This window comes from Onthophagus taurus, chromosome 3 (assembly GCF_036711975.1).
Source record: "Onthophagus taurus isolate NC chromosome 3, IU_Otau_3.0, whole genome shotgun sequence".
NCBI lineage: Eukaryota > Metazoa > Arthropoda > Insecta > Coleoptera > Scarabaeidae > Onthophagus > Onthophagus taurus.
Window position 1 is genome coordinate 10,536,430 of NC_091968.1, and position 203,347 is coordinate 10,739,776.

At 33.9% G+C, this 203,347-nt stretch overlaps 6 protein-coding genes, 2 long non-coding RNA genes and 1 other non-coding gene across 12 annotated transcripts; 6 read left to right on the forward strand and 3 right to left on the reverse strand.

Annotated features, from left to right (window-relative positions):
- The first annotated feature begins 1,492 nt into the window (after positions 1–1,492).
- On the forward strand, positions 1,493–75,449 carry LOC111417063 (sodium leak channel non-selective protein na). 3 transcript variants are annotated; one of them, XM_071195086.1, is made up of 22 exons: positions 1,493–1,885; positions 1,941–2,164; positions 7,275–7,406; positions 7,568–7,713; positions 7,765–8,012; positions 8,070–8,462; positions 19,376–19,705; positions 19,757–19,963; positions 20,026–20,127; positions 20,179–20,231; positions 20,281–20,406; positions 20,673–20,855; positions 44,957–45,136; positions 45,184–45,813; positions 45,866–45,986; positions 46,040–46,173; positions 46,224–46,389; positions 52,757–52,951; positions 61,415–62,130; positions 62,182–62,338; positions 74,860–75,163; positions 75,217–75,449. In XM_071195086.1, the coding sequence occupies exons 1-22, from the start codon at positions 1,598–1,600 to the stop codon at positions 75,387–75,389; spliced, it is 5,208 nt and encodes a 1,735-aa protein (XP_071051187.1). In that variant the 5' UTR covers positions 1,493–1,597; the 3' UTR covers positions 75,390–75,449. The 3 variants fall into 3 exon arrangements, with proteins under 3 accessions (XP_071051187.1, XP_071051185.1, XP_071051186.1); XM_071195084.1 differs by having other exon boundaries at positions 20,026–20,231; XM_071195085.1 differs by having other exon boundaries at positions 20,026–20,231; positions 20,281–20,385.
- Positions 24,003–26,150, reverse strand: LOC139429362 (uncharacterized). The gene is made up of 2 exons (XR_011640009.1): positions 24,798–26,150; positions 24,003–24,195 (listed from the first exon to the last, which is right to left on the reverse strand). It is a non-coding gene; the product is annotated as an uncharacterized lncRNA (long non-coding RNA).
- On the reverse strand, positions 66,740–75,472 carry LOC111417064 (uncharacterized). 2 transcript variants are annotated; one of them, XR_011640020.1, is made up of 3 exons: positions 75,420–75,472; positions 69,206–70,144; positions 66,740–69,152 (listed from the first exon to the last, which is right to left on the reverse strand). It is a non-coding gene; the product is annotated as an uncharacterized lncRNA (long non-coding RNA). The 2 variants fall into 2 exon arrangements; XR_011640019.1 differs by lacking the exon at positions 75,420–75,472 and having other exon boundaries at positions 69,206–70,407.
- Positions 75,473–75,672: 200 nt separating this feature from the next.
- LOC111417066 (Dynactin 3, p24 subunit) lies at positions 75,673–76,402 on the forward strand. Its single transcript, XM_023049241.2, has one exon. The coding sequence runs from the start codon at positions 75,768–75,770 to the stop codon at positions 76,323–76,325; it is 558 nt and encodes a 185-aa protein (XP_022905009.2). The 5' UTR covers positions 75,673–75,767; the 3' UTR covers positions 76,326–76,402.
- A 383-nt stretch (positions 76,403–76,785) lies between these two features.
- On the forward strand, positions 76,786–144,623 carry LOC111420038 (uncharacterized). The gene is made up of 3 exons (XM_071195090.1): positions 76,786–77,015; positions 104,821–105,025; positions 144,128–144,623. The coding sequence occupies exons 2-3, from the start codon at positions 104,821–104,823 to the stop codon at positions 144,307–144,309; spliced, it is 387 nt and encodes a 128-aa protein (XP_071051191.1). The 5' UTR covers positions 76,786–77,015; the 3' UTR covers positions 144,310–144,623.
- Positions 89,701–91,404, reverse strand: LOC139429345 (uncharacterized). Its single transcript, XM_071195031.1, has one exon. The coding sequence runs from the start codon at positions 91,402–91,404 to the stop codon at positions 89,701–89,703; it is 1,704 nt and encodes a 567-aa protein (XP_071051132.1).
- TRNAG-GCC (transfer RNA glycine (anticodon GCC)) lies at positions 143,771–143,841 on the forward strand. The gene has a single exon. It is a non-coding gene; the product is annotated as a tRNA-Gly (tRNA).
- A 28,222-nt stretch (positions 144,624–172,845) lies between the features above and the next one.
- LOC111422607 (uncharacterized) lies at positions 172,846–174,693 on the forward strand. The gene is made up of 2 exons (XM_023055811.2): positions 172,846–172,978; positions 173,880–174,693. Exons 1-2 carry the CDS (start codon positions 172,846–172,848, stop codon positions 174,605–174,607), a joined length of 861 nt encoding a protein of 286 aa, XP_022911579.2. The 3' UTR covers positions 174,608–174,693.
- A 13,896-nt stretch (positions 174,694–188,589) lies between these two features.
- On the forward strand, positions 188,590–192,225 carry LOC111422232 (uncharacterized). Its single transcript, XM_071195180.1, has 3 exons — positions 188,590–190,589; positions 190,906–191,965; positions 192,022–192,225. Exons 1-2 carry the CDS (start codon positions 188,741–188,743, stop codon positions 191,007–191,009), a joined length of 1,953 nt encoding a protein of 650 aa, XP_071051281.1. The 5' UTR covers positions 188,590–188,740; the 3' UTR covers positions 191,010–191,965; positions 192,022–192,225.
- Positions 192,226–203,347: the final 11,122 nt, after the last annotated feature.

The window sequence follows — 203,347 nt, forward strand, 5'->3', positions numbered from 1 at the left end:
ATAGTTTCAGCATCTTTTAAAAATTCCGGTTATCTTCTTGTTTGTGAATAACTTCATTACAAAACTTAACTAGCTCCAAAGTTTTACATGTGTTTGCAGAAAACAATGGTCCATGTTCTATATTGACAATTCGGGAAACTATATTATAATTTTTGTTTTTATACTTGCAAGCTATTGTTGTTTCTCCTTCAACATTTATTGGTCCTCCAAATTCTCTTAACATATAGTTAGAATTTCGTAAAACTATTTTCTTATCCTCAAATTGTTCCATTAGATACATGTAACCCATTAAGTAAACATTTGATCCAGTATCCATATCACATGAAACTTTCTTCTATATTTCATTTAATTTTAGATTTAATATTGCTGTAACATTTCCACCAACTGCAGAATTATCTTGTATCTTACAAACAGTATAATAATCTTCACTTTCTTCCTCCTCTTTTTCTTTTTCCTCTTCAGCTTCAACTTCTTTTACTTAATCTTTGAATTTTTTGTTCTTTTAATAACAACAAAATGTCCAAAAACTTTGCAAATATGTTTCAATGCTTGACAAATATTTTTCCCAAATGGATGTTGTCAATAATTTTATATCAATTCTATCATTGATCATCATTTAATACATTTAATGTAGAATTTTTTTCTTTTACTTGTTTGTGAATGTGACAGATTTGAGTTTGACATAGATAAGCGTAAACTTTCTTGTAAACCACTAATGTGAGATGTGGTATAATTAATCACACTCATTTCTGAGAAATTAGGATTTATGTTTTCACCATTTTTTGTTGGGGTGGAAGTCTGTTTTTTAATTATATATTCTTTCATTTTAAGTGTATAACCGTTTCTTACACTATCTAATAACCAATTGTAAGAAATACATTATATTTTATTCGTCTTCTTAGCTACTTTGTATTTATCCCAAGTTGATGGACCATTACAAACAAGTATATTTGCAGTATCATAAACTACTTTTTTAAGATTTTCAGAAATTTCATTTCATTTTCGTCAGACTGTTATCATCTCTAATCCATTCAATTTTTACATTCACAGAATTTCCTTTATCCCTAAAAGAATAAACAGCGTTAACCTCAAAATTTTACTAAAAAATAAATTATTTGAATCGCCGATTTCATTACTTCCGAGCATTGGTTTTCATTATCATATTCCTCAGAAATAATAAAAATAATCCTTACATTTGAAGATATATTAATATTTATTTCATAATAACAAACAAAATAACTAAAACATCTTTTCTTTTAAAAATATGTCAAACGTCAATCTTTTAACCTAAATCAATACCAACCTAAAAAATAAAAATCCCCACAAAATAATTTATATTATTATTTAAAATAAAATTTATTTATAAATAAGATTAATTTGTAATATTTTATTAGTAAAACGTTAAAATGTCGTTAAAAATGATGTTGTTCTTATTAATTTTGAATTTTTTAACGTTTCAGCAATATTGATTTTCAGCTTCAGTTTATCTGGACCATTGCTTCAAGATGATCTCCTATAAAGAACGATAAAACATGTTAATAAAAAACGTTATAAGTATCAAAATTTATTAATTTTCAAAGAATATTTTATATTAAAAATGTTGGGAAGAAAACAAAGTCTAAAAGGAGAACCAGTTCTAGCTGATTATGGTCCGGATGAAGCTTTTAATGAAAGCGCCGATATAGAATGGGTTAATAAACGATGGGTGAGAAGAATGATGAGAATGTGCGCTTTAATTAGTTTAGCTTCAGTAAGTTGTAACACACCAAAAACGTTTGAAAAAATCCCCGAATTAAAATACATCACATTTTGTTGCGACGTTTTCGTAACGTTTTTATTTACGGCTGAAATGATTGCGAAAATGCATATAAGAGGAATTTTAAAGGTAATTTTAAAAATTAAATTTTTAATAAATTAAAATAATCTTTTTAATTTTTTAGGGTGAAAAACCGTATTTAAAAGATCATTGGTGCCAATTCGACTGCACTATGGTGTTTTTCCTATGGATTTCGGTTATTTTACAGGTTTTTGAAATGTTGGAAATCGTTCACAGTTTCAGTTATTTATCGATTTTGAGAGCGCCGAGACCTTTAATTATGATTCGATTTTTGAGGGTATTTTTAAAGTTTTCCATGCCTAAATCAAGGATAAACCAAATTTTTAAGTAATAATAACCACTTTATTGTTTACTATGTGTCCCCTTATCCATCCCTTGTCCTCACCCTCCTCTCCCAAAATCTGCCTCCAGTCCATCGCCTCCTCCCTAAGCTCGCTATACCCTCTCACCATGTGTTCCAGCGTCTCCTAATCCTCTCCACACAGCCTACACCACCTCTCCACATCATCCGCCCAATACTCAATCAGGCCACCAATCCCTTCCTCTCCTCGTCCCCTTCCATCAACAGATACTTTGACAGTTCCTCTGTCGTTATCTCCCCATACCTTACTTTATATCTTCCTTCCCGTGTCTGTGACATTCTCTCCTGCCTCTGTATTCCTATCCCTTAGTTCTGTCCACATTTCACCTCTCTCCACTCTTCCATTGCCGATCCCAGTAATTGAATATCCCATTCTCCTATAATATCCTTCCCTATATCCCTGCCTATATATCAACCTCTTCTCCTTGAGTTCTCTCCAGCACTCTCCTAGGATTCTGCAATGCGGCCTTTCCTCTATCCTTTCCTCGTATTTCACTGCTCGTCTCCAAGCCTCCACCCTTATTAAATCCACCTTAACCTCTTCCCTCACTATACAGGATGTTTCAGAATTGCACGACACTGTTTTAGGGATGTATTCTTCAGCACAAAATAAACAAAAAAGTTCATATAAACGTATGTCCCAAATTAATTTATTACCGAGATATTTAAAGTTGAAGTAAAATATTTGAAAGTATTGCTTTAATCAAGTAGCCATGAACAATAATCGCATATTGTTTTTTTTACTTGATAGATGATTAAATATCTACTATTAAATGTGTTAAATAGTGTATAACACTGTAGTGGTGTTTCTAGTGCTGTACGAAGAATTTAATTTTTTATTATTTATCATGGGAGACACCACAAATTTGTTCACTTTTGCAGAACAAACAGATGTTGTTAATTTATGGCGAGGTACATAAAAATGGAGCTGCTGCTGTTCGAAAATACCGTGAAAAATTTTCCACTAGAAGGATATCAAATCGTAAAACGTTTGAAGCCATTGAAAGACGTCTTAGGGAAACTGGCATGCTAAAACCTACACGAATAAACGCTGGTCGACAAAGATTTCGACAAACTGCTAAAGTTGAAGAATTGATACAAGATGCTGTTATGTTATCTCCTAGTACTAGCACCAGAAGATTGTGACTTTGTTTTGATATTTCAAGTACAAGCGTATGGCGAACATTGCGTGAGCAACAATTGTATCCATATCACGTTACACATGTGCAAGATTTATTACCAGAAGACTATAACAAGAGCAGAAATTTTTGCCAATGGTTAATTCGACAATGTACATGAAACCCCAACTTCCTGAGTTACCTTCTAGTTACTGACGAATCTTGTTTGACCAGAAACGGGATTATTAATTTTCGAAACACCCATACTTGGCACGAAGAAAACCCTACAACTGCTTTCACTCATTACCAACATACTTTTTCCTTAAATGTATGGTGTGGTCTTCTTGGTGATAATCTCATCACCCTTTCTTTTTACCACCCAGGCTCTCCGGAATATCTTACTTGATTTTTTTGCAAAATAACTTGTATGAGCTCCTAGAAGACTTTCCGAATGCCGATAGGCAGGGAATGTGGTTTATGCATGACGGTGCCTCTTCTCACTTTTCTCATCTTGCCACTGATTATTTAAACAGAGCATATGGTAACCGATGGACTGGTCGAAACGGACCTGTGAAATGGCCACCACGGTCTTATTTATACATTATTTAACACCGTTAGATTATTTTGTGTGGATGAAATCTATGGTTTACTCTACGACACCCAAAAAGAGCTCAGAAATCGCATCGTGGAAGCCGCAGTCAATGGCCGTCCTGATGCTAAAAGACTTGCTAGTGGATTCATCGTTCTCAATGTTGCATTCAACAAAACGGGAATAAATTAATTTGAGACATATGAACTTTTTTGTTTAGTTTGTGCTGAAGAATACATCCCTAAAATAGTGCCGTGCAATTCTGAAACACCCGGTATATTCTGGAGTCTCTCTCACCAACCCTAGTACCTATCTCCAATACCTTGTTTGCGCATCCTCCAGCATTCCTTGTTCTCTTCATCCCCATACATCTGCGCCGTACATCATTGCGCTCCTTACCAAGCCCTCAAACGTAACCTTTCTTTTTCCCACATCCCTCTCAAAAGTTCTCTCGTCCCATCCCCAAACCTATCGCATCACCCGGTTCGTCCTTTTTGCCATAGCTCACGTGCGACCCGATCTTATTATCCTCCGAGAACCCATATCCCAGGTACGTATACTCTTTGACTTCCTCTATCTCTCTTCTTCTCCCCCTTTACAGAACTTCATGATCTTTGTGTTCTCAACGTTTACCTCCAACCTCTTCGCTTTAAAATATCTCTCCAGCGGTCTTATCATCTCCTTCATCTCCACCGCCTCTCTTGCCACGACCACCAAATCATCCGAATACGCCAGCGCATGCATCTTCGTTCCTCCTATCACCCAACTCTTTTTTTTTATAGAGGGGATTAGGAAATCTGCTAAACAGATACCTGACCTAAGTTGTCATGCGGTGAGGTAGTGTCGGGTTGGCTTCCCTCTTGGGATAGCCGATCGACTAAAACCCTTCCCCCTCTGTCTCTGGTACCGCCCTTCTAGACATTTCTTCGGAGTCGTCTTCACTCTCGCTCTCATCTCTGCAATGTATCACCAATCCATCCATTTCGTGTCAGCCCTGTTCCTCACTATTTCGGTGGTTACATCATGAAACGGTAAAACAAAACATCAACGTTTTGAAATTCCGAAGCTTCCCCCTCTCCTCCTCTTCCTCTGCACCCCTCGTCTTCACAGTGGTTATGGGATCCAACGTATAAATAAGAAATGCATAAACTTTTTGATATGTTTCACCAAAATATTTTACCTGGTCGAGGGGGCCACGGTGTCATCGGCCTCCCTCTCTGTTCGGCCTCTCCGTTCTCTTCTCCACTCCTCCTCCTGTTTGGTCTTCATAATGTTTCTGAGGTACCCTCCAATTTCCTCCCATGTCTCGCCATCGCCTAACATTAGTGTCCCGATATTATCTTTGGTTACCGTTTCCCGACACACTTCGAAGCACCTCCTCCTGTCCACCGGAAACTTCGGGCAGTGGAACACCGTATGCTTCGGTGTATCCACTCACCCACAGAACCAACACTGTGCAGATGATGACAGTGGCTAGCAGTTTTCTTTTTCTGCTTATTGGTCCCCATACGTTTGGCATAATCTTCCTGAGTATGTTAGTCATCTTTAGAACCTTTTCCGTAGTCTTCCTGACATGCGCCGTCATTCTCATATCCTTATCGAGATAAACCCCAGGTATTTTACCATTGGTGAACTTTCCACCGTTTGGCCTTCAATAACTACTACCTTTTGGCCTTCAATAACTAATTTTTTGCACCTTTTGTCTTCCTTGTAGGACTACAACTTCGGTCGTTTTGGCCGCCACCCTCACATCTCGTTCAGTCTTCTTATGACGCTCTCGGTCGCGTAAGCCTTGTCCTCTACCTCTTCCTTGGTTTTGGCATATATGATAAGGGCAAGATCATCAGCATATGTCACTAACATCGAGATATACTATGTTTACTGGAGTGCGTGCTTTGAGCTAGAAAACGAGCCGGCCTCCCCCACCCCATAACGGCAAAAAGCTTCAACGTAACATACGTAAAAATTTATTATTTTTTTTTTATTTTGCTAACTGTAATAACTTAAATATGTATTATTTGGTATTTTTCATCATTATTGAATAACATTATTTGAATTACTTAGTAAATATTGAATAAATTCATGCTGAATTATATCCATTAGTTAGTACTATTTGTATTTCTTGCCGTTATAGGGTGGGGGAACTCCATATCCATTCGCAGTATCTCGTCGTGGAATATATTCCACAGCGTAGGGCCCAGTATCGAACCTTGTGGAACCCGGCTGTTGGTCTCCCATACTCTTCCATTCGGAACCACGACCTCCCTCTCCGACAAGTCATCCTCACAAAGTATCCTCTGACGCCTCCCCTCTCCAGAGCGCGAATTATTCGTCCAGAATAGCTCGCTTAACTCTTGCCTCACTTTAATCTTGGCCATCGTCTTCCTGTACGCCTCCTTCACTCTCTCTATCAGCTATTATGTGATACCTATCGTCCTCATTTCCTCCCATATCTTCCCTCTATCCACCTTATCAAATGCCGCCTTCAGGTCTATGAACAACGCGTACAACTTTCCTACGTTCTTGTTCAGCCCCCTATCTGCCAGATGTTTCAGTGTGTATGTATTGTCAATTGCCCCTCTTCCCTTCCTGAATCCCGCCTGCTCATCTGGCAACAACTCCCCCCTCTCCATATCCTCTTCCAATCTCCCCAGCAGTACCTGTGCACATATTTTAAATGTAGTGTCCAACGGCGTGATCCCTCTATAATTTCCCAACACCCTTTACTCCCCTTTTTATACAGTGGACAACCTGTCCAGAAACCCCTCCCCTCTCCATACGTCGTTTATTTTCTTCCATAGCTTCTTTTTCACCGTCTGCGTCTCCTTCAACCATGCCTCATTCTGGATCTCATCTTCGTCTGGCGCCCTTCCCATCTTTTTAGTCCTTTTAATACTGCTTCCACTTATTCCAGTGTTATCTCCTCTCTCCCTTGCACTCCTCGTTCTCCTTCTCCTATTCTTCTCTCTCCACCCCTCCTAACAATCCCATGAAGTAGGTTCTCTATACCGTGAATTCCGTCTTTTGTATGTCTCTGCTGACTTTCTCTCTTCTCTTCCTCATCCTCTTTAAGTACTAACATTTTTCTCTTTCAACTCCCTAATCTTCTCAGCCTCCCTCTTCTTTTTTTCTTGTATTCGTCTTTGTATTTTCTCTGACACTGTCTCAATCTCCTTTTAGCTTCTCTCTTCGCCTCTCTGCATTCCCTATCCCACCATTCGTTCCTTCCCAGTTTAACCCCCTGTCGCCCACTCTCTTTCTTCAACGTCCCCTCCCTAACTACCTCAATCAGTTCATTCAACCAAACCAAATTTTTAAGTATTATATTAATAATTAAATTTTAACTAATTCATTTTTGAATGTTTTAAGGCGATCAAGTCAACAAATTTACAACGTCACTTTGTTCTTCTTATTCTTCATGTCTTTGTATGGGTTATTGGGAGTCCAATTTTTTGGCGAATTAAAGAATCATTGTGTATTAAACACAACGGATCCCACGAAGTAATTTTTTACATTAATTTATTATTGTAAAATTTACTGTTTTTTATTCAATTAAAGAAAACTACTTTATCGGCGATAACTGTTAAAAAGCGTACAGTACATTTTTTAATATTTAAATTAAATATTTTTTTGTAAATTTTTATAACTATTTTTTCTTTTAGAGATATAACTTTAAATAATTTAGCAATTCCCGATACTTTCTGTTCAATCGAGCCAAATTCTGGTTATCAATGTCCACCGGGAATGAAATGTATGAAATTAGAATTATCGAGATATAAAAGAGGTTTCAATGGATTTGACGAATTTGGTAAACATTTCTTTATAAATTTATTCAATTTAAAAACTTTATTAATTTTAGTTACGAGTTTTTTCACCGTTTATCAAGCGGCATCTCAAGAAGGTTGGGTTTTCATCATGTACAGAGCGATAGATTCATTACCTGGTTGGAGAGCTGTTCTTTATTTCAGCACGATGATTTTTTTCTTGGCCTGGTTGGTTAAAAACGTTTTCATTGCGGTTATTACAGAAACTTTTAACGAGATTCGAGTTCAATTTCAACAGATGTGGGGTGTTAGAGGTCACATTCAAAGTAGTGCCGCTTCTCAAGTACAAAAAAAAAACTTTCATAATTGCTTATTTTTTAAAAAATCTTATTTTTTGTAGCAAATATTAGCCGGGGACGATAGAAAATGGAAATTAGTCACTTTGGATGAGAACAAACACGGTGGATTAGCCCCGGAAATTTGTCACACAATCTTAAGATCCCCTCATTTCCGTTTAATTGTGATGGGAATTATTTTGGCGAATGGAATTGTAACGGCTACAATGAGATTCGAACATAATGAGCAACCAAGAGAAACGTTTTATGAAAAATATTATTACATAGAATTGGGGTTTACCTTTTTATTGGATTTAGAAACAATTTTTAAAATTTGGTGTTTGGGATTTCGAGGATATTGGAAACATTCTATACATAAATTCGAATTATTGTTAGCCGTTGGAACCTCATTGCATGTTATTAAACATTTTTATATGACTGGATTTACTTATTTTCAGGTTAATTTTATTAGTTGTAAAGGTGCGAATCCACAATGAGAATATGTCATGAGATTTTTGTCTCATGAAATAAAAATCGCAAGATAACTTTAATTTCGTTGTGCAAATAGGGTTTGAAATTCATGAAATACAAGAGATAAACAATGTCTCATGAGAGTTTTATTTCTTGTACAAGTTTCAACGTGTAAGCACGCGCAGCACGTGAGTTTCGCTGTTGTGTCGTGAGATAATCATTTGTTTTTATCAATAAGTTCTGCAAGTAAAAAAAAAGGTTTAAAAAGAAAAGAATGTACTGTTAACTGGACAAGAACTATGATACTGCAATTAATCGAATTATATGAATCCTATCTCAATTTGTGGGACTGTTCGTCCGAAAACTATAAAAATAGAAATCTTCGGAAATCAGCTATCGATGAAATTTCCAATATGTTGGAAATTCTGACTCAAAAAGTGAAGAATAAAATAGATAACCATCGTTGCCAATTCCAAAGCATCAACAGGAAACGAAAACACACTAAAAGCGGCCAGACAGCAGGAGAAAATTTTGAAGTAAAATGGGAATTTTATGATGCCTAAAAATTCATAGATGGACCGACATGTGGTAATGAAACAACGATGGATTTATTCGTAAGTATAATCATATGTTTTTTATATATGTATATTTGTATTGCTATGGAACTTTTCCTTCCTGGTGGGAATATTGTGTAAATTCTAGTTGTACATCCTTGGCTTCGAAATTTCCGCGAAGGTTAGGATTAACTTGTAGATTCAGTAAGCCTTAAGTGTCTTGTCGCCACTCTCCTGGTTGTATTGTGCCATTTTCGTGATCTTCCACATCGAAACTACCATAAGGAGCGTAAAGTATTTTAGACCAGTGCTTCTCAAACTATCTAATGTAGCGGACTGGCATTTTTTTGTCCCAATGCATGTGTTGCAGACCGGTATCATATTCAGTCGCAGTGAACTTTTAATGCAAAATGTAACTAGGTCTAGGAACTATTGGCAACATTTATATAAAACGAACCCAATTTTTTCCCCAGTTTTTCTATTCGTGGTAAGTCGTGTAAAAATGAAGTAGTTTCTTCATGACAATGTCTGAGAGCTCAGGATATTCAGTTAACTTATTATCATCTTCGAAGCTTGCTTCTAAGCCTTCGTCAGCTACGAGCTTCAACAATTTATTTTCTATGACAACTGGTAAATCGCCTTTTATTGCAATGAAAGGATTTCGTACCCATCCATTTTCTTATCGTGGATCTTCTACTGGAAAGTAAAATTCGAAACGTTCTTCCAATTTCGACAAATGTTCACTAACAACTTTTCTTAGAGACGTAACATCAAGCTCTTCTCTTGTATCGTGGATGAAGTCGCTAAGTTGTCAAACATGCATAACACTTTCTTGATAAACGATCTTTCCATGCTTTAAATTTTCGTTTCTGTCCATCGATTTTGTCTGCAATGTTAAAACAGGAAACTATCATTCCTTGCATCGAGGTATTAAAATCATTAAAGATGGCAAAGATGTCAGCCAAATAAGCAAGCTTGGCCACACATTATTGTTATTATTGCTCTATGGCCCCTCTCGTTACCGCGACCTATAAAATCTATTGTAACTTTAGCTTTCCAAAAGTTTAGGGTAAATGTAGGTCGTTGATGAACCTTAGTATTGCCCCAAGGTCTTGTACTTTTATATCGGTAGGTGTCAAGAGAGCTTTACTGAAAATTTTGTGTTTTAGACGACCTCTGGCGGCGCATTTACACAGTATATGTTCAGCTGTTTCTGACTCGTCGTTGCAAAGTCGACAAGTTTGATCCTCACCAATGTGGAAGAGGTGGTATTTTAGAGGCGCATGGCCGGTCAAGTAACCTGAGAGTACCCTTAGATCCCCTTTGCTGAGGCATAAAACCTCTTTGGTTTTGTGTTGCGACGGAGTTATCATACTCTTCGCTTGTTGCTGTGGCCTGGAACCCGCTATAGAGTAACATCATTGACACTAGCGAGTTCTCAAGTTGCTGGTACACTGTGAAAATGTTTATGGATGCACCTTTCTGTCCCTTTTGTAGGTTCAAAGTGGTTTATAAAACTTCTGCTTGAAAAAAGGTTATGTCCGAGCTGAGGGGCAGTTTAATGTGGCTATTTGGTCCACTGATGCCCATGTGTACTCCAGATCTAACTATCTTTGAAGCATCGGTGTACCAGGCTAGGGCTCTTCTTTTTAGTTGAGGTGAGGCCCCCTTCGCCCAATCATATCTGCTTCTAAATCTGACCTTATACGGCTGGTTGAAATTGTATTCTGTCGGTATAAGGTCCGTTTTAATTTCAATCGGGTGATTTACACATGGGTCCTTGAGGATTTCGAGGTGTCCTCTGAGGTTATCCTGCATCAACTTGAATGAAGAACCTGTTTTCAGTGATAAAACAGTTAAAGTTGCCTCCTTTTGTATACAGGGTGGTTCAGTTTTTAATCGGGAAACTTTACTAGGACGTAGTACTTGCCAAAATAACACAAGTTTTTTATATAAACATAGGGTCGCAACTCTTTTGTTTTCGAGCTGTGAGCTGTCAAAGTTGAGCAAAAAATTTACATTATATCTTTTATGTCGGGTATGAGTAAACCACAGAATTTGAAATTTTGTATGTATGTACAATTGGTTAATATCTTATTTTCAACCATACCTTAAACTTCCCTAGCGCCCTCTAAGGGGATGAAATTCACAACCCCTTTGATTTTTTTATAACAACTTCTTAACGCCATGGAATATTAACATAAAAAAATATGGGTTGTAAAGCTTATTCATTACTGGTACTTTTTTGTCTCTTTAGTTTTTTCCTTAATGATAATAGTTTTAGAGTAAAAAAATAAAATATGCTACATTGTACTGTAAAGCGCACCTATTTTTTTTCTTTATAGGTGGCTATGGACGTTGTGCACTTACTAGGATCTAGTGCTAACTAAATAACACCAATTAATTGTGATTTTCATAAGAAAAACCATAAATAAGATTAATGCCTGTCTGAACAAATTACGTTGTTTTGAACAATATTAAAAAATTGATACTCTTGCTTAATAACCGTCAAAAATTACTAATAACCAGCAATAATTATGAGGATTCACTGTAAATGAAACTTACAAGTTCTCAGAGCCAACTTTTAGAATAATTTTAGCTAAACATGGCGGCACATAGCAGTACATGGCACGATATTTTATTTTTTTACACCGAAACTATTAACTTTAAAGGAAAATACTAAAGAGACAAAAAGTACCACTAAAGAATGAGCTTTACAACCCATATTTTTTTATGTTAATATTCCATAGCGTTAAAAAGTTGTTATAAAAAAATCAAGGAGCTGGTGAATTTCAGCCTCTTAGAGGGCGCTGGGGAAATTTAAGGTATGGTTGAAAATAAGGACTTAACCAGTAGTACATACGTACAAAGTTTCAAATTCTACGGTTTACTTACAGCCGAAATACAAAACACAATGTAAATTTTTTTCTCAACTTTGATCGTTCATTGCTCGAAAACAAAAGAGTTGCGACCCTATGTTTATATAAAAAATTTGTGTTATTTTGGCAAGTACTATATCCCAGTAAAGTTTCCCGATTAAAAACTGAACCACCCTGTATATAAATGGAGTGGTGTGAGACCCAGTAGGGCTTCAAGAGCAGCCGTTGGACAAGATCTTATTGCATCCGTTATATTAAGACATGCTAACCGTTGGATTTGTGCCAGCTGTTGATGTGCTGTCTTATGTTTTGTTTTTGGCCACCAAACCAATGAGGCGTAGGCGACCATGGGTCTGATTATTGCTACGTAAGCCCAATGAGTCATTCGTGGTTTGAAACCCCAGTTCCTTTCTAGGAGCCTGCGGTAGATCTGGTTTGCCATGATGGCCTTTTTCCTCACCTTGTCTATTGGCCACACATGCTCTGATGGAACTCCGATAGTTCGTTTCGAAGCTTGAATACCCTTGAAACGACTTTTCCTTTGGACAACCAACGCACCTCAGCATGTAATAAGACCTACTTATAATCAGCCCCCATTTCATCGCATAATACAGCAAATAACCGCGAGTTCAAAGCATTTGCATTAATATAATTAACAATGTTCACGACCTCGACAAGCATGTCGTTGAATTCTGGGGACATTTTTTTTTGTTACCAGATTTTCCCAGTGAATGAAGCAGTCAGGCACAAGCTTTTTAATCTGTGTAATTACTCCAGAATGTGGTCCCATCATTGCAGCAGCCTCGTGAGAACATATACCTATACAAAATTTGAGGTCCCATCCACAATTATTTACTATGCAATCTGTCATAATGTTGAGTATTTCTGAAATAGTGGTTTTTGTTGGCAGTGAAACCGAAAAAAAACTCTTCCTGCAGGTCACCATTCTATACAAATACACAAAAGTCAAAAGAATCGCCTCAACAGCAAGATCTGTAGATTTGCAAAGCAAAATATTTGGATGCTTCTATTTGTTCAATTACCTGATAACTTCCATATCATGAGCGAAGTTGTAAATTCTACGAGCTATGGTGTCATTTGAGAGTGATACTTGTGCCGCTGGCCACTAGTTCCTCACCTATTGTGTATGGATTTTTAGCCTTAGCAATTTGAAGAGCAACTTTTTAAGAAGTTCGCATTGTAGTAATGTTTATGTGTGACAACTGTGTGACAAGTTTTTTATGTTTGGTGATCTAGTGCCTTTTTAGTTTTGATGGCTTAATTGAATCGTTGGACAAAACGGTACTACACACAACGCATTGCGCTTTTGGTACTCCTTCGTCATTCAAGACTGCGAAAGCAAATTGAATATATGAAGAGTCATATTGTCCCTTGAATGTCGAACGAAATCGTTTCGATGTTAATCCTATTTTTGTACTTAAATCGCTGTCACTGCCTTCGGAATTAGAGACATTTTCATTTTTTGTCACCGGTTATTTTTACCCGTATTACAAATGAGTCCAATGAACCTTACGGTTCAAATCAGTATTTTTAAGTTTCTGATAAAATTATAGGATATAGCCATCTGTCTCGCTAGCCATGGAACTAAATATACTAAATATTTTTCGGCGGTCCCCAAAAAAATTTAATTAGGATCGGCAGCTTTTTGCTCACGGACCAACACCGGTCCGCGTACTACCACTTTGAGAAGCGCTGTTTTAGAACGTGTCATTAAAAAAATTTCGGGTTCTAATTCAATTGGTCTTCTTAATACACAAAATCTAGCTAACGCTAAACCAAAAGCATTTTCAATTGATCTGTGTACCCGTGATAGCAGGTAGTTGAGTATTCTGTGTTCACCATGTAGATTTCTAAATGCATATGATTTCATGGCAAAAGCGTCATCAGCTACGATAACAAAGGGAACTGGCTTAGTTCGCCCTGGTAGTGGTCTAGGTTTTGGAAAACTTAAACTATCATTAGCAAGTTTCTTTGACAACGAGCATCCATTAAACACGCCCCCATCAGAAATTCGTCCAAATGTTCCAACATTAAAATTATAAAAAAAATTATTAAAATTTGTATTCTGCGTTAGGCAATGCCATTAATACACTACACTGCGTGCCTTCGTAATTGTAGTACAGACTTCCACGATGTTCAGGTGCTTTAATGACAACGTGTTTGCCGTCCTACGCAATTTGGGAAATTCTATTTTTCTTCGAACTGTTGTGAAACTTGCAACCATTTTTGCTCGGTACTTGACATCTGTACAAATAAAATGAGGATTAATATTAAATTTATTTATTTATTGACTATGGTTAATAATGCATCCTATTTGTTTTTAGAGTAACGAACCAGAAGCTCTAACCGAATACCTACACGAAATTTCAGAGAGTGAAGACTCCCTTCAACAAGATATGAATGTTTACAACACTTCAAGCACATCCGTTCTAACACACCGCTTACGTCATGTGATGTCACACCAAGTTAATCCAGAATTTCATCGATAAAACTAACATTAAAAAAGAAGAAAGAGCAAGAGATACAAGCTGCGCTTGATCAATATCTTAGGGTTATGTCAAAGTCAGCAGACACTTTTGAAATATTTGGAGATTATGTGGCTGACGAATTGCGCAATATGAGCTAAAAAGCTTCAGAGTTGCTATCCTGGGCGAAGAAGGAAATACAGCGAGTTATCTTAAAAATAAACGACAACTATGAGCTCAAATTACAAGAAAATACAATTCCATTACTTCAGCAACCCATAAATAAAGAGTAAACCATGCATGAGTCCACGTTGCAGATCCCGGTAATGAATAATGAACTAAAAGTTCTAGATGACGGCAGTTCTGAAGAAGCTCTTGCACAATATTATGAAACATTTGGGCCTACTTACTCCAAAATGTAAAACAATAGTTGTAAATATTCTTCTCTTAGAACACTCTAAATTGCAGAACAGACTTCAGGTACAATTCGCGAAATAGTACATACAGGTATGCGAAACAAATACATTAGGAAATGATAGCTGTCTCCTAAAAAAAGCTTCTCCAAACTATAGAATACTAAAGAATTAGAATGTACCTACCTGTAGCCAAAAACGAAGGGTAACAGCTAGCAGTTCAGCTGATGGAATTGCATTTCGCATATGTGTGTTTTGTTTTTCTATTATAAACTTAATTTTATCCAGCAAATAACGAAAATCAACGGCGAACATTTGAAATAGTATATTAAAAAACAAGTTTCGTAAGACACGCTTGAAATGCACGAATTCAAGTTGAATGAATTTTTAATGAATGAGTGCTTTAAGTCTTATGAAACATGTTTTTTATGCTATTTTTTGTAATTAGCGTTTTTATACTTTTTTTTAACAATAATAAAATAAATTTTGACAATGTAGGGAAATAGGTATGCAGTAGTTGGTAACACCGTAACACTTGAAAATAGAAATTTGAATTGACAAAATGTATTCACCTGAAAAAAATGTTTCATGTACACCTCCCAAAATAAGAGAAATTGCTCAGAGTCAATGTCCTCATCATTGTGGACCTTGTATTCGATGCTAAGAACGTGTTTAAACATCCATAGACAAAAATTGTCACATTGACAACTAGAAAAATTAATGACCCAATGTCACCAACTTGAACTGGTTCCATAAAATGTTACTAAAATCTCATTACAGCATCGGATGCTGTAAGGAGTCTCATTACAGCACCCGTTTGAGTACTGTTAGAGCTTTCGTTACCGTCGCGAATTACAAAAAAGTTCTTATAACATTCCTTACCTTCTTGTTCTAATTCTTCTAATAATGTGTCCATTGTATTTTTATTTTCTCTCCTTTTAATACAATCTGTCACCCAGTATCTGTGAGACCTTTTCGTTTCTGACATGTTTCTATAAAATCACTCCCCAACACAAATTGTTGTTTCTTTCTAGTTACAAAACATTGACAACAGCAGAAACAGCGCGTTCAGAAACACCTTATAGCATGAAAAAAAATTTTCAGAACCGGGTATTTCGCAGAAATATCTATATTCTGTGGAAACATATCTGAGATAAATTACTCATTTTTTTTTAAATTATGCATAGCACAATTCTATACCACCTAGTAAATACATACTAATTGGTTACTCATTTTTGACACAAAATTAAACAAGTTAATGTCTTGCAGCTTTTCCCAGTGGCCATTCTACTTTACACATAATATAGATAAATATTGTCATATTTTTACCGTTTTAAGATCAAAACACAAAAACGCGCACACAGCGATACGCCGAACATTATTAGCCATCGTTTGGTCCAGTTTTCTATTGAATTTAAGGATTCGGAATTGTAACTTATTTGCGGCAACTACTTCATTTTCTGCAACAGCCAAGATCGCTGTGTCATCTGTGAATGTAGCTGTTAAAGTTTCTGGTACCTGAGGAAGGTCGAATGTGTAGAGTAAGTACAGTGTTGGGCCAAGCACACTACTTTGAGGAACTCCGGCTCGTATTTCATGTATTGGTGAACAAGCGTTTTCGTTTTTTAATAGTTGACTATACCTTGATGGTAGTATTTGGTCTAGTTTGTAATTTAAACCATCTAACCAGACTTTGTCAAAAGCTTGTGTAACATCTAAAAATACGGCGGAGCAGACTTTATTTTCTTCCATTGCTATTTCGATAGTATTCGTTATTCTATGCACTTGGTTTATTGTTGCATGTTTATTCCGAAACCCAAATTGATGTGTTGGTATTAGGGCTTTTTCTTCTATGACAGGTTTTAGTCTTTTTAATAGTAATTTTTCAAGCAGTTTTGATAGTAAGGGTAATAATGAGATTAGCATCATATACATATGATGTAACGTCTGTGGGGGGTTTACCAGGTTTTGGTATCATTATTATTTCAGAAACTTTCCATATGTTTGGGAAGTATTTCTGGTTAAAAGCAGCATTAATTATGTGTATAGTTTTGTAATCGTCCGTTTTGGTAGATGTTTCAATATTTCTCCATTAATTAGGTGATAGCCTACTGATTTCTTTATATTTAGTTTTTGTATTTCATAATACAGCTCTTTCATTCTTACACAATGGTATATTACTCTGCTGATCACTTTGAATTACGCTAGGGACACTATTTAGCATAGTTGTTGGACTGTCTGATGTAAAAGTGTCTTTCAGATATTCAGCAAACAAATTAACTCTTTCTGGATTGCTCTTAGCCCAATTTCCATTATTATTTCGAATTGGAGGTGTATGTGTTTTTGGAACATTAAGCTTTCTTGTTGCCTTCCACAGAGAATAATCAGTACTGCCATCGTCAGTAAGGTCTTTTAAATAATTTTGAATATTATTATCTTTGTGGCTATCTGTTAATGCTCTTTATTCGGCTGATATTTTATTTAATTTTGATAACTTTAAAAAACTTTAAAATATTTATCCTAGCTGACTTTAGGATTAATATTTATCCTAAAGTCAGCTTAAGGTTTAGGTTTTGGTGTTAAAATTGGTGTTGAGGCCCAGGCTGCGTTTTGTATGTCTTTTAAGAACTTTTCTACTTCATTGTCAATGTCTTCGTTTGTTTTCATAAGAGCATTAAGATGAATTTTATTATCTAATGTTTGTTGAAATAGATACCAATTAGTGAGTTTATTAGTTAGTGATGAAAGGGTTCTTTGTTACATACTTTGTTATTTAGAGTAATAATTACTGGTGAGTGATCTGAGTCCAGCCCTAACTTCTTCTACGTTTACGAAGTTAAGCGATATATTTTTCATAATAAAAAAATCAAGCAGGTCCGGAATTTTACTTGTATCTCTTGGCCAGTAAGTTGGCTTCCCAGTGGAGAGCACCTCACAATTTAAGGCTTCTATTGCATGGTTCAGTTCTCTTTCATTTGTATTTGTCAAGCGAGAACCCCAAGACATATGTTTTGCATTAAAGTCTCCTCCAAGTATAAATTTGTTGTCAAGATGTACTAAAATTTCCTGATAATCTTCTCTTTTGAGATTATGTCTCGGTGGTATGTACGTTGCTCCTACAGATATTAACCCATTAGCAGTTTGAACTTTTACCGCTGTAGTTTGGTGTTGTTCAGTACTAATTGTATTGTTCAAATAGTGGTCAACATTTCTTTTAATAATAATTGCACTTCCACCTCGAGCCGCATTACTCAGGTGAATTGTGTGATAAATATTCTATTGGTTGATGTTTATATACGATTCTCGTGTAAAGTGAGTTTCGGAGATAAGACATACTATCAATATTGTTTTCTTTAAGTATTATTGGTAGCGTGTTTTGATGCTGTCGAAGACCATTGGAGTTCCACAGCATTATTATTAGTTGCTGCTTTTTAGACATTTTGATTTGTTTTTTGAATCGCTCCTTGGCTTAAATTGCTTTCAATGATATCTAGACGTTCATATAATGTTTTTATTGTTTCTTCTTGTTGAAGTATTTTTTCTAGTATTATATCTAATTTACTGTCAGCCTTTTTATCGATTAACGTACTTACAGTTTTCTCTGCAGTTTCACCACTCGCTTTTTCGGCATACGAGACGCCTGGCTTTATTTTATTTGAATTTACTGTTTCTTATTCCTGATGGCTTGTAGTTCTTTAATCACAATGCATCCTCGGTAGTTCGCTGGATGATTTTCTCTACAGTTGAAACATTTAGCCGGGATTTCTTTGGCTTTAGTGCATTCGCTGGTCCAGTGTTCACCAGCATATTTAACACATCTCGGATTTTTGTGGCGGTAAGCTTTGATGTAGCTCCAACCTTGACACCTTTTGCACTGGGGTATTTGTTTTGGCTTTCTGTACTCTTCGATTTTGACACGCATTCCTAATATGTTTGTTATTTCATGGGTTGTTTTTACATCCTCTGACGGTGCAAAATCCAAGATGTATAAAGGGAGAGGCTCTATTGTTTTGTATTTTAACATTTGGGTTACTTTACAAATGTTATACTTGCGCTCCAATAGATCATCTTTGATATCATTAACATCACAGCTTTTATGCATCTTTAGCGACCACTTTCAGATTTCTGATTTGCTTATTTTCATAAGTTGACCAGGACAAATTCTTTTCAGCAAGCATCTTTGATATAACTCTTAAACTTTTCCATGTTATTGACCCACCTAATTGTTTAATTTATTTCACACATCACACACATTATTGCACATTCCGATTTACTTACTTCGTAATAACAGCAATTACGAATTGCTGAATTGTTATTTATTGTTATAAATCGCGTGTATGATTTATATTATTAATATGTTTATATTATCAATAACAAAAATATTGTACTGTTCACACTATTTTATATTATTTATATCATCTATAAACGATTTATAAAGCGTAAAATAAAACACTTGACGCACGATCGCAAAACACATTACTCACGAAACAAAAATCTCATGAGTTTTTAGTCTCCTTGTGGACACCTAGCTTTATGCAACCAAGAGAGTAATTTTATTACATTTGTAGGTTCTTCGAGTTGTTCGATTAATTAAAGCATCACCACTTCTAGAAGACTTTGTTTACAAAATTTTTGGACCAGGAAAGAAATTGGGGAGCTTAATTATATTCACAATGTGTTTGTTAATAATTTCTTCGAGTATTTCAATGCAATTATTTTGCTTCCTTTGTGAATTTACTAAATTTGAGAGTTTTACCGAAGCTTTTATGTCGATGTTCCAAATTTTAACGCAAGAAGCTTGGGTTGAGGTTATGGATGAAACAATGGTCAGAACAAACACGGCTTTAGCACCATTAGTAGCCATGTATTTTATTTTATACCATCTCTTCGTAACTTTGGTATTAAAAGGAATAATTAATTTTCTTAATTAATTAATTTATTTTTTTTAGATTGTGCTAAGTTTATTCGTCGCAGTTATTTTAGATAATTTAGAATTAGACGAGGATATAAAAAAATTGAAACAATTAAAATATCGTGAGCAAAGTGCTGAAATTAAGGAAACATTACCGTTTCGTTTAAGGATATTTGAAAAATTTCCCGATAGCCCTTTAATGGTTACTTTACATAAAGTTCCATCCGATTTTAATTTACCCAAAGTAAATAATTAAATAGATTTTATTTAATTAGTTCCTTTTTTATAATTTTTTATTCATTTTAGGTTCGAGAAAGTTTTATGAGGCAATTCGTTTGTGAAACGGAGGATGATGAGAACTCGGAAGGAAGCGTAAAAAAGATTTCAGAAGAAATTTTTGATACTAAAGTAATGTACAGGAAACAAAAACCGTTAAAAATATTAAATAATGTTCCAAAGGTACGAGTTGGACATCCCAAGCTAAAGAAAACAGCAATCGCCCATATCATAAAGTAGATTTTAACTTAAATATAACCTTAAATTTTAATAATTGATTTTTAGCGATTCAAATAATCAACGTTTAATGCTTGGTGATTCATCGATAATTCCCGTACCGGGTAGTAAAGCACCTTTAAAGCCCCAAGGGACGATAAACAGCATGAAACAGTTACGTATTAACAACAAGAAGTGAGTTCTTTCAACACAAAATCGATTGGCTATAACAAAATCCACTTTTTATTTATTATATAGATGTATTCTAATTTTCTTTTTAAGACACTTCTAAATTTCCAAAAACACCTATTATTAATTTTATTTATTTATTATTTTCACTTTTTTGTAGTAAGTTTAACTCTTTTCTTTTTTAATTAAATTAGAGAAAAGAGATTTTTTGTTTATAACCTAACTCAAACAAATTGTTTAATTTTTTATCAAAAAAAAAAAAAAAAAATTAGGTTCGGTTCAAGATCGATTCGAAGAAGTGTTCGAAGTGGTTCGATTAAATTAAAACAAACCTACGAACATTTAATGGAAAACGGTGATATTGGAGTTAATCGTGTTACCTCAGCGAGGGCTAGGCCCCACGATTTAGACATAAAATTGCTTCAAGCGAAGCGTCAACAAGCTGAAATGAGAAGGTGAGATAAAATAAAGTCAATAATTAAACTAAAACTAACACTAGACCTAGAATTAGAAACTTTCAGGATAAGCCGTGTGTTTTTTGAAAAAATGTTTAACGTTTCGGATGCCATGTTGCAACCTTCTTTAGAAACAAGTTCGATGTGACGAAATTGTGAGTTGCCAGCCGTCTTCATATTCATGTTATTCCCATGCCGATGAATCTCTGTCACCATTCGTTGGAAATAATGTCCGGTTTTAGCTAATACTTTGATTTTGTCGAACTCTATGGTGTGTCCTTCCTTGTGGCAATGCTCTGCAACTGCAGATTGTTGGATTTTATTTAATCGATCCCTCTCGTGTTCCTTGATGCGGCATTCGATGTTACGTCCAGTTTGACCAACGTAATACTTCCCGCAACTGTACGATAGCCGATAGACTCCCGCTCCCCTTCATAGGGTTAGTTTGTCTTTAGTTATCGGAAGAGCGTTCTGTATTTTACTGACCGTACCGTATTGACCTCTCTTAAGCTGGCAGGACTATAATGGCAGAACCGATTGAGACCTATTGGATTATTTAGTACTTATTTTGGACTAATTTGTACCACCAATAAACAATTTGTACTTTTTGCCATTAAAGAGAAACTCGTGGCGCTGCTAGTTTAATATTAAGCAAGCAGGACTACTTAAAAAAAAAAAAGTAAAAAAATAAAACAAAGGTGGATTTGAGTAGAGCTGAATTTGTACTAATTTGTACCACCGATAAAAAGTGTATACTATGTACCGTTAAAGAAAAACGATATTAATTATTAATATTAATTATTATAATTATTAATATTAAGCTAGCAGGACCACTTTTAAAAAAAAACTTAAAAAAATAAAACAAAGGTGGATTTAAGAAGATCTGAATTTGTACTAATTTGTACCACTGATAAAAAATGTGTACTATATGCAGTTAATAAAATGCGGGGGCGGTAGTTTAATGCTAAGACCTACAAGCTTCAAGTGCACCAGTGGACAGTGAGTTTAATAAATTAAAAACATTATTACTAAAAAATTGTTCATTACTACGCATTGATGCTTTTATACAGAAACACGTACAATATTCACGTGGTGCACTGCAAAATGGTCGACGCGGAAAGCAATACTAACGATACATATACATATATCGCCTGCAGATTCGGAAGATTCCAACGTCAGTTTAACATCAGATCTGAATAATTCATGTCCTGCATGCAAAAATAATAATAAACCGTCCGGTACACACCTTTGTCAAATCTGTAAGAAATCTGTCCATGCATTACCTTAATGCTTCACACCGTATGACAATTTTGAATATGGCTATGATCGATGTCGTATATGCATAATGTGCAAAATGCGAAAGTCATAATCGGAAGCCGCCAACAAGAAAATTGGCGTGGGCAGATAAAACAAAATAAAAGTAAGAATTTATACCTTGGAAAAAATCCACATAAGATAATAGACGCTCTTACAGCAAAAAAGGCTGCAAAATTACCAATTTTAAAAAATGGTAATAATATTTCTTTAAATGCAGTGAAAATTGAAAGCGGCAGTTACACCGTTAGTAACGCAGTCATTATTATTTCTTGTTGATTGTTATTATAAATGACATGTAAAGGTTTTGTCATTGTATTAATATACACGGTGTACAGGGTGTCCCAATTTCGATGTGTTTGCAGGGTATCTCAGGTAAGTGTTTGAAATTTACGATTTTCAGACACCTCCTGTATCTCGGCTATCCGGAAACGTAGTAAGAAAGTAAAAACGGGTTCTAATAGATTTTTTCACGTGGAATCCAATGGTGCACATAGAATTTTTCTAGTGATCACGGTTTTTGAGTTATAAATACAACTCAAATACTGAATACTCAAAAACCGTTATGACTAGAAAAATTCTACGTGCACCATTGGATTCTACGTGAAAAAATCTATTAGAACCCGTTTTTACGTTTACGGATAGCCGAGATACAGGAGGTGTCTGAAAATCGTAAATTTTGAAACACTCCACGTATATCAAAAACGAAGAGGGCTATGAAAATTTGGTTTGTGCCATTATAAGTTTCATAAAAAAGTAGCTCAGGTTCGCGAAAGCCGCAACTTTCTATCTTTCATAATAACTGAGATACCCTGCAAACCCATCGAAATTTGGACACCCTGTACAGGGTGGGCAAATTTGAGTGTTATTATAGGCTATCTCAGAAACTATAAGAGATACGAAAAAAGTAGGTGCCATGTCCCGATCTCTTTTTTCGAGACTAATCCAATCCCGCAAACACCAAACCTCTATCTTCTTTTGTTTTTAAATTATAGCCAAAATGTCAAATTTTCGTGATTTCAAAAAATGCTCATATTACGTTTATTTTTGAAATTAGAGAAATGGGGTTGATACGTTCTTAAGAGGCTACTTTACCATACAGCTCAGCAAATTACAAAAAACATACATTATTTATGAAAATATTTGGATGAAATTTTGTACATAGCTTCTTCTAACAATTCTACATAACGCATGGTGAAAATTTTTAAAGTTTTCCAAAAAAAGGGGTTTTTTTCCTCAATATTATAGAATTTGGTCGTTCTTTTTTAGCTTGCATGATAGTATACTTGAAAATAGTAACATTTTTCAAATAAATTTTTTCAAAATTTTTAGTTATAAAGGAATAGTTTGTAATTTGCTAAAATTGCAATAAGGTAGCGTAAAAATGAATATTTTCCGTCAAGATTCCCACGAAGTATTACCACCGCGTTAGTCCCGCCTCCTGCCGACTGAGCGGCGCTGACATCGACTCTCTTCATCGAAGCTCCTTGTTTTATCTATTACTTTTTAATGTGGTAGAGAAAATAATCATTTCCAAAAGTACGTTTTGAACTTTATTTTCCGTGATTTTCTACTAATAATTGTGTAATTTAACAAAATTTTTGAATTTATAGTCAATAGTTGTTATTTTATTGTGTACTATAGTGTTAGTTTAATTTAGTTTGTGTAAAGTTTTTATAAACAATGGGTAAGTATGTTCATCTAAAAAACTACCCCTTAGCATTTGAAGATGTTCTCGAAAAAGGAGTAATAGACGGTAATAATTTACGATATAAATTTTTATAAAATCTAAAATTTCATATTTTATAGTCCGAGATTTAATTGAAAAATGTATTCATTCCGAAAGGTAAGTTAAATTTTATTAATTTTATTGTATAAACTGTGGCACACATAAAAAGGACTTATTTAAAAAGAATAAACCATCACAGTAAAAATTAAAACGATACATTATTTGAAGCGATACCATAAGATAAATAATACAAATGATGCAGAACCAAATACTGATGGTGGAGAATAATCCATTCAACTGCAACAAAACTCACATTAAATTTATTAATGAGTCAAAAGAAGGGCTTAGCAGCTCATTTCTTTTATGTTTTATGTGCGGGATAAAAAAGAAGCTTTACACTGAAGAAAGCAAAGAGTCTATTGAGATAAACTCTGCTGTTGTTTCTGTTATCTGTCGGTACCGGATATACACAGGCTGAAGAATTATTGTTATGTGTGGATATACCATTTATGTTAACAAAACCATTCCAAAAATATCGAGAAACCGTAAGTGACATGGCATAGCAGTCTATGAAGAACGCAGGTAAAGAAGAATTAATTTAGTTACAGCTTCAGAAGAAGTAAATAAAAACTGAATAAAGACTGTAAACGCTAAACGCTCGAACGTCAATTACGATGCATCATCCGGAGTGGTACTGCTATAAAATAATTGTATACATAAAAAAAAATACTCGTGTATACGGGGTAATTCAGGTAGGTAGCGAAAGCCGATCAGGGTAATGATAGCAATTCGGTTATAATTTATGAGTGACATTTCACACGAAGAATATAAAAGAAAGAAGAATTTATTAGAAACTTGCAAGATGGATGCATTAACAGAAATAAAATACAAATTCTTACCAGAAGCTAAAGTACCAATCAGATATGGATCCAAGAAAGGTATCTGTGCCTAACTGCATCGAGATTTGGTGATGTATGTAGGATGAGAAATGACACGTCTTGCTTAAATAAAGTTAAATCAATCTTGTACTCGAAATTTGCTAGAAATAATAGCACTAACATGGCTAAGACTATGAATGGCTTGCATTAAAAAAATTTGAAAGTAAATATAACTTGCCAGCAAACTTTTGAGCTCTATTCATCCGTAGGATGTACGGATTCTTAGTTGCAAGTCCAAATGAAACAATAAAAAACGAAAATGCCATCGTCGAGGTGAAGTGTCCAGCGAATTTCAAGAGCTTACATCTATTCAACGATGGCAAATTAAAATTTCCTAAAGATTTTTCTAGTCAGGGCTGTTTTATTTATTACACTATTAGCCATATTTTGTATACTTGAATCATTATTTAATATTATTATTAATTAGGTATTACATATTATTTCATTTACTTATACAAGGTGATACAGACCATGCAGTCCATTTTTTTAAACAGAAATATTAAAAAAGTTCGAATGAAAAGTAATAATATTCATAAAGGAACCACATTTATTCAGCTATTTTTTCTTTAATTTTTGTAACTACCTGTGTTTTCAAATAAAATTACTTACACGGTTACTCTGAGACACCTGTATATCAAACGAACGCATAATAATACAACAAAGATATAATTTATAAATGTTGTACCGAACTTTTCACATTCCCTGTATTGCAAATATATCTATTTTAATATAAAATGGAGTTATAAATGTTATTTTCGTTTCAAAATGATATAAATGTTTTATGCCTCGCAAAATTATTTATTGCATTTGAAATTGATTTTTGCCTTACATTCAATTGAATTATAAACCCATAATCTTAGATGTTCTCAACTTCTTTCTCTAATTTCTCTATTAAAAAATTAATATTCTATTCATATCGAAAAAAAGCATTAAAAAACTGATATTTGCGTAATGTAAATTGTTGTGAACCAAAATACTTAAAAAAACAAACGTAGTAAAAAGGTGGGCTACGACTACGATTATTAATAAAAAATCAAAATAATAACTAAAATAATAAATAAATTGGAAAGTCAATAAAAAGATTGATTGTAATTCATAATTAAGAAAAATTGTTAATAAACAATAATATTTAGAAGAAGTCGTTTAATTTCTTCATTAACAACATCGACGAGAAAAAGAATCGTAATAAAATAAACACGATGTTTTTTTATCTATAAAGGGTCGGGCCTAGTAGAAAATAAACTCCGCCTCGTTGCTTCCGAACGTCCGTCGTCTGCGCCCCTCAGAAACTGACCGACCTGGTAAAGTGGGCTCTTAAGGCACTTTGTTAAGCAGAATATACTGCCGTTGAAAAATTTTAAAAATATTTAATGATTTTTGAGATACAACACAAAGTTGTATTTTTTTAAATACAAACTATACTTGATTATGATGTTAATGAAAAGAGCATATTTTTAGTTTTCCAATGATGTACCGCATGTATGGTGTATTTGCGGAAAATAAGCGTTATTTTTTAATTCTAAAATATTAAAGATTAATATTCAAAATTTTCATTATAGTAGGCGAGGAAAACGTTAAATGCCACTTAGTTACAATAGTAACGTGAGTGGTCCTGCTAGCTTAATATTAAACTAGCAGCGCCACGTGTTTTTCTTTAACGGTACATAGTATACACTTTTTATCGGTGGTACAAAATAGTACAAATTCAGCTCTTCTCAAATCCACCTTTGTTTTATTTTTTACGTCTTTTTTTGAAGTGGTCCTGCTAGCTTAATATTAAGCTAGCAGCGCCACGAATTTCTTTTTAATGGCAAAAAGTATAAATTTTTTATTGGTGGTACAAATTAGTACAATATAAGTACTAAATAATCCAATAGGTCACAATCGGTTCTGCCATTATGGTCCTGCCAGCTTATGAGAGGTACCGTATTGTACCATGATAATCATGATATCATTCTTTTTCAGGCATCTCGCAATTCGCTCCGTCACACCTGAAACATAAAGAAGGCAGATAAATCCGGCTGGTGTGGTACCCTTATCGTATAGCTGTTCTTCTGCAGTATATCTTCTAGGAATCTCTCATCTTTTTTTAAGTATTCTTTGTCACTTATCCTCCCTGCTCGCTGGAATAAGGCTTTAATCAAGGACCTCTTCCGTTGTGGGTAGTGATGACATGAAGCTTTCAGGTTCCTATTGGTATGTGTCTTCTTTCGACATACTCCAAGTTCCATGCCCCTATCTGTCTTCCTAGTCAATAGAACATCCAGGAAAGGCAACTGTTTTGCTTCCGTTTCCATGGTAAATTTAATCATGCAGTGTTATGAATTTAGGTGGTCTAAGAATTCCTTTAGTCGCTCTTTTCCATGGTCGTTTCATGATACAAAGCACTTTATTCATGCGCACTTATTAGCACTTATTAGCACTTATTCGTTTACTTTATATTCATGATATAAAGCATGAGCGTAACAGCTTCTTATCGTAGACATCTTTGCTACAGGTGCATAAACATTATCGACTTTACACCATCCTGTTTTATTTTAAATGCACATCTTGTTTCATTTAATTTTTTGTCATAAGGTTTTCTTATTATTGAGTATGTATTAGACTGTTTCAATGAATTTAATTCGTTTTCAGTATGCTGTGTGTGTTTCATAATCATCTAAGTATTTTGGCTTCTTCAATATTCTTCCTGATCTTGTTTTTTGCGTTTCTTCTCCTTCTATTTGATCTTTCTTTTAATCATCTTTCTCTTCTTCATTTGTCTCTAGTTCAATTTCTTAATTACTTTACACTATACAATAACCAGGCTTTACAACATGTGCTCTGGGCCCATAACCTAATGGGTTTTTAATAAAAACAATAGCAGTTAAACAGTTTCCAACAGTAGCTTACTTATGACTCAGCGTCTTTTATCGTTTTTTAATTGTATATGGTGTGCCATATTTTACCTGTAACTATTGTCGATCTTTGACTATTCTAGTGTGCCGTGACAGAATTTTCGTTAGTGAGTTGGGTGTGAGCAGGGGCACATTTTTGATGTGCCATCTAGACCCCACCTTATACATACAATTGTAATTAATGGTAATGCGTAGTGGTTTACGGATGGAGAAGTATGTGTTGTTTCATCCGTTCTTCCTGGTGGTTCCCTTTGTAAAGGGGCAGACGTTTCGCCAAGATCTCACTTGGCATCTTCAGTGCGTTGTCGTACTCTCCTGTCGGCATACTGTCCGTAGTGCACAACAACACAATTGTAATTAAGTTTATTTAATTCAGTAAAATCGAAAATCGAATCGAATGTATGAATACCGATCGTGTTACACGTGTGTTTTTACATCCGCGTTCGTCGATTGCGTTTTATCGGGTTTGTTGGCACGGTTGTGAAGTTAGCCATAGATTCTAGCCATAGATTTAAAAATTGAAAAATGACCGATTTTTGCAACTCGAAACGCAAATTAAAATTCATATTTGAGTTTAGCGGTCTTAGAATAACTCGTATACAAAAATTTACGGGGGGGTGTTTTCATTTAAGGGAGTAAAAAAATCCCAAAGTTGTGAACATCGCGTGCGCGCGTATACTATTCGACCAAAATCGAAAAATGACTAATTTCTGCAACTCGAAACGCAAATTAAAATTCATGTAGGATTTGTCCTTGAAGGCTCTCAGGAGTGGGACGAGCCGACTTTCCTAGGCGGGAAGTCAGTAGTCGAAAAGCAATCTAACGAAAAAGATCGGTAAGATCAACGACGGGCGAAAAATTAAAACGCGAAAGTAAAAACTGTTTTCTATTGTAGATTCGATCAAAACGGTGACCAGTATAGTGAAATCAAATAATACCCTTATTTTGTTAAACTATTAAATAAAACTTAAGTTACAATTCCGATGTTTTGGTGAATAAATAAAAACATAACCCCTAGATTTAGAATAAAAGTGAGCACGAACCCACAAATTGGAGGCCCGTCCGGAATAAGAAAAACGGTAATGTGCGAATGTGTTAACAAACAGTAAAAGTGTATTGAAAATTGGAAAGCGAAGAGTAAAATTCCGAAGAAACAACAAAAACGGCAACGACGCGGGAGTTGTGAAGGTCGTGAGAGACACAGACAACGACGAAGCGACGCCATTACAGTAACGGCTTTCGAAGAGACGTGACACGCCAGAAGTCCACAAAAAAAAAAGATAAGTTGCATGCTTTTGTTCATCTACGAAAATTATTAAAAGAAATAAAATAAAAATGGATCGCTTAGCCGATAATTTAAATATTGAACGAAACATATCAAGAGCAAAAACGGCTGCTATAAGGGCATGTCATAAACTGGTTTTTGAAAATGACGGCGATCGTAACAATAGAAAAAGATTACGTGAGTTTACGGGTTTTGCTTTTGAAAATAATGACGAAAAACAAAAGAAGTTAGATTACGCGATAAAAAGTTTGACTTTGGGAGATTTAAACTCAATTTGTAACATCTTGGAAATTCCAAACGACGCGAATAATAAGGAGGATTTGGTGGGAGTTTTATGTACACGATTGTCGGATTTAAATTTGTTAACAAAAGACGACGAAGCAAATGACGACGAAAACCACAGCGACGAGGATAATTCCGACAATGACGTTAATAACGACGTAGAAAACGATGACGAAGGAAATGATGACGTACAAAAAATAGTTCCTGAATCGAAGAAGGCGCCACCAAAATTTGTACTAACGTTTAAGGACGTGGAGGACGCAGTTTCAACATTCAACGGACGTGATAATTGTTCGGTCGAGAAGTGGCTGGAAGAATTTGAAGAAACCGCAATATTGATGGGGTGGAACGACGTAGAAAAGTTGATTTACGGAAAAAGATTGCTTAAGGATGACGCACTTCTGTTTATCAAATCAGAACCGATGATTAAATCATGGAAAATATTGAAAAATAAGTTAAAAAAGGAATATGGTCAAACAATAAACAGCGCAGCATTACATAAAATGCTAACTACCAGAAAAAAACGAAAGGATGAGACGATTACGCAATACCTTTTAGAAATGCGACAAATTGCATCACGGGGTTACATAGAAGAAGACGCGTTGATCGACTATATTATTGACGGGATTACTGACGACGAAGTAAATAAAACCGTGCTATATGGTGCAAAATGTATGAACGATTTTAAAGCGAAATTAAAAATTTATGAGAAAATGAAATCCAAGCAATATAAAGATAAACGAGATTATAAAGAAAAAAATACCAAGGACACCGATTTGAGGCAGAAAAAGAATGAACGCGAAGAAAAAGATTCTTTTCCAACATGTTTCAACTGTGGAAAGAAGGGTCACCTTTCGAAGAATTGCCGCGACAAGGCAAAAGGCATAAAATGTTTCAACTGCAATAACTTTGGTCATATTTCGAGGAATTGTCAGTCGCAAGAGAAAGAAAAGAGACAATCGTATGTGATAAGAGAGATTGAAGAAGTAATGCCCGGATACAAGCAATTGTACCTTAACAAAAGATTATTTAACGGATTCGTAGATACCGGAAGTGATCTTAACCTGATTAAGATTAGCAGTTATTTGAAGTTGGGTTCACCAAATTTTGAAAGCACATCGATTTCCCTGAAAGGACTAGGCAAAAACGCTGTTTCTACTTTAGGAAAATTTAACACTGATATAAGCATAGATAAGTGCGAATTTGAGACGACAATACATATTGTACCTGACGATGCCATTCCCATGGATTTGCTTATCGGAAAATCAATTTTAAAACAAGTTACCTTGATGATTTCCTCCGAAGAAATTAAAGTTTTTAGCCGTGGACAAAAAGAAGAACTAAATCTTTCCGAAGAAAATGATATATTGTTAATAAATACAGAAAGTGTTTTAGATGTCGGAAGATATGAATATTATGACGAAGTTGAACGATTAATCGAAAATTACAAACCGGAAAAGTGTTCACCATCGGCAAACGTGCAAACTAAAATTATTTTACAAGACGAGATACCAGTTTACCAGACGCCGAGAAGATTGTCAATGCCAGAAAAACATGAGGTAAATAAACAAATCGAAGAATGGTTGAACAATGGAATAATTAGAGAAAGTACATCCGACTTTGCAAGCCCTATTGTACTCGTGAAGAAGAAGGATGGAAGTACTCGCATTTGCATCGATTACCGCAAATTGAATAGAAAAATAATAAAGGATCGTTATCCCCTTCCTGTGATAGAAGACCATATTGATTTATTGGTTGGCGCGACAATATTTACAACGTTAGATTTAAGAAATGGGTTCTTTCATGTTCCTGTCGCAGAAGAGAGCGTAAAGTATACATCTTTCGTAACGCCAAATGGACAATATGAGTTTTTGCGTACTCCGTTCGGCTTATGCAATTCACCTGCAGTTTTTCAACGTTATGTCAACAACGTGTTTAAAGATCTGATTCGAGAAAATGTAGTCATTTTATACATGGACGATATTATTATTCCTGCCAAAGACGTCAACGAAGCGTTTAAAAGGTTGAAAAGAGTTTTAATCACGGCAATGGAAAATGGATTAGAGTTTAAATGGTCGAAATGTCAGTTCCTTAAAGATTCTGTGGAATATTTGGGTCATGAAATAGAGAATGGCTTTGTCAAGCCAGCGAAACACAAAATCAAGGCCGTTATAAATTTTCCGAAACCAACGACGGTAAAGAAAGTTCAAAGTTTTCTGGGACTTACTGGATACTTTAGAAAATATATCGCTGATTACTCACTAATTGCGAAACCTTTAACGGATTTATTAAAACAAGGCAAAAGGTTTGTATTTGAAAAAGATGAAGAGCAAGCATTTGAACAGCTAAAAGAAAAATTAACTAGCGAACCAGTACTGAAAATTTTCAATTATGACAACGAAACGGAACTCCACGTAGATGCGAGTAAAGATGGCTTTGGAGCCGTATTATTGCAAACGAATCCAAATGACGGAAAATTATATCCAATCTATTACTGGAGTAGAAAAACTAGTGACGCGCAGAAAAAATATCATAGTTATGAGCTCGAGGTACTTGCCATAGTAGAGGCGTTGAAAAAATTTCGCGTTTATTTATTGGGCAACCATTTTAAAATCTTAACAGATTGTGCAGCTTTTGCAGCCACAATGCAAAAGAAAGATCTTTGCACAAGGGTCGCACGATGGGCGCTTTTGTTGGAAGAATTTGATTATACGATTGAGCATAGACCAGGACATAGAATGAAGCATTGCGATGCTCTAAGTCGAAATCCAATAACTATGATAATTGAATCCGGATTTTTGGAAAGGGTGGCGAAGGCGCAATCGGACGACGAACATCTACGAACAATTATGAAAATTTTGGAAAGTGGCGAGTATGAAAATTATGAGGTGGTGAAGAACATTTTGTATAAAAATATAGATGGGCAAAGACTCCTTGCGATTCCAATTAATATGCAACCGCACATAATACGAGAGGCGCATGAAAATGGCCACTTTGCTTTGAAAAAAACGAGTGAGTTGATCAAACGAGATTATTACATACCTAACTTAGACGAAAAAATTAAGAAGATTATACAAAATTGCATACGATGCATTTTAGTGGAAAGAAAATCAGGAAAAGCCGAAGGATTATTAAATCCAATAGAGAAGGGTGATGTCCCCTTACACACATATCACATTGATCATCTGGGTCCGATGGCGAAAACCTGTAAAAGCTATAAATATTTGTTTGCTGTCATCGACGCCTTCACCAAATTTGTATGGATTTACCCTACAAAAACTACTTCAACAAAGGAAGTCTTAGACAAATTAGAAATACAAAAAACAACTTTTGGAAACCCAGCAGTAATAATTTCGGATCGAGGAACCGCTTTTACATCACGAGAATTCAATAATTATTGCACGCAAGAACATATTAGACACGTAACAATTACAACGGGTGTTCCGCGTGGAAACGGACAAGTTGAGCGAATAAATCGAATAATCATCCCCGTACTCTCCAAATTAACGATTGAAAAACCAGAAAATTGGTACAAATACGTTAAGAAAGTACAAGAAGCTATAAATAGCACATTTCAAAGAAGTGTGAATAGCACACCTTTTCAGCTGATGTTTGGTGTACCAATGAAACGGCCTGAAGAACTCCGGTTAAGAGAGATAATTGAAGAGGAATACGTTCAGGAATTCAATGAGGAACGAGAGAATTTGAGAAGAGAGGCTAAAAAGCAGATCATTAAAATTCAACAAGAAAATCGACGAAATTATAATAAAAAAAGAAAACCTGCAAGAAACTATCGTATAGGCGATCTCGTGGCCATAAAGCGCACGCAATTTCAAAATGAATCTAAGTTGTTGCCAAAATTTCTAGGTCCGTATAGAGTAGTTAGAGGAACTGGTCTTGATCGCTACGAGGTGGAAAAAGTTGGTAACCACGAGGGTCCCGGAAAAACGTTCAGCAGCGCTGATTTCATGAAGCCCTGGTGTCTGGACAGTCCATTCGAGACGAATGCTTTGCAAGATGGCCGAGATGTAGGATTTGTCCTTGAAGGCTCTCAGGAGTGGGACGAGCCGACTTTCCTAGGCGGGAAGTCAGTAGTCGAAAAGCAATCTAACGAAAAAGATCGGTAAGATCAACGACGGGCGAAAAATTAAAACGCGAAAGTAAAAACTGTTTTCTATTGTAGATTCGATCAAAACGGTGACCAGTATAGTGAAATCAAATAATACCCTTATTTTGTTAAACTATTAAATAAAACTTAAGTTACAATTCCGATGTTTTGGTGAATAAATAAAAACATAACCCCTAGATTTAGAATAAAAGTGAGCACGAACCCACATTCATATTTGTGTTTAACGGTCTTAGAATAACCCGTATACAAAAATTTACGGGGGGGTGTTTTCATTTAAGGGAGTAAAAAAATCCCAAAGTTGTGAACATTGCGTGCGCGCGTATACTGTTCGACCAAAATCGAAAAATGACTAATTTCTGCAACTCGAAACGCAAATTAAAATTCATATTTGTGTTTAACGGTCTTAGAATAACCCGTATACAAAAATTTACGGGGGGGTGTTTTCATTTAAGGGAGTAAAAAAATCCCAAAGTTGTGAACATTGCGTGCGCGCAGATACTGTTCGACCAAAATCGAAAAATGACTAATTTCTGCAACTCGAAGCGCAAATTAAAATTCATATTTGAGTTTAGCGGTCTTAGAATAACTCGTATACAAAAATTTACGGGGGGGTGTTTTCATTTAAGGGAGTAAAAAAATCCCAAAGTTGTGAACATTGCGTGCGCGCAGATACTGTTCGACCAAAATCGAAAAATGACTAATTTCTGCAACTCGAAGCGCAAATTAAAATTCATATTTGAGTTTAGCGGTCTTAGAATAACCCCTATACAAAAATTTATGGGGGGGTAATTGTAATTAACGTTTTTAAAACATATGCTTCGTTTTTGATTTTTTCTATTAATTCATCCTTAGAGTTGACTTGTGTAAACATAGGGTGTATGTTAGGTGTATGTTCTTTCATGTGGCCCCACACATAAAAATCAGGGGGCGTCAAATCAAGACTCCTTGCAGGCTATGGAATTAGATCTCCTCTCCCAATCCAACCATTAGGAAACATTTCATTTAATGAATTTTCAACATTTTGGGAATAGTGTGCAAGGCATTCATCTGGAAAGCCACATTACATCTGTTTTCTAAAGGTACATGGTCAAGCAGGCCTATTAAATTGTTATGTAAAAATTCATTGTATGCTGCGCTAGTTAAACCATCCGGCAAAAAATAAGGACCAATTAAATTATTTCCAATGAGCCCCATCCACAAGTTTACGCAAAATTTTCTTTGATTGTTCATTTCCCTTGTTAGATGCGGATTTTGAATACGGTGAAAATGATTTAAGAATACAGTTCATTAATGGATGTCCGAGTACTATCAAAACAAATTTTTTACTTCGGTCGATGCATCAGACTTTGATATTATTGCTCTCAATGAAACTTGGGTCAAGAAGAGCGTCCTAGACTACGAGATCTTTCCAGACAGGTATGACGTTTTTAGATGTGATCGATCTTTCCATAAGGATGGAGAGATGTTACTGGCTGTTAATTCCGGAGTTGCTACTTCGAATATCATGATTGCCTCCTGTCCTATTGAATCAATTGACTTGAAAGCTGTACGGATTGACTTTAAAAAGACGAAATCGGCCTTTAACATTGTTGTCTGCTATTTCCCACCTGTTACATCTGGAGGAATGTATGTATAGTTACACCTTCGATTACATTGAATCAATGTTGGATATGTCCTTGGATACCATAGTCATGGGTGATTTTAATATTGAAGTAATAATGACTTTCTGCAATTAAATAATGTAATGAATATCATTGATAGAATTCTTGATTTGATACTTGCTTCCTCAAACTTGAGTTTCAAATTAAACAGTGAGACTTTACATTGGTACGAGAAGATAATTACCAATCGGCATTACTACTTACTATTTCGGTAACGGTGCCTACACATTTGATAGCTCGAAATGTTATCTTATCTGCCTGACATGTACGAGGTACTGCTTAACATCGACTGGACTCATCTATTTACGTTATCATCGGTTGAACAATACTGTAATGTTTTTTATGAAGCATTATACAACGACCTGGACGCTCACGTACTTAAATCTGAGGGCAAGCATGCAAGCTCGAAATATGCTGTATGGCATTCAATTAACCTAATAAGAATGCTTAGATTAAAAAAACACCACCATAAATTGTATAGAAAAACTCATTGCAGATATCATCGCACAAGTTTATGTCAAATCTTTGAGGGACATAAGAAAAGAACCAAAAAACGTTTGGCGTTTTGTTAATATAAGCAGAAACAATATAAGATCTCCAGGCTCTCTTAAGTGTGTCCGATTTGCCAACAGTAGTTAACTTATTTGTCGATCATTTTGAGGCTATGTACTGTCCTGCATCATTTGGTAACCTACTGGTAACGATCACGCTGTTTATGATACTAATTCTGTCACCTTTGGTATCTCCGAAGTCAGTTACGACGAAATGGTTGAATCTTTCAAAAAATTCAAGACAAAGGCTACAATTGGCCCAGATGAGATTCCTACATTTTTAGTCAACGATTGCGCCCCTACACTCTCACATCCATTCTTACATATTTTCAACCTAATAATCAAAAACTCTGAATTTCCAAGCGCGCACGCGATGTTCAGAACTTTGTGATTTTTTTACTCCCTTAAATGAAAACACCCCCCCGTAAATTTTTGTACACGAGTTATTCTAAGACCGCTAAACTCAAATATGAACTTTAATTTGCGTTTCGAGTTGCAGAAATGAGTCATTTTTCGATTTTGGTCGAACAGTATACGCGCGCACGCGATGTTCACAACTTTGGGATTTTTTTACTCCCTTAAATGAAAACACCCCCCCGTAAATTTTTGTAAACGGGTTATTCTAAGACCGCTAAACTCAAATATGAATTTTAATTTGCGTTTCGAGTTGCAGAAATTGGTGTTTTTTCGATTTTGGTCGAACAGTATTCGCGCGCACGCGATGTTCACAACTTTGGGATTTTTTTACTCCCTTAAATGAAAACACCCCCCCGTAAATTTTTGTACACGAGTTATTCTAAGACCGCTAAACTCAAATATGAACTTTAATTTGCGTTTCGAGTTGCAGAAATGAGTCATTTTTCGATTTTGGTCGAACAGTATACGCGCGCACGCGATGTTCACAACTTTGGGATTTTTTTACTCCCTTAAATGAAAACACCCCCCCGTAAATTTTTGTAAACGGGTTATTCTAAGACCGCTAAACTCAAATATGAATTTTAATTTGCGTTTCGAGTTGCAGAAATTGGTGTTTTTTCGATTTTGGTCGAACAGTATTCGCGCGCACGCGATGTTCACAACTTTGGGATTTTTTTACTCCCTTAAATGAAAACACCCCCCCGTAAATTTTTGTAAACGGGTTATTCTAAGACCGCTAAACTCAAATATGAATTTTAATTTGCGTTTCGAGTTGCAGAAATTGGTGTTTTTTCGATTTTGGTCGAACAGTATTCGCGCGCACGCGATGTTCACAACTTTGGGATTTTTTTACTCCCTTAAATGAAAACACCCCCCCGTAAATTTTTGTATACGGGTTATTCTAAGAGTGCTAATCTCAAATATGAATTTTAATTTGCGTTTCGAGTTGCAGAAATCGGTCATTTTTCGATTTTAAAATCTATGGCTAGAATCTATGGCTAACTTCACAACCTTTTTGTTGTCGGAATTTTTTCGTTTTTCTTTCACTAAGAAACAATATAACTTTCTGGAAGTGCTTTAAAGTGGTCATTTTGTTGATTACATTAACAGTTATTAGTGAATTATAATTTTTCCTAATTTCCATTGTTGAGTGGTCTTTGGAAAAAAGTGGTCATGTCTTCGTGCGGGCGGTGTAGTCGTGTGGTGGGGAGAATAACTGGCGTGCAGTGCGAGGTTTCACACCAAGTGCGCTGAATCTGGCGATACGCCACAGGACTCGCTCTCTAACAAGGGAAGTGTCACAACTGTGTCTCACCGATTTCGATGCAATTTGGTACAGTCATAGAATGGGCCAAAATAAGGTTCGCACATTTTTTTATACGTGCGGTAAAAGCCCCTGGGGCGAGTTATAGGGGTTGAAAGTTTGGAGAAAAAGTACGTTTTCACTTATATTTTGAAAACGAAAAGTGCTATCAAAATTTGGTAAATTGTAACTGATATTCATTTTAAAAGAGCTTTCTTTTGATGTGTCACACATATAGCAGAGGGTTAAAAAGGGCGAACTACCCCTATTTTTTTGGAATTATTTAAAAACCACCCTATCGATTTTGGCGGCATTAAGTATACTTCTAGTGCGTTCAAAAATATTAGTTAAGGGTTTTTTCCCATTCGCCCTAGATCAACCCCAGCGAAGTTACGGGGGTTAACATGTAAGCACTTTTCGTAAGAATGATGTGATAAAATTGTCAGGTATTTTGAAAATACTTTAAACAAAACCGTAAATTAGTCGCACAATAAAATGTTTAGTGTAAAATAAGGCATAATACACCATATAGGGGTTGTTGGGGTTATCCACCCCCTTAAAAATTAATTCTATCCCGGGCGTTATTTGTCGATTACGGCGAAATTTGGTACTGTGTTTGTTTTATATTTGAAGTAAAAATTTTTGAAAATGGTTATAAGGGTTACAAATTAGGGGTAGTTTTTTGTTTATACCTCGAAGATGAAAACTGCCATCGTAACTGTGGTATTGTTTTTTAAAAATCTATCTATCGATGTTCCACGAGGTAAACTACCCTCATTTTCTTTAAATAATAAATATAAAACTACTAGATAAATAAGATATTTTATTTATTTATGAGTTAAAAAGCAACTGACAAAAAAAATAGTTCAATATACCAAAGAAGTTTATTCTACATTACTAATTGACGTTTTTTATGTATTATATTAATTTTCAATATTAAATTTATTTTTATTCTACGTAGTGTTGGCAAAAATGAAAGTCGTGGAAAAAATGTTTTAAACATAAGGATTTTTTACACCATGCACATGTTATGACCGCTATATCCCCACAGATATCACACGTTGGCTTCTCACTCGAAAAGCAAACTTCCACGGGATTTTCAAAATGGTCTGGTCTCTCCTCTATATAGCCACTTGCAAACCATGCGTATTTAAAAACATTTATAAACCGAGGGGAAGCCAACTGGTTATGCGTCAACGATTGCAATTTTAATATGTTATCCCTCTGATGTAAATTGACATCATACTGGTAAAGAATAATCTGATCAGAGAATCTTCTAATAAAATTTTTCCATATTCTGAAACCAAATACATCTAGGGGCTGTATTTGACCTGTTGTCCCTGCAGGTATAGATAAATGTTTAAAATTAGTACCTGATGGAGTTATTTCACTAATAACTTCAGGACAATGGCCACTCCAAGAATCTAATAATAATAATGATTTAGAACCAGTATTTGGAAAATATACATTTTGGAGCCAATTTTTCATGTGTTCTGAAGTTAACTTTCCAGATTTTGATGCCAAAACGTATATATTGTCTGCTTTAAACATTGTATTTGCTACCCTCGGTCCAAAGCTGCCAGAGGGTTCTTTTAAAACAATAAAAAGTGGAGAAAGAAGTTTCCCATCAGCAGATATTACGGGTTGAATTGTGTAACTGTGCGTTGTAGATGACACCGACTGGACCACACTTTCTACGGTTTTAACTCCTAAATCGCTTAATGTTCTTCCCGAATGGAATTCCAAGTTAAAACCGCTCTGATCCGAATTGTAGGTGTTTTCAGGTCCATATATTTGGATTTGTAGCTTTGCCTCTTTAACGAAATCTTTTGCTAAAGTTTTTACTCGATCAACATTTCCAATTTGTTTTTGGGATAGAAATTTTGTTATTTTTCGGCTTACTAACCGATTTGCTTTCTTAAAACGTTGCACCCAGCTATGAGATGCTTTGAACAGTTGAGGAGATAAATTCTTTTCATTTCTAGCTTGTATAGCCCATCTGCGTATATCAATATCATGTAGTGGCAATTTATTATCTACGGCGGCTCTCGCTTGATTAATTACAAATTCGGTAATTTCTGCTAATTTTTCTTTGTATGTCCCTCTTTCTTCAATATATTTAGACCATCTGTGCAATTGGGTCTTTGACGTTACTTTTCGGTATTTGTTTTTTACGGTTTTAAATATTGTGCCAAAATTTTTTTGGTAGGTGTATTTTTGGCAACATTATGTAGAATAAAAATAAACTTAACAATGTTAATGATGTGATAGAGAATTTCTATTTATTCTTTCATTAATTTTCCTTTATTAATAAAGGAATTTTATAGAAGATAGGAAAAAAGTGTTAAATTAATGAAAGAATAAATTTAACATTGAACATAAAAAACGTCAATTAGTAATGTAGAATAAACTTCTTTGGTATATTGAACTATTTTTTTTTGTCAGTTGCTTTTTAACTCATAAATAAATAAAATATCTTATTTATCTAGTAGTTTTATATTTATTATTTAAAGAAAATGAGGGTAGTTTACCTCGTGGAACATCGATAGATAGATTTTTAAAAAACAATACCACAGTTACGATGGCAGTTTTCATCTTCGAGGTATAAACAAAAAACTACCCCTAATTTGTAACCCTTATAACCATTTTCAAAAATTTTTACTTCAAATATAAAACAAACACAGTACCAAATTTCGCCGTAATCAACAAGTAATGCCCGGGATAGAATTAATTTTTAAGGGGGTGGTTAACCCCAACCACCCCTAAATGGTGTATTATGCCTTATTTTACATTAAACATTTTATTGTGCGACTAATTTACGGTTTTGTTAAAGTATTTTCAAAATACCTGACAATTTTATCACATCATTCTTACGAAAAGTGGTTACATGTTAACCCCCGTAACTTCGCTGGGGATGATCTAGAGCGAATGGGAAAAAACCCTTAACTAATATTTTTGAACGTGCTGGAAGTATACTTAATGCCGCCAAAATCGATAGGGTGGTTTTTAAATAATTCCAAAAAAATAGGGGTAGTTCGCCCTTCTTAACCCTCTGGTATATGTGTGATACATCAAAAGAAAGCTCTTTTAAAATGAATATCAGTTACAATTTACCAAATTTTGATAGCACTTTTCATTTTTAAAATATAAGTGAAAACGTACTTTTTCTCCAAACTTTCAACCCCTATAACTCGCCCCAGGGGCTTTTACCGCACGTATAAAAAAATGTACGAACCTTATTTTGGCCCATTCTATGACTGTACCAAATTGCATCGAAATCGGTGAGACACAGTTGTGACACTTCCCTTGTAAGACGGCTGAGGCTTGGATATGTCTGGATTGCAGGTTAAGAGAGCGAGGTGTTAATTCCCGCAAATCAATCGTGTCTATTCAGTCGGCGTCATCAGGTTCTGTTATCACTCTAAAATCTGTTTACGAGATGGTCCGTGATATGCAGTCGGAGATGCGATCGAAGAACGGGGAACTTTTTGATTCGGTTGAGTTCTGCAGTGGGCGTATATCTGATTTTGAGCATATTTTAAATGAAATAAATGAAAAAATCAAGATTATCGATGAGCTAACTGCGGAGAATGCCTCCCTTCGTGAGCGGGTGGCTGGTCTTACGTCTCGCATGGATGACTTGGAGCAGTATTCACGTCGAAGCAATTTGGAAATTTAAGGGGTTTGTCAAAGAAATAACGAAAACTTGTTGAATGTACTGGATACTGTCGCTGCTCACGTGGGGTCTGATGTCTCGCATGTAGATGTGGATGCGATTCACCGTGTCCCCCATTTCGATCGCTCGAATTCTGCTCCCAGGTCTATTGTCGTTCATTTCTGCAGTCGTCTTAAGCGCGATTCCTTTCTGGCTGCCTGTATCTCAAAAGAAAGTCTATGCCATCGGATTCACCTCCGGGAATGTGCATTGCTGGGGTTAGTGATAAGTGTTTTGTGAATTAGCACCTCACATCATTGAATAAATCCCTTTTATCGCGCGCCAGAAGTTCAGGTAAAGATACATAAGGGATATCGTTTCATTTGGACCCATGATTGCAAGATTTTTGTCCGTAAATCAGAGGGCTCTCATGTAATACAAATAAAGACTGAGAAGGACGTATGTAAAGTAATACTTAATTGTAATTATACCAATTTGATTGTGACTTTAATGTATTCCTTAACTTTTTATTATCAGAATGTTGGGAGCATACGGTGCAGGTTGCCGATTTTGTACAATAACGCATTAAATTCTGATTGCGATGTAATTTGCTTAACGGAAACTTGGCTCCACCCCGGTATTTTTCGGCTGAAACTCTCCCAAGTTCGTACACGGTTTATAGACGTGGCCGCGTATCTGCTACTATCGATTGCACTACTCGAGGTGGCGGAGTAGTCATAGGCGTTTCGAGCTCACTTTATAGTTCCGAATCATGTGATTGGTTTCCGGGGATGGAGGAAGTTTGCGTGACGCTGCACTTCGGCGTGGCTAAGTTGCATGTTTGTTGTATCTATATTTCGCCCAATGACGTTGCTGCTTTGTCTGCTTTTTCAGATAATTTGATGAATATTATCGATCAGCATCGCAATGATAAATTCATTATCTGTGGCGATTTCAACTTACCCGAGATTCGCTGGAGTAGAAATGATTCTTTGATTTCTCTTGTTCCTCACTGCAGTGGGTCTCGGACCGTGAATTTTCTGGATGCTCTGCCATTGGGTGAGTTGGATCAACATAACCATTTTACAAATGCTTATCGGCATACGCTCGATCTGGTATTTAGTCGCCTCGTAACGTTAACGAAGCTCGAAAGATGTGATAATCCTCTGATGTTCGAGGATACTGCTCACTCCACTCTTGAATTCTGTTGTGATGTGCCCCGAGAGAACAACCTTAATCCGCGCTCTGGCGTTGCTTAGAATTTCTCTAGAGCTTCTTATGACGAAATCAATGGTTACCTCGACAGTTTAATCTGGTCTAAAATTTTGGACGGCGTTTCGGTTGACGCTGTAGCAGATACCTTTTATTCTTACGTCTATGACGTTATAGACAGATATGTTCCGCGTAGGGGAATACGGGTTACTAGTTATCCCATCTGGTTCTCTCGGGACACAATTAACACATTACGTGAGAAAAGGAATGTACATAGAAGGTGGAAACGATACAAAAATCGACTTGACTACCGCACCTTTTCAATGCTGAGACATCATTCTAAATGTCTTATAGCGTGTAATCACAAAGATTATATGGTTCATGTTCAGGACTCTGTTGCTGCTGACGCTAAACAATTTTGGTCATATCTAAGACAAAGAAAGGGCGGTGTTGGCATGCCGACGATTGTCCGGCATAACGGTGTGTCTTCGGTGAATGGAGAGGAAGTTTGTTAACTCTTTTCCGACTACTTCGGATCTGTTTGCCCCGCCGGTAATTACTGCATACCCCGAGTGGGGGGACCACAGCCTTAATGCGATCTCGGTTGGCTGTTTCGATTTATCCGAGGTTGAAGAGACTTTTTTTGGTGTGGCTGTTTCCAAGGGTCCGGGCTCGGATGATATACCTTCCATTTTTATTAAGAGATGCTCTAAATCCCTTACTAGACCTCTATGCTTAATTTTTGATATGTCGCTACGTTACAGTGCTTTTTCCATCTGTGTGGAAACTGGCGAAAATTACGCCTATTTTTAAGTCAGGAGATCGTAGTCTTCTAACTAATTACCGTCCTATATCTATTTGACCAATAATGGGAAAAATCTTTGAAAAATTGGTTTACAGCAGGCTATTTTTTCAGATGAAGCCCTGTGTGGGTGCGGAGCAACACGGTTTTTATCCGGGGCGATCTGTGGACACCAACTTGTTAGAATATACTGACTTTCTTTCTTCGACTATTGATAAAAACATCCAAGTAGATGCGATATACACTGACTTTAGCAAAGATTTTGACAAAGTGGATCACTGTTTATTACTGTTGAAGTTGGAGCGCGTTGGTGTCGCAGGTGTCCTTTTGAGCTGGTCTGCTTCGTACCTCTCCAATCGCACGCAGGTGGTTGGGGTACTCATTTGGGCCCGCGCTTATTTACGGTGTACATACGTGACACCACCAGGTCTTTTCTTACCTCAAGATGTCTTATGTATGCTGATGATATTAAAATATTTTCTCCTGTTGCTGCTGTTTCAGACTGTGTTAACCTTCAGAATGACCTGAACAAATTTTATGATTTTTGTGAGATTAATACATAATTTGTCACTTAACATATCGAAGTGTCGGGCTGTTAATTTTACGAGAAAAAAGCAGTTCTTTAAATTTGATTACCGGTGCGGAACATGCTTACTGGATCGTGTTGACACTATTAAAGACCTGGGCATTACTTTAGATAGCAAAACTACAGTTTGATCAACACGTTGACGCAGTAGTGGCCAGAGCTAATAGGATGCTGGGATTTGTAATGCGCTCTTCTCAATCGTTTTGCTGCCCTGGACCTATTATTTCTTTATACAATGCTTTCGTTAATAGTATTTTATTGTTCGGCAGTGCAGGTTGGAACCCTCAGTACGACGCATACATTAACAGAATAGAGAGGATTCAGATAAGGTTTCTGAAGTATCTCTCCTATAAATTCCATCATCCTTATACAGATTACCAATCTGCCTGTCAAATGTATCATATGCCCACACATCAGCAGCGCAGAACTTGCAGTGATGCCGTGCTCACCCTACCAGTTGTGTGATTTTATGTACATTATCTCGTTGCAGCGGCTTGAGTTCTGCCTTGAATTGATTTGATCACATATGCTTAAGGCCATTAATTAATTAATTGATCGATTTTCAATTTTGTGTTCATACAATTTATTGTATATAAAATGTATTACAGTGGAGTAGCTTTTATGTGGGACTGTGTCCTGTTGCTACCCCCGTGTGTGTAAATAAATGAATAAAAGGCATTATTGTTATTATTATACCACTTATATAATATATTCTCACTATGTTTTGTGGAATTTCTTCTGCTTTCACTGCAGCTATTCTGCGAATAGCCGCTTCCACTCAACAGATAATTTCTTCTTTCGGAACCTTTTTTTAGAGCGACTGCACAATTTAAGCTTTTGGCGAGTACTGAAGTTTCCTCCTCTGTTAATAAGACGCTTGATCGGTTTATGATGACCGTTTCGATTGGCAAATCTTTGTTCTTCTTCTTGTGGTTGCGGCGATTTAATGATTAATTAAATTAAAATCAAATTAAAAAGCAAATTAAGAATTAATTAAAATTAATTCTTAATTTGCTTGTCCCGACTTCTTTGGAATTCTCATGCATGTCTTCTCCATAGTTATTCTGTTGATTTTGTCCCAGTCATCTCTTGCTACAGAATTGGAAAGTGAGAGTCGTAGTAACCTCTCACTTATTTACTGTAAGCCTTTAAATGTTTTGTGAATTCTTTCTCGTATCAGCTCGATATGGTGCTTCACTTTGAGGAAGCTTGGCATTACCTTTTTCTCTGAAATGAAAGTTTCTAGTTCTAGGTCTAGTGTTGATTCTAGTGATACTGCTAGCGAAGGTGAAAGGCTTCGTAGTTACATAATCATTAATTTATTTTTTTTTATTTTAAAGAAATCAACGCGAAGAAGATTTAAGAGAAAACCACCCATTTTTCGATACCCCCCTTTTTGCAGTTCCCCGAGAAAGCAAATTTAGAAAAATCTGTCAATTAATTGTTTACGCAAGATACGATGCACGATTAAAAGATCCATTAACCGGAAAAGAACGAAAAGTTCAATATAAAAGTTTACAGTAAGTTTTTATAAATAAAATTCTTAAATTAATTTCCTTTTTTTTAGTAATTTTTTAGGATTAGTAACCTATTTAGATTGGGTAATGATAACGATGACGACCTTATCATGTCTTAGCATGATGTTTGAAACTCCGTATTATCGAGTAATGGAACACGTCTCATTGCAAATCGCCGAATATGGTTTCGTAATTTTTATGAGTATCGAATTAGCGTTAAAAATACTCGCGGATGGTTTATTTTTTACCCCAAAAGCTTACATAAAAGACGTCGCCGCAATTTTAGACGTTTTTATCTACCTCGTTAGCTTAGTCTTTTTGTGCTGGATGCCGAAAAGTGTTCCACCAAACTCCGGAGCCCAACTATTAATGATTTTAAGATGCGTACGACCTTTAAGAATCTTTACTTTAGTCCCACATATGAGAAAAGTCGTTTACGAGTTATGCAGAGGGTTCAAAGAGATTTTATTAGTATCAACTTTACTGATTTTATTAATGTTCGTGTTTGCAAGTTACGGAGTGCAATTGTACGGAGGAAGATTGGCGAGATGTAATGATCCAACGATAAAAGAACGAGAAAATTGCGTCGGCGTTTTTATGAGACGCGTTTATGTAACTAAAATGAAATTACAACCCGGTGATAATGAAAGTTATCCTTCGATGTTAGTCCCGAGAGTTTGGTATGTTAAAAAACAATTAAACAATTTTTTATTAACAATTTATTTCAATAAGGGCGAATCCAAGAAGATTTAATTTCGATAACATCGGAGACGCAATGTTGGCCTTATTCGAAGTTTTATCGTTCAAAGGATGGTTGGATGTTCGAGATGTCTTAATAAAAGCTTTAGGACCAGTAACGATTTGATTAATTAAAAAAAAACAGTTAATTTAATCTATTTTTATTAGGTACACGCAATTTACATTCACGTTTACATCTTCTTGGGTTGTATGATTGGTTTAACACTCTTCGTTGGTGTTGTAATTGCAAATTATTCAGAAAATAAAGGAACGGCTTTATTAACGGTGGATCAACGAAGATGGTTAGTAAACAAAATTTTCTTTCTTAATAATAATCTCTAAAATAATTTAGGTGCGACTTGAAAAAGCGATTAAAAATCGCTCAACCTCTTCACTTACCCCCTCGGCCGGATGGAAAAAAATTCCGAGCTTTTATCTATGACATAACACAAAACATTAAGTTTAAAAGATGTGTTGCAATCATGGTTTTATTAAATAGCAGCTTATTAAGTGTTACGGTAAATTAAATTATTATACAGGGTGTCTCCTCGTTGAGTTCCATAACTTCGTAGGGTTATTCCATGAATCAAAATTAGCAAAAAATTTCCGGTCAATATAGGTGCAATTCTCAACCGTTTTTGAGATATGGGTGGTCAAAAGCTCTGAAAGTCACTAGTTACGGTAACTAATTTAATTTTACTTTTTTTAGATGGAATGCGCATGAAGTTGACTTTTTGACAGTTGTCAACAGTGATTGGTAAATAACTGATGGGTAGGTATTTAGAAAATGGGTATTTATTCGGGTATTTACCCCGGCCCAGGGTAAATACCCAAACGGTACGTATAAAAGTGATACAAGTAAAAATATATCAGATTCCGAAAAAATTAAGAGGAAGATAATGAAATGGACGTTGAAGATTGATCAGTCGAAGCTCTCGTAATTTAGATTAGATTAAGTTATTATGATTATTATCATCATGCCATTGTTGGACATAGGCTTCCCCTATTCTGTTCCATTCGATTCTATTCTGCGCTGTCTGAATCCAATTGTTGAGCTTTGCCACAATGTTGACCACATCATTTGCACCAGTTCTTCTTCATAGGTCTTCATTTCGGTCTTTGCGTTACTTTGAGCCTCCTGGCAGTGGCTACCGTTAATGTTAATGTTTCGGAGCATTGATTCAAATATATCTCGCTCTTGAAGATGTCTCTAAGTTTCCTGTAGGCTGTTCAGTTCGCTTGTTTGATTATCTCTCGATACACGAACCTCATGGCCAAGATACACATCTGTCAACTCTCTCAATCTCATTATCCCCAATGTTGATGGTAGACTTGGGAACAAGATTTGTCATAAATTTTGATTTCTTTACATTAATATTTAGCCCGACTCTTGCACACACCTTCTTTAAGTCGTTCACCATTAGTTTCATCTCTCCAAGGCTATCCAAAATAAGAATTATATCGTCCACGTAGCGTAAATTACTGAGGTATTTGCCATCAATGTTGATGCTTTTTTGGATTAAATCCAGTTGTTTAAATACATTCTCCAGGACTGTGATGAACAATTTGGGTTCAACATTGTATTGCTTTATTTTACTCACAATCAGTACTTTACTATTTCTATTTATGCAATTTTACCATTATTGTAGCATTCTTGTAGATGTTATAAACAAGTTTGGTGTATCGATAATCGAATTTGCATTCTTGAAGTGCTTGCAAAACTGCCAACAACTCAATTTAAATTAAATTTTATAAATATCCCTAAATACCCATCTTGGGTAAATACCCCCGGGTATACAGGGTGTATCTGAATGACATGCCCAAACTTCAGGGGGTGATTCTTTAGGCAATTTTAAGGGTACTTTGTAGTGATGTCAAGTTTAGTTACTTTTTAGTATTTTTAACTATCCGTTACTTTCAGAAAAAGTATTCGTTACTTTGTACTCGTTACAAGTAATCGTTTGCATGTGCGTTCGAGTACTCGCTTGCGCTTGAGGTTCGAATACTCGTTTGCGCTCGAGGTTCGATTACTCGTTTGCGATAGAGTACTCGTTTTAGTTGAACTACATACTTATATCAATTTATTTTATATTAGACTCATTTTTGAAAACAAATACTGTACGTATGTTATATTGTGTTTGTTACGTAGCGTAGTAGCGTAGTATGCATAGTAATGCACTGTGCACTAATATCAGAAATTATATAGAGTGTAGGTTATGCGATTTACTTTTTCACTGCATATTATAACAAAGAATTTTTCTTAATTATTATTATTTAATTATTAATAACTTACGTTTCTCTTATTATAAAAAAAATATTTGAAAGTTGTAACAAATTAACAATGGAAAACAAAACTTCTTCTATAAATCAAGCAATAATAAAACAAAAATTTTAAAACAACAATAAAAGATATTACAGCTTATTATTGCAATGTAAAAATAAATTTTTTTGCACATTTCGACTTTTAAGTCGATTTCGCCTATCCGACAATACTTGGCAAGAGTAACTTGGAAAAAGTAACTGTTAGATCCAAAGTAACTGGTACCGATGTGATACGGTAACAGTTACTTCGGATCTCGCTTAGTAACGAGTACTCGTGTAACGAATAGTTACTTTTTTTACATCACTAGTACTTTGATATATAAACCATGAGCGACTTGGGCTCCCTTAAGGAGCTACACCCCTCCAAAAATGGCGGAAAATTTTGGTTTAATTTTTTTTTCTCAAAAACCATAAACGCTAGGACAACGAAATTTGGGGAATATGTTTAACTGGTAGTAGGGCACGTTTTCACCCTATTTGTACTTTCAACCTATCCTTGTAAACTAATAAACGTAATGCAGAGGGTAAATACATTAAAAAAAAATTACATAGGTAGATGAAAGTATCCTAAAACTTTTTTGTATCTCTAAAATTTTTCCAAAAACGACTAATTTTTGAGAAAAAGAATAATAAAGCAAACACTGCCCGTTCAACAACGGGGTTGTCGATCAAAAGTTGGAATGAATTTTTAATGAAAAAATCTTAGTAGGCTCTGCAATCTTTGTCAGAAATTTTTTGACGTTTAAATGTCAGTGGTTTTCTTACTATTATTATTGTTTTTCAAATTAATTTATGAATAAAGTTCTACCGCATTTACGCTCGTTCACTCGACGTTTCAAAATTTTAAATAAAACAATAATAATAGTAAGAAAACCACTGACATTTAAACGTCAAAAATATTTTTGACAAAGATTGCTAAGCCTGCTAAGATTTTTTCTTTAAAAATTCATTCCCACTTTCCATTAACAACGCTACAGCTTAACAGTTAGTGTTTGCTTAATTAATTTTTTTCTCAGAAATTATTAACTTTTCGAAGAACATCAGAGAGGCAAAAAAGTTTTAGAATATTTTCGTCTATCTAAATAAAATATTTCCAATGTATTTATCATCGTCATAAAAAAGATCTAGACAAAAATTGAATGGGGGTGGTTATGTTTAGTAACTTAGAAGGGAAGATTGAAAGTACAAATAGGCTCGAAACATGCCCTATTATAAGCTAAACATATTTCCCAAATTTCATTTTCTTGGCATTAATGGTTTTCGGGAAAAATAAAATAAACCAAAATTTTTCGCCATTTTTGAAGGGACGTAGCTTCGCAGGGGAGTCGAAATCGCTGATAGTTTATATGAAAAAGTACCCTTAAAATTGCCTAAAGAATCACCCCCTGAAGTTTGGGCACGTCATTCAGATACACCCTGTATATCCAGGAAATTTACCCTTGAAAATAAATACCCGGGTATTTAACAACACTGGTTATCAACGAAGCAGTTTCTTGAATAAGGAGTACGTCGACATGATTTTAGTATGATTATAGTAGAGAAAACGCTTCAGAAGCTGCAAGAGAGTATGCAGATGTGGTTTAAAAATCGTCGATTTTTTTTTAATCAATGTGAAATGACGCAAAAAACACGTTAAAATAAAAAGTCTAGAACATACCGAAAAATCACATTTAAGTTTTGATGTCATGTCACGTTTTGTTAGATAGACTGTGTGTCAATACACTCTGAGTTAATACTAGAACTAACACTAGACGGATCACTGGAAACATTCGGATTTAGTCGCAAGTCTCTCAAGACGGCTAAACCCGCATGGTTCTAGCTCTAGGTCTTGTGATAGTTCTAGTGATAGTGCTAGTGTAAAACTAGAACTAACGTTAGACCTAGAACTAGAAAGTATCGGGTTTAGCCGTACGTCTGAAAACGCAGTTCTAGGTCTAGTGTTAGTTCTAGTTTTAGTGCAATAAAATTATGCAACATAGTGATATCTTATGCTAAGTAGCGCTACCTATCAGTGTCACTAGAACTAACATTAGACCTAGAAGTAGAAATATTCAGGTATAGCCGTCCTAAGAGACGCACGGCTAAACCCCAATGTTTCTAATTCTAGGTCTAGTGTTAGTTCTACTTTTCTTTCAATAAGAATATACCACAATCTAAGCTAAACAACATTTAAAACTAGAACTAATACTGGACCTAGAACTAGAAACATTCGAGTTTAACCGCACGTCTTTCAAGACGGCTAGTGTAAAAGTAGAACTAACAGTAGACCTAGAACTAGAAAGTATCGGGTTTAATGTAATCTCTGTCTGAAGACGCACGGCTCCATGCCCAACCCGATATTTGACAAATTCGCACTGACCCTACCCCCGTCTAAAAGATATCTCGCATCTGGGTGATAAAGAATCGAGTGTTGTTGCAACAATTTTTAATTCTGTAATGGAAGGGACACAGAAAGATATCACTCAACAGAAGAATAGTTTCAGTAAATAGTCTTCAGCTAGTAGTATTGTAATCTCCAAGCACTTAGTAGTGTTTTGACAGCAGTATATTGTCTTCTGAAAGCATTAAATAGTCTTTGCCAACAATATCTACCTTTCTCCTAGCAATTAGTAGTCTTTCCAACAACTGTTAGCATTCTGAAAGTAGTTAATAGTCTTTTGAAAACCGTATCTTGTCTTTCCAAGCAGATAATAGTTTCTCCCAGCAGTATTTAGTCTTCTCCAAGCAGGTTGTAATCGTTTCTATTAGTATATAGCGCTCTGAAAGCAGTAAGTAGTCTTATGGAAACAGTATCTCGTCTTTCCAATCAGTTTATAGTTGTGTGTTAGCACTATCTAGTCTTCTCCAAGCAGATTGCAATCTTTTACATCAGTATCTAGCATTTTGGAAGCAGTAGGTACCTTGTTTGGGAAGCAAATCTCTTCTTTTCAAGCAGCTATTAGTCTTTTCCAGCAGTATCTAACATTCTGGAAGCGGTAGGTAGCTTTATGGAAAGCATATCTGTTTTCCAAACAATTATAAAAGTCTTTGAAAGCAACAAGTGGTCTTGGAAGCAGTATTCCGCCTGTCCAAGTAGGTCAAAACCTTTAACAGCAGTTTAGCGATGTGATACTCCAAGTTCATTGTGTGATGATTATAACGAATGAAATCTTAAGTAGATATCAAAAATGAAATTCTACAATGATGTATATTTATTCAGAAGTTATGTCTTTAAGATTCTTTGTCTTTAAGATTCATGTTCATCAGAGTTCTCAAATATCCCCTCGATCTTACAGAGTTTAAACATGAAATCCAGACGATTGTAGGGCTGGGCCTCAATAAAGGTTATTCTATTGTAGAAATGCAGAGCATTTTTATCGTATACATCAAAATAACATTAATAATCTTATATACCCTAAATATTCTAAACAACCTTTTTATATTTCTTTACCTTATCAGCCCCATTTACAGGAGACTTTGTCTGCAAAATTAAAAGATCTAAACATTACTCCAGTATTCACTGCTGGACAAAAACGATTTTTAAGCGACTTGATGATTCTTGAATTATACCAATGAACAAGAGCCTGCGGGAAAAAACCATACTGAAGCTGTTTTTCATGAATAGCATAAGAAGAATGGTTGCCACCACGGGACAGAAAAATTCTTTGCCTAAAAATGGGCTACATCCTTACCATGTACAACAAGAACTAAATCTCTTATCAGCAGACTATGCGAAACGAGAAGAATTTTGCTCATGGATCCTAGAGGACCAGAATCTCCTCCCAATTGCTTTGTTCGCGGATGAGTCTACCTTCACTCGCGATGGGATTAACAACTCACATAACGAGCACGTCTGGAGCGAAGAAGATCCCCATACTTTGTCAGAAAGTACATAGATTCCATAGATTGTGTGGGGAGCATCATCGAAAATGTTGTCCTGGGACCAAAAATCTTTGATAGAACTTTGACCAGTCAAATCTACAAGAGATTCCTAGAAGAAGAGCTTCCCATACTTCTTGAAGATATCCCCTTGAACGTGCGTAATGGGATGTGGTTTGTCCATGACGTGTGTCCGGCACACTATGGAAGGAGTGAATATTTGAAACACTGCGTTTCCAAACCGCTGGATAGGGCGGAATGAAGCTGTCGGATGCCTCCCGCGTTCCCCGGACCTGCCCTTCTCGATTTTCTGCTGTGAGGCAATGTTAAAATCATCGTTTATGGACAAGGGAAGCCCACCAAAGAAGAACTGCTAGGTAGAATCATATACGAGAACTGAGTCGAAGAGCAGAGTTCAGGGTCGCCATTTTGAGCAGCTTTAATCGATTAATGATCCCCATGCTTTTGTTTGTTCATGGCATTGTTTGGTCATTAAAATGATTAAAACTTAACATTTTCTGCTAATTATTGTAGAACTAAGACAGTAATTTAAGTTAATTAAGTTATCCCATATCTCAAAAACGGTTGAGAATTGCACCTATGTTGACCGAAAGTTTTTTGCTAATTTTGTTGCAAGGAATAACCATACGAAGTTATGCAAGTCAACGGGGAGACAACTAAATTTAATAATAAATAATTTTTTAGTGGAATAAAGCTGAGTCACACACGGAAATCTTAGCTACGGTGGGAATTTTTTGTACCCTTGTCTTTGTAATTGAAGTTGTAATGAAAAATATTGCTTTCACCCCGAGGGGTTATCTCCAATCGAGAAGAAATCGTTATGATTTATTCGTAACAGTCTTAGGAGTTATGTGGATGTGCCTACATATTATGTTTAAAGTAAGTAATTTTTTAATATTTTTTAGAAGTTATGGTTTAAAATTCGAAACGCTTTTATTAATTATTAAAATTAAACTAATTAACACAAAATTAATTCCTTTTTAAAAACTATTTTGAATTTAATATTTATGGTACAAATAATAATACTAGATTATAAATTTTAATCAATTTTTTCCTCGAAGACTGCAATATGTTTTTATAATGTAGAATGTTGTTTTGATTCTGAAAGTATCTTTAGTTTTTCTCCATTAAGTCCAGTTTTCGAGATATCCCAAAAAATGTGGAAAATCGTAAATTATAAAACATAGTAACGGTTCATGTTCAGTATATTTTTTATTTTACATAGTGTGCTTCTGTAGCTATATGGACATGAAAGTAGAGATCCAGACAAACATTTTGAGATATTGATGGCATAAATCGGACTTTCCGTTATTTTTCCATAGCCTAAAACAACTCAATAAAATCAAATTTTTTGACATTTTTCCCATTTTTTTTTCACTTAATCCCACGTAACAAAAAAAATTATGTGTTTTTTAAAAAATAAACAATGTTTATACTCCAATATATTATTTAAATTTATTAACTCTACCGGTTTCGGCCTAGACCATCGTCAGGAGTCTCGTTGTATAAGGTTGAGGTTAGGAAACACATTCAAATTTACATTCAACTATATTCAAATTTTGATATATCATTAATGGACTAAACTTAGAAAATGAGAATGGGGATGTAGCAGATGTGTCAAGTGAAACATATAATGATCTAGGCCGAAACCGGTAGAGTTAATAAATTTTACCGGTTTCAGGCTGTAAGAAGGTTCTTAACATTCACAAAAGTTGGTTTGTAATGTACCTTATAACTGTATTAGAAATGTAAAAATGACATATCGGTAAGGTAAAAATGACATATTAGTAATGTTATATTTTTACAATACAGGAAAAGAAGCTACATATTTAATAAACCTTCATTATGAAAATTTTAAGTAACAATGGAACAGAAACCTAATGCTACTTTTAATAATAGTAATTATTTATGTTCACCGTGCAATTAGAACAACCCGAAAAAGTGTGATGCATTAATTAGTTTAGGTGAATTAACGTCACTCATTTTACAAATTATTGAATTTTTAAAAAATAAAATATTTGTTGACAAATAAACATCTTTGTGACTACCTAGCAACCAACTTATATAACGACTATTGATAACGACTTAGACTTTTACGGAAAACGTTGCAAATGAATTTTTGATTTACTATTGTTCGTATTAAAGTAATCAAAATGCGAAGGTGGTCGCCTGAAACAGATAAACTATTGAACAAACCTCGATGTTATGACACATTACAGCCTTAGATGTCTTAAAATCCTCGCTCTTCGAGCTCGGATTTCAACCTGACATCTGCGGCTGTAATAAATGTCATAACATTTCTCGGTATTAGCTATAAATAATATATTGGAATATAAACATTGTTTATTTTTTAAAAAACACATATAATATACCAATATGGATGAAAACCCATTTACCTATTAAAAAAGAATTAATTAATTATTAATTTTTTGTTTTGTATATGAACAAAAAAGTTTGCTATTCTATCCTATAGGACATTTAATTCTCTTATAAGGATAATTTGGCAGGGAAATAACACACTCCTCATGGATTAATTATGTTTACTCAAACATGTTTAAACGACGTTTCGGGCTATTGCAAGCCTATCATCAGGATTTTAATATAAATCTAAAAGAACAATTACAATTTTAATTTTAATTTTTTTTTTTACAATTTTTTTTACGACAAAACATTTAGAAAAAAATTTTATTTATATATTCTACACTTAGAATCACAATATATAAATTGTTGTTGAAAACAGTGGGAGACTTGATAATTCGTTTCTATGTTGACCTTTGCGCTTGTGAAGATGCTGTTTAGACTCCCCTATACATATATCTGTACCTTAGAGGTAAAGGATTGTATTCCCATTATTGTAGGTTTTTAGAAAACAACTTTTAAAGTTTTATAATATAGATAGAGGAATATTTTTAGTAGAAATAAAATAAAATTACTTATTTGGTGTCTTGAACATTTAATTAAGTAACTACTTGAACTATTTTATTATACACATGTCAACAATCCATTATACCTGACCAAAATTAAGGCACTTACGGTTGTTTACCACTAAACAAAAAATCATGTAAGGAACATAAAACACAAATCATAATCAACCAGAAATAGGTTACAATCAAAAAAGACTTCTGATTAGAGAAATTTATTCTGAATTAGGGCTTTCTTCTTCCTTCTTGTCTATTGTCATATCTCTATAAATGCAATGAAATTGAGACGGTATCCACTCACACAACTTCAAAAGATGTTGATGCTTCTTTGCGGTTATACCTTTGGGGGTTTTGCAAATAACAGGCAACTCATGTGGAATTGATGCTACCCTTTGTCTACAATTTCTACACAAATTTACACTTTTCAGTTCTTTATCGGTAAATTCTGTTTTGCAATAAAGCACATCTGGGCTGTCACGATGTGCTTCTAACCATACCGTAATTGAAATAAGAAAATTTTGCGTGTGAAGATGAATACAAAACATTCAAGTTTTTAAAGTCGTTCAATTCCATGTTCCAAACTATAGCTTCTACCAACCTAATTAACTGCTGCCAATACCATGGCGTAACGATACTCAATGCAGGTTCTTTCTTTATGGTTCGCTCAATAAGACCGTGGACATAGTCTGCTTCCATGTGGGTCTCCACCTTTGAGCAGAAATTTATGAATAACTGTTTTTAAGGAGGGGCAAAGATTCAAAAGAAGGGAATAATTTACTGCCATTATAACATTTCTGTTTTGGCATGGACAGATTATTAATGTCTCTATACTAGAGTTTTTCAAAACTTTTCAGCCCATTTGAGTAAGGCTGATAATATTTCATTCATTGCCGCCTTTACCAGCAATGGATTCATCCTACACCATGCAGTAGGTTTTTTTCTCTGTAGCATCATATATGGTGAGGTTTAAGGTCCAGAGTTTTAAGAAATAAAAGCTTTTCAAAGAAGCAAGCACTTTTGCAAATCTAGCATGACTATTTTAGTATTTTCAAGATTTACTTTGTCATTTTTCTTGCTATTGTATCGTACATCAGCATCGTTTAAATGGCAATCAATTTTCTCCTGAACGACTGCTCGTTCCTCCTTTGACTGGCTTACTTGTAACGTCATATTCAGACTATCGCACATATCACAAGTGTCATTAGAAGGCATTTTAAACCCTACATTAAACTCTGTTTTGAAAATACGGCGATATAGCCATTATTTGACTATCCCACTTTTTTGAACACCTTCTTCCGCACATTTGATTTTGTAAAGATTGTATATTTTATCTATGTTAAGTTCGTTTCCAAGATACTGTCTTTTGATTTTGTTACGACTATAATGACTTTCATATGTTGGAAACGACCGAATATGGTCTCAGATATACCTAACGTATTAAAAAAAAAAGAAACAATTTAGACACCTCTATAATCGTATCATTAACTTCAAAATTCTAATATATTGTTCGTTTTCTCTGATCGTTTCTTGTACCATTTGCTGGCCTTCACGTTTGGTGTACTTTTCACTCTGGAAAGTACAAACAAAGGTCCCAGGTCTTATTTTCATTCCAATAATTGTTGAATACTTGAACTCGCTCAAGCTTATTCATTTTATCGGTACATTTTCTCCTACAAGGACCGCAACCGGGTTTAATCTTCTTTGCACTAATTTTCTTTCCAGATTTTGGAACGTGTTCTTTTCCAGCCAACGTTGCTCGATATCTTTTTGTTACCTTTCAATTGTCTTCATTTCCTATACGCTTTCTAGGTTTCACTTTATCCGATTCTTGTTTATTTTCTATGGCGTTTTCTTTCCCTTCTTCATCTCTTTCTTCAGTATGTAACCTACTTTCAAGATTACTGTTTGTTTCCTTACATGTGCTTTGTAGTTTAGTTCATTTTCAACACTTCCTTCTTCTTCCCGATTAATTGCTTGTCTACACTCAGCATTATTTGTACTACCTTTTTGCATTCGCATTATTCAAACATAAGAACGCAAGAGTAATAAACTAATTCAGTCAGTTATTAAAATTCACGTGAGTGAAAATAAGTAATCAATTTTGTATTTTTCTATTTACCTGGTACTGAAGTATCTGTCACTTCCTCTGTATGATGCAAGTATTCATCAGCTTGAACAGTATCCATATTACTTGCTGACAATGTAAGGAGAATGAACGTTTTAAGGAAACTAACTTTTCTGTTAAATTGTGTAAAAATGATATTATTTTAATGTATTTCAACTCACCTAGATTTGTAGGATCATTAGTAAAAACTAATTCAAGATTATCTACCTAATTGTCTACCTCGTAATAGCTCTTTGTGGTGGCACTATTTCACTAATAGAACAACACAATAAAGATGCGATTGTTTACTACTTTAAGTTAGCTGAATATTTAACTGCGCGTAACCGTTCTTTGGAGATACCACTTTTTACCTCTACGACAATTTCCAATGCAACTTCTTCTAAATATAGTATCTTAGTAACCAGTAACAGTGGACGTAAGATCCTTTACTATTATATAGTTTACGCGTCTGATACGTTGAAAAAAGTATTAACTCGATATTGACAAAAACTGAAGTTACGATTCTTTACCCCTAAGGTACAGATATGATTTATCACAATTCTTGCAATCGATTCTGTATACCGTGTTTATTTTATCAGGTCCGTACAGCTGCACCCCCCATTCAAGATATCAGCATTTTGATACTATATATATATATATATATACAGGTGTTCATTTCAAAACTTTCCACCTCAATTTCTGTAAATCCGGAAGTTTAAAAAGAAAATCACTGAAATAGGTAAAGAATAAAACCAAGGGGGACAACATTTTATGCAAAAATTGACTGACTCACTTCAACCCCCCGCCGCCAGAAACCAACCCCTTAAAAATCTTAAATGGAAAGGGGTGTCAAGTGATTCCTCATTTTAAAGGTCTTTTAAGGTACTACATGTTAGTATTTATTTTTTTTAAATTGATCGATTCGTTTCCGAAATTTTTGCGAAAATCTTTGTTTTGTATTTCCCGCTTTAATTAATATTAAAAACTTTAATCACCTTCTTAAAAGTAAGAATAAGTAATCTTTTATTATTAATTTATAAAATTAAATTACCATGTTCGTTTTTACAACGGCCATTAAACCTTTATTATTTCGGAGCAATCGGAAATATTTAAGAAAACTAAACACGTCTAATTATGAATTAAATTAAATTTTATTGAAAATATTTTACATTAAACCTGTGTGAAAATTACTCTTGACTCGAATCGCCAAAAAAAGGAAAAAAAGAGACGAAATTTTTCTCTTTCTATAAACGAGTTATAGGCAGGCTCACAGTGCGAGAAAAGAATAAAGTAAAAGTGCAATTCTAAACATAAGTTTATTTGGTTATTACTTAAACAACTTTGTGTTATCCACTTAACAAAGTTATTTAAATAAAACAGCAATAATGGTTTAGTTTGCAGGAAAGGATTGAAATTGTATTAATGTATGGATCCCAAAATGAATGTGCTCGACGAACTTCCGCAGTTTTTAATGAAAGGCATCCAGATAAGAACGTATCTCATACATCCGTCCTGAATCTCATGAAGAAATTCACTCAGACTGGGTCCGTTGCCAACATAAAACATAATGAGTCGAGAGTTTTGAATGAAACCGCTCAACTGGAAGTGTTGGGTCATTTCGGTATCAACCCCAATACTTCATTGCGTCAGGTATCTCGTGCAACTGGTATATCCTTGGGTTCTGTTCATAAAGTTGTAAAACTTCACAAATTCTCTGACAGACGCCAGGCAAGCTAGCCAACGTAGGTATATCATTGTCAAAATAACCTATACTCTGTTTTTAAACCAGGAGGAGTATTTTAAATTTGTCACCAGATTGACCTTGCACGTGATTGGTTGAATGCGAGGAAGGTTCACACACAGGCAATTTTGAATTTTGATTTTGAATTTGAAGGTTAGGTTATTGACAATTCGACAGTTTCGTGTCATTATTGTAAATTTTGTGTTCTTAAACCCTTCTTTATTATATTTTGAAATAAATACACTCATAACTTCAATGTTAATTTGTATGTTTAGTGTTGACGATAACAAACGAAAATAAATACAATAATAAGTAAATAAATAAATAATAATTATTATTAATATAAATTTACCGCCAAAATATCTAGTGATATTTTCTGGTGATTTTTCCTAGTGTAAATCTGACTTTCGCGTTTACTCCTGGTTTAAAAACAGAGTATAAATATCAAAGATTTCGGATTGCTCCGAAATAATAAAGGTTTAATGGTCGTTGTAAAAACGAACATGGTAATTTAATTTTATAAATTAATAATAAAAGATTACTTATTCTTGCTTTTAAGAAGGTGATTAAAGTTTTTAATATTAATTAAAGCGGGAAATACAAAACAAAGATTTTCGCAAAAATTTGGAAAACGAATCGATCAATTTAAAAAAAATAAATACTAACATGTAGTACCTTAAAAGGCCTTTAGAATGAGGTATCACTTGACACCCCTTTCCATTTAAGATTTTTAAGGGGTTGGTTTCTGGCGGCGGGGGGTTGAAGTGAGTGAGTCAATTTTTGCATAAAAAGTTGTCCCCCTTGGTTTTATTCTTTACCTATTTCAGCGATTTTCTTTTTAAACTTCCGGATTTACAGAAATTGAGGTGGAAAGTTTTGAAATGAACACCCTGTATGTATAATTATGTATTATTTATGTAATAATTTTGTACTACATTAAAAAATTTTGTACTAATCATTTAATATTTTTTTTATACTTATGAAAGTGGGGTGTGTAGCTGAACGTTCAGTTACACCCCCCTTTTAAGATATCAACATTTTGATGGTACCATCGTTTTGTGCTATTTATGTACTAATTTTGTACGACATTAAAAATTTTTGTACTAATCATTTAGTATATTTTTTATACATATTAAAGTGGGGGGTGTAGCTGGACGTCCACTTACACCCCCCTTTTAAGATATCAGCCTTTTGATAGTGCCATAATTTAGTGCTATTTATGTACTAATTTTGCACTATGTTAAAATTTTTGGTACTAATCATTTAGTGTTTATTTTATATACAGGGTGGTTCAGTTTTTAATCGGGAAGTTAACAGTTAAAATAAACACTAAATGATTAGTACCAAAAGTTTTAATATACAAAATTAGTACATAAATAGCACAAAATTATGGCACTATCAAAATGCTGATATTTTAAATTCGAAATCGAAATAATTTAGGGATTCCCATAACTAAAGTTTTTTATTTTCGGTCTTACCAATAGGTGTCGCTAGTATAGCTAGATTTGTCGATAACTGTAAATTGCGAATATTTTATACTGTGATCCTTTCTAATTGATTTTATAACGAATACAATTTCATTAATTTATAAGTTATCCACTTCCGGTCTAGCCGGAAGAGATATAGTAACAACACTAATTTCATAAAGTAAACCTTTTTGTCCTGTATCGATGTGCCAAATATTAAATCTGAGGTAGTTATAGTTTAAGAGAAAAAAGGGAGTACCAAAAAGTTCAGACAACTGTATAAAAAAAATACTAAATGATTAATACCAAAAATTTTAACATAGTACAAAATTAGTACATAAATAGCACTGAATTATGGCACTATCAAAATGCTGATATCTTAAAAGGGGGGTGTAGCTGGACGTCCAGCTACACCCCCCACTTTAATATGTATAAAAAATATACTAAATGATTTTCAATTTTATTGTCCTTGTAAGGAGCGAATTTCAATTCTGTAAAGTCATGTTTTCTAAAACGTGATGTTACTTTATTGATTATACCGGGTATGTGCTTGATTTTATTGAAATTAAGTTTGTTAGGTGTGCTTTCATTAGGTTTATTACCTGCTTTTATTGAGCTTTCATTATTACTATGTTTACTGATACAACTGGTCAACAGAGATTGCGTTAGACCTCCTACTTTATCTTTATTTCTATTACGTAGATTATATCTCTGGTTCAGAGAGAATTCACTGTTGCTCTTGGAAAATGCCAAAAAAACTGATTTTGTTGAGTTGTTTTAGGTTATATCACAATAACGGAAGATCCGATTAATATCATCAATACCTCAAAATGTTCGTCCGGATCTCTACTTTTATGTCCACATAGCCACAGAAGCACACTATACAAAATAAAAAATATACAGAACATGAACCGTTACTATGTTTTTTAATTTTCGATTTTCCTCATTTTTGGGAATATCTCGAAAACTGGACGTGATGGAGAAAAACTGAAAAACAGTTTCAGAATCAGGTTAAGATAAAAAAAAATATCAGTCTTCGAGATTTTTTAAACATAATGTGAGACATAACCTCAAAGAGCTTAATTAACATTATATATTTTTTCTTTTTAGAGTGATTTATCATACTTTATTGGTTTTATGGTTGTAATTCTCCGTTTCTTTACAATAACCGGAAAACACGCAACATTAAAAATGTTAATGTTAACCGTAGGAGTTTCTGTATGTAAAAGCTTCTTCATCATATTCGGAATGTTCCTCTTAGTATTTTTTTACGCCCTCGCCGGAACGATTATTTTTGGCACTGTTAAATATGGGGAAGGGATTGGAAGACGTGCAAACTTCGAGTCACCAGTAACTGGAGTTGCAATGTTATTTCGAATCGTCACCGGTGAAGATTGGAACAAAATCATGCACGATTGCATGATTCAGCCGCCTTATTGCACGCCAGCTGACAATTATTGGCAAACCGATTGCGGAAACTTCACAGGATCGTTAATTTATTTCTGCACATTTTATGTGATTATTACTTATATCGTGTTAAATTTATTAGTAGCTATTATTATGGAAAATTTTTCCTTGTTTTATTCGAACGAAGAGGACGCTTTGTTATCGTACGCTGATATAAGAAATTTCCAAAACACTTGGAACGTTGTCGACATTCAACAGAGAGGGGTGATTCCTGTGAGGAGAGTTAAATTTATTTTGAGGTTACTAAAAGGAAGATTAGAAGTTGATCCACAAAAAGATCGATTACTATTTAAGCATATGTGTTACGAATTAGAAAGATTACATAACGGTGAAGATGTGACTTTTCACGATGTCATAAAGTAAATACCTTAAAAAATATGAAAACGATAAACAAATAATTTCTTTTTTAGTATGTTATCGTATAGGTCAGTTGATATAAGAAAAGCACTTCAATTAGAAGAACTTTTAGCACGGGAAGAATTTGAGTACATAATCGAAGAGGAAGTTGCTAAACAAACGATAAGAACTTGGTTGGAGGGATGTTTAAAAAAAATTAGATCAACAAATGTAAGTTATACTTAATTCCCTTTTGTTTCACGACACCTCGGCGACAATGAAATACTCTAACTTGTAATTATTTTGTAATTCACGACGGTAATGAAAGCTATTACAGTAATCAAACGGGTGTTGTAATGAGACTCCTTACAGCATCCGATGCTGTAATGAGATTTTAGTAACATTTTATGGAACTAGTTCAAGTTGGTGACATTGGGTCATGAATTTTTCTAGTTGTCAACGTGACAATTTTTGTCTATGGATGTTTAAACACGTTCTTAGCATCGAATACAAGGTCCACAATGATGACTCAATTTCTCTTATTTTAGGAGGTGTACATGAAACATCATTTTCAGGTGAATACATTTTGTGTTTTGACAATTTCTAATTGTCAATTCAAATTTCTATTTTCAAGTGTTACGGTGTTACCAACTGCTACATACCTATTTTGAATGTAGGAATTCATGTTGCGAGATTATTTGAATTAATAGGAAAATGAATATAGATCAACTTCTCACTCGCTTGTTTTATTTACTCGATACTAGTTTCGGCTTATAAAGCCATCATCAGTCGAATCTATGATTAAAAAGAATTCCAAATTTGGTTTTTTCGTTGAACAATTTTTTGTTTTTTATATAAAATACTTACAGTCAAGTTGAAAATTTTGTTTTTCTTCTTAGAACGTGAAATGCCATAAAGGTTTTATGAGTTTAGTGTTATAATTAGGGCACGGAACTTTTGTAACAAAACGATACGATTTCCCCCCTCCACTCGTTCTGATTAAAAAAACAGCATACTGTTCAGTGGGAAATTAAAATTTCAAGTTAGAAAAAAATTGTTTTAACAAAAATTGTTCCTGAAACAATTCTAAACAAACTTTGTCAACAATTTTTTTTGATTTAATCAATAATTAAAGAGATAACCTCAAAATAAGAATTTTTCCACTTTTATACATAATTACACTTAAATGCTTAATTAATAGAGATGTAAAATTTTTTTATTAAGATAATTGATTCAAAATCGAAATTGAAACAAGTTTTATTTAAAACATTTTTTGATAAAAACAATAATTATTGAGATAATTAATTTTGATAGCATACTATTCAGAGGGAAATTAAAATTTCAAGTTAGAGAAAAATTGTGTTAACAAACACTGTTCCTGAAGTAATTCTAAACAAATTTTGTTAACAAAATTTTTTGATTAAATCAACAATAAGGATATAACCTCAAAAATATTAATTTTTGTACCATACTGTTCAGTGGGAAATTAAAATTTCAAGTTAGCAAAAAATTTTATTAACAAACACTGTTCCTGAAGTAATTCTAAACAAATTTTGTTAACAAAATTTTTTGATTTAATCAGTAATTAAGGAGATAACCTCAAAATATTAGTTTTTCCATTTTTATACATAATTACACTTAGACGCTTAATTAATGGAGATGTAAAATTTTGTTATTAAGATAATTGGTTCAAAATCCAAATTGAAACAAATTTTATTTAAAACATTTTTTGATAAAAACAATAATTATTGAGATAATTAACTTTGATAGCATACTATTCAGAGGGAAATTAAAATTTCAAGCTAGAAAAAAATTGTATTAACAAACACTGTTCCTGAAGTAATTCTAAGCAAATTTTGTTCAGAAATTTTTTTGATTAAATCAACAATAAAGATATAACCTCAAAAATATTAATTTTTGTACCATACTGTTCAGTGGGAAATTAAAATTTCAAGTTAGCAAAAATTTTTATTAACAAACACTGTTCCTGAAGTAATTCTAAACAAATTTTGTTAACAAAATTTTTTGATTAAATCAACTATAAGGATATAACCTCAATAATATTAATTTTTGTAGCATACTATTCAGTGGGAAATTAAAATTTCAAGTTAGAAAAAAATTGTTTTAACAAACACTGTTCCTGGTGCAATTCTTAACAAATATTGTTAACAAATTTTTTTGATTTAATCAATAATTAAGGAGATAACCTCAAAATATTAATTTTTCCATTTTTATACATAATTACACTTAAATGCTTAATTAATAGAGATGTAAAATTTTGTTATTAAGATAATTGATTCAAAATCGAAATTGAAACAAGTTTTATTTAAAACATTTTTTGATAAAAACAATAATTATTGAGATAATTAATTTTGATAGCATACTATTCAGAGGGAAATTAAAATTTCAAGATAGCGAAAAAATGTATTAACAAACACTGTTCCTGAAGTAATTCTAAAGAAATGTTGTTAATAAAAATTTTTGATTTGATCAATAATTAAGAACATAGCCTCAAAAAAATTTATATATATACATATATTTAGAATTTAATTTAGAACAATTTTTGTATGAAATTTTTTGCTGAGAACGAGTGGAGGGGGGAAATTGTGTCGTTTTGTTACAAAAGTTCCGTGCCCTAGTTATAATATAATAACCAGAGCCGCGACGTTGTCGGGCAATTCATTGGCGGCTCGTCGCCTTACGGTAGAGACTCGGGCATTGAGGCCTTATATATAATCTAGAGTGCGTATGCTGTTGTCCCCACCACGCCTAAAATGAAGCCAGAAAGGTCGCCATGTTAGATGTACCAACTTAGCGGGAAATTCGAAATTCTTATATATACTTATGCAAGAATTTACATTATTATAAACTGGAAAGACAGAAAATAATAATCAAAACAAAACATTAATTTTTTATTGATAAATAATTATTAATTATATGAAATTTTAAAAGAACTTAATAATTTTTAGCCACAACCCTTATAATTAACATAAACTAAGAAGAAAATATTTAAAGCAATTCTGATTGATCACGTTAACCTTTGCTTATAAATAATTGTTAGTTTATTAAAAAAACTGAACAGTCCTTAATAATAAACTTTACTTGAACTTCAATTGAAGACCTCGGTGTAAGAAGGGAGTAGCTCCATTTTTCAAGACAAGGAGTTGTCCCCTTCTCACACCGAGGTCTTTAATTATTAATTCCAAGTCAAGTAACCAGAAACATTTTATGGACTGTTGTAAATAATCGTCCAACCTACCAAATTATAAAAAAACATGTGTGAAACGAAAAGAATTCGAAAACTTTCAACAAAAATCAAATTTTAATAAAAATAACAATATGTTTATGAGAATTGTGAGGTTATAATTGTAGATGCAATAGAGACTTGAAACTAAGCTAAGTTCAGGTCGGTACATCCAACATGTCTGACATTCTGATTACCCCCACCACCACCACATACGCTCTCTAGATTATATATAAGACCTCAATGGACTCGGGCCACATGGCCACATATAGTATACCACGCCACTGGTTGAGTTTTAGTCGGACAATCGGCCAAACACATATTGAACGCTGCACCGCAGAGAACACCCCCAAATTTTACATGGGCCAGCATTCAACCAGTATCGTTATGTTGCGGCACATCGATGTGCTCGATAGAAGCATGTTACTACTACGCTATAACCCGTTCGCTGCTCTATACAGATGGTGAGATCAACAGCCCGAAATGTCGTGGCTCTGATAATAACCCTTATATGTAAATAGAATAACTAAAATACAAAACAACACAGATACACGAACTTATAAACGTACAATTAAAACGTGTGTTAGACGATACATGAAAACACGAAAAACAAGACCTGTTTTTACAGATGTTACGAAATGTTACGAGATGGCACTTTTGTATGGATCGAAATATAACATAACAATAACTAACGAAATATAAACACAATTCTATAAATTTAATTTTTATGTTAACTGTAAGTATGTAAATATATGCATATATTTATCAATGCGAGTTGGTCATTGAGTAGTTTGGTGTTTTTTTGTTTTTGCCGATATATTTCCATCATCTCCAGAAGGTCCATACGAAAACTTTCTTCACATTTGTGGATTAATTTTACTCTTTCGAAATCCATAGTATGGTTTGTTTAGTTAATGTGCTTGTACATAGATGTTAGAGCTTTCTTTTTTCTTATATTCTTTTAAGCGCATCTCTAGTTGGCGTCCCGTTTATCCTATACAGGGTCCTGCAACAGTGCGTCAGGCATCCATAGCTCCTATACCAATTAAGTTAGGAATTTCTTTCAAACGCAGACCTGTGGTATACAATTGTCCGGTATCTTCCTCATCAGAGTATTATACGGTTGTAGGATACATTATTCTGAAGCGATCTCTCTACATTTTTTTCGAAATGTTTATAATAACCGCAAGGGAACTGTTTTTCGACGTCCAATGGCAAATCGTAAATCAGATTCAGGTAATCGGCCCAACCCTCGACCGGACCGCCGCGCGCCGCGCCGAGCAAAACACGTTTCTCACGTGTACTTACCAATAGATTCGACACGGGAAGAGAAATAAATAATATCGAGGCAGTCTTTTATTCCGAGTTCGGATGAATCAAAAACAGACTACTTAATTAATGTTAGTTTTAATAATCGTCCACAAATAGAGCAAGAGAACACAGTTTGGAATAATAAACGAAACAAAACGTTTTCAGTAAGCAAACAGTTCAAAAATTACTAATTACTAAGATCTTTTGATCCTTGTTGACTGTCTAGAAGGTGAGGTCAATTCAATTTCACTCTCCGAACATTGGTTAAAACCAAATGAACCTGTATTTATAGATGGTTTCCATGTTGCATCCTTATTTACTAGAACTAAGAAATCCCATGGTGGTTCCTGTATTTTATTGCGGAGGGGAATAGAGTATGTTGAGTTACTCCACCTAAAACATAAAAGTATCGAGTCAATTATAGAGTGTAGTGGTGTAAAATTGAGCAAAATGAAAATGATAGTGATTAACATTTATTCTCCTCCGAACAAATCTAGAACGGAGTTGGATCTATTCTTTCAGTCACTGAAGTCTATTTTGGATGAGGTGCAAATGAACTACAAAATCTTAGTCAGTGGAGATTTTAACATTGAATTGAAGAAAACCAGCAAAGAGTCTAAACAGATGTTAGATATATTCAAAGCACACAATCTTGAGGCCACTGTAAATGATCCTACCAGAGTTCCTAAAATGACCAGTACACTGATAGATAATATTTTTACTAATGTACTTCCATGTGGAAGTGACACTATTCATTCAAACTTATCGGATCATAACACTCAAAGAGTAATCATAGAAACCCATATTGCAATAAATGATTCGCAATATATTAAAAAAAGAATATTTACGAAACATAAGCTAGATTTAATAAGTCAACATCTGGAAGTGACAGATTGGAATGAAGTCTACCGATCAGTTGATTCGGCGAAATGTCATAATTTATTTGTTGGGAAACTTAATTCCATAATTCATCAAATTGTGAAAGTAAAAAAGATAAATGTTAGTGAAAAGCAAAATAAGTGGATTACTCAAGAAATTAAAACACTATCAGCAATAAAAGGACAATGTACGAAAGCCTCAAGAATAAAAAAATTGATAAAGAAACGTACGACAATTTTTGCAAATTATTAAAGAGTGAAATTAAAACTACTAAAAAACAGTTGAATACAGATTACATTATTAATTCTAATAATAAAACAAGAACGTCTTGGCAACTCGCCTTCAAGGTAAAGGTACCACAAGTGGTATGAAGCCAGCAGATTTTGAAGTTACAAATAAGCATTCTGACGGAAATAAATGACTATTTTATACAGATTTGTCAAAATATTGATAACAATGTTGGTCACCACCTAAATATTCATTATCAACCGTCAATGGGCCACACTTTCTCATTGAATTTAACGGACGAAACTGAAGTCCTACAAATAATAAATAATTTAAATAACACAACGGCAACGGGTGAAGATGAAATACCTACGAGCGTTCTAAAGCATTCTGCAAGGTACTTAGTTAAACCGCTAACGCATTTAATAAACACATCCTTCACTGATGGCGGTTTTCCGGGTGAGTTAAAAAAGACAGTAATAATCCCAATCTACAAAAAAGGAGACAAGTCCTGCTATGATAACTATCGTCCAATAGCATTTATATCGAATCTTGCTAAAATTTATGAGAAGCTTGTACACAACAGAATTATAAATTATTTAAATAAATACAATATATTGCACGAGAATCGAAATGGTTTTCGTAAGGGAAGATCCACCGAACATGCGATGTTTCAACTGTTGGAAAATATCATCTTGGGATTAAATGAAAAACAGGCCACAACAGCATTGTTCATGGATCTTACAAAAGCCTTTGATAGTGTACATCACTCAATCCTTTTGACCAATCCTTTTCAATCCTAGAGGTGTTAGCTTGTCATGGATGAAATCCTATCTATCAGGGAGGTTACAATGTGTAGTTGCCCACAATGAACAGGGAACAGAAATAAGATCAGCATGGAGAGAAGTCAAGCTAGGAGTACCTCAGGGTTCCATATTGGGTCCTCTATTGTTCCTCCTGTATGTGAATGACTTACCACGTGTAACGAAGAACATTACGATAATGTTTGCGGATGACACAATGACTGTGGCGAGGTGTAGCACTGATTATGAAATCCAGAAATCACTTACTGTGGATCTGAATAAACTTGCGGATTGGTTTGAAGCGCATAACATAAAGAGAAGTACAAAAAAAACGAAAATTGTTAATTATCATTTATGCTCTGACCAGATCAAGGCGAGGTATCGAGATACTGAGATTGTCAATGTTGAAGAGATTTCGTTTCTGGGTTGGAAAATGGATCCTGGACTGTCTTGGACCAATCATATTGATTTCCTTGCTGGCAAGATCAGTCATTTCTCCTATGCCATTCGGATTATTTCCAGATCAGCTGGCATTGAGGCAGCATTAAGTGCCTATTATGCTTACGTAAGAGCAATTTTTAGTCTAAAAAATACTGATAGCTGTAGAAGTTACTTTAAAGACTATAAAATACCTACCTTGTATGGAATTTATATTCTGGAATGTGCTGTATTGGTTAGGAAGAATTACTTTGAATTTTTCAAAAAATATGAAATATCACATCCTCGAAACACGCGCGGGAAGGTGAAGTGCTATCTGGTGCCACCAAAAACGCACCTTACTAAGATTCAGAAGACGGCTCTGTACCAGAGTATCAAGATCTTCAATCACATTTCGGAAGGTACAAAGATCCTGCCAGTTCCAGGATTCCGGAGAAGACTGAGAGCTATGGTCACGGAAAATCCGATGTATATCATTGACATGTTTTTCCAATTTAATGTTTGAACTCAATGTGTATTATATTACAATGCAATTATTGTTAAATTGACGTACTCTACGCTTTTTTGGTAAAATGGGGGGAATAAAGTATTATTATTATTATTATTATAGTATGGTTTTTTGCATATGCAACATTCAGTAGACACTTGTTTTGTCTTTTTTCTGGCTATTTCAGTGCTATATCCTTCCTTGTTTATTTCATAACATTTATGACACCTCTTCCTGCATATTATTCCGTTTTCCTTTCTAGGAATCTGTTGTAAATGATGTTTAGCAGTTGACTGCGCATGATTTTGAACTGATCCTGAAAAGGGCAACCTCTTCAGAATTTTGACGTGCGGAGACCACTCTGAAATATCTACTTGAACTTCAGCATCCTGTTGATTGTTTTGAGGATTTTCCTCTTCACTACTTGAATCGGGTACAGTATGATGATCAGATACACCTTTGGAACCAAAAACGTAGTTATGATCTCTTACGCTATCGTCACTGTCTTCATCGAAAATTTCATCAGAACTCTCTGTATCTATTGCGCCATCTTGTAAAATTTCTTCTTCACTTTCTTCCGTCATAATATCATTTGCATACTTTTGTAAGTCCTTTTCAGTAAGAAATCTACGTGACACCATTTTATAGCACTAAAAATGTATCATATACAATAAATATACAGAGTGTTTCAGGTTTTTGTAGCAGGACTTTAATAGTCCATAGACCTTTTAAAATTAACACAAAAACTTCATATAAACATAGGTCGACAAACGCTTTGTTTTGGAGATACAAGGTGTTTAAATTAAATTTTTTAATTGATTTTTATTTAATATACACACGTGTATTTCAACCGATTCTTTTCAAATTTGGCATACGGAGGTTTTCTGGCATGAGAAAGACTACTATGGGGTCCGTTTTACTATAGCCGACGCTCTGTAACGAATTCTTTACGTTTTAAAATAACAATAACTTCTCTAACAGTATACTTTTTGGCTTTTTGAATAAAAATTCTTATTCTGTGTACTTTTTTAAACAAATAAGGTACTCTTATCAAAATGCGCTAAAGTTGTTCGTTTTCAAGATAATCCGCTTTTTATTATTCGATATAGACCAATTTTATTAGAGGATACTTAACGATAGGTATAATAATGTGTGCCATGAAAACAAAGTAAGTAAGATCACTAATGTTTCAGTTTATTAATGTTTTCTAATCTGAACAATGCAAGAAAAAAATTAAAGAAATTGTTGAAAATGTGAACCATTTTCCTACATAATTCTGACCGACGAATGACTGATCGAGTAATATTATTTAAGAACGGCCTTATGTCATTACAAGCATTCCTAATCCTATTAATAAGTTCATCCCTTGTGGGGACACGTGTTTCATACACTTTTCCTTTCAAATATCCCCATACAAAAAAATCTAAAGGATTAAGATCTGCAGATCGTGGAGGCCATGCAACTGGTCTACCACGACCAATCCATCTTCCAGGAAAATGGTTGTCTAGCCAACTTCTCACCACCCTGCCATGATGAGCTGGACAACCATCAAGTTGAAACCAGGCCTTTCTTCTTAAATCTAAATCAATGCTATCCCACATATTGGCATGTTCGGCTTCCAAAAATTGCAAGAATGCCGCAGCGTTTAGTCGTGGTGGCAAAAAGTAAGGCCCGAAAATGTGATTATTATAAACACCTACCCAGACTTTGACACTAAATTCATGTTGGAAGTTTCGTGGCCGAATTGCGTGGGGATTTTCATGCGCCCAAACATGTAAATTATGAAAGTTTACAATCCCACGTCTTGTGAAACAGGATACATCAGTCCACATTATATTATTTAAAAAATCTCTATTGTTGGTTGTTGCATTAGCAATCCACCGACAAAACGTAACACGCCGTTCTTCATCGCCTGGTTGCAATCCTTGCACGGGTTGTAAATGATAAGCATGTCGATGAGCATGTTTTACAACACGATAAACACGCGCACTAGAAATCCGCAAGGCATTCGAAACTCTTCTAACTCTCGTAGTGGGGTCTCTGTTCTTCTACAGTTCGTTTTTTTTATAATACTTGTCAATGTGAATTATTTAGAGTTTCTGTTGGTATTATCTAGGACCCTTATAAAATTTATGTTGTTTTCCTGATTTTTAGTAACATTTTCAGTAACTAAATAGTTGAGGTTAAAATACTAATAAATTTTTAGATAAATACGATTTTAACGAAGTACATATTTGTTGTAAAAACGTGCTACAAAGTAATTAATAGAATAAAATACCTTTTCTAGGTAAATAAATGGCAAATAAACACCCCACAACACTTTTACTGCACCTTTTCTTTTTGAATAACGAAAGCTCAAACGTCAATGTGACATTTACTTCAAAACATGATAAAACAAAACTCCCTGTTAATTTTGCCAACTTTACAACAAATTGACAGGTATTATAGAAAAAAATGAACTATAAAATTTCTTTGCAGTCTAGCATTGTCATTAATACGATCTACCCGATCATTATTTAGCCCTTGTTCAACTATTTGTCTATGCACTTTCACAAACACAGACGGATGCGGATGTCTTCTATTTGGATATCTTCTCCTATACTCTCGGGCTGCTTCTGCTGAGTTTCCGTTTGCAAACCCATAAACAAAATGAATATCCGTTAACTCTTGGTTAGAAAAAATAAACGGCATTTTATAAAGTTTTTATGCAAAAAACAAAAAGATAAATAAAAAATAATTTAGCACGTTAAGGAAAAAGAGTGATGAATTTAACACACTAATGAGCAAGAAAATTGAATTTAACACGTTAACGAATAAGAAAAATTAATTTAACACTCCGATGAACAACTACTGGTCATTTGACACTTGATACAAAATTAACTAAAACATTAGTGAACTTACTTATTTGGTTTCCATGGCGCACATTATTATACCTATCGTTAAGTATCCTCTAATAAAATTGGTCTATATCGAATAATAAAAAGCGGATTATCTTGAAAACGAACAACTTTAGTGCATTTTGATAAGAGTACCTTTTTTGTTTAAAAAGGTACACAGAATATGAATTTTTATTCAAAAAGCCAAAAAGTATACTGTCAGAAAAGTTATTGTTATTTTAAAACGTAAAGAATACGTTACAGAGCGCCTCAACCGGCTGTAGTAAAACGGACTCCTAGGGTCCTAGATAATACCAACAGAAACTCTAAATAATTCACATTGACAAGTATTATAAAAAAAACGAACTGTAGAAGAACAGAGACCCCACTACGAGAGTTAGAAGAGTTTCGAATGCCTTGCGGATTTCTAGTGCGCGTGTTTATCGTGTTGTAAAACATGATCATCGACATGCGTATCATTTACAACCCGTGCAAGGATTGCAACCAGGCGATGAAGAACGGCGTGTTACGTTTTGTCGGTGGATTGCTAATGCAACAACCAACAATAGAGATTTTTTAAATAATATAATGTGGACTGATGTATCCTGTTTCACAAGACGTGGGATTGTAAACTTTCATAATTTACATGTTTGGGCGCATGAAAATCCCCACGCAATTCGGCCACGAAACTTCCAACATGAATTTAGTGTCAAAGTCTGGGTAGGTGTTTATAATAATCACATTTTCGGGCCTTATTTTTTGCCACCACGACTAAACGCTGCGGCGTTCTTGCAATTTTTGGAAGCCGAACATGCCAATATGTGGGATAGCATTGATTTAGATTTAAGAAGAAAGGCCTGGTTTCAACTTGATGGTTGTCCAGCTCATCATGGCAGGGTGGTGAGAAGTTGGCTAGACAACCATTTTCCTGGAAGATGGATTGGTCGTGGTAGACCAGTTGCATGGCCTCCACGATCTGCAGATCTTAATCCTTTAGATTTTTTTGTATGGAGATATTTGAAAGGAAAAGTGTATGAAACACGTGTCCCCACAAGGGATGAACTTATTAATAGGATTAGGAATGCTTGTAATGACATAAGGCCGTTCTTAAATAATATTACTCGGTCAGTCATTCGTCGGTCAGAATTATGTAGGAAAATGGTTCACACTTTCAACAATTTCTTTAATTTTTTTCTTGCATTGTTCAGATTAGGAAACATTAATAAACTGAAACATTAGTGAACTTACTTACTTTGTTTCCATGGCACACATTATTATACCTATCGTTAAGTATCCTCTAATAAAATTGGTCTATATCGAATAATAAAAAGCGGATTATCTTGAAAACGAACAACTTTAGCGCATTTTGATAAGAGTACCTTATTTGTTTAAAAAAGTACACAGAATAAGAATTTTGATTCAAAAAGCCAAAAAGTATACTGTTAGAGAAGTTATTGTTATTTTAAAACGTAAAGAATTCGTTACAGAGCGTCGGCTATAGTAAAACGGACCCCATAGTCGTCTTTCTCATGCCAGAAAACCTCCGTATACCAAATTTGAAAAGAATCGGTTGAAATACACGAGTAATATTAAATAAAAGTCAATTTAAAAATTTAATTTGAACACCCTGTATCTCCAAAACAAAGCGTTTGTCGATTTATGTTTATATGAAGTTTTTGTGTTAATTTTAAAAGATATATCGACTGTTAGAGTCCTGCTACAAAAACCTGAAACAGCCCTGTATAATGATTCTATAAAATATAACAACCTTACCAAAGTAAAAAATCAAAATTGCACACACTAACTTACTTTTTCACAATCTATAATAAGAAAACAACAAAATTACTTTTATACAGCAGTTAGCATGTATAAACTGGAACGAAGTCTTGAGTTGTGTATTTGTTGCAGCGATTACAAGCTTAGGTGCATCACATGTGCATACCAAAAAAAATACTTCTCTTGTGTAATATTACATCATATAACATAATACATTATGTAAAATAAGGGATTATTTTGTAAAAATCTACAAAGAAAACATATGGGCGTAAGGGGTCGAAAAAATTTCTAATGGGGACAGTCAACGTGTTAAACATTTAAACATTTTAAAAGCTTAGATCGTTCTAAGTTTTTATAATGTTAACTGTGATTGTATGAACTTTGCTATAAATTTTATATTTTATTTTAATTTGTAACTTTGAAAAAATGTAAAATTTGATATTTGATATTTTAGTCTATTATATATTATCTATGTGTCCAAAAACTAGTTTCTGAAGATGGCTTGTAGCCAAAACTAGTAAGACTCAAGTTTATTATCTAATTAAAGACCAGTTTAAAAGTACAATAAACATTTTATATTATTTTTCCTGGAAATGGAATGGAATGGATTTCGAATATAATTCTACATATACTTCTATTTTCTTTATACAATATTCTAAACTACTACAGTTAAATTAATTAAATCAATTTAATTCTGATTTAATTTATTTTAGAAGCAACAAAATAGTTTAATAGCCGGCTTAAGAGCTACCAATGAAACTCTTACAACCCAAAAACAAGAAAAAGATGAAAAAGAAGAAGAAAAAACCAAAAATGGAACACCCATTAACGAAACCGTTGAAGTTGAAGTTAAAGATGAAACATTACCGAGAAAACCAAAAGTAATTTCACTTCCAAGATCTGATAGTATAGGGAGTAGTTCGGGGCGAAAATATTTAGCTCCAACATTATCCGATCCAGCTGCAAGAACTGATAAGGAAAGATTATCTACGAAAAAGAAAAATAATAAACCAGCTCGTAATAAAATCATTAATATTTTTGAATTTTTATCTATACAAATGATTTTGTAGCTATCAGCAAAAACCTCCCACATCTTAACGAAACCAGCGAAGCTAATAGGATGCCCAGAGAAGTATTTAACAATAAAACTTGTCTTCCGAAAGTCTCCAATGCCACATTAGAAATTAAAGATTGGTGGAATGAACAATTAAATTACGCTTCTCAATCGAGCGATGAAGATTAATATAATATTAAATGTGATGTAAATACATACCGTAAATAATAAATAATGCACTAAAAAATGTTTTAATTGTTTAAAAGTTTACTAACATAACCTCAAATATTAATTTAAGTCTTAATAAATAAAATAGATGGCGCTTTACTGAAAAAATTATTTACTCCTTTTTTATTTTTAAATCAAACTTAAATAATTTTATTTAACTAATTAATTTATCATAAAAAAACGCTGTTTATTAAAAAAATTAAATTAAACGTTATTATTTATAAATTAAAAGCCAGCTGATTGTGTTGTCAAAATTTGACAGATCAACATAACCTCACTTTAACCCACCTTAATTTTTCTATTAAATCATTTTAAAGTTAAAATCTTTATTAAAACACAATGGAAGCGACAATCGACGCTTTAGAAAAGCGCTTAAAAGTTTTAGAACTTCAAATCCTTCCTCAAGATAAACCGGTTGACTTAAAATCGCAAAATATTGTAGATTACCTAGCCGAAGCACACGAAATGATCACTATGGCATTAAGTTGCCGCGACGCCGTCTCTAATATGCTCCAAAAACTCCAATTAATTCACGAATATTTAAATCCGTCGTTTTGTAGTTTCGAGGATCTTACTGAAATGAGGCAATACATTTTGGATTTGTACCCGGATTTAAAGAAAACGGTGGATTACTTGAAACAATTCGCCGTTTTAAAACCGATTATTGATGCGGATTATTGTGTTAATCAAGAGTTAACTGGAAGACTTAGTTCATTAACTGTATCGGCTACAAATGGTTATGTTGAATCGGAGAGTACCAAAGATGAAGTTAAAACGGTTTTAAAAGATTTACAAGAGATGACTTATTCGTACAAGATGTTGTTTGCACAGCTTGAGTATAGTATGGCGCTTATTGAGGAGGCTTTGAAGTCTAAATCGATTATTAAGGATGAATAAATTTATTAAATAAGTTTTTTTTTTGTGTATTTTTGATGTAATTATTTAATGATAATAATAAAATAATGTTTATTGGCGATGGGTGCTTATTTATTTAATGAAATGCGAAAAACACTTGATATTTTTTCATGGGGTAACACTAATTGGCAAGTACAAGATAACTAATTGACGCAGCAGTTGGCATTTTTCGATTATTTACACAGACTCATGGTGATTAGATGATTTATCATCATACATATGTCGCTTCCGATTTTTTAATTCTTTTATTTACTTTATCCGGAAACGCCTACGTAAAATAATTCGGGTAAATTTCAAAGTAAATATGGGGTAAGACTTTAATTCTGGTGTGTTTCAACGAATTAATTTAATGCTTAAACTTTTTTAATGAATCATTTGAGGTTTCGCAGAACATATTTGAGAGTGCAAAAAGCTTGGATTAAGGGAAGCAACAAGTCGTGATAAAGCTTGAATGTGATTGGTCCTAAAGTTCCTTTTGGACGGGGTGAAACCGCGCTCTACTACGAGTTGTAGTATAGAAACACGGGTTTCAGCCGCTTCAGGTGTTCAGTTCAAAACGGAACCTCTTCAGAGATAGATCGTCTACAAACCAGAAACTTTTTACTTTCCAAGTTGAAAGAAAGTGCATCAAGAGAAAAAAATTTTGTGTTGAGCTACTTTACAACTACTAAAGTAAGTATGAATTAAAAGAAATTTTTATTTATTGATATTTGAATAAATTAGAACGTGGAGTAATAAATGTTTAAATATTTTACCACAAATTGGTTTCAATTCGTTCAATTACAAAACCGATAATGAAATTATCGGGATTTATTAGCTTGTTGCGACGAAGAGTAATTAGTTTTCAATTGGAATAATAATTAATAATACGATTCAATTTGCCTTTTATAATTGATTAATAATTTATTATTAATAATTAATAGGTTATTTTAAACGTCACTTTTAACACATCAAATTTAAAATTAAAAAGATTTTAAATAAAACTTAATTACCAAATAATTATTAATAATAGTTAAAATAAATGTTAATAACATATAATTTGTGAATAAATTATTTTATAAAATGTTAATTTATATAAAAAAAAAAATTTTACGTTTAAGAAAATAAAAATGTCAATTTGACAGTTGTAATGACGTTTTAAATTTATTAAAATTTTTTTTTATTTCCATAAAAATATGTACCGTGATACAATAAAGTCTACATACAGCCCGGAAAATGATAATATCTCAGCTCTCATGATTTAATTTTAACAAAACATGTAAGAAGTCCATAGAGGGAGAGAAAATAACTTTATTCAGCTATTGACCGTTATAGGGTCTTTCCGCTTACATTAATTATAAAATAACAGTATATTTATCTTTGTGAATTTATGTTGAGTTCTTCGTATAATGTTTTAGGTCTTTCTTCGTTCGTTCGAGTCTTACACATCTGATGTAGGGTGTCTTGCTCGGTATTTTTGGAGAATTTTTCTTTCAGTATTTTATGCCTCACGTTCTTGAATCACATTTTTTCACATTTTAAGAAAAATTTTTCAAATTGTTCAAGAAAAACTCCTAAACGAATACGCTTAAATTGTTACCGAACGTTGCGAATTTTAATCATATGAATGGCTTCCTCTGAGATCTGACGGTGTGCTGTTTCTTTTAATTCTTTAAATGTTAGATTTTACTCCTTAATTCCTTAATTGTTTTTACTCTTCAGTTAATTTGTTATATCTATTTAATGATGTCATAATATTTTCAGTCGTGCCTGAAGAAGGAAAGAAATTTCTGAAACATATGTAGCACTGAAAATAAATAAAATTGTTTCATCGTTAAACATAGTTTAATTATTTAATAAAACTTGAATAGAGATCCTCATTGTTTATGTTGTGGAGTGGATTGTTCGGGTGTCTAATTTTTGTCAGAATTCGTAAACATTTTCTTTCTGCTTTTCTGATTACTTCCTTTGTTGACTCCGGAGAACATATAGTTGTGAGATGTCCATAATCGAGGAGTGATCTCCTCTGAATCTGTGTCGCCGATTTTACAGAAATACCCCTGTCTTTGGAGGTCAATGATCTAAAATGTTTTGCTTGTCTTGTTACCTCTGGTTTTTTTTGTAGTGTCGTTTGAATTTCAACTTGTTGTCCAGGGTTATGCCCAAATATTTGACCAACTTTGTAGGTTTTGTAATTGATGGGCCTGTCGTGATGTGCTGGAAATGATCGGTGATTCTGGAGTGTGGAACCATGATGATATGTTGTTGTATAGCGTGTGCAGTGATTCTATTGCTATTTGAAGGTTTTTCGCATGTGATATTAGTGTGGTGTCATCTGCATATTGAAGTATGTAGCTATCCGGATCAATATAGTTGGTGTCTGGATGGGTTGGAGGGTATACAGTGTGTCCCAGGATAGATGTTACAAGAGGTATAATGACTTAAAAATTTTTGAATCTTATTTTATGGCTGAGGAATTAAGCCCTGCTTGGCATGGAGAGAGTTTTACGTATATTTTCATATTTTGGAAATCGACTCGGCCTTGATAGTGAAGCGAAAACTATTTTTAGTTCAGGTAAAGTAAGCTTTTTGTTCATGGTACGGCAAAATATCATTAAGGAAAGTTGTTCAGAATGAAAAATTATGGCACTATGCAAAATTTCAGGAAGATCTACCTACATTTATTAAACTACCATATTTTAGATTAGATCAGAGTGAAGAAAAAAAAAAACAATGAAAAATGCCATGAAAAAAAAAATGACTTAAGTAATCGCAAATATTAACAAATAAATTCTATTATCCGTCTGTTTTAGTTCACATTTCAGTTACTATACAATATTTATATTATTTAAACTAAAATGTGATGGTTCAACCAAAGTAGAGAGATCCTTCTGAAATTTTGTATAGGACCGTAATTTCTCATTTTGAACAACTTTTCTTAATAAAATGTTTCCGTATCATGAACAAAAAGATTACTTTACCTAAACTAAAGATAGTTTTCGAGTCACTGTCAAGGCGGCCTTTGTTTTCAAAATATGAAAATATTCTTAAAATTCTGTTCACACCAAGCAGGGGTTAATTCCTTAGCCTTAAAATAAAATTCAAACATTTTTATGTTATTATACCTCTTGTAACATCTATCCTGGGACACACTGTATATCATAGCACTAAACGTTGTACAGGGTAGGTGAGATTGGGGAGGCTTGAGGTACTCCTTGGAGAGGGGAGAAAGGGAAGGATGTAGCATTATTAATTTTGATGCTGATTATCCTGTCGCGAAGATATTCATCTATAATTTTCAGGTAGGGTGTAGGTATTCCTAATTTATCCATCTTGTATAGAAGGCTCTGGTGCCAGACTGTGTCGAAGACTTCATTTATGTCAAAAATAAGATCGCGGTTTTTAGGTGATGTAGGTTCGTTACTTGTATGTTATTTGTGAGAATAATGAGTGGATGAATTGTTGATTGTTTCTGTTCGAAACCGAATTGGTATATAGTGATTTTGTTTTTGATAAGGTGAAGAATTCTGGAGTAAAGGATACTTTCGTATATTTTTCCAATTACAGACAGTAGGGTGATAGGATGGTAGCTTTGTGGAAGAGAATGGTTTGCTCCAGGTTTGGGGATTGCTATAATTGTAGCTTTTTTCCATGTTGATGAAAATATAAGGTTTTGCATGCAGAAATTGAAAATTTTACGGATTAAGTTATGTACTTCTAGGTTTAGTTGTCTCAGTACTTTTTTGGTTATTAAATCCAATCCGGGGCATGAAATTTTGCTTTTTGATAGGTGTTCATCATATTCTTCTTGAGTTATTTCTAGTATTCCGTTATGCGCGTGGGTTGGCATAGTTAGAAATCTTGTGTACCATTCGTTTGGGGGTGAATGCACTTTGAAAGTGTTGGGCAAGTATATCGCATTTCTGTTGACCTGTTCTATATTCTATATTGTTGTACGTTATTGTCGGAATGTCGCTGGTCTCTTGTATTTTGTCACGTTTTTGATTTTCTGCCAATATGTTCTGCCGCGATCCGTTTCTACTTCTTTGCATGTTTCTAACCAACGATCCAGTTGGTATTTTTAGATTAATTTTAGATTTTTTTTAGTATTCTGTTGTTCTCTACTTGTTCTCAGTGGCTAGATTTCTGGGCTTGTTTTTTAGAGACGTCACCGATTGGCAACAACAAGTGGAGGGGGGAAATCGTATCGTTTTGTTACAAAAGTTCCGTGCCCTAGTAATAATTAAACCTTACAGCAAACTAACATATTACAATGACAACTCTGTTTTTGTTCAATGTTTGATTTTACTGACTATTAATAAATACGCTGCAGAAAACTTTAAAGTGTTATAATTTCGTAAATAATTGAAATAGGACATATGTTCATTAAAATTTTTTTTTTGGTAAATGGATTAGCTATCATATGTCAAAGTTTGATGGTGAGCTAATAAACCACTCTGTATATACAGGGTGGTTCAGTTTTTAATCGGGAAACTTTGCTAGAAGGTAGTACTAGCCAAAATAACACAAGTTTTTTATATAAACGTAGGGTCGCAAATCGTTTGGCTAAAATCATCTTTAGCTAAAATTATTCTAAAAGATGGATCTGAGAACTTGTAAGTTTCATTTACGGTGAATCCTCATAATTGTTGATGATTATTAATAATTTTTGACTGTTATTAAGCAAGAATATCAATTTTTTAATATTGTTTAAAACTACGTAATTTGTTCACACAGACATTCATCTTATTTATGGGTTTTCTTAAGAAAATCATAATTAATTGGTGTTATTTAGTTAATACTAAATCCAAGTAAGTGTACAACTTCCATTGCCAGCTATAAAGAAAATTTTTTTTTAATAATAGCAGCGCTTTACAGTACAATGTAGCATGTTTTATTTTTTTACGCTAAAACTATTATTTTTACGGAAAAAACTATAGAGACAAAAACGTACCAATAATGAATAAGCTTAAATATTAAATATTATTTTATGTTAATATTCCATGGCGTTAAAAAGTTCTTATAAAAAAATCAAAGGGGTTGTGAATTTCATCCCCTTAGAGGGCGCTAGGGAAGGGATGGTTCAAAATAAGGTATTAGCCAGTAGTATAACATACAAAATTTCAAATTCTACAGTTAACTTATACCTGAAATAAAAGATAAAATGTACATTTTTGACTAAACTTTGACAGCTCATAGCTCGAAAACAAAAGAGTTGCGACCCTATGTTTATATAAAAAACTTGTATTATTTTGGCATGTACTACATCCTAGTAAAGTTTCCGGATTAAAAACTGAATCACCCTGTATATAGAGAGTATCTTCTTTTCTTTTTTGTGAATGGCGTATTATTGGAGCTTGTGAGAAGTCCATATTATTTCCATATTTTACATAAAAACTATATAAGTTATTATTAATCAAGGGTAACACAAAACATAATCATATCTTTAACTCAAAAAAGTCTACAAGTTCTAAAAAAAAAATTCTATCAGTGTCCGTTGTAGCTTAATAAAAATATATAACTATCTAGCGCTGAATAACAAATAAAACTAGACTAACACTAGCACTAGACTTACAATTAGTACTAAAAACATTCGGTTTAGCCGTGCGTCTCTGAAAACGGCTAAACCTGAATGTTTCTACTTTTAAGTGTAATGTTAGTTCTAGAGACAGTGGTAAGTAGCGTAGTTAGCATAAGATATTATGTTGCATATTTTTATTCAACTAAAACTAGAACTAACACTAGACCTAGAAAGTATCTAATTAAACTAAAACTAGAACTAACACTAGCACTATCACTAGAACTAACACTAGACCTAGAACTAGAAACTTTCGGGTTAAGCCGTACGTTTTTTGAAAAAATTGCAAACATTTTTTGTTAGTTCTAGTTTTGCACTATCACTAGAACTAACACAAGACCTAGAACTAGAATAATTCGGGTTTAGCCGTCTTTAGAGCAGAGCTGGGCAGCAGTTAACTACAAAAGTAGTAGTTAGTAGTAGTTAACTACAAAAGTAGTTAACTACGTAGTTAACTACTTTTTATGTAAAAGTAGTTGTAATTTAACTACTTTTGTTCTATTAGTAGTTATACTCGATTATTTTATGCTGGCAAAATCACGACGATCACGTGTCTATCACGTGACAAGAGTCGCGTTAGAACCTCACTCTGTAGCATAGGTCTGTAGTTTTCATTCCGTGAAGTACGCCCTTGCTTTAGAAGTACCAAAAGAATGTGACTTTTAAGCATAATTTATGTATAACAGTTCAAACAGTTGTTAACTACTAACTAGAAACCTAGTTACCTTTAATATAAGCTTTATACAGGGTGTATCTGAATGACTGCAATAAACTTCAAGAGGTGATTCTTTAGTCTACCAAGATTTTTTCATTAAAAATTCATTCCAACTTTTGATCGACAACCTAGTGTTTGCTTTATTATTTTTTTTCTCAAAATGTAGTGGTTTTTGAAAAAATTTTAGAGAAACAAAAAAGTTTTAGGATACTTTCATCTACCTATGTAAAATTTTTCTAATGTATTTATCATCTGCATAACAAAATTTTTAGAAACAATGTAAAGGGGGTGGTTACGTTTAGTAGTTTACAAGGGTAGGTTGAAAGTACAAATCGGGTCAAAACGTGCCCTATTATGAGTTAAACATATTCCCTAAATTTCATTTTTCTAGCGTTTATGGTTTTTGGGAAAAAAAAATTAAACCAAAATTTTCCGCCATTTTTGGAGGGGTGTAGCTCCTTAGGGGAGCCGAAGTCGCCCATGGTTCATATATCAAAGTACCCTTAAAATTCACTAAAGAATCACTTATTAATTTATTATTGAAGACCTTTTTATGCATTTTTGCAGTTGTAGGTACGGCATTGGGGTTTTAGGTCTCAAAAGTGCATTTTAATATGTAGTTAACAAAGTAGTTACATATTTAACTACTAACTACTTGGTAGTTAGTAATCTAAGTTCCATATTTTAAAAGTAGTTTAACTATCAAGTAGTTAAACTACTTTTTGGTGAAAGTAGTTTATACTTCACTACATGTTTGAAGTAGTTTGCTCAGCTCTGCTTGAGAGATGTGCGGTTAAATCCGAATGTTTCTAGTTCTAGATTTTAGTGCTAGTTCTAGTTTTGCACTATCACTAGAACTAACACAAGACCTAGACTAGAATAATTCGGGTTTAGCCGTCTTGAGAGACGTGCCGCTAAACCCGAATGTTTCTAGTTGTAGAGTTAGTTCTAGTTTTGCACTATTACTAGAACTAACATGATACGTACGGCTAAATCCAAATGTTACCAGTTTTAGATTCTAGTGTTAGTTCTAGTTTTGCACTGTCACTAGAAATGACACAAGACTCTAGAATAATTCAGGTTTAGCCGTCTTGAGAGACGTGCGGCTAATCCCGAATGTTTCTAGTTCTGGGTCTAATGTTAGTTCTAGAGACAGTGATAAGTAGCGCTAGTTAGCATAAGATATCACTATGTTGTATATTTATTATTAAAAATTATTGAATTAAAACTAGAACTTAAAACTAACACAAGATCTAGAACTAGAATAATTCGGGTTTAGCAGTCTTGAAAGACGTGCGGCTAAATCCGAATGTTCCTAGTTCTAGATCTAGTGTTAGTTCTAGTTTTGCACTATCACTAGAACTAACACAAGACCTAGAACTAGAATAATTCGGGTTTAGCCGTCTTGAGAGACGTGCGACTAAATCTACTGCTGTAGCCTTCACTCTTCGTAGCATAAGTCGAACTGTTTCGACTTTGTATTAAAATAATATAGAGTTCTAATACCCTTCGTTTAAAAAATTCATTGAATTACATTTCAGGACTTTATTGTATCACTGTAGGTGTAAGTAAACGGAAACCCTATTATAATATGTAAACCATTTGCCCTTTAGAAAAGACCTTTACATGGTAATAATGTGTATTTTACACAAAACCTTCACAAAACTGCAACGTTATTAACTTGATTACATTTTCCTACACACATCGCGAGCAATTTCATTTATTTCTTCTATTACAATAGACATTTATTTTTACCATCGTCTGTTAACAATCGCCCCTTTTTATTACCAATAAAAACCATAACGTCACTTTTATTTAGTCATAACAAAAAAATCAAATAAATCATTAAAGGTAGTTTCTTTTTTATCGAAAAAAAGATAACACTCAAAGAATACAACGATAATAAAGAAAAGAACGAAATGATACGATGTGAATACAAATCGTATTTGAATCGTAATTGAGTATAATGTGTTATAATAACGTGAAGGTGGTGAAAGATTTTGATTTGGAGAGGTGTGGTGTTCATTAAGGTTAATGGAATCGTCAACGTTGACGATGATGAAGTTCTTCTTATCGAAAACGAATAATGAACGCATCGTTGTGGCGAGTTTCAAGAATAAATCCATTTCTATGAAGGTTGCAATCAGTCAATTTACGCAAGGATAAAAGATAATTTAATTCTTATATAACGATTTTCGAATCAATTTATTTCTTGATTTTTAATTCGATTATGATTTTTTTTTTACATTTAAAAAGAATAACTTAAAAACGTCAAATTGATAATAAAATTTTAATTTATAATTTGAATAAGAGTTAACAATAGATGTCTTCTACCTCATTTAAAATTACATAATACAATTTATCTTTTGTATAATTTTCCTTTTCAGTATACAATTTATAACGGACGAGATTTTGATAATAAAAGATGACAAAGGGGGTGAATATTATAACGAAATAACTAAATAAGTATGATTTATATATGTTTTCTAAGAAAACAAAGTAAATTAATTCTTTTGGATGCCTTTCTTACACTGAAGATTGAGTTAAGCTCGAATAACACCTTTGCATTTTAAATACACACAGCTTAGCGTTTCTTTTTCAATTAACGTTAAGTTTTAAAGAAAACACTTCCGGTTAAATATATAAACCCAAAGACAGTATTAGCTTGAAACCTTTAAATTGGATCCTTTTGAAATAAAATAACTTTTAAACTACAAAAAGCTTCAACTTGATAATAGAGTTTGTGTTCCACTTATTTTAACTTGTTATAACATCAAAGTAGCCATTAAATGGACCGTTTATGATTTAATTTTCCCGTTACCGTTAATAAATCAATTTGCGACCGAGGTTTATTCAATTATCAACGTAAGTTCATAATTTAGATTTTTGACAAAGTTCACACGCTGTCCCCATTAATGTTTGGACTTACTAATGGTGTAATAGATGTCCAGTTAATGCGAGATCGGTGATGGTCCACTTTAGTGAACTTAGCGATTATTTGTTGCGATCAGGTTGTGATGTGCTAGGTGTTTCTGAGACTTGGTTGAATGTTAATATAGGTGATCAAATGATGTATGTTAAAGACTACAACATTTTTAGAGTGGATAGACAATCTAGGGGTGGTGGAGTAGCGTTCTTTGTAAGAGATTGTTGTACCTGTAGTGTAATTGATATTTAGTTTGCGATGGAAATTGAACAGCTCTGGATTAAATTAGTTGTACAAGAAATTCGCATAGCTCTTGACCTATGCGAAGTTAGCCCCCAATTAGATAGGATTTTACATGTATAGTATTTTGATTATAACAAGAGAACCAGTCAACCGATTTCGATAAACAATCTCTCATTCGAAAGCTCAATCCTTGGCCAATACGAAAGTGGAAATACCCGATTCGAAATCTCTCTCGAATTCTGCTAAAACGCCAAAATAATGCGAATGTACACGAAAATAACACAAACATGACCTTTTTTAAGTGGTGATAACTCGTAAATGATGTACCCGATGATCAAGATCTATACGTCATTCGATTCGTCATAGTTTCTTCTATCGAAATCACAAAATGCCCGATTTCAATTCTTTCCCGTTAACCTTGTACAACCCACGGAATGACACCGTGTTCGGCTCGTTATTTACGCACTTATGAACGCCCGAAAGTCTAGCCCCCAATATAAAAAAATTAATTTAAACTAAATCGACTATAATTAGAGAACGGTTTGACGGATTTTAATGTTTTATATGTCAATCGATAGCTTTCGCCTGGCTAAATGCAGCTGTCGAAATGCCCGATTCGAAGTATTTAAGAATTTTGATTAAAACACAAAAACGAATTAATCAAACACATCAATTATCTCCTTAACTAATTGACTAATTTTATTTATTTATTTATTTACCATTTATTGCCACAGACAAAAATACAAAATTACATAAGATACACTTAACTTAAACAGTATCAGCAAATGGATCATTTTATCGCACAAGCGATCTCTGCCAAATGACCCAACAGAAAAAACAAAAATAAAAATAATATTTGCTGAATATGGGAAGTAGTGATAATAATTAGATATTATTAACATCACCAAATAAGATTAAGCAAGAAAAGAAAAACAAAGAGAAAAATAAAGAAGAGACACAAAAAGAGAGATAGAGAGCGACTAAAAGAAACTAAAAGAATCTGCCGGATATTAGTTGCCAACAAGTGAGAGCAGTTGAAGAGAAGAAAAAAAGAAAAAGACAAAGAACAAAGAATCAGGAAACAGCCAGTTGAAGGGCAAGCAAGTGGCTCTTTAAAACATGTCTAAAATTAGTAATTCTAGAAATATCACGAATTTCAGAAGGCAGTCCATTCCACAGCGCAATCGACTGTACTGTAAATGATCTATGATAAATTTCAGTGCTATGAACGGGAAATGTAAGAATAGTATCAGAACGTGAACGAGTAGCAAGCTCATGAGTTGATAATTGCTGGAACCTATCTGATAAGTACTTTGGGGTGCAGTTATGAAGGATTTTAAATAAAATGGTTAATAAACGAAAGTCTATTTAGGTCAAATATGAACCGGATACAATTATTTTGTAGCCGCTGCAATTTACTCAGAAGAGTCACCGAGAGATCGGGATAAACCGCCTCCGCATAGTCGAAGTGAGGAAATATAAGAGAGTAACAAAGATTACGACGCACCACAGGAGGAAGAGAGCAGCGAAGTCTTTTAAAGAGTGGAAGCAAGCATAGACTTTTCTGCAAACATGTTGAATTTGCGGTTTCCAAGACAGTGCAGAATCCATAAGGACTCCAAGATTTTTAACTGTGTTAGAAAACCGTATGACATTACCATCCAGCATCAGATCACTGCAGGCAGATGGATTAGTCTTACCAAGTAATTGACGAGTTCCAAACACAATAGCTTGCGTTTTAACTGAGTTCAACTTAAGTCCGTATCTCCGAGACCAATTCAAGACGTTAGATAGATCGTTATTAAGTCGCAGCACAATAGCTGCCGGAAATTCAGCAACAGTAGTAGTGGTATATATCTGCAGGTCGTCGGCATACAAATGATAATTACACGAGATATAATTAGTAACACTATTAACGAACAAAGAAAAAAGTAACGGACCCAATCCACTGCCCTGAGGAACACCACATTTGATTGCACAAGCAGAAGAAATTGAAGAGTTAGCGCGTACGCACAAGGAGCGATGGGAAAGGTAGGATTGAAACCAAGAAACACAGGGGGGAGTGAATCCGTAGGCAGAAAGAGACGCTAAAAGAAGGCTGTGGTCGACAGAATCAAAAGCCTTGCTGAAATCGAGCAGTACGCACAGTAACACATCTGTTGTCGCAGGCATACCTAATATCATCAGTAACTTTAATGAGGGCAGTAGTTGTACTATGCTCACTGCGAAAACCCGATTGCAACTCATTGTGTATATTAAACCTCTCTAGAAATCCTTGGACTTGTAAATAAACTAAGCGTTCAAGAGCTTTTGATAGTACGGATAAAATTGAAATCGGACGGAAATCAGTGTTACATGAAGAGGACTTGGATTTGGGTATGGGAACGACATGAGCAACCTTCCAGACAGAGGGAAATAAAGACCGCTCAAAAGAAAAGTTGAAGATATGAGTTAAGGGAGGAAGCACTATATCCAGGATAGGAAGAAGAAGGTCATCAACATCAACATCTCGATCGAAAGTATGATCTACAATGAATGCGAAGGTGGACATGCCCGATTTCAAAATTTACTAATTACCTGCGTACGGCTATTGAAATGACCCCGCAAATCTAACGACTAGAAGCATAGCCCCCAATGTAAAAAAAATAATTTAAACTAAATCGACTATAATAAAAGAACGGTTTGACGGATTTTAATGTTTTATATCTCAAATGAAAGCCTGCGTCTGGCTGAATGCGTACATCGATTTGAAATATTTAAGGATTTTGAATAAAACACAAAATATTAATTAATCAAATAAGTCAATTATCTCCTTTATTATTTGACCAATTTTAGTCGTCAACATCTCCATCGAAACTATGATCCATGGTGAATGCGAAAATGGGAATGCCCGATCTCTAAATTTGCTAATTAAGTACGTGCGATTGTTTAAACGACTCCGGCAACTTTACTGCCTGGAAGTCTACTCCCCACTTATACAGGTGTCCCGCAACGATTGTACAATACTGCATCAGCGTATTCCCTGATCGAAAACAGACAAGAAAAGTCTAATAAACATAGGTCCGAAAATGGACCAATTTCGAGATAGTCAAAGTTTTAGTTTCTTAAGCTGACCTATTGTAAACATCATTAATTCTAACGATTTAGATGCAGTAATTATATGATTACCATGGTTACGATGGTTAAGATAAAGTTTAATAAATAATAAGATAATATTAAGTTAATTAATACAGTTCATTAATAATTTAACAAAACAAGTAACAAAGATTGTCGAAGAAAATCGTTCAACCAGCATAAAAACAACGAATATTTAACAAATTGGAAAAGATTCATGTCATAATAAATGTTCAATATGCACACCATTTACTTCTAAACACAAACGGATACGTTTTTTAAATGAACTTCTAATGCGTTCAAAGATACCAGGAATTTGTTTTACTGTGTCAAATGCGTTTCTGCACATTTTGAACGTCTTCAGAATAAACAATTTGTTTTAAATGTCCCCAAAATCAAAAATCTACCGGATTTAAATCTGGTGAGCGAGGTGGCCACGGGACAGGACCTCCTCGGCCAATCCACTTGTTGTGTTCTGTATGCTATTTATTTTGAAATGAACTATATTTCTTTATTTTCTTGTTTTTTAATTAAGTGACATTCGCAGATTTAGGTTTTTGTCTAAAGGATAACTAAAACGCACCTAACACCTTTTCTCATTCGACAGGAAATGTCCATTTTTTATTTCGCTGCCAACTTACAACTTAAAAATAACCAAATATTACTCTAAGTCAAAAAAAACAAAAACACCAGACAAAACATGCCGCCAGCCTTGAAATATCAATATTTAAAACTAAACAAATACAAATTTGTAGAAAAATAGGAATATATAATATTTGTAGAATATATCCACTGAACCGAGTCAATCTTCATCTATCGGTAACGGACAAACTTTTGCAACGGCACGTTTTACCATGCCGTTTCTTGTCCGTACTAACACTACGCGCACTATATGGTCCTGACCGGGATATAGTTCTTCTATACGACCTAAACGCCATTGTAGTGGAGGTATGTTTTGCTCTTTCAACAAAACCATGGTTCCAATCTGGACGTCATGATTATTGCGCGTCCATTTTGAACGTTGTTGTAAGGTGTGTAGGTATTCATGATTCCAAACATGCCAAAATCTTTGCAACAATTGTTGCTGTTGTTTAAAATTGTTTAAACGGTTGGTTGGTACGTCGACAACGTTCTCTTGAGGTATTGCTTGTAGTGGTTGTCCAATTAAAAAATGTCCAGGTGTAAGCGGTTCTAGATCCGTGGGGTCAGAGGATAAAGGTAATATTGGACGGGGGTTTAGGATTGCTTCAATTTGAGTAAGCAACGTATAAAATTGTTCAAAATTTAATTTAGTTTCACCTAAAACTCTCTTAATATGGAATTTAAAAGATTTCACTGCCGATTCCCAAAGACCACCGAAATGCGGAGACCTTGGTGGGATAAAGTGCCATGTTATCTGATTGTCAACAAAGTAGGAATAATAATTTTCATCCTTAGCTGTCTTTTTAATAAGGTTATATAAGTTCTTTAAATCATTATTAGCGCCAACGAAATTGGTTCCATTATCTGAATAAACAGTCCTGCAAAGTCCTCTGCGCGATACAAAACGTTTAAAGGCGTTCATGAAAGCTTCTGAGGTCTGTTGTGTTACCAGTTCCAAATGTACAGCTTTTGTAGCCAAGCAGACAAATATACATAAATAAGCCTTAAGTTCCACACGACTTCTACTCTTACTATCTTTTATTAAATATGGACCTGCATAATCTAAACCGATTGCTGCAAATGGTCGTGTACGTGTTACTCTGAAATCTGGTAAATCGCCCATCAATTGATCAACATTTAACGGTTTGACTCTGAAGCAAGTTGTACAATTTCTCAAATATCTACGTACGGTATTTCTACCATACAGTGACCAAAATTTACTTCTAATACGGGATAAAACGAATTGTTGACCAGCGTGTAAGTATTTATGATGATAATACTTAACAATTAATTTAACAAAATGATGTTTTGCAGGTAAAACTATTGGAAACTTCTCAACATAAGATAATTCGGAGTGCCTTAAACGTCCTCCTATACGAATTAAGTTATTGTTATCTAAAAATGGATTTAAGCATACTAATTTACTTTGTTTATGAACCATTTTCCCTTGTTGCAAAAGAGATATTTCTTGTATAAAAGATTGGTTTTGCACAATTTTGCATAGTTTTATTGTAGCATTATTTAGTTCTTCCAAAGAAAGTAAACCGCTTAATTTAGTTTCTGATCTTATGTTGTTTACAAAACGAAGTAGGTATGCCATAACATGTTGTAATTTTAAAAATGTTGAATAGCGGGTACATATATCGAAGTCATTCACTATCAAATATGAAAAATTAATATTTTGCTTTCGAGCTTCAGGTACGTCGTCTATCGTTACCGTGTGGTTCTGGGGCCAATGCGTTTCTTCTAATGTTATCCATTCGGGACCTTTCCACCAACATTCTTTATTTTGCAATTCGTCGGGATTAAGACCGCGTGAAACAAAGTCTCCTGGATTATCAGCTATTGGAACATCTTTCCACATTTCGCGCTCTGTCAATCTTAGTATCTCCGCGACGCGATTAGCCACAAAAATTTTCCATTTATGCGATTCGGAATTCAGCCACGAAAGAACAATGCTTGAATCTGTCCAATAATAAACATTTTTTATTTGTATTTTTTCATTTGTTAACATTATTGATTTAATTTTTGTCATCAATTGAGCAAGCAAAAATGCTCCGCATAATTCCAATCGAGCTATCGATATTTGTTTAATAGGTGCGACTCGGGATTTTGAACAAATCAAATGAGATGATTTTTCGCCATTATCATTGCTCGGAAAATCCATGTAATGTAATTGACACTACCTTTGCTACAATAACCGGTCTTGGTATTGCTATTTTGCTTATCATTTTGATGCTTTTAATAAAATTTGACCATTTTTGTTTTAAACAGTCCGGAATTTCATCATCCCAATCGCTTTGTAATTGCCACAATTCTTGTAAAATTAGCTTAGCTTTCATAATACATGGATTAATGAGACCCAAAGGATCGAATATTCGCGCCACCTGTGATAATATAACCCGTTTGGTAATTTTGTCATTTTTAACTTCAAAATCGGTACTGTAATGTAAAGTGTCTTCTCGTGGATGCCAAACAATTCCCAACGCTTTCGTCTCAGTTCCGTCGTTAATCTGAAATTTGTCTAGCTGGTTGTTCTCATTGTGTAGAACCCTGCTATCGTTCGATTGCCATTTTCTTAATTTAAAGCCCGATTTCGCCAATATACTAGCAAGTTCATCTTTAATTTTCAATGCTTCTTGCCAATCATCAGAACTAGTTATCAAATCATTCATGTAAAAATCCTCGTAATATGACTAAATAATATTAGCGTCTGTTGCCTTCCCATCCAGCGTAATGACGTCACCAATAAAGAGCGACGCGTCGAAACTTGTTGGCTGATGTAACCTAACCACAATGTTGATATCACTTAATTTTCGATAATCTTCGCTCGAAGGACCAAATGTTGTGTTCTGTATGCTATTTATTTTGAAATGAACTATATTTCTTTATTTTCTTGTTTTTTAATTAAGTGACATTCGCAGATTTAGGTTTTTGTCTAAAGGATAACTAAAACGCACCTAACACCTTTTCTCATTCGACAGGAAGTGTCCATTTTTTATTCCGCTGCCAACTTACAACTTAAAAATAACCAAATATTACTCTAAGTCAAAAAAAAACAAAAACACCAGACAAAACACCACTTATTGCCAAATCTGTTATTTAAGTATGCTCGAGTAGCGCGTGCATAATGTGCTGGTGCTCCATCGTGCATAAAGTAGCAATCTTCTAGAATTTGTTGAGGTAATTCATCAAATGCCTCTGTAAAATCATTTTGTAAAAAATGTATGTAGGCATCGGCTGTCAATCTCTTTGGAAGAAAAAATGGACCTAATAACTGATCACCTATAACTCCAGCCCATACATTAACACTTTTCTAGTATTGCATGGGGATTTTCATCGCTCCAAACGTGCGCATTATGAATATTAAAAATTCCGCTTTGAGTAAATGTTGCTTCATCCGTAAATACAATGTTTATGGGAAAGTCGCCGTTTACTACCTCTTCCTGTATGGCCCACCTACAAAAAATCTCTCTTTTTTCGCCATCATTTTCTGTTAGAGCTTGAACGGTGTTGTAATGATAAGGATAAAGCAACTGCTCCCTTAAAATGCGGTGAATGGTTGTTTTGTTAATGTTTTCTTGTGCAGAAATTCTTCTAATGCTGGTTGAGGCATTTTCATCGACTCTTCTCAAAACTGCTTCTTCTAATTCCACCGGCCTTGTGTAATGTCTCTCCGTGGAATGGCTGTGGGTTACGCTTCCCGTTTCTTTTAATCTGAGAAATAGTCTGCTAAAGGTGTGACTATTAGGCAATCGTCTGTTCGGGAACCTTTGCGCGTAATGACGAGCTGCTAACGACGCATTTCCATCAGCTAGTCCGTAACAATACACCATATCCGCCATCTCTTCCTTGGAGTAATTAATAGGAGCCATACTTAATAGTTTTATTAAATTAAATAGTAAAATAATAATTTCGTGAAGTATTATTATTTTTTTTTGATTAGACAACTTATCGTAATCATAGTAACGACTTAATTATTATAAAAACAAATTTAAATTCATGATGTTAACAATATCAACTTATGAAACTAAATCTTTGAATATCTCGAAACTGGTCCATTTTCGGACCTATATTTATTAGGCTTTTTTTGTTTATTTTTGATCATAGAATACGCTGATGCAGTTTTGTACAATCGTTGCGGGACACCTGTATAAAAAACAATTTTTTGTAAAAGGATTATTTCTCGAGAACAACTTAATGTGAAAATGTTTGAAATATCCTACTAATCATAATAAAGGATGTAAACAAACGAACAAAGTAATAGACTGATTTAAAATGTATTTGTACTAAAACAGAAAATCTTTTTTTCATTTTTGTTTTAGTATTTCTACCTTTAGTATAACTTATTATTGTTCTTACTAGTTTTCTACTCTTCTTTTTCAAATTTTATATTTTTAACTGTATATAGTTTCATACTAAAAGCGCCCCAACCCATAACTCTGTTATTTATATTGAAATAGAAATAAAGTTTTCAGGGGCAAGGTGCTAATTTACATTTCTTTCAATTTTTACAATTCTTTTAAAATTTTCTATTATATCCAATTTTTCTTAAACTTTTCCAACTTTTCCTTAAAATTGTATAATATATTTTTCTCTTCATTACAAAAGTTAAAATGTTTTCTGAATATTCCATAAAAAATAATGTATAAGTGACAATAAAAATAAAAATGTTGAAGAATGTGATAGACAAAATCAGTCCACTCACTGAGTCGTTTAAACAACCGTACGCATTTAATCAGCGAATTTTGAGATCGGGCATTTACATCACTGCATTCACCGTGAATCGTACTTTCTATCGAGATGATGTTGACTAAAATTGGTCAATTAATAAATGAGATAATTTGCTTATTTGATTAATTAAGTTTTTGTGTTTTATTCAAAATTCTTAAATATTTCGAATCGGGCATTTCGACATAATTATTCAGCCAGACGCATGTTTTCGTTTGAGATATAAAAGATTAAAATTGGTCAAACCGTTCTTTAGTTATAGCGAATTTAATCAAATTAATTTTTTCTTATTGGGTCTAGACTTCCAGTCGGTAGATACGTGGAGTCATTTAAATAACCGTACGTAGGTAATTAGTAAATTTTGAGATCGGGCATTTCCGCCTTCGCATGCGTTGTGGTTCATACTTTCGATCAAGAGGTTGACAACTAAAATTGATCAATTAATTATCATGGAAGCTTTCTATGTGGCGTTTCCCTTACGCCGTCAAGTGTCAAGGTCCACTGATGGCAGTGTAAAATGGTTTAACCAGCCATTATCAGACTTGAGGTCTAGGTACAACCTGCTTTGTGAATTGTATAGTCGTTATAAAACAAATAACTTACTTCATTTACGAAACACTACAAGAGCTATGTATCGGAAAGCTATATCCGAAGCGAAAATTAACGCGACTAGCTCTTTTATCGAAAATTCAAGTAACAAATCTTGTGCCGCATGGAAACTGATTAATGCTCAGCGGAGGGACAGAGAGAGTCAGTGCTTGGATCTGAATCCAGATGAAGTAAATAATTATTTTGTGAACATGCCTGTAACTATTGTTCGAAACTTAACTGGAGTACGAAATGATCATACCAGTGTTTGCACTATTCCGAGTAATTTTAATATGTTTAGCTTGAAGGCAGTAACACACAATGAGGTTCGCGAAATTTTTCGCGGCCTAAAAAATAGTCCATCTAGAGATATCTTCGGCCTGTCAGTTAACTTCATAAAAAATAACATAAGCTTTTATGTTCTTCCTTTATGTAAATTAATTAATACTGCATTTAAGGAGGGAATATTCCCTGACAGCCTGAAGAAAGCCTCTGTTGTGCCGGTGTTTAAAAGTGGTAGCAAGAGCGAGGTCACTAATTATAGACCGATTAGCATCCTTCCCGTGTTCTCCAAGGAGTATTAGCGAGCGATCTATAATCGAATAATGTCTCACGTAAAAAAATATAATATATTGTATGATAATCAATTTGGATTTCAGGGGGGTAAATGTGCGGAGGATGCAATAATAAAGTTAACGAATGTTTGCATGGATACTTTCGAGAATGGCGAGTATTGTATTTCTTTGTTCTTGGACCTGTCTCGTGCCTTTGACTGTGTATCGCATACTATTCTAATACATAAATTAATAAATATATATCACTTTGATGATCTTTCTATCAGTCTCATTCACTCATATCTAAACGGGAGGACGCAGGTGACAAGAGTTAATAACTCTACATCTGACTCCTTGCCGATAGTGAGAGGGGTACCACAAGGATCAATCTTGGGCCCTCTCTTATTTCTGTTGTTCTTCAATGATTTTGCTTATTACATAAAAGCAGGTCTTGATAACTGTGATTGCATCCTATATGCTGATGATGCTACAGTCTTAATAAGAGGTAGAAATCGGGATGATACTGCTAGTGGGGCTGAGTTGGCTCTGTCGATGGCGCGGGACTGGTGCCTTGCGAACGAGCTTTGTCTTAATGAAAATAAAACTGTCACACTTCCGTTCACATTGAGACAGATTGACGCTCCTTGTCCCGATGTAACCAAGTTTTTGGACCTCTACATCGCCGCTCCTGCGTTGCGTTTTCACGAACATAGTGTGGAGATGGGCAAAAAAGTTAACCGTAATATATTTCTCCTAAGGCGGCTTGCAGTAACTGTTACGCCAAAAGTAGTAAAAAGTGCTTGTTTTGCATTTGTTCATTCCATACTGTCTTACTCTATACTAGCATGAGGAGCAGCACCTGAAGCTGCTCACATGTTCGGGCTGCAGCGCAGGGCGGTAAGAATAGTAACGGGTTTAGGTTATCGTGATGATTGCAGAAATGCTTTTATTGTGCAGTCTATACTCACCATTCCATCTCTGTACATCCTTCGCTGCGTGGGATACATCTTGGAGAGCATGAACTCCTTAAGGATGCACGGTGATATTCACCCGTATGAAACGCGTGGGAGAGAAGACCTCTACCCAGACTTTGCGCGGTTATGCAAGACACAATCAGGTCCTATATACATGGGACAAAAATTGTATAATCACCTGCCACATAGTGTGAGAGCTCTTCCAGCGGACGAGTTGCTTGGGAAGTTAAAAACATTCTTGCTAAAGAAGGGATTCTATTCTATACAGGAATTCCTTGAGACCTCCGTAGACCTATTTAGTGAGAATTGAAATCTCTCCAGGCATTCTGTGATTTCGATAGAAGAAACTATGATCGAATGACGATTTGATCATCGGGTACATCGTTTACGAGTTATCATCACGTAAAAAAGGTCATTTTTGTGTTATTTTGGTGTACCTACGCATTATTTTGGCGTTTTAGCGGAATTCGAGAGTGATGTCGAATCGGGCATTTCCACTTTCGTATTGGCCAAGGATTGAGTTTTCGAATCAGACATTGTTTATCGAAATCGGTTGACTGGTTCTCTTGTTATAATCAAAATATATACATGTAAAATCCTATCTAATTGGGGGCTAGAAAAATTGGGGACTAACTTCGCATAGGTTAGCTCTTGGTGTTTCCACTGACCTCCTAATTATGATTTAAAGTTATTTAATCATTCGAGAAAGAATATAGCGAACGAGTAACTTTACTTGCTCCGCATGTAAAAATTGTTTTTGGTGGTATTTTCTACGTTAACATAAGTGAAATTGGTTATTATCGATGGTGCTTATTGTGACAATGACGGATAAGAATAAGGAGAGAACCAGATTGGCTTCTGAAAGAAGAGATTTAATAAAATCTTGTATAGTAGATATTGTGAAGGATGATAATTTTGTTAAAGTTTTACGTGAAACGATTGCGAAAAAAGTTGATCGAGTTTTTGAGGAGAAGATCCGGTCTCTCGAGGATAGAGTGAGCGAGCTGCAAGAAGAAAACCGCACGCTATCCGAGAGCCATATAGAACAATATTCCAACAGAGGAAGTTGAAGATCGAGTCTTAAAAATGTTTACCGATAAAATGGGCCTTAAAATAAAGCGAGAGGCAATCGATAGATGTCATCCGATTGGGCAAGTGATAAATGGATCTCAAAACATCATCGTCAAATTTGTCAGTTATAGAGATCGTCGCTTGGTACTTCAAAATAAAAGAAAACTCAAGACATCGAAAATCGTAATGGTCGAGGACCTAACAAAACAACGATACCATTTATTTAAACAAGCAGTTGATATATCTGATTATAAATCGGTATGGACATTTGATGGAAACATTCATATTATAGTAGATGGTAAAAAGGTAAAAATTAAATCCCTGGCTGATTTATATAAGGTATCTGTTTCAGAATAAATTATATTGTTAATTAATTTTTTCTAATTTATTTTTGTTTATTTTGTCATATACAGGGTGTCACACAAAAACGCCCCAAGCTGTAACTCTGTCATTTATATTCTGATCTTCATGAGCGAGGTATCAAATGAAATTGTTTGATGAATGCTACAAATAAATTTTTTCCAAGGCCATCTTCAATTTCAGGCGATTATTAACTTTTGTTTTTCAAATTGCTCCATATATTCTTCTTCACGTCATTGGATAGAGATTCTTTTTCTAAATCCATTCATGTACAATACATCCATTTTGAATGTAATTTTAGCAGAGAAAAAACACCTGTATACAGTATGTCCCCGGATCGAGTTACAAAGAGGAAAAAAAATTTTGTTACTGATTTTGTAAACTTGTCTCAGCATAAGTAATGCTTCGGATATGTTCAAACTACTAAATCGCATGAATTTTATACTCTAACTATAGAAATTAACTAATTATTCCAATTTTTATGTAAAAATTGGACTTTTTTCTAAATTGAAAATTTTTCAAGTTCAATTTATGATATGTAACCATAGAAACCATAAAAGTTACAACTTATGTTGGTGAGATTTACGTCTTTTCATGCGATGTTAACGTTGAAAGAGAGAATTTATTTAGTACTGTGCTATGGTACTAGTGAATCATGTTTTCGTGTAGTTATACAAAAATTCCAGCAAAAATATCCGGACACAAAAATATCTCATGTTGGGGCTCGCAAACTTATGAAAAAATTTTTGGAAACTGGTTCTGTATTATCTATAAAGAAGCAGACAAAGAGACTAAATGAGGAAGACGCTGCTTTTTAGATAGCTTTTCAACAAATGACATTGTTTCTTCCTAGCATTGTCGTTATTGGAGCGATGTAAATCCAATTACCCTTAAATTTTATACGGTCAATGTACTTTCAGCAAGACAGTTGCCCAGCTTACCATTCACACATTGTGCCAAATGGTTAAATTTTTAATTTCGTCAAAAATACACGTAGTCCTGATCTTACAATTATGGATTTTTATTTTTGGGGACGATTGAAACAAATTGTTTACAGTGAACCATTACAAGATGATGTAGAACTATTACAACTAAGAATAATTAAAGCGATAGAATCTCTACCACTGGCGAAATACGTACTTCTTATAAAGAATTTAGAACTCGTCTTCAAATGTGTGCCGAATTGGGAGGGAATTTGTTTGAATGAGGATTTGTTCACTTACAAATAAATAATATTTATTAGTTACATAGTGTGTTATTACATAAATTTACATTTAAAATATTTTATTCAATTAGCCATATTTTAATTTGATTTGTCCGTATATTTTTCACTAACATAAATTGTAACTTTTATTTTATTTTATTAGTTTCTATGGTTACATATCGTAAATTGAACTTGAAAAATTTTTAATTTAAGAAAAGTATAATTTTTACATAAAAATGGGAATAATTAGTTAACTTCTATAGTTAGAATATAAAGTTCGTGCGATTTAGGGGTTTGAACATATCCGACGCATTATTTATGCTGAGATAAGGTTGAAAAATCAGTAATAAATTTTTTCTCCTCTTTGTAACTCGATCCGGGGACATACTGTATACGTGATCAAATGATGTATGTCACAGACTACAATATTTTTAGAGTGGATAGACAATCGATATCAATAGGGGTGTTGGAGTAGCGTTCTTTGTAAGAGATTTTTATACCTGTAGTGTAATTGATGTTCAGTTTGCGTTGGAAATTAAACTGTGAATTAAATTAGTTATACAAGGAATTCGCATAGCTCTTGATGTTTTTTACAGACCTCCTAATTATGATTTAAAGTTATTTACTGAAATACTCAAAAAGTCTCTTTCGTTCGTGCATCCCTTAACTTCATGACTGAGAGTCCATCTTCTGTATCTCTTAGAAGTACATTTGAGATGTTTGACTTGCCTGAGGTAGTTGAGGTACCCACGAGGATTTCGGGCACTTATATCCGTTTTTGATTTGATCTTTTACCTGGTAGTCTACTTGTTGTTAATTGTAGTACAATTAATCTTGGCTTCTCTGACCATCTGTTGATTTTTTGTGAGCTATCATTACAAGGGGGGTTGTATCTAAGGTTGTAAAATTAGATACAATTTGCGAGGTAACGAGTATAACAGGGATTTAGATATTATGAACTGGTAGGTGTATAACCTTTCTTCTATTGATGACAAGGTTAATTATTTTAACAAAGTTGATTTCTTTGGTGGATGTCCATGTTCTCGTTATTAGGAATGAAACTCTTTGCCGTGGATTACTGTCAACATAAAGAAGATGATGGCTCTTCAAGAGTCTACTCTAAGCCGTTATAGGAGAACGAGAAATCCTGCACATTTTCGGTGTTATAAGCAGTTACGTAATTTTGTTACGGGTGCTATTCGTCGTGAGAAAAGAACTTTTATTGAACGGAGCTGTATGATGAAAGGTCCTAGTTTGATATGGAAGACTCTGAGAAAATTTAATTTTGTTATGCTCTCTGTCATATTTTCAACTTTTGTCTGACAATGTCGGTTTCTCCTAAGGCATCGAAATGTGGTCTGGTGACTCCTGTTCCTAAAACTAAACCAGTTAAGGAATTCAAAAATTGGAGGCCTAGTACCATCCTTCCGGTTTTGTCGAAAGTGTTAGAGAAAATTATGGCGGAGCAACTAAGATCCTTACTTATAATATACTACCTGGTAAACAACCTGGTTAGAGAAATCAGTAGTTGTGCCACAGCCCTTCTTGACTTAACCGATGATATACAGGGTGATTTATTAGCTCACCATCAACCTTTGACATATGATAGTTAATCCAATTACCAAAAAAAATGTTACTGAACCTATATCAATTATTTACGAAATTATAACACTTTAAAGTTTTAATTCTTATATCATAATTAACTGCAACATTTTTTTTAAAACACATAAATATTAGAAATATTGTTCAAAATAGCCTCCTTCTGCTAGAATACATACTTCACAACGACGAATTGAAAGAGTTCTTCAGCCGAATTATGTATGGTTGATTTCTTGTTGCAGTAGCAGCTATTTGTATTCTGTTTAATAACTGTTCTCGTGTGTTAATTTCCACTTGATATACAATTTGTTTCATATGACCCCATAAGTAGAAATCCAATTGGTTTAACCTCTCGACAACTACTCTTCCGCGATGAGGTGAGGCACCATCGTGCTGGTACCACATATTTTGAATTACATTAAAAGGTATATCTTCAAGTAAATCAAAAAGTGTATTGTTAAAAAAAATCTGTAATTTACAGCGTTCTAACGTCCATCAAGTACATGCAAACTTAGTAAATTGTTGTTAAATATTCCACCCAAAACGTTGATGCTGAAACGTTGAAATTTCCTTGGTCTAATCACATGCGGATTTTATAATGCCTACATATGTTCATTAGAGTAATTATTTATACCATCTCGTGTAAAACATGATTCATCTGTCCAGAGAACATTTGAAATGAAGTCATTATTTCGGGGATCTTGCTGCAATAACCATTCACAAAATGCTAACCGTTGCTGATTATCTCCTGGCTGTAGAGTTTGAACGTTCTGTTTACGATAGGGATGAAGGACTTCGCGGTTAAATACTCGCCATGCAAAATTTTGACTTCATGTATGATGTGTGCTATTCGTCGAGTGCTGATGGAAGGATTATCAATGACAGCATTAATTACAGCTTCTTCATCCTCTACATTAACTACATGCGACCGAATAGCTTTTGCTGGAGCAGGATTACCTGTTTCTCGAAGTCTTCTGAAAGAATCGCTAAAAACTGAATAATATGACAAATGAGGCTGTGGAAACCTCTTTTGATATTCTCGTACTCATTGTCGAGCATTTCCATTGCAAAAACCATACACGAAAATTATATCAGCATACTCTTCAGTGCTATAAGCGTATATTTTGAGTTTCTTCTTTCTAAGCCTTACAGCAAACTGACATTACAATGACAACTTTCTTTTAGTTGAATGTTTGATTTTACTGACTATTAATAAATTCGCTGCAGAAAACTTAAAAAATTTTTTTTTTGGTAATTGGATTAGCTATGATATGTCAAAGTTTGATGGTGAGCTAATAAATCACCCTGTATATAGTAATTTTTCCATAATTTTTTCCACAAAGACTGCGACAAGTCCACAAAGACAGTTTAGCTTTGTGCAAAATTCCCTGCAAATGTCCATTCCATGCCAAGGTTTTGTCTAGGATTACTCCTAGATATTTGACTTCCTTTGAGAAAGGAATTTCTTCACCTTGGATAGTTGGGCGGATTAGTCCATCCAACTTTCGTGCCCTTCACCAGGAGGGCACAACAATTGTCTTTTGCGGGTTTATCGGGAGGTTCTCTCCCTTACACCAAGCGCAAATGGTATCTAGGGTCACCTGGAGAACTCTTTTTTGATAGAGAACTTCTCTATCAACTAAGTTGTGTAGAGCCAATTCTGCAGATTTTCCCGCTTGATAAATATACTGGTGGCGACTCAATGGACCAGATACCAATGGCACCGTACGGATATACCGTTCCATAACTTTTTCAAGGGTGTTAGGCTGATGGATCGAAAGGCATTAGGAATAGGGATCGAACGGCCCGCTTTGCGTATATAAGATACCCTTACTTTGGTCCATTCTGCCGGTACATATTTCCAGGCGACACTCGCTCTGAAAATTTTTACCAAAATTGGCAACAACAGTGACCTTCCTTGCTGTAACAAAGCAGGAAAGATATTGTCATCTCCAGACGATTTGAACGGCTTAAACGTTTGAACCGCCATGATATCTAATAATAATAATAACAATTTTAATTTATTTTAATTAAGCTTAGCTTGGTGCTTACTGAAAAAACATTTCATGCATTTAAAATTTTGTCAGATTATGCATTTGGTTTCAACTCCAGTGTATCTTGTTGAGCTATGTTTCTTACATATTTGGATGTAAAAAGCTTTATAACATTGAGTCCCCTTTTTTAACTTTTCAAGTTTATGAAGATTTGTAGTGTTATCTCTAACTATTGATTCTCTAAACTCAGTAATCTTCCTATGTTTTCCTGTAACAGTGGAGTAAATTGGCAGAACGTTTACAACTGCAGTATTCAGTAGTATGTCAAACGCTACCTTCCTATACCACTTTATTATCGAGTGGGGATGTTGTGTGAGGTCATTTGGTCTGCGACATCAATAAATGATTTACTATTATTATAGTCGATTACTGCTTGCGCTTTAGTTGCGTCTCCACCTCTTTGAGTTACCTGTTATTGCTAGGTGTTTTGTGCTTACCATTAGTACATACCTACAATCTCTCCACTCTAGTACCGTAACGCCATTATCATTTTGTAGCGACAAGTTCACCTTTCTTTAATTTCTTTTTTGTTACACCCACTGGATTTCATTTTCGGTTTGTAGGCACTCGGGATTGTAACTAATATTTTGTACTCTATTTTGTATAGGGTCTTTCCGACTTGTAGTCGTTTGCTACTCAGGCTCTGTCTGTAATTCTTCTCCTGATGAAGAACTACTACCACTATGATCGTCAGATTGAATAAAATTAGGATTGGTGTCACTACCTGAACTATTCTCGCTCGATGTCTCTTCTTATTTTCTCATCCTTTAGTTCAGAATATCTAACCATAACGTATAACAGTAAATTAACAAGAAACACATAACTATTGTGTCGCCAGTTGTAACTCCATAAAAGATAAATGACACATTCACAAATGATTAACCAAAGGAAAGGGAATTGAGTAGAAACAACTATTGGTCTATTTATAATCAAAAAAATGAACTACAAAATAAATATAATTCAAGTACCACAATATTCATTACTAAAAAGCACCAAATAATAGATTTCTAGCACCATAAAGGCGTTGTATGTAAATATACCAGGACACACCTCAATATACCAGAAACGATACACACGGCAGTCAACCTGTTAATAAATGAAGTTTTTTACTTAATTTACAAGTCTCTGGTTTAAATTCACTTCTCTTTAGATGTAGGTTATTTGTAGGTTATTTTAAATGTCACTTTTGACACTTCAAATTTAAAAAATTGGCGGGGAAATTTACATAAAACTTTAAATTACAAAAAAAATAATTAACAATAATTAAAATAAATGTTAATAACAAATAATTTGCAAATGAATTATTTTATAAAAAGATCATTTATATAAAAAAAATGTATTTGACGTTTAAGAAAATAAAAATGTCAATTTGACAGTTGATCTGACGTTTTAAAATTGTTAAAAAAAGTTTTTAATTTCCATGTATAATATACAGATGATACAGAAAGTGGGTGTTCTTCGCAATGATAATGGAAGGAAGGTTTTGTTGTTGATCGAAATCGAGTTGTACAAATCTTAGCTGAAACGTTGGAGGATCTTGTATTTACACAAGTTTACAAATGCGATACGACTCAATTTCGAACACGAACTATTTGAACTGAAACCGTAAAAATCTATACAAAGACAAATAATCTTTAAAGAAATAGGTTAAAAAGAAAAGGTAGACTTGAAACTGAGTCGTAAACGAATCCGCGTTACAACTTGATTTGATTAAATTTTACATAACTTATCAGATTAAAACCCCTCCGGAGAGTGTATTTCATGAATAATTCATGAGGTAACCGAAAAAAAAAGTAAAAAAAAACATGTACATGAGGTAATCTGTGACAATTTACTTTATATTTTTACCTGACTAATCAACAGTTTAATAAATTAATTTTGCAAAAGTAAATTTCATTCCTAAAATAATAAAATAAAATAATTCTTGTTGTTGAACTTGACCTATTTGATATCATCGATGTCGCCGAAACTTCACATATTCCATAACCCACCTACTCCAACATAATCTAAAGTACTCAGAGAGAACTTCAAATCAACTTCGAAACCATCTTAATACAATCATAAAATTAATTATAAGACGATTAAAATTTTAAGCTTATTTAATAAATTTAATGTTTAAATATATCAAAATTAATTTGATTATAGATGTGGAGGATTTTATTGGTCGTCTCAATATGGACAATATCAACAGGAACGGGAGTTGTTATCGCTGAAAACTACGATTTATTACCGATTTGGTCGATTTTCAGAAACATTCATGAAGATAAACCACAAATAAATAACGACGAGTTTTACATTAAAGATTATTCTTTCATGATCCCAATAAATAAATTTAACACAGACGTAAAAGGTAAGTTCTTTTAAACTTAAATATTTACGTTGAAACATCAACAAGATTAATGTCGACCTCTATAAACATCGAAATTAAGATCATCGTAATATTTTAATAAATCCGGTCAAAACCGACGTGTTTAAACACACGTTACACTTTGACGCGTACGTTTATCAAATTTACACGGTATTTATTCGAATCAAACAGTTGGGTTAGTTGAGGGGTTGAATTTGATATTTTTTAAAAGCACGAATCTCTGTTTGCATTTCCCGTGAGTTCAAATATGTACAGTACATTTTTTTACAAAAATATCGATTTCCTAATCCTTTTTTTAAAAAAAAATTCTTTCCTAAGTCAAAAATGTTGAAACTTTGTAACAGAATTAAAACCCTATCAAAATGCACTCAGTAAAGGCCTTTGGAATCAATTTTAGCAAAATATGACAATCCCCATTCCAGGGAGATAATGGTCAGGCATAAAATATGTTTTAGTGATGTTGCAGTATACAAAAACCTTTATTACTAATATAAAAATAATACATTTTTTATTACGTTAGAAAATAACTAACACTTGCTTTAGCTAAATCACATTATGATATTCAGAAAAATAGTTCTTTCTTTCATTACAACATAAATAAACATTGCACGCAGTACATTTTGAGTGGGGTCTCGAGTGAATAGCTTTGGCAGAACAATTTTCACATCTTCCTCTTTCTTTTCCAAAAGTAATCTAGTGCGAACCACGGTTCCCAAGTCTTACGTCATCAGTGTACTGGTAATCTTGCGATACATGAATGTTTCTAGTTCTAGGTCTAATGTTAGTTCTAGTGACAGTGGTAGGTAGCGCTAGTTAGCATATGATATCACTATGTTACATTCTTCTATTGAACTAAAACTAGAACAAACACTAGTGTTAGTGTTAGTTTTAGTTTTAATTGTTACGCAACGTTAGACCAAGAACTAGAATCATTTGGGTTTAGCCGTCTTAAGAGACGTCCGGCTAAACCCATATGTTTCTAGTTCTAGTGACAGAGCAAGTATAAAACTAGAATTAAAGCTACACCTAGAGCTAGAATCATTCGGGTTTAGCCGCACGTCTCTCTAGACGGCTAAACCCGATTGATTCTAGTTCTTGGTCTAGTGTTAGTTCTAGTTTTCCACTAGCACTATTACTAGAACTAACACAAGACCTAGAACTAGAATCATTCGGGTTTAGCCGTCTTGAGAGACGTGCGGCTAAACCCGAATGATTCTAGCTCTAAGTATAGCGTTAGTTCTAGTTTTACACTTGCACTGTCATTAGACCTAACATTAGACCTAGAACTAGAAATATTTGCATGCAGTAAATTTGTATATTTATTTATCAGACCTGTAGCTACAGAATGACGAAAATCTAATAGCGTCATCCTTTCCTCTTCACATTCAGAATATATGACAAAAAAAATTGACGAAGCATATATCTGTAAAACCAAAGAAAAGCCTGTCACTTGGAATGGCGGTCGATTGTATGTACAGGTGTCTCAATTTCGATGTCCACATAGGCCATCCGAAACTAAAAGAGATACAAAAAAAAGTAGCTTACATGTCATGCTCTCGTTTTTCGAGAAAATGCTATTGCCGAAAACTCCGAGCAGCTATCGTCTTTTGTTTTCGCCCTATCGGCAAAAACTGAAAATTTTGCAAAAGCGACAATCGAATATCTCACTTATCATCAAAGATGGAGTATTATAAATAAAACATTATATGGGCAACTTTTTACAAAGAATTCAGTGGCGTAGGTATAATTTTCTTCCCATCTTTTATTTTCGAGATTTTAGACGTAACTTTATTTTTTTAAATGGAAACCATAATTGGCTATGACCTAAAATAATTTGTTATTTTCTTCTGATAACAAATATATAGTTTGTGGAGAATCTAACAGGACTGCTACATCCATTGTGTTTTTGTAGTCCACTGCGGATTGGTTGCCCGCACTCTACGTCACACTATTTGCCACGCCTGGTAACTGTCTGTGTGTTTAGAGGTTATATAATAGACATTAATACATCTAAAAACATAAAACTTCAAAAATAATATGAATATGTGACGTAGTTTGCAGACAGGTTGTCACAACAATGGATGTAGCAGTCCTGTTAGATTCTACTGTCCTTGGTAGTAGTATTTAAAAATTCACTAACAACTCTGGCATTATGTGCTGCTACTCCGCCATATTGAAAATATATCATTTGAAACATATATGATGGCAAATTGTCGACCAAAGGCTCAATGTGTTGCCTTAATATATTGAGGTATTTACCTGACTAAGTTTTTATGGTAGATACTATATGCCAAAATTCTATTATCTAAAAGGGCACACCATACATTGAACCCCAATCTTCTTTGAACACTCAAAGACTTCATCGGTCCAGATGACATTTTGAACAAACAGCAATTATAGTAGACGCCACGAGAGCTGGCAGTAAATCATCGTTTTCCGCTCTTACAAATGCCATACGTAGTTCACAAACCGCTAGAGAGTAATGTGTGTTAGAAAGAGATAGCATTAGTTTAATATGTCTGCTGTACAATTCAAATGGCCACGTCGAAAAAGTACGTCTGTTCTTCTAAGGGATATAACTCTATAATTATAACCTCAAATCGAAACGTCTTGTCAGCATGTCATGAATCTGTTAGTGTTTTCACAAGCCGAAAATGTTTTCTTTGAAAGGAAAATCATTAAATAATATCATTGACAATGTTTGACATATAACCTCCATTACTAACATAACCTACATTTAAATGTATGTGGTGAAATAATCTAAGTCATACGTCCATATCTTGATTCATACCATTTTTAAGCGATCTGTCACTGCCAGCTCTCGTGGTTTCTACTATATTTAATTTTTCTAAATATCATCTACAAAATTCTAATCTCCGGCACGTAAATAATGAGTTAGCCCCGCTTTGTATGGTTTATACTTATTTTTATTTCATATTCGGGAGCAACGGCTTTTGGTTCAATTTCTCTGCAAGATGTTGATGGATTTATCGCAACTGAAGCCAACACATTGACTTCATCTTCATGCAGGTCATCTTTTGGCATGTTTTTGCACGTGGTTTAGGTAAAGACCAAAAATCTATTAAATTTTCTGCTAATCGGCTGAAGGTTCTTACGTGCGATTGTCTTCTTTCCGGATACCTTGTGAAATATAATTCCGCGGCTAACGTCGCATTCTTATCTGATAATAGCTATCTGATAGCTTTACGCTTCATACGCGACAGCGGGCAGTGGTATTGCTGAGGCTGGTATTAGCGGTGACCTTGATACGATTTTTGAATTAGCAACATACCACCAGCTTAAAATAAATCCTGACAAATCTATGTGGATGAGTTTTAATGGGCAACAGCGCAATCCTACTTCGTACTTAGCCATTAAGATGAATAACACCTTAATTAAAAAGGTCTCTGAATCTAAGTGTCTTGGTATGATTTTAGATACTAGCTTAAGATTTAGAAAACAAATTCAAACATATATTCAGAGATCATATTTTTTTTTGCGTCGGCTGTACCCGCATCGTTCATGTTTACCTTTGAAATTAAAAGTGCTCCTCTGTGATATGTTTGTTCTTTCACAATTTAATTATATGTCTGCTGTATATCATAGGGCTATAGATGCAGTCACGTCACGAAGTATATAAAAGGTTCAGAATAGTTGCCTCAGATTCATTTATGGGATTCGCAAATTTGATAGAGTTTCTCATAAACTTAAGGATGCTGGGTGGCTGAACATGAGCTCTCGACGGGAGTTTCATAGTTTGTCTCTCTATCATAGAATCGTTACCTCTGGAGTCCCGGAGTACCTGCATAATAAAATTAAATATAAACCACAGTGCGAGGGAAGTCAGACAAGGTCAGGTATTAGTTTCTATCCTCCAAAACATAGAACATCACTTTTTCAAAGGTCATTTACATATCATGTTTATAAATCGTATGGAAGCTTGCCACATGCACTACGTCAACTGAAATATGACCAATTTCGAATAAAATTGAAGAATATGATTTTTCAGCAGTCAACGGGTCTTGTCTGATGTTTGTTATTCTTTGTTTCTCTGTGATATTTTTGTGACCTTATTCTTATTGATATAAAGTCATTGTTACGATGTTAACAGTTACGCCATCAGTTATTACACTGACAAGGGAAGTGTCACAACTGTGTCTCACCGATTTCGATGCAATTTGGTACAGTCATAGAATGGGCCAAAATAAGGTTCGCACATTTTTTTATACGTGCGGTAAAAGCCCCTGGGGCGAGTTATAGGGGTTGAAAGTTTGGAGAAAAAGTACGTTTTCACTTATATTTTGAAAACGAAAAGTGCTATCAAAATTTGGTAAATTGTAACTGATATTCATTTTAAAAGAGCTTTCTTTTGATGTGTCACACATATAGCAGAGGGTTAAAAAGGGCGAACTACCCCTATTTTTTTGGAATTATTTAAAAACCACCCTATCGATTTTGGCGGCATTAAGTATACTTCTAGTGCGTTCAAAAATATTAGTTAAGGGTTTTTTCCCATTCGCCCTAGATCAACCCCAGCGAAGTTACGGGGGTTAACATGTAAGCACTTTTCGTAAGAATGATGTGATAAAATTGTCAGGTATTTTGAAAATACTTTAAACAAAACCGTAAATTAGTCGCACAATAAAATGTTTAGTGTAAAATAAGGCATAATACACCATATAGGGGTTGTTGGGGTTATCCACCCCCTTAAAAATTAATTCTATCCCGGGCGTTATTTGTCGATTACGGCGAAATTTGGTACTGTGTTTGTTTTATATTTGAAGTAAAAATTTTTGAAAATGGTTATAAGGGTTACAAATTAGGGGTAGTTTTTTGTTTATACCTCGAAGATGAAAACTGCCATCGTAACTGTGGTATTGTTTTTTAAAAATCTATCTATCGATGTTCCACGAGGTAAACTACCCTCATTTTCTTTAAATAATAAATATAAAACTACTAGATAAATAAGATATTTTATTTATTTATGAGTTAAAAAGCAACTGACAAAAAAAATAGTTCAATATACCAAAGAAGTTTATTCTACATTACTAATTGACGTTTTTTATGTATTATATTAATTTTCAATATTAAATTTATTTTTATTCTACGTAGTGTTGGCAAAAATGAAAGTCGTGGAAAAAATGTTTTAAACATAAGGATTTTTTACACCATGCACATGTTATGACCGCTATATCCCCACAGATATCACACGTTGGCTTCTCACTCGAAAAGCAAACTTCCACGGGATTTTCAAAATGGTCTGGTCTCTCCTCTATATAGCCACTTGCAAACCATGCGTATTTAAAAACATTTATAAACCGAGGGGAAGCCAACTGGTTATGCGTCAACGATTGCAATTTTAATATGTTATCCCTCTGATGTAAATTGACATCATACTGGTAAAGAATAATCTGATCAGAGAATCTTCTAATAAAATTTTTCCATATTCTGAAACCAAATACATCTAGGGGCTGTATTTGACCTGTTGTCCCTGCAGGTATAGATAAATGTTTAAAATTAGTACCTGATGGAGTTATTTCACTAATAACTTCAGGACAATGGCCACTCCAAGAATCTAATAATAATAATGATTTAGAACCAGTATTTGGAAAATATACATTTTGGAGCCAATTTTTCATGTGTTCTGAAGTTAACTTTCCAGATTTTGATGCCAAAACGTATATATTGTCTGCTTTAAACATTGTATTTGCTACCCTCGGTCCAAAGCTGCCAGAGGGTTCTTTTAAAACAATAAAAAGTGGAGAAAGAAGTTTCCCATCAGCAGATATTACGGGTTGAATTGTGTAACTGTGCGTTGTAGATGACACCGACTGGACCACACTTTCTACGGTTTTAACTCCTAAATCGCTTAATGTTCTTCCCGAATGGAATTCCAAGTTAAAACCGCTCTGATCCGAATTGTAGGTGTTTTCAGGTCCATATATTTGGATTTGTAGCTTTGCCTCTTTAACGAAATCTTTTGCTAAAGTTTTTACTCGATCAACATTTCCAATTTGTTTTTGGGATAGAAATTTTGTTATTTTTCGGCTTACTAACCGATTTGCTTTCTTAAAACGTTGCACCCAGCTATGAGATGCTTTGAACAGTTGAGGAGATAAATTCTTTTCATTTCTAGCTTGTATAGCCCATCTGCGTATATCAATATCATGTAGTGGCAATTTATTATCTACGGCGGCTCTCGCTTGATTAATTACAAATTCGGTAATTTCTGCTAATTTTTCTTTGTATGTCCCTCTTTCTTCAATATATTTAGACCATCTGTGCAATTGGGTCTTTGACGTTACTTTTCGGTATTTGTTTTTTACGGTTTCTAGTTTCAAATAACCTTTCTTCCCACTTGTCCAGTAATTTACCGCCTCTAATTTGTACTCGTAGTCGATGTCATCCTTCAATGGACAATGAGCATCAGTATCTTCTACAAACCTGTCAGTTGTATCCTGGTCTTCAATAATTTGCTGACCGTCATTGATGCCATTGGATGAATCGAAAATTAATACAGTTTCGTCTTCAATTTGCATATTGTAGTCTTCCATACTTTCCATTAAAATACGCTGTATATTTTCTTTTAAACTAACTTCTGCTTCATTTACAGGAGTCTGGGGAATATTCATAACAGTAAAAACTGTCATTAGCAAATTTAAAACGTTTATTGGGTTTATTGTAACCATTGCTTCTGTCAGTTGCTCTGAAACTAAAATCTACCCACTGGGCACACGTTCTTTTATACTAGAAAAAACTATTTTGAGAAATGACCTTTAGCAAGCGGCACTAAAAAAACAAATATTGTGCCAAAATTTTTTTGGTAGGTGTATTTTTGGCAACATTATGTAGAATAAAAATAAACTAATAAACTATATAAAACAAACACAGTACCAAATTTCGCCGTAATCAACAAGTAATGCCCGGGATAGAATTAATTTTTAAGGGGGTGGTTAACCCCAACCACCCCTAAATGGTGTATTATGCCTTATTTTACATTAAACATTTTATTGTGCGACTAATTTACGGTTTTGTTAAAGTATTTTCAAAATACCTGACAATTTTATCACATCATTCTTACGAAAAGTGGTTACATGTTAACCCCCGTAACTTCGCTGGGGATGATCTAGAGCGAATGGGAAAAAACCCTTAACTAATATTTTTGAACGTGCTGGAAGTATACTTAATGCCGCCAAAATCGATAGGGTGGTTTTTAAATAATTCCAAAAAAATAGGGGTAGTTCGCCCTTCTTAACCCTCTGGTATATGTGTGATACATCAAAAGAAAGCTCTTTTAAAATGAATATCAGTTACAATTTACCAAATTTTGATAGCACTTTTCATTTTTAAAATATAAGTGAAAACGTACTTTTTCTCCAAACTTTCAACCCCTATAACTCGCCCCAGGGGCTTTTACCGCACGTATAAAAAAATGTACGAACCTTATTTTGGCCCATTCTATGACTGTACCAAATTGCATCGAAATCGGTGAGACACAGTTGTGACACTTCCCTTGTGAGTCCTTTTTTAATTTTCATTATTATTGTTTTTTTTTTTTGCTCCTCTTATTTCTTATTTTTCTCTTTCATTTAATTTACGTTTGGGTCTTTTGGGCCCTTTCATTTAATTTAATTATGTTTAAATTTAGATTTGATATGATGCGGGTGATACTGTATTAATGATTTCAAGATTTTGCCTTTGTTTTTTTTTCTTTTTATTTGTTATAATTCATAGAATTTTTTTTTTATTTTACGGTTGGATAGAACAGACTATTCTGGATCCCGCCGTTTGATCTCCATATATTATGTACATATTTGTATTGTAGTTTCTTTTTTGTAATGGAGACAATAAAGTCATTTATTATTATTATTATTATAACATATAGCATTCCCATCATGTTACATTTTTCATAATTTGCGAAGTTCATTGTAACGTTTTATTCAGTTTTGTTATACTTTGACACTTAACATGCTAGTAGCACATAATGCCAGAGTTGTTATCGAATTTTTAAATACAAACTTTGGAAATTATTCGATACATTATGTTCCATCATAGTATGTATGGTTATCACCATAGCTACATTAACTTTTAAATACATACATTACTTTTAGATAGAACAAAATGAATTTTTGTTAATTATTCAATAACTATAAGAAATATACCCCACAAACTATATATATTTGTTATCAGAAGAAAATAACAAATTATTTTAAGCCATAGCCAACGATGGTTTCCATTAAAAAAAATAAAGTTACGTCTAAAATCTCGAAAATAAAATATGGGAAAAAAATTCTATTCTATTCTAATTCTATTCTATTTTTTCACTCATCTTCAGTAAGTTGAAGGACAATCCTTTCACCTTAATCCATAATCTTGAAATTTTTCTTCAGTTTCAAGAGATTTTCTCTTATACACATCAAATTTCTTTATCTACCCTTTCTTATCTGGACTTCATGAGATTGAATTATTTCATACTTGACCTCCCTTTGAAGATTATCATGAATTCATCCACAGCCAACAGCCTAGTGCCATGATAATAAATGGAGAACTGACGGTTAAGTGTTTCAAAATACGGAAGGATCTTCTATAGTTTATCCGTAGTGTTCTTAAGAATAATGCTGTTATCGTTGACATGCAGATATGATAAAATCTCCTGATACCTATTACGGGTCATTGTTCGTATGACAAGTGGTACACTCAAGTCTTCAGCATTACTCCAGAAGAGCTTATAGCTTGGCAAACTGTGATAACTCATTAAGAAATTTATGCTAAGGAAACACAGCAACTCTTCTTCTTTCAACTTTAGCGTTTTGTTCCTTTGGGAGGCGTACAAATTACTTTGATAGGTAATATCTTTCAAACAGTTACCCATCAGTGTTAGAAAATAATCTATAGGATTATTGCGAGTTGCAAAAGTATCAACAGTTATTCCCCATGGATAATCGTATCCTGGAATTTCAGTCTGTTTTTCCCGTTTTCTCCATTTTCTATTAATTTCTGAAATGTTCTTCTACTTGGACCCTTTGCCATGTACTTATGCTACTTCAGTGTCACTTTCCTCATTTTGATTAGTTAGTTGTTCTACTTCTTCATCTTCTAGCATAACCAGCACTAGTAATAACAATATCATCTTCTTCATCTTGTATTGTTCAGAATTATCCAACGAAAGATTTTCTAATTCAACACAAACTTCATCAACCTCGACCAAAAGTTGTTCATCACTCAGAGGTTTGTTCAAGTACCAAAACGTATCTGTATTCGCTTGGCTCATTTTTACATCAATTTCAATATTGTATCTGTTATTATCACGACGGTACTTTTTCGTACCAAACACAAAATGTAACTTTTACATTTATTTGAATAAAAATAAGAAATAATTGCAAATTGTAATTGCAATACTTAAACAATACACGAAGCTGCTTACAAATTACCTTTTTGAACAACAAAATTCTACACTACCACTTTTCACTGAACTTCTAACTGTTTCGTTATCACATACAAGAGAACTACCCGTCCTCTGAGTAATTGTCCAGTAATCGTGGTTTTCTATTTAGTTTTATTGTTAAATCAGTTGAACACTGTAATGAATTGAACTATTTGACAAAACTAATATTTATTAATGATCTTTTTTTTTGTGTCGCTATGACATTGTTGCTTACGGACGAACGACATGTTACAACTATGGATTTTTGGACGTTTTGGATTGCAAAACCCGTTCTTTTAAAAATAAAAACTTAAACATCTCAAATCATCAACTTTCTCCCACCTGAGAAAGTATTTATCCGACACTGTCTCACACTTACTCACAAAATCTCACAGGTAATTAGACCTCGCGCCCACACCGCGTTTTCCGAACAGCGTCACTCTCGCACTTAGTCTCTGAAGTGGTCGGATGACTTGTCCGTACGGAGTGTGAAGTTTCACTAGTAGCACCTTTCGATCTTCATCTTTCCGAACGTTCAGGGTTGATAGCCGATTATCTTTTGCTGGAAAACATTTTTGCTGAATGATGGACATCAGCCCCTTTTCTCTCCCATTTACCTCTTCTTCAGTTACAGACTTTTCTCTTCTTACATCAGGATATCTACAGTTCCGCAATATACAAACCGCAACATCCAAGCAATCATTCGGACATTTTTCCTATAACTTGATAAAAATCGATAGAAACGACTTGCATCGTTGATATTTATCATCGACACAATTGGTTTTTTCTTTCTTTCAGCATTAATTTCTTCTTCATCTTCGTCTGGTTCATTCCCAGGCCATTCATTTGGAAATTTCATTAGCCACTCAGGGCCCTTGCTCCATTTCGATTCGAACAATTGTTTGGGAGAACAGCCTCTAGAGATGGCAAATCCGCTGGGTTAATCGTACCCGGTAAATGTTTCCATGCTTCTGCGTTCGTGAGTTCTTTGATCTCCTTCATCCTGTTCCACACGAAAGTAGACCATTCTTCACGACGTTTTATCCATCCAAGCACTGTGGTAGAGTCAGTCCAGAAATAAACATCCTCAACGACGGCGACGTTTAAGGTTTCTTGCACGCTTATAGCAAGTCGGGCACCAATTGTAGTCGCTAACATTTCCAGTCTTGGAATGGACATCTTCTTGATCGGTGCCACTCTCAACTTTGCTTGTAAAGGTGTGTCCAGACATTGCGCGGCATATCGTCTTCCAGTATTCCAGCTGTTGCTAACGAACATTTGCAGTAAACATTCGTGGGTAATCGTGTGGACGTGTTGCCGTATACAAAAAGATGGATAACGAAACATCGATTCGTTTAATTCAAGTATACATATAGATGGTTGAAGATGTTGTGGGATCCACAAGAAAGAGATTACTACAATAAAATTAAACGTGAAGACGTACGAAATATGAATGAATGAATGGATTTTGTTTTGACATAAACAAAAGTGCGCGGCGTGTCTCGCATATGCCGCGCACACGTTCTTTGGTACTGGCGCGCGGCAGAATTGTGTCCGACGAACGCCGCATGTTGCTGCCGCGCACTTGCCGCGCAATGTTTGGACACACCTTAACAAGAATATTTTGATAACTTCACAGGTTTCAACTCTCAAAAAGACAGCCGCAGCATAAGCGCTACCGCTAGCATCGTAGAATGTGTGTAGCGATGACCTGTAGTTCTCGTTTGGCGCTATTCTTATCCATCTCGGAACCAGTGACGTAGCGAACATAACTGGCGCCCCCTCCAGAAAAGATACAAAAATTATCCGAAATATTTTGTATGTGTTGAAGATTATTTGGCGCCCCCTTGCAAGTAGCGCCCGGAGCATGATTGACCCCCTTGCCGCCGCCCCCCCCCCCCCCATACGAAGAATGAGGCAAGGCCCCAATTCGCTCACCCATTTCATGAGCATTTTGTTCATTTCATCATCTATCTCCTCATCCCATCCAATTTTATTCTTCCACACTTTCTGTAACATCAGCTTAGGGTACAAAGTTGTGGGGCTGGTTACTTCAATTGGATCGAATATTCGCTGAGCGTATGAAAGAAGAATTCTCTTCGTAATCACGGTATTCGTTGTCTGAGGTGTATAACAAAGCATTAGAGTGTCATGTCTCGTATTCCAATTTAATCCCAATAATGGTACAATGTGATCTTCCAAACTTTCTATCTTGCTACACTCCCACCCTGTCAATGCAAACCCACCTTCGGCCATCAGTGCAGTGGCTTCTCTTACGAAAAGATCTTTTGTTTGCTCATCCGGTATGCTAGTGACACAATTGTCTACAATGCTTCTCTTTAACCGGTTTACAGTGGATTCAGAATAAATGTTTTCCCCTTCTCCTCCACAATCTTTTTCAATATGTTGCTCTAAAGTAGCGCCGAATAGAAAAGGTCTTGAATTTACCCCAAATACCACCCTTTGATGACGATATAGTAAATCTTTTCCTTCGTCTGTCTTCCATATGAATCTCAGGAAATCTCTATCCCTGATATTCAGGCTAATTTGTAAAAATACTTTTCTGATATCCGATGTTACTCCAACCCTTTCTATTCTAAAGCGTAACAACACATCAGGAATCAACTCAATTAAATTTATACCTTTCTCCAAGCAATCATTTAGAGATGCTCTTCCCTTTTCCTTGGCTGAAACATCAAATACTGGACGCACCTTAGTTGTGGTACTGGACTCTTTGAATACGGGTAGATGCGGTATATAATGTGCGGTATTGTCGATTTCATCTTGGGGTATCCTTCTATAATCCCTTCCGACAACCGCTGTGCAAATACATCAGAGTATCTTTCAACGTCCCCAGTTGCTTGAAGTTTGTTGTTTACAGATTGAAGTCTCTTTTTCGCCAAATTGTAATTATTCGGTAACGGTGGATGTCCTTCCGTCCAAAGCAACTGCACCTCATACCGTCCTTCTTCATTTACCACTGTCGTCTCCTTAAAGTATGTTTTAACTGCCTTTTCTAATTCAACTTTAGCCCGGTTCTCTTCTGGTTCCGAAATTCCTAGTACATCTAGCTGCCAAAGTTTTGAAATCGGAATATCTTTTGAAACTTTTGTCGTTTTTACTTTTCCCATAAGTGTCCACCCGAGTAATGACTCCAACGCTACGAGTCCCCATTTCAACTGCAGTTTCTTACCGGTAAGTAGTTTCCTAACAAGATCTGCTCCTATGAATACGGATACTTCGCGGCAATTGCCCGTGTCAATCAATTTAATACCAGCGTTTTTTAATTCCATCGTCCAAGCCCCATTAAAAACATTGGGAATTGCGGAACATATAGTCGTCTGATCTAGAACTTCAAATCTACAGGCAAATTCACCATCAAGACGCACCAATCTTATTTCATAGCATCGATGTTCTTGTTCTTCAGTTTGAGTTCCTCCAAGTAACGCATGAACAATCCTTTCTGTTCGTTTTGTCCGACACATTATTTCGGTGGCAACAGATTTTTCAATACATAAGACCTTTGAGATCCAGCATCTATAATAGCCCGTACTTTCTTCTCTCCACCAGACCCGGTTATCTTTACCACAAGTGCCTACACAAAAACGTGCAATAACTCAAATTTACATCTTCGATCTTCTTTTGAAGTTAACTCGCCGATTTATCTGCTTCTAAACTGGGACACAACAAAATAATATGTTGCTCTCTACAAAGAACGCATCTTAATTTCACGAGACATCTTCTACTCAAATGTCCCAATTGTGCGCATCGAAACAGGCCGTTTTGTTATTCAAAATCTTATTCTTTTCGTTTAAATCCATTTTCTGCGCTTTAAAACATTTGTCCGTAACATGATCCCCTTCACAAAAAACACACTTGCTCGCAAGCCCATTGTTGATGAGCCCCGCTGCTGTAGCTTGTGTTGGTTCCACATTCTTTATCTTCGCAGGCTTTCCTTTGGTTTCTACGCCAAAACCCTCCACCGCTAAAGCGATCCGTTCTTCTCCTTCAACCTCGGCCTTTAAAAACTCCATAAGGTACGTGAGCCTAGTCTTTGACGGATTACTTGCTTTATCTGTGGGTTCCGGTGTCCTTTGCCAGACACATAACAATTCCTCTGGTAAGCAGGACTCAACAAGCGGATACAACATGGCCGCATGGCGTTATTGAGTACTATTCCCTAACATAGCCTACTACGAGCATGTCTTTTCTTCCAAAACGCGCTTCCAAGGTCTCGATTGCTTTGACATAATTGTCTGTGGTTGGGGGAAAACTGTCTATTAAATCTTTGGCCATCGAATTTGGTATCATTGCCGAAATTAAATATTGAAATTTATCTTCCAGTGCTAAATCCTCGTCCTCGTGTACCTTTTTAAATTGGGTCCAGAAAGCTAACCATTCTCTTACGTCCCTGCCGAATTTTTTGAGTTCGATCTTAGGTAGTTTGAATTTATGCGATAAACTTTGATTTGCGAGTATGGGCGTAGATGTCGATGCCGTCGATACCGCGTTTGAAAATACTTTATTGCAACGAACTTTTAATTTAAAAAATTTAATCTGGTAATCGTCGCATTTTGCAAGTTCGTCATCAATATCTTTGTCTGCTATTCCGTTCGCAATCATTAATTTTAAAGCCTTTTAATTCCAAAGCATCGATCAGGGATGGTTGCTGCCAAAACAGTGTCTACTTCTCAGGATGATCGAGTAAAAGCGCTGCGAAGAAGCGCACGCCGCTTTCTTTCTTCGTCCATTATCGAAAACCACACCCAAACAAATTCTTACACGCAAAAGTTACGTCACGCGCACGAAAATTTTCACGTCAGCCTCGCGTACGTAAATCCAATCTTGAGTCCTGTTACGGTCGCCAAATCCGCCAAATGTTTCGTGATCACATACAAGAGAACTACCCGTTCTCTGAGTAATCGTCCAGTAATCGTGATTTTCTATTTAGCTTTATTGTTAAATCGGTTGAACACAGTAATGAATTGAACTATTTGACAAAACTAATATTTATAAATGATCTTTTTTTTCTGTGTCGCTATGACATTGTTGCTAACGGACGAACGACCTGTTATAACTATTTTGCGTTTTGAATTGCAAAACCCGTTCTTTTAAAAATAAAAACTTAAACGTCTCAAATAATCAACACTAACCTCACATCTGGACGGATAAGTTTAAATATACCTTAAAAACCCTACAGTGCGGATTTCGTCATTTTTTATACAGGTTCTTTCTTGTATAGTAGAAAGTAGCGACAGTTCTAAATGCGCCAAATAGATGACTCCTACTGTTTAAAAATTAGCGGTACTTTAAAGTACCGTCGGGAAACAACAGGTTAAAGCCTGTTCTTCGTCAATGATGCCTCTATTCTGTCCGCAAATTGTCGCTTCCATCTTTCCTTTGGTCGTCCTAGACCAAGGTTTATATATTAAAGGTTGTCTAAGTTCCTATGCTTCAATACTTTGATTTTAGCTTGTGGGCGAGGGGCAAGAGCAGGAGTGTTTCGTGACGTAAGCGATCACGGATTGCGCACGCAACCTCATGGCCATGTGGTGCTCCATGCCTTTGTTTAATTTGAATTGCTTGGCGGTATTATTTTCCACATGTGACGTAATGCGCAGTATGGTTGCGTACGAACCTAGACAACCTCTTATATATAGACCTTGGTCCTGGACTTCGTCACTCATTCCATTATTTCTTCCATATATGCGTCCATGTTTCTTTCTCTATCGTATAGTGTTTTATCGGTGATTCTGCGAAATATCTTTATTTCTGCTGTTTCCAATATCCGTTTTGTTTTAGACGTGTCATGTGTAGTCTCAGCCGTATAGGTCATGATCGATCTAAGGTGCTTTTATACAGGGTGGTTCAGTCAAATTCTACGGTTTACTTATACCCAAAATAAAAGATAAAATGTAAATTTTTGACTAAATTTTGACGGCTCATAGCTTGAAAACAAAAAAGTTGCGACCCTATGTTTATATAAAAAACTTATGTTATTTTGGCAAGTACTACGTCCTAGTAAAGTTTCCCGATTAAAAACTGAACCATCCTGTATATTCACGATTTTGTGTTAATATTAAGCCTGCGATTTTACTGGCTTTTCTGACTTGTTGGGATACTTCCTCTTCAATATTACCGTAACTTGAATTGTTTCGCTATGTTGTTAAATACTTGTAGGTTTCTCTCTAGATTGTTCTCGTTTTTCGCAAAGAGGATCGCATCATCAGCATAACACAGGATCACAAATTCTTGATCACCCATTTTGCAGTCCCTGACCGTCTTGACTTTTTTTTATGATTTCATCCATCACAAGATTGAATGATAGTGGACTCAATGAATCCCCTTGTCGAATGCCAGCATTTGCAGGTATTTCGTTAGTGAGTTTTTCATTTATCCGTACTTGCATGCTGTTTGTCGAATAAATGTTTTAACTATATTTGTCGGTATTCCGGTATTTCTTCCGCACTACCTTTCACATAAGCAAAAACCAAGGACAGTAGAATCTAACAGGACTGCTACATCCATTGTATTTTTGTAGTCCACTACGGGTTGGTTACCCGCACTCTACGTCACACTACTAATGGATGTAGCAGTCCTGTTAGATTCTACTGCCCTTGAGCAAAAACCTAATTCTTGTTGACCAACCTTAAATAAATATAATTCGAAAAACGTGACTGTCCAAAAATGACATGACAAATTAAAATTTGAGGTTAATTGTTAAATTTCAATAAAATAGTTGTTATGGTGGAGGAGCCGGGCTTGTAAAAAAAAAATGTTCTGATCCAAAATATATTGTTCGATTTAAAAGGAATTGTGTCTCGCACCTATTCCATAATGAATTGCGTTGGTAAATATTGCTGAGGATTTAACTCCTTCGAGCATCTTTCGTTCTTTCAAAGTTATAACAAAACCGAACTATTCTCCCAAACATAGTTTTATAGCTTAACACAGCGTTTCTCAACCTGTGGGGCGAGCCCCCCTAGGGAGGCGTCATAATTCTACATGGGGGGCGCCAACACATCAAAATGAAAAAAAAGATAATTACTAATAAAAAATTAAGTAAGTACAGTACACGTTTAAACTAATACACTCGTACTATTACCTAGGTATTTAATTACTATAAATATAATTGTATCAGTAGGTACTGTCAAATGCCAAATGAAACTAATAATAGACTCATCAGTACTAAATTAAAAGTAGCTGTAATAATTATAATTATTAGTGACTCCCTTGGGCCTGTCTCGCACAGCAAAGTTTTTCAAAAGAAGGTTTTATATTACAAATAGCCACTCTCAGTTCTTTGGTCTATATTCAGTCGAGACCTATATTTTGTCTTTAAAGCAGCAACCGCAGAAAATCCGGCTTCACAAAGGTAGGATATTGAAAATGGTAATAATATACGAAATGCTCTTGTTTTCAGTGGAGAAAATTCATCATCCAAAATTCAAGAGAGATTTATTACTAAATTCTCTCTATTACTAAATTTCGCCGCTTGCAGTAAAGTCTATGAAGATTTCTTCTTCTGCAGTTGAGAGAATAGTTCGAAATGAATCCCTAACCCACTTGTAAGTTGCTACCATTTTGTCGTCAGCAAGAAAATACTTTTTAAAATTCTGTGCCAACATGGCTAAATGACTTTCTATTGTTACAAACACAACTTTCACATACTGTTCTTCTTCCTTGTATGTTTTGACACACTCATTCACATTTGCAAACATTTCTAGTTTTTTTTGTTTCACATTTCTGCTCCACAGCTCCAAATTTCTACAGAATGCACTTAACTACTGCTATCCAACATATGTGTGTTTGCTCCTTGGAGTTGTAGATTCAGGGTATTTAATTTCTCGAATATATAACCAATTTCATCACAAATAAAGCATCTCGAAACTTTTTGGCTTCCAGGCGGTTTTCCTCTTCTAGAAAAGTGGCAATTTCCTCTTTTAACTCATAAACACGTTGTACAAATTTCCCACGCGATGGCCTCACAATAAAATAGCAACGTTGAATGTTCTGCACCCATATATTTACAAAGTGCATTAAAGATTCTTGATTTTACGGGTCTCATTTTTATATAAGTTATTACAGTTACAACCGTCATTAGCACAATGTTGAGACCAGGACTCATTTCTTTGGAAACCAGAGCCTTTCTATAGATGGTCGGTGTCTAGACACATTGCGGAGATTTTTGTTTCACAAGTGCTTGTACGCTTTGGAATCTTCCAGATATTGTACAAGCACCATCGGTGCATATTCCAACGCAATTCTTCCACTCTATGTTTGCCGGATTAATAAAATCAATTAAAATATCAAACAAAGCGAGTGTTGTTGCTTTGAGTTCTATAGGTTTGCAGAAAAGTAGTTCTTCTAGTGCCGATATGCGATCACAAAATCAGACATCGGCAATTAAATGAGCGTCTTTATTGCTATCTGTTGCCTCGTCAAACTGAATCGAAAACAATTTTTCACACAACTTTTCAAGAAGCTGTTACATCTTCGGCTATATCACCAATTGTTTGGCAAAATTATCTCCAAACATAGTTTCTACAATCTCCATCGCAACTGGCAGAATAAGGTCTTCACCAATGGTGTGAGCGTTTTTATATCTGGCTATTTTATATGATACTTTGTAAGAGGCAAGTAAAACTTTTTCGTTCACAAACAAAGTTTTTTTGAAGAATGATGTTTGCTCTTCATATGACTAATTTTAATTCAAAGAATTCTCGGGGCTTGTTAACGTACTCACTATGAAGTGTTTCCAAATGGCGTCTAAGTTTATTAGGTTTCATGCTGTCTGCTGCCAAAATTTTTGAACAAATGACGCAAAAGAAAGGTAGGGGGGCGCCATAAATATTGTTATTGAAAATTGGGGCCCGAATACTGAAACGTTGAGAAACGCTGGCTTAACAGAAAAGCGATATAAATTCTTATATAATGAGACCTCCTCCAAATAGAAGACATTACCGGTATTCTCAGATTTTCGAAAATTCTTTCTTCTAACCTATGAATTAATCTTTATAGGTACCTTACCTTCAATATACTTTTTTATTATCATTCTGGGTTTCTTTTGTACTACCGATTATCTCTTAAATATCTGAGGAACTTTTACATAACCAAAAACTTAATTTGTTGACATGTTCAAGGTCTTTAATACAACACATTAACATCAATTAACATATCGTCGTTAATATCACAAACAGACGTATCTCAATTTTACCAATTTTACAGGAGAGCAGTTTAAAGTTATAAACAATCTTTGAAGTTGCAGTGTCTATTACTGTGAGGTATATATTTTTCAAGAATGCTGTAGCAGTGTAATTTACAGTTTATGTGTGTAGCCTGTGACTGAATATATTGCAAAACGTGACTCAGTTGTTAGTTTTTGATAAATAAATTAGATACGACCTTTTGTGAGAATAATATTTTTTAGAAATCAGTAGATACGTCTATTTATTATAACATAAACACTGTCTTTGTATATAAAAAAGAATGGTATCTACGGAGAAACACTTTATTTTTTCTAAGATCATTAGTACAAAACATACCAATCAGAAATAAAACTCATTTTGTTAAAAGTATACAACAATAAAGAAATAAATAATAGTATATTAAAAAACAAGTTTCGTAATACACGTTTGAAATGCACGAATTCAAGTTGAAAAACGAGTGGCGAAGCCACGAGTTTTTTAATGAATGAGTGCTTTAAGTCTTATGAAACGTGTTTTTTATGCTATTTTTTGTAATTCGCGCTTTTATCCTTTTTTTTTCTTAAAAATAAAATAAATTTTGACAATGTAGGGAAATAGGTATGTAGCAGTTGGTAACAACGTAACACTTGAAAATAGAAATTTGAATGACAAATAGAAACTGTCAAAACACAAAACGTATTCACCTCATAAAAATGTTTAATGTACACCTCCCAAAATAAGAGAAATTGCTCAGAGTTCAATGTCCTCATCATTGTGGACCTTGTATTCGATGTTAAGAACGTGTTTAAACATCCATAGACAAACATTGTCACATTGACAACTAGAAAAATTAATGACCCAATGTCACCAACTTGAACTGATTCCATAAAATGTTACTAAAATCTTATTACAGCATCGGATGCTGTAAAGAGTGTCATTACAGCACCCGTTTTAGTACTGTAATAGCTTTCATTACCGTCGCGAATTACAAAAACATTCTTACAAAACGAAACTGCGGTCTCAGAAACTGTTTTAATGGGGTAATGAAGCATAGAAATTTTGATGTTCAGGTAATCTTATTAACGGAATATCGCCAGACCACATTATTGGCTGTACATCTGAAAATTTCTCCTGGGAAATTTTGTTTGGAGAAAAATTCTGTTGCCCTGTAGATAGTGTCATTGAATCGATGGTAAGACGTTTCAAAGACAGAGTTTTGTATCCTGACTCCAAGTGACTGGTTGTCAAAAACAGCTTATGTCGGTGATATTTCGAAACCTCAATTTACATCCAAATTTAAGAAGTCTTTGTACTGTAGAGCAAAAACGTCGTAGGATTCTGCCTGCGTGCTAGTTTAAATATGGGAATAAGCATGCTTTATCGCATTGGCAATTGCGCTATGAGCAGAATCTCCTTCGTTTTGCCCATGGAAGGATTCGAAAAATCTAAAAGATATTTCTTCAATATTCTTAGAGTGTCGAACAGTATGAGAAAGAAAATAACAAATCTCTCAACTCTTACATCTCACTCTCTTAACAAAGGAGCCTATATCATTTTATTCACTGCTATAGTGTATATAAAAGATGGACATAAATCAATCGAAGTTTGCGCTCTTATTGATAATGGCAGCGATACCAATTACGTAACGAATGCTCTAACGAGAAAATTGAACGTTATTCAACGAAACATAGATCCAATAACAATAGTCAGTGTTAATGAGGCTACTTCCCAAGTTTCCAAATAAACTAATTTGACCATAAAATCAAAATGTAGTAATTATCAAGTGACTTTACCATTTTTGATATTGAATCGCATAACAGAAAGAATTCCAACGATAACATTGAATCAACAAGAACTGAAAATTCCTATGGGAATAAAATCAGCCTATCCAAAATGGTATACGCCTGGTGAAATTAATTTACTAATTGGTGCCGAAATCTTCTATGAGTTGATTCTTAATGGCAAAATAAGTTTAGGAAAGAATAACCTTGTGATGAGAGAAACTAAACTTGGTTGGTTAATAACTGGACGTTTAGACCAAGACAAGATAAAAAGCATTGGCAATTTAACCCTGAGCAACACTATGGATTTATATAGTGAACTACAACAATTTAAGACGTTATACGAATGCCCTTCTGAACGATTACTTTCTTCAGAAGAGAATAAGTGTGAAGAAAACTTCATCAAGTATACAACCAGAGATGAACATGGCCGTTATACGGTAGTGTTACCCTTCAATGAGAAGAAGGAGCAGTTGGGAAATAATTTACCAGAAACCCTGAATCGGTTTCAAAACTTGGAGAGAAGATTAAGTCGAGATAGTGTCTTGCAGGAAGAATATAAACGATTTATGGTGGAATATGAAAAATTAGGGCATATGAAAAGAGTTGCCGATTTAAACAATGAAAACCTAAAAGAACTTGAACATGAACATTCTTATTATATTCCTCATCACCCAGTATTCAAAGCTTCTAGCTCAACAACCAAAGTCAGAGTACTGTTCGACGCTTCTTCAAAGGCTAATGGTAAATTTTCATTAAACGATTGTTTTCGATTATATTAAGACTTAGAAAACACAATATAGCATTGGTTGCCGATATCGAAAAAATGTTTCGACAAGAACATTGTTGAACATTCTACCAAGAAGATTGGTGTATACAATTTATGTACTGTTACGTATGGTACTGCCTCTGCAACATTCTTAACCACACGATGTTTGGCCGACGTGGCTAATTTAAATGTGAAGGATTACCCTATCGCATCAAAGGCAATAATCAATGATATGTACGTGGATGATCTCATTACAGGATGCGATAGTGTAGAAGGTGGTTTGAAATTGAGAGAAACCATCTACAAAATCCTAAGAAATGGAGGTTTTAATTTAAGAAAATGGGGGAGTAACTCCATAGAAATTTTAGAACAATGTGCAGGTTTAAATCCTAATGATAAACATTTAGTTAAAGACGAAATAGACAATTGTTAGACAGTTGTTATTTGGTATTCGTCAGATGATACTATACGATTCGTCATCAATACAGATATCAAACCGAGCAAACAATTAACAAAGAGATCTATCCTGTCAAGCGTTTCCAGAAGTTTCGATCCCTTAGGTCTGATCGCACCAATCACAATTCAATCAAAAATATACATCCAACAATTATGGACAATGAAATTGGATTGGGACGACGACTTACCAGAATTTGTCATAGAATCTTGGAACCGTTTTGAAGCACAATTATCCCAATATCTTGGGAGTATGAAATGATAAATTCTGAGTTTTAAAGACCCTTTGATAAGTAAAAAAGCTTGCTTTAGGATTACCTTCAGGCACAGACTGCGAGTACAGATAGTACATTTCTGGTTACAAATATTCCCTAGTAGAGCTGTAGTAGTTCTACAGTATTGGGACTCCATTCTAGGAAACATGTTAATGTGTCCAAAACATCAGAACGAATCAGTTGATCCCTTGCAATAACGCTTTCAGATTTCCGTCCACCTCTTTTCCATTTCAACAATTCCAACCTCGTCTACTTTGTCTGAGGCTGTTCTCACTGCCCTTTCTGAAATATCCAATGTATTCAAAAAACTTCTTGCAGACAGGAACAAGAGTTTGGTTTATCAGGAAATAATATTTAACAGTCTTTTTTTTACGGGAATCCACACATTTCGTCGTTTTCTGCTTTGTGTCAGTAACTTTCGTATTTCTCACAATAAATTCTCGTTTTCGATTTATGTCTGGCAGTTTATAATACCCAGTAAATAATTCAAGTCTTTGCGCCTTTTCTATTGTTGAATAAACTCTTCCCAACTTCTTGCAAAATGGTGCTATTACATTTTGGTTTCATTCTCCTACAAGGTACAAGTTTTCCTTCCTTCACCGTTTAGTACTCCTTACCTAAATTTCTTAGTCTTCGCATTTTTTTGTTTATTAAAACGTACTTTCTTTGGGATCTGTCCTTCTCTTTCAACCCTTTCTACTGCATGTTGCTCCGGGTTATGATCAAGTTTATTAATCTTTTCAATTTTACTTTTTTTTTGCTCTTTTTATGTGACTGTCACAATTGGGATTTGCCATGAAATGGGCATGACACAGTAATCTCAGACAACGAAAACAAGAAGTAAATACCTCTTCTTTGCAGTCTTTTGCCTCACATCCTGGAGAATAAGCTGGATCCGCATCTGAATTGTAGCCGTCACCAAATTGAATGCAACTATCAATTCCTCTTCTGTTGGTTCTTGCTGTGCTTGTTCCTGTGCTACCGATTCTCGATCTTCTTGAGGATCCACGTTGTTTTGCACTGAAATGCTGGCCGCATTCTTAATTTAATTTTCTCCATGGTGGGTAACATTTTAACTTACAGACAATCCGAGCTAAAGGTACGTCTTCCGTCGAATCAGTCTGGCATGGATCTCCACATAGATTAACTACCCTGGATTTTAACTGAGTTAAAGCATCGTCCTCAGGGGAATCACTCGCGTCAATGTACTGTATCAATCACTTTGCCACTATACCACTTCTTGTTGTAAAACATTTTTACTTTGCAACCACGAAACATTAATTCTTTCGATGCAACAACATTTTTTGAGCCGTCATTCCACAAAACTAACGATAAGACATCCATTTTAGATAAGCTCACCTCACCGAGAATAAGTAATCTGCCAGACTCCACATTCATGCGCATGTGAATGAAATGACTTGTCTGAACTTGCATAGTTTAGATACGTCAGTAAGTCTTAATGAATTTTTTTAGTCTAGAGAAGTGTTAGATACGTTAATTTGTGATATAAACGACGATATGTACATTATTGTCAATTTTAGATTGTATTGGTCTTATTCAGTGTTGCCGATTACTCGGTAAATTTATCGATATTCTTTTCGATTTATCGATTTACTCAAATAATATTGGATTATACCGAATAAAATTTTAATTCTATTTATTTTGTTTTATTGTTCAATAAAACATTTAAGTTAGACACTAATTTTTTATTTTACACCTTTTAATTGCGATTGTCTCCGCCATCTATTAACAAACTAAGAAACTTTAATTGAATTAAAATTTCCATAATCTTTTTATAAAAAAATAAATGTTGAAAATGCTATAACTCAGTTAATTTACAATTTTTTGATTAAAATTTTCCTAAATATTTATTAATTTATAAGCAAAACGTGGATTTACATCAAATGTGGTAAATGTTACCTTTGACATGTCAGTTTTAAAAGCATTAAAAAATTTTAAAACCAAACATCTCACTAATATATATTTTCTAAGCAAAATGTACATTACCATCTATTAATTTTTACCCCAAAGATAAATAACATAATTTTAGATTTAAACTAAACATTTAAAAAATTAATTTGACAGTAGTAAATTTTGAGTTTGACATTTAAACGTCAAAAATAAAAGTGAGGTTAATTAATGAACAATTATTATTTAAATTAAACGTTGATTATAAAAAATAGTTATTAGTGTTTTTTTTACATATGCATATGTATGTGGAGGACGTGGACGTTCAAATGAAATTTCATCCGAGGTGAAATCGTTTTACTTCGAATGTTCATCTCTCGGGGCTATTTACATTTATTCGCCCCGATGCTGAAAGTAAATTGAAATCATCGCCTCAAAAGCTGGTTTGATTTTGTTTGAATTAAAAGAAAAGAAAAATTAAAATGTTCCAGAAAATTAATTGAGTTTTAATGAATAACATAATTTTTTTGTTTGATAGTGTGGTAAATGATCGTTAAGTAAAACATGAATAGATTAGAAATGGAAATTTGAATCTTAACCTTGGCCTTTTTGTACGAATTTTAGGTTGTAGCTAAAAATATTTTTATTAATCACTTCCTCAATCGAAACATTTTCGTGTTTTTCTTTACAGCTTATTTGATACACTTTATTTAACTCATAGTAGGCCTAACTTTACTAATTTTAGGGTGAACCGTTTACAAATTATACGGTTACAATCATTAATTAATTACAAAAAAAACTCAAGGTTTACATTCCTTAATACACATTTCAATAAATATAGCGTATAAATTGCACATCAAATTTAGAAAAACCTGCTGAAATAAAAAAAAATAATGATAATATACATTTCTTCATGTACGCCACTGTGTATGTCTGATTTTGCCGAAACTATACACGCCACTGTCAGTGGGACCAATACCAAAACAAACACTTGAAGTATACCGAGTGCACTTGAAAGTTGGCTTCAATCTCGTATACGGGCGGAGATAGGCAATGCTGCTTCTAGTTATATAATTTCTTTGGAACATGCAAATATCTGTCTGAACCAGAGAATTTTCGTTTTCGAATCCCGTTCAGGCAGTACAGTCTGGTATCGAGCATTAATCACTGATAGTGAACCCGCCAATTCTGCCGGCATTGATAGCACAATATCACTGCTTATAATGTCTTCCGCACCTCATTGGTAGAACATGGAACAGTTTTGAGCATATTGCTTAAATCTGTAAATGATGGTAACAGTTTCTCTGCTGGTCGCTCATAGATTTTCAGAAGACACTATTAAATTATACTACCGCACCTTACCCTGCTTTTTCACTATTTACCACTGTTACTCTCTAGGCAAGATCAAATGGCTTAGTTCTTTTTAATCTTCGTTGGACGGTTACATTTTCAAAGAGAAGAGACGCACTCGGATTAACGTGGTTGTCAACTCTAGATTTATGTTTTTGTGCAAACCGTTTTATTTCGTTATATACATCCGCGCTCTCAAGATCCTTAAGGATATCTCTCTTCCTAACATACCGTGGCGCATCCACGATGCAACTCAAGATTTTATTTTAGAATCTTTGTATGGTTTTAATACGGCATTTTTTAGCGTATCCCCATAGTTGTATCCCGTACGGTCATACGAGTTAGAGGATATGCTTGTATATTAGTATTATATTGTCTATTGATAACTTTGATTGTCTTCCAATTAACCAGCTATATTGCCCGTTTCTTATTCGCAGTTCTTCCAGTTTTTTCTTTATATGTACCTCCCAGGTGAGTTTTTGTATGTAGGTGTATACCGAGATATTTTGTTGAGTTTGCATATGAAATGATGTTATTATTAATTGTGATTGGTGGTAAATTAACAAATTTTTTGTTTGTAAAGTTAATATGAACGGATTTGCCTTCATTAATTTTAATTTTCCGTTTTCCCATTTTACAGTTTGTTTGTGGCCTCTTGAATATTGTCACCCACAGCTATCATGACTGTGTCGTCAGCGAATATTGCTATTGATATACCATTGTCCTCTGGCAGATCGTTTGTATATAGCAGGTACAGAATTGGCCCAAGTACACTACCTTGTAAACACCAGCTTTTATCTATTTTAAATCAGTAAATTCGTTTATCTACGACTGCTTGGATAAGTCATCATTACCGCACTCATTTGAGGTGATTTGAGTTACGTAATGAAGTTCATTACCGCACTGGTTTCATTACGTAACGCATTTTTAGCCTAATCAGAACAGACTTAATTTATTGAAACGAGTAACAATACAAAAGAAAAAGTGCTATCTACTTACAGAGAAACAATACTATTTATTATAAACATTAATTGTTATGTTTTTACATTTCAAAACACTTATTCCAGATGAGTAAACATGTTGTTGAAACTGACAATTCAAAATTGTCAACAATCATGGAGTCGTGTAATCACACGAGTACTGTAATTATGCTCTAGCCCACGTGTGATATACAGCATTTTATCTACGACTGCTAAAAATTACTAAAAAATCAATTTCTTTAGAAAAGTCTATTTGACATTTATAAAAATATTTGATGATGACAAAAATGATTGTTGACAATTATGAATTGTCAGTTAACTCAAAATAACCAGTATAAAAGTAGTTAAAAGACTAAAATAGCATATCATTGGAGAAATTTGAGGTGTTATTAGGGTTGGAAATAAGCATAAATGTTGCTAAGGTTCTGAGTATCTGTTTTAAAATTTACAGCATTCTGTGTATAATTGATGTGTACCATCTCCAAGAACAGCCTACCATGATAATTGCTTTCTGAATCCAAGATTTTTACATCCTTAAAATTAAACTCATGGTTGCACTCCAAAACGTGTTGGGATAAAGCATTACTGGACTTTTTCAGTCTACAGTCACTTGCATGTTTTGAGATTCTACATTTCAGCCACTGACTGGTCTGACCAACGTACTTTCCATCACAACCCTTGCATGAAACACAGTAAATCAAGTTGGATCTAAAATTATCATCAGTCTTATCCTTAAATTTAGTAAAATAGTTTCCTAATTTGTTATCATAACAATCAATGATCTTTATGTTATCAATACATTTCAAAGTTTTCTTTAACTGGTAGCTTAACCTTCCTATGTATGGAAGCTTTCTGTACGTGAAGCGTTCTGTATTAATTAAATCTGGATTAATTAAACTGATCTGGTTGATATTATTATGTGAATACGTTGAAAACAAAAGTCTGTTGACCAATTTAAGAGGATAACCATTATTCACAAAATTAGTTCTAAGGAAGTTAAGATTTTCTTGTAGAAACTGATCATCACAAATATTCGAAAGTCTATGCTGCATGCCGAGAATGGTGGAAATTTTATGTTTTAAACTGTGACTAGAAAAATAATTCAAATAGCGTCCCGAGTATGTTGGCTTGAAGTACCAGTTAAATTGAATGACGTTATTTTCATTTCTTATCATTTTTGTATCAAGGAAAGAAATGCAGTTGTCTTTTTCGATCTCAATTGTGAACTGAATGCTCGGATGAAAACTCTTAAACAAATTTAACGTTGAAGCTATATCGTCTTTATGTATTCCAATGATCAAATCATCAACATACTTCTTGATAAAACTGATGTGAAAACCCGAGTTGTTATTATTATTATTAACCAAAATCTCATCCAACGCGAAATCCATCACCATCAGAGCTAGAACCGGTGATATTTTAGAGCCCATAGGGGTGCCCTCTATTTGATGGTAAATTACATTGTCAAAGGTGAAAATTGAAGTATCAAAAATAAGTTTCAAGCCAAGCAAAAAGGTGTGTCTGTCCCATGAACAATGATCAGCAATCAAATGCCATTTTCTTTCCACAATTCTGTTAACCAAATCCAACGGAATGACAGTAAAAAGGCTAACAACATCTAAAGATATTAAAATGTGATCCGGAGGTAGGCTATAGCCTCTAAATTCATCCACAAATTGAAAGGTGTTAATAGATGCTGCACCAATCGATGATATAATCGGCCTCAAAGGTGTCCCCTCCTTATGTATTTTTGGCAAAAAATATGCTTTAGCAAGGATTGAGTTATTGGTTGTAAGTTGTCTCTTTTCACCGATGTTAATATACTTCTTTTCATAAAGTAATTTTACAAAATTATTAATTTTGTTTTGTACAGAGATCAACGAGTTATTATTAAGAACCTTGTAAACATTAGTGACACTTAACATATCTTTGGCCTTAATTAAGTAATCGTCTTTGTTAAGGATGACAGTGGTGGCACCTTTGTCAGCTTTGGTAATCATCAATGAAGGATTATCCCTGAGAAAAGTGTTTGCTTTTTTTTAACATGTTGACCATACGAAGATGCAACCCATCACACGTTGTGCCAACAACCATATAATTCGTAATGATATTTGTAATTTTGGCTCTAACAACATTTTTTTGATCACCTTTCAAATCTTTGACTATATTTTCTAAAAACATTAGTAATCTTTTTATATTGAAATTGGTATTATTGACTGGTAAGTGGAACTTAGGACCGAGGGAAAGCAAAGAAGCAACTTCATTAGGAACATCAACCGATGTTAAATTAACAAGCCACTTTGTACTATCATTACAGAACTTAGAACTATTGTTAGACCTAATTAACAACTGATTAAATTTTCTACAATTAACAACCTTTATCTGGCTGAAAACTTTGTTAAATTTAACTTTTAATGAATCTTTGAAATTACAGAAAACATTATGAGGTAAACTAGCTCTAGCAAGATCAGATAAACCGTTCGAAGAGATCTCAATCTCTGAAGAAGATTGTAATTTTAATAATCGAAATATTAGCGATTTTAAAAAGTTGTTTTACTTTTAATTCCTGCTGACCGAAAAACCCGAATAAAATTTTGTCTATTGTTGTATTAATGTCTAGTTGGTAAATATCGTAGCTATAGATATTGTATAAAGTCGGTGATAGAGGGGATCCTTGCGGAACTCCTTGAAAGGTGGAGAAGGAGGACGAAAGGGAATTTTTAACTCTGATGTTCAACGTCCTGATGCGGAGATACTCATCTATAATTTTTAAATATGGTACGGGAATTTCTAGCTGCCCCATTTTAAATAATAGACCCTGGTGCCAAACAAACTGTATCGAATGCCTTGTTTATATCCAAGAACAAGGTCGTGGTTTTTCTGTGTTGGATTTTGGCGGTTTGAATGTTGTTAGTGAGAACAATTAAAGGGTGGATTGTGGATTGTTTAGGTCTAAAGCTGAATTGGTGTATAGGGATTTTATTATTTGTGAGATTAATAATTCTAGATTTGATAATGATTTCAAACATTATTATTATTATTAACTGTGCCCCTTCTTCCATATACGTGGAAATATGAATTTTTATATGCAGAAGTTATACATGTTGCGGATTGTATTGTGTACTTCTAAGCTAAGTTGTCTGAGTAACTTCTTGGTTATAAGATCAGATCCAGGGCATGAATTTTTTCCTTTGGCTAGATGTTTGTCATATTCTTCTTGGGTTATTTCCGGTATTTGATCATGGTTGTATTTGGATATGTTCAGAAATCTTGTGTACTACTCGGTTATAAAAAGTTGGTGTTCATTATCGTAGTCACTATTTGGATTGAGAGTGAAGGAATTTTCGAAGTGTTGGGCAAGTATGTCCCATTTTTGTTGATCTGTACTATATTCTGTGTTCTAATGATATAATGTCGGTTTTCTTGTATTTTGTCACCTTTTTGATTTTTTGCCAATACGTTTTTTCGTGGTCTGTTTCGATTTCTTTACATACTTTCAGCCATTGATCTAGTTGATACTTTTTAATTAAATATTGTGCTCTTCTGTTTAAAATATTTAATTTGCTTTTTAATTCTCTATCATTTGTACGTTTGTATACTCTATATGTTCGTCTTTTGTTGTGAATCATTTCGAGTATGAAGTTGGGAAGTGTGTATACAGGGTAATTCAAATTCGACCCCCACCATTGGGATCTCAGAAACCATAAGAGATACAAAAATTGTTAAATGGGGGCAAAGTTGCGTACCTTAGAGCTCATCATTTTTCAACTAAGTTTTTGGATCTAGCCGTTTTAGTTTTTAAAATATGGCCGAAAAACAAAAAAAATATCAGGTTTATTTTTTCTTATGAATGCCATATTTGATTTTCACACCGAAAAATAGGATAATTAATTCTGACTTCAATGATATGTATGATGCTCATGACCATGTATGCTCGATTTCCTGATATATTTATAAATGTATCAATCTTAAATTGTTCAGCAAATCTTATTTTTAATCTGTCAATTAACTCTTGTCTGTTGGAGTTTTTGGGTTTGTTGAGTTCATATATATAGGTATCTATTATATCATCGTGGGTTGAAATAAGCTTGTATATTCTAGAATTTTTTGTGATTTTGTCTTCGATCTCTTCGGGTTTTTTGTTTGCTGATTTTATTTTTATAGAAGGTGATGGTGTAAGTAGCTTTTATAATCTTCTTTCTTGATTATTGATTTTCACACCAACTACACACATCTGTACTTCCTCCTTTTGCAGGGGGACTTCTTCGTGGTGTTCGATATTTTCTTTTATAATTATTGCGCTTCCACCTCTTGTTTGATTGCTGGGGTGATTGACGTGGTATGTTTTTTAAAATGTTATATTAATAGTTTGTTGTTTTGTTAGATGTGTTTCTGTAATGAGTAAAATATCAACCATTCTGTTATGATAAGAAAGCCGCAATTGTTTCTTTATGCGTTAGACCACCATTAGCATTCCAGGTGGCTATCTTAACATCTCGCAGCATTGTAAGATAGTGAAGCACGTTTGGTGTAAATATTTTCTAATTTTTCGAGTCTTTTCTCAATCTTGTTGAACCTATCTAATAATCTTTAAATAAACGTTCGGTTATTGTTTCCGTTATATTAGGAGTGTGATGTTGTTTGGACATATGATATTTCTTTACTTACAATATTGGAAGTGAATTGTCTAGGTTTTTGTGTATTTTGTTTAATAAGAATATTTCTTCTTTTTTGCAGTTCTTTAGCAACAACGCATCCTCTATAGCTAGCTGGATGTTCTTCTGAACAGTTACTGCATTTTGGTTTTCCAGTTTTTTTGCATTGTTTTTATTATTGTTTTTTATTAGATTGTTTTTAGGTTTTTTGCATTCAATGGTAAGGTGTTTACCAGCACATCTGACACATCGCGGTTCATGTTTACAATATGTTTGTGTATGCTCAAATCGCTGACATCTTCGACATTGTGGAATTAAATTATTGCTTCTCAGCGGTTCTACTGTACCACAACATTTAATATTTGTCTAATAGCAAATATTTTCTTTATATCTTCTGTATTGTGGAAGTTAATCATAAATAGATTTAATGACACTTTCTTTAAATCCTTGTGCCAGCAGGTTTTCTTTGATTTCTTCTTTTTTTTTTTCATAAGTTTAGTAAGTTGTCGATAGTCATCTTCGTTATTGCCGTTGATCTTCATTTGATTATTATTCATTATTTTAGTTCGGTAATTTATTTTCTTTTCTTGCAGGATTTTGTTGAAGTTACTGAAATTAGTAATTTTAGTATTTCTTTCAATTTCGGGGGAATATTTCAGTTTACGCTTTTTATTTTTCATTACTATCTCATCTATTTCTTTAGCCACTAGTTCATCTTCCTCCATGGAATTTCCTGAACTCTAAGACTTTTTTGGTATTAATTTTTCTAATTCGTTCTTAGCTAACATAGTAAGCTTGTTTCCATTCTTCCAGTGTAGTTGAGAGAGTGTTTTCTCCACTCAGTTTAATTTTAACTTGGCCCATTAGATATACGCATGTTACGTATACGTACGTATACGTATCGCCACGGTGACAGAGACTAGTTTAAATGGGTTATTTTTAGAATATTAGTTTCGTTATTTTTCTACTTCTATACTTCACAGGTGTTCAATTTCACATCAGCCGATAAGGTTGAATAATGAAGTTTTCTACTTAATTTACAAGTCTCTGTTTTACGTTCACTTCTCTCTAAATTTTGAACTATGGACTGTATCAAATAAGCTGTATGTACAGGGTGGGCCAAATTGGATACTTGTAAAGGGAAACTCCTCTTTCCATAAAAGATAGAGGAAAAATGATATCACTGTCTGAGGCTCGATTTTTACAAAAAACTTAATGGCGAAAACCACATATCGATATCTCTTACGGTTTCAGAGATACAGGATGTTTTTCAAAAAAGTATATTTTCGAAATGTCGTCATAACTTTTTTTTTATCGATAAATCCTCTTTTTTGTGAAACATATCCAAAACAACTTTTGATGTAGAATTCGATGGAATAAGGTAGCTTTCCCTCAAAACAGTATTTTAGTAGTTATTGCATAAAATTTTTTTTTTAAATGGAACAGCCTATGCAGATGTCCGCTGAGGTATCCGAGAAACTTTGTATATGAATTCTATAATTAATTTTAAGCACAAATGATTCTATTCACTTTTCTCGAATTCCAAACGGTTGTTGAGATATCGAGGTTTGAAGTTGACAGATCGTATGAATAGGATGCTAAACAGTACAACACATTGCTAGGTTATCTATGGAAAAATTGCGGTTTATTTTAATAAAAGCTTAATGACACTGCAATTATTAAAGCTGCTCAATGTGACCACCGCCTTGTGCAATGCATAATTCAATTGTTTGTCGGAGCTCTCGTTTCCAGTTGTAGTTCTCCATATTGTTTTTTACCTCTCGAAACGCTGCATGAATGTTTTGTATAAGTTGGTCTCTATTATTAGGCTTTCCCGTTGAATACGTAAGTGTCTTCACATGTCCCCACATGAAAAAATCTAGTGGGGTGAGATCCGGAGATCGCGATGTCCAAGCAATGGGACCACCACGACCTATCCATCGATGTGGATACTGTTCATTGAGGAAATTCGTGACAATTCTTGCATAATGGGCGAGAGCACCATCATGTAAAAAGAACATAGTTCTTCTAATTTGAATAGGAATGTCCTCAAGTAATAGAGGTAAATCGTTCTCCAAAAAAGCCTGGTACATTTCGCTGTTCAAATTTCCGTCGAAAAAATGCCGTTCAATAACAACATTATTAATTATTCCAGCCCAAACGTTTACGGAGAATCTACTCTGGAAATGGGTTTCTCGAACAGCATGAGGGTTTTCGAATGTTCGTTATGAAAATTGTTGATTCCATCTCTAGTAAATGTAGCTTCGTCACAAAAAAGAGTTCTTGAAAGAGTATCCATATGATTTAAAGGCGAACTCTTTGGGGAAGATCCTCGGGAAGAAGTTGTTGTACTGGTTGGTAATAATATATATTTATTGGTGAAACCAAAAAAAAAAGTACAATTTACTATTACAAAAGAAAATATCAGGTAAAAAAAATTAATTATATATAAAAAAAAATGAAGTACCAAATCATAAATAATAAGCGGTTTACCAAAAGAAACCGAGTCAACGCACCTGATGGACTCAGGTGTTATTGTTTTTCATCGGTCTCTTGATCAATATAGAAAATATATATAAACAGAATCCGATCATGCAGTAACACAATAAAGTAAGAAAGAAGTAAAAGTAAAAGAAGAATAAAGGAAGGAGTCGAAAAAGAAATAGAAAAAAAAAAGAAACAAAAAGAAATAGAAAAAGAAGAAAAAGAAAAATAAATAGAAGAGGAAGGATAAGAAAGAAGGGATAGTTTATACATACTATATACAGGGTGTCTCAGCGAGACCGGTCATTAGACGTTTCTGGGGTTCTGGCGAAAATAAAAATTTGAGAATTCAGACTTAAGTATTATCAATTACGATCTCTTCGACTAAAATATTTTCAGATTTCTTGCACTTCCGGTTATACCGGAAGTCGCCACCTACTTAATTTTTTTAAATAGAATACACTGTATATTTTTACATATTTGGATTTGTCTGTTTTCATGGTTTATAAACAAGTTTACTTTTTGCAATTTGATTCGGCCGTTCTCGAGTTATTCGAATTTTTCGAGAAAAATCTGCTCCAGCAGACATTTGTTCAAAAAATCAGAGAACACTCAATTTTTGGGATATCAACTTAGGATTCAGAATATGCTTAAACAACATGATGGAGTATGTTTTAGTGTCGAGAACGGCTGTCTAGAACGTTTGGTCACTTTACTATGGCACGTTAACTTTTCAAAATTTGGAAGTACCATAACTTCATTTTTTTAAATGGCACCCAGCATATTTTATTACTTAGTCTTCGGCGTCTCATTCTATATCTTTTATATCCCATATGTCCCATACCTAACATTAATAGTTTGGGAGATAATTAGGGTTTTTTGAAAAATGCACACATATCGTATGGATATTTAGCCTAGTGTGCCATGAAAAACAAGCCTTCTCAATGAGTTCTTGTCAAAGACTCACTTGTTTACCTCACTTGATGCATGTGAGCAAATAATTATCTGTTATGTCCCTTAATATTAGTACTGAAAAGAGTTAAAATCGATAACAATAACGAAAATAATATTTACACAAATCAAGAAGTTCTTAATTTATTTTTTATGCATAAAAAGCACGACAAAGTTCGTAGTATGATTCCTAGATCTTCTTTGGCAGCTCGAATTGAGGTGTTGGGACTGGGCTCGAAATAAGCCAAGGCATTCACCTCTTCCGTTGCATTATCTACTACATTTTTTGGTCAGTTTAACACGTGATTAATTCGTCCAAAATGCAAAAAATTTGCTTCTATTCTTCTAAATTTATCTTTTGTCATCGGAGGTAAATGCGGATAATTTTCATTAAACATTCTGCAAGTTCTACTAAGAACTTTGTCGCACTTTTCGTGCACAAAAATAAATTATGGATTTCTTTATTTGTATAAACATTATTTACATTATTAATATCCATTTTATCTGGTTTCAGACTCACAAGCATCAAACAACGTAAATCAGACTTTGACGTTTGTCAATAAGTCATTAAACATTTGTTTTCCATGGCACACTAGGTTAATATCGATATGATATGTGAGCATTTTTCAAAAAACCCTAATTATCTCCCAAACTATTAATGTTAGGCTTAGGACATATAGAGTATAAAAGATGTAAAATGAGTCATTTAAAAAAATGAAGTTATGATAGTTCCAAATTTCGAAAAGTTAACGTCTATGACACGTTAACCAAACGATCTAGACAGCCGTTCTTGGCACCAAAACATACTCCATCATGTTGTTTAAGCATGTTCTGAATCCTAAATTGATATCTCAAAAATCGAGTGCTCTATGACTTTTTGAACAAATGTCCGCTGGAGCAGATTTTTCTAGAAAAAATCGAATAACTCGAGAACGGCCGAATCAAATTGCAAAAAGTAAAGTTATTTATAAACCTTCAAAATAGACAAATCCAAATATGTAAAAATATACAGGCTGTTCCATTTAAAAAAATAAAGTAGGTGGCGACTTCCGGTATAACCGGAAGTGCTAGAAATCTGAAAATATTTTAGTCGAAGAGAACGTAATTGATAATACTTAAGTCTGAATTCTCATTTTTTATTTTGGCCAGAACCACAGAAACGTCTAATGACCGGTCTCGCTGAGACACCTGTATATATATCCCATCAAGCAAAAGCTTGTTTATCTTAAATCGCCCTGCTGCCGAAGAAGATATGCTTTGTAAAAAAATTTAAAACTACTCTTAGATTTATTGTTAATATCAGTCGGAATGCTATTGATCAAATTAGGTATGCTATATGAAAAACATCGTTCAAAAATTTGCAATCTATGTTGGGGTATAGACAAGGAAGAACGACGACGGATGTTGATGTTATGCACGTCACAGCGGTATCTCAATTTATTTAACATAATGATAGGGATGCAATCCGTTTTCCCGCAAATTGTCATGCGCAGCCGTCCTAGCTTGTCCAGTAAGTACAGAAATTCTTCTCGTACTAGTACCATCATCATTTTCAACAGCCGCAAGCACTTCTGCAGCATTGTTTCTTCACCTAATTTCTCTTTCACAAGTCGATTTAGGGAACGCACTTTTTAATCGAAGAGTTGTGAAGAATCTACCGAAGGTTTGCTTGTCTGGAAGACGGCCGTTTGGGTATCGTCGTTGATATTCCCTAACTGAGGCGGTGGCACTACCGTTGCAATATCCATACACGAAAACCATGTCCGCATACTCTTCATGTGGATAAGTTGCAGGCATGATTTTAGCACAATTGATAACAATGATGACAATTAATGACCTGAATGTCAACAATTTTATTCTAATATAAATTAAATGGCTAATTATTCAATTACCTAGCAACATATTATTTACTGTTTAGTATCTATCCATACGATCTGGTAACTTCAAATCTCGATATCTCTACAACCGTTTGGAATTCGAGAAAAGTGATTAGAATCATTTATGCTTAAAATTGATCATAGAATTCATATACGAAGTTTCTCGGATACCTCAGCGGACACCCTGTATACGACTTTCCGAAAATGCACTTTTTTGAAAAACACGCTGTATCTCTGAAATCGTAAAAGATATCGATATGCGGTTTTCGCCATTAAGTTTCTTATAAAAATCGAGCCTCAGACACTGATATCATTTTTTCTCTATCTCTTATAGAAATAGGAGTTTCCCTTTAAAAGTGCTCAATTTGGCCCACCCTGTACAGAACCACCCGGGTGGTTCAAATTCGATGTCCGAATAGGCTAACTGGGAAACTATAAGAGTTAGAAAAAAAGTAGCTTACATGTCATGATCTCGTTTTTCGAGAAACTGCTAATGCCGAAAACCTCAAAGCGCTTTTGTTTTTCCCCTAGAGGTCAAAATTGAAAATATCGTAAAACCAACAAGTACAATTATCTTGGTTATTATTATAGATGGAGTATTGTAACAAAGACATTATATGGACACTTTTTTACAGAAAATTTCATGACGTGGTCAAAAAAAATTTTTCGGTTTTAGATTTTGAGATATCATGACAATGTTCGTGTTTTTAAATGGAAACAACCACTGATTATTCGCTTATTAAATTCGTTATTTCTTTCTGATTACAAAAATATAGAGTTTGACCGGTCTATTTCCTATTGTTTTAGAATAAAGCTAAAAATAAACTTTTTTTTAGAGCCGTTAAAGAAATTAAATTTACAGTTTCCTGTAAATTATAACTAAAAATTAAAAAAACATATTTCTGATATTTGCAACAAATACATTTGTTGAACTATTTAATTTATATTTGTTTTACACAAAAGTTGGAATAGATTGCATTATTTCACATTTTTTATTAATATTTAATATTATTATTAAATGACTTAATAAACTATTGATAGATGGCGCTCATATATATATTTTTTTTACAAGTACCGCGGTTTGACGCCATTTTGGCTTGAAAGTCAAGCGGGAAATTTAAAACTATGTCGTTTTGTTAATAAAATTACGTCATGTTTCCTTTCTTTTTTTTTTTCTCGTGGTACTCTGAAGAGTCGAAAGAGATACTAAGAGATTCTTACTGCTATTTTTGCAACTCCAAAGGCAACACGACGGCATTATTTTTGTAAATATGTGATAACATGCACTGACAAGCTGTCAAACCGCCATTTTGGCTCGAATATTTCGAATACACAGGCTTCATGAACCGCGGTACTTTGATAATCTAGGGACTTTATATTTTTTAAAGTACCGCGGTTTGTCGTTATTTTGGCTCGAAAGTCAAGCGGGAAATTTAAAACTATGTCGTTCTATTGATAACATTACGCCAAAATTCCTTTCTGTTTTCTCGTGGTAATCTGAAGAGTCGAAAGCCCTTCTTACTGCTATTTTTGCAACTCCAAAGGCAACAAGATGGCAATATTTTTGTAAATAAGTGGTGAGATGCAGTGACAAGTTGTCAAGCCGCCATTTTGGCTCGAAAACAGGGGTTATGAACCGCGGTACTTTGTAAATCTAGGGACTTTATATTTTTTTAATTCAAATAAACATGACAATATTTGTGTCAAATTAAAAATCCTGTTTTTTAAGATGGATTACGAAAAGTTTAACATGTTAGAATGTTATATATTAGAAAATAAAGTAAATTTTATATAAATTTTTAATATAATAATTTTTAGTTGTAGTACCGTAATTTACAGGAAACTGTAAATTTAATTTCTTTGACGACACCAAAAAAAAGCTTATTTTTAGCTTTATTCTAAAACAATAAGAAATAGACCTATCTAACCCCATATTTTTGTAATCAGAAAAAAATTACGAATTTAATAAACGAATAATCAGTGGTTGTTTCAACAAAAAACAAAAGACGATAGCGCTTTGAGGATTTCGACATTAGAATTTATTTAAAAAAAGAAATCGAGACATGTAAGCTACTTTTATTTTCTTATAGTTTCCGAGATAGCCTATTCGGATATCGAATTTGAACCACCCTGTACATTAATTGTTATTTTAATTTTAAATTTCCGTTTGATTTAATTTATAAATACTTTGTAATTTTGTATTTTACAATAAATAATTTTATAATAATATATTTTTAAATAATTTTAATTCACGGTTAATTAAAGCAGAAAGGAAGCGGTATTTATTTAACGATGTCCTTATATTAATTGAATTATTTTCTCTCCAAAGAATTAATTTTAATTAAGTTCTGTTTTTTTTTATTCAAAAATTTCTAATTAATTAGATTGAGTGAAACAATTATTTAATAGAAAGTGGACGATTTTCCGCTCGATTTGTCGAAGAAGTAAATCGCTTTATTTGAAAGGAATTTTTGAGATGGACGATTAATCAAGAGTATTTTTCTTAATTACTTTTCAGTCCCGAGAGGTTTTTATTTTATACTCCTTTTAATATAAATAAATAAAATATTTTTAAAAATATTTGAGGTTATGTTTTTAAAAAATTAAGTAAATTTGATCGACTTTAACATAAGCATCGGTGGTTCAATGGTAGAATGCTCGCCTGCCACGCGGGCGATCCGGGTTCGATTCCCGGCCGATGCATTTTTTTTTATTTGTCATTTTCATCTTTTTATACTTTAATATAAAAACTTTAAGAAAATAATGGAATGCTTTTATAAAACATCATAAAAGACACGTTAATAACGTTGTTTTTTGCATAAACTTTACGTTTCCGCGTAAAACATCCCGACAAAGTCGTGGGATCGAGATCGTAAAATACGAATCCCTTCAAAATTGCATTTGGGGGCTGGATTAAGTTTAACGATAGACACATAGAAAATGAATACTTAAACGTGGCTTTTTTATAAACAATTATTTTCTCTTGCAGATCGTGATTATTACAACGTTTTTCCGAAACGTGGTTTTTCGTTGTTGGCTCGTTGGAAACCGTTTAATAATCTCGGTAAAAATCGAGCTTCAATTCGAGAACACAACACCAAAATGAAGACTGACGTTGAAACTCGAGCCCATTCAAGACCGGCTGGTCAACCTTTGAGATGGGGAAAATAAACAATTAATTAATTAAAAATAAAAAAAAATGTCAAGAAAATGTACTTTTAGTGTTAATTAATTTGATCAAATTAATAAAATTAACCAAAAAGAAATGATCCAATTAATTTTCTCTAAAAACAATAGTCAAATAACATAATAGTAATAATAATAAATAAAAAATAAGACTGCGTCGACCGTAATTACAACGTATTTTAAATTTATAAAAAAAATTTGTTGTAAATTCATTTTCGAAACATTTTAAATTAACTAATTCCATTAATAAACTTTATATGTCTGTGTTAAATTTTCCTTTCTTAATAAATAAGTGTATTTTCATTATTAATTTTCGTTTTTATTCAAACTTTCCCCTTAAATTAATTCCAGTTATATGATTCATATTTCTTTGTATTCGATGACATCGCATTTCCTGTGAAAATACCGTTTTCAAGAACATCGACCTCCTCCACCTCCTCGATTTAAAAAGGGCTTCTCTTTCATCGTTTCATCATTTTGCCTCTATTCAAGCGTTTTCCATCCGCTTCTGTCAGCAGGTCTAATCAAATTCTTCACGACTCAATCGCTGCTCGATAACTTTTTCTATACACATAAAAATTATCTTTATTTCCTGTTTACATAAAGCTTATTTTGGCGTATTAATATAATTGATTAAATTTTAATCATAAAGATTGATACCAAAACTAATTTCACTTGTATAAATGATCCTAAATTATCGGTAAAGTGGAAGTTTATGGTTTAATTCGAGTACCAAACTGCAACAACTAGTAACTAGCATGAATATTAACTAGCATCGTATGTTATTCTTGTTTGAATGATGTTCGTGGGGTTATTGAAATGTTTTGATTAAAGTTTCTAAATTAATTACTTTTTAGCGTTTAATTGACAGTGACATTTCAAAATGACGTTGGTTTAATTTAAAAAAATCACCAAGTTTATGTTGGTAATAATTTCTTTTCTGACGAAATGAATACGTAATATAAATAGGAATGTAATGAATATCTTATAATATTAACCAGGTTTGGCGTAATAAATAAATTAATATAAGTACGAAGGCTTTCACGGCCGGTGTTAATTAAACTAAAAGTAGAACTAACACTAGCACTATCACTAGGACTAACACTAGACCTAGAACTAGAAACTTTCGGGTTAAGCAGTGCGTCTTTTGAAAAAATGTTTGACGTTTCGAATGCCATGTTGCAACCTTGTTCAGAAACAAGTTCGAATTTGTTCTAGTGATATATGTTAGTTCTAGTTTTAGTGGAAAATAAGTTAATCTTTCGTATTATCGCTGATTTGATTTGATAAAAATTGTATTAATTGAAAGTTAGATTATTGATTGATTGACATCCAGTTGGGTTTTGGAGTTCGAACTCTTCCTTCATATCATACCCCACCTACATAGATTCCACTGAGTCTTGTTGTATTGTATACATTCTTCGTTCTTCGGCTCTCTGTTCTAGAAACTTTCTGTCTCGTAGATTTTATTTCTTACGTGTATGTTACGACATTTACAAATATAAAATACGACAGTTTTATTCTAAAAGCAACAAACAAACACAAGTAGAAAAGACTTTTCTTCAGCGGGCCAGGGGTGTGGTGACCCGACATTCATAGAATAATAATAATAATAATAAATCCTTGATTGCCTAATTAATTCATAAAAGAAATATACGGCTCGTCACATTCTATCCATATAATAGGTACAATTATTAATTACAACAATTTCATACAATTTATAATTTAGTGTCCAAATATTTTTCTACCGAATAAAACCCACCATTCAGTAGCAAACATTTTACTTTTTTTGAATGTCTTCTGTGTTATTAGTTTGATATTCTGTTAATTTATTATACAGATAAATTCCAATATAGTTGACACAATGTTGAGCTTTCCGTAAACGATGTTTAGGTGGTCGAAACACTTCTGCGTTTCTAATTTCATAACAATGATCCTTTCTCTCGTGTACGTACATAATACACACAAATATATATTCTGCTGGGATGGTAAGTATATTACTTTTGAATGTATTATACAGGGTGATTTGTAACATACGGAGCAGATTAAAAGGTAGGTACTAGGGGCCAAATTGAAGATATTTTCTTAATAATGTTTTAACCACAACTTAATAATCACAAAGATATAGAACATTAAAGTTGAACTAATGGCCGAGCATTCTTACCATATGCGGTATTAGTAATGTTACCGTACGTCCCGTTTTGAACGGGATGGTCCCGTTTTTATGTTACCGATCCCGTTGTCCCGAACAAACTCTAAAACGTCCCGTTTTCATAAATATACAGTATGTCCGTAAAGTAACAGATATAGGCGATAAAATCATAATAAACGGTTTATGGAAAAATCCCTGAAACGGGTCTAAAGATTTAAATTTTTTGCAATTTTTTGGTGTAGATTTCAAATTTTTTCCGCCATTTTTAAACGAGTTATGGCGTCATCGATATTTTTTTTAAATGGCAAGCCCCCATTTTTATTGCGGAATATGAAAGAGGATTTTCTTCTGAATCTAGTACAGCCAATATTAATATTGGTTACATAAGAAAATTTTCGAGAAAAATTACTTTAAAGTTTAATTACTTCAAATAGTATAATGATAAAAATAGCAGCAGCCATGAGTAACTATGGTAACCAATTATTCTAAACAATTCCCTGAGTGTCAAAAACTGATTTAGTAAAGCTTCTTGAAGTGTAATCGGTGAAAATAATACAGAATGTATTTCTGAAGATTAAATTTTATTTAAAAATTTTTGTTCTCAACGACCGGTTTCGATTATTCTATAATCGTCTTCAGGTTGTTCGCTACGAATTAAAAAACATGTATTGAAAATTTTCACAAAACGCATTAAATCAATTAACAAGTATTTACCGTCAAAAGGGAATTCAATTCTTGAAGAAAACTTGGAGGCATGTCACTTCTATTTATTATGTTACAAAGAAGCATATATATACTATCTCCTATATCGCTGACTCCCTATCTACGCAATGAGTGGCGAGCGTTTCCATCAAAAGCAGACGGAATGATATATGTTTTGTCTTTGTCGTGCCCCCATGTCGCGAAGGTGCTTGCGCGAATCGTAAATTTTAAAGAGTTTGGAGTGTTTCGCGCGTATTTTATGCAGCTTTGAAATGCAATTATTGTAGATAATTGACTTTAATTATAAATTATCGTAGATGCATCAAATAAATTAGAATATATGTACTTTTGTGTGAAATTGACGTTGAATATTGCTTTAAATATCAACTGTATGTAGGTTGTTCATTAAACATTATATTCTTTAAAATTAAATTAATACATATATACATAGTAATTATTAAAAATGTGTACCAAAATATAGTTATTAATTTTTAACATAATTTGTGAGCATACGCCCTTTAATGAAGTTGTTACATTAATTAAAGATATAAAATATGTACTTAGGGTACTTACTATTTAATGTACATAATATTCTATCATAAAATTTTCATCATATCGATGTAATTATTAATTAAATTTTTAAGAAAAATGTTTCAAGAAAAGTAGGGCTTTGAATTCTTTTTTATTACACTGAGTTCTTTCTTTCTACCTGCTCAACCAATTTTTAGGCCCCAAAAATATCTCCCCTACTCTTTTTCTTTTTTATTTTACTTTTAACAAATTTTCTTCACTTTCTTAACAAATAATAATTACATTTTAAATTGCTTAGTCCTAAAATATGTTAATAATTATGTTATTATACACATGAAACCTATAATATACATAACTAAATATTTAGATTTTAGGTTATGTTTATGTCAAACATTTATTTGGTCGTCCAATAAGATAAAAGCGTACTCACCACGTGTTCACGCATGTCTCTTGAGTAGACGGGGGCACGACAGAGACAGATATATATATATCTGTACTCTAGTGTTTACACTCTTTTGCTGCCTTAGTCAGCGATATAGGAGATAGTATATATATGCAAAGAAGATTCTTAGAGGTTATGTAGTGTTCACTTGTCAAATTATTGTCAAATTATACAAAATAAACGTTAAAACCTATTAAAACTCCTTTTTACATTTAAACAGTTGCAAATGCAAAGTTTTTAGAACTAGGATGTTCGAAATTATTACAAAATATTCTTTACTATACAATAAATCTTCATCAACAGCGCTGTACGAATTAGGCTAATTTGGATTTTGGGTAGCGCAATACCGACAACTTTGTCTATTTACTTCTCCACTCAATGTAAATGTCCGTTCGTCGAAAAAATTATGTTTTTGACAAAGTCTTCGTCATCGTTGCAAAATTGTTGTTGCAAAAACTACGATTAATTGCTCGTGAATCAGGTTTACTTTATGGGAATGATATTTTGCGAGTTTTAAAATTTTATTAACCGTTGATTTACTAATATCGAAATTAGACCCAATACTCCTTTCAGTAACATGAGGGTTTTCTTGCCCAGCCAAAACCACGATTTGTTGAACTTCTCTTGCATAATTCAGTAGGCCAGACTTCGAGAAATGCTTCGAGAGATGGCCATGCTATTTAAATTTAATCACAGCTAGGCTCACCATACTTTGGTTAATGAGTTGGCGATCAAGATATGTTGTATTAAAGAGGTCAACTACTTACTAAATCAGTTTTTGACACTTAGGAAATTGTTTAAAATAATTGGTTACCATAGTTACTCATGGCTACTGCTATTTTCATCATGTCAACAAATCTGAAGTAGTTAAACTTTAAAGTAATTTTTCTCGAAAATTTTCTTATGTAAGCAATATTAATATTGACTGTATTAGATTCAGAAAAATATCTTCTTTTATATTCAGTAATAAAAATGGGGGATTGCCATTTGAAAACGTCATAACGTCATAACTCGCTTAAAAATGGCGGAAGAAATTTAAAATCTACACCAAACAATTGCAAAAAATTTAAATCTTTAGACCCGTTTCAGGGATTTTTCCATAAACCGTTTATAATGATTTTATCGCCTATATCCGTTACTTTACAGACACACTGTATAAAAACTTAAAAAAAAGAATGATTATTACAATATTATTATTACAGGAAACTGTATTATTACAGTTTTCTATGTCCAATGTCGCTTCTACTACCGTTACAGATAAATGCTGCCAACTTACCAGTGCAACGTGCGTAAATCTTATTAAGTATCTAGCAAATTTATACCTTATTAGTCATATTTCTCTTTCGTTTGTTTGTTTGTGAGAATTAGTCCAACAATGCCTAAACGCTAGTGTACATTTAATACAAATTTGCAAGCAAAATATCCGTTTATAAAGCTTAATAAAACTCCCTCAGATGTAACTTGTGATAAGTGCCGTTCGAACTTTAGTGTTGCACACGGAGGTGCCAGTGACATTGAACAATATTTAAAATCAAAAAATGATATATTATCAGATGAAAGCGCAGCATCAAGCACGTCAATGCTAAATTTTTTTAAGAAAATGGATTCGCCATCTTCTAAAGATTTAGAAGTTGCAGCTGCGGAGGGTGCGTGAGCTTATCATACTGTTCAGAAAAATCATAGCTTTCGCTCGAATGATTGTGCGACAAGTTTAATGCAAGTTTGTTTCGAGCAAAAATTCAGATGTGCTCGCACTAAATCCGAGGCGATTGTTGTAAATGTATTAGCACCTATGGCGATAGCTCCGCTAAAAGAGCATCTCCGTGAAGCTAAATTTGTAGCCCTTCTAATTGATGCTTCAAATCATGGTTATTTTAGCTAATCATTAGCTATTTTAGACCGCAGAAGGCGTACAAGTGAAGCTTTTAGAATTTAAAAATCAACCAGGTGAAACATCAGACATCATTATTGATTATTTAAATCAAATTTTAACATTAAATGACTTAAAACCTAAAATTGCGGCCTTTTGCGGAGATAATAGAAACTGTAACTTTGGAGGGGAAAATAGAAAAGGTGTAAACAATGTTTATACAAAACATTGCTGGAACGAGAACTAATAGGGATTGGCTATGGAGTTCATATTGTCCATAATGCAATTAAAACTGCCGCCGATGGCTTGCCTATTGATTTTTAATGCATTATTGTCAAAATTTACTCATTTTTTTATATTTATAGTGTACGCATTGAAACTCTAAAAGAATTTTGTTACTTGGCAGGTACAGAGTATAAAAAAATGTTGGGCTACAGTAAAATTAGATGGCTCGCTTGAATGCCTGCACTTGAAAGAGTACTTAAAATGTTTGAGCCACTAAAAAACTATTTTCTTAGTATTGAAAACTGCCCGAATATATTGAAGTTATTTTTTGACAATCCCAGCTTCGAATTCTGGTTATATTTTATGTACGCCCAGGCAGCTATTTTTCACCAAGCCGTGTTAAATATCGAAGGACAAAATATATCAGCAATGGACGCCGTGAATGAAATAAACCGTTTAAAAGATAACTTGTCTTTAAGAAAAAATTCAGTTTTTATTCCACACGTTGTACGAAATTTATTAGCAAAGCTTCACGAGTCTGGTGCTATTGACCAAAATAACGTCAAGATTGTAGTAATTGAATTTTATAAAACTTGTAATGAATATTTAGATCAATGGTGTCAATTCAATACTGAATTAAAGGTTTTTGAATGGGCGAATCTACAAAAAATACCTGAGTGGGATAAAGTACAACAAGTGATGGATTTATTAATTCAAAGGGGATTTTTAAAGCCAGAACAAGGCACAGCAGTGCTTAATGAGTTTTCACTGATTTTGAAATATGTGACACTCCAAAAAGTCACAGAGTGGAATGATAAGAATGTTTCCAGTGAACACCGTTGGGTGGAAATACTAACACATTTTCATGCACACCAACTTTGTTATTCCAATTTCACAATTATAATAGAATATATTTTATGTTCGTTGATGAATAAAATATGGACCAGTGAAAAAACACAATTAGGAATAGCAACAGTTAAAGCAATTTTAGTTACTAAAAACAATATTAATAAAACATGTCTTACACTACGTTTAAATTCAAACTGCGAGTATTTCGGCGTTACTTAAACAATGCATAATTAACAAAAATAATAAAATCTTGGTAATATAGCAGTTACGACTATTTAAAAATTTGTTAAAATGCTCAAAAACTGGTGTTTTTTTGTTGAAAACCGCTGCCAATCCAGTTGATTTGATTACTTAGCAGCGGCCATGTCATTCAACATTTAATGAACAATGTCATTTAACGTCAAAATTAAACATCTATTATTTAAATTAAATTAATATTAAAAAAATTTTAAAAAAAATAATTTAAATTATTAATCATTAAATTTTACATCTATTATTTCTTTTAACAAATTAGGTATTATCTAAATTACTAAAGCTACTAAAACAATAAATTGCCTACATTTACAGCTCCTTCAAAAATGAGGATGACATTGACAAATATTTTTTTCTTCAAACGTCATTAAATGACAACTTTGTTGTCGTGTTTACTCGCGGTAGAAGTAAGTCATTGTTGCATAACGACGGTTGGTAAGATCAACATAGCAAAAAAGTACTTCAGCGTTATGGCGCTAAAGTAAATTTCACTTTAGCGCCATAGCGCTGAAGCACATGTCACTTTAGCGCCGTATTGGAAAATAAGTTAATTGTCATTTTATTAAATTTATTAAAATTTATATTGCAATTATTTGCAACGTTTGAAGAAAAAATACTATGTTTTATTCGGAAGAGAAGCAGATTCGTTTGTGGCTGGTCCGTCATTGCCGGACTCACTTCGTTCGTCCGACAAACTGTCGGACACGCCACAATTTTAACGGCTCATCTGTCATTAGCGACTCACTGCGTTCGTCGCTAAGCGTCAGACCACGCCATAAAAAGCACTGCTTCTCTTCCATATAAAACAATATACTATTATTATTCTTTACTGAATATCAGCGGTTCTCAAAAATGGACGTTAAATTATCGTTAAAACATTATTAAGCAAATCTTTTCAGTTTGACCCGTAGTACCTACCCTTTTAGTCTGCTCCATATGTTATAAATCACCCTGTATATAGCTTTCCTTAGAATTTAATTTGTAAAGAGTTCTTACTGCTTCTTTTTGCTTTGTAAATAGTTTTCGTGCATGAAGGGATGCACCCCACAGAAGGATTACATATGTTGCAGCACTGTGAAAAATAAGATTGGCGAGCCGCTTCATACGTTACTGTTCTATTTAATACCCTGATAGTATAGATTATTGAACTTAATTTACCGGACGTATACTGGACACGGTTTTGAAAGAAAGTATTATCTAATACAATTCCCAGTCCTGTAAAAAGTGAAATTGAATGGTAGCGAGCAAGCAGTTTTCAAAAAGGGCTGGACAGATTTATTTCGAAATCTGATTTATACCCAGCAAAAATTACCCTGTGCGTTCAGTTTCACAAGGCATAGTCTTAATAATTTTGACTTTTTCTTAACAGCGGAAGGAAAATGTGTGTTTTGTGAAGCCAAAGTGAAAGTGTTTGGTGAAGAACGTTTGAAAGATAAGACTGTAAAGCTTATTGTTAACACAATAGATACAAAAGGAGTACCACATTTAAAAAAAGTGAGGCTTCAAAAAAAGCTAAAGATGTCGTGAAAAAAGAGTTCAAGCATAAAAAGCCCATAGAATGGGCTTAATTATATTAGAAAATGATAGGGAGTTCAGTCGTTTTTTGAGATTTATTGGTTACGACAAATTTTACGTTATGTGCTGGTCGGCTGCGCAGGTTGCATTGAATAATAATATTTTATCAAAATTATGTAACCCTTTCTTTTTCGATGAAAATTCTTCATTATTCCTCACAGTATTGTGCACTTACATATAGAATATAATTGTGCCAGTGAGTGCAGTTATTTCAAAAATTAATGACACAAATTTTTTAACCTATTGGCTACAAAGTTTTCGCCAGTCGGCTGTAAAAACACCTAACGAAGTTGTGACAGATATGAGCAACGCTATCATTCATCAAATATAATGATTTATGTTAGGAAAGGAAATTAGCCACTGGGACCCACAAGATCTGCGAAACATCTGTGTGCCTAAACAGATGAGTCCTCGGTATCTTGGGGAAGGAGCGAAAAAAGAGACAAATACCTAATAAAAACAATATTAAAAGAATCAAAGAAGAGGAACAAATTATACGTAAGATCAAATCAAAAATTAAAAAATAACTCCTTAATTATAACTAATGCAGATAAAAATGCAGGTTTAATTATTTTAGAAAAGAAAGATTATATAGATAAAACTTTACAATTTTTCAATAATAATAACTTCGTTGAAATAAAAAGAAACCCCACTCACAGTTTTCATAATAAAGTCAAAACAGTTGTAAAAAATATGTAGTATAGATTTCTTGAAGAAAAATAATTATCCAACTTATTCATTCCTTCCTATGAACCCGAAAGTGCCCTTAGTTTATTCCTTAGTAAAACTGCATAAAAATAATTGTCCTATCAGGCCTATTATATCATCTGTTAGTTCTAGCACATTGTATAACATCGCTAAATTCATGATACAATTTTTCAGAAACACTATCCAATTTAAAGCAGACTACACAATTAACAACCGTTACGATTTGATCGACACCTTACGAAATTTCACTTTGATCTCTTTTGATATTACCAACTTATACAGCAACATACCCATTAAAGACACATTAGATATAACCAAAAATTTATTGATTGATAGTATAGGTGTTGAAAATGCTTTACATGTCCATAGCTTTTTAAAAATCTGCACAGAACAAAATTTTTGCCAGTTCAACAATAAATTCTACAAATATAATGAAGGAGTACCAATGGATTCTCCTCTAAGTAGCCTTTTAGTAGATATATTTCTTAACCATCTTGAACATAATTTACTTGACATCAAAAATAACACTAATGATAACATCATTCTTTGGCGTACATATGTGGATGACACTTTAATAATATGGAATGATGATGGTCTAAATTTGGTTGAGGATTTCCACTCATACATTAATAACTTACACAGCAACATTAATTTTACAATAGAAATAGAACAAAATAACAAACTTAATTTCTTAGACTTAACATTGATAAATAACAATAATAATTTCGAAATCTACAGAAAACCAACACAAACTGATAGCATCATCCCAGCTAATTCTTTCCATTGCCTAACTCATAAGACTGCAGCTATTAGAGCCTATTTATACAGGTGGTTTAATACTCGTATGTCAGCAGAAAACAAAAATTTAGAATTAAACATAATAAAATTAATTGGCATAAACGGCTTCACACCCGGACATTTTTATTCTATATACAATAAATTCATAAGGAGACAAAATATTAAAAATTTCACAGCTCTTCAACCAATTAATTCCAAAGATGAAATTTATAGATCTATCCCTTATCCTAGAAAAGTAGCACACATCATTAAACATGTTTGTAAGAATCACGGTATTAAATTATCCCACAAAAATATCAATACTTTGCAAAGAATTCTTATTAACACTAAAGATAAAATAAATATATTAGACAAGAATGGGGTTTATAAATTCACCTGTGATACTTGCGGAGCCTACTACATAGGTGAAATCGGTCGCCCATTAAAAAATAGAATAAAAGAACACATCCGAAGAGAAGAGTCAAATTTTGGTACACATCTTTTAACTCATAATCATGATTTTTATATAGACAAAAATGTCAAATTGCTACACTCTCAAAATAAAAGCCATAAATTAAATTTACTAGAAAATTATGAGATAGACAGATTTAGGAATAATGTAAACGATGTAGAATGTCTCAATGACCAGGTATTTTACTCAAAGATCCCAATATACAAATCCTTATCTAACCCATTTCCCCAAGATACCGAGGACTCATCTGTTTAACCACACAGATGTTTCGCAGATCTTGGGGTCCCAGTGGCTAATTTCCTTTTCTAAAATAATTATTTATAATCCTTTAAATGACAAATTAAAATATAGCTAATTGAATAAAATATTTATAATGTAAATTTATGTAATAACACACTATGTAAGTAATAAATATTATTTATTTGTAAGTGAACAAATCTTCATTCAAACAAATGCCCTCCTAATTCGGCACCCATTTGAAGACGAGTTCCAAATTCTTTATAAGAATTACGAATTTCCGCCAGTGGTAGAGATTCTATCGCATTAATTATTCTTAGTTTTAATAGTTCTGCATCATTTTGTAATGGTTCACTGTAAACAATTTGTTTCAATCGTCCCACTATGGGGCAGCCAATCCTATTTCTAGGAAAAAAAAATTTTCCTGGATTTTTTTAGTTACTTTTATAGAGTATCTGTGAACAACCCATACAATATCCTATTACAAATTCCTGAGGTTAAAGTAGGTCGATTTAACAAAACATATCCCAGTAATCCGAAATCCAATCCATTGCTAGTTACAACTCTTTGAATATAATTATTTTCAAAGAGAGAATTGTAAGAGAAACGGCTTGAATTACGATGTTGAATTACAAAATTTGCGAATATGTTTCTATTCCAAATAAATCTAACCTTTTTTTTAACTCTTATACAGGTATTTTTTACATAACTAGGGTTTTTTCTCTTACAATTATTTAATATGGATATTAACTGTTTTTTTTCATCGCATTCTTAAAAAGATTGATCCATCTAAAAAATTCTTGACCTCCTTTTGCTAAAATGTCGTATGTAGTTCCATTTTGCCATAAATTTAGAAAATCTACCTACTACATACATCCCATAATACAAGAACACAGAATCTTAGAAAAGTAGACTTTGAAAATAGTTGCTGAAATTAAACTAAATCGATCTATTTTAACATCATTAAATCTGATAGGACGTTGTACAGTTCGTTCGTAGATACCTGTATTTAAACGGTATATTTAAACTGAAATTAATAATTTAAACTTAATTATTTTCCGTTAATACATCACTAATTTGACTGAAATATTGCTTTGAGGTGGATTGTACACACACCAACGATTATCGGATTTCGGACAGTGTCGGACTTCGATATCCGATAATTATTAGTGTGTGTACAATCGGTCTAAGTAAAACAACATTTCAAAAAACCTTTATTGTGGAAACTAACAAACAATAAATAAATAAACAATTAACTATTGATAGAGGATGAGTCACTGGACTCGTCATCAGAGCAACTTTCATTAATGTTGTGCTCACACAACAACATCTCAATAGTTTTAGCACTAAACTGATTTAGTTTATTGCGAGGTAATCGCCTGTAATTGGATATGATAGGATCTGAAGAAATTATTAATAAGTTTAAAATGTCTTGGTTTGTATTGATTCTCTATTGAGTCTAAATAGTTTGAAATCTTTATTTCGTGTTTCCTGGGTTTCCTCGCTCAATTGTCCTATTGGCAATAATGAATTTGTTATTATATCCGGTCCGTGAAGCCCTTGCAGTGTTTCCGCCGTTACTACTCCCATAACCTTGCTTTGGCTTGTCGATTATTAATCCTAACTTTTCGCTAAACATGTCTTGTATTTTCTTTTTTCTGACTTCAACTATTTTCTTTGCTTCAGGTCCTCTCGCTTGCCATTTTCGAATAGTTAATCTGTATGACAGATGTACTAGGCATTCAAAAAATCAAATCCATCCATGTAAAATGGATAGACCAAATTTTATTGATTTTAATTTTACACTTAAAACTTTTTCTATGTTATTGAAATCTTTTGAACTCAAACCACATAAATAATACTTTTGTGTTGATGTAGTACCTGTGATTGTGTTGCAAATTTTAGCGTTCACCATGGTAAACAAAAGTTTGTGGGTAATCTTTACTTCAACGCCATTTAGAGTTACCTTTGAATGACCTCTGTGGACTCATGTACGAATTGAAACCGTATAGGTCTACAGAATCTGGTCGAAGACGTTCGTGGATTTTGCCAAAACACAGAACTATCACCTGCTATTAGTTTAATTGGGACTAGTGAAGTCATAAAAATGCAAGCATCCGTTTTACCAACTTTTTTTTTGCTTATACTCACTTTGGCTTCCTGCACCGTCACAGCAACATTTCAAAATAAGAACAACACTCTGAAGTGATTCAGTAGTTTGTGTACTAAGCACCTCTTCCTGTAATTTCACTATTCGGCGTGACGTTAAATCCAATAGTGCCTGCAATTTGACTTCAGCAGCACTAGCGGTAACTACGATATCTTCCTTCGAAGAGTAACATTCTATTTTAGCTAGCTGTACTTTTTTATAATTAGGAAACCTTTTTTTGTCCTTCGATCAAATGACAAATTTAGCTTGCACAATCAGTCCCAAAGCGTCTTCTTTAGTCATCTCTACCGTAGAAGGCTCACTCGATTTTTAATAGACTAAACGAATCTTAAAACTTCGAAAATTTATGACAAAAATTAGATTTAGATAAAAATATAAATTTGTTATTAAATTGAATGTGGAAATGCAATAAAATACGATAAATAGTATATTACAGTATAAGCCAGGAAACTATGATTTTTTATTAACACGTGTGTCGCATTGCATGTTTTAACAAATTTCCCAATATGAGGCAAACTACAATAAATAGGGATAGGAATGTTTACAGATAATTTGTAGAGAATTAAATTCCCCTTCTGATAGGTTAAAAAAATATGGGGCGTTCCATTTAAAATTTTCGACTTTCTCGCCATTGAATATGGAGAAACAGTAATTCAAGTTTTGACCACCCTGTATAAGATACTCCGATACAACAAATAACAATCTATTTGACAGCATCTGAAGAGTAATCGTGCCAATGTAGATCTTTTTTGAATAAACGTTGGCTGAGATATGAGGTTTTAAAGAACATGTTGAAAATTACCAAAAAAAGTTTAAAACCAAAATAACTCGAAAACGAAAAACGCTAGGTACCAATAACTTTTATCAAAGTCAACCTATTTTTTTACGTACAATTAAAGTGTGTAATAAAAACTATAGCATTCCATTTAAAATAATGAAGTTATGGTTTACTTCCGGTAGACCGGAAGTGGCGGCCATCTTGAAAATATTTTAGATCGAAAGTTCCAAATGAACAACCCATTCTACCAACATTGCAAACATCTACGAATAGTGGAACAAATTAAAGAAAATGTATACATTTAACTTAATGCATAAATACGGGCAAAAGGGTGGATTTATCGCGTAAGCGATATCTTCCAAACAACCCAATCAATCAGCAGTATACTAAGTTATATAAGAAAAACTATGAATAAACGGCAAGCTGCTATGCTAAACTTATGGTCACTAAAAACGGTGCATAATGATAGTTGCTGGAATAAAAGAAGAAGAGAAGAGAAGAAAAGTAGAAGAAGAGAAGAAAAGGGAAAAAAAAAAGTTCTCAGGAAGATACTTGGAGAGCCAATAAATGACGTTTTAGGTGGTTTTTAAACGTTACAAGGTGAGGAATATTACGGATCTCAGTAGGCAGACTATTCCAAAGGGTTATTGCCTGCACAGCAAACGATTTATGGTAAATCTCGGTACTATGGGTCGGGAACATAAGCACAGAATCTAACTGAGATCTAGTGGGTAAATCTTGCGACGACAAGCGTTGAAATATACAATACAGATACCTCGGGGTTTGATTGTGAAGAACAGTATATAACATAGTTAATATACGAAACGATCTACGGTTCTGACAGCTTAATATCTGCAAATAATTACGGTATGGGGTTATGTGTTGAGATCTCTCGAGATCAAAGATATACCGTATGCAGTTGTTTTGAAGTCTTTGCAGTTTGTTTCGTAGTGTTACCGAAAGATCAGGATATGCCGTGTCAGCATAATCAATAAAATCAGGGAAAAACAAAGATTACGACGGATCATGGGAGGAAGGAAGCAACGGAGACTTTTCAGTGAGTGGAAACAATGATAGACCTTTCTGCAGATGAATTGAATTTGAGGTTTCCAGGACATTGTAGAATCCATAACCACCCCAAGGTTTCTAACCGTGTCTGACAGCTGAATAATGTCTCCGTCAAGCATTAAGTGAATGGATGAAAAATCATTCAGCTTTGCCAGTAAAGGTCGACTGCCAAACGCAATTGCTTGAGTTTTAGCAATATTTAATTTAAGGCCACAACGTTTAGACCAATCCAAAATATTGGAAAGGTCATGATTAAGACGTGCTATTGCTTCGGGAAAATCATCAATAGTTGTCGTAGTGTAAATTTGGAGGTCATCAGCATACACATGATAATTACAAGAAATACAGTGGGTGACGGCATTAATGAAAATCGAAAAGTGCAACGGACCCAACACACTACCCTGGGGTGCACCACATTTAATATCACAAGCAGACGAGAGCGCAGAATCAGCACGCACACACAAGGAACGACAGGAAAAGTAAGATTGAAACCAAGATAAACATGAAGAGGTAAATCCAAGGGTAGCTAGTGACGCCAACAAAAGATCGTGATCAACCGAATCGAACGCCTTGCTAAAATCAAGTAATACAAGGATGGTAACACAAATTACGCAAATTTACGCAATTTTTTTTTTCATAATAAATTAAATAAATGTATAAAGTGTATAACGGTTCAAATGCGGACATCGGGTTTAATCAGGTACTATAACAAATAGTCTAACAAACTTTTGACATTTTTCTTTAATATTTCACGCGATTTTGTGTGAAAGTAACTCATTTTTTTGTTATGTAAATTAAATTAATCATCATGTATTTTAAAACTACATACCTCGAGGAGTAATTTCCATTTTTAGAATTAAAAAAATATTGAATACTATTATACGAATGCAAAGTCGTGACATTTTATTCTTAATACGTAACTGTTCTCAAAATAAGCTCACTTTCAACTGAGTGGGTTAAGTAATAATACATCCAATTTACTAAATTAAGTTATAATCATGTATATTAATCATGTAAGAGTAAATTACTTGCAACATCACTACAAAATTTTAAATTTTAAACTTTATTATTATTTCCGAGTTTGGATGCAAAAGCGGCGTCCCCAAAAATAAAGATCCATAATTGTAAGATCAGGACTACGTGTTGGCCATCAAATAGGACCATTTCGTCCAATCCATTTTTGACGAAATTGTAAATTTAACCATTTGGCACAATGTGTGAATGACCGTATAAAATTTAAGGGTAATTAGATTTACAACACTCCAATAACGGCAATGCTGGGAAGAAACAAAGTCATTTGTTGAAAAGCTGTCTAAAAAGCAGCGTCTTCCTCATTTAGTCTCTTTGTCTGCCTCTTTATGGATAATACAGAACCCGTTTCACAACAATTTTTTCATAAGTTTGCGAGCCGCAACATGAGATATTTTTGTATCCGGATATTTTTACTGGAATTTTTGTATAACTTACAAAACATTTAATTCATCCTATTGCCAAGTGGTCCTGCGTATCTAAAGCCGAAGAAAAAGTTGCAAAATTATATAAAAGGTGTATTGGATTCATGACCGAAATAAATAATTTAAGTCATTTCGTATGGCTTTTAAAGCAAGTTTTAATTTTATGCAATAACGATGTCGACAATGAAAATTGTAAATATGCTTTAAATAATGTAGTTGATCGCATTAGGACGTTATTAGGATGTTATTGACTACAAATAATAGTAGTCAATAATGATAATGAAAAAATTTAAATCTTCGGTATGGAACATCAACCAAAAAAAGAAAATCTGAATTACAGCAGTATTCATTGAAAATATAAAAAACGAAGCTCTTGCTCTAACTATCCACAATGAAGAGTTCCGACAAAAAAATGATGTTTACTTACCAGAAATTTCTAAAAATCTTTGTAGTCTATGTAAATAATTTCCTAGCTGGACACAGGTTATGAACAAGTATTTTAATAATCCCTTAAGTACTGCCTCGTTAGCTAGATCTGAGGCATATTTTTCTGATTTTAAAAGTACTATTGAAGGGATTTCTCGATTTGATAAAATTTTAGTGAAACATTGTAGATCAATTGACGCAGATAGTAAACTAGCGAAAGCAAGCTTAAATAATTTAAAAAAAGCAGATCAAACATCTCGAATTGTCAATCATGGCTTGAAAGAAGACTGTAGTGAACGCTGGAAAAACAAAGTATGCGTAATTGAAAAAGATTAGTTTTCTTACCATGAAAATGAATTAGCGATAATGCCAATTGAACATGACTCTGATAAACCTAGAACAATGATTAATATTTCTGAAGTTGGAGCAATTTAACCGGATCTATCATTACTGGATTACAGCTATTCTTCATTAAAATTTAAGATGGTAAATGTCTCATCTTTCAAGGTAGATGAACCAACAATCTCATACAATGTCATTAAGAGATAGGGTCGGTGTACCAATTATAGCCATTGTTCCAGTTATAGCCACTTTCCAGGTTTTTGCCTTATACCTAAGACATGTGCTTTAACTGCCTTCGCTTAAGGTTTAAAATCGTTAATCAACCAATCTAGTCTGACGTTACACAAGCGCAAAGCAACAGAGAGTCTAACCTAAAAATGTATGTGGTTGTGTTTCCAGTCCGGCCGTGTTTTCACTAAATCCTTGTCGGTTTGCTTAAGAACACAGGTAACTAACAAATTGTATAATTAATGTCTGGCAATATTGGCACTATGTAAATGTTTGTCTGTACATTTAAATCTTGTTTGTGCTTATAAAGATACTTTTATTTAGCGATTTTTGTTCACGAGTGTCTATAAATAGAACACATATAAAATATTTTTCCATGTATAATCACTTAGATGGCTATATTTAGACAAATGTTGTGCCAATTTTAGCCAGGATATGGCTATATTTAGACCATTGATGTATCAATTATAGCCAAGTTAGTTTTTAGCTTTGGTATTTTGTTGAGAATGGCACTATTAAAAAAGAAAAAGAAAACAAAGGAAAATATTAATAGATCTATGCAAAGAAATAAAGGTCCTATACATCAATACTCTTCAGAACAACTTGCACGCGCACTTCAAGCAGTAGAACAAGATGGAATGGTTGTGACACAGACCAGTAGTAGTTTTGCAGTGCCTAGAACAATTTTGCGTGACAAGTTAAGTGGTAAAACTTCAGCATAGATGGAAAAAGTTGGAATAAAGTGTTTCTAGCTAAAAATAATAGATAACCACTGATTAAAAACTAAAAACAACATTGTTTCTGTAAAGAAACTACAAGTTTACTTGGACAGCAGTGTTTATAGCCAATCAATGTCAAATAGTAGCCCATGTTTTGGCAGTTTGATTCCTATATTATTTCTAGGTAAGGATATTGAAGATCAACTTGAACACTGGATATTGACAAACGCGAGCCATGGATTTCCAGTGAACAAGGAAGGACTAATGTATTGTGTTCAACAAATATTGGAGAAGAACCGTCTAGACACTGCTTTCACAAACAATAAACCAGGAAGGAAATGGTTCGAATCCTTTTTGAAACGTTATCATCGAATAAGCCAAAAACATTCGGCTCATTATTCTTGAAGATCAACTTGAACACTGGATATTGACAAACGTGAGCCATGGATTTCCAGTGAACAAGTAAGGACTAATGTATTCTGTTCAGCAAATATTGGAGAAGAACCGTCTAGACACTGCTTTCACAAACAATAAACCAGGAAGGAAATGGTTCGAATCCTTTTTGAAACGTTATCATCGAATAAGCCAAAAACATTCGGCTCATTATTCTTGAAGATCAAGTTGAACACTGGATATTGACAAACGCGAGCCATGGATTTCCAGTGAACAAGTAAGGACTAATGTATTCTGTTCAGCAAATATTGGAGAAGAACCGTCTACTCACTGCTTTCACAAACAATAAACCAGGAAGGAAATGGTTCGAATCCTTTTTGAACCGTTATCATCGAATAAGCCAAAAACATTCGGCTCATTATTCTTGAAGATCAACTTGAACACTGGATATTGACAAACGCGAGCCATGGATTTCCAGTGAACAAGTAAGGACTAATGTATTCTGTTCAGCAAATATTGGAGAAGTACCGTCTAGACACTGCTTTCACAAACAATAAACCAGGAAGGAAATGGTTCGAATCCTTTTTGAAATATTATCATCGAATAAGCCAAAAACATTCGGCTCATTATTCTTGAAGATCAACTTGAACACTGGATATTGACAAACGCGAGCTATGGATTTCCAGTGAACAAGGAAGGACTAATGTATTCTGTTCAGCAAATATTGGAGAAGAACCGTCAGACACTGCTTTCACAAACAATAAACCAGGAAGGAAATGGTTCGAATCCTTTTTGAAACGTTATCATCGAATAAGCCAAAAACATTCGGCTCATTATTCTTGAAGATCAAGTTGAACACTGGATATTGACAAACGCGAGCCATGGATTTCCAGTGAACAAGTAAGGACTAATGTATTCTGTTCAGCAAATATTGGAGAAGAACCGTCTAGTCACTGCTTTCACAAACAATAAACCAGGAAGGAAATGGTTCGAATCCTTTTTGAACCGTTATCATCGAATAAGCCAAAAACATTCGGCTCATTATTCTTGAAGATCAACTTGAACACTGGATATTGACAAACGCGAGCCATGGATTTCCAGTGAACAAGTAAGGACTAATGTATTCTGTTCAGCAAATATTGGAGAAGAACCGTCTAGTCACTGCTTTCACAAACAATAAACCAGGAAGGAAATGGTTCGAATCCTTTTTGAACCGTTATCATCGAATAAGCCAAAAACATTCGGCTCATTATTCTTGAAGATCAACTTGAACACTGGATATTGACAAACGCGAGCCATGGATTTCCAGTGAACAAGTAAGGACTAATGTATTCTGTTCAGCAAATATTGGAGAAGAACCGTCTAGTCACTGCTTTCACAAACAATAAACCAGGAAGGAAATGGTTCGAATCCTTTTTGAACCGTTATCATCGAATAAGCCAAAAACATTCGGCTCATTATTCTTGAAGATCAACTTGAACACTGGATATTGACAAACGCGAGCCATGGATTTCCAGTGAACAAGTAAGGACTAATGTATTCTGTTCAGCAAATATTGGAGAAGAACCGTCTAGTCACTGCTTTCACAAACAATAAACCAGGAAGGAAATGGTTCGAATCCTTTTTGAACCGTTATCATCGAATAAGCCAAAAACATTCGGCTCATTATTCTTGAAGATCAACTTGAACACTGGATATTGACAAACGCGAGCCATGGATTTCCAGTGAACAAGTAAGGACTAATGTATTCTGTTCAGCAAATATTGGAGAAGTACCGTCTAGACACTGCTTTCACAAACAATAAACCAGAAAGGAAATGGTTCGAATCCTTTTTGAAATATTATCATCGAATAAGCCAAAAACATTCGGCTCATTATTCTTGAAGATCAACTTGAACACTGGATATTGACAAACGCGAGCCATGGATTTCCAGTGAACAAGGAAGGACTAATGTATTCTGTTCAGCAAATATTGGAGAAGAACCGTCAGACACTGCTTTCACAAACAATAAACCAGGAAGGAAATGGTTCGAATCCTTTTTGAAACGTTATCATCGAATAAGCCAAAAACATTCGGCTCATTATTCTTGAAGATCAACTTGAACACTGGATATTGACAAACGCGAGCCATGGATTTCCAGTGAACAAGTAAGGACTAATGTATTCTGTTCAGCAAATATTGGAGAAGAACCGTCTAGTCACTGCTTTCACAAACAATAAACCAGGAAGGAAATGGTTCGAATCCTTTTTGAAACGTTATCATCGAATAAGCCAAAAACATTCGGCTCATTATTCTTGAAGATCAACTTGAACACTGGATATTGACAAACGCGAGCCATGGATTTCCAGTGAACAAGTAAGGACTAATGTATTCTGTTCAGCAAATATTGGAGAAGAACCGTCTAGACACTGCTTTCACAAACAATAAACCAGGAAGGAAATGGTTCGAATCCTTTTTGAAATGTTATCATCGAATAAGCCAAAAACATTCGGCTCATTATTCTTGAAGATCAACTTGAACACTGGATATTGACAAACGCGAGCCATGGATTTCCAGTGAACAAGGAAGGACTAATGTATTCTGTTCAGCAAATATTGGAGAAGAATCGTCAGACACTGCTTTCACAAACAATAAACCAGGAAGGAAACGGTTCGAATCCTTTTTAAAACGTTATCATCGAATAAGCCAAAAACATTCGGCTCATTATTCTTGAAGATCAACTTGAACACTGAATATTGACAAACGCGAGCCATGGATTTCCAGTGAACAAGTAAGGACTAATGTATTCTGTTCAGCAAATATTGGAGAAGAACCGTCTAGACACTGCTTTCACAAACAATAAACCAGGAAGGAAATGGTTCGAATCCTTTTTGAAACGTTATCATCGAATAAGCCAAAAACATTCGGCTCATTATTCTTGAAGATCAAGTTGAACACTGGATATTGACAAACGCGAGCCATGGATTTCCAGTGAACAAGTAAGGACTAATGTATTCTGTTCAGCAAATATTGGAGAAGAACCGTCTACTCACTGCTTTCACAAACAATAAACCAGGAAGGAAATGGTTCGAATCCTTTTTGAACCGTTATCATCGAATAAGCCAAAAACATTCGGCTCATTATTCTTGAAGATCAACTTGAACACTGGATATTGACAAACGCGAGCCATGGATTTCCAGTGAACAAGTAAGGACTAATGTATTCTGTTCAGCAAATATTGGAGAAGAACCGTCTAGTCACTGCTTTCACAAACAATAAACCAGGAAGGAAATGGTTCGAATCCTTTTTGAAACGTTATCATCGAATAAGCCAAAAACATTCGGCTCATTATTCTTGAAGATCAACTTGAACACTGGATATTGACAAACGCGAGCCATGGATTTCCAGTGAACAAGTAAGGACTAATGTATTGTGTTCAGCAAATATTGGAGAAGAACCGTCTAGTCACTGCTTTCACAAACAATAAACCAGGAAGGAAATGGTTCGAATCCTTTTTGAAACGTTATCATCGAATAAGCCAAAAACATTCGGCTCATTATTCTTGAAGATCAACTTGAACACTGGATATTGACAAACGCGAGCCATGGATTTCCAGTGAACAAGTAAGGACTAATGTATTCTGTTCAGCAAATATTGGAGAAGAACCGTCTAGTCACTGCTTTCACAAACAATAAACCAGGCAGGAAATGGTTCGAATCCTTTTTGAAACGTTATCATCGAATAAGCCAAAAACATTCGGCTCATTATTCTTGAAGATCAAGTTGAACACTGGATATTGACAAACGCGAGCCATGGATTTCCAGTGAACAAGTAAGGACTAATGTATTCTGTTCAGCAAATATTGGAGAAGAACCGTCTAGTCACTGCTTTCACAAACAATAAACCAGGAAGGAAATGGTTCGAATCCTTTTTGAACCGTTATCATCGAATAAGCCAAAAACATTCGGCTCATTATTCTTGAAGATCAACTTGAACACTGGATATTGACAAACGCGAGCCATGGATTTCCAGTGAACAAGTAAGGACTAATGTATTCTGTTCAGCAAATATTGGAGAAGTACCGTCTAGACACTGCTTTCACAAACAATAAACCAGGAAGGAAATGGTTCGAATCCTTTTTGAAATATTATCATCGAATAAGCCAAAAACATTCGGCTCATTATTCTTGAAGATCAACTTGAACACTGGATATTGACAAACGCGAGCCATGGATTTCCAGTGAACAAGGAAGGACTAATGTATTCTGTTCAGCAAATATTGGAGAAGAACCGTCAGACACTGCTTTCACAAACAATAAACCAGGAAGGAAATGGTTCGAATCCTTTTTGAAACGTTATCATCGAATAAGCCAAAAACATTCGGCTCATTATTCTTGAAGATCAACTTGAACACTGGATATTGACAAACGCGAGCCATGGATTTCCAGTGAACAAGTAAGGACTAATGTATTCTGTTCAGCAAATATTGGAAAAGAACCGTCTAGTCACTGCTTTCACAAACAATAAACCAGGAAGGAAATGGTTCGAATCCTTTTTGAAACGTTATCATCGAATAAGCCAAAAACATTCGGCTCATTATTCTTGAAGATCAACTTGAACACTGGATATTGACAAACGCGAGCCATGGATTTCCAGTGAACAAGGAAGGACTAATGTATTCTGTTCAGCAAATATTGGAGAAGAACCGTCTAGACACTGCTTTCACAAACAATAAACCAGGAAGGAAATGGTTCGAATCCTTTTTGAAATGTTATCATCGAATAAGCCAAAAACATTCGGCTCATTATTCTTGAAGATCAACTTGAACACTGGATATTGACAAACGCGAGCCATGGATTTCCAGTGAACAAGGAAGGACTAATGTATTCTGTTCAGCAAATATTGGAGAAGAATCGTCAGACACTGCTTTCACAAACAATAAACCAGGAAGGAAACGGTTCGAATCCTTTTTAAAACGTTATCATCGAATAAGCCAAAAACATTCGGCTCATTATTCTTGAAGATCAACTTGAACACTGAATATTGACAAACGCGAGCCATGGATTTCCAGTGAACAAGTAAGGACTAATGTATTCTGTTCAGCAAATATTGGAGAAGAACCGTCTAGACACTGCTTTCACAAACAATAAACCAGGAAGGAAATGGTTCGAATCCTTTTTGAAACGTTATCATCGAATAAGCCAAAAACATTCGGCTCATTATTCTTGAAGATCAAGTTGAACACTGGATATTGACAAACGCGAGCCATGGATTTCCAGTGAACAAGTAAGGACTAATGTATTCTGTTCAGCAAATATTGGAGAAGAACCGTCTACTCACTGCTTTCACAAACAATAAACCAGGAAGGAAATGGTTCGAATCCTTTTTGAACCGTTATCATCGAATAAGCCAAAAACATTCGGCTCATTATTCTTGAAGATCAACTTGAACACTGGATATTGACAAACGCGAGCCATGGATTTCCAGTGAACAAGTAAGGACTAATGTATTCTGTTCAGCAAATATTGGAGAAGAACCGTCTAGTCACTGCTTTCACAAACAATAAACCAGGAAGGAAATGGTTCGAATCCTTTTTGAAACGTTATCATCGAATAAGCCAAAAACATTCGGCTCATTATTCTTGAAGATCAACTTGAACACTGGATATTGACAAACGCGAGCCATGGATTTCCAGTGAACAAGTAAGGACTAATGTATTGTGTTCAGCAAATATTGGAGAAGAACCGTCTAGTCACTGCTTTCACAAACAATAAACCAGGAAGGAAATGGTTCGAATCCTTTTTGAAACGTTATCATCGAATAAGCCAAAAACATTCGGCTCATTATTCTTGAAGATCAACTTGAACACTGGATATTGACAAACGCGAGCCATGGATTTCCAGTGAACAAGTAAGGACTAATGTATTCTGTTCAGCAAATATTGGAGAAGAACCGTCTAGTCACTGCTTTCACAAACAATAAACCAGGCAGGAAATGGTTCGAATCCTTTTTGAAACGTTATCATCGAATAAGCCAAAAACATTCGGCTCATTATTCTTGAAGATCAAGTTGAACACTGGATATTGACAAACGCGAGCCATGGATTTCCAGTGAACAAGTAAGGACTAATGTATTCTGTTCAGCAAATATTGGAGAAGAACCGTCTAGTCACTGCTTTCACAAACAATAAACCAGGAAGGAAATGGTTCGAATCCTTTTTGAACCGTTATCATCGAATAAGCCAAAAACATTCGGCTCATTATTCTTGAAGATCAACTTGAACACTGGATATTGACAAACGCGAGCCATGGATTTCCAGTGAACAAGTAAGGACTAATGTATTCTGTTCAGCAAATATTGGAGAAGTACCGTCTAGACACTGCTTTCACAAACAATAAACCAGGAAGGAAATGGTTCGAATCCTTTTTGAAATATTATCATCGAATAAGCCAAAAACATTCGGCTCATTATTCTTGAAGATCAACTTGAACACTGGATATTGACAAACGCGAGCCATGGATTTCCAGTGAACAAGGAAGGACTAATGTATTCTGTTCAGCAAATATTGGAGAAGAACCGTCAGACACTGCTTTCACAAACAATAAACCAGGAAGGAAATGGTTCGAATCCTTTTTGAAACGTTATCATCGAATAAGCCAAAAACATTCGGCTCATTATTCTTGAAGATCAACTTGAACACTGGATATTGACAAACGCGAGCCATGGATTTCCAGTGAACAAGTAAGGACTAATGTATTCTGTTCAGCAAATATTGGAGAAGAACCGTCTAGTCACTGCTTTCACAAACAATAAACCAGGAAGGAAATGGTTCGAATCCTTTTTGAAATGTTATCATCGAATAAGCCAAAAACATTCGGCTCATTATTCTTGAAGATCAACTTGAACACTGGATATTGACAAACGCGAGCCATGGATTTCCAGTGAACAAGGAAGGACTAATGTATTCTGTTCAGCAAATATTGGAGAAGAACCGTCAGACACTGCTTTCACAAACAATAAACCAGGAAGGAAACGGTTCGAATCCTTTTTAAAACGTTATCATCGAATAAGCCAAAAACATTCGGCTCATTATTCTTGAAGATCAACTTGAACACTGGATATTGACAAACGCGAGCCATGGATTTCCAGTGAACAAGTAAGGACTAATGTATTCTGTTCAGCAAATATTGGAGAAGAACCGTCTAGACACTGCTTTCACAAACAATAAACCAGGAAGGAAATGGTTCGAATCCTTTTTGAAACGTTATCATCGAATAAGCCAAAAACATTCGGCTCATTATTCTTGAAGATCAACTTGAACACTGGATATTGACAAACGCGAGCCATGGATTTCCAGTGAACAAGTAAGGACTAATGTATTCTGTTCAGCAAATATTGGAGAAGAACCGTCTAGACACTGCTTTCACAAACAATAAACCAGGAAGGAAATGGTTCGAATCCTTTTTGAAACGTTATCATCGAATAAGCCAAAAACATTCGGCTCATTATTCTTGAAGATCAACTTGAACACTGGATATTGACAAACGCGAGCCATGGATTTCCAGTGAACAAGTAAGGACTAATGTATTCTGTTCAGCAAATATTGGAGAAGAACCGTCTAGACACTGCTTTCACAAACAATAAACCAGGAAGGAAATGGTTCGAATCCTTTTTGAAACGTTATCATCGAATAAGCCAAAAACATTCGGCTCATTATTCTTGGTTCATCAGCTTGGTTTGCCGAAGTTCAAGAGGTTCAATTGAAGACAGTGAAGTTTTTAGTCACACAGAAAGAGTCTGGATATACATATATTATATACATCTATCTGAATATACATATATTGGAATTATTAATCGTTGCACTTCTTTTTCAAATCATTACATCTTTATATAGTAGTTTTCAATCAATTAAATTCCCAATTTATCAATAATTTCAGTTTAGATTAAGTATGATGGCTAAACATAGTGCATACACCAGGCTATAAATGGTGATCAAGTGGCTATAATAGGAAAAGTTTTTCCTTTTTATGTTTTTTGTTGAATTTACGTTTTATTTTCTTAATACTTTTCCACCAATGATCGCAAAAAAACTATATTATCTATCATTAAGAATCATAGCACCTAATGATAATTTAATTCTTTGCAAAATACAAGGCATGGAATTCAAAACAATCCTTAAACTGGCTATAAATGGTACATCGACCCTACATATGTCAAAAAATGTCCTGAATTGCCGATACACATGCAAAAACCAAAGAAAATGAAGAAAAAAGGAGAAGGTATATTAAAAAATGGAAATAAATTACGATTTATTTCCATTAATGGTATAATGACCGCATTTAACAATACTTTGATGCTATCTCCGAAATTCTTAGTAATGCTTACTGCAATTATAACAATTTTTTAAAATTCATTAAAACACAAAAACGAAGCACAAGCTCTACAGTGATTATGCTATTCATAATTTTTGCAACAGTATTGTAGGAATGATGTGGAAAATAGCTTATATTTGAACTGTGGCTATACATATATTAAAATCTAGTCATAAAATACAAAGTAATATTATTGACTGCAACACGAACTTAACATTCTTATTCACACAACTAATAGGGGCTTATGGATGTATTGAAGAATGAAATTCGTGCTTGAAATGTCAAGAACAACAAGTATTTCATAAAATAGCAATTCCCATTCCAAATTTAAATATTGTATGGAATTACAATTATTCAAACCTTGAAGAATCAATTAATAACTATTTACAAACAAAAATATACCTATGTCTTAAAGGTGGAAATAATGCAACTAGAAATTACCTGTTGGGGCCATATCTGTGGATTGACACTTTGACACTGAGGATGCATACAAAAATTCAAGCTATGCAAAGTCCTTAAATATGGATATATATACAGTATACGCAAAGTACGCAAGGAGTAGGCTACGTAAGCTCTCCATAACTTGAGAAAATGTTCTTTTTAATATTATTGTTACTGACGGTTTTCATGACTTTATATGCATCTTGCACTTGATCCACTAATACTGATATATTTGTTGGTGCTGCACGTTTGCGGGGGTTTTTGTCACGCGACTGCAATGCCTGTGATTCGTGCAATATTTCTTTTGCTGGTTGTATCGGAGTTCCTTGTGTTTCGGAATCCAAATCGTCATCCATTTCCTGAATTAATTACAAATTATTGATTGAATTAATTTAAAGACTGTTTTAGATTCCCCGAAACGAAGAAGAGTGGCGCAACGTAGCAGCCAATTTTGAATCGAGATGGAACTATCCTAATTGCATTGGCGCCCTGGATGGCAAACACATACATATTCAGGCACCAAACAACACAGGAAGTCTTTATTTCAATTATAAACATAATTTTAGTATAGTTTTAATGGCTTTCTATGATTCAAACTATATTTTTTTGTACTGTGACGTTGGTGTGCACATATTGCTGATGGCGGAGTTTTTAGTAGTACTGATTTCTATAGTGCTCTCCAAAAAAATAAACTTCATTTGCCACGTGCCAGGTGCCTTCCAACGAGAGAAGTAGATGTACCATTTGTGATAGTTGCAGATGATGCTTTTGCGCTTTCTGAGAATGCAATGAAACCATTACCTGGTAAACATTTCAAGGGATCTGTTGAAAGAGCGTATAATTATCGACATTTTCGTGCGCGAAGAGTAATTGAAAATGCGTTCGGAATTTTATCCGCTGTTGTTAGAGTTCTGAGAAAACCCATGCTACTCGCACCAGAAAAAGCAACACAAGCTGTATCGTCTTGTGTTTATTTACATAATTTTCTCAGAAATCGAACGAGCAGGAATATCTACTCTCCACCATCAACGTTTGATGGAGAAGATGATAATGGAAACTTGATTCAGGGAGAGTGGAGACGTGACAATATTGAACTTGCTGGTCTAAGAAACTGTGCAAGAAAACATACATACATAGTCACTGACAATTAGGCTGGTCTCACACTGGAACCGACTACGTACGAATTTTCCGGACTATGTGAATATAATGAGCGCTCTCACACTGGATCCGAGTCGGTCGTGGAAATACGTACGTTTACGTCAGACCTGCGACTCGATCCCAGAAAGCTCGGATATTTGTGCGATCGTGATACGACTTGTTCAGTATTTTGTTCATGTAGTGAAGGTTTTTTCTTAGTAAAATGGTCACGGAAAAATTAATTCTTCTAATTCAAGAAAGAGAATGTTTGTGGAACCAGAAAGATGACAATTACCATAGTAGAGATGATCAACGACGTAGTTGGAACGAAGTTGCCGAAGAATCAAAGATGAAAGGTGCGTATATAAATTTTGTATTAATTTTTAATAATAAATTTACGTCAAGATACATGAAGGAACCTACTTATGATTATACTGATTATACAAACAATTAATTTACAAAGGATTGTTAACAAAAATAATCTTGAATTATTCTCGAATATCATATGCTCTTCTAGCAGCACGATTTTCAACCAAAGTACCTACTTGCTCTATTAGTGGCTAGGTTCTGTTGAGAGCAGTTGGGTGTGGGCACGAAATTCAAAGGTATTCCCTCTCTATCACTAACAATGTTATTTATGAAGCAAACATATGCATTTAATGATGGAATCAGCTCGTTCGGGCTCAACTTCGATGGCTTTAGTTAACAGTCTCCACTTGCTGGCCATTATGCCAAATGCACATTCAACGACCTGTCTAGCCAATGATAAACGCCCATTGTAAATATCTTCTTCATTTCCTGCTTTCTTCCGAGGGTAGGGGCGCATTAGGAATGTTTTTAAAGGGTAGGCCTCGTCTCCTATCATTACATGAGGTAAAAACAGTTCAGTACCAGGCAATTGCCGCTCAGACGCAACATTGAGTGAACCATTTTGTAACTTTCTTGACAAATTTGAATTCGAAAATATTCCACCGTCTTCTATTGCTATAAATCTATAGTCTGGACCAACAACAGCTTGCAGAACAATAGAAAAAAATTGCTTATAATTATAGTGTAAGCTGCCTGAGTGTGAAGGTGCTTTAATACGAATATGTTTCCCATCGATGCGATGGAACCTATACAATTTGGGAACTTCCATCGCCTCCAAAATCCTTCTGTAATGCTGATGGTCTCTTCATTTGTTTTCAGTTTTCCCCAAATTGCCTTGCTTTGAAAGATGATCCTGTGGCCAAATATCTGAAACAATTTTTTTTTTAGTTGAAGAACTGAAGAAGAAATGGAGAGGTCTAAGAGATATATTCAGAAGGGAATACAAAAAAACTACCACGCATAGGTCTGGTGACTCAGGAGAAGAGTACATCCCTAAATGGCCTTTTTATAAAATACTGTTTTTTCTCAAAGATACAATAACTTCAAGAGACTTGAAATGTAGCGTTCCTGATGAATCAGAGTCCGACCTTGTGCGTGATTGTCCCACAGAAGATGATAGTGAATCCAATCACCATCAACCATCACAAGTTAGGTCACCATCACCACAAACCCAAATGCCCCCAATCTCTCGACGTGTTTTCAAGTCACCGTCAAAGAAGGTAGCCAAAGGGCCGAAGCACCCATCTAATTTCGACGAGAAACTCCTCCAAATCGAGGAAGAAAAGCTAAAACTTTTCAAAGAGAATGTGGGGCATAGCGAAATGCAGTTTTTGATGAGTCTGCATCCTTTCCTGAAACAAATGCCCCCTGCTCGTCAGCTGGCAGTGCGAGCCAATATAATGCACGCTTTGATAAATGATGGGGCCACTTCGCAATATTCACCGAGGCAATCCTTCCAGTCATCGGGTGATGATGAATGGCGAAGTGAAAGTTCATCCTCACTAGGTCCAACGTACACGGTCCTACAAAACACATCTCCAACCCCTACACCATCTAATCAGCAGGGACTTAATGCATTTTTAAAGATTTTGATCCTGTACTTGTTCATCCCCTAAACAATGAAGATGTTCACTAAATTTGTAGGTGTGGTAATAGAATGTAATTTAGTTAATGTTATTTCCAGGTTCATCGTAAAATTATTTAAAAATTAAGAAATCTCATAGACGATGAAAAAATATATTTAAAATTTTTATTTTCGGTGCTACACGTGTTTCGATCGAACTATGCGATCTTCATCTGGCACGACTAGAGACAAAGTAAAAATAAGTTTCATTATCATATCAGCTAATTACAAAAAACAAATAAATTAAAATCAAATTTACCGTCAAGAGTTGTTGATTGAAGAACAAATCATCAGGTTGAAATATTTGACAGTAAAATTTGTACGGTTAAAACTAAAAACGTCAAAACAAATGGCTTAATATTAGCAAGTAAAACAGGTTAATACTCTGGAAAAGACAACTTACTTAGCGTCAAACTAAATAAAACTATCACTAAAACTATATTTTTAAAAAATACGCATTAGAAGGAGTTAAAATTAAAAATTCTTTAGTTTAATCGTATGGAATTGACGACAGAGCAAGTGTATGATTGACAAGAAAGGACCGATTGTAGATGGAAATTTTCTGGTTTTGACAAGATTTATAATCGCATGCGCGTTTGTAGGAAGAGAAAACAGGACAGGCAGTAACAAGAAATTCAAATGGAAATGGTATGCATAACAAAATGCATATATAGTATATAAAGTGGATCTAAAGAAAATCGTGGAAACATCTGTTAGTATCGAAGTCAGCAATGTCGTTCATAAGTATATTCTCTTTTTTGTGTAGACCTATATTATATTCCTCATAAAGGTTCAATTCATTTGACTTCTTTAGATTTATAATCAGTTTGACATTTTGAAATTGTATGTGTTTTTGTTCTTGTATGTGTTTATGAACGGCTGATCTTGAACTGGACAAATGTTCTTTGAACCGAGTGTATATATTTCTTCCCGTTTGGCCGATATATATTTTATTGCATTCCGGACATTCGATCTTATCAACACCACTTAATTCCTCTTTTCTATGTTTGGCTTTATTATTAATTAAAAAATTGCTAATTTTGTTATGAGATACAAAAGCAGGGGATAAATTAAATTTTTGTAAATTGTGGTTCAGTTTATTTTCTAAAATAGGGTGAAATGGGAGTATTAAGAATTTTGAGATGTTTTTTATATTAGGAAAAATCAAGTTGTTAATTCTAGAATTATGGACCTTATTATAGATATTTTGTAAAATGTTTATAGAGTAGCCATTATTCATACCAATAGTAATTATCTTCTTGATTTCTACCTCTAAGTTATTTTGGTTCAAAGGGATGTTATAAATTCTGTTAAACATGAATCGAAAACTGGCATGTTTATGCTGTCTAGGATTATATGAATTGTTGGCAATGACATTGTCCGTAAATGTGTCTTTCCTGAAGATATTAAATTCAAGTTTTTGATTACAAAGATTCTTGGTAATGTTTAAGTCTAGAAAGTTAATCATGTTGTCTTTTTCCATTTCGATAGTGAACTCTAAGTTGGTAATATTATTAAAGATATTCTGTAATGCTATCAGATTGGCGGAATTACCTTTATAAACAATTAGTATATCATCAACATATCGACTATAAAAAATGACATCTTTTGTGAAAAGCTTATATTTGTTAGAGAAAAGTATCTGTTCAAATTTGTTGACATATACAGGGTGATTCATAAGTAATGGGCCAAATTGTAAATGTACGTTCAGGAGGCCAAAATAATAATATTTTCATTAACAATAATGGGTCTTAGTCTGCTCCTTACTGAGATACAGGATGTTAAAGCGAAAAAAATAAAATAGATTTTTGTTAATAGATCAGCTACTTTTCTACATAATGACTCATAGTTGACTTATAGTTTTTGTAAGGGTAAACAATAATGTGTGAGAGGATTTGAGTTAACTCGTAGATGTCGCCACATGCGCCATATGAATTATGAAACGTCAATGAGCTTTTACGTTTAATGAATAGTTTAAAACATTTTATTGTTAAGTAAACTGATTCATTCTTGTCCTAACATAAATCAAAATGCCGAGACATAATCACTTTTCAAACGAAGAAATGAGAGACATGTTATGCGTTTACGCACAAGAACGTTTTTCTGGGCAAGCAGCATCCAGAAAATATCGTGAAATGTACCCTTACAGAAGGCAGCCAAACCGGAAGATATTTCAAAATATTTATAATCGATTGGGTGAAACAGGTTCATTTCGTCCAAAATATCATACAGGACGTCCTAAGATTATCACTCCGCAGCAAGAAGATGAAATTTTGGTAAGAATTGCGCAAAATTCTGAAATAAGCACTCGTCGATTGTCTGCAGCAACTGGAATAAGCCAACCATCCGTGACTAGAATTTTACACAAGGAAAATTTATATCCCTATCATTTTATACCTGTGCAAAATTTACTTCCAACAGATTATCGAATCAGAGTTCAATTTTGTCAGTGGCTAAAAGGAAAATTGAATAATAATCCAACATTCCTAAATAACATTCTTTTCACGGATGAAGCAACCTTTACCAGACGCGGAGTTTTTAATTGGCGAAATAGTCATGCCTGGGAAACCGAAAACCCTCGTTTAAAAAAAGATAGACATTTCCAGCACGAGTTTAAAATAAATGTGTGGTGCGGTGTAATAGGCAATACATTACTGGGCCCAGTTGAATTACCTCCTAATTTAAATGGAGAGTCATATTTAATTTTTTTAAATAATGACTTAGTCGACCTCTTGGGAGATCTTCCATTACAACTAAGAAGAAATATGTGGTTCATGCAAGACGGTGCTCCTCCACATTTTTCACGTGCTGTGCGCGAACATCTGAATGAAACATTCCCTCACCGTTGGATTGGACGTGGTAGTGAATTTCAGTGGCCACCTCGCAGTCCCGATTTTAATCCACTTGATTTTTATGTGTGGGGTTACATGAAATCAATGGTCTATGCTGAACCTACTATAAATACACGAGACGAGTTATGGAATAGAATTCAAGATGCAGCCAATTCAATACGAAATAATCCTGCTACATTTTTTAAAGTCAGACAATCCTTAACCAAACGGTTAAATGCGTGTATAAATGCTGGTGGTGGTCATGTTGAAAACCTTTTGCAGTAGCTCATAATTAAGCTTAAATTTAATTTAACTTCGCACAACATTAACATGTAGGTTTTGATAACAGTTGTCGTAAGTGGTCTTAGTTCAAGTCTGTTCTAATGTTGTATTTCGTTTTATTAACTGGCGTACAATAAATTGTTTTATTACGTAATTTTTTTATGGTTTCAGTTTAATATTGTTATCAATTATCAATTACGGTTAGGTAAATGTCAACATTCCATGCCATGCTTGTGTCTTAACAGATTAATGCTACGTCGACCACCGTGAAATGTAGTGTAGTGAATTAGTAAAATTCAAATATCTCGAAAATCGTTAATATTTTCAAGATCAAAGAAGTATAGCTTTTTTCTACAGAAATGATGGGGCTATCCAAATTAAACAAGTGTGTTGTAAAATAATGAGCGATAAAAAATTTGTAGCTGATTTCATCTAATTCATATGGCGCATGTGGCGACATCTACGAGTTAACTCAAATCCTCTCACACATTATTGTTTACCCTTACAAAAACTATAAGTCAACTATGAGTCATTATGTAGAAAAGTAGCTGATCTATTAACAAAAATCTATTTTATTTTTTTCGCTTTAACATCCTGTATCTCAGTAAGGAGCAGACTAAGACCCATTATTGTTAATGAAAATATTATTATTTTGGCCTCCTGAACGTACATTTACAATTTGGCCCATTACTTATGAATCACCCTGTATATCTGCAAGGATCCCAGATATTGGAGAGCCCATAGGTAATCCATCGGACATTTTAAAAAATCTATTATCAAATGTAAAGAAATTTTGATTACAGGTAAATTCAAGTATTTTTAAGAAACTGTCGATTTCCATGGGGTCGAGATTTAATTCAATGATATTATCTATAAGGTGTTTTTTAATAATTTGGATGGTTGGAGTGATGGGTATATTTGCATACAAATTTTTGATGTCAAAAGAGATCAATTTACAGTTATTGTCGATATTCAAAGTGGATAGTTTATTTACAAGTTCGGTGGAATTTCTGATAGAATAAGGGAAAGTGCCTTTGAAAGTTGTATATAGAAATCTTTGGATAGTTTTCGCAATTTTATTAGTTGGTGTATTATTATTCCCGATTATAGGTCTTATGCTTTTGTCCTGCTTATGTAATTTAATTAAACATTTCATGGAGGGTATAAGAGGGTTCATTTCGAAGGAGTTATGGTGATCAATACCAAATTTACTCAAAAAAGGCATATTATCTTTAACTAGTTTTTTTAATTTATTATTATATGGGATGGTGGGGTTATTCTTGATTTCTGTTATAAAGTTAAGAGCAAAGAAATTTTCAGTCTTGTTTATATATTCTGTTCTGTCTATAATGACTAGGGCACGGAACTTTTGTAACGGAACGATACGATTTACCCCCACCACTTGTTCTCCTAGAAAACAAGTCGGTGGCTTCAAATCAACTCACCTCATCGGTTGTTGTTGACGACCGACAATCGGTTTATTACACGTCAGTGTCAACTGTCAGTACGATTTGAAAATATAAAAAAAATATATATTTTATAACTTTAATTCAAAAAAACATGATCCGATTTGTAATATCAATCACAAATCCGATACGGATATAAAAAAAATGCTGTTAACGCATATTGAAACAACCATCCCTAAATTTTCTTCTGTAAATGACGTTCTAGTTGACGTTAAAATGAGTTTGTACCTAGAAAATAATCTTTCAACATCACAACTTGTAAATGGAGCATAAATAAAATACTGAGCTATTGAACCATATTTTTCCTTAAGAGTTAAAGGTATATTGTTTTCGGCAATTTGTTGAACAATTCTCAAATCCGAACAACAATTTTACCACAAAGGGAAACTAAAAACAATTCTTAAAAAAAACAATAATACGAACTCAAACAGAACTCCAACTTCCAATTAAAGGTAACTAAAGAAAGATAAATAGCAAATTTGACGAAATTATGCGGATGAAAAGCGTCGAATACTGCACATTTGGACAACAGTGAAATCGTACTGACAGTTGACAATGTTGACATTGATGCGCAATAAAAAACCGATCGTCGGTCGTCAATAACAACCGATCATTTTCTAGGAGAACAAGTGGAGGGGGTAAATCGTATCGTACCGTTACAAAAGTTCCGGGCCCTAATAATGACAATGCCAGCTCCCTTGTCACCAAGGGTAACTATCAAGTTATTTTCTTTTATTTTGTGTTTGAGGGTATTGATTTTTTGTAAATATCGTTGGTAAATTTCTTTGTGTAAAATGGTTCCTTAAAGTTATTATCAATGTCTTTAATTAATTTACTGTTATCTTTAAATATTTGATGTACGTTATGATTGTACAGTAGTTGGGCCTCAATCTTTATTGCTAAATCTATTGGTTTAATGATTTTGGGAAGCGAGAATTTATGTCCTAGTTCTAGAATCTCAATGTCATCTGTGAACAAAGGTGTATCGCTCAAATTAGTGTAACGTGGGGCAAAAGTATATTTATCCCGATCATTATAACTTATAGTAACTTGGGGTTTATCTATGTTAAATCTTTTTACAAAGAATATTTTATTATTTTGAACATCGTTATTTGGGTTATTTAATGATCCAAATTTCACATTATTAGCTTTCTTTGAGTGAAGGGATGTTTTTTGATTATAATAATTGATCTTATCTTTAACTAGCCTATTCAGTTTCTTGGCTTTAACTTCTCGTCAAAATCTCGTCAAAACCAGAAAATTTCCATCTACAATCGGTCCTTTCTTGTCAATCATACAGCTGCCCTGTCGTCAATTCCATACGATTAAACTAAAGAACTTTTAATTTTTAATTTTAACTCCTTCTAATGCGTATTTTTTAAAAATATAGTTTTAGTGATAGTTTTATTTAGTTTGACGCTAAGTAAGTTGTCTTTTCCAGAGTATTAACCTGTTTTACTTGCTAATATTAAGCCATTTGTTTTGACGTTTTTAGTTTTAACCGTACAAATTTTACTGTCAAATATTTCAACCTGATGATTTGTTCTTCAATCAACAACTCTTGACGGTAAATTTGATTTTAATTTATTTGTTTTTTGTAATTAGCTGATATGATAATGAAACTTATTTTTACTTTGTCTCTAGTCGTGCCAGATGAAGATCGCATAGTTCGATCGAAACACGTGTAGCACCGAAAATAAAAAATTTTAATATATTTTTTCATCGTCTCTGAGATTTCTTATTTTTTAAATAGAATGTAAGCTTAAAGTTAAGTTGTTTCTGTTAAATATATAATAAGTTTTAATGTTTTGTTGTTTATTAATGATTAGTCACCTCAACGTAACAGCCAAACGCTCTTCAGGTGATATCTGATAACACGGCAAAAATTGCTGTGTTTTGTCAGCTCAGGTTTGACTTTTTCCAGAATATAGTTGAACGTGTCCAAACTCATACGGAAGTAGTCGAAGAATTTGTTGGGATGATTCTTCAAATCATCCATTAAATGGTGAAACTCGCCATGCTCTTCTCTCTTCATGAATATATGGTGAACCCATTCTGTTCTTCTTGAACGTCGTCTTCTTCGCCTCAGCAACAAACTACTACTTTCAAGCAGGTGAAACAACCCATTCATCTTTAAATACCCACAAATTTAAGACAAACTGGATCAAAATTCAACAGAACCACTTCCTGTGAACTAACGAACTGTGGATTTACGACTCCGACAAGTATACTCTAATGTGAGAGCTCAAGTCGTACGACCAAGTGGACGTTAGTCGTCCACAGTCTGTAGTCGTACGTAGTCGGTTCCAGTGTGAGACCAGCCTTAAACGTCAACAAAAATTTTGTAAAATATTTTCAAAATAATTTAAAAAAGAGTTTGGAAATAAAAATAAGTTCATATCAAAAATAAGTTTCTAAAATAAAATTAAATTGAGTTTTTAATAAATTTGAGCCATGTAATTATATTAAAATTGAAATCATTTCTTTTATGACGATTATAAAGGTAATAAAGTTATTAAACAAGCGTTGTTAGATGATTTCTAAAAGTATTTTGTTTAAAAAATAGAACAAAGTTGGTTTTTATATTTAATTTATATTTAAAACATATACAATTTCAAATATCTTTTTAATTTAACAGGAGAAACATTTTATCTTAATAAATTTTTGTTTGCTTTATTCGTTTTAATTAATTATAATGAAGTTAGTTGCATATTTTTTTGACATAGTGAATTTTTGACACATTGGATACGTTCTTTATACTTAATTTTTGAAATTAATAATTTTTGAATAAAATCATTAATAAATTAATCATTTAATAATAAAAAAATCGATCAATTAAAATTGATTTATCCCCAAGTTTTTTTTTAATTGTCAATTTTATGATTGACATAAAACTTTATGACATAATTTATAACCTTGAAAATAAACTTTATTATTATTAAAAGTGATTTATTTACATTCAATTTATTCCTTCCAATAACATCAACAAGGAAGAGAAAAAAATAATAATAAAGATTCCAAAGCAGCATTTTTCGTAAATCTCAACTTTTCGTCGCTTTCACCTTTATGTTTATAATTAATAAGTTTACGTATTCTCGGTTCGTCGAAAAAGTCGGTGAAAAAATCGCTTCCAACCCAAAAACTTATCTACTTAAGGGACAAATTTAAAGGTTGAAATATTTATTCCTTCTTTTCCCAGCAAAATAACTCGAAGAAAAAAAAGTTTATATATTTAAGAAATTTAACATTTCCCTTTTTAACGCATTACACTTGAACAACTTTTCTAACTCCAAATTAATGATTAATAAATTAATTTGTTTAATAAAACACAATACATTCTCGAACACATTTTCCGAATCCATTTTCCCACTAAATACTCATTTATAAGGATTCATTCAGTTTCGGCCTTCGATTAAACAATCATTAAAGCGATAATAACACTAAATATTCATAAAACGTTTAATCATATCAAGAATTTTAATTGAAAATTATTATAAATTCATAACCTAATAGTTTATTTTCGTGTAACATTTAATATCTATCGTTTCCGGATCGATCTCACAATATATTAAGCAGTTTCTTACGCCACAGAACGTGATCGAGCGTGTAACTCGGGGTTTGTCGTCCAAAATTGGTAAAAGACTCCCTTTTGAAGGGCGAATCGTTTGGAATTCGACAAGTGGTGGGGTTATCGCCGGAAACTACTTGCTTTCAAAGGATATGGGGAAGTTCTCAAAGGTTTACAAGGTAAACATTAAGATAAAGGTTAAAGATATTTTTAGATATCGACTAAAAAAAAGGCCATTTTTGTCTTATTCGATTGATTTTAAATGTTGTTTCACATTAATTAATGAATCTTTTATATCTCGACAGAAAGAACTGGTTGATTTACAACGAAGAGAACTAAAATAACATCTTGTAAACGCGAGGGTGTATTTAATTATACTCGCAATTAATCCCATTCAACTAAGATCGAAAACGTGGGGTGTCTCTTATAAATTAAGTTTGGAATTTCCTTTACCTGGTGTACAACCTCGATTTATTTTTATGTTTGTATTTTTATGTTATTCATCCAAGACGTTTTTAGCTAATTACACTCAGCGGCATAAAAAACGCATCACTTAAAATGATAACCAGTTTGAAACGTCTACCCTTTGCCAATATTTCTGTAGGTGCCTTCCCCATTTTGGCGCTCTTCAATTTCAGCAATGGTGAATAACGCTAATGCGTGTTTTCTTCCCACACTTTGAAGCTTACTGTGGGGTGCACCGACAAAAGAAATTAATTTTAAACATAAAAAGCTTGTAGTCTCGTCCATTGTGATCATTTCTGTTTTTTTGTTTAAGTTTCTATTGCTGTTAACTTTGTTACAAGCTCTAAAAGATAACGCAGCTTGTTCGGTGCCGCCATCAGAAATTAAAGAAATTAAATTTCGTTAAACTCTGACAAGTAAATCAAACAAAATGTTAATAACGGGTATTTCCTACTCTCGCTTGAATGGTATCCCTTATAATAATAATAATAATTGTTGTAAAATAAAGTTTGCAATACGTCAAAGAAGAAATAAAAAAAAATTTAATGGTAGTTACATTCGCCAATCCTGTAGGGTTGCAATAAAATAAGAAGTAGGAGTTAGAGATAAGCAGCTGCTATATAATTAGATGCACCACTACAATTAATCAAGTCTACTTTTAATCGCTGTACCGTGCGCGTCGGGTCATATGTTAATTTTCCAATAAAATAAAACAAATAAGTTTCAAGTTTAAAAGTTGTTTTGACTTAATTTGATTTTAAATAAAAATAAACTCTTTTTAAAAACTTTAACCGCTCGACACGATTTGAAACTGGCGCAGTCATTCGGATAACTTGTACGAATACTGGAATTTAGTGAAAGTGTTCGGTGAATTTTAATTCTTCAACAAGCGAATACAACAATTGGAACTTAACGGTGACTTAAAAAGGCGTTCACTGTACTTAGCGAAGAAAGAAAAAGGGACCCACGGTGGAAGGTAAAATTCCTGAAATCAACGAACAAAAGGGTCGGATTAATATTTCCCATACCCACGACACCCACAGCGTGAGGATAATATTTCCCATACGCAACACACCCCCCAGTCCAGAGGATAGAATTTCCCAGCGACCACAACAAAGAAAAACCGAAGAAACGAACAAAGAAGAACGAAGACAAAAACGGAAAACAATTTAGAAATTAAGAAAACAGCTTCCACGTCCGCAACTGACGACAACAACAACATCAACTTTATGTGCACCACAAGGACCATAGCCTTACTCATAGTCCTGTAAGTGATTTCTTTTATATTTTTGTAAAACTGATATTTTCAAAATTGACGAATTATTGACAAATTTCAAAAATTTAAAATTAAAAATGGCAAATGCAAATCCAGTTCAACCTGTTGCGAACATAAATAGAATGGATCAGATAACAACTGTTGAGGTTAATATTATTCCAAAATTTTCTGGTAATCCTATATCTTTACCGCTTTTTATTTAAGCATCAGAAAGTTTAATAAACAGACGAGCAAATAGGGTTGATGGAGATGATCCAATTAATTTTTATATATTGCAAGTTATAAAGTCACGTTTTGAAGGAGACGCGCAAGATTTAATTGCATCACGGGAATTAAATACCTGGGTTGACATAAAATCATGCCTTGAATTAGCTTATAGTGACCAATGATCAGAAGATTGTTTGTTAACTGACTTAATGAATATTTTGCCTACTACAAACGAAAATCCTTATTCTTTAGGTAATAGAATTAGAAATGTTTTAAATCTCTTGCTGACAAAAGTTAAGTTAACTGTACATCAACTTGCTGATAGACAATTAAAAATCAGTATGTATAAAAAAACTGCATTACAGACGTACATGCGTTCATTGATGCAATATTCAGATTATGGAGAATATATTTATTTAAAAAATCCCGCAGATTTAGAAACTGCTATGCAAAATATTTTAGAAAAACAAAATTGGCAATATTATTGTAAACAATCATCAAAAATAAATCAATTTAATTCACCAAAGCAAAATTTATTAATTCCGGGAAAAGATTTAAATTTATCTCAAAATTCACAAAACAAAACAAATCCTTTAAATTTATCATCAAACTTAAATAGGATAAGAGCAATTGATAAATATCCACAACAATTCAATAGAAACCTATTAGGTCGAACTCCACAATTTAGTGTGCAACCAAGACCCACAACTTTTGCACAACCAAATTTCAATCAAAATGAATTTAATTTTCCAAGACCACAATTTAATCAACCAAGTTATATGCAAAAATATCCATATCAAAAGCCAAATTCTAAACAAAATATGAAACCATTTGTACAACAAAAGCCACACATGCCAACTCCGATGGATGTAGATACCACCATGAGTAATTATAGATTAAATAAATCTAAAATAAACAACATTGAAGGCGAAAATCTATTTTATGATGAAGAAAATGGAATGTACTACGTCGATCCTTACTTGCAAACACCATCAAATGAAAAGAGCACTAATAAATATAGCAGGGAAATTAATAAAAGCCATTACAGGCAACCTTGATGATTCAGATGCAGAAAGGTATGACAATTTGATAACAAAATTAGATAAAAATCAAGAAAAACTTGATCATAATTTACATTATTTGGCAAAATTAGTAAATAAAACTAATATTCAAGTTCAAAATAATTTCGATCTGATTATAAATAAAATCAAAAGATTAGACGATAAATTAGGGTTGTTATGGCTCGATAAAAATGTAAATGAAATTATTGAATGCTACGAAATGACAGCAAGAAATTTGAACGAACTTATAGACGTATTAAATTATGCGAAAAGGGGAATTGTACCCTCTATTAATAACTCCTTCAAAATTGATAGAAAAAATTAAATTAATACACTTGGATGATAACCATAAATTTCCTTTCGATTTATTACTAGAAAAAGTTGATATAATTGACAGAATAACGGAAACAAAAGCATATAAAAAGACCGATAAATACACGATCATTTTACAGATACCTTTGATAAGTAATGAAATATTTCAGTATTACGAAATTCATCCATTGCCAACTATTGTCAATGAAAACTTAATTCAAATTGAAAATCAATTTAAGTTTATAGCTCAAACGAAAATAAATACATTACTGGTAATACTATTTGTGAAAAATTATTTGAAGAACAGTATTTGTGTAAACAACAGATTGAAAGTAAAAATTTACAAAGTTGCGAATATTAGTTAGTAGTCAGAAATATTGTAAATGAAAATTGTAAATTAATAAATTTAATGATAGTAGATTTTGAAATAATTGAATATGATTTTGGTACAGTAATTGTATTAATTAAAGAAACAGAAATGTCAGAAATTTGTAATAAAATGATAAAAATTCATAAATTAAAAGGCACTTATTTAATTAATCGAAAAAATCAATGAATTTTTAAGATAGCTGATATTATGATTCGTAATTTTTATACTGTCAGTATGGATACGCCATCAATATCAATACCAATTATAAATAAGAATGTATTAAATATAACATTTGATGAAAATAAATTAAAATTGGAGAATCTTACATTTGTTAACAGTAATAATTTAGAAAAATTGAATTCTATTAAAAATTTTGGCGAAACCCATAGTTATATACTTTATATAATTATTGTTATAATTGTTTTTGTCCTAATTGTGTATTTCATGAAAAAGTTCTTTAAAAGCAAAAATTTTAAAGTTAAGAGAATCCGGGAGGATCCTCAATCTAGCCAAGGAGGAGTTACATTCGCCAATCCTGTAGGGTTGCAATAAAATAAGAAGTAGGAGTTAGAGATAAGCAGCTTCTATATAATTAGATGCACCACTACAATTAATCAAGTCTACTTTTAATCGCTGTACCGTGCGCGTCGGGTCATATGTTAATTTTCCAATAAAATAAAACAAATAAGTTTCAAGTTTAAAAGTTGTTTTGATTTAATTTGATTTTAAATAAAAATAAACTCTTTTTAAAAACCTTAACCGCTCGACACGATTTGAAACTTGCAGGTTTTTAAAAAAAATTCATTGAGTCTTCTCAAGACATTCGCACGGATCACGCGTGAATAACTAGTTCAGTGATCTAGTTTTAGTGCTACAACCAAATATTTTGTTTTTGTACATACCTTATCTACTCCCCTAACTCAGGGACTATGAATGGAAACAATGACATCGAAAGGTTCAGAGGCTTTGGCCTCTGAATCCGACCAGCACGGCGAGTCTAGTAGTGGTAACAAAAAACGGGGTCGTCCGAAAAAACACTCACACACGGATCGTCCGTTTAAGAAACAAAACGCTAGCGGTAGTGACTCCATTTTCAAAATTCCAAAATTAGCAAAAAATACGGGCACTCCGCAAACACCAAACTCGGATAAACGCCCTCCACGTGCATTAACCACAAACCAGTTCACCGAACGGCCTCTCAAATATCAACAAAAAACCAAAATATACAATAACGTATTTTTCGTAAAACCATCTGTCTCACTGAGCAGAATTGAATTGTCCGAAATTTGGACGAAAAACTCGTTTAACCTTCGCGACGTAATTATTAAAACACAGCAGGGTTTCATAATTAAATCCGGCAACAATAAAACACAGCAAATCACTTATCTTACTCTCCTAAAAGACCAAAATATAATCGCAGAGTTCTCTGAAGCAAAGAATCTCATTCCTTCTACTAAAAAAATACCTTCGGCCGTTATCACATCCGTCGATCTGGAAATTGGAGACCAAGAAATTAGCGACGAACTGAATTCACAGAAACTATCGCATAGATTCTGCAAAAGAATAATTTCAAAAGCCACTAACAATTCAACCTATAAGATTAGAATAATCACAGTTTTTTTCATAAAAACTGTTATTTCCCAGTTTACGAGAGCCGTCCTCCACCACCAATTCCAATTCCGTCCAGTAAATGTCATGATTTTGCTCACACCACCGATAAATGTAATGTTCCAGTAAAGTGCTCCAAATGTTTGGGTCCGCACAGCACCACCAAATGTACCTTCCAACTACCAGAGAAGTGTAGGTCCTGTGGCATTGAAGGCCACAGTGCCTGGTCTATGATATGCAAAAAGCGACCCAAAGCACCTATACAAGGCGTCCCCAATGTTAGAATTAAATCGGCTAACAAAAAATCAGACGAAATCATGAATAAAACCACCAAAGAAAGCCGCATTCATAACCCTGTTACGATCCATGATCAAATTATCGGCACTTATCTCACAAAAATCAACTCTCCCAAGCCGCGGGATCGACAAGAGCTTTTAAATGCCCTAAAACGTAGATTCATTGAGCATCATCAAATTGACACAATCGTTGCTTTTTCTTTTTAATAATTACATGTAGCTTCCCGAAAAAGCAGGGTATGGGGAAAGAACAAGGTATGTCACATTTTTACATATTTTGACTTTACAACGGCATCTACTTGATTGTTGCGCTATTTACCACTGAGTAAATTGTGTGGGGAAAGAAGTGGGTAGATGCTTAGTTATTTTAAAATTTAGAATCCATGGAGGGGAAAATAACAAGGAATGTCCGCGCGCATGCGGAAAGAACAAGGAATGTCCTTATTGCCGGCGGTGTTTACGTTTCTGTTTGTCGGTTAGACGACGGCGTGCTTATACGTCAGTTGTGTTTATGTTTTCACTGTAGAACAACCACCTGCTTAAACGTTAAAAAACGTAATAATCTATTGACCATGCCACCTATTAGGCGCTTTGAATCTGGCATAAGTGAAAGTAGTGAATGTGACATTCGTGAGGATAATTTGTATAAGAAACGAAAGAAGACGGGGCGAGTGTCGGAGGTTATGAAAAAACTGAGGCTTCAGACACATGAAGAAGGTAAACCTTGCCAATGTAAACGCTTGAAATGCTATGAAAAAACTACACCTGAAGAAAGAAAATACATACTGCAAAATTTCAATCATTTAGAAGCACACAATGCTCAAAACGCTTATCTGTGCGGTTTAATAACTATTATTCCTGTGCAACCTCACCGTAGTAGAAAACCAGAAAATGCAAATTTTCACCAAGCATCATTTGCGTACAAATTAAGGGTGCATCGAAATGATTCTTCTGAGGATATTGGAGTGTGTGCTGCAGCTTTCCGAGCAGTCCATGGCATAACCAAAGGGAAACTAGAGTACCTGCAGAAATCTCTGAAAGACACTGGCATTGCACCTCAAGATCAACGAGGGAAACATAGTGTCAATCATCGAAAACTAAAAGAGGAATATTTTGAGGCTGTTTGGGGACATATAAATTCATTTAGAGCAAGACAATCTCACTATAGTCTAACGGATTCAAAAAAAAAATATCTTCCGGAAGAATTAAACATTACGAAAATGTTTAGAATGTTTCAACAAAAGAATCCCAATGTCAACGTTTCATATGATACATACAAACATATATTTAATACAAAATTCAATTTGTCATTCGGGTATCCAAGAACAGATACCTGTTCTACATGCGATAAGTTTCATGCCATATTAAGAACATTATCCACTGATAGCAATGCTGACGAAATCAAACAGCTCACCTTGGCCAATGAAATACACAAAAGAAAGGCTCAAACTTTTTATGATCGAAAAAAGAATGCTCGCCTAAATGCAAAACGACGACCTGATTTTCTTGCAATTGCGATGGACTTCCAGAAGAACATATCATTACCAAAAGTCTCCACGAATGACGTATACTATCGAAGACAATTGTCAATGTTTTCGTTCAATATTCACGTTTTGCACTCAGGAGAATCTATTTTCTACACGTATCCAGAGACCATCTCGAAGAAAAGCCCCAATGAAGTTGTATTCTTTTTAGTACATTTTTTATTTAACCATGTTCCTGATACAGTAAAGCATTTGCACATTTTTTGTGACGGTGCCGGTGGGCAAAACAAAAATTTTATTGTATTCAGGTTCATGCATTATGTAGTACATGACATAAAAAAACTAAGCAGCATTAAAATAACTTTTCCGGAAAGGGGGCATTCATATTTGGAATGCGACAAAAATATGGGCAACATAAATTTAAAAACGAAAATTGAAACTCCAGATGATTGGTTTGAACTGTTAAGGGTATCACGCACCAAACCGTCGTCATTCGTTATCGAAGAAGTCACTCAAAATATGGTAATGGGCTGGACTTCGTTTTTACAGAACCTGTATGTGAAGAAATGTCCATTTCCTGAACAAAAAACCAAAGAAGTGTTCTGTACAATCGATCATTGTCGATTTATACTTAACAGAGATACATACAATGGTTCTTGGAAAAAAAGTGTAATAAAGGGAAAAATTCAGATGGAAGCAGCCACTTTACTGCCAAATGAATTCAAATTACCAGATAAACTATACAATGGTGAGCATGCATAAAACTGACTTGTATGACCGGTAAATACATATTTTTTATAAACATATTTTTAATAGGATAGCGACCAAGCAAAAAATAAAATTTATACTAATTTTTCTCTTACGAAATTCAAATTTGGAAACCACAGATGGACAAAGCTGCATCTACGATACCAACCCATCTGTGGTTTCCTAATTTGAACTTCGTAAGAGAAAGAATAGTATAAATTTTATTTTTTGATTGGTCGCTGTCCTATTAAAAATATGTTTGTATATTCACGACCATGAATGTCGATAAACGTTCATATTTTTTATATTCGTTGCAGATCTTATTCCAGTAAATAAAGATAAGTTTAAGGATTTAATGGTGCTGAAGCAATTCTGTGGCCCAGTTGCTGTCAAGTTTTTTACCGATCTGCCGCATGAATAGGGGACATTCCTCGTTTTTTTCACATTTGTAATACCTTCGAATTAGTTTTATTTTATTATCAGATACACTGACGAAAAATATTTGTATTTACATGTTGAGACATACAATAAACATATAGTAAGATTTATTTAAATTATTTGTGGTTACTGCAAAACCAAAACGCTAAGTAGTTTGCGTAATTAACTTTAACATTCAAGTTACTCCGTTGTTAGTCTAAAGGACATACCTTGCTCTTTCCCCATACCCTTCGTATATAATCATGATTGACCTAAAAGACGCAAATAAACCTTCACCCACCGAACCGATCCACGGTACCCAAACCATGATTTTGCAAGATCAGCAATGACTGAGATAAAGTTACTGTATGCAAACATTAACAGCTATGTCCCAAAAAAACACCTAATTGGAAACTATATTTCTGTAAACCGCATTCACGGTGCGATGTTCGTTGAAACTGAAGCCAAATCGCTAATTAACTTCAGGGATTGGACAATGATCCAAGAATTGGGAAATATTGTGAACACCCCGTCAGAGGCGAGCGGTGGTTATGGCCGATCCTGCATTACAAATTGGAAAAGCTAATCCTCCCAGAATAAATTCTCCACTAAACAACGTCTTCCATTTTACTTTTATGATTGGCACAGAAAGAGTACATATATTGTTGGCTTATATACATCCTTTTAGTAAGATAGAAGAAAACAATTTGTGACTATGTCAAATTTTGTGCGCATCGCAACACCCCCGACGTTTGTCATGGCAAATAATCCCAACTCCAAGCCTGATTTAATCTTCTGCACAAACAACATAAGACCGCTCATCTCGCCTGTTAATGTCATCCCTGATCTCTGCTCTGACCATCTGGGTCTTGTGATCTGCATTAATACAACCACTCGAATACCTAAAGTAGCTCCTACATTTTCAGAAAAGAAATACTGTGACATATCTGCAGCAAAATGGTAAGCATTTGAATCACTTATGTCCCGTCCTTTAATAACTTCTTTTTTCGTTTCAGCTTTATTGTTCTTGTTACGCAATTTTAATAATTGGGCATAATGATCGAACACGTGAAGATTCAACGTTTCTCTGTCGTATTGTTCTTCGTTCCAATTGGTAATGATGATGTCTATACATGACTTAGTTGTTGCAGTTTCTCTTGATGTCTCATGAAAGACACAATGTAAATTGTGACTTTGTAATAAATCTTGTTATAAAATCACTTCGTAGTTTTTATACGCCTGCGCCTGTACATACATTAATATTGAAGTCACCTAGAATGAATACCTTCTTAATTAGCATTTCTTCTTCTATATTGCGTAGTAAATCCTGAAATCTTTCGAAGAATACCCTAGAATCGCCGCTTGGACGATATACAATAATGTATACCAATAATAATGATTTTTTTTCAAAACTATACAACTACAGAAACAATTCACCCTCGCTTTTTTTGACGTCACCAATTTTTACACAAATATACCTGTTAATGAGACCTTTCAATTGATTAAAAATATGCTGGCCACTTCTCTAAATTCTAAATAATGCAAACCATATATACAGGTGTCCCGAAACTCAACGTCAAGCGGGCACCGGGTGAGAGGCCAACCCATACCTGTTCTGGTAAAAATGAGAAAAAAATTCCATGTCTCTTAGTTAAGTGGTAATACATGACATACTTTTGAAAATGTTAAAAATCGGTCCCGTACATCATATCTTTAGGTACTACGGTCAGAAATGATCGCAATTTAATAGTGATTTTTTAATAATCTATTCCTTGTGAACCATGCTACTGTAGAAGTCACAAATCAAACAACAAAAGTCGTTAGTTAGACTGAAATGATGGAACAGAGTTGAGTATACAAATTGGAATATGACACTTATAAATCTACCTATATAGGTGAAACGGGTCGCTCCATCAAACAAAGATTAAGAGAACATAAACAAAATTCAAATTCAAATTTCGGTAGACACCTAATAAGTAATAATCATAATTTTGATGAACAAAAGAATGTTTCTCTACTACGCAAAGAAAACAGAGGATTTAAACTGAATTTACTAGAAACCTACGAAATTGAAAAATTTAAACATAAAAACAATCATATAAATTGCCTTAATGATCAAGTTCATATGAATAAAAGTCCTTTATACAAAGTCCTTAAAAACACATTCGATCCACATTAATCATTTATTTATGATAACATCCCCCCACATCCATGTCTCGAATTAATTATAAGAAATATAACTTCACATTTAATTTCAAAATCTATTTTAAATTTAGACTAAATCAGGTTTGAATGCTTACCCACGTCACCAAAGAACAACTCTTTGTCTCTTTTATGTATCTATCCCATTAGTGCTCGTCAATCCAAGTTTTATAGTATTGTTTTATATTTTAACGTGTAAATTTTAACTTTTAACGTGAGTTTTAATGTGTTCATATTTATAATATTAACTTGTATACCTTTGTGAAACCGTTTATATGAACAACTAAATGGAAAATAAGTTGCTAAAATCCAATCCGAATGGATGGCGTAAGCTGAAACCGGTTAGACAATAAATTGAAAAAGACCAGAAAAAGTATTGCTTAGAATTTCTGTATTAGTATTGCTTTTTATTGAATTTATATTATAAAAAAATAACTGGTCAACATGGATCAAACTTCCTCATCTAATTTTTTTTAGTGATTCAATGACAGATGTCTCAATATGTTTCTTTATTGAGAAGACGCTTAGATCCGACCTCTCACCTCATCTCTCTTTTTGCCGTCTTTTACCAAAATTAGACATCCTCCCCGGATGACATCTGATCGGCAGAATGCCGACCCAACTCTATAATTGGTGAAATTGACGTGACGTAATTCTTCATCGTTTAACCAATGTTCCGTAATAATAACATGATCTACATCCGTACTATTTAGAATAGCGACGCTACAACTTGAAAAAGATCAATTTTACTCCTCAACCCTTGCATGTTAATGTTGAGTAGCTGCACAATAGGCTGAACACTCTGTGTGCTGATCTCAATAAGTTTTCCATGAATTAAAACTGATTCGCGTTCCTCGAAATTCTTTTGGGTTGGTTATGTTGGATGCGTTTTCCTGTAAATTCGTTCTAAAAAACGATTTATTCGAACTCCCACTGTCCAAAAGTCCGGTTGTATAGCTTGGTCACGGAATACTGTTGGAACAGATAGTTTAAATGATGCATATTCATCGGGTCTTCTAGAGCAAAGCTTTCACATTTTACATTTTCAACCTTTTTATTTTTTACGTATCTAACCAGTACGTCTTCTGTGGTAGTAGGTTGTAGACCACATATATGCAAATGGGATTTAACTCCCTTCAGTTCAGTATCAGTTGCGATTCCTTATCCAGTTGCATTATCCTTCGAGGCATACTTCGAATCAGGTTTTGAATTTCATTTTGGAGAATCTGGTTCAACTCTTCTTCTAGCGCTATTTGGAGATCATCTAGCGTTTGTATAGCGACACTACAGACTCTAACTTGCCTCCCTAGCATATCTCACATGTGTTCTATGGGGTTTAAATCAGGGCTACGTGCAGGCCATTCCATTCTGCTGATATCCAAATCATCCAAGTATTGAGATACTATGCGGGCTGTATAGGAGCTCGTGCTAGAACATGAAGTTGTCACCAATAAATGGGCCGAACGGAATCACGTAATCAGACAAAATTTCTTCAATATACCGTGCCGCGTTTAGATTGCTGTTGATAAAGCAGCTGCAGCTAAAAAAATATTTTTGAAATATAACATTAATCTAGCATTTTCCAATCACACTACTCTAAATAAATTACTATCTAATTACCATCTCAACAGTTATAACATAAATAATGAAAGTGGTGTTTATTTGATTAATTGTTTTAATTGAGATAACATTTACATAGGACAAACAGGCCGAAAGTTGGAATGTAGAATAACAGAACATAAAAATAAAAGTAATTCTAACATTTATAAACACAGAAACGAAACAGGTCACAATATAGAATATAGTAACGTTAAATTTCTACACAAATGCAGCAAAGGTTTTAAATTAGACCTTTTAGAGGCTTATGAAATTAATAAATATAAAAAGAAAAAATACACCCTCTTTAACGATCAAATAGATCTTAATTTTACACCTCTATTTAAATGTTTAAATGATTTTTGAAACGGCGAATTGTTAAATTTAATTTTCCTTTCTTCTCAAACCCGTTTTTTAAGAAACGCATTCCATAACTTGTATTATTATTATATTGAGTCCTTGATTTGTGTTTCATGTCTCGTGTTAAGTGTTGTCTTTTCGTGAAAATAATTTTAAATTGTTGGTTACGTGTGAAATTTTATCTCTAATAACCAAACAGATGTTTCCAATTTCAAATTTGTTTTATTTTTCACCATAAGTTTGTAAAAAAAAAATTATATTTTGTAAGATTTTATATTATTTTATTTATAGTTTTAATTATTCTCATTCAAACAGGATTTTTTGTAATTCAATTGTTTTGTAGATTCGGCTGATGATGACCTAATATAGTGTCGAAACCGGTACCGAGGAAATTTAAAATAAACGCGAAAACTGAAGTTTAAAACACATTATTGTTTTATTATATCTTATTTTTATTAATTAATCTCGCAACATGGATTCTAATAATATTTTAAACATAAAGATTTTTATAATGATTTGCCTTCCATTGATTGGCATGTAATGTGTATTAGTTGACTGACATTAACGATACATAAAAATTTTTCAATACACATTTACTATATGTATTTCATAAACATGCACCAGAAAAGATTATTAAGATCTCGCGACCAAGTGCAGCTTGACTAATTTGGTTGTTAGGACTATGATGGATTTAAGGGATAAAGACACTAATTGTAAGACACACGAACATTGGGAATACTACAAATCGCTAACGAATTATGTTACATCTGCGATACGTAGGAAACAGAGGGTTTACATAAATACCTACTATTTTTCAAAATAAAAATACTTGCGATTGATGGAAAACATATAATAAGTTGGACATTGAGCGTAAGCATAGACTTTCTGTTCCTGAACGTTTATGTGATGCAGATGAGTTCATTAATTATTTCTTGAACAATTCAAATAATAACATTGATCATAATTTATTACAATATTATAACAACATTTTACACTTTACGAAATTTTAAAGAATTGTTTGCTTTTCATACTGTAATTCGGAGTGAAGTGACTAAAGTTATATCATGTATTCACTTCAATGTTTCCTTTGCACTTACACTAACATGCTTATATCAAAGGTTAATCTGTGGATACGTAGGAAACAGAGGGTTTACATAAATACCTACTATTTTTCAAAATAAAAATACTTGCGATTGATGGAAAACATATAATAAGTTGGGCATTGAGCGTAAGCATAGACTTTCTGTTCCTGAACGTTTATGTGATGCAGATGAGTTCATTAATTATTTCTTGAACAATTCAAATAATAACATTGATCATAATTTATTACAATATTATAACAACATTTTACACTTTACGAAATTTTAAAGAATTGTTTGCTTTTCATACTGTAATTCGGAGTGAAGTGACTAAAGTTATATCATGTATTCACTTCAATGTTTCCTTTGCACTTACACTAACATGCTTATATCAAAGGTTAATCTGTGGATACGTAGGAAACAGAGGGTTTACATAAATACCTACTATTTTTCAAAATAAAAATACTTGCGATTGATGGAAAACATATAATAAGTTGGGCATTGAGCGTAAGCATAGACTTTCTGTTCCTGAACGTTTATGTGATGCAGATGAGTTCATTAATTATTTCTTGAACAATTCAAATAATAACATTGATCATAATTTATTACAATATTATAACAACATTTTACACTTTACGAAATTTTAAAGAATTGTTTGCTTTTCATACTGTAATTCGGAGTGAAGTGACTAAAGTTATATCATGTATTCACTTCAATGTTTCCTTTGCACTTACACTAACATGCTTATATCAAAGGTTAATCTGTGGATAGCTCCCTACACATGGTAGTGGGGCGCATCAAACAAGCACTCGATTCGAAAGAGTCTATTCTGGAAACGTTCCTTGGCATAGAGGGAGCGTTTGACAAAACCACCTTTAGTAGTAATCCTTGCTCCAGCGGTGAAATATCTGGGTGTTATCTTGGACAAAGGGCTAACTTGGACATCGCACATTAGTTGCAAAACCAAAAAAGCAACGATTGTACTGACTCAGTGCCGAAGGGCTATTGGAAATACTTGGGGACTAAATCCGAAAGTTACAATGTGGATCTATACTTCTGTGATAAGACCCATGGTAGCTCACGGAGCCATACTTTGGTGCTCAGCACTAAAACATGCATATAAAGCTAAATTGCTGCATCAATTGCAACGACTCTCCTGCTTGTTAATCACAGGCGCTATGAGATCTACACCTAAGGTTGCGATAGAGACTATGCTGAACGTGCTGCCCCTAGATATTTTTATCAGGGAGGTGGTCATAATGGCGTTGCTTCGATTGCGATCAGTAAATGATAAGCACAGACTATATTACACCTACTTTCCTAGGCAAGCCACACTTTGGCATTGAAACGATACCCCAGAGCAACTCAAGCTCGGGCAAAACGCTGACCATCTACACTGATGGATCAAAGAAGGCTGGAGGTTCCGGAGCGGGAATTTTCTCTCACGATCTCCAGCTGCACCTTTGCACTTCCTTAGGATCGTATTGCACGACTGCTCAAGTCGAATTAACTGCTATAAACATAGCAGCCGATGCAATCATCGACTCCAAAAAAGTCGCAGGCAGAAACGTTATAATCTACACTGATAGTAGACATACTATGCTGGCGGTTGGTAGGCACCAAACTACATCATCGTTGGTGAAGTCCTATCGGCAATCATTCGAAGAGGCAAACGTATACAACAACGTCACGATAAAGTGGCGAAAAGGACACATCGGAATTAAAGGACATGATCTTACTAGCTGTAAATACAGCATCAAAGCTGATAAACTCCATCTCCCATCGAGCTTTTTACGACAGATGGGATGGGACAGCAGCAGGTGTCTTTGCTAAGAAAACTCTGCTCTACCCTGACCGGAAGTGATCTGCTCAGTTTCTGGGAAAATCAAAAAGTGACTTGAGGATTCTCACGCACTTCCTTGTGGGACACTGCAGGTTACGTAAGCACATATTTTACATGAAGCTGGCGAATGCACCCCTCTGTAGAGGTTGTGAAATGGAAGACGAGACGGTAAGCCATATTGTTTGTGACTGTCCCAACCTCCGTACTTAAGGGAATTCATTTTCGGAGTACCATGGCTCCAAATTTCGGATATAAGGAACAAACCTTTCTGTCCTATATTAACGTTCATGAAAAGATTGGGCTGGTTTTCTGACCCTTGAATGAACAGTAATTGTGGGGACGTACAAAGGGCGCGCTGGGGCCTAAGTGCTGTGAAAAAACTCACCTCCACGTGAAACTACATACATACTTCACTTCAATGCCATTGGAAGCGACCTTCTTTGCATAAATACAATAAAAATGTCGTGTGTGAGCGAAAAACCGGTTGTTTTTATATATTTTATTTTATTATTCGAGAATATACGCTTCGTCGGCGATTGTTGGCTAAATTCTTTATTAAAAATTAATAGAATTTTTCCAGAAGTAAGAGCTTGAGTACAAAACCAGGTATCCATAGTCCGTAGTAAAAGAGGATTGATCCGGTTATCCGGTGATCTTATAAGTTCGAGTTCTCGTTAAAAATTACCTTAGTTTGAGAAAAAACGACGCTTTCTCGAGGATGAGACTGATATGAATTTTGTAACCATCCATTTCTAAAAGTATAACCCGATACATGTTCACTATTTTCTAGTAAATCCATAATCACTGAGGTGTATAATTTAAAATAAGGTAAAAATTAAAAGAGCTCTTTCTCAGTTTTCTAATAAATATACTTAGTACCGGTTTCGATAATTACTTATCATCATCAGCTAAATAGTCAAATAAATAATAAAAGTCACAATATAAAATGATTTAGAAACTAAAATAACGAGAAATAAAGATGTAAAGTGGACGACTTTGTGGACGACACTGAACAACACTACAGGTTAAAATGGAGTAATCACAAAGGAATGCATTCCTTTGCAAAGGAATCACATTATATATTATTTTAGTTCACTATTTTGTTGTTATTTGATTATAAAAGTTTAAGAAAACTGTTTCAACATTGCCTACATGTAGATCTCACAAGGTCCCCACATATCTGACGTCGTGCCTGAAGAAGACAGCTAGGCTGTCGAAACATTTGTAGCACCGATTGCGAATAATAAAATTATATCGTCGTTAACCTAAATATCTTTTTATCTTTACCCATAACGATGAGCATGGAAGCCATCACAGCCAAAATCTAGAGTTAGTCACTTTTCCGCACTTTCTTTATATTTTTAACGTGTTTTTTGGGTCATTTCACATTGATTAAAAAAAGTCGTCGATTTTTAAGTCACATGATAATTCTTGAATTTTTCCCAAGTTTCTTAAATTTCTTTCGTTAAAAAAGAGCGTTCTTAAATTTTAATCTGTAAACTTGTAACACTTCGTCCTTAATTTCATTTTACAACTTTTTAAACTTTAATTTTGTAAATTAGTACCTAATAATCTGATTTCGACATTGATTTCGACATTTTTTAACAAACCAAAAGAAATATTAAGAAACTTGTTTGTAAAATGGATAAGATGAGAGATGTTAATCTATTTGTAGAGTCTCTGAAGATGGCCTAGTGCCGAAACTGGTTAGACTTAAATTCTATATAAAAGAAACCAGTTTAGAAGTACAAAATCAAACTCTAGATTATTTTCTTCAAAAATTTTTACACAAATCGTCATCATTTTGTCTCTAGTTTTAGTGATTAAATTTATGATAATAAAGTTATTATTATTATTATTTGTCGCTTAGTCAAGTGATGCAGACCGCGGTCCAAATATTATGATTATTATGATAATTCTTATAATAAAAATTCAGCCACTGAATATTTTTTTTAAACATCGATGTATCGGTATAATACGTCGATGTTTTCGACATCGATGTTTCACTTTTGGAAAACATCGATGTTCTAATATCGATGTTTTTATGAGCGATGTTGCATCCCTACCCCGAATACGCTTTTCGGCCTGATTTGCGATTTTTATTTTTTCGTGATCATTGACTGCCACTAACAAAACTGACAGGTTTATGAGAATTACCCACGAATTACCGACGGACACAGGAGATGTAATACCTCTTTTACACGTAGTCACCAACAGAATTTTCAGAATTTTGCTCTTTCGCTGCGATGTTCTTTCGTTCTATGAGATGCAGATCATTTAATTTTGAAAGACGGCAGCAGACGTTGTTGAATATTTTGAACAACACAATCGAGATCTTCTTCAGATAAATTAAAACGTCCTGCGATATAATTACGAGCAGAAGAAATGTGTGTTCCCATGTTCAATAAACTCGAGGCAAAATTCTTTGATTTTTATAACAAACTAAGACATTTTACAGTATTTAGCAACTGAATAGAAGTATTACTACTAATTGTTACGGTACTTACACTCGTATTTATACATAAACCTAAACGTTTTTCGAAAATGTTAACAGAAGTTGACGTGACGGGAGACTTAAACTCAGATCATCTTAGCATAGCCCTCAAATTCCAAACAAACATAATTTCAGACCATTGATGATGTTTATTACAAACAACACAGCGAATCCATCATGAAACACTTTCCAACAGTAACATACGTATAACCATTTCGTTTACAAACTGTCTAAAGTTATATTGAATCTAATACATGCTAAGAGGACAACATACAGACAATATAAGAAGACGAAGGACATAAATTTAATAACAGAATTCAACCGTCTCAATAAGCAAATACATAAAGAAGTAAAAGTATACCAAACCAACCTATTGGTACAATTTTTTTCAGAAATCAAGGAAGGTAAAGGGCGCTCATACTGGAACAAGATTAAGAAAATCACCAAATACAAGAGATCCTGTTCGATCTCAACACTAATGTATAACAATACCAAGTGGATATCTGACGTACAGAAATGCAACACTATGGCAGAACATTTTTTAAACGTATTCACACCGACAGACAACACGATTCGACAAAGACCGCATTAATACACAATAAGTCTATCCCAGATATTAGCATAGACGAATACATTATACATATTCATAAAGAAAAAAAAACACCGCACCAACCTCGGTAAATATTTTTTTTGTAAAAGGCCATTTTGGAATAATACACGATAAACCAAATCTTGCTGTTCCGTTGATGTATTTTTTATACTTGCAATAATATTTGCGTTCCTAATTTGCCTTCTGCTCGTAGTCCTTGCAAAAATTCATGTCATAATTGGTCCAAACCTTCAGCCTGCAGCAAGCGAGTTCAATTTCTTATCTTTCTCCTTTCATTAGAATCATCAAATGTTTTACACGGACCGCTTATTTCTGCGATTACTTACACTCGTATTTATACGTAAACCTAAACGTTTTTCGAAAATGTTTTTCTTTGCGGTGTAGTTGAATATCAATATATGGAAAACAAGGGTCGATAATTTTATAACAAACAACGTCGATAACCTGTATTTATACGTAAACCCAAATGTTTTTATTTAACTTTTCTTTTTGCGGTGTAGCTAAATAACAATAGATGGAAAACAAGCAATGTCGATAAAATTGATAATTTTTGTAACAAACAATGTTTATAAATTTATTAATAACCTACATATTTTAGAATTCACAAAACAATACCAGTTTTTGAGTATATTTAAATTGACATATCACTTCTACACCAATAGAGACGTCAGATCCCTAGAACGTTGTACCGATCGGAGCGAAATTCGTTCCGTGAGGCAATTAAAAAAAAATATATTTCTTCGAATGGGGCAAAAACGGGCATGAGATTTTATTATGAGCAAATTCTACATTAAATGGGGAATCTTTTGATACCAAACTCTAGTCGTAGGTAGATTTAGCTCACAACGATATGTCTACTCAAACATAAATTATTCATTAACTAGCAGTCTTATACAAAACAAAAACTAGCGAAGGTAATGACATGTTCTCGTATAAAATAAATAGAATACATATCAAAGTTAGTATATACAAAAAAATCAGAAGTATTTCCGAAATGGTTTCTAAAATAAAAAGTTTTGAAGTTCCCCTAAATTTTCGGATTGTTTAATTTGACCTATGTACTAAAATTGTCATTCTTTTTAGTACCTATAATTATTCCCCACTGTGCCAGGGGGGCCAGGGACAGGGATGAATGGAGGCAGAGGCTGAAAGAGGCCAAGGTTCTATACGGGCTGTAGAGCCATAGATGAATAAAAATGGGGAAGGTAGCACAGAAATAGTGGCAAAGGGTAGACCTTTCAAATAAAAAAAACGTTATTCAAATCGAACAATACGTTCAAAAGTTATTGCAGTTTGAAACTGGTCACCATTTTAGGTGATGCGTTTTTTATGCCACTTTTTACACATAAAATAAATTTGTTTGATTTTAATTCAACTGTGGTCTAGTATGACCAACTTTTATAAAATAATAAAATTATGATGTAGTTTTATAAAGGACGTTTTTTATTGACCTCTTGTCTTGTTGTTGTTTTACATATCTATTATCTATTATCTTACTTCATCTACGACAAATCATCAAATTCTTTTTATTAACTTGTAAAATATAATAAATTAAAAATTGAATAAAAACTAGTGAACTGACGCACTAAAATGTACTGACTGTTCATTTTTATATTAAGTCGGCATCAAAATGAGAGGTTATCTCATCGTTAAAAATGAATGCTGGTTTCAGCAAGTCGCGATTTATAGTTATTTCTTTATTGCCTATTGTTCGTACAAAAAAGGAAAATTGTCGAACTAAAATGCGAGGTGCCGGTTAAAAAAAAAAAAAAGGATTCAAAAAATAATTAAATTCTATTAATAAAATCAATACAGCTTTAATACGAAAGCGGTTGCAATGAATGCAAATCGTGTAATTAATAAAGAAAATTATAAAGAATGCGAAAGAATGTAAATAAAGGTAAATAAAATAAAAAGCGTACATACAAGAATACGGCGAAAATTACACGTGGCGTGGTGGAAATTGAAGGCACACGATGCAGACGATACGGCGACTAGCGGAAGATTGAAATCTTGTCGATTAAGACTGATAACGACGGAAAGGAAGAGAGACAAAATGCGTCACACGTGCGCTTCAATTTTAAAAACAAAAATATTAACATTTATAAAAGATTGAAAATACAATAAAAATAAATTTGAATTTAACTGATTTCATTTT

Excerpts from the sequence above, each read along its gene's own strand:
- LOC111417063 (XM_071195084.1), top strand. The coding sequence starts at position 1,598 with ATGTTGGGAAGAAAACAAAGTCTAAAAGGAGAACCAGTTCTAGCTGAT. Across the intron at positions 62,131-62,181 it reads ACTTTTCACGATGTCATAAA|TATGTTATCGTATAGGTCAG; the intron begins GTAAATACCTTA and ends TTTCTTTTTTAG. Across the intron at positions 75,164-75,216 it reads GAAAAATAATAAACCAGCTC|CTATCAGCAAAAACCTCCCA; the intron begins GTAATAAAATCA and ends ATGATTTTGTAG.
- LOC111417066 (XM_023049241.2), top strand. The coding sequence starts at position 75,768 with ATGGAAGCGACAATCGACGCTTTAGAAAAGCGCTTAAAAGTTTTAGAA.
- LOC139429345 (XM_071195031.1), bottom strand. The coding sequence starts at position 91,404 with ATGTGGAAAGATGTTCCAATAGCTGATAATCCAGGAGACTTTGTTTCA.
- LOC111420038 (XM_071195090.1), top strand. The coding sequence starts at position 104,821 with ATGTGGAGGATTTTATTGGTCGTCTCAATATGGACAATATCAACAGGA. Across the intron at positions 105,026-144,127 it reads ATTTAACACAGACGTAAAAG|ATCGTGATTATTACAACGTT; the intron begins GTAAGTTCTTTT and ends TTTCTCTTGCAG.
- LOC111422607 (XM_023055811.2), top strand. The coding sequence starts at position 172,846 with ATGGTCACGGAAAAATTAATTCTTCTAATTCAAGAAAGAGAATGTTTG. Across the intron at positions 172,979-173,879 it reads CGAAGAATCAAAGATGAAAG|TTGAAGAACTGAAGAAGAAA; the intron begins GTGCGTATATAA and ends TTTTTTTTTTAG.
- LOC111422232 (XM_071195180.1), top strand. The coding sequence starts at position 188,741 with ATGGAGGGGAAAATAACAAGGAATGTCCGCGCGCATGCGGAAAGAACA. Across the intron at positions 190,590-190,905 it reads ACCAGATAAACTATACAATG|ATCTTATTCCAGTAAATAAA; the intron begins GTGAGCATGCAT and ends TATTCGTTGCAG.